Here is a 210,112-nt window from a genome sequence, read left to right as displayed (position 1 = left end):
TGTTTTCTGATCAGTTTCACATCAACAAAAAAGTGAAAATTCAGCTTCCGGAACTTTTTCTGAATCATTACCCCAAACTCTGTGAGACAGCTTTTACTTTCTGAGGCAGTATTTGGAAATTTAAACTTATTAAATTCTTACTAGTAAAAAATAAAAAATAAAGAAATTCAATACAGATGGTGTTAGTGTTCCATTCATGTCTTCTGTAATTACACTGACTGTAGATGTATGATCCATAGAGGATCCATAAGATCTATTATTCAGCTTTATCTGGGAGGAGTGACACTGCTTTTCATGAAAACTCTCAGAGAGACTCAATATTTCATAGAGCGTTGGAGTAAAGCTCAATATAACAGCATCTTTTATCTCTAAACAATTTGTCATCTTACATACATCAAATTTACTTTAAGGGGTTTGTTTATTCATTTCCTAAAAGTATATGCCTCAAATTGCTGTTTTTGGCGGGCTTTGTTTTCCAAAGAGACATTTTGTTCTTGCCATTTCCTCCACACGTTATCATTCAGTTTCCACACCTGTGTGAAGGGTGTTAGAGGGAAGATGTGTGCAGCCGTTTTGTTCACACATGCCCCATGTTGTATAACTTTACAAGCTCTGTTACTTTGAGGCGCAGATTGCAATCTGCAGCAGTTTAATAGAGCAGTCGTAAACGTCTCTCTGAAGCTTTAGCTTTAGAGTTATGCCAATTCACTCCCCTGTTTTGAGAGTAACTTAGAAGAATGAATAGATTTAATTCTGTTTTAAAATTATCCAGTACTTCAGCCTTAAACGAAGAACTACATTTATGTGTTAGTTGGCAAGACAAACAGAGCTCACTGCAGAGATTACTGATCCCTGAAACAGCCCACTCCAGAATCCCAACAATCGACTAAACAACTACCCACGCTACAGGAAAGAGTTGCTCTTTGAGTAATAGCCTAACAAACCCTCCAAAGGCAGATTTAAGGAGGTGGGCATGACGTTCACAAGCATTTCAGCACACGGTTACTTGCAGAGATGCCGAGCTCTGCAGGGCTTGCTGAATCTTGCCTGAATTCCACAGCAAACTTAGGGAAGGAGTTCATGGAAAATTCCACCTTTGTGGCATTTAGGGGGCAAGATGATTGAGATAAAGGGCAAGATCCTTCCTGTTACAGGGTAAATGTAACACAAAAAATGAGGTTTATTTTTGATTTATGGTTATGTTTGCTTTTACAATTTAAAAATCTGAGTTACAGAAGAACAAAGGGGAAATATATGCTATAATCTGGAAAAATGCATTAATCAAATTGTATTTTTCTGCTGTTCTCATCAAATTGTAAAAGAAAAGTTTCATTATGCATGTTTCAACTTTAAATTTGACCCCATCAACTGTAACAACATACTACAGGTTCCTCTCACATGAGAAATGGACAGGGTCTTGTAAAGCAGAAACCTAATCCTACCTGAAGTGTAAAAAGTGGTTTTACGATTCATTTAATGAGGCTCCAATATCGCACAGATTTAAAGCAAAAGTCCAGACAAAGCAGTCCAGCTGACAAAAAGTTTTATGATGTTTTTTTTACCATTTAGAGTGGAAAAGCAGGCCATAATATTAAACATGTTCAATGTGTCTGAAGTCTTTACATAAACTTGAGGACAACCATTAGCATCAGATTTTCTCAGATGCTAAAAGTTAGTTTGTAAAGGTGTCTTATTTTTTCCTAAAACACATTTACAGTTGTACTAATGTAAATTATCTTATTATCCAGTATTATATTTTTGGGAAGCTTTCTGTAAATTATGGAGATAGAATTGCCAAAAAAAATCACAACAAATATAGGAAGATGTTTTTACTAAGGCTATTAGAGCTGCATGCATGTCACCTTGAATAAATACTGTACTGTTGGTAGAAAGTGTTGCCATTAGTCTTAAAGATGTAGTGAAGATATAATGAAGGGGTGTTAAAAATACGTTATGTAAATCTTATCTACAAGGAAAGCTTTGCAAGTCTGAGCAGGATTTCTACCACATCATACCAACACCAGATTCAGAAGTATCTATAAGCCTTTAAACAGATTTCACATTTGCAGCAGATTCTTATTTTTATTAAAGTCTATATTATTTCATTTTTTGTAAGTAGTTGTTTTATCGTGTTAGTATGAATTCAAACTTTAAAAGTCCTTAATCACAGTGTGACTCAAAACTCAAATCCAATATGGCTGCCACATTCTTAGATGTAGCAAAAGCGACATATATAAACTGTTTGTTGACGTTTCTGAGTTTGTTTGTCAATCTGTTTATGAAATAAGTTTACATTTTCCTCTCATGTTTGAAGTAGGAGTGGGCATTCATCTTATTGTATATTATTGGATTAATCAATTTCATCATAAACTCCAGTTAATAATGTTTATAAAAATAAGTGCTTGCATTATAATTTTGAGTTTGGAATATTTTAATATATCAGATATCCACTGCTTTAGTTCCACACTAACATTTTACTGGAAAACTAATCTCTGTTTCATCAAACTGAAGACGTTTCAAGAGGTGTTGTTGCAGATTAAATGTGAACTGGTGAGTATGTTCTCAAAGAATCCCACTTTCAAACTCTGAGCTATCCTTTTCTGCACCCCAAATCTTCCTGATAAATGGCCCAAATTTCTTTAGGAAGCATTTGTACTAAAGCTTTAATTTTTCCACTCTGGTGGATTAAAATGAAGCCACTCCTGTTTATTTTCCTGTTGCCATAGTGCATCATTGTTTTAGACCCCCAGGCTTTATCATCTCACTCTCTCATACCCTGTGTCAGGTTAAACTTAGTGTCTGTTGAGCCACTGTTCTAGAACACAGCTCAACACAATTATGTTTCAGAATTATGACAACAAACATGAAAAAGAAAAATGCAATATACATATGAGTTTTATGTGAGCAAAATGTGTTTTGTTTGTTTTCTTAATTTGTATCTTTCTCATTTACTTGTGGGAATTAGATTGTCTGTGTCAATATTACTTATTTGAAGTTTGAGAGTTTTGTGCTCTACGACTGAACATCACAACAGCATCACTTACTTTGCATTACATAAAAACAAAACACATTGCTGAAAAAACTGTTCTGTCCTCTAACAGATTTCTTCAGCTTTTGCTGTCTTTGTTGTATTATTCCAGTAAAATGAGTAATTATAAAATACAGTTTTCATCTATTAAGGAATCAAACTACACAAACACACCTAGCTCTACATAGGTAAGAAGTGATGACCTCTTAAACCTTTCAAATGTTTGTGCCTCTTTCGCAGCAACAATTGCAGACAAAGATTAAAGATAACTTATAACCACAGTCTTCTGCAATGAAGAATTTTCGATCCAATCTTTCTTGCACAATTAAATAATTTAATCCACAACAGAGTTTTTAAGCATGAATTGACTGTTCTAGGTCGTACTGTGCTTAAACGATCTTAAGTATAGGGCATTCAAAAATCTTAATTTTGTTTATTTTTGAACCATTAAGAGGCAGACATATCGGTATGTTTTGGATCATTGCTCTCTTGCGTAGAACAAGTGTGTTTGATCTTAATTGACAGTTAGACTTTTTCTTTTGAGAGAGAGAGGGCGGAAATTAAAATTTCCATCAATTATGGCAAGTTGTCTAGATCTTGAAGCTGGAAAGTATACAACCTCAAAACACCACCATTTTTGGTTATATTTTTTTCTTCATTTTTTTTCTGAAATGTTGTGTCAATTTTATGTTCGATGTAATTTCCATAATGCTCCAGTTTTGTTTTATCAGTCCACAGAATATTTCCCAAAAGGACCATTAAGAATGTTTTTTAGCAAATGTGAGATAAGCCTTTGTATTTTCTTTTTTCTTTCTTTCTTTTTTTTGTTTTGGTCAGGAGTGTTGAAGCTATTTTTCTCTGGTCTCATCCTAACTGTTGAATATCCACCCAAGTGATGCCTCCAGTGGTTTAAATGGTTTTCTGGATGCCTTAATGACCTCTTGGATGAATCTTTGATGCATAGTTGAGATAATTTTTGTTGACAGGCTACACCTGGGAAGGTTAATTTCCATATTTTCCCCATTTGTGGATAATGACTCTCACCGTTATTCTCTGGGGACCCAAAACCAAAGAAATGGGTTTGTAATTCTTTCCAGACTGACAGATGCAATTGCTTTGTTTCTAATCTGCTCTTGAATTTCATTAGATTGGGACATTTTGAATTGTTTTTTGAGATCTTGCAGCCTATTCTTCATGTTATCAGGGAGATTCTTTGTAAGCTATTTATTGATTCTAGCAGAAATCAGGTCTTGATGTGGGTAGTGAAAGTAGACTCAGATTTTCAAAAAGATGTGGTCAATCATGGCTAATTCAAACTATTTCTTTACAATGGTTGGTTTAACTTTCCCTTAATTAAAAAAAAATCCTAATTTTAAAACTGCTTTGTTTGTTTCTCATATTATAATATGGTTGACTATACAAAATGTAAAATGCATCAAAAAGAAAAAGTAAGACATCCGTAGGATGGCAAATATTTTTCAGAGCACTGCAGTTGATGTATATAGAGGCACAAATGCTACATTGTTGACAAGGATTAGAGTTCTGTATGTCTCATGTACTGTGTTTGTGTAAAGTCATACTGCCGTATTTCTTGAATGACTTAGCAAAATGTTCAAAATTTCAAACAACTGTGATTGTTTCACAATCCTCCCTTGAGTTTGGTTCAGCTTTAAAAAAAGAAAAAAGTGCTCTGAGCAATCATTGTGTCTCCCGCCTTTGAAAAACGATAATTTAAATAGATTCAAATCTGGATTTATGCCTTCTCACAGCTTTCAGCATGACTCAGAGTCCCCCAGGGACCCAGGATTGGCTTATCAACATATTAATCCCTTCAAACTGATGTTTGGTTGAAGCCTGTTTTTGATCTGACACACACTTTTTTCTCTCTTTTGCTTTAAAAGATTGCCTTGATCTCAGAGAGATTACCTATGTGAAGATGAAACAAAAATACTTGGAAAAAAATCACGTGCACATTTTGAGAGAATATTGACGTAGCAACCACTCATGCTTTAGTTCAAGTAGGGGCTTGTCTTTGCTTTCATTTCCGCCACTTCAAGCTGTCTCCCTCCACATTGCTGGTGAAAGAGTTTAAATATTCAGTTATTCTTCAGAAGTTCCAAACATCTCTGTGCTTGTTTTCCTTATTTTTTACTCAACATTTTCTTGCTATTATCTTTTCTTTATAAGAAGCAGTTTTAAGGAAGCAGAGCATGTGTTCTCTAAGTGGGGGGCCAGTGACCATCATTCCACTTTTACCAAGTCTTGCGTATACTGTATGACTACACTGATAGTCTTATTGCTTCACTCGTCCTGCTTCCATGGAAAATTTAAGAGTTTTACATAATCATTTTTACATGTATGGAATAAGTGGTTTACTTTTTACATTTTTTGCTAAATAAAATTAGATTTTGTCATGTCACAACCACAAACTTCAAAGTATTTTATATTTCAAGAATGTATGTATTTGAACAACACAAAATGGTTCATAATTGTGATGTGGAGATAAAATAATACATGGTTTACACTTTTTTACAAAGAAAAATCAATAAGGTGCAACAGGTTTTTGTATTAGGACCTCTTTATTTGGATACCCCAAAATAAAATCCAACTCCATGCTTCCAAAAGTCACTCTTTTTTATATCACACATCTGCTACCTATGTGTGATTTTATCTTCTCTTCTGTGAAGCTCTGAAAGGTTTGTTAAAGAACATTATTGAAGAAACAGCATTTTAAAGACATTATTAATACAAAGCAGATGGATTAAAAATAAAACTACGAAAACGTTTAATGCAGGTTTAGATTATACAGTATCCCAAGCTTTGAATATCCCACTGAACTCAATTTGACCCATTACCTAAAATTTTAAATAGTATTACACATCAGCAAACCTACCAAGACATAGTCATTATACTAAAAAAATGATAGTGGAATGATGATATGCACTGGCACAGTGACCGTGGCTAATTGCTCCCTTGGACTAATTTTACTTCTCGCCTTTACAGTTTTACTTTGACAGTGAATTAAAAATTAAGATGCCTCACTTTTAGCTTTAGCTGATCACAGTTTTTATCTGTTAGATTAGAGTTCTACAAGTGGCTCTTTGGCTCATTTAATGTATTAAACAACAAAAATACCACCCTGTTTTTGTTTGTTTCAGTCTGTTGTTTTGTACCCAAATAATAAAAAATAAAAAAACATCCCTACTTTGGTAAATTTGTACCAGAAGTGCCAGGTAGAAAAATCTGCAGACAGAACAAAAGTTTTTTTTTTTTTTGGACTCCACAAATTTGGTTTTCATGAGTGGTTTAAAGTAAATGTTGTATGGGGGACAAAGCAAATGCATGGAAGACAGTACTCTGGTAAGACCAAAATGTAACTTTTTGGTCAACATACAAAATTCTGTTGTTGGTGAAAAGTAAAACTTCACATAATTTTGAACACTGTGAAACATGGTGGTGGCAGCATCAAGCTGTGTGGATGCCTGGCTTAAGAAGAGATAGGAAAGCTAGTCAGAATTGATGGTGAAATGGATGAAGCTAAATACAGTGTGATCCTTGGAAATTAAGCACCAAAAGAAGCTTAAAGGATATGAATACCGTACGGTAATCTAACATGGTCAATTTTGAGCTCTAAAAAGTCAGCATTTAGAAAGTGTGTTTAATTTTGATACAAATCTACAGTTCAAAATTTTAATTAGTGACGTTAGGGTTGGATGTGACAGACAGATTTTTTTTTCTGAAAATAGTGAGGCAAGCTGGTTTTCACTGTCCTTTATGCTTAATTAATAGTCTGCTGACTCTTGCTAATTTACGGTAGGTAATGCTTAAACATGAGAGCACCATCAATCATCTGCTTAATGCTACAGGCTGGCCATATTTCATCGATTTAATTCAAATTTGACTTACTTTTTACCATACTGTAATGCTGAAGTTAGAACTAGTTAATGCCTTAATGTGCAGATTCAAGTATCATATTATTGTTGTTTTAAAATAGTTCTTTGGCTTTGTATTTTGCTCCAGAACAGGCCTCCTTGCTTGCATGCAGAGCAACATTCCAGGCAAGTTGTAACATGACTGAGTCTGAGGAAATCAGTTAAACCAGGTGGATGCAAGAGAAAGACTCACAGACAGTCAACTGTGGATCGTATATATTTTTCAAAAATGGAATCGAAATTGTAAATATTTGCTGGCAGCTATTGGGTCAGACTTTAGAGCACATTACTCTGAGGTATTTTAGCCGTTGTTTGCATATTTAAAGAACAGATGCGAGTTCTACTATGTAATTCTTCATTTCTCTATCAGTTCTGCAGTCTAATATCATTTCATTGTGTTGATTTATATACAAGTACAAAGTACTTTCTGTCTATGGCTTCTCTTTGACAAATAAATCCTGTAAACAACAAGCCTAAAGAAAAATCCCATAAATGGAAACAACAGAGATTTTATCAGTGAACTCAAAAAGAGCTTATTACAGCAAGTCTCTCATTTGCACAAAACCAAATGTACCTTAGGATGTGTTAATTAGTGAAACAGGAATAAAATTCTACTGTTTTAGTTATTTAAACATCATCAGAGGCATATATTAGAGTTTTACTTTTTTGAGATCCAATTAAATAAAACTTGATATAGGAATAATGGAATAAAAATTTCTATGCTTATTCTAAAAACATTGATTTCTGAATGTTTTTGTTTTGTCTTGTTTGTTTGGTGCTATTGAAGTGTTTTGCTACTGGTTGCACCTTGTAAATTCATTTATCATCAACTTTGTCGAATTGGTAAGAAAGTTTTTTCTGCGGGGGAGGAGATGTTTCTGAGTTAACATTCAATTGCAGCAGGGTGTGGATTTGCTCCAAGGCAAAAGAAGGGGGTTGGTTCAACCCTTCTTCTGCTTTGCTATTGGTGGACAGAGGGACAAAAAGATTTGTACCTGGTGCAGGTAAACAGATTCACGTCAGGTGCGGCACATCAGCAGTCCTGGGGTATCAGCTGGCAGGATTTTGAGATTTTTTGTAACAAGACACTCCGGACAGTTCTGACACCTTTTTTGCACAGGTTTGTATCTGTATATTTTGCATAACTACATGCAAATAGGATGCACTTGTAGGTTTTCAGTTTTGCTAAAATCCACTCATTTTTTAATTTCTCTGTATGCAAGACGTTTTGCTTAGAAGGTAGCAAATTCTGTTTTCTATCCAACATTAAGATAGAATGGAAAAATATAGACAATCTGCAGTGAGAAATGGAAGCCTAGTAGGAGGTTGCATTTGTGCTTGTGTGATCATGTTAAACTGCCTTCAGAATTCTCCAGGCTCAAAAGACTTCAGAAAAACAGAAAGCCGTGACAACAGGTCTTGTCTTGTGCGGGGAGAGGCCTTCCTGACGCACCCTTCACACACAGACTCAGACACTTGAACCTGTTCTTGTGTCCTTGTTCTTTGTTTTAATGATTTGACTATTTTTTTCCTTACAGGAAAGCCCTGAAAGGACAGATCGGCATCCAGTATTCCAATTGCAGCGCCCCGAATCTATCCATGTATTCTATCCTTCATTCCACCGGAGTCTGTCTTAAAGTGCAAATCAGATTTCAGTGGTTTGAAGAGTAAAACACATGGGATTTCTCATCTGGAGAATGTGCTTTGAGAGCAAATATGATGGGTTTTAACATTTGAAACTTAAATTAAAAGTAAATGTTACTCTTTGATGTGACCTTTAAATGTTCTTCATTGCTGATGTCATCTTGTTGGTAAATGCAACAGTTCTGCACAAGCACTGCAAGGGCTTCTTCTCCCTCTCCTCACCTGCAGATTAAAAGTGTGACACTGATTTCACTTTAGAGTTACTTCAGGATAACAGGGAGCTGGCAGCCCCACTGTGTGTCTCTGGGCTGTCAGTGACGGAGGTTGTTATGTCCTTGATTCTCTTATGCCACAGCATTATGACTCCTAATTTCTTTCACTGCCATGTCAACTGTGAACTCACCAGACCTTATAATAAAATGCAATTTTGTGACTCTTCTTCATCTTTTGCAACATTTTACAGCTTACGTATGATTCAGACAGACATTTTCAGGAATAAATGGGATAATTCATTATTGTGAAATGAACATTTTAGAACGTATTGTTCCAGCGCTCCTTTCTGCCAGATGACTGAGCTATGAAGAATGTACTTTTGGAGTCAGGTTTTCAACCAAATCCGAGTGTGGCAATTAACCTGCCTGATTATCACTGAACATTTCCCACGTCCTATTCAAATGCTTAATCATGGCTAAATGGGGACTTGGAAGTCATTTGACAGCAACATAAAATATAGTTTGTACTGCTGGTACATGAGAAATAAACCAGTAAAGTTAACACACTGGTAGACCAGGAGAGAGGTAGTTGTCACTATTTTCTTTCATATGAAGGGACACTTAATGTCAAATACAGTTCTAGATAGGTTAAAAAAATTATAAGAAAAAGTTCCAATTCTCCGCTCTTATTTTTATAGGTATGTGCTTGAATAAAATTAACATTTTTGTTTAATTATATAAACAATCAATAAATTTTCCCCAAATTTTAAATAAAAATTATGTCACTGACAATATATTGGCTCCAATAAAACAAAGAGAAGATGTTTATATTTTTTTAAACAACACCATTCCAATGGTTGTTTTAAGGTTGAGAGATCAGTGTCTGGATTTTGCATTATAGTTTTCATGTGTGCTGCCATTAGTCTTTCACATTACTGTTGGGGTAGAGTGATGATCTAATCAGCATTGAATGATGGTTGTCAAACATCTAGAAATCATAAATTTGGAGGAAAAAAAAAGGCTGTTGTGATCTCTTCTTTTTTTGTCATTTTACAGAGCTGCAACTTGCTTAACAACTCCTTAAAAAAAACTCAAAAAATTCAACTCTAGAATGTTCTAACAGAGGTAAAGTAATTCTTGTCAGAAAGTGTGATTTCAACAGAATAACCTACACATGACCCAGATATTAGAAAAGCTCAGTTTCATCTCAGCCTTGGTTTCACCTCCAGCCATGTGTGCAATCGACCGTCCCAGATTGCCCTCATATAGAACGAAGGTGAGCTGTTCTTCCCAGCAAAGGCTTTTCCTGTGCTACACACCTCAGCCTGCTGTTCACCTTCCTGTTAGACGCGATGATAACCAGAGGGCTCAGCGCTGCGTACAGCGAGGCGAAGAACACACGCAGGTCAGAGATCAGTGAGGAGTTCATCGTGTGCCTCACAGTGAGTGTGTACACCCAAAGACAGTTATCGACCCCATAAAGAACAACATAAATGGTCACGAGCACAACTACAACTTTAGCAGCCCGCTGCTCGGAACCACAAGTTCCTGAACCAGGATGGCCAGCACCACGGAGCCCCTTGAGGTGTTGGCTGTGTTTGTAGAGGAGAACAAGAATGATAAGGCTGGTTAGAGTCATGAGGGCCATAGGCACTACATCTCTACTCACTTGTATCGCCCCATAAACCTTTTTGAGGATATTTGATGGGAAATTCACATAACAGAATTCCACGTTGATAGCGCTTGTTGTCACAGCAGTCTCATTCTTGGAGCTCACAGAGAACAATATGGCCCCTGCACTAAGGCTAGTATGGAGGACCCAGAGGAAGACAAACACAATGGGTAAATTTTGGGCCACTAAGGTGCGGACAGAGGCCCATTTTGATCCAGGAGGGGCAAAACTCAAACATTGATAGGCACTAAGGAGAAAGGTGAGCCAGATAGAGAGAGCCCTGGAAGTTCTGTAGATGAAGATCACACCTTTGCAGCCAATGTCTCCGAAGACATTGACCAGGTGGAAGGAGGCCAGTGTCTCCATCAGACAGCGTACGAGGACCACCAGCAGATTGGTGCAGGACAGATGCAGGATGATGGCGTCTGCTGCAAGGAGCCAGCTCTCTTGGAGGATCAGAAGGAGGAAGGCAACAATGACCGCCATGTTCCCAGGAACTCCAACAACAGTGAGCGACAGAAAGAGCATCCCACGGATATCCTCATTAGATGGCATTCCTGCAGAGAGGAAAAACAATAGATAAAGATAGAAAATCATTCAATCATATTGTCAAAATGTTGAATGTTTAAAGTTATTCAAGCCGGTCTCAGGAAAAAAAAACCTTTAGTGGAAGTTAAAACCAGATAGGGAAGGCTGAGAGCTCTGAAGCTGAACTTGTGCCTGACAGACAGTGATCCCCTCATGAAGTCAGTAGACTTTTTCTTTCTTTATACCTGGAGACAGGTAGCAGCTGTTGGTTCTGCTTTGCATGGTCCATTGACTTCTCTTCCCTCAGCCTCCAATTACTTGAGATCAATCCAGATGACTGATTCTGTCCTCTCACTGGGTTTAGACAGACCAGATTAACATGAAGAAGCCACTGATTGTTCTCATTTATATGGTACAAAACACTTAGAGCTGACAGCAAGATGGTAGCGAGAGGAAGAACATATTAGAGCAACGTTTTAGTGTAAAAAATGATCAGACAATTTATCAATGTCTATGTTTTTCCAAGTGGAAATGATTTTGTTACATACTATTATGACTTATTTTTCATTTTTCCAATTAGTCTCTAAATACTTTTTTATAAACACCATCTGCTTTAATAATGCATTAGTTTAGATTCCTTCAATCATTTTAAAATGAATTACAGGTTATATTAAAGGCTCAGTTTCCTTTCAATACCACAGTGCCCCCCAGTGGAGAGATATAAAGCAAGTCACGTCGTCTTACGTTAATGTAATCAATCCCCCACATTTGTTTTTTTCTTTTACCATAAGAACACATCTTAAAATCCAACTTATGTCCAAAGCCAATAAATCTTTATAATTGTGGATGGACACGTCAATGCAAGTAGGTGACATAATTTACCTGCAGGTCCCTCTGCAGGGTTTTGGAAATTAGTCTTTAGTTGATTTCTCTTGGTTGTGGCCAAACCAGAAATAAAAAGGGACTTCCCTGAAAGGGCCTCAAAATACCCCTCTTGAATATTAAATGTTTTCTATTGGACTTCCCCCTTTAAATTTATATTCTGACATAAATAAAGTGGCACAAGTAAAAAAAAAGAAAGAACTGCTGGTGATGTGGGTTTAATTATTGTTTAATGTATCGGTTAACTTAAGGGAAATCTAACTTTTCACTTTGGGTAACATTTTTTTAAAGAATTTTAGATTTCAAATTATAGGTATATAACTTTCTTTTTGTTAGTTGCATTTTACTTCTTCAGCCATTATACTAAGAAAAAACACTGCTAAGCGTCTGTTTTTCAGTAGTTTTCAGCTTGTCTGTGATATTTGGACAAATGGCATGGGGCTGATTGCAAAAGTGTTTATTTTTCACCTAAAATGTTTTTATTTCATGCAAGAAGTATTTGTTGGCATAAGTGGGCAGTAAGTTACAGTTACATGAACTCATTACATCTATATTTTAACAGTAGTTTTACTGCCATTTAGAGGACACAATAATATGGTAAACACCATATTCCAACACTGGAAGCACTTCACCCTATTCTAGCAGAGTGCAAATAATTGGTTTCAAGTTTAATATTCAAAAATTGATGGAGTAGTGTTTCTTTTACTTACGTTGTGTTATTTTGCACTTGTGTTATTTGTAAACATTTTTTAACATTGGTCATCAAAATATTGGAATTGACATATAACTATATTTTCTGTCTGTCTGATGGTAAAGTATCAAATCAGATGATTGATCACTTACTCAGGACTAGAGTAGCCTTTTTATAGCACCCTTGTTACAACTTTACTTGAGTAAGAATGATGTTGAAGTTGTGATACTACTACATAAATGCTATTTTTAGATTAACTGCTCACCTCTTTGGTGTTCAGAATAGCTTTTAGTGAGTTGAAATGCTACATTGGTTTTGTTAATAATCATCTATTTTGGCAAAATAAAGAAATCTATTTAGACTTTTTATGTTTGGGAAATTTTAGACATTCGAATATGACGAAATCCCACTAATTTATTTTGCTAGTGTTTTAAAAAATAGAAAACACTAGAAAACACTAATTTAAATTAGTGTCTAAGAGGTTCTAGGGAACATATTCCTACATAAACAAGATGTAATAATGTGCCATTGTCCCCTTCAAACCAAACTAAGTATAAGAGCAATAGATTCCTTTCACAAGATGTTCCATTGATATAGAACATCGATCACAAGTGTAGCAAATTTATATCGCATTGCACATTTATAATCACCAGCTGTTTTACTCTAGATATGACTTTTATAATTAATAGAATAATGTTACATTGTTATAGATTTAATTATTATTAAATGTATTTCTGATATGATAATTATGATGGCAATTAGAGAAAAATGACTTGCCAGGAGGAAAGGGCCTCAATAACATCCCTCAGGGAAATTCAACAGGACATGTTGAATTCCCCTGAGGAGAACAAGCTTCAACATGCCTTTCTAATTAACTCACTGAACATGTAAACATGCGAAAAAGAACACTAAGGAAGAAACTTTCTCTAATGATGATTTATTCCATAGAAGACTCCCGTGAGAAAAACAACCATCCTAAAAACAGTTCGCATTCAAAGCGACAGTTCCAGCTGATGGACCCTGAACTCTCTGTGTGCATTTAGAAGAAAATATGCGGCTCACATGCTATTCTCCACTTTCACTGAAAGAAACCCTTAGGTACATTTCAAACTGTGGAGGCTTGCATTTTAAATTAATACTGACCAGATTTTCTTCTGCCCCTAATTACCGCAAACAGGGATTGTTACATACCTGCAGTTAATTGACCTGCTCCTCTGTGTCTCTTTAATATGCTCTCTAGACATAAAGTCAGAAAAGAGCACACAACAAAGCACCATATGTCCTTTCGTAAAAACTAATGGTTGTACACAAAAATTACACACTGCTTCATTCCCTTGTTGGTTAACTGTGTTTTCCTTCTCTCTCTGGTTTTATAGAAAGTGAAAAGCAATTTTTGTACAAACAAAACAAAATTGGAGGCATGAAAAACAGTTGAACTTGTCATATGGTTACATAAAGCAGCACAGATAAGTTGTTATAATGAAAAACAACTATTTCTTTTAGCAAGGATGAATTCTATAGTGATTAAAATGTTTTACGCATAATTTTAATGTTGAAAATGTATTTATTTATAAAGGAACTCTTTATTAAAACACACACATATCTCTATGTGTACTATTTGTAACTATTTACTTATTGCTTTGATTAACTGTGTCCACTATAAAATGATTTTATTCAAGGAATGTCAGACAAAGTTCATGACATTCACAGAATTCCCTAAATGTTCCATTCATGATGACTAGCACTCAATATATTCAATATATTTTTACTGAAGTAAAAGTAAAAAAGTAGCTATTTAGTAAAAATGCTACTTAAATACTGAGTAACAAATCCTAACAACTGATTTAATATTTTTCAATAATGCCATGGGACAGAAAAAAATAAAATAACTACATGAAGTTATGTGCAAATTCTGGTCATTTAAAACTGAAACTAAAATAAAAAAAATTTAAATGAATGACATAATTACAAAATAACAAATATTAATGTAGAAAAAACATGTTTCCAAATCAATTTCTCCATATGAAACTGAGGAAGCTATTGTTTACAGTAATGTAAGTACATCCATTAACAATGCGTAGTATTTACTGTATCTAATTAATCTCCAAATGTCTTAACAGGCTCAGCAAATGGAAAATAACATGAAAACAGCAACACTTATATTAAAACAAGATGTCTCCCTTTAACATAAACTATAGGTTTGTATCTGTCTCGTGTATTTTTGGTTAAAATATTCTTGTTCATTATTCAGCAAAGTTACTCACACTGGGTGGAGTATTATCATAACACTATTCACTAGTAAAAATACTCAAGTAAAAGTATAAAATATGAGTAGGTAAAACTACTCTGAAAAGTACAACTGTTCCAGATAAGTTGCTCAAATAAATGTAACTGAGTAAATGTAAAAACCACCCACCTTTTTTTCATACCGAGGGTGAGATAAAATACCAACGCTTTAACTTATTTGATGGCTACCTCTAAAAATAAATCTTAATTATTTTATACCTGACACATAAGATAGTTTTAACAATATCGTCCTCAGAAATTAGGAGGATATTAAGAAATCATAGTAACAGGGAGATCAGGAGAAATCACTCTGTAAGCATCCCAGTTTATACTAATCGCTACTGTATTAGAATACGTCAAGTGTTTTGTTTGTGACTCTATTCCTCTGAGACAATGTGAGTCAAAGTTAGCTTATTGCATTGAATTGCCAAACTGTGAACTGAATCTTGGCCAGCAGTCTTGAGGGACCTTGAGGATTATAAATTGTCTCTCACAGGCTATTTGGCAGCCTGTTTACTAAAATACGTTTGCTTTTTATCCGTAGCTTCAAGCGAGAGTAAGGTCTATCAGATTTGGATTACTAAGGTTTGTTTCACATGATTTAACTAAGATTTATGTGGTTTGCATCAGATGTTTTTGTCATGCATACCGTTTAAACATTGTCTCATGCAGGTCTTGGTATGGATCTCTGTGTGACTATCAAAGGGGTCTCCTTCCTCTTGCAAACAGGCCTGGGCATATTGGGGAACGCTGTTGTGCTTCTGGCATACGCCAGCATAATCTGTACTCAACCAAAGCTCCTTCCTGTGGACATGATCCTTTGCCACCTTGCCTTCGCCAACCTGATGCTACTGCTGACTCGTTGTGTGCCACAGACCATGACTGTGTTTGGGTTGAAGGATCTTCTGAATGACCCTGGTTGTAAGGCAGTGATCTATGCCTATCGCATTGGACGGGCCTTGTCTGTGTGCATCACCTGCATGCTCAGCGTATTTCAGGCTGTGACAATAGCCCCTTCAGGGCCCAGATTGTCCAAGTTGAAACCTATGCTTCCCTCTCTGGTCCTTCCGACCTTTGCAGGATTATGGCTTCTTAATATGGCCATTTGCATTGCAGCTCCGTTTTTCTCCATGGCTCCACGTAACGGCACCATCCCTGCATTCACCCTCAACCTCGGCTTCTGTCATGTGGACTTCAGAGACAATATGTCCTATGTTATTAACGGAGTGGCTGTCTCTGGGAGGGATTTTGCATTTGTAGCCCTGATGTTGGGTTCCAGCGGGTACATCCTCCTGCTACTGCACCGTCACAGTGAACAAGTGAAAGGGATCCGTCGCGCTCATGGCAGCAGGTCAGAAACTAGAGCGGCTAAAATTGTGGTGACCCTGGTGGTCCTCTACGTTGTGTTCTTTGGCATTGATAATGTGATCTGGATCTACATGTTGACGGTATCAAAGGTTTCACCAGTAGTGGCTGACATGAGGGTGTTCTTCTCCTCCTGCTATGCCTCCCTCAGCCCCTACTTTATCATTTCATCCAACAAGAAGGTCAAGAGGAAGATTGTGTGTGTAACTGAGGACGACCAACCGTTAGTGGACACTCAAGAGTCAAATGAGAAATGACCCTGTCTTTGTCTTGATAGCCTGCCATCTAGGATGCATTGCAGCAAACCTATAAAACCGGTTTATCTGTGAGCATTTTTACCAAGATAATTATTTAGTACTTAACTGGTCCTTAAGATTTCTAAAATACTGTAATGGATTAGGTTAGTTTGAGTAGAAGAATACAGCACTTTTACTACACAAAATCAAGATGAGATTGTAATTTTAAATGTAAAAGTTGTTTGTACATGCATGTAACGTAGTGTGGACCAACTTGTTAATTATGAAGTTCTAATAATTAAAAGAGTCTCTTCCCAAAGGGGAGAGACAACTGCACATTGTCTTTGGCTTTTAAATTTTTGGTTATCAAAAGCAATTATGTATTAATTTAGAATAGTAGCCGTAAAAGTAGTAGTAATTAATAGAAGTTGTAGTAGTAATCCACATGCTACTTAAATTTGCTTCGCACGTTTTTGTGAGCCACAGTCATCATCGTTAGTTTCTTAATTGAAACATCAGCAGATTTATTATTCCTACAAAAACCTAAAATATCGAGTATTGTCCAGCTAATATGTTACATTAAATGTGTTAATGACAGCATACATTCAATATACCTATAATAATACGTTTTTTTCGCTTACTTAACGGTTCACAGAATAACACTAAACTTTTTTTTTTTTTGTCACGCTCTAATTGGCTGAAATTTTGAGCGCCGCTTCGTTATTTTTATCCCGTGTTTGTCTTCTCAGGCAGCAGTTTACAACGATTCGTTTGGAAAATTCAAAAGCAATACTTTCATTCTTGCTTGAAAATGTCGCATTTTTGTAAAATAATGAAATACTAGTGTTTGGGGGGCTTGTTTGGATTTACATATCTGCTTTTGGATTTTAAATTACCGAACAGGATTTCAGGTTCCTCCTGACAGACAATACTGAGGAGGAAAATAACTATTCAAGTATCAACACAATAAACCCCGGAAAAGGGAAGAGGAAGAATTAGCTGGAAGTGTAGAATAGTTGAAATAATGTCGAGGAAAATGCTTTTAAACAATGTGAGGATTTAAAGCGAACATTAATGAGTGGTTATTAGTATTGAAATGTTTCAGCTGAAGTAAATCACACAGTATGGGCGGCAAAGTCTGACAAAAAAAATGCTGGAACGATCCTAAAATCCGTTTGTTATGGTTTCTGAAGAATTCTTTCCAGTTTGTTCATCAACCAACTTTAATTTTAGGTAAGTTTCATTTCAATTTTTTTTCTGCTGCTTATTGAATGAATAAAACATAAATACATTTTAACAAAGCAATTCTTTTTCACTTGCTTTTATAGTTCTGCAGTTTGTCAGCCTGTTTGATTTTGTTTAAATCTAATCTGAACCTCTGCCCAGTCTCTTCTCCTCGGTCCAGTAAAATGACATGATCTGAGTGTACTGTTTCCAGTCTCTGATGACAATGGCCAGAATAGCCTGGTATCAAGAGAAGGTAAGAACATTATCTATCTTTAAATAATTTTAAGATTTTATACTGAGATGGATAGTATTTTTTGTACCTGAAAATAACGTTTTGTCAGTGGTTGTTGTAGTATTAGGCTATTGGTGGATAGAAACCTTTGTGCTGTATTGTGTTCGGGGGCGGAGCAGAATAAAAAAGTACCTGCTAAGTCGGAGATGTCTCACGCGTGCTTCTGTGTAGCCTCAAGACTTTATTAAATATACATATCGGAGAACAGAACAGTTGTGTTTGTATATTAATCCAGAAGTTGTTTGATTTCCTGCTTTTTACAAAGTAATAAATGTTAAATGTTTCATATAATTAAATACATTTAATCATCAGACAAAGATAACTTGTTTAAATGCATCACACAGTTTTCAAATTCCAGTCTGGTCTTATGAGAAAAATTAATCACTTCCTAATCTTATAACTACTTCCACCACATTTCCAAGTCTGAACTTTGTCTAGGCCACTCTCAACCTTTATTTAATTTTATTTTATTTTATTTTATTTTATTTATCTTCTTTTTGGGGACAAACTGGTTTACTCTGAATCAAGTGCTTGATCCTAAGATTACAGACTGTTGAGTGGACTTTTTTCTTCTTTCTTCAGGATTTGCTAATTAAAACAGAAACAGCTTTAATTCTATTAACAAAATGTTTGTAAACTGCTACATGTTTTTGAAAAGTTGTATTTGTTTTACTACTTTTGTCTTGTATATCCACAGAATATTTTCCCAAACGTCTTGGCAATAATAATGTTTTTAGCTAATGTCATCAGACAGGCTTTTATGCTCCTTTTCATCACCATTTTTTATTTTCACTGTGTATTTGTCTCACAGATTCTATATTACCCAGTCTATTTTTTATCCCTTAATTATAAACACTGAACTTACCTGAGATAAGTGAGTTCTGCAGTGATTTAAATGATGTTCTGTGTTTTGCTGTGACCTCTTAGGTAACTTATAAATGGGCTCTTGGACAAATTTTGATTGACTGGCCATTCCTGGGAAGATTCAGTCACTTCCATATTTTATCAATATATTAATAATGATTCTCACTACTGGAATTTGTTTTTTGTATTAAATTTAATACTCATTTGAGAAATATGTTTTGTATTTAATTAGGTTTTCTGGGTCTGATATTGTACAGCTATTGTTTCATTTTTGCTTCGGTTTATGTATTGATATAACAAAATCTATTACTTTTACCAACACCATAGTTGATTATTTTTGCAAATTTATAACTAGCTGATTGTTTTCTGTTGTTACATTTTGCAGAAAGATTAGTGTTTGTGATGTAGCTAGTTGTGATGGTATTCTGTTTTACATTGCCACCTGTCATTCATGTACAAAAACAACTGTAAACATGCATAAAATGTTGCAATGCCTGTATGGAGAAAGCAGAGGCAGGCAGCTCATTTTGAATTTATGAATGTCTGGACAGAGAATGAATTAGCTTCTGCTTAAGTATGGCTTGTTTTAACATGTTGTGGAAACAAACAAGAACACAGAAGCGTGTTTCCTGCTGCCAGACTTGAACTTTTAATCTGTCAGAGTTTAACTCATACCTTCAAATGTCCATGTATATTATTTAAAACCAGACTAAGAGATTTATATATTTTAAAGATGTTCCAATCCCAACAATGCTCTTAGTAAGCAAGAGATTTTTTGCTTTAACTGATCAAACTTTTTGCTTTTCTTCAACATGTGTCAATAAACATGTCTTATGTGTTGTGTTGAAAACAAAATAATAAAAACAGTGCTGTTTCTGGTTACAGATTGGGGCCTATGACCAGCAAGTCTGGGAAAAATCCCTGGAGAAAGCAGATTTAGGCGTAAGATATTTTTTTTGTTTGTTTGTTTCAAAGTTGTAGGTGTTTTTATGTCTCGTTTCCTCTAAAATAATTACCCTGCTTCTATTTACTGAAGGGTTTGGAGAGAAAACCAAAGAAGACAGGTCACATCAAACCTGACCTCATTGATGTTGACTTAGTAAGAGGTGAGAGGAATCATTACTTAACATATTTTATGTAAAGTAGCATGTGATTCTAAATGACGCATTAACTACCTGCTATGAATAGCATGTACTTTCAATAGTGTTGCTGGTTATTTTGTCGCCACAGGATCAACTTTCAGTAAAGCCAAACCGGAGAATCAATGGACGGCACTGACTCGAAAAGGTCTGGTCAGAGTTCTGCTGTTCCCTTTCTTCTTTCAGTGGTGGATCCAGGTGACCTCCAGGTCCATCTCCTCATGCATCCTCATATTATATTTTCTGCAAGGTAAGCCCAAGGTGAACTCATTCAACTTCCTCTTAATGTATAGGTCTGGCTGCAACTAACAATTATTTTAACAATTGGTTATTCTGATGATTAACTGATTAATCAGATTTAAAAATTAGCAAATCTTTGACCATTTAAGCCTTTTTATATAAAAAAATGCAAATATTCCAGTTCTTTTTTTTAAATAAGAAAATAAATATAAAATAATAAATATAAAATTTCTTAAAATGCAATAACAAACCATTCCTTCATTTCTCTGAATGTTTTTGACATTTCATGCGTCACATGATTTCAATTGATTGTTTGACAGGCTTTTGCTGAACTGCAATTATCTGAATCAGGTGTGTTAAAGCAGAGAAACATATTAAAACATGCAGGGCAGTCTGCCTGGAGGAGCAGTGTTGGGCAGCATTGTTTTAGTGTACACTTGATCATTTATAGCAAAGAATGCACCTGCAGTTTGAAAAAAATTATATTTCAAACATCAGCATGTGAAAGGCACAGCTCTTTCTGCTTGACTTAACATCATTTTTGGGGTATTTACTGATTAATGATTGGCTAGTTGATAATCTGTTGATAATAACAGATTTTCTTTTTCAGATATTTATTTATTATTTTCAACAAATTATTATCAATGAAACAGCAGGACAGTTATCAGGATCCATTGGCATACAGAATGAATGAGGTTACATACTCCAGTTAATTAATCAGTTATTAAATTAGTTGATGATCATTCCAGTAATCAGTTAATCCGATTAATTGTTTCAGCCCTATACATGGCACTGTAATTCTACTAAGCATGTGCCCCTGGATCCAGGTAACATCATCTCCACTGTAAAAGACTTTAGCCTTTGTAGTCCTGATATGTGTAATTTTAATGGGCTATTTAGACTTTTTTGGAACTAATTATGTTGGGATTGATGTGAAAACAATGTGTTTAGGTGGCTCCATTCTGTTGAAATTTCTATTTTGTTTTGCAGTGACACTACATTTTAATCAAGCCTTCACTTACTGGATTCATGTTTGTTTAAATTCATTTATGCACTACTGTGCCCTGTTTCCCTTCACAGCTGAGCAGCACAGATGAGAGCTCATTAGCACACATGAATTCTGTTATAATGCCTCCCCTAAGAGAGCGCTTTGTTTGTTGTTGCCAAACGTTTTGCTCCCCTCAGTGGCAGCGGTGCTGCTGTACCTGGAGGTCCCCAGGGCCAGTGCCAGCGAGGTGTTCGGGCCCATGTGTCTCATGCTGCTGCTGGGCACCGTTCACTGCCAGATTGTTTCAACAGAGTCCAGCCGGTGGCCCTCAGGCAGTCCAGCTGCTAGCAGCAGCACCAGCCCTACACGCAGGAGGAGGTGGTTTATCTTTGCTTTTTATATCCTAACAGACTCACAGCACTTGGCTCATGTGTAAGCTCTCACATAAAGTACACAAAGCCAGAGGCTTTTTGTTTTTTCTTAAGTATGCTACACAATATTTAAATTTTATTGTTTATTTTGCTAACTGTTCAGATACTTGTTTTGTCTTAATTAGATACAAAAGAAAAAACTATATATTGTTGTGTTTAGCGGTTTAAGAAATATTTAATATCCCTCCTTCTTTTTCTTCCAAAAGAGCTATTATTAAATTCTGTCTCCTTCAGGCCAAGGAAGGGCAGAGGATTGAAAAAATCAGAAGAAAAGACTGACAGCGAGAACACAGAGCAGCAGGGGCCCTGGCAGTTTGAAGATAGCCAGCGATTATACAAGACCGTGGAGAGCCAGGTACAGTCGCTCATCTCTGACAGTATTTTTAGAGTCAGGGTGAACAGTGGAAGAGTAAATGAAAGAGTAAAAGCCCTATTCTGACCATCATAGGCAATTTGAAAACCTCTTCAAAATGCTTTCTGTGGAAATGTTCTTATACTTTCCTTAAATTTGGCCTGTATAGTAGAGCTATCAAAATGCTACTAAAAATCTACATCATATCGCAGATAAAATATCACCCTTTAATTTTATTACAAAATTATACAGAGAACAATTATGTCAGTGGCAATGAAGTAAATAAAGCTGCAATACCCTTCTCGTGTACCTGTGTACATCTGTTAAAGTTGGATTTGTAACTATTATAACACAATGTTTATTATTATATATTTATTATTTACAACTATTATAAAACATTAACATTACGTCAAACACAAGCTCATATAAATCTCTTATGCCTGTCTTTATGTTATTTTTCAGTGCAAAAGTCAATCAGGATTTGGAGCATCTGATGAGCTCTCTAGTGACGAAGGGGAAAGCGAGCAACCAGTGGAGGTAATTCGATCGTTGCATCATCGCAAGACACACCCAAAGTCGTCATCTCCATCAGTGTCTCCTGTTAAGAAGAGGAACATAAAGTTCAGCCCCAAGCCTACAGCCAAACCTCAGGTAAAACTGAATGAATTTAAATGGAAATATAAAGGGGACCTATTATGCAAAATTCACATTTTGCTTCTTTATATATTAGTCTCAACTAATTCTAAAAATAGGCCAAATGCATAAAAAATCTTAAAGTGTTGGTTTTTTTTTCAATGTTAATGTGTTTTTTTGGTGTCTGGAAAGTGAGCTGTTTCAAAAAAATCTCCTTCTTGCTAAGTCCATTCCACAAGCATTGTATCGTCTAGCAACTCCAGCCAAGCACAACCCTCGTTACCTAGCAACCCAAGCAGAGCTTCAGCATTTTTAGTCAAGGAGTTTTACTGCTGTATGTGCTGAACAATGGCTGCTTAACATGCAGGTATTTTGTTGTTGACTTACCATAATGAAATGACCTACTGCGTTTTCGTTGATTGTGCAGCAGACTCTTTATCTGCTTTTTAAAGTTGTGGATTGTACAATTGCACATCTGTTTGCAGTGTAAACATTGAGTTAGGGGGCATGGCCATCAACAGCTTATTTGGATTTAAAGGGACGAGACCCTAAAAAAGCTCATTCTTAAAGGAGCTCAAAATGGGCAGAACTGACCAAACTAAAATCTATTTATCTAAGAGTGATTTTGTTTAAAAATGTAACAAGCATGTTTTGTGTAGCCCATTGACCCATCCTAACCTGTTCAAGGAGGAATAATGAATCATATTTAAATTTCTGACTCACTGTTTTAACAGTGCAAGTTGCTTTGATTAACAAACAAAACTGCAATATTTAATAAAATATGTTAAAACGGTGAGTGAGAGCAGAATCCGAACAATAAAGATAAATGTTCTTCCAAGACTGTTGTATATATTTGCAGCACTTCCAGTAGAGGTTCCAGCAAAACAATTTAGGGAGTGGGAAAAGCATTTTTCAAGGTTTATATGGAGCAATAAAAGGCCAAGAGTAAGATACTCAACCCTGCAGCTGTTTGGGGATCGGGGCGGGATGGGTCTACCTTGCCTGGTGGATTATTACTTGGCTGCCCAGATTAGACCTCTGGTGTGCTGGTGTAATCCAGCCTATGAGGCTAAATGGAAGGACATTGAGCTTTCTTTGTTAGACTTCCCCATACAGTCTGTAATGGAACGCCTGGATGGGCTGCCCCAGGTACACCAACTACAAAATATATGTTTGAGTTTCTCTTTAAAAAAGTGGATGCAGGTGGTTAAAAAGTTTAATCTCCTCAAACAAATAGGAGTATTGAGTTGGCCTGCGTACCACCCGCGTTTCCTTCCAGCATCGATAGACCACAAATATAGAAGATGGGCCAAACAATTAAAAATGGGGAGTTAGTAAAATTTGAGGACTTGTGCCGAACTTATGAGATAGGCAGAGAAGATTTCTACTGTTATTTGCAGGTCCGAAGTTTCTTTAGGAAGGAAACCAAAATCCCTGACCAACTAAATGTTGGCTCCAACCTAGAGCCCCAACTCTGAAGCTTCTTGTGCATATTATAAACCTGATCTACAATATGGAAATGTTGACTTTTACAATACGGCTCAAGAAGGGGAAAGGAGAGAAACTTTGGGAAAAATGGGATTATTTTATTATCAAAGGTGTGTAGCAGATAATGTTCGTGAGCCCACATCACTCGGACAGACACCTGGGAGTTTTTCTTACTTCCTTTTTGTGACTTCATGCAGTGAAATGTCTGTAACATTGTAATGTCCATTAAGGTGAATACATGTTACCTGCTCTAGCCCTCTTGTTCGATTGTATGTAATTGTATGTTTAAAAATTTAATAAAAATAAAGTAAAATAAATTTAAAAAAAACAGTGAGTGAGAAATTTAAAGATGACTCTTTATGCTTATAGCATGTAAGAAGCATTAGCATGTAACGAGCTAATGTAACAAGCATGTTTTGCTTAACCCATTGACCCATACTAACCTCTTCAAGGTAGCATAATGAGTCATCTTTAAATTTCTCACTCTTTGTTGTAACATATTTTATTAAATATTGCAGTTTTGTTTGTTAATCAAATCAACTTGCACTGTTTTGTCTGGGATCAGGAGGAGAGTGGGGAACCCACCGAAATAAAGCCTCGTAAGATCGATCGACTCAGGCTGGGCTCTCGTCCCGCTTCTGACACTGACGACACAATGTGGGAGGAGTTTCTGCAAGGCCCTGACTCCGCCTCCACGGCGAGCAGCGACACTGAGGGGAACGGGAGGTTCCAGTCTGGGATGAACCTTCCACAAAGCACAACACCAAGCAGTGAGGATGAAGGTTTACAGCAAGGATTGACCAGTGTAAATATAAATCTGTCTTATAATATTTATCTTTTTGTCTTTTTTAAATCTCATTATGTTGTAGCTACTCTTAGCTGTCTTGCTGTTTTACTATTTTGTTACAATAAACTGTATACTTATTTTTTAATATCTTATTGCAACTTTAATCACTGTGTTTTCACACGTTTAATCTCTTGGTATTGTTCTTCAGAGCCATCTAAACTGGCTTCAAGCATGCCACCCATCCAAAGACCGTGTTAGCGCCATAATATGGGAGCAGGGTGAGTGCAAGAAAGCAGACATGTCGGTGCTGGAGATCAGCGGGATCATTCTCACACGGGTAAATGTTCCTGTCTCAGACATTTATTACTTTCCTTTTTGATTAAGAAAAGTAATAATTTAAATTAAAGTCAATTGATGATTTGTTAGTTTTACAAAAGTAAGTAGAATACAGCAATATTTAAGTCAAAAATTTGAATTCATGCTAAATTGAAATATGACTCTAAATAAAAGTGAATGATTCCATAAAAAAAATAAGCAGACGAAAAAGAAATGGTTATAAATCTAAAATAAATACACAAAGCCATCTTGCCATTTATTTATATAGCTGCAAAACCACTCCAAAATAGACTGCCTACAGCATCATTTTTATCAAATATTATTCAAACATTATAATGTCTATTTTTTATTTGTCAAAGGGTTTCCTAAATTGAATTACATTTTTATCTTAATTATTCTACTAAATCTGCTTTAATGTAGGCCACCCATCGCCCATCCTCATTAGATGTTTAAAAATTCTGCAAATTGACTTAAAATTTTCTCTTTCAAGCTTTGTACACAGCTAGTAGTACGGTTGAACAAAACAATATATGAAGCTCTGGGGAATTCACAACAATCTAATTCTATTCAAAATTCCATTGCTTTTAGACATTTTATGTTCACAATATGAGATTTCCATTGAAATGTAGAACATTTTTATTCCCCTACACACTATTTTTTCACAAAGCATCAGTCAAATTCTTTTTCGGGCCACCAAGAGTCTTAAAATTATTTTAAATCTAATTTTAAAATAGCTTCTCACATTCAACATATATTTTTACAGTTTTTTTGTCATTTACAAACTAAATGAGTGTACGAGACATTTTACAACTAAATTAAGTATTTCAGGTCCCAGTACTAAACCTTATGAACTCCACATTCAAAGTCCTTGCGCTCATAATTAAACTTTACAAACTATCTGTTGTTTATCAAATAACTGCTCTGCTCAAACATTTATCAAGGACGGTTATTCTGTATTTGTTGTGTAACTTTGTGTTTGTCATCAGGTAAAGATGGTGGAACAGGGCATGGGCTACCTTGTGCTCAGTGGTCTCATGACGGCCACTCTGACGCTGCTGCCCTTCGCCTTCCGCCTGGCTCAGCGTTTGGACATGTCCGGCCTCAGCTCACTGTCCCTAAAGCAACTAGTCGAAATCGCATTGGGCATGTGGGATGACCGAGCTTACGCCTTTTTCTTCATCACAACAGTTCTCAGAGTCTGCCTCATAGGGCTCTTCTTCTTCATGATGTGTGTGGCTGAGAGAACCTACAAACAGGTGAGTGATCAATTCAACTTGTTTGCAGAAATGTACATGACCTTACAAACTGTTTCTCAACAGGACATTATGATATTGTGTCACAAAGAGAAATTATTCCTCCTTACAAAAGCTTTTTCTTACCACTATAAAAAAAAGCATCAGTTAATAATACTTTATTCATTTCTTTGTTATTATATGATTTATAACTCTTTTTCTGTATATTTGTCCTTACTATGTAGAACATATAGATCCATTCAGTAAATCAGAATGTTAGAAAAAATGTCTATTTCAGTAACGGTTAACTAAGTGAAGCACATTATACAGATACATTATCCACACACTACTGTGTTAAAAGTTTTATTTCTGTTAATTATGATGAAATTATGCTTACCGCTTTCTCTCATTTATTTGTATTTGCTGATTGTGAGTGAAGTGGCTGAAAAAGTCCAAACAAAGGCCTGTAGAAGTCCTACACAGTCAGTCAATAACATCTATTTTACCTGTAGATGAATTCCTTTTTGTTGCATAAATGATAAACTTGAGACTTTGGCAAAATACTGTGGATACAAGTACTTATAACTTTCACAAATGAGAAATAATTGTAAGTTTTGAATTAAATATGTAGTCATTTTTTAAAATCTATATCATTATTTGTTATTATTAATGACTTATTACGGTGTATCTCCACATTTCCCCAACAGAGACTCTTATTTGCCAAGTACTTCAGCCATCTCACCTCAGCTCGAAAGGCCAAGAAGTCTGAGATCCCTCACTTCAGGCTGAAGAAAGTGCAAAACATCAAGATGTGGCTGGCGCTGCGCTCTTTCCTCAGGGTAAGTGTCCTCCTTTATCGTCCAGCTAAAACAAGCTGTCTCTGATCCGCTTTTTCGTTGCAGAGACGAGGACCACAGCGCTCTGTAGATGTCATTGTCTCCACAATCTTCCTCTTAGCACTGTCCATTTCATTCATCATTTGTGCTCAGGTCAGTGTGAGAGACTGGAGCAGACCCGGCGTGTTTTGATAACATTGATTTTATTCTGATGTCGTTGCATATTGTCTGATTTATGTTAAACTAATGAGCTCAAATATTTTATTTGAAATTCCAACATTATCTCTTCTCCTCTTCAGCTTCTAAACAGCCACAAAACGTTCCTGGAGTCTTTAATTAATTGGGAGCTGGTGATTTGGTGCTTCTCCCTCATCCCCTTCCTGCTGCGGCTCGCCACGCTGGGCTCAGAGACCAACTCCAAATATAGCAACTCCTCAGTGCTGCTCACTGAGCAGGTGGCGCCCTCTGACTGCAGAATCCTTTATACCACCAGCTAAATCATATGTAGGCTCAAATGATAAATAATGCTTTTTTTCTTGGTTGCAGATTAATTTGTATTTGAAGATGGAGAAAAAGCCTAATAAGAAAGAACAGCTCAATATAGTGAACAATGTCTTAAAACTGGCCACAAAGCTGATGAAGGTAAGAACTGAATTTTCATTTACAGTAGCTAAACTTTGCTTTGTGCCCTTGTTTGAGCAAAAGCTCCTGCCTAGATTAAAGTTTATACCTGTTACCCTTTGCACATTTTATTGTTTTTCAACCAAAAATTTGAATGTCTTTAGCCAGGATTTCTCTGTGATAGAAAAATGTGCAGATGAAATGGTGAACTGGATGGACAAGGATTTATTGTGTTCAGTTTTCCATATAAAAAAAATCTGTTCTGCATTTGTTTTCAGTCCTCTTTAATTTAATATATCTGAAGGAAATCATCTAATTGCCATAAATTGCTAAATAAGTTCTTGTAATTCTTCTTTCCTTCTTTAGGAGTTGGACACCCCCTTCAGGCTGCTGGGTCTGACCATGAACCCTCTGATCTACAACATCACAAAGGTTATCATATTGTCTGCTGTTTCTGCAGTTGTCAGTGACCTGCTGGGCTTCAATATCAGAGTAAGTCAAGGTATAATGAGGAATTAAAAAATCAATATCTTCTTGGAACGATAAACTACAAAAAAGAAATTAAACTTTTAGCAAAGTGTTTTTTATCAGAGGAGTTCTTTACATACAAATATGTCAGCTTTCATTCTGTCCCAAGAGCTACTTTTGTTACAATAATTTTTCTTGAATGAATCTTTGTTTTTTCTTTTCTTCCAGCTGTGGAAAATCAAGCCCTAATGTGAAGAGGACAAGCCACTAACAGTCGGACACTGGAGTCCAGAAACACTCTCCATCTCCTGCAGACGCCTTCTCTAATGCAAAAAGTGCTCAAACCTACTGACAGCGTTCAGTGCTGACTGTGCCTTCCACATAAACCGTCGTCCATTCAGAAGCCAGAGATGCTCCGACAATCACTCATGCAACATTTACTAGCTGCTCAGCTGAGGTGGCATTAAAACTTTCCAACAGCTCTGCCATTATGGAAGCGCCTAACCTTTGACCTTCAAATGTCCCTCTGGAAGTGGTTTAATGTAGCAGCAAGCCAACGTTTGAGATCACCCAAATTTATATTGTAGTCTTTTACAGATGTGTAGTCTAACATGGTGTGTAAATGCAGATATAATTATGTAAATAGTTTTTCTATTCATCTTTTTTTTAGGACAAGGAAAATTAAATACTTCTGCTGTCTTAAGCCAAGATACCACATATAAACTGACTTTTCATAGTGTATTTAACAACTCTTTACCATAGCTGTGCTTTATTTATTTGGGTTTCTGTTTTAAGCTCTTGGACGTCTTATCTGTAAATCTTTGAACCCTGTTTTCCACTTTTTATCAAGAACCACTGTAAAAAAATAAAAAAGCAAGATAGAAAATCACATAGTTTTTGATATTGGAGAATAAATTATTTTCCACCCAGTCATGTTTCTATCAGTTTTAAAAGTGCAAATCATTAAACAATCACAAGGGAAATTAATGTAGCATGAAATATTAAATTAAGTGATTTATTTCAAGTGTTTTTGTTTATTGTAATTATTATGGATTGCAGCCTAACTCAAAATTTAATTTAGGAAAAAAAATTACAATTTTACATATGAACGAATAAAATATACTTTAATAGATATTTTACAGTTCTTCCTTCCACAAAACTTCCCATTAATATGCTTGGATACAGTGCTCTGTATCCAGTGCTCTGTATCCAAGCATAGAAGCTGGCTCTATACAGCCAGCTTCTTTATCTATGGTTTTCTTTCAGCTTATACTCCTGGTGAAAGGTTAAAGGCAAAATTGGGACTTTTAATCTGTAAATAGCAGTGTTACATTGTAACAATAATGTAATAATGTAACACTGTCATGTTTTTTCAACAGGGAGAAAAAGCTCATTTCACAAAGAAATTAAGCAAATTTTAAAAGTTGCTATTCACTTTTAAATGTTTGAAGTTAGCCTTCTCATTTGTCTTTTCTCTTTAGATCCCTTTTAGTTTGTGTTTGTTTTATGATTTTCAAATGGTGAAATGTTGCTGTGCAGTGTAGAGTGTGTAATGCGCTGCCATAGACCTGCTTCTATTCTCAGCTTTACGGTAGAGTGAGGAAAAAAAACTGAATCTGACGTGGAGGCGCACCTCCTGCTCGGACAGACAGCAGCGCGCTGTGGACGCGCCTCAACACGAAGGACAGGCCAACCGACCAGACTGGCTCCTCCGACCGCACGGTCCGGTTCAGACTGTCGGTCCTGCTGATCCGGGGATTTATCCGCATTTAAATCCTGCAGAGGCGGTGCTATAGTTTAAAAGGATCCTCGGATTTGCAAAGCGATCAGGTAAATTTATTCATGCTTTGTATGTTATGCTGAAGGAAATGCGACTTGTGCAGATTATGTCAAACAAATGTCCACATTTTTGGTCATTAGGGGTCGCGTCGCATGATTTTGATTAAATATTTTTGTAATCGAATAGATGATGTAGCGGCAGCCTCTCTGGTCCTCTACATCCAAATGAGCAATCGATGTTGCCAGGGATACATAAAGTCATGACCTTAAGATACTAATAAATATGTTTAATTTTGGCGCAGGTTTTTTTCTGGAATTTGCATGGAAACAATTCTTTAAATGTTGCCTTTTCTATCTTTTTTCATTCCCTTATATAGAGATCAGTTTGGACAACGTCCCCCTGAGAATGTGCAGAGTTGGGTTTTTTTTTTTTTTTTTCATTTAGATAAAAACTGATTAAGTTTCGACATGTCCTGCACCCAAAGAGAGACTGGATCTTCCACAAACTCCACAGAAGACAAAAGAACAGACCTGAGATGCAACGAGAAGAAATGTTGTAAGTGAACTCACCGTTGGTTTTCTACAATTAGATTTGAGTAAGTTCTGCGTGACTGCGTCAAGAATCCAGGTGCATTTGTAACGTGAGCTCATGCTTTGTCCACTCCACTCCGGTTCCAATTTACAAATGTTTTTTTAATCACATCTTTTGTACTGAAGGTTATTTGTTTAGGGTTCCAAATTACACATAAGTTAGTAAGATGGCGAAGATGACCAAAAGGTCAATTCTGACTGGCAATTTAAAAATACTTTGTGTGACACTTTCTTTCCATTATTCTTAAGAAAATTGCTTTTCATTCCCAGGATGTTTCCACTGCTCATTTCGTCTTTGAACTGAGGCCACAAAGGATATTTGTGTCCAAAGAGACAATTATTTTTGTCCAGTCTATAGATGATGACCTAGTTATTACGTTTGCAACAAATTACCCAATTTGATATATTCTATAACATTTTGGGTATCAGGAGGTAGTCATATGACTTGATCTCGTCTATGCTGGTCATTAATTTTTTTGGATCGGTCTTACAGCATGGGCTTCTTATATGACAAACTCTCCAACAATGATCGTGATGATCGGCCTGCCTGCAAGAGGAAAGACCTATATGTCAAAGAAACTCACACGTTATCTCAACTGGATTGGAGTTCCAACTAAAGGTGAAGCTTGAGGAGCGACATTTTATTCTTAGGAAGTCCAGCATATTGACTTGCATAGACATCAAATAAACATTTCTATGCACCATTCTCTATTTAAAAATAAATAAAATGCATATCTTACATGCTGAGTTTGCCTACACAGTCATAATAAAGCCTTAGAAAAAAAGTACAGGATGAAAAGGATAATTAAAAAATATTACTATAAATAAAATTTTGCATAACTGTTTTACTTCTAAGAACACAGACTTTCTTAAAGCTTTTAAAATTATCTTAAGCTGGTGCATTTTAGGCTTTTTTGAAGGTTGGCATTGCCATACACATTATTGAAACACACTAAACAACATGACGTCCTGCTCACATTTTAGAAGTCAAAGTCCAAAGAAAATATTTTTTAGAGCTTCAGAACTTTGTTAGACTTAACACTCAACACAGCTTAAAAAAACTCAAAGAACTACTGGATTTTTTTCAAAACAAAACATTAAGAAATCATAGAAGTTTCAGGACATTTCACTGAAATGCATTAAAATGTTATACTTGAAAATAACAAACGTGGATCAATAAACAGTTAGCAATATCTTCATCTGGATTCAATTTTGAAAATTTATTTCAGATTCTTAATAGTATTTAAATTCAAAACAAGATAGTAATAAGATGATGCATAAATCTAAAACAAAGCATTAAATATATTATACGTTTTAACTATTTCATCCACATAGTGTATGTGTATTGACAATTCAAGATGCTACTAAATATGCTAGAACATTGAGTAGGGACTAACATTTTGGATAATAACAGTGTGTATTTTTTTATTTTTTTCTACAATGACAGTGTGAGTATTATATTGATGAAGTGTTTTTATTTCACAGTGTTTAACTTGGGTGTGTATCGCAGAGAGGCAGTCAGAGCCTATAAATCTTATGATTTCTTCCGCCACGACAACGAGGAAGCCATGAGAATAAGAAAGTAAGTTTCATTTTCTGGCCAAATATGAGTTATCATCCTGTGTCTTTACGAAGAGTGTTCATTTTCTGTGTGATGGCAAGAGAAGCTGTAGTATCAATGCTACCTGGGTGTTTCATTTCCTCCATTCTGCACCCTTCAGCTGCATCAGTGACTAAGCTGTTTTGTTGGCCAGCAGTCAAAGTTCAGCCACAGTCAGCCACATTTTTTGTGCTAATCTAAACCGATACTCACACACATCTACATAGAAGCATAAAACGCACTATGACCACCAGATTTTTGTCTGAGTCAATACTGTCAACTCTAAATCTGCACTGAGTTCCCCAAAAGGCTTATCCAGAAGCAAGAAGGCTCTTCTTCTCATATGATTTTGTCCTGTTAAAGTAATTGTGAATTTGTAATGCATGGCTACCATGAAAAAGTGACAGGCGTGTCCCATTGCTGAATTGTGACCTAGAAGTCAAACAAGCTGCTGCTGTCACTCTGCGACACATACATCCACTGTGCTGCACAGCCGTCTGGGTATCAATATTACTCAGGTTGAATCATTTTGTTGTCGGATGAGACGACTGAAAGGGATTCTAGTTGAAGTTTATTCATTTTGTAATAATAGTCTTTTATTTGGACTTAGAGAAATGGAGAGAGGATGCATGGGCATTTTAAGAATCCTATGTAGAAACTACTGAGTGAAGTCTGGAGCTGAAGGCGGGTGAAGAATGAATTCAGTTCTTTGTACATTTTTGCCAGATGAATCTTTCTGCCTTCAGTTTTGTTTGACTGAACAAAAATGTGAAACTCAGTCTGTTTCACAGGCTGAGTACTAGAAATCAGCATACCCCTTTACATTCCAGAAAAAAATACAGAGGTACAATTTGAAATCATAAGTATTAAAAGCAGTATGAGACTTTTTTTCATTAATTTGGCTATAGGGGTTTTTCTGGTCATTGTTGGTATTTTTGATTGTGTGACTCCTTTTCTTTGCATCATTCTGCTGCAGATTTATTTTCTTTTTTTCAGAACACATCTTGTCTCAGAAAAGTCTCCTTATTTTTTTTTCTTTTAATCTACTCTAGCCATTCTGTTTTTGAGGTTTGTCATAAAGTTGGAAATTGACATGTTTATCTTCTAGAAAACACTTCTCATTTGGCAGACAGAGACATCTCTTTACCATGAGAAATATCTTCCCACCATTCAGCTCCACTGTCTTCTGTGGATGTCCGAGCCTCTCCAGTGCATTCTTTCGTCTTTACCACAAAATGTAACAAACTGCTGATTTGACTGCTCTGAAAGTTCCCACCATTTCTCTTAAGGAGTTGTTTTGTTTTACAGCCTAAGAATGGCCAGTTTCCCTTGTAGAGATAAGAGCTTTAGCCACATTCGGATTCAAGTCACGAGTTTCCAAATGCAAATTCCATGTGTGGGATCAACAGTCTACCTTTTGCTTGCTTTACTCATACAGCTGAGTCTATTTTTGTCCTCAAAACATAGTTTGAAGCAGCTCTGCATATCACAAAACAATAATTCTCAAACCCTTCCACCAACAAGAATGTGACTGTGCCTGAGATAAAGTTGAGAGTTTGCACCCTGTGCATACATTCCCTAAATACCTTTAACTTCAGTTATCAAAACGAAATAATTCTCCATTGAAAATATAGTTGTTTTTTTATGCCTGAATTTTTTTTGGGGTAGTGTATTCTTTATTAGACAACTTTTAACAATCCATCTAAATTCTGTCCCATAAATACATATTGATTGAATTTAATTGAATGTAGCTGGATTTAACTGGAGTTAATTTTGATTTTAAAAAATATATACTCCACACAGAATTATAACATTTAATCTTTTTTTACCGTCATACTTTTATAATATAATTTTTATTATCATTTTTGGAATTGTGATTGCATTCTCCTCTCCTCCAAAGGCAGTGTGCTCTGGTGGCCCTGCAGGACGTGAGGGTCTACCTAACAGAGGAGGGGGGTCAGATTGCAGTAAGTTTCCATCTGTTTTCAATGTCTTTTAATCGGAAAACATTAACCTATCTGGCAAATTTCTGATCCTACAGTGTCCTCCAAATGTTTCTCTCTGTTTTCCGCCTGTTGCCAGGTATTTGATGCAACAAACACAACGAGGGAGCGGCGAGATCTTATTCAAGCTTTCGTGAAAGAAAATGGCTTCAAGGTAAAACTGTATTTTATTTTATTTATTCATACCGGTTGAATGTGCAGCCTGAAGCTTTTACAGATGAAAGCTAGCCTTGAATCTCTGTGGTTGAACAGATATAACAAGATGCATACTGTGAACTGGCCTATTCCTATTTATTCCTGATTAGTTGAGAATGAGTGCATGTTATTGCATAATACATAGGTTCTAACAAGCAGAGAAGAGGGATCAGAGAAAAAAATGCATAGAACTAGATGTTGTGATTCTAATTTTTGTAATTTTACAAAGACTATTGCTGGTTTCACTAAGGATTTTTTTCAATCTGCTTTTAAAACTGATCTGAGTTGGGTTTTGTGGGTGCTGAAGCTCAGTAAAATAAAGCATGCTGCATATCAGAAATGTATTAATATGGGAAAATTCTCCTAAGACTCATTCAATCATTTACAAGAGAAAATCACAAAAAATAACATAGAAACAATAATACAATCTACATCTTTAAAATGATTAAACCATTGGGATAGCTTATATTTGTGTGTCTGAGTATTTAATGTTTTATTTAACAGAAATTTTCAAACAGTTTCTAATTTTTGTTTTAAAATATTACAATAATGCATCTTAGCATGTTTCACCATAACATTTTACCTGACCTAAAATGATAAGCAACAGGACAACAATAGATATTGGAAATTATTTGGTTAGAAATTCCCACGTCATTCATCACCAGTTTTAATCAGGCAGTGTTTTTGTTTTGTTTTGTTTTGTTTCGTTTTGTTTTCCTTTTGAGTGGAAATGTGTTTTGTTGCACAAAATTATTTTTTTGACACAGGTTCATTCAGTGCAGCACATATAGTACATTTTCAATTTGTGTTTTTATTAAAAGCATTAAAATCCATCAATGATTGGAACCTTAGGTGTTTCTAGTTTTCGATGAGTGAACATTTTGGTATTTTTCTCATGTCTTAGGTGCCACTATGTTATGTGTTGTTGTGGCATTGAGAGAGCTGGGGATTATTCTTGTCCCAAATGTCTTAAATCATAACATAAAACTGATGGAGTGACCATCCAACATGACCTCCCTTTCTGCAAACCTTTTTGCTTCATTGCTGTTTAATTTCTCTCTCATCCCTTAAAGTTTCTCCATTCTGTGCTGATTTGATTAAGTCCTTTCCCAAGTTAGCTTAATGAACCAAAAGTACTCAGGTGTCTAAGGGAAGTGTCCATTGAAGCTCCGTCTCCTCCGATTCTGCTGACATTCTGTTTGACTGCGCCTGTTTTCCACAAACTGCGGTACGGAATTAGGTCAGCTCTGCTAGAGGCAGCAGTTAGACAGTTCTCACTGGCAGCAAGTGAAAGAAATCAGAGTGAAGATGTACTGAAAAAAGAACAAATCTTAATCAGGATATCCCCATTAATTTCAAAACTGTCTGATATATATGTGCAAGAGAAACTGTTCAGCACTTAGGATTCAAGAAAGAGAACATTTCTTTAAGCATCTTTAGAATCACTTACATATAAAATACATCTGAACAGAAATAAAAACCGAGTTCTAACATTTATTTCTCTTGTCTCTCTGAGCATAACAGGGCAACCACATGTAAGGCGTACACTAATCTAATTAAACTTTAACTTTTTATGCACCTGGCCAACAATAATCAATGCTTAGAAGTAACTTCTTACGTTAATCGTTTTCAATGCAGCTCATGCATATTGTGTCATCCCAAAGTTGAATTGGGATACTGAATAAAGTTGAATACAAAACACAATTCTTCAAGCAGCATTGCTCTGACTTGTTTAGTAAAAACTGTATTGTATGTATCTCTATTCTCAAAGTGAAGTATCAAATTATCTCAATTCGTGCTTTTTCCCCCAGAAATAGCACAAATTGAGATAATTTGTGTTATTTCTCTCAGAAATAGCACAAATTGACAATTGAATAAAACATTTCAACATATCTATAACATTTTCCTTAAGGGAAACTGTATGACGTAGTCAAATGTGAATTTCACAAATGATCAGTGTAAACTGACCAAGCAGTCTGCTCTTTTTCCAACAGGTGTTCTTTGTGGAATCAGTGTGTGATGACCCAGATGTCATTGCTGCCAATATTCTGGTATGAACTTATGTCACCCGTCTGTAAAGGTTTGACTATGACTTCTGATCTTTATCACAGCCTTGATCTGGTAATGTTCACAGTAATAGATGCACTGCTTGTTAAAGATACAGGTCCCGTGTCTTTTTCAGGAAGTTAAAGTCTCCAGTCCAGATTACCCTGAGAAGCACAGAGAGAGGGTAATGGAGGATTTCCTGAAACGGATTGAGTGCTACAAGGTCACCTATCAACCATTAGATCCTGATGACTATGACAAGTAAGAAATCGTCAAATACTTTGTACAGTAAACAATCTCTTCACTGTATCTGAAACAAAAAAGTAATGTTGACGTTATAGGAAGCTGTGATTCAGAACTTAAACACCAGATGGCGACGTATACCAGACATTTCCTAAAATGCCCCTGCAGGGATCTCTCTTTCATCAAGGTTATAAATGTGGGTCAGCGTTTTCTGGTGAACCGAGTGCAGGATTACATCCAAAGCAAGATAGTCTATTACCTTATGAACATCCATGTCCACTCACACTCCATTTACCTGTGTCGACACGGAGAGAGCAACCACAATGTGGAAGGACGCATCGGAGGAGACTCTGAGCTTTCTCCAAGAGGAAAAAAGGTATAGCAGCCTGTTGTTTCCTTCACCACTTCTTATAAGCTGCAAAGCCAGTCTTAAGATGAGAAAAGACTATACCCTACTATTGAATGACATGCACACACACATATTACATCATTCTATCTTCACATGAACTATGCATTCTTTCCATTCATTTTTCATTTATTTCCATGGCCTAACCTAACCCTTACCCTGCACCTAATCATTGCTAGTACATGTCTAACTCAAAACCTAACCTAAAATCAATTCACACCTTAGTCCTTAGCCTAACAAATAACACAAAAACAGCACTTATTTTTATGGGAGATGAGAACTGCTAAAATACACACAACTCTTTTTTTATTATTATTTAATTCTTCTAATTTTTTGTTTTCCCATGTTAAAAGAGCATTACCAAGTAAAATAATCAAACTCAACTACATCTGTTCCGCATTTCCCAGTTTGCCCATGCCCTGCGAGATTTTATTGAAGAGTATGAGCTGTCAGATTTGAAGGTGTGGACGAGCCAGCTGAGGAGGACCATCCAGACAGCAGAGGAACTCAGTGTGCCATATGAGCAGTGGAAAATCCTCAACGAGATTGATGCTGTCAGTACCAAAGAACCCAATTCACCTCATTATGCATTTAGTAAACTTGTTAGCTTTATGAAGCCTTGTGGTTTAGAAGGACATTATATCTCAAACAAGCCAAAATCAAAGAACCATCTTATTGAGTGTATGTGAACAATATGTGGTTGATATAAACATCACCCATATATTTGATTCTCAGCCACATTAGGGATAAAAATGGCTTGCTGTGATAGTCTTTATGGAGATGGAATTCCATTTCTTTATTTCTGTTTTTCTCAGAATTGTTTGATACATTTCACTGCCAAATATATCAACTGTTACTTCTGCTATCATAGAATAACATTTATTTTATTATTGTTGTCAAGGGTGTGTGTGAGGAGATGACTTATCAAATGATCCAGGAGACCTTTCCAGAGGAGTTTACTCTGAGAGACCAGGATAAATACCATTACCGCTACCCAGGAGGAGAGGTGACCATCAGGACAAGACCCCTGCAGCCTCCATTTTTTATTCATGGAAATAATTAACTTTCTTATAGTTAGCTGTATTGTTGGTGTAGCAACTGTTATATCCTCTTGTCTCTTCCTCTCCATCAGTCCTACCAAGATCTTGTACAGCGCCTTGAGCCTGTCATCATGGAGTTGGAGAGACAGGGCAACGTCCTAGTTATCTGCCACCAGGCGGTGATGCGCTGTCTCTTGGCTTACTTCCTGGACAAGGGTGCAGGTGAAACAAACACATAGATACACTAAAATGTGTAGCCAATCTCACAAGAAGATGCTAATATATAATATTCTTTGTTCATTATTCCACAGATGATCTCCCTTACATGAAATGTCCACTCCACACAGTGCTTAAGCTAACTCCAGTTGCATATGGTAAGTTATACCAGTAACTACGACTGTCTAATTAAAAAGCAGCATTCACAAGTATCCGGTGCATTCAAAGTTTTCTTTCTTGTAGGTTGTAAAGTCGAGATGTTTTATCTGAATGTGGAGGCGGTAAACACACACCGAGACCGGCCACTTGTAAGTCTGCGTTTCAAAAACTACAATTGATCTCCATTTGCTAATTTTAGTGCTACTGTGTTGAGTTAATCCATTAAATGTGACATATTTTTATCAATTTGATTGGTTGAAATTTTCAGCATCTGATTTAAATGCTACCAAAGTGTTGTTTGTTGTGTCTGTTAGTTCAACACATTGGCGCCGCAGCTGCACTGGATCCCTTCATGTGAGGCTTTGCTGATGCCTTTCTGTACAGCCCAGTTTTATTCTGCCTCTTCTATCTTTAACTTTAATTAATCAGCTTGGCTTGAGCTCTGAACCTAACACTTTTAAATAAGGTTTATTTTTACTCATATTTTAGCTCCCTGGAAGCTGTGTCTGATAATGCAAACTGCTTGGCTGACTTCATTATTACCATTAAATATGACTGCATCTTGATTCAATTATTGTGTGTATCTGAAAAAAGAGTGTGAGGCACAATTAGGCCAGAATTTCCAACTTTAAATGCAGTGCCATACAAAAGTATTTATAGCATTGACCTCCTTGAGATTTTATCAATATTCTTTAATTTGGTAGACCAACAAAAATCAGTGTATTATGTAAAATTTAAAGAAAATAATGTCTTGTTTTATTAAATGTATGATATGCACTTATTTTCACGCCCTCTACAGTCTATGAACCACCTTTCAACAAGAGTTTGCTTTATGCAGTAACAGCCACTGCATACAGATATTGGCACTATCCATTCACTACAATGGGATTTCTGAGGGGAAATGGTTAGACTGGATTTTATTTAGGGGTTCCAGAACAAAGGTGGTGAATACAAATCCACACTACATTTTTCAACTTTTAGATTTATTTTATTGTCGTTGCACAAAGACACAACAGTGAAATTGGCAACAAAATGTCATTGTATCTTCCTTATCCTTCCACTTCAGACATGTATATTTCAGATGTGACAAAACGTGAAAAGATTTAAAACACTTCTGCGACTCTAGTTTTTCTATTATGATACATACTTTCCGATGCAGGTTTTTATCTCGTCAGTCAGAGCTCCACTTTTTCTGTCCATTAATGTGGGCCGGTATTTAGAATGGCTGTGTCCATTCAGGTGGTCCCCCCGTCTCATCTGTCCCCCGATCTTTTTCCTTTAACACTTGCGGTATTTCATCTTCTGACCAGGGTAAGGTTCCAAGGGACTCTGCTCTCATGCATCGCCGGAATAGTTACACTCCCTTGTCCAGTTACGACCAGGTGAAGCGGCCCAGGCTCTACAGTGCGGGAAATCAGCCGTGGCTACCGCTCGCCCCTACCCCTTCGGCTCTGATGCCAGAGAGACTGCAAAGCCAAGTTAGTGGCAGAGTTACAGGCTGACTCTCTAGGTCTGTCACTGTCACCTGTAATCAGTCACCTTCCACCACAGTTGTAACCCTGTGTTTAGCATCCTCTTGACTCAGTTCTGGACTTTCTTGATAATTCAGTGTGTGTAAGCTGCAAATTACTTACATAAATTTCACCGCTGTGTTTGTATTTCTTTCTCCTGGCATGTTTTGCATCTTGAAAAATCTGCTTTCTCCTTTTACTGATCATCCCGCATGATCCGTACCTCCACAAAACATTGTCCCCAACTTGAATATGCAGAATAGCATGTCACTTCTTTGCTTTGTTGTTAAGGTTTTCTGTTAACAAATGACACACAAACATTAGGAGTATTTTGTACAATCTCTACCTTCAAATAATCAAACAAATATGACATAAATGTTTTGCAAAAGTTAGGAGAAAAAACTTATTGAATGATTTTTTTTATTGTCATACCACCTTGCTTGTTTGTGGTACAAAATTTGGACTCAGGTCCCAGATTAAGAAATATACTACACAAAAATAAATAAATAATGAAGTAATTTGTGTGATATTCCTAACATTTCGAGCATATTCATACATGGAAGTGTTGTTCATTCATTGGCCTTGCATTACGGTACAGAGCTTCTGCCCTTCTCCACATTTCTATCTGTGTTCTCTCTCTCCGCTTTTTCCAAATTTGTGTTACAGACTCGGACAGGAGGCAGTTGTTTGTGAGTATTTGAGACTTAATATCAGTAGCCAACCGTTTACTTTCTTTACCACCCTTCAATTCATTGTCTAATTATCCATATGTGAATATATGTGTAATAATTAAGATTTCTTATGGTCTCGTTTTATTTTTATGGTTTTCCGTTGATCTGGTTTCTATTGTTTCCCACTACCATTGCACAGTGAAAGGTTTTTATTGCCCCAGCAACATTATCTAAAGTACACTATCATACATTGATTAATTGATACTTTTACATAAGGCTAATTCATAAACTATTATCTGTGAGACTTAATGATGTTGTTTCTTGAGATTTCTTAATGTAGTAAAATATTGACAAAAAATATTTACTGATTAGATGCATACTGTGTATAATAGAAATCAATAGCTGCTTCGGTAATGTTCAAGAGTTCACATGGACACCAGTGTTTTTATGTTTTGATTTTAAAAGTGCTCCAGTGGCATAGAGGGTAGCGCGCCCCACGTTTGGAGGCCTTCGGTCCTCAACGCGGCCGTCGCGGGTTCGATTCCCGGACCCGACGACATTTGCCTCATGTCTTCCCCCCTCTCCTTCCCCCTTTCCTGTCAGCCTACTGTGAAAAAAGGGACACTAGAGCCCACAAAAAGGACCCCCTGGTGGGGGAAGAAAAAAAAAAAGTCGGCTAGAACAATGGGGTTTTTTTTTTGCCAAACGTAGAATGATTATATGGCTATGACATCAGTCATTTTAAGAGACTGGAATTGGAAGCATAAGAAAACTTCCTGTTTTGCCATCAGTAAGCTTGTGGGATTATTCTGACTGTGTTATGATCTTTCTTCTTCACACCAGTGGTGACCAAAATTGGTTTGTTCCTGGTATAGACTCTGGCATGATTCACAATTTTTTAACAGATAGGGTTGGGGATTGTCTTATTCATTGTAAAATCAGTTTTGATGATTGTTTGTGATCATTACCATGTTTGAGCACACTCTTTGTTCAAGTTTTAACCACCTTCTTCAACCTGCCTGTCTTAGATGAAAGAAACCAGTTGATGATGCTGAAGAAAAACTTAGGAACTGTCAATGTCAAACCTGTCATTAACTAAATGTTCAACATCAGTGATGCTGCCAGCACCAGATTTTTTTCAGGGGTTTTAAGAAGGTGCCAAGCGTAAAAAAAAAAAAAATGAGCTGGCCACATGACAAGCCAAATGCCTTCTGGAGAAAAGTTTTATAGTTAGATGAGACAGCAATCAATAAAGGTGATGCTTTCAAACCTAGAACTCTGTTCCAAATGTCAAGTATGATGGCAGTAGCATCATAAAAGTTTGTTTTGACCTTATATTGCTAATTATTGTAATAATTGAAAAAAGGGATTATCAACTAATTAACTTCACCTCAAATCAACAGATAGATGGTTCAAAGTTGGACTCAACTGGGTGTTTCAATTGGACACATCAAAAATGGGTTTATGAACCCTACAGAGAGTTTGTGAACTATGTTTAGAAGTCTGTGCCAAGGATCCAATCATTTCAAATTAGTTCTATCAATATTGACTAGAACAATGTTCAAATAGTTAGACAGAATGATTCCACCAGCTGCTTTATGGTTATGAAAAAACACGTTTTCCCTTCAGTCATTAGTAGGGGCATAAATTTGTATGCCTTTTTGACCATGTATGGATTTGAAATAGTCCGTAGTGGATATGAGCTTGTTTATTAATTTCTTCAAAATCTTTAAAGTTATTAATTTAGCAATATTTCCATTTTGGAAAAAAAAAGATTCAGGATATTCATTAAAATCTCAGCATAACATGAGTTTGTGTAAACAGCTGCATAGAGTTGTACGAGACTATAGGATTACAGAGATTATTATTATTATTACATTACTAATGTAATAATAATTACATTAATTATTAATAAATTCATTTATGTTGTATTTGTTAAAGAAACATTGTTACTTTCTAAATAATTATCTAAATTTCCAATTCTACTGGGCCTCTGGAGAGATTATCAGTTATTTCAAACTATATTTTATATTCTAAAAAAATTATTTATAAATATTGGTTACATCTCTTTTTTTTTTTACCAAGGACTCCCTGTGTGAAGGAATCGACTTTGACAGCAGCGAAGAAACTAGTGGCTGTGTCCGCTTCTGAGTGAAGGTTGGATCCTCATCCGCTTTTCTTCACACCTTCTCTGGTCTTTTATGAGTCAAAACAATGGAGGGCGTTGTTCCTTTTAATTTTTTACCACATTATAGATAATATCAAGATTACACGGAACAGAAGGGTTCCCGCTCGAGATATGAACATGTGAGCGCAAAATAACACGTTGCTGTTCATCTCAAGCACTCTGTCTTTATGCATGTTGAGACTGAAAACCCTTATCACTGATGTACAGTAGTGCATGTGCATCAAATGAAAATAGTCAACCAAAACATGCTGCACTTGACAGCTTTGGTGCCATTTTCTGTGTAAATACAGCAATGTCTTAGTAAATGTCATATATATATCGCTAGAAATAAGCTTCTCCATATAACACAGAATGTTATAAATAAGCTGTTTTCACAATAGGAAAATATAGATGACATAGAAATATTTTTGCAACGAAAACCTATGTGTATGCTGCACAAGCATTCTGTACTAGGGATTCTTACTGGAAGGACATCATAAATTACATCTGACCTGGAGAGAATGTAGTCAAATAAATAAAGGAATTTTAATGTGTTTCTGTCTTTTTTAGCTTTTTCATTTTTCTGAAATGTTCGAAATTAAAAAAAACTTAATACCGATTCAGTGATCAGTATGATCTGCATGCAGCCCAAAACACAACACATTGTGATTCATCGTTTTCTGACACATTTCTAACAGAGCTAGTGTTCATTTCGTAAACAGTTTGATGTAGAGTAGCTTGTTGCATCACCGAGTCATGTTTGCCAATGATCTTGTTGCCAACTGTGAGGACAAAATGTTTCCTTCCTGCTTAATATTTTCCACTCACAAACAGCTGCCCTGATTAAGAAGTAATCAATACCCATTTCACCACTTATTAGTATACAGTATTCAGACTTAATGCCTGAATACTGTATTTATCTGTCAGAAATCAAATTTGTTACCCATATCTGTGATGCCATTGAGAATTGTAGCAGATAAAAAGATAAAGCTTAAAAACTGACATGTTTGCTATTTGTGTTCATGATATATTGCTGATTCATGTTTAAAAAAACAGAAAAACATTTCCAATTTTACAAAAGATTGTTTTTATTATTACTTTTATAATCAAAGGTAGAATACCTAAAAATTGTGCTCAAGTAAGCAATAAAGTAAACTTAACTTGACTTAAGTACTGAGTAACTCATGACATCTGATTTAAAATGTATGTGTCATCAGACATTGTAAAATGTATCTGATGACATATAAAGTAATGTGCAACATCTGGTATTATAAAGATTAAAATAAAAAACAAACCATAAAATAAAATTATACAAATAACACAATTAACAAAATAATTAATTAAGGCAAAAGAAACATTTCAAAATCAATATTTTTCAATAAAAAAGTTAAGAGACGAATACTTACAGTAGGCAATGCATATATAGGTAAGAACTTCTGGTGACATTATGTAGTGCTTAGAATATCTTTTTGGCCTAAAAATGTCTCAACAAGCTATGTAGATAGAAAATAACATTAGAACAGCAAAGCTTTTGTACAAGCAAGTAGTCTCACTTTAAACTCCATGTCTGTCTGTGTCATTCTGTAAAGTTATTTGCACTGGGTATTCAGAAATCTTATTCAAGTAAGATTGGTGATACCTTATATTTATAATTAGAATTTTTTCAGAACATTATTCAAACTAATTGTCCACCAAATTGCAATAACCAGAAATGTGTTCTATGCTAAGCACTGTGCTTAGGCAACTCTTTTTATAGGGGATAAACATAGTGGTTTTCTGAAATGAAATCCCCACTCAGGGAGTGTATTTTTAAATATGTGCACATATTTTTTTCTTAACTAGTCATAAATTGTTATTTTTTTAAATAAAAACAATTCCAAATATTTTGAATTTAGTTACCAAACTCAAAAAACACGACATTTTCCCTATCTAGTGTTAATATCTAGTCAAAAATATGTAAATAACTTTATATATTTTGGATACCCTTAATGCGTTAAAGAATCCTATAAAAAATTGTCTACATTTTTTCCTCACAGTATGACATGAATTTAGACTAAACATGTCCTATTTTAAGAACCAGGAAATGTAATGTAAAAAATACTTAATTTTGCTCATTATTTTTAATAATGTAGGACATGTAAAATTTGTTTTAAAACAAATTTTGAGACAAGACTGTTAATCTTTAAACAATATAGCATATAAACATAAATATAAACTTTGAAAGCAATAACACCCAAAAATATAAAGCAAAAACGGTACAATTGTGAACAAAAAAGAAAAGTACGTGTTCAATTGTTTTCACTTTGAACTCAGCTGACGTCACTTCCTTTCGCTTTACGTGTTTTGTTTAAGGCAGGCAGTCTAGAAGTCAACGTCAGGTAAGAAAACAATAACAGACTTTGCTGTTTCTGAAAGTTTAACGTATCCTGTAACATTTCAGAGTTGCCAAATGATTGGTGTATTAATCAGGTAAACGATATGGAAAGCTTAGACTCGAAGTGTTTTGTGAGAATAGATAGGTTGACGGCTAACTTAGCCTGCTAATGTTAGCTACACAATTAACGTCATGGTTAGCCAGCGTAAACATTTCTCAGATGGGTGTTTCTTTCATTTATTTCCTCAAACTGTTCGAATACATTGTCGTTCAAATCTGTATTTTACAAGTTTATGGTATAAAAATCTAAATTTGGCAGTTTGGTGCTGAATTATTATATTAGCCTGCTGTATTTAGGACCGTGATAATGAATGAAGTCGTTAACTGGAACAAAGAAGCCAAAACAAAGCAGTAGAGCAGTCGCGTGTTTATTCTCCTACTGGTCAGCAGTTTTGTTGTCATTCTAGACCTGTGCTGCTTTGTTTAAAAAGTTAAATCACGGGTTACAGTGGATTAGCCGTGTCGTGGTTGCGATAGCTTCCTGCTGGAGTACACGGTAGATCATGACTGAATCATGACAGGATCCATTGGAGGTAATTCAGAGGATACAGGCTCAGAATTTCTCTCATGAGTTTAATCCAAAACGTCCCTGTTAATGATCATAAAATTGACTTTAGTTCAACACAGTCACCATGACTTCACTGGTAACTCCGAAATAAAAATGTTAACTGTGTTAAATGTCAAGACAGCTGTATTTCTTTTGACAAACATTTTTTGGGGGAGGTTAAAATTAATGATCTATCTCATACTGTTTCAGTATTATGCAATAATAAAGACAGAAGAAGTATAAAAAAAACTTACAGATAAACAAACTCTAACAAATCCACCAGATTAAATGCAGGACCTGAATAAATATAAAACATCTCTCAACGCAACTATAATAGCCCAACATGTCAATCACACTAGCCTTATGGAGATTCAGTTTAATTGGTAACTAATATTTATTAAATTCATGCTTTTCTTCTTATTTGTGGCTGTGGATGAGTATGTTCATAGGTTTTGAGAGATATTTAACATAAAGATTTGACATTGCATACTTTTTGCAGGCAAGATGTTGCGGCTTCGCTGTAAGACCAAAAACGGGAGCCACATAATGCAGGGTTTGACTCACCAGTCCTGCGTCCAGGAGCTGAAGAGCAAAGTGGAGGAGTTAACAGGGATCCCATGCAATGTGCAGAAAATAATGGTTGGCTACCCGCCATCCAGCCTTGATCTCCGAAATTTAGATGCCCATTTAAAAGATTATCCCATCAAATCAGGTATGTTTTACGTAGGGGAAATATACGGATGACTTGCTGTCATTAAATCAAATATTTTAATGCTTTTACAATACGAACACTGATTCAAAGAAGGGGAGTTTTAAGAATCAGGAATATGCAGCAATGTAATAACATCTATATTTGCTTCAAAACTAACTTATTGGAGTTTTAGTGTTTAAATTTACTCCTGTAATAATCCACAAGGTATGAAAGTCTGTGTCTTTTATACGTATTAGATAGAACTAGTTTGACAAGCGTGTTTTACAGCTTCTTCTCCTTCTTTTAATTACAAAAATAAAGTAATACTACCACCAAAATATAGTTGTAGTAGTATGAGAATATAGTCATAATATTGCCAGAATTAAGTAATAATATTATAGGAACGAAGTACAAATTTTACGAGAATTCCATCATGAAAAATAACAAAAAATTAAAATAAAGAGTACTTAATTATTTTCTATAAAAAATACTTTCTAGATCTACTTCTAGAAATAGAAGAAAGGTCTACACGAACGGAACTGGTCACGCTGATAACTCTATCGAAGTTATTTTCTCACTAAAACAACTTTTTGTCGTAATTTTAAGAAAGATGTTTTCTGGTAAAATTGCATCTTTATTCTGCTAATGTTATGACTGTGCTTTGGTAATTAAACAATCTTTCAATTCAGAAAACGGACAATTGAAATACAAGCCACTTTTAGAAAATATTGTCTGAGATTTATAATTTATTTATTTATTTTTAGAAAAGAAAGCGAGAACAAAAATCTGTTAAAATCAGAAATAGAATCTTGAATGAAAAATATGAGATTTTAATTTTTAGAACTAGATATAATAAAATAACATTATTTTATTATGAGCTAATGTTGGATACCTTTATTCAATATAATCTTTTTTTGTTCCTTCTCAGTCAGTTTGGTAAAAAAAAAAAATCAAGTGTTGGGTTATTGTATCATTCTATGCAGGAGACACACTCATTGTTGAGGAGGAGAAGAACAAGTCGAAACCTCAGGATCATCCCATAGTGAAAGCGCCCCACTTGGAACTCTCTCCTGTGCTGGCACGTCGAGTCGTTCCAGCAGACAACTCCTGCCTCTTTACTAGTGTGAATTATGTAGTCGAAGGAGGTGTGTATGACCCCGCTTGTGCCCCCGAAATGCGCAGCCTTATAGCTCAGATAGTGTCAAGTGACCCTACAGCTTACTGTGAGGCAGTCCTGGGAAAAACCAACGAGGAGTATTGTGCATGGATAAAACGTGATGACACTTGGGGGGGAGCCATTGAGGTGTCCATCCTGTCCAAGTTTTACCAGTGTGAGATTTGCGTGGTGGACACCCAGACAGTTCGGGTAGATAGATTCGGAGAGGATGCTGGATACCAAAAACGCGTGCTGCTTATCTACGACGGCATCCACTACGACCCTCTGCAAAAAGAGGTTCCCCATTCCGAGACCCCACCTCAGACTATCTTCTCTACCACTGATGACATCATCTTGGCCCAAGCCCTTGAACTGGCGGACGAGGCCCGCCGCAAGCGTCAGTTCACGGATGTTAACCGCTTTGCATTGCGCTGTATGGTGTGCCAGATGGGCCTGGTGGGACAAAAGGAGGCCCGTGAGCATGCCAAGGAGACAGGCCACACCAATTTTGGTGAAGTGTGAAAGCTGTATTATCTTCTCTCCCTTTCACAGATACGACCACCTCCAACTCCTGTGCCCTCATGTCTGGCAAAGTCTGTTGGCCTGCTTGTGTTATCCTCTACCTCACATTATCCTTTGACATATTTGGAGAATCCTCAGACACTGTGTTAAGCCTCTAATTGGTTCAGTATTACCTTCTAACTGCTGAAAGCTCTTAAGGTCAAAAATGCTACTGTAGTACTCTGTTACTAATCCATCTTGTGGGTCGGTAATGGGTCGTTTCAGATATTTTCATTGGAGTGAAGTTATATATGCAAACAATTCTTAGGATTTGTTTTGGTCTGCTGAGATCACTCATCTCATTGATGGAACCAATGTGGCTTATGCTTCGAGTTGAAAATGCACCAAATTGCCGCTACTTAAACCGCAACTGACCAAACTTACTTTGTACATGTCTCTGCAAAGGGTTGAGAACAACGACTAAGAATTATTTGTACAGAGATGTGATCTGATTCACTGTTGTCTTAAACACAGCACAGCAAGTATGACTGTTATCCATGTTGGTTCTGTAGTATTGTTTTTCTGTTTGCAGACAGATGTCAGAATTTAATTAGTCAGATTACTTGTCTAGCTTCAGATATCTAAATGTTGAGCACAAGTAATGTGTTTTATTGCTAAGATAGAGTCATACATCTGCAAATGTGCTGTTTATGACAAATGTCTGAATTTATGGAGCAGTTGACATTAAGATTTAATAAACACATTTTAAATGAAAATATTATATAGCAAAGTGTGTCCAAATTAGCTCAAGTATGTCCTTTTTGTTATTGGTGTGAAGATTGCCATTGACCAGTGATCTTGTTTTGTTTAAAATAACAAAGGTGCTGTAAACTCATTTTACAAAATGTGTAGCTCATGATTTATTTGATTGGTTTAACAGGTTCACAGGAGTTTGTAATTCTGGCTTACAGGTTTTAATTATCATGCTGTGAAAGTTTTTTTGTATTTTTGAACTGCTGCACATTTAAGAGAAAAAAAACAAATGTACTTAAAGTGTGTAGTTTAACAGTGTGAGAGGTGTGGTCTAGAAATCTTAACTATAAGGTGTGTATGAGATCAGCTTTACTCAGTAATTTTTTCTTCTTCTTTGCTAATTAACCTTAACTGTTTACTTTCTGATCTAATATTTAAGGGATTCTTGTTCCAATTATGATTTTATTCACTATCAGGTTTATTCCTTTAACTTCTAACGCAACATAAAACTCCACCTGTTTCTGTGTTGATGAGACACTTAAGGTCTTAGCATTTGGTGCATGTTGACTTACGTTTGCCACTCTTCTACTGAACATTTTGCACAACTGGAGCATGTTCTCACATCTTATGATTAAGTCAGGCATCATTGCTTTGCATGAAATTACACTAATTTAATAACCACGTCAGAGGAAGTTTATTTGGAGGTAATTTTGTGTTTTGTTTCTTCAGACAGTTCTCTTGTTGCCCAACATTGCGTTCAACCAGTATTTCTTTTTTACACATTTGTTATGACAATATTGGTACTGAGTTGTTGCCAAAATTTTAAGTTTGACTGCGGAAGGATTGATTTAATTTAATGTAACTATTTAAACATCAGTGTGGTGGTAAGGAGTTGGGTATGATGAAATATAACACAAACTGGAGTTGTATTTTTTATGTGTGTTGTGCATTATTTACATTTTGTAGTTTGTTTAGCAATGATTCTGGGTTAATGAGCTTGCATAAGGTCATTAACTTTATGCAAGCTCATTAATGTCTTGTTTGTATTTACCAGGTTTCATGACTAACAACAACAATGAATGTTGCACACAAAGCACTATGGAATAACTGGGTTTACTTGATTTTTTTTTTTTTCCAGTGTTGTCACAAATAAAAGTTATAGCCAAGAGTGTTGTCTTGAGTTTTATTGCCTAATCAAATAATTCACAGTCACAGTTGTGATTTTGGATGCTTTAGTCTTGCAGTAGGGCTCCACAAATATGCCATTGGTAGCATTGTAGCATTAAGAAGGTCCAGGATTCAACTCCCAGTCTCGGATCTTTCTCCATTAAGGTTGCATGTACTTCCTGTGCATGTGTGTGTTCTCGCTGGGGTTCCGGTTCCTCCCACAAAAATAACTGTTAGGTTAATTCTCCAAATTGCTGTAAAGAGTGTGTGTCTAGTCAAGAAGATATTGTGAAGCCTAATAAAGATTTTCGGGGAGATTTACAAGGCATAGACTGCAGCTGGCGTCAATTTCTTTAAGAGCCATAAAACAGATGTATCCAGGACATGACTTGCAGTTATTTTATTGAGCCACTCCTCAATCAGCCAGTATCTGTTTTAATAACCATTGCATCATTGTATATGATTGGCCATAAAATTTGGCTGTCTGAATCCCCATAGAGATATATGGGGAGACTCAGCAGTGTCAGATTGATCTGTATTAAAACTTTTTGGTTGGTCAAAGGAGAAACAGTATTAATTGCTTTAGCTGCATGGTCACCCATATTGCCAGAAATAAAAATAAGGAATATTTCACTTACTGTAATGAACCTACACATATGTTGTTTTTGTTTTCATTTTTGAATTAAACTATTTTGAAAAAGAAAACTAAAAACCTTTTAATATTGTGTTCTCTGATAGCTGTATGTTTTTTTAAAAATATAACCCATATTTTCTTACAATAAGCAAGACGTTTGTCACTGCCTGTTTTAAGTCATAGTGAGATTACACCACGTTATTTTAAGCCACCCTCACTTAATAGGATTCAGGCTTTATTCAGTCACTGTTTGACCAACTGCAGTAGTCACCACTGCTAGAGACTAAAGATCAAGAGTTGCAATCACTTTTTCAACCCAAACTAATTGGTCTGTTTTCTGTCCCACACATAATTAAGCAATAATAGTTGTTTTTTTTCTCTTAAACTCAAAATGATTTTTGCAAATTATTGATTTGCAAATATCTTTTTTTAGTACCTATACAAACCGATGATAGGGGGAAAAAAATCTACTCGTGGGAGGGAAGAGCTGCTGACATTAAATCACACTATTTAAAGCGCTTTAATATAATTAACTTATTGTCAAATAAATTCTATAAAAACCTTGACTCGAACCTGCTGACCCTGAAACAATAAAACAAACAATTGTTTATAAGATGACGCCAACAGCCGTGCGTCCCTCGAAGATAGTGCTGCCATCTGATTGGCTGAGAGCTTAGAGCTCAAAGTCCATGCAGGTGTTTTCAGATCCTCGCGCTTACCTCGCGCACAATTGAATGCGGGCCTGAGGATGACTGTCCTACCTGTGGGCTGCGCGAGAACTCAGACAGGTAGGCATCATTATCACTTAATGGTAAACATCACTGTATTAGCTGTCATACATCCATGTATATAGGTAAAGAATTCAGTTCATTAATAGATTTAATTATCTGCATGAAATAAACTAAATGTTTCAAACCACGTTCAGCGACTTCTACTTAGAATATTTTACTCTGTTGACAGTTCAAGTGACAATCAGGTCACTACCTAAGTTTTAATTATATCAAAGTTTTACATTTTAGGTTCTCAATGATCAGTGGATGTTCAATTGAATATTGTAGCACACATTATGAAAGAGTGCAAAAATGAACTTAGGCCCTCATTAAAATTTAGATGCAGATTTATTGCTGCCATGGGAAAACAAAAAAGGTTGATGCTGCTTATTACATAACTCCCTTGAGGCAATCAAATTTATTGCTGTATTTTCTGCCTCATAGAACATTATGGTGGTAGCCATATCCTTGTTGTGTGGGTAATAAAAGTATCTGTGTTGAGATAAGGGCTTGGTGATTTACATTTTTACAATGCAGATGAATTAAACAGAAAAGTCATAACTCTATGGTAATTATTTAGAAAAAATGTGGCTGCCAAAATTGAAATTTAGTGAGGTATTTTTGGGTATTTGCCACAGGTTACATCAAACTAAACCTTATCAACATATCAACAACTCTGTATTGTTTAGAATTGTACATTGAACTATATCTACAGTACTACAGATAAGCCCCATTACCTACTTATGTGGCAATAGGGCCTTGGAAGTTTTACAGAGTTGGATTGACATACCAAAACTTGCACAGTGAACACAAGTGCTTTTGTGCCTTCAATATTTTCGTGGGACTGTCCTGCTGCCCTTGCCTCAGGTGCTGAAATGCATCCCAAGGTTTGTTGGTGAGTGTTGCCAGGTTCATACTGAAGGGTCTTTTACACTAAATCTGCAGCACTATCTGGGAAACAGCAACATTTACGCACATCTTTAGCGTAAAATGGCAATGTTCTGGTAAAGATGTAACACATCTTAGCAGTAGTCTTTAGTGCCTACCATTTACACTAAAAAGGATTAAGATAACATGTGTAAACTGCATATGGAATAGCTCTCTGTAGTCCATTACTGCCACCCTCCACTTCCTCTGAAACTGATCCAGTAAAGTAAGATTAGGAGTGCCATGTGTGCTGTAATCCAAGTCACATGGGCTGGGCAGGACAGGGGCTATCTGTCAAACACTAAGGTATAATAGCCTGGTATTCTTTGAAATTGGGGTTTTATAGCTGGAAAATTTTGGTACAAGTGAGTCACTCCAGAGTTGCAGAAAATATTTACTCTTGAGGAAATAGAAATAATTCTCAGTGAAACTGGAATAGGAAATACATTTAAAGAGTCCAAGACTAAACAAGTTGTGGGCAGACTGACAGTATGTAATGTTAAAGCATAAACCCAAGATTATATTTTGGATACAACTTTAGTTAATCTTGCAGATAAGATTTTGTTAATGTTTGTTATCATAAAGAGTCAGAGTCTTTTACAAGTTAAAATAAGTTATCAAACAATAATAAAATAATAACACCAACTACAAGAGTAATTTAAAATGGGTCACATGCCTCATTTTACCTTATGATCTCCCTGATATGTCATTTTACATTTTAAAACTTTTATGTAATCTTAAAATAAGACTATGGCTAACTTTTAGAGTTATTGAACTCTAAAAGTCAGTCCAGCATAATCAAGCTGATTTTTAAGATCCAAGATTGCTGCTCGCACATACTGTTTAAAAAATAATTCACATGATTGTCATATTTACTACCAGGTTTAGTTCAGTCACTCATAAACACTTTCTATTTATGAGTCAATTATCCACAGTTTCAGGATTTGATATGGATTTGTTTTATGCTATTATCTTTTTTAGAGCAAAGCAGATGATGAATCAATGTATGAATTAGGGCAAACCAATATTTACAATGAGTACATATTTCCCTTTGTTTTCTTGAAAAGATCTTTAAATTAATCATTAATATAGCAGCGGTTGTGCAACTAAATGCTTGCACAATTTTTCAGGCCAGAAGATAAGAAAGGGTAAATCAGTCTTAGAGGAAGACAAGAATAAGAAGTCTGCAGTAATGAACATGATTAACATCTTATAAATGGCCCCACAGTTTTATGTTTACGGATTTATGTCGGCCACACTGTCAGGTTCAATTTCAGATACACACAGCAGCAAACCTGAACTATTTTCCACGCAACATATATATCTTATGAAGATGGAAGCTGTAAACACTATCCAGTTTTAATGTGCAGAAAAAATTTGTTGACTATTACAGAAGAAAGAAATCAATGTCACAAATATTTACATTAGATATGACTAGAACTGTTATCGCATGTCTTTAACAAATAATGACAGATTACAAACAATTTGATGTAGCTGTCTCTCTGATAGTAAATCTTATTTGCATGAATTCATTTTATAGTTGCCTTGTTCACTTTCTTGATTTAAACTCTTTCTACAGATGAAAGCAACATTGTGTGCCACTGACTAAAATGCCCAAAAGCGATACCTGGCCAGGCGGCACTGAATCAGCAACAATGAATGGCATGGACAGTGCTGGTAGCTGCGACAGCGTTGTCAGCGCAAACTCTGGCTTTGTACGTTTTGCCTCCAAAACCTAAAAATCTTTATGCTCATTTTTCAAAGCAGCTAGAAATATTAAGACCATAATAATACATGATGTCTTTGTTTTTTTTTGTTTTTTTTAGTGTTTGTTGTTTTGTATTTGAGGTTTCTTATCTTTATGTCGTATCATTCATGTTTATATTATGTTTGCTTCATGAGTTCATTTGTGTTTCAGAGTGAAGATAGTCTAGAGCACCTTTCTGCAGAAGAGAAGGCCTGTTTAATGTTTTTGGAGGAGACTATTGAGTCTCTGGATAATGAAGACGATAGTGGACTCTCACATGATGAACCTGAACAACTTCCCGCCTCTGGAAACATTTCAGCCAAATTGGATGACCTGTCTCTCTCTCTGGGCAAAAGCAATATCAACAGTGAGTTCATTTTTTAGAGCATGTTAGAGTATGATTCAGTTTTAACTGAGTCCTCTAACAAAGAAAAGCTTGTATTTTGGGTGTAAAACTTGTACTTGTTTGTGTTTCAGGCTCACAGAAACCAAGTAACCAACCCATCAAGAAAAATGTTGACACCAAACACATGCAGAGTTACCTTGTTCCAACACCTCTTATTGTAGCGAGCGGTTCTCAGTGTTCTGTTCCCAGTACCAAATCTCTCACTCCTGTAGACAAATCAACATCTCCTAAGTCTCAGTTCAGATCCAAGCACAACAAACCAGCTCCCAGTCACAAGGAGAAACGTACTGCTCCTCCAGTACCTTCAGAGGTTAATGTGATACCGTCTTCCATGAAATCCAGAGAAAACTCAGCCAAGCTAACTGAAGGCCCTTTAACAAGAGGACCTCTATCTTATGATGCACTAGTTCATTTGCGGAGAAATGCCTCCCAGAAGAAGACGCCTTTATGTCCAACAGTTGATCACACTATAGACTTGGACAGACAATGTCCACCACCACTGGAAGGTTCAAATTTGGGAAATGTCACAAAACTTGATAAATCCCTCTCAGACATAAACAAGCCCAAGGCAATACCTCCTGTCGTGCCCCCAAAACCTAAAAAAATACCTGCCAACATATATTCAAAAATTCAAAATGAATCCATAACAGCAGACCTTTCAGAAAGTGTCAAACAAGCAACAAATCCTGAGGTAGTGAGACTGGAAGCTTTGCAGAAGCTCGGCCTCCTGAAAGGACACGAGCATGAGGATGGAGCAAAACCTCTCTCTAAAAAACCTGCAAGAGATCCATCAGACCCAACAAGAAACCCATCGTTCTGTCCCTCTCAAGAGAAAAGAGAACCCAAGAACAGGCCTCTGAAGAACAGTGCTAGTGTCCATCAGCCATCCAAGGAAGAACAACAGCCTGTTTTATTGTTACATGTTCAATCTCAATCCAGTGGATTGAAGACAGAAGGCTTGGAGCACTCCGCTAAACAAGACGACCTCAAAAACAAGGGAAAGCACCCACAGCACAAATTTTATGGCAAGTCAATGAAACCCACCACCACATCTCAGTCTTCATCCGACACCCCTGTAGACTCAGTGGGTTACACTGCGATGATGGTTCCTGGAGTGGGATCAGATCGAAAAGAGGCTCTCCGAAAACTTGGTCTGCTAAAGAGTTAAACCTTGCATATAGGTTGAGTGTGTCTAACTGAAAGGGCTTATGAGTGTTAGAGTATTACATGGGAACTTTCATTACAACTCTTTACAGTGTAAGACTCATTCATAAAGAGAACATTTTCTTAAGTTCCAAAGATCATTCAAAATATGCCTTGCACATTTCAAACCCATTCATTTCGGTATATTTTTCTCAAGCTAATGTTATCTAAATCAAAAATAAGTATGTATTATATTCAGCTTGATACAGCAAAAAATGAGGCAACCAAAACCTAAATCAGCCTAATTGTTAATAAGGAGCATTACCCTAACTGACAATTGTTGATTGTTCACTTTTCACAGATGTGCCTGAAGAAGAGTTGTTGCAGCTTTTATTTGTTTTTGGGATTTTGGGAAGTATGATTTTGCAGTTGTTCATTAATTAACTGCAAAATGAATCCCAAATACTTGATTACCAAACTGTGTTTTTCTTCATGCATGAGTTACTGAAATGTTCATGTTTGAATCTGAGATTCCAATTACTGTTAAAATCCAATAAATATATGTAAATGTTTTAATCCTGTGTTTTCCACAAATGCTTATGAAAATAAAGTTTGCACAGAATGTACTGCATCTTGAAAGCCTTGTTTATTGTGCTCATTTCAGAATTACATGTTACGTCCAACCAGACCACATACTTCAGAAAAAGTGAGAAACAACCAAGCACATTTTGAGTTTTGCAGTGCAGCTACAGAGCTGTTAACAAGGAGACTGTTTGGCCTTGTAACTTGATCAACTTACAATAACATGCAGGCTTTTTGACCTGTATTTTTTCTGAAACTGAAGAAGTTTGTTTTGTACTTTCATCACAGTACATCAGCTAAACTACTCATCTTCCAGGCCACTCAGCCACTCACACAGCCTGCTCAGCTGTTCTGTTATCCGATTATCTTGTGGACAACTCCCATGTGCTGCTGAAGATAATCTGTTTTCTCTGTTTTCCTGATACCCCTCACATGGAACTCTTCGGACTCAACAGCTTGTGTATTAGCATTGAATAAAGTTTTAATAGTGGCTTGATGTCTTCGTCTTTTATGTGTGAACAAAAATTAGACATCAAATTTTGAAACTGACAGCTTTAGTGATACAGAACAATAGATAAATCTAGGACTTAAAAAAAAAGCCAAAGCTGAGCTCAAAACAGAGTGCAGGAAGGACTAAGTTTATCAATATGGAAAAAGAAGTAGGAATAAAGTGCGTCTGCTGCAATGTTAACGCAAGTGATAACAAAATACCTTCACTGGACACATTATTAGGTATGTATATGAAAATCCATCAATTCCACATTGACAACTAAATGTATTTAGACAAACAGAGCATCAGAATGAGAAAAAAAGAGGATTACAGTGACTAAGAGTTGTGTGGATTAAAATGTCTAGTAGCCTTCCTATCAGCTCGGACCAGTCTGCCCATTTCTCCTCTGACCTCTGATATCAATGGGAATTCAATTATAACAATTATTATAATCAAAGTATGCTGAATAATATCTCTGAACATTTAACCCTGAAGCAGATGAGCAGCAGACAGTGGTGGTGTGTGTCAAAATGGACTAAGCATGATATAAAAAATACAGTAAATCACAATGTAGCATAAATCCATTTCAATCACAGTAATTCTGAGTGTGCATTTGCTGAGAGACACCAAAGGAGAGATATCTATATCAATGTATCTGTATAAGGGCTCAGAGCTATTTCTTAATAGTTTTTGTCTGAACTCAATGGCACAAGTTACACTGTTAAACAAAAATACAGCAAATTAAATACTAAAGCAACTTAACTGAGCAAATCAAACTTTTAAGTAATTAGGGGGGGGGAATCTGGGATTGTAATCTTACAATTCCAGATAAAAGATGCAAAAAAAGTAGTTTGCTAGAAATAAATATTTTATTTTATCCCAGTATATAAACTCTTTTCAATCAAAATCAAATATTTATGAGGTCAGCTTCCTGTTTGAAACACCAAAGTCCCTTTATGTCTCTTCACTATGAATGTGAGACTTGCTTTTTCTGCGCTTCACCTTTCCATTGGGCATCGAAACTTCCAGAGACTCTAGACGAAAGGGCCGCGGCAGGACAGGGTCTGATCTGGCTGAGGGGTTCATGTTGGAACCGGTCACAGAATGGTAGCCTGCTGCACCAGTGGAAGAGAATGAGTGAGAGAAAAGGAGAAAAATGGAAGGAAAAAACAAAAGGAAGTAAAATGGGTAATAGTTATCTCTGGCCCCTTTTTCACATTGCGATGTATGTGTTCACTGTAAGGGTAACAATAACGGTCTTACTCTTGTCACTTTAAATCCAAATAAGTAGCTGCTGCCCCCCCCCCTCCTCTCCTCCCAACTCAATGTTTACACTCTCACGTAAAAATGGCAGCACACAGAAGCACAATTATAATAATAATAATTACAAATGCTTATTCTATTTGATGCCTATTGCTCTTTCTATTGAAGTGGTTTTATTATTTTATTGTTGTATCTTTTATTTGAGTTTTGAGAAAAGCTCCTATAAATAAAATGTGTGGATATTATTAAGATCAGCTGACCAAAAATGCAGATGCTCAGCTTGGGTTGCCAGGTAACAGGGCTGAGATTGTCTGGGGTTGCTAGGTAACTGCACTGTGTCCATGGAATGTGACTTAACAAGCAGGAGCTTTTTTTGATTGTCCAGATACCACAATTTTTTTAAGCATGTGGGCTGTTTTTGGTAACAGTTGAGACATTAATCAGTTCCTTTTGCATTATTAATGTCTGCACTGATGATTGACTCACCATGTCCTTTAACAGCATCACCGCTGAGCAGCTGACTGGCTCTTTTTGACTTAAAGTAGTTGTTGGCAATATTCTCGCTGTCTTTGCGGTCCAGCATTTCCTTGTACCTGTCCTCTTCAACCTGTAAATGTAAACATATACTTGTGCTTTAAAGTTTAATTAACAGTGTGTATTTGATGTCAAAGACGATCTAAAAATTCACACACCATAAGCGACTCAGTATGATCAGAAACTGAATCTCTGATGGATGAAGGATTTGGAGTCACTGCTACAAAAAGCAGAACAAGCAGAAAAAGCAATCTTCAATAAATTATGGAGTTCACACTTGAATTTAGTTTAAAAGTGTTTAAAAGTTTCACCATGCCACTGCATCATTTTCCTTACCTGAAGGCAGAGTTGTTTTCTGCACCATCACATCTGGCAGCTTCCAGGTGGAACTCTCATCATCCCAAACAGCTTCTTTCCTCACGCGGTCCAGGTTGCTGTAGTTGCAGTCTCGGCGTACCAGTGGCACCATGCGCTCCAGCAGGGTGTTCAGCAGCTGGCCTTCCCTCTCAAGCCGGCGAATGTTTGCCAGATAATCGTTCCTCTCCAGTTCAAACTCCACCTGCAGGTCGCGGATCTCCAGTTTGGCTGCTTTCAACTGTTACAGCAAAAATAATTTAATCTTGGCTTAATCAAAAACAAACAAAAAGAAAAAAAGTATTTAGCCAGTTTAAATAACATGTAAACTGTGGTATGTAGAATTTAATTTTGGACAATAATAAATCAGTAAAAGCTCAATCAGCTCCAGGCTTGACTCCTTTTAAATTTCACAGATGTTCTTCGTTCTGCCCCTAAAGCTATTGCCACCCACCTTACGCTGGACTCTGGACAGTATCTGGCTTTTGGCATGAACTTCTTCCTGGATTGAATTGTACACATTCAATAGCACACTGTCACTCTCCTCACTGTCTTCTGACAGTGCGTTGATGAGCTGGGCTTTTCTCTGATCTGCAAACTTCTTCCTCTGCCAATGTCTCTGCTGTAACTCTTTGTTCCTGGCCTGCTCCCCTCCTATTACTTCCTGTTCTAGTTTCTGTAGTCTTGAGAGATAAAGTAGGAAATAAATCATCAGAACAACAGTATATTTAGTGCCTAGCAAAAGTATTAATACACTTAACCCCATTATTAATAGAAGAACTGCAACAATCAAATCATTAATTTGGAATGCTATGTATTCCCCCACATATCTGCTCTGTCTTTTCGTGTTGCCAACTGCAAATGGGATGTCTTCTTATTTCAAGAATGACTTTTTTTCTTAACTTTCTTCCATAAAGCCCAGATTTTTCTAGTGATTTTTTCTAACAAACTTTCAACACCTTCACACAACAGTTCTATTCATATTACACACAGCTGAAATTTGATTAATATTATTAATTAATTATCACTATGGAACACAGAAATTTTGCAAATAAAGTACACAATATAAAATTCGAGATAAGCACACATACCTTTCCAGTACATGTTTCTGGTCCAGAGGCTCATTTGATTTGGCATCAGCTGAGTACATGAGCTCATTTTCATCTGGATCTTTTTGCGTGCTGACTGCTCCACAAGATGCATCAGGCTGCCTCAGCAACATGATGACACACAGAAAAGAAACTTGAAAAACCCACATAACAATAAGTTATACAATAAGTTTTGTTTTTAATCCCTTTCAGAATTACATCTGGGCTGTTTATCATTCATAGTCACATTAGAATGAACATACCTTTCCCAGTGAAGTAGCTGTAGAGAGATTGATTTGATCAGTGTTGGGTGTGCTCTCTTTCTCTTCATCATGAGCTTTACAGCTGGAGCTCACTTATGTTGAAAAAGAGAAAAAGTTATTAAATTTAAATGTAGCAGAGGTGTAGTAAGTCACAAAAGAGGAACATCATCATCCTGTACAGATGTATTATAAAAGGAACATGTAAGAAATGTTCCTTTTGCCTTTCATAGGGTCAGAGCTCCCCCTGCTGGCTTTGGCCTTCTCCAGATTAGATAGCTTTGATTCATATGAGCGCTGCAGAGCAATAATGTTTGCCTGCAGCTTTGCTTTGGACTCCTGCTCTGCATTGTACTCGGCCTGCAATTTTGCCAGCTTTTCTTCGTACTCCTGTGGAGACAGTAGAAGAAGAACCATCAATCAACTGGTTGTTGTGTAACGGCTGCTTCAGTGTGCATTGATATATCAGTGTGGGAATCGTCACTGTTTGCCTCTTTAATCTTTCCCTTTGTTTCATCAGCATTGGGTGGCAACCTTGGAAGAGCATCTGCAGGCTGACCAGACAGAAGAGCTGTAGAAAAATTTAAAGGAAAAAGATAATTAAAAACAGACTTTCCCCTACAATTTTCCTTTGGATTACTTTTTATTACAATTCAATTTTAAAAACAAGAATACAAAGTATTAAAAAACTCTATATGTACAGATATGTATATTTTTTTGTTCTCTTCTATACATAAATGTTTCAGGTCCTCAAACACATTTTAATAGCAAACAAAATAAATAGTTTTTTCTGTCACCCCATGGCGGTGGTAGTGTGATATATGGAGTGGTATAGACAAAGTATAGACTAAATCCATTTAAGATGACTTTAAGCAACAGTTATATTCACAAACCCTCCAAATGGAGGGTTTGTGAATAATGGAGGGTTTGTGAATATATATATATATTTATATATTTAGGTTCATTTTGCTTGATATAAAAATTTAACAATCTGAAACATTTAATTGTAAAAAAATAAAATAAAATTTACAAGGCACGGCAGCTCTGTAATTAGGCTAGCTTTACATTAAAGGTCAGAGATACCTAGCTGGCCTGAGATAAGGGCCCGCAACTTCTTGATCTCCTCCTGATACTCTCGCAGCAGAGCATCCTTGGGGTCTTCGTTGATTCGAGGTCTGTTCTGGATGCTCTTGGCCCGGTTTGCATAGCGCAGAGTGCTCAGGCTCTCCTCATAGTTGTTATCAGCAGGTGAGAGGCAGGCGATCATCAGTGTCCGTGTGTTTCCTCCCAGAGAGTCCTGCAGCAGTCTGGTCAGCTTGGAGTCCCGGTAGGGGATGTACTTGGAGCGGCCGACCACCAGGGCAGAGATGACATTCCCCAGAGCTGAGAGGGAGAGATTGATCTTTGTGGCCTCACGGAGTCGCTCTCCGGTGGCACCGGTTTTAGACTGACGCTCACTTCCTGCCAGGTCTACAAGGTTAAGTTTGCCTGCTCGAATATGTTCTTGACTGGCTGCATCTGAATATTTGGTTGATAGAAAAAAGAAAAAAAAAACAGATAATGTTATCTGTCTTCAAACAATAAACCAAAATAAAATGAACTAGCAAAGCAACTTTAAAATCATGCCACAGCATAGAAAAATAAATGTTTAAGAACAGCAAAGTAAGATCAGAAAATAACACAAATGAGACAGGGCTTAGTCAAAGTCTTTGTATAAATGATTGCATGTTTACCAATGTTACAGATCTCCAACCGGATGGTGAAGATGGAGTGGGAGCGGGAGGAGTCTTTATTCATCAGCGTGCAAGCCACTGCCCGGTTCTTCCAGCCTTGCTCCATGATTCTTTCACATTCCCCTACGCTGTGCACCGTGAGCATGGTGAGGTCCCGCACATACACCCCACGCTCCGGGTGCTCTTTCAGCTAGCCATTCAAACGGTGTAATAAAAACACACACTTAATACAACTCCATTATCCTCTTAAAACATCTTGACCTCTTCAAAATACTTCAGTTCATGTTACTATGGCAACATGAGAGGTAAGTGTTGTGCATAGATATCAAGATACAAATAAGCAAATTGGTTATAATTATAAGTACATATACATGAATTACAATATCACCAGAATTTTATTTCAGGGATTGTTTTAAAAATATATGACTTGATGATTATGGCTTAATAATTTGGCAGATTATGGCTTACAAATCCAGTAAAAAATAAAAACATATTTTAATAAAGAAATTTGGGCCTACTGAAAAAAAAATCCTTATATATTTGGTTCAAGGGATTTTTGAATGAATTGTTGCGTAAGTGTTTTCCATAGCATGGAGGTCATCAACAAATGAAATGGAATGAGAAATAAATCTAATTTTAAAAAATGCTAAATTGACTTTACTTTATAAAGAGTACTTTACACCATAACACAACAGTTCAATCCTTAATTAGCTGCAGGTAAGATGTTTTTAACATTGCAATTGGTTCAGGAAATGCTAACATGAGGAAAAGATGATGTGGGTAAGATTTAACTTTAACTAGCTTTGCTTCACGATCACAATGTTGATATTTCAGATGCTTTTGCACTGCATTTTTAAGTGCATTTTTCCTTCTACTCAACTTTCCAATAACATATGTGAATACCGATATTTTAAAACAACCAGCTTCTACAGCAATAGCATTTTCACCATGCTAGTGGATGGTGTAATTGACTGTCTGCTGGGCAATGTCAAGTCAGCAATCTTCTCCATGACAGCACAGCCATAATAACATGATCACACTTTAGATCACACTTTAGTTGTAGAAATGTCTCTTTTCTTCTTATTGATGTGTTACAATATATTTTTGAGAAACTCGATTTTTATTGTGTGTAAACAATAACCATCAAAACAGGAATAAATGTTTGAAATATATGCACTAATTTGTTAAAACAACAAAGACTAACCTCGTGTTTCTGTTTGGTGTTACTTCCCAAAAGGTCTCTTACTTCCTCATTGTAAATCTCCAGGTACGAGGCCCTCACAAGGAATTTTGTGTTTTCAGCACACTATCTTGCACACAAATATTAAGCACAGTTACTCTTCCTAAGCAAACACAGCTTGGGCAAGTCTGGACAATAACTATAACTAAGTGTGCTTCATACTTGCCCAATGCCCCTGTTTGTTGTTTTAGGAAAGACTAAAACAACAAACTAAATCTGAGACATAGCTAAAATAAATAAATAAATAAATAAATAAAGAGTTCTTTGCCATACCTGAATGCTCTCAAAAATGTGCTCAAAAGCTCGTGGTATTACACCTTTCTGACTTGCAGGTTCAGACACCCCCTGCATGGTGAAAGATTTTCCACTTCCAGTTTGCCCATAGGCAAAAATCGTGCCATTGTATCCCTCAGTAACACCCTGCATAAATACATCTGTGTTAAAGGATCCAACCACAGTTGCGATTTTCATGCAATCATGAGGTAAGGTGACTGAGAGTATCAAGTAACAAGCATGTGACTTACCTAAGGCTGTTATTCATTATTCATTTATTTATAGCTGCACTTACCTCAATCAAAGGATAGGCAATCTCGTTGTACAGCTGCTCAGTAGTTTGATTAATGTAGTAGGTTCCATCGAAAGTGAACTGTTTGGGTGGCTCATCCACTGTCCCTGGCTTTTCAATGAAGCACTGGCACCGGTGGACATCCATGGACAGAACCATCTTACAGCCGAGAGTCTTCTCCCTGTCATCCAGCGGCCTGCATCTTGCCACCACCTTAACTGACTCTGAACCCATAGCTTAACATCCACCTCACAGCAGGTGACAATGGGGTTAGAAACAGTTATTGCTACCCGAGGAGAGGAAAAGCTTAGGTCTTATAAAAACCTAAATACTTAATAAAAGTCAGAAGCAATAAGACTCAATGACTAACTGCTACAATAATTATATTAACAATTTTCTTCCCGGCATAAAGGTTAGCAAATACAGAAGACAGAAATATTTGGTCACCTGCTGACCTCGTCAGAAACAGTGTTGGATCCTCTGCTTCTACGTCTCGGGTCTTCCTCTTTCTGTAGCGTTCTAACGTTACCTAGCAACCTTAAAGGCCCAATCTGAGTCAAAGCGGCCGAAACTGGCGGCCATCTTGGAAAGGAAGAAAAAGATAGGCTTCTGTTTCATCCTAAAAGTATTTTATTTAAATTATTACTTTTTTAAAAAATTATGTTTAAAACACTATTCATTTATTTAATATATTTTATTTGCCCAGTTGTTTTTGTTCAGCCGCAGAAGCATTACAGAATCTCAGCTGCGTGCCACGTCACTGATTGGTTGGGTAGCGGAAGTACTGTTAGTTGGTCAGTTGTAACGTTGTAGCTCTGAAAAAGAAGAAACTCTGTAACGGTTTTCTGTCCGTCTGTGCCCGGCTGTTTCTCCAAAAGCAGCCGGAATTTATGAACAATTCCAAAAGAAAATACACGCAGCGTGGGGGCAAATAAAGGACTCCTGTCTGTTTCGTGAGTCCAACAATACAAACTTGTAAGTTCCGAGGATTGTTCTTTTTCTTTTTACTTCAAGAAGCCCAACAATACTTTTACTTTTGCCTAGATTTCTTTTTAAGACAAAAGTGAAGGTCAGCTCTTTGTTGGTTGTTTTTGGTGTCATAATGTGTGGTACAAATTTCAGAAACCCTACATGTAAAAAAAATTAATAAATTTTACCTATGTAGGCTTTTACATGAGAAATATCACAACATTAAGAAAAAACATTTGGGGTAATTCAAGAACATTTGAAAAGCTGTTTAATACCAAGCATATTAATCACAAAAATAATTTCTACCAGTTTCTTGGGATATTGCTATAACTGATATTGGCTGATGTTCCAATCTTTGCAGCAATTGGAGAAAGTGAATCGCTTAGCTGAAACATTTTTTGGGGGGCTGGTTTTGGTTGATCAAGTTCATCCCTGCATAACAGATTTGTACAACTAAAGACAAAAACCATGAACAAAGTTGCATGAATAAAAATGGACCATGAGTTTGTATATTTTTAAAGTAAACCTTATAGATAATTTATAAAAAACTTAAAAGGAATTAAAATTTTCAATTTCAATTCAACAGTTTGGAGGAAGTGAATCACTTACTCCAAATGGTTAGAGAAACTAAACTATTAGAATTATAAATAAATTAAAATCTGACTATTCTGACTTTATGGAATTTGTGGGAAATTTCAAATGTCTATCTAAGTTGCAAATAAATAAATAGGAACTGCTTTATGAGGGGATGGTGCAGCAAACACCACAGTAGAAATCAAGAGACTAACTGTTGGAAACATATCTACTTACTAATTTGGCAGTAATGCTCACAAATGCGCATTAGTGAAAAACTATTTGATCTTTTGAAGCTTTAGCTTAATCTGAAGTATTTATACACTCTGAAACAACAAATCAAAATGACTATTCTTTTATAATTTGCTTCTCAGAGAAAAAAAAAATCTTTATGACATCAAAAAATTAAGCTGTCTTAGGTTACTGTTGTAAATGTCACCCAGTGCTTTTTTTGTCAAACATTAAAAAAGAAAATGCAAGGTTGAATTGTAATCCAAAGTTGCATCCAATTCAAGGCATAAAGGATAGGACACACATTGTACTGAGACGTGGACTAAAAAGAGAGTCCGTTATTTATTGTAAAATGGAGATAATAAAAATGTATGGTGACTGGTCATAGAAATAACTAATCAGAGATTATGGACTAGAAATCTTCCACAAACATAGACAATCTCAATGTGCTCTAAACTTTGTTACATTAAACTGCACATACATAATATGATGGGACTGAAAATAAAGTGCAACATCATTTATAATCTCTTAAACAGAGTAATATGTAGACAAGATAAGGAAAATCAGAGTAAAACATGATTATGTATTGAGGTAACATCTTTAAAAGATTTGGGAGTAAGTAAGACCCAGCCATAAAATCCACACTTAAAAGGGTTATGTCTAAAAACATTTAAACATCAAATGCCTTACAGGCATGTAAAAACACTGATGATAGGAGCTCTGTGTTTTAGAGAGTGAAACATTCCCAATATACCATGTGAAAATGCTAAAAAAAACAACAAAAAACAATGTGCAAAAGAAAAAAATATTGTCTCATTTTGAATCATCTCATCTCCGCAGCTAATTTCTCAGGGTGATTGCCTTCCCCTTTTAGTGAGAACTTTTAATTCTGCCTTTGGTTGAGTTTTTGTATGGTTTTGCAGCTTGTTGTGTGTTGGTATTTTCTTCCCACTCATAACAGTGGTTCACACGTGCACAGCACAGTTGACAAGGGAGCTCATCCGGTGTGACCGAGTAGTATTCAATGAGTTCACCAAGGGAATGAAATTCTCTTTTGCATTTCTGCCACAAAGAAGAACAAAAATCACAATTAAAATTAGACAGTGTAGCTTTTTATATTTATTTTAAACATTTGACAACTTTTTGCATGAAAATGGAAATTCTTATTTTTCTTTTTTAGCTAAAAGCTTACAACATTGTACACAGGAAACCAAAATTCTAGTTTGTGTGTGTGTATATATATATATATATATATATATATATATATATATATATATGGGGTTGGTGTTGCTTTGTTAACATTACTGGGCTCCTTGCAGTGATTTATTGACCATAGTCTCCTCTGTATCCTAGAGTAATCTAAAGTCAAATTTGTGGCCAGCTGTTTGGCAGCTAAAACTGGGTCATGCAACAAGACAGTGACATGAAGCACAGCAGCAAATCTGCAACTAAAGTTTTTAAAAAAGGAACGAAATCAAGAAGTTGCTATGGGAATTCAGTGCTATTGTTGAGACTCGACAGAACTGAAATCCCGTTCCAGAACTGCAAGGAAATTGTGCCAGAACACACCAGTAAACCCCTAATAACAATTAAAATTTAACTACAACAGAAAATCCAATGGGATAATGTCTTCTTTAAGGAGTTATTATAAGTGTGAGCAGGCAGACAGGATCCTTTAGCAGTCTACAAAGCAGCAGATCTGAAGACGCCTCTCAGCATTGTTGAATTACAGTCTCCAAATACAAAGTTGCTCATACTTATAGATTGTCTTCTTCGTTTTATGAGCCATTTTTCATTGCTCCAGAGCAGTCCCATAACAGAACTACCCTTCTTTATCAGCTTGTGCAGCTTTTTTCAATCAATAGCAAAACTCTATAAGGGATAAAATCCTTTTTCATGGCCTATTATGCAGTTGTATAAATTTATCAATAGTTTAGCACTGCATAACTGTGTACTTTTTATTGGCAAACAAGTATAGTGACCATGTGTTACGAAGATTACCTCCAACATGAACTTCCCTTTACGAGTGTTTTCTATAAGGTGGGTGGTCAGGCCGGAGGGGAAGCGAACGATAAGGGAACCACTTTTAGGTTTTTTAGGATGAGGGCACAGAAGGTATGAACCCATGACATCATCCGCAAGGAGGGAGTAACTGCTGTCACTGCAATCGTAGAGAAAAAAAACCCCACTGAAACACTGATGCATTACCAACATAAAGGAATCTGTGAAAGCAAGATACTTAAAAGAACTTTGATATACTTACGTTGCGAGACCAGCCCAACTCCACACAGCCTGAGCCAGTGCTTCCTCCGTTTCGGCTAAACTTGGAGTCCGGGATCTCCTCACTGGCACTTTGTCTTGACACTTTTCTGTTTCAAATATAAGAAGAAAATGTGTAATCAATTTGAATTTCACTTTTATACCAAGGGAGGGAAAAGAAAGACACTGCATGGGAATTGTTAGTGTTGGAAGGTAGCTAGTGTGTGTCTATTCTTAAGAGTAACATTTGTGAACGTAAACCAAACTGTTACAAACTCTGAAGAAATGTTTCAGCCATGTGTGAGCTCATCATCAACACCACAACAGTGAGTAACAGCCCTGCACATAACACCAAACAGTCTGCTTTACCTAATCATTTCTTTGACTCTTGATAACGCTCTGTGAACTCTTGGCCCACCTTGTGACAAACTTAGTTGCTCGTGAACGCTGCGCTGTTTGAGTGGTGTGAAAGTAAAGGAGCGGTAAGCTCCAGAATGTAGTCCTTTAGCCCGGATGACTTTCTTCCGCGTCAGTGAGGGAGAGGAGGAGGAAAAAACATCATCTTGGCTGTCAGGAAGGTCTTTGGACGACTTCTTAGATTTCTAAATTAAAAACACACCAAAAAAATTATCTAGTGCACGTGGTTAAAATTGGAGACACCTAAACCAGGATTTAGTTTGTTGTTTTAACCTTGTGGGTTGTATATAACCAAGCTTTATTTAATTAAAAGTAAATAGAATTTCATGCAAATTCTATTTGTCAATGTGTCAAACAATGCACAAATCTATTAAAAGATAAATTCTGAAACAATCGTTTCAGAAATTAATTAAGTGTTTAGGAGATGGAAAGATGAAAGAATTGAGGTTTCAAACCTTTGTGCTTAACCACAGTCCTCGAAAAGGAGCTCTTCTAAAGGAAACTAGGGCACTGACGCTAAGAGGGAAGCCGTGGTTGAGCAGCGAGGGATTACGCTGAGGCAATGACCCAGTAGAGCTTTCTTGTGCCTCTTCTGGATGTTTCTCCAAATAAAACAATTGGAAACATCGGCAGAGCAGCAAATTCAAGAACTGGGCCTGTAAGAAATCAGGGAGAGAGAAAATTCAAAAATTGGTTCTCTAGCTTATAACTTGTAAATAGATTTCAACACTATTTTGCAGAATTTCTAACCATTTTAAAATTAACGTGGAGGAAGGATGGGGAGAAAGTAGTTTTATGTAAAGTTATGAACAGGACTTTTGACGCATCTGAAGAAAGAACAATAAGTTAATTCTAGTTAGCAGACAGTGCATGAGTTTAATTTGCACTCCAACTTTGTTCTGTCAGCAATATCATTGAAGTCAATTATAAACTCATGAGTTAGTCTATTACAGTTTCAGGAGCCAAATGTAGCAATGTGATTTCATATAATGAAATGTGATTTCACAAAGAAACTGCACACCATAAAATTATATTAATTACCTCGTTCTTTGATAAATCACATTATGTTACCACAATAAAGCTACTAACATATCTTGATATACTGCCATGCTAATATCTAAACGATTTCTGGTCATTTTGCCAAGAAGGTTAACAGGATACTTTTTTGGTGTTTTGATGCCAAACCGATCTTAAAACATATTTATTTTAGTCAAACCAATTTATGTACACATTTTTGCAAGAGGAGTACACGATCTTTCATATAAAATGGAAGAAACTAACAAACTACAAAATAATACAGCAACTTTTTCTATAATGCTCAGTGCTGCTGTTTGAATAAAAGTTTCCAAAGACAGGCAGGAGTGGTCTTGGAACTTTACTTTTAAGATTCTTGTCTTGGTATGGTAGAAGATCGTTTTCACTCTGGAATAAAAGTACTGATTGTAATTCCAAAATATTTACTCCCTAAACCAATTTGTTTCTAATATGGCAGATCATTCAGGGTCATTAACCATTTATTTGATGTCCTGAGGTGTTATTTTTTTCATGATTTGATTCATATTTGGCATGGTTCACTCAGTCTTTCAAACTTCCCTCTTTTTCAATTATTTAAATTTTAGATTCATTATACCACAAAAAATGTCTCCAAATTTGCAAACTCTTACCTGGCTCTTTATAATTTTTTATTTATTTCTGGCTTATTCCTCTCTGAGTGATGTTTTAGTCAGTGTTGCTACCCAATTTATGTGACTGTGGCACTTTCACTAAAACATAGATATCTCTATAATACAGAACCTTTCTCCTCCCTAAATGATATGATGGCTAGACATTATGCCATTGGATAAAACCATTGTTTATACTTGGATAAAACTGTTTGAATGGATCAACGTAAATCATCAGGAACTTGCACCCAAGGATGAAGCAGGCTTTGTGGAGATCCACAGTTATCTTCCTGATATCTTGTCTAATTTCTCTATGATCTCACACCAGGAAAAATGGTGTTTGAGACACTGTCTTAAAATACATCCAAAGGTGTTGCTCCAATTTACTCAAATGTTGTGAACTGAATTCCAGAAGCTTACGAAGCCATAATCAAGCACAAGGCTTTCCCAGAATGTTTTGCAGCATAGTAAGCTAACTGTATATAAACTCTCAAATAGTTCTGGTAATCCTAGTTGACCTAAAATGGTATAATTAAGGCTAGTTATGTTAAAAAAGGAAGGGAAAAAGGCTGTGCATGTTTTCATGCAGTGTGTATAAATACCTCGTTTCAACTGTATGTCCATTCTTTCTAAAAGTAAAATTTTGCAAGTTTTTTTAAAGATCCCTCTCATTTTGAAATAAAATCTTTTCTTTTTCTTTTTCATAAACAAACTTCTTTCCAATGTAACCATTTTTGTTAAAATAACTGATCCTCAGTGTTTCGCCTTCAGGGTAACATAATGTTCTTTCCAAAATTACAGGTTATGCCCCTGCGTAATCATTCTGTATGTAAAAGAACATTATCATAGGTTATCATATGACATGCACATTGTTAGTCTACATGCTCTGTCTCATGTTAGTCACAGAACCTGATTTTTTTTCCCCCAAATTACTTGAGTGTCCTGTTGGGATCAAAAACATTTGTTTGTGATTTCTAGTTTTCTTTCTTTGTTATCCAAAATGCTGGAAAGTGTATGCAGTAAAGTAGGTTAAATTTCTATATTGGGTATAATGTTCTAGAAAAATGGGAGTTAAAATGTGATCATTTCTGTTATAAATGTACCCAAAGCACATTTACACAATTTTTCAGTCAGAAAATTAACAGAGCAACATTTTATTATCTCACTTTGAAGTGATTCCTTACCCCTCGGGCATGTCTTGCCTTAAAGACATGGCAGTAAAGTTGGGCGTAGGTGCTGCCTGGGTTATGGGAGACGAAGGCAAACTGGGCATCAATTGGGCGGGCGGTGGACAGAGAAACTCTTCGCAAAGCATGAGCCATTAGGAGGGTCTTTGGACCAGGAAGACATCAGAGTCAGACAAACAGAAACATAAATGTCATTTGTTTGAAATCACATTTTAAACAATGCATGTTGTGATAGTTATGCAATAGAATCAAGTCGAGACTTATTTAAAAAATCAGCTGTGATTGAAAGAAGTTGAAGAAGGTTGTTATACTGGATGTTTAACAAAAAACACTTACCATTTCATCCTCATCATAGATTTTCACCCCTTTGAGTGAGAACTTTAAGATTACCGGCCTGTTTTTCTTGCAAGCCTGGTTGTCGACAAACTTTGCGTTAGATTTCTTTTTACAACTATGATTGAAATATCAGCAAAGGACTCACCTTTAAGTACTTCAGCTGTGTGTGCAGCTGCTTTATTTGATCATCCAAGCAGCAGTCATCCACAAGAAACGACCCAACATACTTTCCCAGAGAAGACAAGTTTAAGAAAACCTACAATTATACTTCAGTATACAGGTGATGAGTGTTCATACCTCTGCTGATCGTGTCACTGTGCCATCTTCTGTAGTTTGTGTCTCTTCCATGCTGCCTGTTTTTATCGAGCAACAAAAACCTCACCTAGAAAAACGGTTCAAAAGGATGTTATATGTTTAGCACGTTAAAATCCGGATATTGTCCCTTTTGGAGATCTAAAAACTGTTAGTTTGAATTAGGGCGAAGGATCACTGCGCTCACTCCGCCTTCTTTTGCATAATTTTAATCACTGCAGATTTCTATTTTGTTTGTTATTACTGTCCAAGTTCATCTCAAAATATCCAGGAAAAACACAAGAATGCGGCGTGAAAACTTGAGCAATTTCCGTTCAGTTTACTGAGAGGTCTCGGCTTGAATTTCAGCCCGCTAGGTCTCATAAAAAAAAAAAAAATTAAAAAACGAAAAGAAAAGAAAAAACTTTAAATCCCAGATACTTACGTTTCTGAGTCGGAACCTCAATGTCTATCTTCGTCTTCTATGTACCTGGTTGTGACAGCAGACACACCGAGGTCCGCTTCATTTTGACCTTCTGCTCGGCGGCTCAGGTGCGCAGTTAGTCCGAGGCGTGGCTGTGTGGAGGGAGGTGAAAATGGTCCTTCTTTCTCTCTCAAGATATGGAAGACGGCGGAAGAAAACAGCTTGAGTCAAACCCCCCGCCCTCCAGCTGTTTCTTCCCAGAAATTCTTTCCCAGGCAGCTCCTCACACATTCCTGCTTCTTGCTCAACACGAAACTGAGGAGTTCAATGAAAACATTCAAGCATGTCCTCCTCAAAAGTTCTGCCCTGATGGGTTTTGGCTAAATTACCTAAAGTTCAAAGCAAACCAAACACCGAAACTACTAGTAAAGCAAATGAGCAATGAACAAAGCAATTCGTGTTGTTGTAGTATGGGACTTATATTGTTTTTTGTTTTGTTTTGTTATTGGTTTGTTTTTTACGTTGACATTAGACTAAATTCTAAAGAACAGGAGCGCACCCAAGTGGCAAAAGAGTCATAATGTTCTGGCTTCTATATATTTGTGGCATTTCAGGTGCATCTCTAAAATTTTATTATCATCGAAACGGTAACTATTTCTGCAGTTATTTTAAAAAGCATAATCATAGACAGACACACTTCAAGCATTTATTTTAGTTAAATACATTATTATGACTCACAGTCAGGATCGCAGTTTCTGCAGGTACATGCGGACACATTATAGGCATGCCTCTGTCTTCCTCTCATTTACACATGCTGTAAATTACAGACAATGCCGACTGGAAATACGTTTTACGCCATTAATTTGGTGTAGTGACACTCATCTTCCTCTTTGCTTTTAAAAATTTTGCGACAGACAGATGCTCTGGTTTTGGAGTTAATGAAACGAAGTGAACCACAGCCAGCAGAAGACTTGCTGCCCAATAATCATTAACTGTGGAAACCTGGACCCTGCCTCTCCAGTTTTTCTTGTTTTAATAATGAAATGCAAATTTTACCCTTATCTGAAAATGGGACTTTGAACCACTGTTTAACAGTTGAGTCATTGTCTCCTTAGTCTGGGTAAGATGCTTTTGACAATGATTCAGGAGTGGCTTGACAAGAAACTGCGACAGACGATATGAGCTATGAGCTTTTGTGGTTTACCCCATAGAGGGTGTCATTCACTATAGGCTTTATAGGTCTTATATAAACAAATAATTAAAATTAACAGGGATAAATATCACCATTCCTAATGAATGAACATGTCTATATAAATGAGTTTTCATTTTGAAATTAAAGATAATCTAGAGATGGTACCCCAAAATCCAATTTCTGATACAAACCAACTTATTTTGTAATTTTTACAGAACGAGAATGATGCCAGTATGGGTTCCTCAATTTTTTTCTCGACTTTTCCCTACAGGGTTCACCACTCCATATTTGTGGTTTGCATATTTGGTTTAGGTTTTTATGTCAGATTCCCTTCCTGACAGTCCTCTACATTTATCCAAACCTGAAGTGATTCCAGGAACAAGGAATTTCTTGAACTGGTAGTTTGCCTGTGAAAAATGTTTTAATTATGTGCAAGTCAATCAATACACAAGACTTAAGTCGCACAGTGTTGTACTGTCTTACTCATTTAAAATGATTATTATTAATAATTTAAAAAAAAACTAGTTTGCCTTGCTAAATTTAGACACTGGAGATTTTGAAATAGTTTATGATCGAATGAATAACAAAATTTCTTTCTACTGCTAAAAGAGAGAAATGTCTTTAGAATAATGTACTAAAGTTACATTATTAAAATGTGGCTTATTGAATTTAAGGGCAATCTTACACTGAATGCAAAGTTCAAGTTAAAAAAATAAAGTGAAATAAGTAAGATTCAGCAAAAATTATGGAAAATAACAGTTAAAATCTGAAAATGTGGGTCACAAATCTGGAGACAGATTATCTTTTCTGCTCAAAGATACCCAGAGAGTAAATCAGATCCAAGCAGCTTTCAAAAAGAACCAAACAGATTACAAATATAGCCATTTTATTAATGACTTGGAAAAAAAAAGCATAACACAGGGAATACATGCATGCAGGGTATGTGTGAGCTGGTATCCTCCATTTCTTACAACACAAATTTATTATAATTTAGAACTAAATAACAGCTGTGAAGCTATTAAAACCAATGTATACATTTGATTACAAACAGACATATTTCACTTGTGATTTCAATATTAAGTTTTTTCCTCATTTAAATTATCAACAGGGCAGCTGGTTGAACATGAAACGTTCCCAAAAGTATAAAGATTACAAATATGGATAAGATTTCAGACTCCAATCCTGTACTGGCCACACTGTACAGGATTGGAGTTTTAAGACACTGGACAACAGTCTAAATTTCTCTCTTTTATAGAGCAGCAACACTGACAGTCTAAGGTCTTTAACCTCTTAACAATAATAATTAAAAAAATAAATTCGACACTTCCGCCTTCGAAAGAACACTGAACTCTCTTTTGTTGGGATTAGGAATGTGAGCCACCAGCACTGAGTGGATGAACACATACAAACAGAAGTCAAGACATGGTTCTAGTTACAGTATGGTGAATTTTGCTATGCTTTCCCAAGCTGGCAGCTTTAACGGCAAGACTAACCAAGCTGTTCTACACATCATGGGAAAAAAAGTACTTCAACACACCCTCAATGCACGGCTAACGTAACTGTTAAGATAATGTTCTTACTCTACAGCAAAAAACAAAACAAAATTAACGTTAAAACTACAGCCCTCTAAAACAGAGAAAACAATGGTAAAAATAGAGAGAGCATTGAAACAAAGCTGCAGACTGTTCAGCACAGCCCAGTTTCTGGAAGGCGATCATGGGTTCAGTATCTTCCTCTCTTGGACTTTCGAGTTGACTGTTTGCTGCTTTTCGGGTTTTTTCGGAGGTCAGCCTTCTCGGGAGGCGATGGTTGTGCCTTTTTTTTGGACCCACCTCTGGCCGCCTGCTTTTTGGGCGTGGGCTCCTTTCGGGGGAGGGACTCTTCAACTTTGGGTCGCTTTGATCCGCTTTTCGTTGTCTCCTTTAGAACTTTTGACTCCTCAGGGTAGGACTCCTCGTTTTTTATCCGTCTGGAACCACTCTTTGTTGTCGCCTTTTCGACTTTGGGCTCATCCGGGGATGACTCTCTGGATGGGGGCTTCCTGGAGCCTTTTTTGATTAGCTTTTTAACAGCTGGTGTTTTAGACTTTCTTGAAGGAGCCCCTTTCTTCACAGGTGTTGCTTTAGGCGTTGATACAGTTTCCTTTTTAGATGGGTTCCTTCCTGATCTCACAGTTTTCTTGGCAGGCGACTTCTTTGCAAGTGCTCGACCTTTACCTGCAGCCTTCGGCTTACTGACGCTGCGGGGTTTCTTAGTTGGCGGAGGGCGCCTTGCCTTAGGTGGAGGCCTCTTGATAGGTTTCCTAAGAGTGATTTCAAGAGTTAGATGCTGCAACAAAAAGGTGTAAGCTTACAATGAAAAAAAAAAAAAAATTAAAAAATTAAAAAGTTCTGGCTTATAGTTACCTCTTACGAACTGGAGCCTCATCTTCTGACTCTTCTTCCTCAGATTCCTCTTCCTCCTCCTCATCTTCTTCGTCTGAAGAATCTGTAAGCCGCTTCCGCTTGACTGTTTTTTTTGGAACATCTTTAAACTTTTCTGGATACAGCGTGGTAGGGCTATGACAATAAAAAAAAAATAAAAAAATTAAAAAAAATCTATGCCTCAGTACATGTTAATATAATTGATTATTTTATGTTTTTTAAATTGTGGTTTACCTTGGATAAAATGGAAACGAGAGCTGATAAGTCCCTGTGAAACCGTGACCAGTTATCTGCTCCATCCAGCCCAGAACTTTACACTTGGTCAGAGTCCTCCTCAAATTGGCCACTGAAGAAGACAGTTCACATTTTAGTGATAACATATGTCTGTTTAGGTTGTTTAAAAATTTATTTTAAAGGTGACCTATAATTATATTTCCAAGAACAAGTTTTATACAGCCCATAGAACTATCCAGACATGTTTATTAATATTTTTTTTGTACAAACTCATTCTTTGATAATTAGATTTTAGTCTCGTCAGTTTTGCCTATTTTGAGCTCCTTTCAGAATGAGCCATTTCAGGGCCTCTTGTCACTTCATGTCTAAATAAGCTGCTGGCCACACCACCATACTCACTGTTTACACTTGCATGCAAAAATGGCTGCAAACAGTTGTGCAATTATACAATCGAACGTCTTTGAAAAGCAGAAGTAGAGTCTTCTGCACAATCAACAAAAATGCAGCAAGTTGTTTCAGAATGGCTAGTCAACAAACAAAGCGCTCGTCTGTTTCAGCGCATACAGAAATAAAACCAGTTGACCAAACATCCTGGAGCTCAGCTTGGGTTGCCAAGTAATGGGCAGGGCTTTGCTCAAGTTGCTTGGCAACAGGCTGTACTTCGCCTGTTAATTAGTAATGTTGCATACCAAAGGTTTTTGGAACTGCTCGTTTTTCAAACATAAAACAAAAACAGCTGAGTGTTTTTTGTTTTTTAAACACTTTGTTTTCAGAAGCAGTAGAAACTCAAATGAAAGTATGAAATTGTGCAAAATGTGAATTTTACATATTAGAAAAATTTAAGTTCCAACCAAAACTGGAATTAAGTTTACTGTCCACTAAAGCAAGAGTTTGTGTGACGCAGTTTGTGTAATTATATTAAAAAAAAGAAAATGGAAAGGAGGGAAGACTTAGAAGAAAGTCTCACAATGCTCACTTTAAAATGGATTTCTTCAGGTTAAAAACTGGCTCCACATGTTTTGAGGCTGATCAGTCAACCAGCACCTGTACACATGCCTGAACATGCTGAGACTTTATGAAAGCTTTAAGTAATAAGGTTTCAGAAGCAGTGGTCTTCCTTCAATGCATAAAGGAATCCAACAGCAACCAGCACAAAGATGCTGGTTCCTGTTGGACTCTTTGGTTGGTGTAATGTGTTTGACTGATGTTGAACCTTTATTGGAGATGCATATTTGTTTCAAGTTCAGCCTCATCTATGCAGGGATTTACTAAGAATCCTTTAGGTTTAGTATCCACACCAAGAGTGAAATATCCTTTTTAAGTTGGGCCAGCTGAGGACTGTGAACATGGAGAGACAGGAACTTACCCAAAAGGTTCTCCTTGACGTCCTTGTTGGAGTCTACGAGATATTTGCGCAGGGATGTAGTGCTGCAGGTTTTGGGCTCATTCATAGCTGTGATTGCAACTGTGATAGCGTCTTCCAACGTGCTGCCTTTCAGCTGAGACTCTTTGGCAGCTCGCTTCAGCTGGGAAGGAAACAATACAGGCGACATAAACAAATGTAACTTTGACAACATTTGCGTAATAGAACGGCAACAGTAAAAAAAAAGTATATGAAAAATAATCAGTCATGTTTTTTTTTCAATAAATCGCTTCCTTTGGAAAATGCTAACATGGTGAGATTAGAGGAGTATTTGGAGATTTACCTGGAAGGTTCCTCTCGCTCCTGTCCCCGTGATTTGCTCCAGGTGTCCTTTCTCTACCGCCCTTACCAGGGCTGTCTTCAGTTGATCAGGCCTTAGATAAAAAAAAAAATAAAAACACAAGGCTATCAACTCAACTCATCAAAGGACAATTCTTATAGTAAATTTCCATCTCCCCAATTATCCCATTAGCTGTAATGCTGTGATTCATGAGGATTTGGTTCATCAAGAGTTCAATATATTGAATCAATTATAGGAACAGCCTGATTTACACAACGTGTGACAATATTTAGGTCTTTCGTGGGCAAAGATGGAAAAATAGTTGAGTAATAATGTTACCCTACAACAAGTAAGATATGTTTATGTTTCAAAGATATTCAGGAGTTTTGGAGCAAGGATGCACTGATGTTGACAGTCAAAATGAATATTGATGTTATGGCCATTAACCGATATTTCCAAATATTGCATACATTCCAAAACATTGGAAAAAACAAAACAAAAAAACTCCAGACCAACATAAGTAAAAGGAGCTTTGTATTAATTGTAACATGATGCTTATATTGGACAATGTGGAAAACAAAGGTTAAAGAGAGCTGAGCACCCTGAGGGATCCCCGTCACACCTGTTTTCAATGTTGAGGCTGGGGAAGTGCTGCTCCAGATATTTCTTGATCAGATTGTAAGAGGCCTCTTTGGGCTCACAGAGCCGAGTGATGATGAGAGGAAGAGCGTCTCCCAGAGACTCCAGCTTCGGAACGCCTTTCTAGAAACATTGTGAGAGCAGAATTAGATCTGAGCGCAGGTCAGTGCACGATGAGACCATACACTATGTGCTGACAAGAAGCTATCGAGTCAATTTTGAGTAACTAAGCCATACTAATATTTTCTTCCCTCTTCACAAATTAAAAATGTTTCACAAATTGTGTTTTAAAGACTTTGCAATCAGTACCCAGCTTTGACCAGCCACCATTTTGTTGACAAATTAATATTACATGTGATCAGCATATCTACAGGATGAAAGGCTTAAAGAAATTGGTAAAGCACAACTGCTTAACAGTAACTGGGTAATACTTTACAAAAGACATATCACATTGTGGTACAATATATCAACAATTTTAAATTTATGAGATCTCATGTCATAAAATTGAGATGTGATTGTTGATGCAAAAAACAAAAACAACAGCCATTTTCAGTACCTGGCGCTTTAAACATGAAATGTATTTTAAATCACACCAACATTCTGCTGCAATACTTAAAGCTTCCTGTTATCTGCTGCCACATTGAAATTCTAAGGTCACCCAGAGGCTTTACTTGGACCAGAGTGAGAACTTTTCATTCTCTAACAGCTAAATATAAACATTAACAAATCTGACTTTAATGTGGACCCAATAGGCAAGAAATAATTTTGAGAACTTGAGACACTACACAGTTTATTCCAGGAAACAGTCCAGCTTAAAAAGGTTGCAAGGAGGTTTCTACGGTAACGCACCTTAGATTGGGGAGGCGCTTTTCCAATGGCGAAGGTTCCTGAAAGGCCTTTACCCTTCAGCTGTGAGACAGGAAAAACACAAATGAGGATTTATTTATAAGCGTGTGACAGTTGGCCAAAGGTCGACCACAATAGAATAAAAAAATATATATATACATTTGCAACAAATTAGAGGCTTAATCTTCTAGATAAGTGAAGACTGTAAAGATGAACAGAAAATGTACACATAGTTGTATTGAACATCTAAACTCATTTGAACATCAATAAAGTGTTGTAGTATTGGCACCTGTACCACATAAAACAAGGCTGCAACCAAAAATAAATAAGTCTAGCGCTAGCTGGAGAAATGAGTCGTGTTCTTTTTCCAAAGACAAAAGAGAAAGTTTTAAAACAAACAACTCAAGCCACTTAATTTTTGCTTATATTTCATGAAGAAGTTGTGATCTTCAAATGTTTTTATTTTGTTTCCTTTAATAGTTATTGGTGCAGTGTAAAAAAACACCGTTAGCATAAGCTTTTCTGGATTTTATTTTTATGCTACTTTTTTGAGATCTTTTAATTCATTTCCTCATAAAAGTAGGTTCTATTGCAGTGCTTTGATTTTACAGATCTGGCAGATATTGAGACTAAAATGTGACAAGTGAAACTAAACTAAAGGTTTACTTATGATTTGATTTAGAGGGTACTTGGGGGAATTGGAAAGCTCTGTCCCTGAGCAAATTAAATATATAAAAAAATTTTTTTTTACTGAAGTTCTTTGTGTCTGACATCAAATCAGTTTGATTTAAAAAAAAAAATGACACCAATCTACGAAAGGGCACAACCCTTTGCAAAAGTTTTATAGGACAAGTTTAAAAACATTTGACCTGTTTGATGGTGCCCTTTTCCAAGTGTTTCTTCATCGATTTCTTGATTAGAGTCTTCTTCTTGTGAAACTCCATCCCTGGGTATTTTTTCAACATATATTTCATGACGGACTGGAAGGACATCCCAGACCTCTCATTGGAGGACTGCAAAGGAAACAAAAAGTATTGAAGGAAACAAATGTTGCCAAGACACAACCAAGACCAAGATGAGCTCAGAGTTGGTACACACCCCTATAGCTTCAACAAGGACGTTTTCCACTTTGTTCTGCGTGCCTGCAAAGTTGGACACGGGGATTTTTTTGTGTGTGGTGACGCTAGCCCATGCAGGAATTGTCCTTTTCACCTTCTTGGATTTGGATTTCTTATGCTTGACGCCATCTTTCATCCTGCCACCAGAAGGAGCAACACAAGTTCAGTGAAGGGGGATGGGTCAGTGCGGTTCAAGCGATATTTCACTGTGATCGTTACCACCCTTATCCTTATCTTTATCACATCCTCACCTTAGAAGGAGAACATAGCAGTGTGTTGAGCACTGTCCAGCCGCGCAGTCCTGGCATTTCACATTATGTCTGTTTGTCACCGGCAAGAGAGACAAAATTAAGTTTCAGAACATCGGTCTCAATGACCACAACGGTACTTTGAGCTGAAATGCCACCAATCCAAGAGCTGACAGATGCAGAATTACTTATTGAAGTCTGGGAGAAGAGGAGGAGGAAGAGGGTAAAGTTTACAAAAAGAGTTCATCAAAAATTACCCAAGTGCCTTCATCTAACAGTTTATGAACTAAACTGAATTGCAACTAATATTTCCAAGTGTTAATTGTTGTCAAGTTTCCATAAAATTTGCACTTTACTGTTTTAAATGGCTAGCGTGGCTGTAAAGAGCTAAAGATTAATATGTTTGAAATATTACCACTGAATAGTACAGGTGTACTATTCAGTAACTATTACCAATTACAGGTGCAAGTAATTACTGCAAAATCTTATTGTAAAGCTAACGCTATCCTCTGTGCACTTTAAAGTTAAGTTCATTTTAACCGTTTTATCATTTTATAACCCTTTGTTTTTAGTGAGACAATTTGCCCAAGGATAATGATGAAAAACAGCCAGTTGGCTCATTCTGATGCATTTACAGCAAAGTTAATGTACATTGTTCCTGCCAAATAAATAAATAAATATCTTTAAAAACAAGAGTACCTTAATGGATAACAAGGCTTAGTTTCAGCACATTGTACATCAGCTTTTTTTTCAAAGTTCCACTTAGTGGTTTTTGTTGTTCCAATTAAAAATAATTTCAACTTTACAGTAAGGCAGACAGTCAAGCACATGGGCTGAGACTGCAGACCTGCCAACTTATAAAACGCAGAATAATCTGTTCTGCATGGGAAAAAAAACCCCCAAAAGATAAAAATCACAAGGACGCCGAATGATGCTGCTCCAAAAATAAACTTTTGTTGCATTGAGCTGTGCAGTGACAAACTCTAGTGGGCAGATACTTCCTGTCCAAAGAAAACAAACCAAAGAAAGAGGACATCGTCTTCTCCTCCAGGACTCCTCCAAGACTGTGAGCACATCCGTCAATATGACTAATCTAGTGCAGGGAAATTGTTGTGGCTGTGACAGGACCTCACATCTTTTAGGAATGGGACAGTTCAACCACGTGAGCAGTCAGCTGTCATCCAGCAGAGGTAAGGATAATTTAAAAAGATAAAAGTGCTATCAAAGTGAAATATCGCAGGGTTTTCACTTGCAACCCGGGTCTAGGCTGTAACTCACTCTTTCCCGTCTCCAGGTTCCTCCTTTGTCTCCAGGGGTCCATCTTCTGCCTTCTCCGATTTCCCCTCAGTCTCTCCATCGCCCGATGCCTCCCCCTCTGCTGGGGCAGCTGAAGATGCAGCCTGCTCTTTATCAGCAGGGGGCGACTCTTCAGATGACGCCTCTTGTTCTTTGAAGTCAAAAAAACAAACAGAACAATAAAGTAACAGCAAATATATATTTTTGCAGTAATATAAATTAACTGAAATGTATATATCCAGATGTTGAACTAAAACTTAAAAAAAGGAGTTAGTCTATCTGATGAAATACTGTTAATGTGAATGATATAGACTGTAAGTCTATATAGACAGAAAGTGTAAATAGTGAATAATAGCACCATGTTGAAGTTAAGATAAATCCTGAAACAGAGTAGTGTGGGCCGTGATTTTAGTGAGATATGCGTGGGTGGTGCTGCTCAGGGGTCCACGGATTGGGGAGGGAGGGAACGAGGGATGTCCGACCCCGGCCTCACCTTTCTCTGCAGCAGCAGAGGGAGCCTTCTCCTGGGTTGGAGTTGCGGCTGCTCGGCGAATCGGCATCACAGACGATTATTCTGAACGAAAAGGAGAAGCCATATGCATGAGCATGAACATTTGTTTATGTGCGTACTTCCAACGAGCCAAACCCACTTCATTCATTTCCTCCACCTGAAACTAGAGGTGCAATTCGCCCCCTGCGAAAAGCACGACCCCCTTCAAAACCCGCGTCAACAACCCCTCATCTCCACCAGCTTTACACAAACCCATCCCGTCCGCTCCAAACAATACGCTGCAACATTTTTTTTCGCCACATTCGCCATTTTGTCCGTGGGGTTGGGAGCACAGTAATGGCGTCGCACAAGGCACGTAAAATTCATTTCAGTTGCACGGAGCAAAAACTCCACAAGCAGCGGCTTTTCCGAGCATGAAATCGATGCAAATTAATGTTCAGAAAAAATTGATTGCAATACAAAGTAAGCTTACCTTTCACCGTTTTGCTGACAAGTGAAATAGCTTCAGGTGAGATTTCTGCAGGATCCTTTATTTCGATTTCTCAGTTAACGAGCCCCGCCCCACTCGGACCGCTGATGACGTGCGGCGTCACGCTGCACGTCAGAAGATTCAAATAATAATAACAACGGAAAAAAAGTGTTTTTATAGCTGAAATTTTAAAAAATAAATAAAACTGCCGTTTTTTTCCTAATAATCATGTACAGCCAGAAATACGGTTTTAATATGACAGTTTAGCTGCAGAAAGAAAATCTGAGCATTTTCCACACATTTTATCTGTTTTGAGGTGGTTTTTGTCGTGGCTTTTTCAAGGTCTTTGAACGTGTCTTATCTGGTGACTAGACCGCTTGTTCAGAAGATTGGTGCCCAACACAAGCAATATACTAGAGATGCTTAAGATTTTTACAGCAACAATTTTTGGCAATAATTTTTAATTTCCCTTTGGGGGTGAATATAGTGGTGTTTTTTTTTAATTTTTTTTTATTTGAATTGAAGATGACAAATATGGATTAGTCCATCCCTTATTCAGTTGGAGTCATTAATAGGTCAGTGTCAAATGTCTAAAAGCAAATAAAGTCCACTGAAACATTTTACAAGTTCCAGACTGAAAGCAGTCGTTACCAAAAACAAAACAAAACAAAACAAAAAACAACACATTTTTAAAATCCAAACATCCAGTCATCTCGGTGTGAATAGAGCCCCCTAGCGGTCTGTTACAACATCAAATTTTTTTTGGACAATTAAATTAAGAAATTATTGTTTTCTATCTTATTTCCGAGGGAGTCTCTCTTGGTAACCATCTTTATCATTATCATATCAGACTAATTTCATATCATATCAAACTAATTTCTGTTGCTTGAATCTGGAATCTCGCATGATCCTTATTTCACCATACTCACAGGTAATAATTGCAACATAGGACCATGGACCTTACCAGAGGGGGCGCATTTCATTGGCTGATGCCCATTCTAAACCGAGAGCTTACATGTCAATACATAATTTTCTGTTAGAGACTAAGTGAAACCCAGTGTTCTCCAAACGTCAAAATGTTAGATTTTTTTTGTCAACCTAAAAACACTTAACGGTGCAATAGGCAATTTTTTTTACAAAATGTTTTTTCACATATTTGTTAGAACTGACACTATGTCCTCACAGTAGAAAACAACAAAGATAATCTGTGAAAAAACATTGAGTTGCCATTTGTAGCAATGCACTGCTCCCGGTATGAAACCATCAATCAGAGCCAAAATGAGGGTCATATTCTACTGTCAGGACATAGTAACAGTTTTAAAAATGTGTATCTGTATCTTCAATTCTGAAGGTTTCAACGGACTCTTTCCGTAACAAAAACTTGAAAGTAAATATGTACATAAAGGCATGTTTATGAAGAAAAACCCGATGGTCAAGTGAGACAAGCATAAACCTATTAAATCTTTAAAATATTATAATTTTATAGACACAGCTCCTGATAATTATCCATATTATCTTATTAAATTAAAATACGTTAGGACTTCCCTAAGCTCAAAGTTGCTACTTTAACTGATCGTATTGAAGTAGGAGGTTAAAAAACAAGAACCTGCTCATTTTTAATATTCTGGATTCGGTGCGAACTTGTACTTAAAAACTGTAGCTTAAAATTTGCTAATAAGCTGTCAAGCACCTCTTTAGCTGTTCTGTTGTTTAATGGTGTACAGCAAATATGTATATAACAGCATATTTATGAAATGAAAACCCATTTTATGACGTAAAAGTGCCACCATCTCAAAAGATGTAGGAATTCCAAAACATCTGACTGAGTGGAGATTAAATTAGGATTTTCACTGCTGCTCTTTTCTCCATCCAAACCAAAATCGCTGCAACCTGAAAGCACCACACACCCCGCGGTCATCAGAAGCGACCTCTGTAAGCCACACCTCCCATAACAATGAGTCACAAGAATCAAAACCTTTTAAATACATTTTTTGTCTTTAATGTATTTACAAGCTTTACTCTGCTCTGTAGGTCGGAAGAAGTATTACAAGCATCTTGTTTTCAGCGACCCTGGCCTTTAGCTTTTGAATGCTGAACTTTAGTTCTTTACCACTTTGTTCATCTGCGTAACTTGATAAGTTCTGATTTGCATCACTTCCTAGATGCATATTTTCCTTCTCTTGAGGTGTTCACAACGCAGAGTGAGCCAAGGCTGAAGAAAATAACTTCCTGGTAATGACAAGATGACCTTTGACCAACAGAGTTATGAGTTCTTGTCTATTCACTCCTTTCTTTCATTTCTGCTTCCCCTTCATCCTAAAATAAAGATGCTTTTTACCCTGTTCTCAACCAGAATGAAATCCAGGGGGGATACTTATCTCACAATTATTTTGTTATTATAAGTAATTATATTGTTATTTCTGTTGTCGCGTTCTTGTTGTGAGCATCTGCAAATGTTAAATAATTTTCGTATTTGCAGTCCTTAAAAAAATAATAAATTAAGGAGTCCAGAACCTATTTATCTTTAAGTCTCTTCTTAAAAAGTAACAAAAAAGTAAGTTAAAATTTAAAACAAAAATATTTTCTATGTATGATACAGTATTTAGTGCTTCCACCGTTGGAATCCAAACTGAAGATGGCGGTAGGCTTCAGGACTGTACCGCAGGGGGAGGGAAAACAAAACAAAAACAAAGTTCCAGCCGTAAACACGTCGCCCTGTCCGTGCAGCCACTTGAAAAATTTGTTCTGCTGTTAAGGATGCCGTTCCACTACGCCGTGTCCCGGGAGTCGCCCTCGTCAATTATCCTCCGACTCCTCCTCGGCTTCCCGCAGCCAAGTGAAGAACGCGGTGACGGACTTGAGGGCCACACCTTTCCCGTCCTGCTCGGCAGGGTCTTTGCTCGACTCCCACTTATAAAAAGCGTCCTCTGAGATGACATCCTCATCATACAGACAGTCGAAGAACATCCGGAGAAGATCTGCAAGAGAGCAGAAACGCTGCTGTCAACCTTGATTCCCTCCCACATCTTCCCTCCATATCTATGATCAACACATGCTTTACAAAAATATTTTATGCAAAATACTTTTAGTCTTTATGTGAAAGCTGCGGTATAGAACTTTTATAAACAATATGCTTTTTACATATTTGCTAAAACTGTTACTATGTTGCGACAGTATAATTTGATTTAATAAAAAAAAAATAAAAAAATAATTGAGCTCCTCAGCATCCGTCATGTTGTCCTACTGCCATCTGCAAAAATACATCTGCAGTCAGAAACAATCAATCAGAGAAGGAGTAGGTCAATAATCCTCGTGTCCATGCTTCCTTCTTGCTCTCTGCTAATCTACAGCTAGTTCCCCACATCCGAGTTCGTCATGAATACTCAGGGTAGTTACCATGGCTACAGATTATGGTGTATAAACACTTTCCCTTTAACAGTAAATTGTTTCTCTGTTACTGACACAGCTACGGTGCAGACAGAAGTGAATGACAGCGCTAAGACTCTCCTCTTGGATCTGATTGATGGTTTCTGACAGCATGGTGTATTTCTGCAGGTGGCTGTAGGACCTTAAGGAAAAGGTAGAGCTCAAATTCTTCAATTTGTGACAGTTCTAACAAATATGGAAAAATAAATGCGCATACAAGTTACATAATGCAGCTTGCTACAGAAACATATCAACCAGGTTGCACCTGCTTTCCTTTCATTAAAGACTATAACACTTTTGGTTGTGTGCCTGCTATTCTAATTATTGAGAGATATTACAAATTTTTCATGTCCAAATGCATTTCACACCAAATGTCAAAGAATTTTGTGGTTTTCATAAAATTCTGGATAACAAAACATTTGCCTATTTTGGGTTTATGAGTTGCATGTGTGAAACCTCAACCAACTACATACACTTAATCTGAATTAACTACTAACTGATTAAATTCTCCGTAAGTAGCTCAAAAAAATTAAATGATCAATAAAATTAGCAAAAATCAAAGCTGTGAAAATATGTCAGTTAGAAATAAATCTGTCAATGCATTAAACCCTATTTATCTGTCTGAAAAAGATGTTGATATTTTAGGAAGGGATATTTTAAACATAAACTATTTGTTATACTTTCGAGTCTCTACAAGTCCTATTTTGTGCTTTTTGATTTTATAAGGAAAAAGGTAAATAACTGTAAGGCCTAATACTAAAAGCTTTATAGTTAACAGCAATTTTTATATCTATAACATCCGTGTTCAGTACTAATCATCCTCTTATGTTTTAAGGATTAAAACCATGGCAGTGTTTACTTTGTTTGAGCACTTACTTGGAGGCTGATCGAGGGAAACAATCAGTGACTGAAGTGCATAAAGTGCTTGCAGCTGTCGCTCAGTGTCTGAGTTAAGGTACTTGAGTAAAACAGGCAACCTCTTCTGGATGATGGCCGTGTCCACACGACAGTTAGGGTTCTCATCTGTGGGCGAAGTGCAAGAGGCAGAGTTGGTGCATGGAAAGCTGCTCTGCTTGGATTTTGGCACTGTGTACATGCAGACATTAACGAAGTGTCTCTTCGTTAAAGTGCTTACCTTTCACTGCTGCTTTACACACAGCCGTCATCAAAGCCCTCAGGAAGGGAGACGAGCTCGCCTGGGACTCATCCAGGTTTGCCTGGAGAGAAAAGCAAAATCAGCTCAAGTAGCTCATGCCACTAACAAAAAGAAAACTGGTTCAACAGCAACAACAAGAAAGCATGTTGGAAAGAAAGTTTTTTGAAAAACAGGTGTGAATATTCAGCTGGCTGACTGCACTGCCAACTCCATGTTAAACTTTAATGGAAGCATTAGCGTTAGCAGTGCTCTTCAGACTACAACAAAAGCACTTAAAGGGGATTAAATAACTGACGTACATGTGACAGAGTATGGCTAATAGAATACCACAGCTCTTCTTTAAGTACTTCATAGAAATACAAAGGCAATATTGGCATGGCTCCTCCTTCTGTTTCTGTTTTCCTTTCTGGTTTCTTCCTCTAAACCTGAGCCTGAGCTAGATCAGAAATAGTGTTCGATCTCTTAGTTAAACTGAAGTAATTCTGCTGAAACAACAAATCTTACAGTCGGGTATCTTCAGCGTGCATCATAACCGGTGTTAATATTAATATTTTTGCACTGTGTAACAAGCCCTTTTTTGAAACAAAGTGTGTTTTTATGATGAATGATTTTTAACCAACTGACATCATAAACTGAATTTTTGTCAATATGATTTTGATATATTGGAAATAGTTCAATATAAACGGTAACCAGTCAAGTATGAGATTGTATATGTTGTGAATTGGTGTGATATAAATAAACCGAACTGGACTTCTGGGTGATTTTAAAGTGGCGTACCTCTACCCAGTCGAAGATCTGCTCGTCGCTTGCCATGTCCTCCAGGAGGAGCTTCTCCAGCTGCTGACTCAGCTCCTCAGGAGACAAGATCCTTTTGGTCTGCACCTCCTCAGGACTCGAACCTTCAAACTGAAGGAACTGAAGTTTCTGTTTGGAAAAAAATAAAAATAAAAAGGAGAGTAGAGTGACAAGGATGAGACGGAGAGAAGAACATTTGAGCGAATGGAAACAGTAAAAGACTTAAACTGGTAAAATAATAATAATTTTAAAAAATCAATTAAAAAATCTAAAAAATGTTTTCTCCGATGAGGGATCTACAGCTCCTCTTTTTTTCCTTCCAAACCTGTTGTGAGATGAAAGCCTGGACATCCTCGCCTTCTGGTAGCAGGTCGGTCCAGTTCAGGCCCGATTCCCTCCACAATGATCCCACATTCCTATGGCTCTGTCAAAACAAAACACAACAACATCCATTTTTTCTGTCTGGCCTGTGTCTTGTTTACCTCACTTAACCAAAAATGGACAGCAATTCAATATAGTAGAATTGTAGTAAAACAAACTAAATGCTATGAATGAAAGTTCATACAAGGTAAAAACTTGATGGTTTATTGTAGAAAATTGTTCACTATTTTGTTATGACTAAACATGCAACAAAAATGAGTGTCAGGTGACATAAAAAAAACCTTGTGCTGCTTACCATTTGTTTGCATAGTATGTGCAGTATTTCAGATATTAAGATCCCAGCTCTTCCAACAGGAAGCAAAGGTTTGCTTAATTCACTGTAAACAAAGACAAAGGAGTCATGAAGGTTACGTAAAAAGGTGGAACACAGAATACGCACTTTCTTTCTGGATAAACATGTGAAACATTCCAGCAGGATCAGCAGGATCACCTGAAGAGCTCTCTCATAGAGAAGCATCCGTCCTTCAGCAAAGGGCTGAGCAGCTCAGCCAGGTACAGCCATATGTGGGGAATGTCGATGGCCATGTCGTCGGCCAGCTCCAACGTGTCTGCAAACCTGAGGAACCACAAACAGCAGCAGAGCTTAGAAACAGAAGGTGCAAAGAGAAATTAAGATGGAGAAATACACACTTTTCAGAGAACATCTGAAGGTCTGAAGTTTTTTTTTTTATTATTTGTGTAACTACTTGCAGAGAAGACAAGTAGTTACACTTGTCTTCACCAACAAGCCATTTCGATTAGTTTGGTAATTCCCATTACCAAAGAAATCTCCATTAGTTTCTACCAAAAATGGTTACTAATCGCCTTGGGGTTTAATTTATAGAATATTGAAATAGTCATACAAAATATGGGATAATTTTAATATGAACTCATTATGTACAACATTAGTGAGACCTTAAAAGTGCTCTTAAAAGAAAGTGTGGAATTTGAATCACTGATCTTTTTATGCATCTTATTCCATTCGTGAACTTTTACGTAGACAGCAGATTTTAGTGCATGCCACAATTTAAAAAAAATTAAACCATTTTTTTTCTTAATCGTTTCACAATCATGTATAACTTTATACATAATTTGCTGAAGAAAAATATATTCAGTGGAGCAATTAAGTTAAACTGTACAAAACATAGATACATTTTGCACTTAATATAAAAACACCTTTGTCTATAAATACATTCTACTCAAAACATAAATGGCTTCATCCGGTTCAAATTCACTGATGGGATGCCATTGTTATTGCATTTAAGGCAATAAAATGTTTATTTTTTATTTAAAAAGGAATTTACTTATTTTTGTTTAAGTGCATCTTTTAATGTATTTCTAATACCCTCTAAAAAGGCTTAAGTTGTTAAATAAAAATCTTTTGAATGTGATATTTAATTATTTTTTTTATACCATTAATTATGAAAATAATCAATTGCTAAAATAATCATTAGTTGCAGTCCTAATATGTACAAAAATATATTTTTCCTAATTTACAGAAACAGTTCTGGTGCAAACTTCTGCTGGTTTCCCTCTAAAGCCTGAGGCCTGCAGCAGGTGGACTGACCCTCGGTATAGCTGTGCTTTGGGCAGCATTCCCTGCTGCACCAGCTGGAAGAGGAGCTGGCCCATGTGGTCCCGCGTGATCTGACTGCGCTCCAGGGTCGACTCCACCCCGACGCGCACAAAGATGTGCAACTGAGACCCCAAGTCCAGCTCGTCCACACACTGGACAGCCTCCTGCAGGAAAACAAGATATTATCATCAAAACAAAATCAGCAGGACAAACAAGACAACTGGAACTGGAGCAGATTAAACTGGAATGAACCCTGAGAGTCACAAAACTGTTCTAATGATTGGTGGTCAGGACAGACCCTGAAGGCATGCTGGGCTTTGAAGGAAATGTTTACATGAATCTGCAGGAAAACACTCCATTTAACTAGCAGTGTGTTGAATTCAGAGCTACCTTGTAATCGTTTATGTGCAGAAACTCGTCAATAATGGACTTTGACTTCCGTTCGATCTCCTCCTCTGACCGGGCAGGTCTGTCTGGCTTCTGAACCACTGGCTCAGGTTTCACTGGAATAAGAGTGACATTTAGATCAATGCTGGGTCTGCTCTGATAAAAGCCACATAGAAACGCACCAGCCACATCTTATTCTAGCAAAACAGAGTCTGTTAGTGAGTCATCTTGTTCAATCTGCAACTATACAATGACAAAACAACAATCTGACGATTTTAATCATGTTAGAAAAACACCAGTGTTCTTACCAGGTTCCCTGACTTTACTGCGCTCCGGCTCGGTTTTGTCCTCAGCGACGCTCGGCCTCCGAGGTTCTGCTCCCTCCCGCTCTCTTCGCAGCTCCTCCGGGTTTTGAGTTTCCAGCAGCTCTTTGGCGCTACCGCCCCTGACGAACGGGCCGGGCCGCGACGACGACGGGGCAGAGATCAGCGTCTTTTCGCTGCGTTCTCTGGCCGCGTTGTTCCGACTGCTGCGAGGTGGAGAAGAAAAGGTCAACAACGCGGCGGAGGAAAACCAGTAGCTACTAGTTCCAGGTGGGTTCATGTTCTACCTTCCCAGAGTTCTTCGGGAGTCATAGTCGGGGTTCTGTGGAGGCGTGGTGGAGGGCTGAGGTAAAGGTGTGGACTGCAGTGCAGAGAAACGGTTCAGGCCGGCGGTCCGAGATAGTTCTGATGGTTTGGGGATGAAAGAGAACAATGACAAAGATCTCAATAAAATAGCTTTTTTCATCCACTTGTCAAGAAAGACAAGGTTTGTAATAAATTTTTCATAGCAAAATTCAACCAATTTTCAAGCATGTTCAAGAAAACTTTTCCAGCACCACATCTGTGATATTAAAACAACATAAATGAACAGTTTTAATTCACTATTAGATAATTAAATTTATTACTGTTAATAATGTTTTGTGAAAGTGCTCTACATTATAAAACCAAGACAAAGTAAACTGACACATAACAAAATGTTATGCTTTGTAATCTCTCTCACACACACCTTATACACCCGACTGGTCAAATAAAACATATTTAACAAAAAAAGTCCCCTAATTTCAATCATTTTGTTTACCATACAAAGCATAAAACAATCATTCACCCATTAGGAATAATAAATAGTTACATTGAAAAAATCCAAACAAATTGTGTTTCTGCTCAAACACAAAATACAAAGAAAGTTACAAAAGACCTGATTGTATCTAACCTAAAACAAGAAATGTTTGGTCTGGTTTAACTTCACACTCTGGGAAAAATATGTCTTTTGATTGAGTGAATGAAAATATCTGCTTTCAATTATAATAAGATTTTCAAAATTTAGTCCATTAATCAAACTTCTAATACAAAACTGTGCAGTTTAGAAATCAAGCACTTTCAAGAACTTTATACAGAAATCAAGCATTTTCTAAACCCTGAAACAAACACCTAATTCTAGCATTTTTAAGAATTTCTAGCATTTGTACAATCCCTGTAAATTGAAAATGCATTTAATTTTTAAAAAAACATAAAAACTGACTTTTAAAACATTGAGGAAAAAGTTAGATATTAAGAATTTTTCTAGTTCCAGCTGATGTGAAAATAATCATGTTAACCTTGACCACTGGATCTTATTTGAACTTCATTTCACAATTGAATCAACTTATGATTCATGTTTAGTTCAATGTTTTAAATCTTGTTCGTTCTTAAGTTGGTTCCCCTCTTACCAGAGTCGCTGGCTTTGGCCCCTCCACTGCTGCCCTTCACCCACGTGACTTGAGCCCGAGGCCCCAGCTGGATCTTCTCATCCATCTGAGGCTGCAAATGCAGTTTTTGTTACATTAAACTGGGAAAACCACAACAGATTAAAAAAAACAAAAAAAAACAGCGCAATGCCAGAGATATAATGATTTATAAATGAAAATAGTTGAAAACTAACCAAAAGTCCCCAGAGACAGCATTTAAAAAGCAAAAGTAAAAATAATAATTAAATGTCCCCATTAACCTATGGAAAAGAGGGGTGCTAATTAGCCCAGAAATCCTGGAAATGAAATCAAGAAGTAGTTACAATCTATGGTAAAAAATTTTATTTTATTTTTTTTTATTTTTTTTGGTCAGACAGTACCCAATCCATCCAGCAGGAGAGGCAACTAAATCCACTGCAGAAGCTAAACCACAATAATGCAGACCAGATGAGGGCAGGGAGCCTTTAAAGAACAGTTCTGTTCCACAAGACTAATCCTGTCGGTATGGAAATGGTAAATTACATTCTACCAAAAGAAAAAACACAGCCGTCATGGGTTTAATGAAGGTGAGAGACGTGTCGCGACATGACAAACTAGAGTACAGTGCTGAAACAGTTCAACACACTGCAACAAAACGTTGGCTTGTTACCGAGCAGTTGTATACCTTCTTTGTGAATTAGTTACCCCTTTCATAACTTTAAATTTCAAAATCACATTTGCAGAGTTAAGGCATTACAAGAAAATCTATTGAATCTCCATCCATCCATCCATCCATCCATTTTCTGAACACCCTTCATCTCTATTGAATCTCTAGTGTCTAATTTCATGTCAACAACTTTGCAAAGTTTTCTTTTTACTTCAATTTAAGAGTTAAAAAAAAACAAAAAACAAAAACCAAAAAGAATCACTCAAAGCTGCTGCAGCTTTTTGTTGAAGCACACACCTCAGCTTCCAAAAACAATAAATAAAGTAGAAATAAAAATAGAAACATTCCATTCTGAATACAGAATATCAGAATGGAAATTATTAAGCTTATTTAAATTTATCATTCGATTAATTGATTATCTGTTTGTTAGAATAGGATTAGATGCATGTTTCATGTCAATGACATAAAAGCCAAATAAAAAGCGACATAACTGTTCAGACTGCAGATTGTTTTGAAAACAATCAGATGAGTATCCAAATTAGTACCAGATATGGAAATGGCACAGATTCAATTTTTTCAGAATCTGGCCATTCAGATTGCTGTGTAAAAGTCGAATATGGGTCGCATTTGGGCAAAAAAGCGGATTTGGGTTGAATTTGCCGGCTGTGTGAACGCAGCCTACGAGCCTCAGGCAAATGGCTCACCTTGGAGATCTTTGGGATCTTATTGGGGTCGATGGTCCTGCTGTTCTTTGTCATGGGCACAGTGCTCCAGGTTTCCTCTTTGCGGGATTCCCTCTGCTCTCGTGGATCTACGTCACCAAATAAACGCGGCACAAACAAGAAGAGAAAATTCAATTTTATCATGAATTTATTGATTATGTGAAATTGTACCTTTTATACAAAGGACATTCGAGGCGTTTTCCACAATTTCTGTCGCATATGATGAAATATTATAAGTCAGGTGACAGATGGGAGGCAGTGAGGGGGGGCTTCCTGTCTGCTGCTGAGCACAATGGGATTTCTGCAGGCTGTAAGGACAGGAAGCGTGCCTGCATGCCCACAAGGTTCCCGAGTCGATGTGTGACTAAGTTTTAAAGAGGATCCGACTACAGGACTGACCCGGCCGTCTCTTGCTGTCTTTGGAGAGCAGCTGCTGGTGAACCTTCCGCTGCTCTTCCTGCTCTTCAATCTTGGCCTCCTTGTGGATCTGCTCGATGGTCTTTGGGCCCGAGTCGGCTCTCCTCGACACCCAGTTGTGCTGTAGAGGAGACAGCACGACATTTAGCTCCAACGCATGATAAACAGCAGCTCAACATGATTAATACTCTAGAGCTGGAACGATTAATCGGATTAAACGTGACAAATCGACTACTGAAATAATCTTCAACTAATTTAGCATTCAATTAAATGTTAACAGCTGGCATATGCTCAAAAAAGGCCATTTTGCTGGAAGAACACAGTTATTAAGCCATACCTTCACAAAAAAAACCCATACATTTTGCACTTAAGATAAACGTCTAAGCATATTCTAGTCAGAAGTCAAGTATCATGGTTTTAGCTTCCCCTGGTTCAAATTCTATGAAAGAAAAATCATATTATAAACTTTTTGTATCAAATGAATCACCAGTTAACTGAAAAAAATAAAAATAAATCAACATTTGAATCCTATACTGCATTGATGTAAAGTCAAGGAGAGAGAACTGAGCTTTTTACATAACAATATTGGTATTTCTTAAGGTGCAGATGCCTCCTTTGCTATAAATGATCTAGTGAACACTAATGGATTGCTTTGTTATTGCATGTTAGGCAAAAAAAAAAAAAATTTTCGTATTAAATTAATTGTTTATTTGTGACTTCCAATGCATTTCTGATATTGTATAAAAAACGTTAAGTTAAGTGAATAAGACATTTTTTATCTGATTCATCAATTACTTGTCAGAATAATCAATAGATTAATCAATTTGTAAAATAATCATTAGTTGCATCCCTGATTAAAACCTGTTCAATGGCTGCCCAAAGTAGTAATCTTAATTTCTTAAATCATTAAACTGTTGATTATCCACAAATCAATCTAAAAAGTTGAAGAGTTTTTAGTAAAAGGCTTAAGAGACATAAATAATAATTTAAAAAATCTATGTGTTAAAACAAGCAGCAGTCACTGACTAACCAACCTGAGATTGTTGTTGAGTTTATAGGTATGGAAAAGTAAGTGTTAAAGCCCCTTTAATATAAGAGGATACAAACATACATCTTCTTTAATTTTTTATAAATTAATTCTGGCTGATAAAGCCATGTTCTAGTTACTCTTAATTAATGAAAATATTTCTTATTTTAATCATCAGTCAAAAATTTTGAATAGAAAACTCCCTAAATTTGCAGTCTGAGGACATAAACTGAAGGGTTGATAGGTTTTCCTCCTCAGGTTTTCCTCCTTAAGGTTTTCCTCCTTGTTCCTTCACATAAATTAGTTTATTACAGTCCATTTGCTTGCTTGTTTAATTTAACTGGGCCATGATTCAGGGTTTCTTCTCACGATTTCTTTTATGCAGTTACTGCACCACATAACTGGTTTAATCTTCCCAATGTTGTTCATCTTAAACATGACAGTAGACTCTGGATAAAAACCTATCATTCTTTTTAGAATACGATTGGGAGACTAATCAGTTTTTCTCGTAAAAGGAGTTGAAATTTGACTCCAAGGCTGATGGCATAAAACAGGTTCAGCACAACATGACCTGAACAGCCAAGATTGACATTCCAATAAGTGAGAAAAAAACTAGAAACAATGAAACAAACCTCTGTGGGAAAGAACACACCATGAAATCTAAACGAACGTATGAAACTTATCTATGAAACAAAAAATAAAGTACCAGAATGACACACTTACCAATCTTAGGTCTATAACATCCTGGAGCATAAACCGTATCCTAGACGATGTCTTCCGCTCCTTGACAATTTTTTCCATTTGGTTGAAATACTGATCCATGCGAGGCTGCAGAAGGAAAAAACAGTGTTAGGATGGTTTGAAATGAGCTTCTGTTTGATTAGGAAGATGATGCCAGAAAATAAAATCTTCTATGGATCTAATCCCAGGTACTGGATCTGAGTACCGACTGGGGAATTTCTGAAAAATCAGGATTGTGAATTCCTGATACTCGCTCTTTCTCCAGTGAGAATATTTTTCTCACTGGACACATTTTGCACTGCCCTTATTATAAACCCTCAATTATTTTTGCCATGGATCCCAAAACTGATTTACAATTTTTAAAGATTAGGATTTTTAATCAAACCTTGTTTTCTGCTGAGAATACAAGATTTTATTTTTTTTTTTTTTTATCTTTTACTTTTTACAATAATGATTTTATTATAATAATTATAATATTGCAATAAAGCTCCAGCCTCTTGTCATATAATCTGCTCTAGTCAGATATTCGGACTTAAACAATTGTCACTAAGTTTTATAATGTGCATTTTGGGCTGAATTATTAACAACCTATATCAAAACAGAGATAAAAAAAACTAACTCCTTTGCAGGAAAACTCCAGGAACAAAACATGAAATTACTGAATTCTGTTGCTGTTTGTGTCTGCTCAAGTTTATCTTTAGAGACAAGCGAAGAAGCTATGAGTCTTTCAGGTGACAGAGTAAACCTGGATTGGACAGCAGAAACTCCAGCTGAGATTAAATATTTTATCACTTTCAAGAAAAGGAAGAACAGGAGAGACTCCAGAAACTGGAACGACATAGGTGACTGTGTTGTTTGACTGCACTTTAAAACATACCGTATGTATGACATTTTTTTAAATAAAATTTTACAAAGGACCTGAACAGGACTCACTATCTCCTTTTGGCTGTTTTGAAATGACTGATCAGTATCTGAACAGAAAGTTCTGATCAGATCGTCATCAGCTCCTCCAAGAGCCATTAGCAAACACCTGGTGGAGCTTATCATACAAACTACTTCTCAGTTCAACACTCCAAAGAACAGATGCAAATAGGATAATGTGGGAGCATTGTTGTGGTGACGTGTTGAAGACGCCATGTTGGAAAGGGTAGGAGCTTCTTAAAGAGACAGAGGCCCAATTTTAAAGCATCTAATGCTGAAGTCACATTTCGTCTAAGATATCTGTGATATGTATATAAATATATAACCTTTTGATAACAGCTGAAGTTAACAGTTACTTGATTGTGCTATAAAATGGCACCAAGTGCCTAGAAAATACATAATACTACCCTTTAAAGTACCGACTAGTGTTTAGAAAAACCCTCATCACTCCAACATACAGAAGAATAGTTGTATAAATTAAACAGGCATGACAGAAAAATATTGGCACCATTTATTGACATTTGTCTAATTCATTTTTCTGTAACCTAGAAACACTTTTCAGAAGGAACACTGATGCATTAAAGCAGGCCTAATTCACATTTAGTTTCCATGCTGTTGAGAAGATAAAACCACATCCCAATGTAAATGGTACCCAACCACTGCTGGATCAAATCCTACCACAAACCTCACTTTTAGGTCTTTAAAACCTTAGGAGTCTAACATTCAAGCTGCAATAAAAACACCAATGGCACATCACGTCCAAAAGATTATAGGTGGCACAATGCAGTCTAGCTGTTTAGGAGTAAACTAATCCCAAATAAAAAGCTAACCTGACAGACAGAGAACAGTGTGTATTTTTGCTCTGTGTCCAACAGAGACGCTAGACATGTTTATAGGAACACGAGGTGCGTTTTTCCAATTGCCTTAGAATATTAAGTCTGTTAAACCGAGTTACTAACCTCCACACTGTAACTTTATAGTATTGCACTGACAAGTGGTTTCAGTCGAATGGTTTAACCCTGAAAGCTAGAGCAATCTAGTATATTTCTTTAAATCTCCTGCTGCTCACCTTGGCTTTTTCAAAGTCCAGGTCCTTCCCAATGGTGGTAAGCAGCCTGCACAGGCACTCTAAAGACTCCTCGTCGTGGTTCTTTAGCAGCTTGACCACGCAGTCATGCATGATGGCTTCGGTCAGCATCTTGAGCTTGAAGAGCTCGCCGATGAACTTGATGTTGCCGATGGAGCGATGCCTGGCCTTATCCTTGGCTTCCTCCAGCTCCTCCTGAAGCCGCTCGCGCTCTGTCGCCTGACGCAGAGAAGGACAAACATCAGCTCCAGTAGATGGAAGCAGAATAGAAAATGCCAATGAGAAGACAAACCAATGCAGCAGAGTCCAGCTCTTTCTGCTTCCTCTCAAACACCACGTCGTCTGCCTTGTCTTTCTCAAACTCCTTCTGGCAGCGATTTAGCAGCAGTTTACGAAAGTTTACAGTGGAGTTGGGTTTGTCTGTCATCTGCACTTTGAGCTGCATAGAAACAACAGATAAAAGTCAGATATGGGAAACCATTCGACTAAGACGCAATACTCTCTATTCTATTTGTTTTTTGCTATACACCTATGCTCGTTGATTAAACGCATTGCTTACTGTAGCTAGGCACCGACACATTTGTCCATAAGCCACAGAGAAGCTGGGCTCATCAATGGCCTTCTCAAAAACCAGGTCGATGACCCCTTTGAGCCTCTCCTCGGTATCGATAGTCAGATCGGTGACCTGCTTCATCAGCTGGTTGAACTTTTGTGGCGTCAGCTTGTTCAGGATGCTTCGTACCTTCCTGAAGAGCTCCTGCAGCAAAAAGAAAACAAAAATACCCATAAGGGAAGATTGAGTTCAGACATTAATGTAGCTTAGTGTTGAGCATGTCCTTTGTGTTTGAGTTGTTTGTGTTGTTTTGTTTTCCTGCCTGTGTTTTCTGCGCCTCTGGATCCTCTGGAAGGCCCTCCCTCTTCATGCCGGGCTTCCAGGCGTTCTCCGACTTCTTGAGCTGAACATCATCGTTGACGGGCACGTTGACGATGATCTTCCTGGGTGGAGGCCGGCGTGTGCCCATGTTCATCAGCTGTGGAGGCAGAAAACACAGGGGCAGGGCATTGATTGTACTGTTTATTGTGAAAAATTTGTCATAAGAATTGTGATTTATTGTGATCTAATGTTACGATAGATTACAGTTACTGTTCAAAAAAATTTACTAAAATTTTGTTTCACATTTTCTCCCGTTTTTTTCCACAAGAGCAACAATAAATATCAATAATAATATAATTAAATGAAGTGCAGTTTAGTGATTTAGATCACACTTCTTTAAGTATGTGACATCCTAAAGAAGTGTGAAAGTTTTTCAAGTACAACATTTATCCAGTCATCTGAAAAATTAGCAATAAATAGTTTTTATATGGTCACTTTTATTGTCATTACAATAGTACTACAAAATATTGTAATAAAATTCTAATTCTATAAAGGCGGTCAGTTTTCCTTTTGGTTTGTAGGTGAAAATTCTTTGAAAAAAGGTAGAAATCCACATTTTTCTTAAGATTTTATAACCTTTATTTTTCCTTCATAGCAAATTCATATATTTACCTGCTATTGTTGCTAAAAGAACATGCTTTTCTCACCCGGATTGTGTGGGATTTTATGAATGGCTATGGTCTGGGTTTCTGTGTGAGCATGTGTGTGGATGTGTGTGTGACTCACAGCTGCTCCTCGTCCTCCGGTCATCTGCCTCCCAAAATCGGCGAAAGCAGGTGTGAAATCCGGACCCCTGGAAATCACCCTGGAGTCCACTGCCCGAGATGGCAACTTGTTTTGGTTCATCTGCGTGACACAAAGCATACACACCGTTACACATTTGTGCACACGCCAGGCTGAGATAAACAGCAGGGGGCGCAGTGATCTTCTAACAAATCTGGCAACAGAGCAGAAGGGGCTCAGCATGCCCTGTGAGAGAGCGTGTGTGAATTTCCTCCTCAGTGATCCTCTATAGTTGACCTGCCATTAATGATGGGAAGATCAAAGCATTAGGGTTTGATTTATGATCAGCATTCTCTAAACTGATATTAAAATATACTTGGTGTGTTCAGAGAGACAATCACTACTTTGGAACCAGATGTGGTGGAATTGAAGAGGAGAAAAAGAAAAAAAGAAAAAAAGAAAAGTGGAGTGTGTGGGGGAGAACAAGTCAGACATTTCATCGTTCAGCTGTCCATGACTTCCTCTCTGAGCTTTTCCAGAAAAACTCGTCTCTCTCCCTGTGAGAAAAACGAAACTTTGGGACGGCACCAATCAACTGTTCACCGTTCTGTTTGAACAAAGTGGGGGAGGGGCATGTAATCCTAACGCTGCCAAGGGTGACATAATAGCAATGTGATTTTAATCAAAACAGCATTTCAGCGGGCCATATGCTCCACCCATACATAGACGTGGAACTGAGCAGCAAACCAAGCTGCTTCAACTTTGATCAAGACATTCTGACAAACTAAAACCACGTCCATGATGTTGTACTGAATAGATTAGATTAATTTAATAGATCACCCAAAGTGGAATCAGCACTACAGATTATGCTCATAATTAATTAGTTTATTCTTTATTGCTTCATCTTTAGACAAATTTATGACAAAGTCCCAGCACAAGCTTTCATAAGTGATCTTTTCTCCAACTAATAACCTGTAATTCAGATTAAATAACCATTTTAGATACATTTAAATAGATGAAGCTTCATAATAAAAAACTTAATTACTTCATTATTAATGTAGCTGATGGATAATAATTATCTACAGGAGATCCAGTTACATCATGAATTTCTCACGAACATGAGGAATTTTACTTGGCAAAGAGCTTCAGACAAAACGGAAAACTGCAGCAGACATATCTAAAGTATAAACCAACATTTTAATTTCTCAGAGAATTTGAAAACCCACCACCAAAAAACATATTTTTAAAACATTTCCTTTGGCCTTTGAGGCCTTTATTCAATAACAATTTGAACAAATTTGGAAAGATGGAGGAGCGAGAAACAGTTAGTAACTAAGCCACATGGCATCAAAGGAAAAAGGGATTTTCAATACAAATCCTACAAGTTACCAGTTACCTTCTGTGAACAATTAGCCAAAGTGGATGATTGCCAAAGAAGCTTACTGTATCCAGCAATAGTAATGGAAAGTTGAGTGGAGGAAAAGCTCAAAAGGGAATATGCATGACCTCTTAAGAGGACTGTTAAGTAAAATGTGTCGAACTAAATATGTTCTTTTTAAAAGAATAATCATATCTGCGTGAACTTACCTTGTCTAGCACCACATCACTGATTGGTGGGAGCCCCTCGGGTTTCTGTATGCACTGAGGCATGAACTGGAAGCCCAACAGGAAGTCTCTACCATACTGTCGCTTCCCACTCGGATCAGTGAGGTCTGGAAAACCAAGCGGGATCGAAACAGAAAAAACTCAACAGGCAAGTCAAAGAGTGTCTTTGCCGAAGACTGTCGCAAAAAAAATACAAATTTGTAGAAAATCTTGTCCGCTGAGACTTCTTACCGTCCACATCTTGAGGAGTCCCTGTGGAGTTCTCCTTGTCTCCAGGGGTGGCGCCACCGTCGCTGCTCTCTGTCTCAGAGGTGTGGCCTGCTCCGTTTCTTAGGGGTTCAGACTCCGCCTCGCCGTTCTCCTCAGAAACGCTGGACTTTTCGTCAGTATCGGGGCTGCTAGTGGGAGTGGCGGCTGAGGGGAAGACTGACGGCAAGGGCCCAGGGCTGCAGCTGAGGGGGGCCAACTGAAGGGCCTGGTCACCAGCAGGCGAGCAGACAAATTTGGGCTCCTCCTAAGTGGATACCAGATTCAGTCTTCAGATGCAGGTTTTCTCAAACTGCAGAAAAGATGCTGCTTTTCTGCAGTTTCCTCAACATCTTATTGGAGCATAAAATGGGAAAAACTAAACACTAAATTAGGGCTGGGTGATAAATTGATTATTGATTAATCAAATTTTTGGTTTTGGAGATATAATTTTTGGAAAATCTGGATAATGCTCTACTTCATAGTGGTGTCTGCTTTCTTAAGGCCACCATCTTGTTTGATAAGCATGTTTTACTGCTTCTATTTATTTGGACTTTGGATTCAGAACAAATCTAAGGCCAGATATAAGGGTCAGGTTGAGGTTTTTTGTTACAAGAATACAGTCAAAATAGTTGAACCATAAAGATGTAATATTAAAAGAACAAAAGTACCGAAGTAATTCTATGAGAAGAAATTGAGGACTGTTGAGTATTTTGTGAAGTGGTACTTTGCTTAGTTTTACAAGTAATACTTAGAAATACTTAATCTTTTAACATTGATGGCATGAAATTATCACCAGTAGCAGGACATTGAAACGATCCTGTTTGCAGGATGATCCATTTTTAAAAAAGGAACCACATGAACTGAGTCAGCCACGTCAGATTTGTCAAAGCTTTTTTTCCTCTTTTCTAATTTTATGATGTTTTTTCTGGTAGAATTGCATTTTTTCCTGCTAATACTGTGTCTATGTTCTTTACAGTTAAGTAAAAGAGTCAGCCTGACCCTGAAACTCTGTTGTACAACTCACAGAGAGAAACACTGAAATAAAAACCACTTTTAGAGGGATTTTTTTATTTATTTACTCATTTGTGAATCTATTTTAGGAAAAAAAATTAGAAATCTGCACTTTCATGAAAATTATTTTCCAATTTATATCACCCAGCCATATGATAAATCTGTTTCACATGAATGAAAAAATAATGACTTTTCAACAAAACAGCTGGATGATTACCACCCACATAAAAATCCAAGCAAAATAGACAGAAACCTGTATAGCCAATTTGGGTTTTTTAATTATGTCAAAACTAGTTTGACATATTTACTTTTGAATTTTAAGTTGTCAAAAAGTGTATGATAACCGTATGCTGTATGCCTTCTGTTAAGGTTTGCAGTGACACTGAGGAGGAAAGACCCTACTGGTTAACAAAACACTCCTCAGGTCTTAAGGATGTTGTAACTTCTAAAAAAACTTCAATCACCAAATGAACCAGAATCGCCTGCACATGCTTCTTTTTGCGTAGCCATTTGTATCATTTAGACAAAACTCTGAAACAGGCGGGAAACTGAACCAACAATAATCTAAGCCAGTGAGATGTGGTTCAGTTTGGAGCTTTTTGACTTGAAATAAACTCGTTACAGAACTTCTCCTAACGCCTGAAATAAGCAGCTTGAGGCAATTTGTTTCTGTTTGATGATGTGACAACAAGCCTTTGGGGAAACAGCCTTAAAAAAAGCACAAACAAATAGCTTAGAGAGGCTAACACAAGATGGTTAAAGATGGCTGATGTTGTCTTGCCGTATTTTTTTTGGACTATAACGACCGAATGTCGTTTCCGTCTGCCTTCCTTCTCCACATGTGGAAATATTTTTCTCTTGAGCTTTTGCCTACATTGTTTCTTTTCTTTCCCCTTTACTCACTCTGTCCCACTACATTGACACTTTCCACTACAAGAAAACCAAATACCAACATTTTGTTTAGTCACCAACTGTTTTGTTTCCAACAAACAGACCTCATCGTCCTTGTGAGGTGAATCTCCAGCACAGAATATTTCATTTGGTTTTCTCCAGGTCTTTGGTATAGCAGAAGAAGTCTGATTAACTGCAAGAAAACAGACAAGTGTTAATGTGCAATCAGAAAATGCATGTAAAGTAAATGTAAACATTTCATAGTGTGTAGCAATGGTTTGTCACATTTATTTCTGGTAAAAAGTTTCAATATCAGACAAAGATAACACAAGTTAATTTAAAAAGACATTTAAATAATTACCTCATTTATTAAGAAAAAAAGGTAATCAGAAACAACTTCCACGTATATGAAAAATTTACTCCAACCACCTCGAGTCACAGAATGCAATTAAGATGTCAGCGTGTGACTCAAACTTTGCCTGACAGAAAAGTCTTGTGAGAAAATAAAATAAAAATCTAAATAGAATACACAACATTAAATAGTTCTTGCAGGACAAAATTAAATTTCAGAACTATGATTAATGTATTTAAGGACAACTAATTTTGTAAAGAAAATATTTTAAGACATTTTTAGGCCTTCATTTTAGACGCATTCATTTAAACCTTTCTAAGGTTGCGGAGAAACCTTGTACTTTTGTTTGTTGTTCATTCAAACAAAGTGTCTAAAAAACAAACAAAAATCTATCTGATTATTTAAAACGTCAAAAATAGGACAAAAAAAGTAACAACACAAGAAATCTGTGTACTTGAAGTGTGCCCAACTTCTCCAAACAAAAAACCTCCAAAGTTGAACAGAAGAACATCCGTCTTGCTAGTTGAAAGTGAATCCTGTCACCTGTTGTAGGGCTCCTCCTGATCAGCGCCTGTTGCTGGGAATCCATTTTGCTCTCGCTTTGCGCCTCCATTCCTGCTCTGGAGATGAGGTCCTTTACGTCGAGGGTCTTGCTCGGCTCGTCTGCCTCTGCTGTGGCCTGCACAAGAGGCGGGAGGCCGGGGGGGAGCATGACTGGCAGGGATGGGAGGGGGCTGGAAGTAAGGGTGACAGGCACCACGGCGACAGGTGACAGAGGGGAGAGCACAGCAGCAATTGGCACCTCTGGCCTCATGTCAGTGGGCGCGCTTTCAGAGGAGGAGGCATCTCTGTAAGTGGGAGCAGAAGCCGGTGGGACAAGGGGGACTTCGAGAGCCACAGCGTCGAGCTCACTCCCTGAGTCGGCGAGGCCGTTCAAAGCCTTGGGGGCAGCTGACGGAGAAGCATCAAAAGTCTGCGGTGGTTCTGGAAGAGGTTTGTCCATGCTGGGCATATGAGGTGCTACCATGGGTGATTTGCTCTCTCCACCAGAGGAGGCGGCTGAGGCAGCGGGCTCCCTGGCTGAGGGACCGGCGCTGGGTGCTGTAGGTGGCGGAGCGGCTGTGGCGGCGGCGTGGAAGGGAAGCTCTGGCTCAACGGAGGAGGAGGGCTCAGACACGGAAACATCAGCCTCCAGTCTCTCTAGAGGGGCTTCAGGCTGCAGGAGCGCAGGAGAGGAAGACGTCTGGACGACTGGCTCCAGTTTTGGCAAATCCACTGAAGAAGAAAAAGAAATAAATGAAGCAGAAGGATACTAAACAGTGATAATATTATTCAGCGTAAACGCTGAACAGGGTTGGTACACATTTCCCACAGTAAACTTCAAGCATTTTTCAAAGTAAGTTTTCAAACGTTATCCAGCACCACACTCTGGAGATAAAACAACACAAATAACAACACTTTCAAATCACTATTGTAATCATTTAACCGATTAATGTTGTCTTGTCTCTTAATAAGGTCTAGTCTTGTAAAATATAACGGAATTTTATGTTTTGAAAATTTTCTCTCACACACCCTGTAGAACAAAGTACTAATTTAACAAAATAAATTTAAAAAAAATCCCTCAATTACAATAACTAATGTGTAACATATAAGACAACCTTCATTTAAATTAATAAGTCATTGAGTCATTGGAAATAACAAACATGCATTACATCAAACAAATTGGTTTGTGTAAAGGTTCATGGAATTCCTGTACAAATTAAATGCTTAAGTCACTTGATTCCTACATGGAGTTCTCTTTCAACATTCGTTTCGGTATCTCACTATGGGACACGACCCCAGCGCCTGTCCCCCAGAAGCTCTATTACATTACGCCAGTCTTGACTGGCCGGTAGAAGTGACGTCAGCTCCAGGAGGAGGCGCTTCCTCCCAGGATAAATACCTGACGACACGCAAGCAATCTTCAGTCTAACACCTCTTCTCGCTCCCAGAAGCAACTCTCAGACGACTAACGCGGTAACTATTGGGCTAGCTTAACTGTTCGCAGAGCGAGCTAACAACTCGGTCGCCGAACGCTTCTCAGTAGCTGTGCTTGGTTGTTCTGAGTTCTTCTACCGCTGGTCTGTCACCAAACAGCAGCAGCTGCAGCTAGTCTCCAAACTAGCTGCGCCCTTTGGCTTTGATTTTAACGGTTGATAGTCGCGAAGCTTGGACCCGTACTCACAATGGACAGGACCAAACTACCGACTAAAACATGCACGTGTGGCAACCTCATTGCTGGGGCAGATACCCATTCTGTCTGCGCTTCGTGTCTGGGGCCGCAACATGCCCAGGACGGGTTAGCGTCACCAGCGAGCTGTGAACATTGTGCACGGCTCTCTATTAAAACTCGTCGACGCAGGCTAGCACGCCAAGCTAGTTTGTCAGAGGCAGACCCTGTGCTGGGGGTATCCAATCCCCCTCCACCGGTTCTTGCCTCGACCGATGAGGGAGAGCTCCCTTTAGCTCAAGCTAGTTGGGGTGACCAGCTTGATGCTGTCGCACCGCTTCTTGACCTGGAGGAAGATGGAACCGACCTCCCGGTTTTCAGTGATTTTGCGGGCGCAGAATCTGACTCCGAGGTGGAATCCGTCAGTCTCGGGTCTGATGACTACGAGCAGGACGGCGAGACGTTCTCTATCCCGTTGGCTGCAAAGCCCACAGGAACTGGTGAAACCCGCTGCAGCGGCCCTCCAAACCCGACTGCATCGGACCTCCACGATGTCTGCAGAAGAGCAGCTGCAAAGCTGGGCATTGAATGGCCGGAAACCCCGGCCGAGACCACCACATCTCGGTATGAGGGGAAACGGCTTCCAAAAGCCAAATCTTCCACCAGACAGCTGCTGCCGGTTTTCCCGGAGTGCCTCGAGGAAGCAACCCGGTCCTGGAGTAATCCACTCACCGCCAAAAACCCCGTTCTGGGAGGGTCGGCGCTGGACTGGACCGGCGTGGAAGACAGCGGTTTTTTCCGCCTGCCTCCTGTTGAACCTCAGCTGGCATTTCACCTGCACCCCTCACAGAAATCGACCATGACTGCGGCAGGACCATCCCTCCCGTTCAAGGCCGAGTCGTTTCAGTCAGCTTTGAACGAAAAAAGCTACAAAGCAGTGGCAGCATCGGTTAAAGCCCTGAACGCCTCCTCTCTCCTCCTCGCTTATCAAGCAGAACTGCAGGAGCAGATGGCGGGTGCAGCAACCGCAGATCTGTGGGACGAGTTATGCGTGGTGACAGACCTCTGCCTCCGTCTCCACAGAAACGCTGTCCAGGCCTCAGGGCGAGCAATGGCTCTGATGGTCACTCAGGAAAGAGCCAGATGGTTGAATCTGTCCAGTCTCTCTCAAAGAGAGAAAAATCAGCTCCTCGACACTCCGGTGGACCCGAAGGGCTTATTCGGCCCCACCGTTGCAGCAATGCAAAAACGCTGCGAGGAGAAAAAGAAAGAAGGTGAAGCGCTGCAACTCTGTCTGCCCAGAAGAGCGCAGCCTCCTCCCTCTGCGGCACCTCGTCAAACGTTCGCTCAGGCGACAACTCGACCAGACCACCGCCGCCACCCTCAGCAGCAGTTGGCGGACCAAAGCCAGGGAAAGCCGATCGAGCTCAAGGGTGCCTGGGGAAGAAAGCCTTTCACGCCACCGGTGACTTCGGGAACCAAACCTCCGGCCACCGCTAGCGCGAAGAAAAAGAGGCGGGCTACCTAGGCAGCTCGCCCCGGGGTGGGAGAGCAGGCACTGCCAGACACCTGTTCCCCCCCCACCGGAAAACGTTCTGTCCCAGTTCGAGTTTGTGAAGCCACGTTCAGGGCAATTCAAACGGCCTGCAGAGCCAGCGTTGGAGCTCGCGGTTCAGAGCCGAACGAAGAGGAGAAAACTTACACATGGCCAGAGCTCAGTGGAGCCAGAGCTGTGGCCAGAAAGCACACACCAGTGCACAAACACACACCAGTGTTTGAAAACACAAATATCTCCCTTCACCACAAACTCAATAAAATTGTTCCCAGGCGCGCATCCAGGTCAGGAACCGAGGGCGCAGCCAAAACAAAGAAACATAATAAAAATGACATTAGGACAGAACGTGGCCGTGCAGCTGCACATGAGGCCAACAGGGGGAGCTCTTGCCCCACCTTTGGCGTACTCGGCAGCTTTGTCTCTGAAAGAGGAAGCTGGCCGACAGCAGCTACAGCTTACTCAGCAAGCACGGAACAATGCTTTCACAGAAGCACTTCCCAGCCCACTAGCGGGAAAAGTCCAGCTGTGGCGAGCGTGCGGGGCATCAAATTGGGTGATAAAGACTGTATCCAGAGGATACAGGCTCCAGTTTGGAACAGCTCCTCCCCGTTTCAAAGGTATAGTACAGTCATATGCCCGGGGGGAACACGCACGCATTTTGCAGGGGGAAATAATATCTCTGCTGAACAAAAACGCCATTCGGCTGGTCCCGCAGGAGCACAGCAGGGACGGCTTTTACTCCAGATATTTTCTCGTACCGAAAAAAGGCGGGGGTCTGCGGCCGATATTAGATCTGCGAGCTCTGAACGCATATCTGAGACGGTATACGTTCAGGATGCTGACACACGCAGCTCTGATACGGTTTGTCGTCGAGGAGAGTGGTTCATCTCAGTTGACTTGAAAGACGCATATTTTCACATCCCTATATACCCCCCTCACAGAAAATACCTCAGATTTGCCTTTCAGGGGAAGACGTACGAATATCTCGTACTTCCCTTTGGCCTCTCACTGAGCCCACGCGTGTTTGTGAAATGCACCGAGGCTGCAGTCGCACCTCTGAGGGAAAAGGGAATACGTCTGGCTACGTATATAGACGACTGGCTGATAGCAGCTCAGTCTCCGGGGGAACTTATGGCACACGCCACGATGCTGATATCACATCTGGCGGCTCTGGGTTTCACAATAAACTGGGAGAAGAGTATCCTAACCCCAGTACAAACAATAACTTTCATCGGGATGTCCCTGAATTCAGAGGAGTTCAGAGCACGCCTCTCAGCAGAACGATTGAAAGCCTTCCAGGCTTGTCTGGCAGTTTTTCGCAGAGGCGCTTTTCGTGAAATTCAGACTGTGTCACAGGCTGCTTGGTCTGATGGCGTCAGCACTGTCGGTCATCACGTTCGGCCGTTTGCACATGCGACCGTTTCAGCGGTGGGTAGCATCGCTCGATTTGAACGTAATACGCCATGCCCACCGGAAGGTGATCGTTTCCGGGACATGCGCACGCGCTCTGAGTCCGTGGAAACACACCGCTTTCCTGAACACCGGCGTTGCCATGGGAACCATCCTAACACGGAAGGTTGTTACCACGGATGCCTCGTTAATTGGTTGGGGAGCCACACACGAGGGCATGATGGTAAACGGTGTCTGGAGCTCACAAACAAGGACAGCTCACATAAACTGTCTGGAGCTCCTAGCTGTTATACTGGCTCTGAGACATTTTCTGCCCTCTATCAGAGGGCACCATGTTTTGGTCAGAACAGACAATACAACGGTGGTTGCATACATCAACAGGCAGGGAGGCCTGCGCTCACATCGTTTACACATGCTAGCACACAGACTGATAGTCTGGACCAGCTCACGCCTTCTGTCACTGAGAGCCACTCATGTGCCAGGGGTGATGAACAGGGGTGCAGATCTGCTGTCGAGAGGCAATCCCCGCTACAAGGAGTGGAGACTCCACAGCGAGGTTGTAACCCAAATATGGCAGCAGTACGGTCAGGCGGAGGTAGACCTCTTTGCATCAGAGGAAAACACTCAATGTCCGAGGTTTTTCTCCCTGACCGAGGAGGGTGCTCCGTTGGGCCTGGATGCTCTAGCACACGAGTGGCCTCCGGTTCTCCTGTACGCTTTTCCACCACTGGAACTGATTATTCCTACCCTCGCCAGGGTGCGAGAGAGGAAACATTCACTCATCCTGGTAGCTCCCCGTTGGCCGGGGAAGCACTGGTTAGCAGAGATTTTCCAGTCACTGCAGGGCGAGCCGTGGCGGCTCTTCGCAGGGATCTCCTAACACAGGCACGTGGAGAACTATTTCATCCTCATCCGGGCCTAGCTCTATGGGCCTGGCTTGTGAAAGGGTGAATCTGGCAGCCAGTGGGCTTCCCAGAACGTCATTGACACGATTCAGAGCGCTAGAGCGGTCTCGACTAAATAAGCGCATATGAGGGAAAATGGCGTGCATTTGAGGGTTGGTGCGCAAAAACCATGTTTAGCGCTATACAGAGCCCTGTGTCAGTTATTCTGACATTTCTACAAGAGCTGCTGGATAAAGGTTTGGCTTTTTCAACTGTCAAAGTATACTTGGCAGCTATTTCAGCTTGTCATGTAGGCTTTGGAGACAAGACAGTGGGGCAACATCCTCTGGTGTGCCAGTTCATGAAGGGTGCACGACGGCTCCGGCCGGTGTCCAAAAGCCTCACTCCTTCATGGGATTTACCGATGGTACTTGATGCCTTGTCACATGTACCTTTTGAACCTTTGGAGCAGGCTGAGCTTAAAGTGCTCTCGTTTAAGACAGCCTTGTTAGTCGCATTGGTTTCTGCCAAACGTGTGAGCGACATTCAAGCTTTTTCAGTAAACCCCTCCTGCATGCGGTTTACTGAGCAGAATCATAAGGTTTTACTGAAACCCAATCCGGCTTATATACCAAAGGTTTTTAACCCGGCCTTGCCATGCCGCCCTTTGGAGTTGATGGCTTTTTGCCCTCCACCGTTCTCCTCTCAGGAGCATGAAAGACTGCATACGCTCTGCCCCGTGCGAGCGCTTCAGATCTATGTGAAGAAAACAGCTGGTTTTCGCAAATCTGAGCAGCTGTTTGTGTCATGGGCTTCACCACATAAAGGGAAACCTCTAACAAAGCAACGCCTTTCCCATTGGGTAGTCGGAGCTATTGCTATGGCCTATCAGAGTAAAGGCCTTACACCCCCTGCAGGTCTACGAGCTCATTCCACTCGTGGCATGGCCTCATCCTGGGCACTGTTTCAGGGTATACCTTTGGAGGACATATGTGATGCTGCCAGCTGGGCAACTCCTCACACCTTCACTAGGTTCTATAGATTGGATGTCACGGCACCAACTCTGGCTCACACAGTTTTGGCCGTGGGATCCACACTTAGATAACTGCAGGATGCATCTTTTGGTCTTCGAGTAAGCTTATCTGGCAATACGGGAGTCGCCACATCCCATAGTGAGATACCGAAACGAATGTTGAAAGAGAACTTTAGGTTAAGTAATTAACCCCGCATCTCTGAAACATGAGTGAGGTATCTCCTGAATCACCCTCCTTGCCTGGAGCGAGGAAGAGGTGTGCTTAAAAGACTGAAGATTGCTTGCGTGTCGTCAGGTATTTATCCTGGGAGGAAGCGCCTCCTCCTGGAGCTGACGTCACTTCTACCGGCCAGTCAAGACTGGCGTAATGTAATAGAGCTTCTGGGGGACAGGCGCTGGGGTCGTGTCCCATAGTGAGATACCTCACTCATGTTTCAGAGAACCGGGGTTAATTACTTAACCTAAAGTTTTTTCTCCTGAAGATTTATTACAAAACTATATAGATTAAAGAGCAAGCAATTTCAAAGACTATGTACAGAAATCAAGCACTTTCCAAACCCTGTAAACATATCTTTGAAATTTAAGTATTTTCAAGAATTTCAAGTACTGATTGAACCCTGCTTAAGAAAACAAGAGGAAATGCTTTAAAATGTCTCCAGTTAAAGTGTTAAATTCCAGCTGAAACAGGAAGAAATATTTTGAATATGTCTGAATGTTCATTGTTCGGACCAAAGGTATAATTTTTGCGTCATTTTGTGTTTGAAGTAAAAATCATTTGAAGGATCATTTGAACTTATTAAAGCGTGGGATGTAGGAAGGAGGTTTTTTGGGCAGACCTGGCCCTGGTTTGGTGTCTGAAGCCCCGGTCGTTAGTGGCGGCTGCTGCATCTGCAGCGGCTCAAGCGCCAGGCCTCCGGGATGAGCCTGTTGCTGCTGAGGAGGCGGGGGCTGTGACTGCTGCTGCTCCGGAGTCTGGCTGCTGCTCGGGTGCTGTGAATTGAGGGAGAAATGAAAAGATAATGAGGGTGCAGCCATAAAGTCCATCAACACAGAAAACCAGAAAATAGAGGCATTGAAATGTAGGAAAGGAAACATACAAATACACAAGACCACAAGTGGTCTTGTAAAATAAGACAGCGGTGGAAGAGAAACATGATGGGGAGGATGATTGTGGGAGGACTGTAAAGAGAAGGATAAAAGCTTAGGACAATGAAAACATGGAGTGCAGGAAAGACGCTGTTAAGATCCCCAGGAAAACACGAAGAGAAAAAAGTCACTAACATTCCTCTTCAGAATCTAGACGGGAAATCCAATTTGAAATCAGTTTGTCTCATTTGTCTGAGGATTGTTCGCACAATCCAAGTTGCTCTAAGCAGCAAGTCAAACTAATTACATTTTCTTTCTGCAAGGATAGAGACATGCTGACTCAGGAAAGTCAGGGCTATCTGAGAGGATTCTGCAGGAGTTTACAGACTGATGCAATCTACTGTAGAAGGCAGGAAAAACAACCAGCAATGGGAAGAAAGCAGGTGAAAAACAGAGAGAGATGTTTTCAACATAACAAGGCCTTGATCCTCTTACTACATATCTTAATGTTCTACAGAGCCTTGTGAACACATACACCTCCTTTTTCAGATTATTTGTTGGGAAAATTGTTCAAACTGAATCATTTTCCTTCCTGTTTACAATCATGCATCTCTTTGTGTTACTCCATCACATAAGACCACATTGAAAACATTCAGATTTGTATTTACTACCCAACATATCTGCAAAATTTAAGGTGTAATAAATTTTTACTAATAAAATTACAACTCTTGGAATTATTGTAATAAATTACTAAGAAAGAACATCCTGTTTGTTCCTAAAATTAACTCATGGCCCTTCTCATTATGTGGATGTATTGTAGGTCTCCCAGAGTCTTAAATGAACCATACCTGTGGTGGTGTTGGGGTGGAGGAAGGGGGACCGACAGGAGGCGTTGAGTTCCTGCTCCCTGAGCCCCCTGCCAAAATCTCTGCTGTGATATCCTTACCGCCCTGATTTGGGTCGCGGATACAGATCTGTGAGGACAATGGCAGAAAAAAAGAAACAGGGACCTCACTAAAGTCTTAAAGTCTGAGGCCAAGCAGAAGGCAGACACAGTGAATGAGCCTCACCTAACCACCTTAACCGATTATTAGGTGATTAACTGATGAATCGTGATTAATGGATTTTACCAATCCATTAATCAATTAATTATGATTAATCAACTATTTAAATAATCAACAACTAAATTAGTAATCAATTAACCAATAACTGAATTATACAGACTGAAAAGAATGACAACTTTCAAAAAGAGCAACACACTCAATGTAGTAATTAAACCAAAAAAATATACATTTGCATTTAAGATTAAAATCTTCCTTATCTGCGAGTTTGTTCTACCAAAAACTCCTTTCACGGCTTTAGCTTCACCTGGTTCGACTTCTCTCCTAATAAGCACCTTTTGCTATCCAGTGATTAAATCGGACGATCAAAAAAAAATAATCACCAGATCAGCCCTACACTGTACTGATGTTAAGTCAAGCAGAAAAGGCTGAGCTTTTCACATATTAAAGTTGTAAATATTTTTTTAACTGAATACGCTTCCTTTACTACAAATGACCGAGTGTTCACTAAAGGAATGCTGGATATTGGTAAGTTTAAAAATGTTATTATTTGAAAAAGGAACTGTATTAGTTGTTTGCATTTTTTGTGTATTTCTAGCATTGCATAAAAAAAGAATAAAACATTTCCAGAATGCACCAATGTTGTTTTATCCAATTAATCATAAGAATAATTGATTATTAGAATAAATTTTAGCTGCAGCTCTATGGCTGTGTTCACACTGCAGCTTGAAGTGACCTAATTTCGATTTTTTGTCAGATCGGATTTTTTGTCATGGCCGTTCACACTTCCAAAAAATATGCAACTTGAATGTGTTCTCCAGTGTCACCGGGCAAACGTCCTGAAATACTGGTATTTCTGTTAGCAAGTGAATTGGTGACTTAATATGTACAAATGTCAAATACAAGATCTAGTAAAAGAACAGAAATCTGAAAAAAAAACTACTAAGATACTTACTGTTTTCTTCTCACGCCTGGCTGGTTGAGGTTGCTGTTGTGTAGGCACTATGATCGAGGGCGAGTGGGGAAACAGAGTCTGGCCAGGGTAGAAGGTTGGGCCCGCTGTAGGAACGGGAGCAGGGACAGAGGGTGAAACCGGAGGGTGATACCTGAGGGGATCTGAACCAGATTACAAGAAAAGAAAAGAACATTTTTAGTAAAAGCAAGGTTCTGGTTCCAGACTAAAGAGCTGATGTGGATTTATGCTAACGAGCGATTCTGATTTGAGATTGCATGTGCTTAATGACAGGTGAAAGACTCACGATATGGGTTGGAGTACTCCCCTGGTCCTGGACCGGGGTAGAAGGTGCCAGAACCAGGCGGCTGCACTGAATACTGCTGTGGCGGTCCCACATATTGTGTACTGGGCCGATACTGCAGGGAGTCAAGAGAAAGTGAGTGAAAATAACACACACACACAAAATGTGTTTTTATTTTTAAATTAGGTAAAAAAAAAAAAAAAACATGACTGATACTGAGTCTGCGACTATGTTCATGTTCAGCTTACACATCAAAATATATGTAGTTTATATCTTAATGACTTTTATTGATCATTAAAGTTGATCAATAATTTTAATGCACTGATATAATGTATAATTTTGCATGGTTTAATTTTCATTTATGTAGATATTTACATTGGGCTTTCACATTCAGTAAATATGATTAAAACTGAAAGATGTCAAATTAATTTCAACTGCACAAGGTATTAGTGAATCAATCTGAATCAAAATTGTAATTACTTTCGTTACATTTAAGAAAATGAAAGCAACATAAATAATGCTGAGTAGACCAGCAAGAACTGTTGAAAACATTCTGCCTGATTCACTTTTAAGCCAAACTAAACAGGAAAACTAGTTTTTGAAGGTTTGCATTTCACCTGTGGGATGTAGTACTGTGGAGCCTGTGGGGAAGGAAAAGGCATTGGGGCCATGGTCATCATGATGGGCTGATTGGTGGGGTAGACAGCCGCCGCAGGAGCCTGCGAACCCGGACGAATGGAGGGTGAGTTTGTCGGCATCGAGGCCCTCGCAGTCTGCATCTGAGTCCTTTGAAAAAACTGAGGGTAATATAAGAAAGACAGAAAAAAACAAGACATGTCAGTTGCTGACTTTTTCTATTCCAGGTGTCCAGATATTTTCTCCAATGGGGGCCTTTGTTTTAGTCAGCTCAAAAATGTCTCTTGGATTTTCAACATTAAAATCAGTTATTCTGATGAATGAAATGCAGAATAATACTTAGAAACATGCTTGCTGGCATTAATCTTTGATCTTCTAAATAAAAATATTGAATATGTTTTATTGATAAATAATTGTTTTCAGAAACTTGAGATCAAAAAATATTTTATAAAACAAGAGACCTAAAAAACACCAAAAAATTTTAAACCGAAGATAAGAAAAGAAAATCCGCAAGTTGTTACTGAAAACCTGAAGTGCCCATGGTAACAGTTTTATCAGTCAAAGCACAATCAAATAAATAAAAAGCACACAGTTTCAAAGTGGCTACCAGTCAAAAAGGATGGGACAAATACAGGTATTTGATTCCATTGGCACCTTTTTTTTTTACTCAAACCAAATCAAACATACAATGTGCACTTTTGACAACATGCACCTGGTGACCCACCTGGTGGCCACAAAGCTTTACTTGCGCCCCCACCAGCCTAAGCATTGTTTATTTATTTAGGTATTTTAAGATTGCCTTTTTTTAACACTTCATAGTTGGTGTTTAGGTATTGTTAATATCTTCTAGTAACACATAATTACCTAGTGATATTTTCAAATTTCCTGTCAACTTTAAACATTTTTATCTCAAAAACATGGTGGGCCATTGGATGACTGTCCTAGCATCCCTACCACTGGGGTTAGCAAGTTTTCCAAAGGAAACTCTGTGCACTAATTATGTAATTGGTTAAATGTATTCTGAATTTCAGTTTTAAATAAATAAATAAATAAATAAATCAACATCTTTGCCAAAAATAATATTCTCTCTGCAAACCACAAGTACCCATTTCTGTGCACAGGTATTGCCACCAAAATTATATTTTTAGAAATCTTCGAAACATTTTTTGCCTTTTATCAGTTTGCCTCAGATGTGCTAAAACAGAAATGACTGCAAATACAGCAACAGTGACTTCTGTAAAGGACGTCACAATGAAGTCCTTAAAATCAGGTAATTCTGTGAGAAAACAACAATCAAAGAAAAAAATAAAATAAAAAGAAGGCCGCTAGGCCAAACTTGGAATATTTGACCGCAGTCAAATTATCCCACAAGTGTAGGACACAGGAATAAGCAAGGTTGTGAAACTGTCTAAAAATACCCAAGAGTGAAATCACCTTTCACATAATATAATGGTCTGAGTGGTTTAATTGTAAATAGTTGTGGGGAAAATGTGGGAAATGAACAGTAAACTGTTCATTAACAGCCACCTAAAGACATTCTCAGTTAAATTCTCTGGAAAACTGTTGGCTAAGCAACAAATGGTGAAAAGACAAAAACAACTTTATAAGACTGGCTGAAAACAAAGAGGGAAACTAAAATAGACCTTTATGCAACACAGAAACCACTTAAACTTGCTCAATACAACACAATTCAGAAATGTCACTGAAAATATTTTGACAGGAAGAAAACACAAAGAAAGAAAACGCTTACGAAGGGAATATGCCGCATCTCTCATATTAGGCATGCAATTTATTTCATTGTGCAAGCTCATTAAAGATGAGTAATGAATGGAGCCAATTTGACACACTTAAAAGTGTCAAAAGAGTCCTCTAGTGGCACTCTAAAGGACATTAGAGAATAAAACGATAATAACAAGCCTCCACACTCTGTGTTTACTACAGCAAAGATGGAGGAGGGGTAGGGGAGGTGCACAGGATTAAAAGTTAAGAGGGACAGGATCATTTCAGGATGATCTTCATGCCATGCATCTCTGCAGAGACTCGACACAGAGGGATGTTAGTGTTACCTGGATGGGCCTGAATCCTCCCTTGGGGTTTGAAAGCAGTAAAGAAAGAGAAGCCAGTAGGAGGATAAACTGGTGAGATTTAAACATCCACACACAAACAGAAAGCTGATCATCTTCTTCCACTTGACACACATATTCATTATGATTCATTAGCCACTTTAACCAGCATTCAATGACAGAGGAAATCTAAGGTTTAGCTACCGTAGGACACAACAATGCAGGTTTGACAACCCTAACTTTTTCACAGAATCATATTAAACCATGGAGATTGTCACAGGTGAGAAATTCTCCTTACTCAACATATAAAGATTTAACAGTGGTGACTCACCTGGTAGCTTAGTATAGACTAAAAAACTTCTGCACCGCCAGACTATCTCATCTATGGATATTGCCTCACTTTCATCTTATTCATGCAGCATCAATTCACAAGTCACCTTAAAAACGCAACATCCGGTTTGATTCAACAGTCTTTACCTGTAAGTTGTTTTATAGATGGAAAGTGTCTGTCAATCAAACTGTTGAGTCTGTTTTTTTTTTACTGCCCAGACTGCCATAAAAATTAATTTGTCCTGATTTGATCATTGAGGGAGTGTGTTACTCATTAATCCTTGAGCAAAAGTCTTAACTCTGAGCTTGTAACTTGACAGTCATTGATGTTGAGCTTGCAGTGTTTCAATATTTTCTATAAAAGCAGGAAATTTTGTCCTTTTAGCATCTCATTTTAATTTATTTCCAATTGAAACGGAAGCATTAGTGGATTTCAATTTCCCAATTTTTCATTAAAAACTAATTAAGTACAACAGATTTAAGCAATCACTCTTTAGGTCAGCCTCTTAAAAAAGACAATGAAAAAGAGAAAAAAAGATTAGATTCTAACTTTCTACCCTGGCAGCTGGCTAAATTCTCAGAATGCTTGCTAAATTCTCAGAATGCTTGCTGTGAACTCTTTCATGATGTAACCTGTTCACAACATGTTTACTGCTGAACCACAGACCCATTTAGAACTCAACACCACTAAGGCCTTGCTGCCAAAAAACGCTTTTCCCAGTTTGTGCATGACTTACTTATTTGGAGCATGCACAAGTGTAAACCTGTTCAAGTTAATTTCTGGTTCACAATTGCAAATAGAATAACAAACATATAATTTAACAACCTGTTGGTGTAGTTTGTGCTTAAGCTTGGTGTTAGAGGTCAAAGTTAGAGGTGAGGGTAATCTTCAGGGCATGAAAGTCAATTTATGAACAATTATGGGAAAGTGCTGGGGCTTGAATATAGCGGAGCCTAAGAATGCCAACCGCAGATGAATACATCTCCACAAATGAATAAATCTTCATGTATTTACACAAGAGATGCACCATTTTGGGTAAATATCAATATCCAATATATTGTCATTAAGGGCAATAACCATTACACACATCTCTAATAATTCATCAGCATCGGCCGATGTCATTTTTTAACATATCGGTCCAATAAGTAAACTGGGTCAATTAACAGTATATATTTATTTCCATCCTGTTGCCATTTGTGTTATGGGACTGATACCAATATGTCAAATAAAAAACTTTTTTTTGTTGTTGTTTTTGCACCCTCTCTTTGAAAAGCCACTTAGTGTTTCACAAGTACTTTTCTTTTCTGAAATCACACTCTCCTTGTACTTCATCTTCTCTTAAACTGACATTTTTTTCACCCTAGCCAGCTGCAAACTTTACTCCAACAATTTGGAGTTTAGTTTGGAGTCATAATCAAACTTATAGCCTGATTATGACTTACAATCATCAGCACATTTGCTGACTCAACTAAACTTCTTTTGCTGATATCAACTCTCAAAAGGCTTAAATGCGCCTCCACAAGCCTCCACTTTAATAGTTGAGACAAAGTGCAAAACTCAATATTATTATTTATTCCTCACCTATTGCTAAAAACATCTACCTGATAATGTCTACTCGCCTCTGCAAAGCTTCATTTAGACTAGTGGTCCCCAACCACCGGGCCGCGGACCAATTGGTACCAGGCCGCGCAAGAAATAATTAAATATGTCCGTTCTATGTATTGAGTCTGGAGGAGCTATTATTTTGAAAATCCTAAACCGGATGCTGACGGTTACGTTTTGCGCGCCAACATGCAGCAGAATGAGTAAGAAACAACGTCGGTCTTGGTCCTCACAACATGCACCCCCCATGTCAATAAAGTGCAAATCTGTTAGTGCATGTGAGCAACGAAATGTTTTAGCCAGCCTTAGTGGTATAAAAGCCATCTCTTGAGTCAAATGTTTCCTAAGTGATTGGAAATCATAGCAAACACTGGTCATTATGGCCTGTGGTGTTGCCAGTTCAAATAAAAATACTGAAAGCATAACCAACAAAGAAGAACCTTTTATAGAAGAAATACTACTAATAAAACCACTTACTGAAAAACAGAGGTAGTTTGTTTTTGTGGTGAAATAACCTCTGACTTAGATCTTCTTCCTCAAAGAAACCGACACAGATGTCATGCTTCAAATCCATAAAAGTTCAAACAGAGTATTTTGGCCAAATCAATTTTCTCATATTAAAGCTTCCTTTTCTGTGCATCGAGAGTGTTTCAGGAGAACAATAGCTGTTTTCTCTGTGAGTATAAAGAGCGACTGTTCGGCTTCATCTGCTTTCCAATTCCACTTCCGTGGTGGCACAAGAAATCTCAGAGCCAGTTTGTGACAGCCAGAGCATGCACTCCAGTGTGTGTACATACACACTATCGCCAACGAACACACCCGTTACGCTTTGACACCATACTATTAATAGTCTACTTAAAATGTGTCCAAAGAGAAGCATCCAGGAGGTGAGGATGTTACAAAGTGAGTTATACGGCAGCCGTTAATTCAGAGCACAATGAATAAACGCATCAGTCTCATGGCAAGCTGCTGTGTGAATCAACACACACAAAGCAAACTCAAAGCCACATGAAATAAATGTCAACACCAAGACAGGTTTAAGACTCTTTCCATCCTCTAGGTAACACACAAACATCGTAAACATTGACCTGTCAGACACAAACGTCAATTTGCCCTTCAAAGTCCACAGATGTTTGTTCTGCATGTGTCAGCTGTCCAGTTTCTGACTTCCTAAAGTGTTGGTCAGGAAAACTGACCTGCACTGAGGCAGGTAAACACAATCATTCATAGATATACTCCAAATTACTTCCTACCTGACCAGCAGTGACTTTATAATAACACAAATAAAAAATAATTGTCAACAGGGGTTAATTCTTCTAAAAGTAGTGAGAGGTGATTATGTAATTTGCTATTGTTTGGTGTCTAATTTTTTTCTAATTTGTAGTTTTAAAGAAATCAATGGCCAAAAGACCAATAAACAGCAGTCTTAGTATTTACATACGGATAAAATCAAAGTCTCATGAAGATTGCACCAGATTTTCTCAATGCAAGCACTCAACTAACACAGTTCTCATGTCTATCTTCATGTGTGGGATCAGATTATTGTTAAAACAGGTTTAACGGCATTATGTCTGAATTTTATGAAAGTAAAGGACATTTTACAGGTTCACACTTTAAATTAATCTCCTTATGTATTTAGTGAACTGACAAAATTATGCTTGAGAGAGCAGAGTGAGTCAGCTGTTCAATGTAAAGTCTCCAAACATGGAGAAACAGCATCCAGCTTCTAGATTTCTATGCACCACAAATCTGGAACAAACTTCCAGAAAACTGCAAAACAGCTGAAACACTGAGTTTCCTTAAATCTGGAATAAAAACGCAGCTCTTTAGAGTTGCTTTTGAAAACTAATCATGAAACATTAATCAATAATCTGATGGGCAAAATGTAATGTTGTTGACTGTGTGTTCTAAGACTTTGTATTTTTGTTTTTTTATGATGTAAAGCACTCTGAAAGGCCTTACTGCTGAAAGGCGCTATACAAATAAAAATTAATTGATTGATAAATTCATAATTGCCAGAAATGTTATTTTAGGTCTTTTGAAGATTTATTTGAACAATACATTTTTAAGAGTAGAATAATTATGCAATATATTTTTTAAAAAGGTGCATATAGAATGAAAATTAACTATACACAAACTCCCACACTAGTATTTGCTTCCTGTACCCATCAATAACTGGTGCGATTCTATCTAGCTGTTTGACTAGAAAGGCTAATATGGCTTCCTTTGCTGGAACAGACAGTTAACTAGATGCCATACATTCTTAGTGGTTTGGGTTGAGGTTGACGCGCTACAACAACCCCACATCATGATTCTACTACCAGTGTGCTTAACAGTTGGTAACATTTTCTTTGGCTTGAAAATCTGTACTTGAATTTTCCAAACATCCATCTCACCATCACAAATTTGAGGTCAAAATACTCTCAATTCATGACAACATTAATCTGTGACACTGGTGTTCTGAAAGATCTAGCTAAAGTCAGGCTTCAGCTTTTTTAGGTTATTGGGTTATTCCCAAACATCCTCAGAAATTTTCTCTCACCTTAAGGTGATCGTTTGGTTCTTCTATATCTTTGCAATGTAGAGAGTTTTCACATAAGTACTACTTAATTTATACTAGTGTAAGACTCGTGGGTGTCATAACTCCAATTTTTACTTCTAAATACCAGGGCTTTAATGAATCAATTTCAAATATTATATAAAAAAGGGTTAACTAAAAAAATCTGCAGAATGTGCCAATGTTTTTATCTGATTAATCATCAGAATAATCGACAAAGTAATCAATAACTAGAAACCACTAGCAGCTGCCCTAGTTTATTCTGCTACTTCTGGAATTCACAGCTGTTAAAGTTTTCACACCGTCAAACATTCCAACAAGGGAGTACACATTTCAGTCATCTGTTTAAAATAATATCATTTTAAATCAGGTGGAATCTTTGCCAAGATATTCCTCTAATGAGGTTGACCGCAGACATAACTAGAACAGCTGATGCCCAGAAATCAGGCATCAGAATTTGCACATAACTTTGGATATTAAAGTTGAAATCAGTAGTTTTTACATAATCCATAAACGTCTTCTTAATAAAAAACACCTGAGCATGTATAGAAACAAAATTTTGAGTACAATTCAGTCCAGTAATTTAGCAACAGGCTTCTGGAAAACAATTATATCTAAAACCGATCTCCATCTTGAATAATTCCTTAAGGGATCCAAGCAGAATACGACACTGAAATCCTAAAATAATAACTCATTGCAGTACTACTGAGTTCTAAGAGCACAAAACGCAAATCAATATAAAGTTAATGTAATGAGGAGCATAAATATAAAAATTAAAAGCAATATTTTTCAACAAGTGTACAGCAACGTATTTAAGGGAGTTCAAGCCAGGTAAAGATTGGCATGATTATATGCAGAGATGGAGAGAACTAAAGTCAGTCTAGATGTAAAAATAAAAACAAAAAACACCCAAACACAGTCATAGCTCACTGGCACACCCTTTCATAGGGTTCCAATGTACTTAAAACGTTTTAAACCTGTATTTTTTAAGCACAAGCAGACCCTCCACAAAAAGCTCTTTTGCCATCAGGGACCAACACACTGCTTTGATGATGATGATGCAAAAGAGGGATGCAGGAGGGGAGTCCAGCAGGGGTAAATTACCTGATGGTGGGTTGGTCGAGGGCCCGTAGCAAACTGGTGGGGGAGGGAGGAGAGGTCCAGCAAGGAGAGTGAAGCAGTGATGGCAAAGCGAGGAGAATAGAGAGCAGAAGAGACACAGATACAGTTTAGGATGAGCGATGGAGGCAGAGGCTTCAAAATACAATAAAAATACCACAGAGCAAAGCTTTAAACACACATGGCACAAGACATATGACACGACTTCAGTAATACAAAATCTACTGAATGCATTGGTATAGGCTCAGGAGGGATAATAATATGTAAACAAAACATCAAGGTTTTATACTGTAATGATGCTTCCAGAAAATTTCAATCAGAAACTTAAAAACATATGCCTTGATCATTTTAATTTAATGTCTCTAATAATACATGTAAAGTTATTTTAAATTTTGGTGAGAAGATCTGTAGAAGAGTGAAAAAAAAACTAAAATCAGTGAGCGTGTTTCATGTATGCAGGAGGAAGATTTTAAAATCAGTTTGTTATAAATATTTAACCAAGTTCTGACAGTTCTGATCGTTTTGGACACAGATTTATTTCAAGACTCAAATCAAAATTACATCTTAAATATTGAGAGAAAATACTAATTTAATATTAATATTTGAAATGAAAAGGGAAAAAAACTATTTTCTTAAACACTACGAAGGGGTGTAAAGAAAAAGATTTTTTTAAGTAGACTATTTATTTAGCCATACAACCTGTTTTGTTTGCAACTTTGTATTACCAACAGACATGCTAATACTCATGCGTCATGTGTCAGAAAATGTGTCATTAAAGGAGTGGTGGGTAGCGCCAGGGATACAGAATAATATAGAAAAATCACATTCCAAATAGTCCTTCTGCACTGCTGACATTGTGCACATAGATAAAAGAACATATTGTGCAGCGCTAGGTGAGGCTCCTCTGGTGGCCAAGTCTGGACTCTTAGCATTTCTTTTTTTTTTCTCTGCCAGGGGGTCTTTTGTGGGCTCTAGTGTCCCTTATTCGAGAGTACGCTGACAGGAAAGGGGGAAGGAGAGGGAGGAAGACATACGGCAAACGTCGGCCGGGTCCAGGAATCGAACCCACGACCGCCGCGTTGAGGACTGAAGGTTCCAAATGTGCGTCGCGCTATCCCCTACGCCACCACAGCATGCCTGACTCTTAGCATTTCTAAACATACTTTTTTTTGCTTAAACAAGGACAAGCATTTGGAGGAATTCTCCTCCTTTGGTGCTGCCAGTCAGCTGGCAGCAGCAGGTCAGGTATGATGTTCACTCTGCAATTAGTGACACCAGATAAAAGCCAGCACTGCCTCTGGGATGTCATTTAAAGGAACTTAAACACAGGACGGTGCATGAAGCACATATTTAGCACTTTTGAGAAAGTGCCTGTCTAAAGTTGGTATACAGTGAAATTGGTCCATTCCTAGCTTACATTATATTACACACTAGAAACGCTCACGAAAAAAAAAGAAAAAACAAAGTGGCCTTGGAAAATGACAGTTGCGAAAAAATAAATCTGGGGGAAATGTGTCTCGTAGTAGAAATGTATCTTAAGTACACTGGCCCTAATTTAAATCAAGCTGTCAAAAATGAATGTAAAAAACAAAATCTGCCATAATCCAAACACTGACAGTACATAAATAGTTTAATCCTTTTAATTTAGAATTGATGTTTTAATATGCACAGCAGAGACTGCTGTGTGTGGAGTTATATAGCGGTTAACATGAAAGATAAAAAATGACACCAGCATAAACTCATTTCCTGTGTGTCATCAGTGATAAGAACACCCACAAGGAGCTCATTAGGAAAAATACAGCCTCATTGAATTATTACAACTGTGTTAAGTACCTTGGCAGTCCAATCAGACAACAAAGAATCTCCGAGTGGCTTCTAGACTCAAGTTGTTTTTTTTCTTCCCCCCCCCATTCCCTCCATTCACAGATGCCCGACTTCAAATAGAATCAGAATAGAGCTTAAATTGTCAGAGGTGAGTCAGCTGGAAGTGTGGAAGCAGAGAGAAACTCACCGGGCGACTCTGTGGCTGTGCATTCATTGGCTGTGTTTGGGGAGAATACACTAAAGGAGTGGAGCCGGCGTTTTGCCCAGTGTTGTATGGTGACTGTCAAAAGAAGAAAGCAGGCGCAAACAGGTGAGAATTCAATACAGGCTATAAAATGTAGAGCAAATCAATCATGGCATTTCACACCATACAGGAAGTAAATACTAGAATAACACAACCACTGGCAGTGCAGGTTTGTGGGGAAAAGTGGTTTTCAGTTGAAGCTTAAGTACTCGGCAAAGATAATTGGTACCCTGAAGGACTCCCAATCCTGTGTTGTTTTATACTCAATCTAATGCGGCACAGGATGGCTTAGGCTGATCTGCCATCCTTTAAGCTGCTGTCGCGGTGCTTATGATAATTGTAGTTTGTTCTAGCTGACTCGACTATTTATAGAATGCTGGTGAGAGACATCAGCTGCTTTTTGGTGAGGCAGTGGGCCAGTAGGCTATGACAGTAAAGAGGAACAACTGGATTCCTCACAAGTCGAGTCACTCGCTTCCAGAGACGCTGAGTCACGGTGCCGGGATTTATGCAAAGTAAGAGCTGCAGGGTTAACGCAGGTGCCAGCAGTTCAACGTCACTGTCTGACAGTGTTTATGTCTTTGGGATTCATAAACTGACCTTTTATGTTGGTAATTTTACCCCAGTGGAGGTAATGCATGACTCACTAGAGGGGGCGAGCGGTGAGTATTTTATCTAAGAACCCACACATTCATGCTCTGTCACTCCAAATTTAGTTACGGTCCAATCTTATCTCAGTTATGCATTCATTGATCTCGCCACAGCTACACAGAAAGAAACTCCCGGCAAATTCATACAAAAAACAACATTCAAAAGGAAAATTAGTCAGAAAAATCACTGGGGTTTTGACAATAACTATACAGAACCTATGAAACCAATATTGTACACACACACACACACACAAGCATTTATTTTATTTCTTATTTTTAAATTATATAAATTACCATTTGTCAGGAAATAAAGATTTCTAATAGAGCACAAACATTTGTTAATTCAAATGATTATGCCTTACAGCTAATGACAAATCTAAACATGGAGAATTTTAAAACTGAAATGCTGACCTACTCAAAAGCAATATATCCTCTTGTCCTACTTTATATAATGTTAAGCATATCACAGAAGCAATCAACCTTTAACTCTGTGGAGTGTTAAGGAAGCCCAGATCTGGTTTAATGGCTGATTCAGCTCATCTGCATTGCTGGCTCTGGTTCGCCATCTTCCTCTTGATAATACCCTAAAGAGTCTTTATGGTGTTTGGGTTGCCCAGATCCAGCACAGGGATCATTAAGCCAAGTAATGCAACTTTTGGCTTTGTCAGCAGGTGCCAAGTACCACTCGAAACGAAACCAGCATCTTTATAATGCTCTTCAGCAGAAGTAAAGGAAATGCTTTGAAATTTTCTGGTAGATGACTGTGCAGACTTTGGATTTGATAAAAACACAGAAGAATAACAGCAGCAGATGGCACAGCTCCCTAAATCATCACAGCCAGTGGAAATGGCGCATTGGACCTCAAGCAACTTAGATCTTTTTCCAAGTTGGACTGAGAGATATGGTTTGGAAAAATATCACAATATAAGTTGATATTGATAATTAGTGATTAGGTTTTGTTTTAAATAAATGAAATACTGTCAAACTGGTGATGCGACATTTCCCGTTTTATCCAAGGTTTCCTCTCGAGACATTATAGTCATTTTCTCCCTTCATTCTATGCTGCTGTTATTGACTTTTAAGCAGCTATGAGGCACTGTGGCAAAACTTGAAACAGCTGCCTTGCAAGTTACTCAGGTTGCTGGTCGATGCCACCAACTTTGTTTAGCTTGCTGAGAGAAGTTGAGCATCTAAAGCTTTTCCTCATCCTACAATCCCCAGAATGCTGTGCGGTTCTGGATCAGAGTTCAGTTAAATTATTACACAATCTAGCAAAAGTATATATTGTTATTGACTAGTTGTCCTGTCCTATTGGGTCCAGACCACTGAACAATCGGGTTCTTTAGAAATAATCTTTTGTGCCTTACCTTCTTTGTGAAGGGTATCAATGACTGTCAACTGTCAATCCAGCACTTTTTCCCCATGGTAACATAAACCATAACATGGTATGAAATCTCTATATCAAACTAATCTTTATTGGTCTTATGTAATAATCTAATTTTCTTACACTGAATTTTGGTCTATCATTTGGTATAAGCCATAGTTAGCAAAATAAACACTTGTAATATATCAGAGTTCGTGTAGTTAATCTTGATTTTATGATGTTGTTGAGATCTTCAGAGTTGCAGTTCTCTCTAACATTGTTAGTTATTGTGTGCGAACATAAAAGTGTTTCTAACTATACTTAGAACAAATGTGTCAGAATTGAGGTGCAAGAAATCAGCTGAAAATATTGGTGTTTAAAATATATGATAACTTTCTTTTGAAATGCTATTTTCTGAATCATTTAGAATTCTGAAAGTCCTTTTGGGTGATGTCAAATTTGGGTGACGATATCACACAAATTTAAGCCAATAGTAACAGATGTGCTTCTGTCAATCAGATTTCTCAGTTCAGGCATGTGCCAAAATATTTGCAATATGTGAAAGTCATTAGAGTTGAGAAGGCTGAACATGCAGTCATGCTCAGCACAGCAGAGCATGACTGAGTGGGGCTTTATGATTTTATACTACGACATTAAATCAGTGCACTCATGCACATGATTCTAAACTAGAAAAGAAAAACAATGAGAAAGAAAAAAGAACAAAAAAACAAATGTGAAAAAAAATTTTAAGGCAAAAAATATTATTCGCATATTCCATCTAATATCTAAGTAGAATTTAAAATATTTACTTTTTTTTTTCATCTTGCAATTTGAAATTTTCTGAGCCAGAATACTAAGCTCCGCCCTCAACCGACCTAGAAAATTCCATGTGGCTGTAAGTCTCACAAACAAAGCCTCGCGGCGCGTTGTTTCTAAGTAAACATGGCGTCTTCCACTTCGACTGATTCTCTGCAGTGTATTTCTGACTCAATTACTGCATCATTTCTACCGGATTTTCACAATATATCAGCTACTACAATGGACAGAGGAACTAAGAAGTTCATGTCATCTTTTTTGAGATCAAGGTGTTTGAGCCACGCGATGCCTCCAACATTGTGCACGTCACAGCAAAATGCTTTCACTCGATGAGGAAAACGGCAGATCTTCACACCCTCTACATCAATATAGCTGTGGCCAAGATCACTGATGCCTATTGTTCTTGCAAGGCTGGGTAAGTTGGGCATTCATCGTTTTGTAGGCTACTTTTGAAATCAGTGGGTGATTCCTGTGGTTTGTCGGCAAATGTTTGAGTGTGCCTAGGCCCGATACTTGGTGGGAAGCGTGTTTGTGAGACGGCCACACATGTGACTACGTAGAATGGGCATCAGCCAAAGAAAAGCGGCCCCTGTGGTAAGGTCCATGCAACCTAAGAGTTTTCAGGATTCCAGCACATTTGTTCTCCAGACTCAAATCTTGAAAATCGAAACAATCAAGCTTGTTTTATTGTATAATTAATTGATTTATTGCAACAAGCTTATCCTTGGTTTGTTATTAAGCATTTTAAAAGATTTTTTTTTCTACAAGTTTATGAAATAATACCAGTGACCAAAACTCAAATATGGAATAGTCAAAGTCCACACATTAGGATTTGATTTTCGCTGTATTGCAAAATGACTTGGGCAATAGGAATTAGGAATATATTTTTCCATACTACCAGTAATCTTTTTAGCTATACCTATCCTTAAATAACAGATTCCATCCTTTCCAGACAACTGGGAGCCCTATGTTAAATAACAATGCTAACAACTGATCCTCCGACCCCTAACATCCAAAGTCACAGACAGAAAAAAAGGATGAATGAAGAGACTGACAGAAAGATGGAAAGAGGATGACGGCGGTCGCAGTAACAAACTCACCCCTCCGCCTGCCTCCCAGCCCTTAGGGTAGCGATATGGGGAAGCTGTGGGTACTGATACCTGAGAGAGCGCTGGGGAGTGGGCATGTCCAGGCGGGGTTCCCGCCAAGTTAGGGTGTCCCTTTGTGATGTCGTGAGCTGCGTAAGCGGGACCAGCGTGTCTGGGTACCTGTGAGGCATAAAGCAGAGTTGTTAGCCGGCTTCGCAAAATGAGATGTGACATAGGTATGCAGAGTGGGATCAGCAGTGGCGGGACTCGACAGGTGACTAGTCCTCCCCTCCTACTGAAGAGTGTAAATTAAGCACTCAAGGTGAAGAATTGCTCCCAGTGTGTGTGCGGAGGTGAAGACCTGCAGTCAATGAAGATGCTGTGGTTTGATGAGAGACTGGCACAGTGGGCTGCACAAGTCCACAGCCCAGACTGTGTAGTGAGAGGACACAGACCTCAGATGGTTGAATAATTATATTACAACCCTACTCATCTGTAACAGATTGATAACTCCTGGTGCAATAAATGCACTGCAGTCATGTAAAGTCAGCCCAGTAATAGTAACAGAGCGGCACAGTGTGTATACATAGCATGAGAAACTGACTGAACAGAGTAGGTAGTGATCTGAATACTGTTTAAAGAATAATAAATATGATTTTTTTTTCCTTTAGGTTTTAAAGGAAATCTTTAGGGCTTGATAGTAGTGAAGAATGCTCTAAGTAAAATAACTCAAATTAACTACCTTTTCCCATGTAATTATTATATCAAAAAAGCACCAGACAATACATCTTTAACAATCAAGTTTGTCTTCTCAGTGATCAAGTCTTTAAATACTTCTGAAAGTTAATTTGAAACATGGCTCCTTGTGTTTGATCGCTTATCCCACTCAGAAAAAAGCAGAAAGTGAGTAATGAGGTTAAAAAGGAAGTTATTTTAAACAGATGATGTCAGCAGCTGACTTTTCTGTCTATAAAATGATTCAATTTTACATTTCATTTTTAAGTTCAAAATGAAAGAGCACTGCTTCAAACAATGCCGGAGATGAAAATTTGTTATGAATAGAAGTGTTACTATTATGAAAACAAAATTAGACAATATAGAACAAATTAATCAAAAAATGTGACTTAATATTTGAATCTTTGAAAATATAGCATAAACTATGGCATTATTTCATATACATGCTCTCCATTTGTTTGATTTGTAGCTGATTTCTAGGTACAGCAGTTGAAGTGACATAATGCATCTACAGTAGAGACCCCTGCAGCATCTCTACAGCATGGCCCACTTCCCTCAAATAACCTGGGATAAAAACACTCGCTGCTGTTGCCAGGGGAGGAGCCTGCTCTACTTCAGGCCAGAAGCTGATTCTAAGGACATACAGTTGAGAGTGATCGGATGGGGGAGGGGCACTAAGCAGCTATATGGTGGTTGTACATGAAAAGAGAGAGAGAGAAAGGGGGAGCAATAACAGTGACCAAGTAATCCCCACCTCCACCCTGCACAACTACAATCCCATGTCATCAGCACTGGTTATTTCAACCGGTGTCATCATTCTAACACTTTGCAAAAACAGGGTAAGAAAAAGCTATTCTTCAGAAGTGGAACATCTTGTAAAACCTTATCTTTTATACTACTGTTGTGTTGTAAGAGATAAATCTGAATGATGAATAGGCTTTCTTTCTGGCAAACAGAGGCGTTCCTGTACAGTTTGCTTAATGTTCCTCCCACATCTCAGAAATGTCCTGAGGACAGCTTTTCATGTCAAAAAGTGCCTCTATGTTACGTCATTTAGCTCATAACTACTTTAGATACATGAGAAGCATCAAGTGGTAACAATTTAGTAGTCTTACAACTTTCATTTTTATGCTTAGCGAAAAAACACTAGTCAGTTTCGTTTCAGGAGCAAAAGCAAATATAGGGAAAGTGAAACTAACATTCCTATCTCCTTAGATTGCAGTCGAGGCCCATCTAAATAAGATACATAATATATAAACACTTTCTTTCAAAGAGATGAAGGCAAATATTTTGATTTCAGGATATACCACCACGTTCTTAAAAAAGAACATCTTATCAGAGTGTGAGTAATGTGAGACGTTATTCTAGCGCATCAGAAGGATCTCTATACAGTGTGCTGACAGCATGTAAGACAGCTTGAACATCCAGTGTGTGCTTGACATACCAGGTTACTGAACATTACTATTCAGCAGTATGAATGCTCACATTGTTACCATCGTGCCTCTTGATGTGAATGACCTTTTAGTTTACAACTGACAGACATGTATCAAAGTCTATGTAGCTTTCAACCAAATTTAATTGCTGCCCTCCAGATGAAAAAAGTGAGGACTAATAAAATCATTAGCTACAGGGCAGATGGTCTTTCCTTCTTGGAATTTTTTTGGTCCCTACTATGACCAAAAAAAAATAGTCAATCAATTATCAGCATTACAAAAACAATAACATTTTTATCATGCTGATAAAAATCTGCTTGGTTTTTCACCTACATTTATTTGCTTCGATCTAATTTCTAAGCAAACTGCTTTGTCTATTTAGTGGTAATTAAGATAATTAGTTCATCCTAAAAGTATTTAAAGGCTTGCAAAGGTTTGCTACAAACATTTAAATCTAACTTTGCTATATTTAAACTTTATAACAAACTAGATCAAGTGATGTCGGCAGAAAATGTTCATAGAGATGGTCAGATCAGGGTAACAATTTATTTGACGGGTTGTGAATAAGAGTGTCATGACACCGTCATAAACATGACATAACACCTGTCATGAACATGAGTAAGTCTTTTAGAATATTTATGACTGTTGTCATAAAGTGTCATTCAGTAAATTATGACACTTTTGATACAAATTTGACATTATTCAAAATGTCTTTGTTATGACAACTTGACATTAATCAAGAAATCATGATCTGACATAAATTTGTTATAAAAGTATTACTGATTAAACTTTAGCTTTAATAACATAAAGCTACATAATTTTTAAAAAATCTTTGTGCGCCGTACTTTTCTAAATTTTTCCATTTGCCAAGCTTTAGTGTGAAAACTGCACACTCTTTTATGCATGAGGTCCCTGATCACCAAAAAAAATTATTCTGTGGAAATACATACACATTGACAGTATTATTGCTAAATAGCTTTGACAGTGATCAGAAATGGGTTTGCATTTTCAGTGTGAAGTTTTTATTATACGATGTAAATTATGTGTCCCAAGACATTCTGTTAGAAAAGTTTCCAAAAATAATTTTGCCCAATTACTTTTGGCAAAAACGCACTGGTGAATATTACAAATTTAAAGGGCATCTCATTTGATTACAATGTCAAATGGTTTGCTTGTTTCAATTTCAATGTCAATTCAAAAAGAAAGGATATATTTATTACTCATTATTTATATGAATATTTTTTAGGTGTTTCAGTTAATCCTTGGAATTGTGGTTTACAGCTGATAAAAAATGTTTCTGTAAAGATAAGAATATTGAAAAAGACTAATAAAAACAATGTATTTCACAAAAGGGTTATAATATGGCCAACACAGTCATGGGGAAGAATGCTGGCATATGTCCAGATGACAGTGCCAATTCTTCTGTCCTCCAGGTTGAAGGCAAGCCACGTCACCAGATAAATTGGCAGATCACAGAATTTTATATCAATGGCATGTTGAGGAAGAGAAAAAAGCGAGGTGGTAGAAAAAAAAAAAAAAGATACAAAACCAACTGGATTACCTCCAGCCTTGAGAAGTTTGTGAAGCAAGGGGCACAAGAGCTTGAGGGAGAATCACAAGACAAAGACAGTGGCTCAAGAGACACAGAGCAATTAAAGCTAGTTTTTAAAAGCTTTCATAACATGTAATGTTCTTGTAATAATTTTTTCACTTTCCCCATTTGACTCGCTGGACAGTTTGGTGTCCCGCTGTCAGTGAACGTCACCAGATTTTAGCTTTCAGTTGAACCAAGACCTATCTATTTCCAGAATTGGAATGAACTTTCACACATATCTGTAGAAAAACCTTCACAGGAAACAAACTCTGGATTTGGATAATTCCCATTTTAAAAACAATTTTATTGAAGGCCCAATTTTCAAAATGAAAAGAAATGAATGTTTGCACATTATTAAAAACTGTGTGCAATAATACCTAAGTGTTTTTTTATTGAACTACTGAAATGGACCTTACCAGAGGGGCCGCTTTTCATTGGCTGATACCCATTCTACGTGGTCACGTGATTGGCCGTCTCACAAACACGAGCTTCCCGTTAGCTAAATACAGCATAATGGCAGCACCGATACAACTTCTACACCTTGAAACCTGTCTGCGACTGCTACACAATCTTACGTTAGCTAAACAGATCAATATGCAACGTGTACTGTGACAAGAAACCGCGACACGTTGGACCGGGTCCTGCAAAAAACAGGACATTTCCTCACTTTCTAAAAATATCCCGGGACGCCCGGGACAGGACGTGAAATAGGGACATGTCCCGGGAAATACGGACGTTTGGTCACCCTAGCAGAAAAGGCTTTGGACTAAACTGTTACTCGTGTTAGCCACTCTAGCACCAAGTACAGCTGGTCAATCAACCATCGCTGTGTTCAGGGAAGCGCTGATTAATAATCCAGAAATAAATATCAAGCCTGGAAACTTGATGTCGTAACGGACTTAATGTTTTGTTTTTAACATAATCTTTGCTCGTCTTGCGGGGCGCAGGCGGTTGATACGGTAACAGGTGTGCTTAAACTACAAAGAGAGAGCGAGATAGTAAAAAGGTACGAGTGGTTTTGAGTTGATCACCTGTTCGGGTTATTTTACCTTTGTTTACATTTGCTGTGGCTCATTACAGCCGCTGTAGTTTCTAAACGTTGGACTAATTACCTCGTTCATTTGTGACCATACCTCATTCATAAAAAACATCAAATAGAACAAATATATTTCATAAAATTTTAACAAACAAATGGCTTCTTTACCTTAACAGAGCTCTTTGGTTCCTCTTATCAGTCTGTAGCTTCTCATATTGAGGTCATCAAACCAGATTTCAGATCTATCGTAACTGACTGACTGACACCTGCTGGCCTCAGGTTTGCAACCAGCTTGTGACTGAAAAACCAGTAACCTCCTCCCAGTTGATGACATGAACTTGTTAGTTCCTCTGTCTATTGTAGTAGCTGATATATTGTGAAAATCCGGTAGAAATGATGCACTAATGGAGTCATGTTTACATAGAAATAATGCGCTACGAGGCTTTGCTTGTGAGACTTGCGGTCACGTGGGTCGGTTGTGGGCGGAGCTTGGTAAGGTCCATTAATCACATTTGCACTGAAATTCTCATCAACTGTGAAGCACCTGTAAACTTAGTTAAATGGACGGCATTACTTAGAAAAAAAAATCCTCATGTCTGCTTTTATTTTATTTTTTTAAGAATATATGTTGTACAAACATACTTAATCATTAAAAAAAATATCCATCAATTTCAATAAATATACAGCGTAAGTATAATTGATGTCTTATCTGTTCTATGCCGTCAGAGAATGAATTTATACCTGTCACTTTAACTGCTCACTGAACCAGGAGAGGCCTGGCAAGAGTTACTGTATCACAATAGGGCATTCCTGGTTAGATAAAGAAAAATCAAAACAAAACAAAACAAAACCCAGAGTAAAGAGACTCACGCTGTAGACAGCGACTCCAGGCTGTGTGGAGAAGAGTCGTTCGTCCAGTGAAGACTGAACACGAGGAATTCTGGGGAGTGTGCGTTAAAGAAAATTCAAGAAATCTGAGAACTGAAACAAGTGTTGGACAGCTTTTCAGATAAAAAAACCAACAAAACAAAAACCAAAAAAAACACTGATAACTCTACTTGCAGCAAACTGAGCCACATGGGTGGAATTTAACTGGTTTATAAAGTGATGCACAGGAGATCTAAGGACTTCCGATAAGTTCAGCTTTTATCAAAGTGACAGAACTCTGCAAAAAAAGAAAAACAAAAGAGAGAGATTGATTTGACTGCATTTGCTTCAACCTTCAAAGGAATTCACAGTGAAGGGCTTTCCCTAAACCCCAGTGGCTTGTGCAGTTAATATGATGGATCCCCAGATCACCCCACCCAAAATGCCCAATCTCCCAGAGTACACTATGTACCTTCATCATTTTGCAAGAGTTAAAAGGAAAATCTGACATGGATTTCTGGGCTACTTCACACATAGTGACTGCCAAAGCAGAGGATTAGACAACACAGGAAGAACACAATCTGTATGCATTCTCCTTTCCCATTGCTTGTAGAATAATAATAATAGCTTATTGATTCCCTAACCACTCATCAAAAAACACACATTTAACACATGTAATAACGAGACTCTAAGGGGAGACATCAGTCAGACGTTAGGACGGACAAAAGAGGGGAATTTGTAATATTCAAACAGCAGAGGAAAGCCCTCCGATTAGTAACCTGCTCAGGCAGTCGTCTGTGACAGGCCGCCTCACACACCACTGATCACATGGTTTAAGGGAAACAGAACGTCTGGCTCTCTTCCTTTCACCCAAATCACGCCTCCTCCTGCCCCAAGCGCCCTTTCTTCACTCCCCTTCTTCACTCCCCTCCTGCTTGGAGGGACCCGTCATCTTTGCTGGAACTCTGCCAGTACCCCTACCCGCAGGCCAGCGATACAAGATAAAGGAAGATAAAGAAAGTGAAGAATAAGTCTTAGAAAGAAAAAAAAAAAGTTGCCGGTTCAAAACGCGGAGGCACAGCAGGAAACAAGATCTTTTTCACTGCCGGGGAAAATTTAGAAAAACAATACGTGCCCCTGCCGCCTCCACTTTACACATGATTAAAAACACACGGATATTTGTAGCAATTAGAGGCTGACATTCTCCATTATACGACAGTTTAGGTGGGAGGAAGCACAACATGTTGTGTAAAGACACAATATTATTCCTGAACTGAACTCTAGAGGGGGAATTATAATCCTGAAAGCCTGATTCCTTAAAGATTCATGCAGCCTGCATCATCCAAGAAATGCAGCACTGCAAGTAATGAAAAATGACTATGAGTCACTGAGAAAAATAAGTCATGATAGAGGAAACACTGTCAAACATTGCAGTTTCAGCAACCTCAACATGTGGGTTTTATTTAAATTTGACAGTGTAAACATATGACAGGGTTTTAAACTGTTGTCTGAAAAACCCATCATTAAAAATTTTCTTGACTGTTGCATTGAATAAAAAATAGAAATCAGCCAAAAAATAACGAACAATCGGCTCTATTAGGGAAGGGCATTTATTGTATGGTTTATCATTTATCATGATACATTTCTTATAATAATTGTGATTTATCATCATGATAGGTTTCAATTAAGGATTTTAAGCTCCCCCCAAAATAACTATCAGCAGCAATGTTAGTTTTGCCGTTTTCTCAAGTTTATTTTTTTTATTTTTTTATTGAGAGCATCAATAAATTGTTACAGTAATTGCAATTACCCTAACTTCTTTATGTGACTGGTGCCCTAAAGCAGCACAGTATTAATATTTGTGGAGCTGGGATTACGGTCACAGCCATTATCACAATAGTACCACAAGATATCACGATAGAACCAAGTCTAGATGTCCCACTCTCAGCTGTGACAACTGGCCATAAACCGTAGAGCTAAAGGTGAACCCAGGTTAAAACTGTCCTGAACAGGTGCACCTCCACCTGCGAACCAGGCGCTGACACAGGCAGGAAAAGCAGATGCAAAACCTATCAGAAGAGGTAAGATGAGGTGAAGAAATCCAGGAGAAAACCCCCCCCCCCAAAAAATAAAAACAGGACTTTTTGTTCCAGTAGCAGCCAAATGGCTTGAAGCCAGCATGCAGATTTCTATTTTCTCCAAAGGAAAACCACCTGCAGTCATGTAGAATCCATCACGTTTTCATATGACATTCTGGGGAAATTGTATTCCACAGAAGAGTATCTAAGAAGAGGCAGATTTTACCAAAAAAAGTTGTTTTTTGGACCCATTCAGAGAACTTTGCAGCTTTCTCATTTGTAGCAGAGTTCTTTCAATATTAAAAACGACTCTGGATTCCTATTTCCTACAGTTTCAGAACAAACCAATCAAAACTGAGATAAATTCCCCCTTCACCAGCACAGAACGAAGACTTTTTGCCATCGGTATAAATATTTATTGCGCAATATGTGCAATTATGGGCTCTTGAAGGATAAAGCAGTATCATAACATAAGATCAAATGTCTTGCAGTGAAACATCATCTCAATCAGGCCCTTCTTGAGGCAGACCAAGTAACCAGAAAGAATCAGATGCTTGATAGATAAATGCAGCACATGTAAGTCTAAACCAATCTGAATGATAGAGAAATAACTGGGTTTGATTCTGTTTAGGTTCTGCAGGGAGTAAAAAGGCAAGCATAATGTTAAAAGGCTCTAGTGCTGCTAAATCTGCAACTGATCAATATTACAAAAAAAGATTACTGACTGAAGTTTTGAGACATGGATGTCAAAAATAAATTAACTTTCATGGTATAAGGTATTGAAGTGATGGTACCTCATCACCCTGCAGAGCATTAAAACTCACATTAAGAATTGCCTTACTGGTACACTGACTGGCCAAAAAGAAAACAAAAATAGTTACGATAATATTTAATTAGACTGTCTTGAGCTATAATCATGGCATGCATTCAGTCTTGAGAGTTGTTTTGTTTAACTGCAGTGTATTTTAGACCAGTGGTCCCCAACCACCAGGCCGCGGATCGCTACCGGTCCGTAGACCAATTGGTACTGGGCTGCACAAGAAATAATTAAATATGTCCGATCTATGTATTGAGTCTGGAGGAACTTTTATTTTGAAAATCCTAAGTTAGATTAATAGTATAAGACGCAGAAGTGAAACATAATTCTAAAATGTTGATTGTGGTAGATATAAGCTGGAAAAAGCTCTTTGCTCCAAATCAGGGTGCCTGTGCATCTTCAAAATGTTTTAAAATTATGTAAAATTAAGGCCTCAAAATGTCTTAAATTCATCTTAAAAATCAGTTGGCCTTCAATCACAGGTCTTAAATTTAGTCTTGACAAAGCTATTTCATCTAGTATAATCTATGTCTTTTTCTCACACAATTTCTTTCAGGCAAAATTTGAGTCATGGGCAGACATATTCATTGTATCCTGTCACTCAAGACAGTTGAGGCTATCGGTAACTCACTGCTAACATACCCTTGCTAGTTAGCTTTTTTCATCTATCATAGGTAACTGTAAATTTATCACCAGTAGACTGGGCGAAGTTTGTACATTTCTGTAAGAATATAGGCCTTATATTCCAGTCATAATGGACTTGGAAAATATTTTAAAAGTCTTACATTTGAATTTGTGAAACCTGCAGAAAGCCTGAAAGTGCTACAATAGGTTTTTCTTTTCTTTAAAAGCAATGTTTTTGTGTAGGAAAATTGTAAAAGTCAACTGACCATCAAAGAATGACATTTTAATGCATCATGAGGGCCCAGAGTGGTCAAATAATTATTAATATCATTAGTTTCACTTTTAGTTTCAAGCATGCATCATTATGAGGTGAGTGAATATTCAAGACCATATTGTTGCGATACTTGAGGAACAACTACACACGTGTATACATCGTGTATGTGCAAAAAAAAAAAAAAAAAAGATCCAGTGACTAACTGGTGTGTTTTGGAAAAAAAATATTTAATCTGCATAATAAGATGATGCTTAAGAATTCCAATGTCATTATGTCTTTCTATGCCACTGAACAAAACATGAATATGAAGTATTGTGACGAATGTAGGGCTCAAACAATTCCTCGAATGATTCGAGTACCTCGATTATTAAAATTCCTCGAGGAAAATTTGTGAAATGCTAGCAGCATGGTGTTAAATTGTGCAGCGCTTTGTGAGGGTTTGGGGGAGAATTTTGCAGTGCAATGGTTGGACGCCAGCTTTTGTGACGTCGGAATTGCGTCATCACAATTTTGGAGCGAACGGTAAGAAGGAAACAAAAAGAGAGAGAGAGAAAGATCTGATTCCTCGGATAATCGTAAAAATATTCTATAGAGTACTCAATTACTAAGATATTCTTTTACAACAGACCTAGATGAATGCATAAAACATTCTGCAACCGAGGGCTTCGAGTGATGAAAACTCAAGAGTTTTACTGTGACTCCAAACATCCCATAATCATACTAACAAATAGGCTGAGGATAACCTTTACATAGTTTACACACCAAATTTGAGGGTTAACAAACTAATATGCATTCCTTTTTCCTTTTAAAAAATAATAAAGTAGCTTCAACCACTCCTCCACGTCCCCTTGCCTCACAGTGACACATAAGCCTTGGTTAGAAGAGTAAAGCTGCTGTAGCTCATGCTTCATCATTAGCTTACTGTAAAGCCACTTAAGTGCTGAGTATGTGGGAGAGGGAGAAAGGCAAAGACATGAAGAAATATAGCCTTACAGACAGCAGGGGTGTGATCAGGAGGATGATACTGCGTGATAAACTGTAATCTGCCATTGCTGAATAAATAAATAATTTAGGGGTGTAAAGTTAACAGCCTAGTAACTAAATAAATCATACATGGAGACCAGGAAAATAAAGCAAAAAAGGGTCAGAGTAAGAGGTGAGATATTTCTGCTGACTTGGCTTATCCATCCAAACATCACATAAATTAAGGGGTGCTAACTACAATATCATAACTTCTTATTTAGAGAGGGGGCTGAAGGAATTGTTACGTCTCATAACTATGGTCCAAGGTTTGCACACACATTACGGAAAATAGAGCATTATGTTTGAATGAGCAGATGTACCTGGAACTGCAAGTGCTGCAAGGAGCTTTAAGTGGAGGTACAGGAAGTGAGTGGAGACAGCCCAGATGGTGCAGATACAAACGTTTCTTTTCCCTGCAGGCTCACTGGCCACTTACAGGAACACACACACACACGCAGTGTGTATTTGTGTGAAGCAAAATTCACAAAGCTCTCACTGCCTGTCTGCTGTTGCTGAGACTGCTCTTTCACTACAGTGTGAACAATAGAAGAATGAATGGTGGCTCAACACAAGCAAACCAAATCTTAATGGTTCTAGATGGCTGCAACACAAACTATAAGCGATCTTTTAGAAAAGTTAGGGGAAAAGTTAAGCAGAGATTCAGTACAAAACAAATACATGCTTCCTCAAAGACCTATGATAACTATATGAATTCAAACCATGATGAACTCAAGAAAGTCAAAAGACATTAAAAGGAGATGCACCAACTGGTTATTACATCAGAATAGGGCTGAATTAGGGTTAATGATTAATTCATTATCAAAATAATTGTCAACTAATCGATTAATTTGATTAATTGTTAACTGATGTATTCAGGCTCAGAAAAGACCATTTAATGAAAACAAGATTATTCATAACAGCAATTAAGATAAAACTGTGCAAAAATATATACATTTTGCTCTAAATATGCTTTAGCCAAAAATTCTCAAGTGACATAGATTTAGTTCCACGTGGTTCAGGTTTACTAAAGGAATCCTGCAGTATTGAAAAAGAATAAAAGAATATTTAAAATAATAATAGTAATAAATAGTGTGTTATTTCCCTGAGTATAAAACTGCTGATGATGTGGTGTTGAAGAATTATTAGCTCATTGCTTTCTGAGGAAAAGTGAACTATACAATTGCTGATGAGACAAGCAGGGCAAACACAAAAGCAAAAGAAGGAGCAACTTCCTTCTTTTGGGCAACAGTGACAGCAGCATGATGGGGAGGTTAGATTTCTTCTAGTCTTTGGATAAAGTGACATCCTTTCATCCATAAAACCTGAATATCTCACTCAGTGACATACCTAACCAAAATGGGAGAGCAAGAAGCTGAAGCCTCTAAGCTTTAAGCCAGGAAGTGTTTGAAAAGAGATTTTTCAAAGATTTTATGGATGAAATGTGTGTGACTCTTGATGGTTGGGCTTGCGGCTGGACCAGTCACAGGCACAGAACTCTACTCCAGTCATATGTGAGCAAAGTGGAGGTGTGGTACAGTGCTGCTTTGAGCTGGTATTATTAAAGATGAGCTAACTGGACCTTTTTGGGTTGAAGATGGGCTCAGAATCAAATCCCAAACCTACTGCGAGTTTGTAGAAGACACTTTCTTCAAGCAGTTGGTTAGGATGAAGTCTGCATCTTTCAAAAAGAAAATGATTTTTATACAGGAACAATGCTCCTTTACATGTATTCAATTACTACTCTATAGGACTAGCCAGTAAAGCCATTACATATTAAAAAGGTATGACATGTTCACCTTCCTCATCTGACCTAAACCCAATTGAGAACTTGTGAAGAAAAACAACCCACCTCTCTGAACCATGTCTGGGAAGCTGTAGCTGCTGCTGCATAAAGCGTTAACAGTCAACAAATCAAGAAACTGGTCAATGGAATGCTTATTACCATTACTGGAAAGTTGGGTGGCTATACTGGTTACTGATTATTTTTAATCAATAATTGTGCACATAAAAACATTCTCCTAAGAAAGCCAAAACCTCACTTTTACCTTCTTAAACATTCATGTTTGAGATTTATTAACATTTTGGATTAACTGGGTGAATTGTAGTTGGTGATTACTAACAATAATCCTCCAACATAAGATTTACATAATAGTTGTGCACATAGTGTTATTATGGTGTATAAAGGAAAATGACAAAGTTTATTACATCCAAGTCAACGCTTTGTAAGCCACTTTCCTTCAAGCTTGTTTGAGTATGTTTCTACCAATTTTGCACATCTAAAACAGACATTTTTGGCCATTCTTCTTCACTCGGATTGGATGGAGACAATCAGTGAACAACAACCACTGATTCACATGAATTTATTTCAACTTCGGTCCAAGCTCATAATTTTCACTACTTTGTTTTTTTCTCTTCCCATCTGTCACAATAAACCAGGCTTAGTTCTATTCTTGATTTTCTTGAGGACCAGAGCCTAGAGGCAGATATGTAGCATCTAGGCTACATATTTGCTTTAATATTATTTTTTTCAAATTTTTATTCCAAGATTATTATTCTTCTACACAGATTGAAAATTGTGGTGGTAATACAGCAATAAATAAATAAATTGATGGAGTGTGACTACATTAGCAAGGCACTGCACATCCCGTTCTGCCCAGCAGGGGTGTACAACAAATCCGAACTGACTGTTCTTGACAGGAAGGGTTCAGAATGAAGACATCAAGAGTTATTGAGTTATCACATTCACAAACCCTAATTTACTCAAGTTGTATATCTTTGTACTGCAGAAAGAAATCTCCCTGATAAAAAGATGCACATTCAACAGAGACTGAAGCTCTCTTGCAGTGTTTTAAGAATATGAAAAAAAAAAATTTGAAGTAGCACTGGGGAGATTCTAACCTAGCTGCCTTAATTTAAAAATCACAAACGAACCTCCTCTCACTTCTTTAAGGATATTTACTATAAAGCTTTCTGCAACAATTAAAAAAAAAGTAATTATTCTAAATGTTGTGTAAAAGAAAGAACTGTCGGTATGCAGGTTGTCTTCATCAGCCCACTCCCTCCCTGGAAAGAACAGCCCTGCATGCTGGCTCATCTCAACTCAGCAGTTTATTTATAACAGCCCACAGTGAGTATGCTCATGAGAATATTTTGTTGTGCAGACTGCATACACCTGTCCCGAAATGCAGGAATACACCGTTGTACGAGCAACCAGCTGGTTATAAACACAGCAAAGCTGCACAACTGCAATGGTAGGATTACAGTTCACTGATTGTTACTGGAAAAGGTCCATTTGTGCAAACACCTGGTGTATGCTCCAACCATAAATATAAGGAACTTTGTAAACTTGCAAAGCAGAAAGTGACAAAAAGGCAGAAACCCTTTTGAAGACAGATGAACCCACTCGACCATGAATGTGAAAACTGAGGAGATGCCAGAGGAAAAGACCAGGGGCAATTGGGGGGAAAAGCCTGCAGTTTTCTCAGCTGGGACAGCAGAGGGGTGAGGTAAACTACAGGGGGGATGGAAGGAAATGAGGGGGGGGCCTCAGCAAGCTGGGTGACCTGGGCTTTTGTTGGCAGATGGTGGGAAGCACCACCTTGGCCTCTCACTTCGAATGCTAAGCAGCAGTGCTTTTGTCTGGCAGGCGCAGCAGCAGACTCATGCGCCGGGTGTTTCTCGGACAACCAGGAACAGACACGAACTGTGTGTCCACACACACATGCCACGCAGCACCGCCGTGCCTCTGTAAATCTCCACGCATCTCAGGACTCCACAAACACACACATTCTCCAAGCAGGAATTCCCATATGCCAAGAGCCCCCCTGACCAGACGCAGAGCAGCACGCTCCCACACTCCTGACCTCAGAGGCCGAGGCGGAGCAAGAGGTCAGATGAGCAGCAACTCTCCGAGGGACATGTTCCTCGAAATGCGAAAATTTTATTCGGTGCATTACTGAGACAAAGCTAATAACACAGAGAACACACTCCTATAAACTTTCTCAGCAGAAATGTGTTTATTTTAATAGCAATTATATTAATTTGCTGTTCATTCAATCCCTTTTTATGATTTATGGTGTCATGTAGTATTACAACTCAAAACTAAGAACCAATCAATAGTATCAAATGCATAGCCTAAAACTACCACCTATACCAATTTCTAAATCTGCAATGCTGACAATGTTATACATTTTTGAAATAATGTATTTTACCGATTGTCTGGCATTTGTCCATGACCCTTAAAAGTTGCATGTAGTCAAGTACAATTAAGGGGTGTCCCGATCTGATACCGATTTCAGAAATCAAATAGTTTAAATGACGTAAGATCATTATTTTAGGTAGGTACGGTTAAATGGATCAGGTATTCTGATAGCTAATGTTATTGACTATTGTTCTCTGTTTGAATAATATCATCTGACCAAGCCTTCTCTAACATTCAACATTACAAAATAAGTAACAAAACTACGTGTGGTTCGTGCTGATATCGTATCATTATCGGTAAGTGAAAAAGTTGTATGGGGACAGTACCCCATACAACTTCCTTTCCATGCGAAACTAACACATGGCTGGTCAGGATTTCGGGGGTGTGTTTGCTTATGAGGAAAACAGCACCAACAATTCAACTTCAAGAAGCCTTATTTTCAGCCACAGACCTGGATGGATAGTTTTAAGGAACAACTATATTAGGCTGTGAGGAAGGACGTACTGATGGACCGAAACACTAAATTTTAAGAACCGCCCTGGTCCTCGTCCGATGCTGCGGGCGTGAATGTCCCAACAATGTCTTCTTTTCTTTTTTTAGGCTTACAGTAAAATGGAAAATAAAATGAGATGTTGCAATTCATCAATTATTTCCTCCTGTGAAGGAATTTGTGAACTCGTAATGGTTGTTCCTGTCTGTCATGATTCATGTGTTGACTATACTCTTGTAAGCCTCAAATATGGAAAAACACCATAGGAACTCGACTCGGTGTGTCTTGTGGTCTTTGAAAGTGTGTTTGAAAATAAACGTCCCGAAAGCACGTGACATCAGATTTACGGTTCAACCTCGGACTGATTATGCAAGGCCCCTAAATGAGGGGTGTCCAGCTGTTGTACTGCTCCAATACAGCTGATTCAAATGGTCCAACTTCCTCAGCATGTCAAAGTACTCCAGAGGCCTGCTAATCAACCACCATTTGATTCAGGACTGATGAACAAAAACATGTAGGACACCAGCCCTTGAGAACTGACTTTTGATAGCACAACCCTAAATAATTTTACTTACAAATAGTGCAAAATGAGAATCTGCTTATTAAATTGATTAAAAATTGATTAAATATACATTACACTTCTAGAAATTTGGAGTCCTATTTACATTTATTAAATGGTCCTAAACATCATAATTCCAACTCTGCTCTTTACAGCTATGGTTAATTAGTGGTTATAAAATCAATCTCGACCTAAAGCTAGAGGTGAAGTAATCAGGCTTTTCCTAACTTAAATCAATGTTTTTCTGATATATTGACTGCTAATTTTAATAAACACAAGATTCTTTAAGAGTTGAAAGAACCAACTGAAAAGATTACATGATTATCCACAGTTATTCATCAAAGCATATGTCTCTAACATTTTTCTGATTCTTATTAAACTCAAATCATTGACTAAGATATATGTTGATCAATGCATTTATTTAGTAGGGAAAACATTTTTGTTTTCAATATTTGACAAACTGACCACCAACCAGAGTCTATCAAAATAAGATTATCAGATTCCAAACTCTGATCGACTAGTTCATCTCTGGATATGTAAATGGCTCAAAGCACATGTGGGTGTGGGATACTGTCTACAAATTGAGAATATATCATCAACTATTGTTATACGTGATGTGGTACTGCAAATAAAGTTCCTAACAGATTATCAAGTATCTATTTGTGTTTTCCTTTGACTACTAAATTCCACATTCATAAATTGTTAAATTTGGTGGAGAGTCCACAAATTTGTAGATATAAAAAAGGTAACTGATTTAGCATTTAAGATAGAAAAATAGCACATTTCCCACCTCAGCATGGTAAACAGTTATATTCATAACATACTCAGCAGCTCTGCTTTGATACCCCTAACGTACAACTGAAAGTAGGTTAGAAAAATTTAACAGTCATTTCAAACATCTTGATTGAAAACAAAGACAAGATACAGCAGATAAAGCAGTTTTGTTCACTATGATAACCTTCAGGCAACTCCAAAACATTACATAATTGTGTATTAAACTATCAGCAGCTGTGGGCTTTGCCCTGGGACCTGCTATACCCTGGTACTCACTGCCCTTGGAGAAATAAGAAACTGGGTGGTTGTGATTGTGGGTGGCAGGGAATCAGGTCGAGATATCAAGATCACAAATACACATGGTTTTGCCAGTAGCAAGAAGAAGAACAGATATACCTAATCCTCACTCACACAAACACTACTGATACCACGCTATGAATAAAACAGGAGGTGACAACAACGGTGACTTCACTCAACCAAAAACAGGCTTAGGTAATGTTAGGCCACCACTGAGCTAACTGGAAGGTAACTGCAGTAGGAAGACAATTTTATAGCAATAAAAGCTAAGCACCCAGAAACATACCGCAAGTGTTTTTAAAGTTCTCAATTGATAACGCTTAAACAAACAGTTCAGAGTGACGAGAGGTAGATCTGTGGTTTTGTATGACCGCTTTCAAGAGCCACTTCATGACCCATTCAAGAGCTCCTCTGGATTTAACATATCTAAACAAATTCTAAATTGCAGGCCTAGTGCTAGCCGGTATTAGCTCAATAACACTTAAGAAAAAAAAAATCTCAAGTCAAGGCGCTCAAATGGATGGAGCTCGTCGACTATGCGATGTAGCATCCTTTGACCTGAACACTTGCCAAACACAGGGTCTGCCCTTGCTTTATCTATGGCAGCATAGGCGCTTTAATACGGCTGAAACATATTGCTAGTTTATGATGAGCATTAAACAAAGCCGGTAACCGGTGCGAGCAACCTGTGCTGGAGCTTTACTATATCCCACTATGCGCATTATTAAAAAATAAAATAAAAGCTGAGGTTACAGCACGGAGACTGACATATATAGTCACACAAATAAGAAAATATACAAAACAGCGTCAACTACTTAAAATCAACCAGATATTTGTTAGCTAGAACAACCGGCTTGATTAGCTAACATTAGCACACTTAGCAGGCTAATTGTACCCTCCCCTCCCAGCTGCCTCCAACTGAAACCATCATCCCTCATCCAACCACTACAATCTTCCAATAATCAAATCCCCTTGTTAGGTGTTGTCAGAGAACAGAATAAGATGCATATAAATGATCCAGTTTGTGTTACCCATGTGAAAGGATACGAAGATGGTGGTACAGCGCCCGGCTGAGGAGCTGTTTGGGCTCCCGATAGAGCGGAGGTCAGGGTAGTCCGCAGTTGGCTCGACGGAGAGGGGCCACTTCCAGGTCCGCTAACTGCGACAGCGGTCTTATTGACCACTTTCGGTGGCAAACTCATCGCAAAAAAAGGAAAAAAAAAAAATCAAAAACAATACACTAATAAATACTGATGCAAACAAAGCTTAGCTTGCATTCATAAAGCAAGCGTAGCTGATCCTGAAGCAGGCCCCAAATCCCTTTAACAAACTGGGATAACGAAGCTCGAATAGCAACACAAACGTCTTTTTTCATGGAAAGTCGCTGTTCGGATCAGCGTTGCTATTCATGGGGACGGTTGGGAGGTTTAGCCTCCCTCGTCCGTCCGGAACCGCTGCGGATCCGGCTCGGTTCTTTTCTTAAAAATGAAACAATCGCCGCGGTCTTCTTCCTCCCTCGGCGATTTACCTTTTCTTCTCGGCAATTATGTTTTCTATCATTTTTTTCTCACAGAGATGGGAGACTTCGCCAACATGGCGTTGCGGCCGCTTTCAGCAGTCCGGGCAGGACAGATGATTCGGCAATTCTCGGCCAGTTACGGAGTCGCTCGGCTAATCAACTAACCTTCAATCAAACACATCGCCTCATGTTCACAAGACCTGCTTGTTTTATATTAATGCTGTTATTGTCCATTGTTTGTAATTAGCATATTAAATACTTCATATAATTAGATTTTAATGTAGGATTTAAAAGCTTCAGTAAAACCAAAATTACAATATCGTGTGACCGCAATCATATGCACCATGTTATATACGTACTTCTTGTAATTTCTAAGTTTATACGAATCATAAATACATAAACAATATATAAATAAATAGATGAATAAATAAATAGCCACAAGCTACTGAAATACTAATTTAGTGCCGTTTGTCAGTTACAATATAACACGAACGTGTTGACACCGCCATCTACCGTTCAAATTCAAGACTTGCGTCTACAAAATAAGAATAGTTCCTACTAAAAATAAACTACACGTTTATCGCGATAAATTAAAATCTCTTCTAAATGATTTGGGAAATTCGAATTTAAACATAAAACCTGTTTATATTTGAAAAATAATTACCGTGTTTATTTCATTCAGTGTAGTTATTATGTTTTCAAGTCAATGAAACCCAAGTTCAGTTACTCAGATAATTAGATTGCATAGTTAAAAGGACCATTTTTAATACAAAAATGTTGACCAAGGTCAAGGAATTCTTTGTGTAAATTACTCCATCAATTACTGCGGGATGGCAGTTTGCTAAGTCTGCAAAATTGCCCTGGTTGCATTAACTGCATTAACTTTGTCTCATCTTCGTCTTGACAAAAACTCATAGAACTCATAGATATAGGTAATGTAAGTGGTGTGGTCAAAATTTGCTGGTCAACCAAAGCCAGAGGGATTTTGGTCATTGCCTCTTCTTCACTCTCTAACCAGATTCAACCTGGATTTTCTGTCCCATCTTTGGGCTCTGGTTCTCTTTTATATTTATACACCTTTTTTCTACCAAAACTTTTCCTTCCACACAATTTCTATTAATATGCTTGCTTGGGTACAGCACAGTGAACAGCCAGCTTCCTTAGGAATTATATCTTACCCAACTTGTGGAGGATGTCATTGGCCTATTTGAGAAAAACTACCACATCAGAAGTCTCTCCCATAGTTATGTTGGCTATACCACAATATTCCTATTGAAAAGCTTGTTAAACTCAAATTATCAGTCTTATAAACAACTTTATTTTCTGGTCTTTGATTAGAACACTACAAGTGTTCAAGTCACTTCAAACACTTGAAATCTATTATTTCTTAATGAATCAATGTTATGAATTAATGTTGCTGTTTGAATTGAAATACTGAAGTGCATTAACTTTTCAATAATATTCTCATTTGCTGAGGAGAAGCTGTAGGTAAATGACATGTGAAATTAGGGACAGGTTATTTTGGCGCAAGAAGAATTAAGCACAAGAAGGGTTCAGAGAATGCGGCGGCAGATGCCTTATCCTTTGTGTATGGTTGAGCCTAGTTTATAGAGGTTGGTGTGCTATTTGGTATATGGTCATTTTTATTTGTTTATTTTCTTTCTTCACAGGTCTGTCCAACAAATCAATCAAACAGCTGCAGCTGATTCAGAATGCTGCTGTTTGCATTCTCACTAAAACCAGGAAGATAGAGCACATAACACCAGTTTTAAAGTCTCTACACTATAGCTCAAAGAATATAAAATACTGTTGTTAGTTTATAAATCACTGAACGGTTTAGCACCACAATACATTAAAGACCAGCTGCTGTTGTATCAACCTGGTCTGCTCTGCATCCCCAGAATCAGAATCAAATGAGGAGAAGCAGCATTCAGCATCTATGCACCACAACTCTGGAACAAACTTCCAGAAAACTGTAAAACAGCTGAAACACTGACTTCCTTTAAATGTTGACTAAAATCCCTCCTGTTTAGGATTGTATTTCAAACGTAATCAATTACAGATTTATTGATGGAACTTGACTTAATGTCGTGTTTTGATTGTTGAATCTATGTTGCATTGTGTTTCTGTGTTTGATATGATGTAAAGCACTTTGAAATGCCTTGCTGCTGAAATGTGCTATACAAATAAAATTTGATTGATTTGGTACAAATGGTTTTCAAGATTGATTTTACTATACAAAATAATTTGTGACAAACTTTTACAAAAAAGACAATGTATGTTACATCATAGCTTAAAAATTGCTCATGTTCTAAAAAACAGTTTTATAACGTTTTTTTTAAATATTGCAACGGCTCAATGACATAGCAGTAGAATAAAAACAATCACACAAGTTTTAAGTAAATTACACTGTTATAAATCTTGCATGTTGTTGCTTTAAAACATATATATATAAATCAGAGCAGATCCTAGCATAGTATAAGATAGTATACACACGAAAAGAAAGAAACATCACTTTGTTTCTTTGTCACTTGTGGAACAAGCAGTTTGCATAATCTGAACAATCCCTACTGTTTTTTTAACTATGTAATGGGATTATAGTGTAGAAAACAGATTTATAGCTACATTTAAGCTGAGGAAAGCTATTTCCTACACTAATAGTTCTTGTGGTGAAGCAGCAAACATTGCTGTCTTCCACATGAAACAGGCACATGTTGTCCAGATAAGGATCCTGACAAGCATTAAGTGGGATGGCGTTGAGGGTTTTAGTGGTTCTTGTATTTTCATCCAAAGAGACTTCAGTATCGTCGGTATTGTGGTATTTTCTCTGTACCCACTTCACCATTTGTTGAAAGACAGTGCTAGGCAGCGAGTTGTCACCAAAGCTCACACTTATGTTTTGGGTTCATTGGAGCATCTGCTTTGCAGCCAAAGTGCTTTGAGAATTCCCGTGAGTTGGAGATGGTACCGATGACTCGAAATCTTGATGGGCTGTGGGGATCAGTGATCACACCCTCATGTGAGCTCTCGGGTGTCCTAACAGCACACCATACCTAAAAGCCAAAAAAGAAAGAAATATTTTTCTGTTGTTTTTCTCACCCATCTATATATATGGCCAGCCTCTAAGATCGCAGCTGTTTTCTATATCTTTATTGGGTTTCTTTAATATCTCTAAGATAAACACCTTATTTGAGCCATTTCTGGGGTAAGTGATTTAAATGTTATTACCAAGATACTTGTATGTTTATTTTGTAGTCTTAACTACAAATCTCTTCCATGTGTTTCTTTAGTTCTTTGCCAACAATGTGAATCTATGAGCTCCAACCAGTGAAAGGAGAACCTTTTTATACAAAATGTTTATATCCGAGTGCTTGTGTTTATACATCTATGAGCTAAAAACATACTAGTTGGTAGCATAACAAGTTAAAATGAGCCAATGAAGCTCATTTTAACTTGTTAAAGTTAACTTAAAAGTGTTTATCTCCACCACACATATCCTTAAATCAGAATCAACCTCTTAGAAAGGTGTGTGGTGGAGTTTGCTTGACCACTTTTAAATTTATTTCTAAACCAACTCTATGTGAAAAAGTAATTTCCCTCTAAACGCAACAACTTCCATTGTCGCCTTTGGCAACAATAATTGCCAATAAGTGTTTGCAATAACTGACATCACAGAAGAGATTCTGTCCCACTGATTTCAGCTTAATTGTTTTGGGGTCTTGATCTTTTTGGAGTGGCCAAGTCTAGATTTTAACTTAATTTTTTTGTTGTTGTTGGAGAACTTGATGGCCAGACATTCTCATTCAAGTTTTTCAGCAAGAGAGGAGAATTCATAGTTTGATCAATTACACCAAGTTCTCTGGGTCCTCAAAAAGCAACCACAGACTATCACACGACCATCAAAACGTACGACTGCTAGTATGTTTTCTGAAATGTGTAAATTTTATGTTCAACACTGGCATTAAGTGTTTAAAATAATGCAGAGCTTTAAGTGTTGGTTTTGTGCTTTTGTAACCTTCTGAATGAGTTGCTGATGTGTACTTGAAGTAATTTTAGCAAGCAGCGACTCCAGGGAAGGTTCACCACTATGGATAATGTTTCTCACTGTAGTTTCTGGAGTGCCAAACTTTCCCGACTAAAAAGTCTGGCACTCCTGACTGGCACTCTAGCTTTATCAGTTGTGGGCTAACTTTGTTTTGAATTTACTCTTTAATTTCTTTAAATTGGGACAGGGTGTGCTGGTGAGATCTTTCAGTCAGGTGAATTCTTGCAAGTGAATCCTTGATTCAACAATTCAGTCAAAAATCAGACCTGGGTGTGACAACAGAAACTGAACTTAGTTTTCCAAAAATGTGGCTGAACACAGTTAAGCCATGATTTAAGAGGAGTAAATGTTACAAAAGGCTTAATCCTCTTCAAAACGAAATCCTAATTTGAAAACTGATTTCTGTATTTACTTAGGTTATCTCTGTCTAATATTTTTTGATGATCTAAAACATTAAGGTGTGATGAAAACAAAACAAAAAAACAAAAAGAAGAAATCTGTCGGGCAGTAAATACTTTTGCACAACACTATAGTTACATATTTTCAACTTGAAATAAACACTAAAGCCTTTTGTGGATACTTTACATATATATTAGGATTAACAGCATACAACTTGTCACTCTATGCTCATTATTTTTGCTTTTAAAAGTAGAATGAAGCTGAACCTTAAAACATAATGCCAGTACAATCAGCAGAGGGAAGACTATCTAGTGAAATATACAAACCTGTGCAAATCCAACAAAAAACAGCTGATGATTAGTCATTCCCAGAGCCGGCAGCATTGCTTCCTCACCATTCTTTTTGATCCAGTTCACATAGGCCTTCAAAGCAACACATTTTCATGTTACACATATGGAATCAGTTTTTTCTCCTCATAGAAAAGTACAATGTTTACACTAGCTTTAAGTTAGACTGATATTGCAGAGGAAATGTTTTTGCTTCCTGCTCAGTCATTGCTTCAGTTCCCTGTTACCTTCTCATCTGCTTCATAGCATATGACCTTTGATTACATGGAAAGAATGTGTTCATGTGAGGAAGTAACCAGAAGCTGACAAGGCCATTCATAACCACCTGTTAACTTTCCAGACCTCACTGTAGATGGAACTGCGTACATTTTCCAATGCAGAAAAATCAAGATGACTATCAACAACCTTGACAACACAGTAGCACGGCAGGAATGATCGCTGTCTGACTTTATACATGGTAAAATCTTACAAAATTTCTACAGTTCCCATGTGAATAAGGGTTTATAACAATTATGATAATGAAAAACATTTATCAGCACATATGGTAACAGTTTCTTTTAATTTCTTTGAAAAATATCAACAAAATATCTAATTAAAAATAAAATCAAATCCCACCTTATAAGCAGCTTTTAATCCCCCGTTGTCAGCAATGTTCTCTCCCAGTGTGTGTTTTCCATTCAGAGGTTCTTTGTTGATGCTATAATTGCCGTATTGCTCCACCATACACTGGGTCTGTCTCTTAAAGGCCTCCACAGACGAATTCTTCCACCAGGGCCGCAAATTTCCATCTTTGTCATATTCCCTCCCTTTTAAATAAATCATGAAGCATGTCAGAATCTTAAAAAAATGCCTGTTTTACAATTATTATTTTAATAAACAAATAAAATATCTTTATGGCTATCTTTCTTTTATTTACAAACCTTGGTCATCAAAAGCATGAGTCAGTTCATGACCCATGACAACTCCAATTCCACCAAAGTTGAGAGCTCTGTAAAAAAAAAAAAGACCACCTAAACCCAGAGTTTAAAAAACACAATGCTGTTTTATGAGTATAAAGAGTTATTTTATTTTGGGAAAGACATGATGTTTGCAAAATAAGAAGCAAAGGTGAGTCTACATTATCTTTAAAAAGTTGGACTGTTTAGAAATGAATAAATACTCAAATTAAAGGTTACGATCTTCCAATTAAACAGCCGTTATAATTATCAGTTGCTCTAATAATTGTAGAATAAGATGGAAATTAACTGCTTAAAAATCACACAGTGTAGTTTTCTAGATTTTTGATTTAGATTCCATCACTGACAGTTGAAGAGTACCAAAATTAAAGACTTTTTATTATTCACAAGTGGGAGAAGAACGGACAAACGTGATGGACTTGACATAAAGAGAGTGACATACTTGGGCCACGATCGACTATAGAACGGAGCCTGAAGGATCCCAGCTGGCAGAACCATCTCATTCTTTGTTGGGTTGTAATAAGCATTTACAGTCGGAGGGGTCATGCTCCACCTGCAAAACAAGAGCCGTAAAGCTGAAAGAAGTTTCTCACTTCAAGGTCACAACAAATTGAGAATAATGATTCACTCAACCTCCATGCCAGGTGGACTACAGGTCAGTTCAGAGGGCATGGGAACAGTAAACTAACCTCTTGCCCAACACAGCCTAATTAAATACAAGGATCGATTCAGTGAAGAAAAGCTGGTTGCCTGGGAACATTTATGGATGGCAGCAGTATTTTGCTGAGTCAGTACAATGGGAATGTGTCCCCATCAAAGCATGCTCGTTCTCTAAATGAAGAGGGGCGACACTGAACAACTCACTGGTTTCTGTTGGGTGCTTTTCTCAGCTGGTCTGCAGTCACTCTGGCTGAGAAGTTGTAGTACTGCATGACATTCTGGAAGTAAAGATCTGACACCACCATAAACTAAAAAAGAGCAATGACAGGGAACGCAAAAAGGATTTATAGGTTTTAAATCAATCAAATGGGATTAGGTGGTACATAGAAATAGCATGTGCTGTTAGAGAAGAGTACCTACATCATTGAACACTTTGTCCAGCTTTGTAGCGTTCATAATAAATTCCGGATATCCAACCATGTTGTAAATAGCATCTGCCTACAAAGGAAAAGAGAAAAAACTGTAAAAGTCACATATTTACACCAGGTGGCAGCATTGTATTTCACTGCCACTTAACTGTTTTGCAACAACACTCCCCTAGTGATGGGGTTTATTGACAAAAAAAAAAAAAATCAGTCTCTTCCTTTCACCTTTTCCTTTGCAGCTCTTTTTGTATCTGAATCCATCCAGCTCACATCTTTCAAGCCATCCTCAAATGCCCCTTTAATTTCGGCAACCATTTCTTCAGCCTGAAGTGCAGACAAAACAGAGATAAGTAAAATAAATATAGAACCCCATCATGTCGCACAGCAGCAAGACATTTTGCACGAGATGCTTACAATGGTTTTGCTGTCCTCTGCAAAAGTGTCCTTGACGAAGAGGGCACCGAGAGCAAAGCCTAAGGCACTGTCTGTGTCGCTGACACACAGCTTCCAACGTGGAGTACAGCTCTACAAAAACAACAACAAAACATGTCAAGGACTGAAACTGTTCTACATCACTTCACGTTTTATATGTTCTCACAAAATGAAAATGTTCAATTATGGTCACTTCCTGAAGTGTATTCTGGGCTTGTAAATCCGGTTTGAAAGCTTATAAGTAATATATTTCAAAACCTTTTAGAATGAGTGAGAAGGACTATATGATTAATGATACTTGGTGGATTTGGATTCAGGTGTAGGTTACATGTTTGTACAAGAAGAATAATGGCGAAACTGCAGCAAAGTGCAGTGTTTCACGAAGGTGGGCTATCTCCAGTGAAATTGCAACACTTAGATGTAATATAAATGTAAACAACAACAGAAGCTCACACATGTCCGTTTGGTGGCCACTTATATCTGACCCAAAAAAATCTAAATGAAAAAAAAATGTTGAAACTTCAGCAATCTATAACATTTTTGTTTAAACATGTAAGAGCATTTAAAGTAAGGATTCTACAACTGATTTTTGTTTCACCAGATTGCTTGTAACCAGGTGATATACAGTCGCTGTTTGATAAAGACATGATTGGGTTAAAGGAAGGACAAGGATACCGCATGTTCAAGTAGGAAAAAATGAACAAGGTCACAGTGAGGAAGTGTGGAGAACTCTGAGCAAGCAAAGCAGTAAAAATCTACTTAAGGACACAGATCAGGATGGAAAAAGAGACACAGCTGCCCTCTCACGCAAAGCAAAAACACAAAGACACACACAGAGAGATAGAGTTGGTTTGTTTTTACAGCTTGAACTCTGCAAGAAGCACAGCAGGAGGAAAAGGATCTGGCTAAGATAAGGGCTGGGGTCAGTGGAGCTTTTGACAGTCAAACCGTTACACACAGATAAGATTTCACTGAAGGGTTACTCAATGCATAGACGCAAGTTTAAATAGTATAGTTAGATTAATAGTGAATATTCTGCTTTAAATTTATGCATGGTACTTGCCAGATATAATCATACACTTTGTAAATGTTCACCTTTTGTCACATTGCAACCACAAACTTCATCGGACTTAAGTGACAAAATGAATTGTAAAATTGGGCAGTTGAAGGAAACAATACATGTTTAAGACATAAAAAACATCTTTAAAAACAGTTTTACACATAATCTTGCACTTGGTCTTTAATTATGGTACAGATCTTGGGATACTTAGAGCATCACTAATCAATTTGTGAAGCACTTCTGTTCACAGAACAAAAACAAAAAAAACAGGAGATTTTAAGGAAAATCATAGAAAAGCGGTTGCAGAAATTACAGTCAATGGTTTGACACACCATCTATCAGTGTTTGGTTTTAATATTGGGTAAATTCTGCTTCTTTGTTGGCACCTGCACCCAATGATCTGTGCTACTTAAAAACAAAATATGGGAAAAAAAATAATGAGGACGTACATAAGGTCAAGAGGACAGTTCCAAGAAATTATGTCCTTGTGAACCAACTTCACCACCACTGTATGCTGAACTATAAGGGGAAAATAACCAACAGCCAATCAGGTATCTTAACAACTCTTCCCAGCTTCTTTTTTTCTGATAAACATGTGACAATATGGCTACAAATTTACAAAGATAAAAATCAGCTGCCAAATCAAATGTGCATAATATCCCTATTTTTATTTTATATGAACAAGTTTGCCCCTCAGTTTGTGTTAAAAAATTATCTTGAAGGCCTAAATGTTTGTTGTTGATTTTTTTTTTTTTTTACCTTTTTAGTCCCATACATGACTTCAAGGAAGCGCTGTTCTGCATCTTGGAATCTTTGGTCTAAAACGGAAACCATTTTTCTCACCACCTTCATTATCATGTAGTTATTGAGTAGGCTGCAAAAAAGAAAACATCACATCATTGCTTTAGCTCATCCTAAAACACTATGGCCCTTGTGGGAGTGTTTTGCCTTTGCACATATGATTTAAAAAGCAAAGCATGCAGTCAGAGTTACTAATAAAGTGACCTATAATTTTACCTTCTATTTGTGTTTGATATGAGCTCAGAAACTTTCTGGAGGTATTCTTTGGCATAGACAACAACAGGCTCTGACTCATTAAGTGTCACAGGTGTGAACACTTCTGTCAGATAAGGCATCCAGTCAATCATAGGAGCCAGAGCCTGAAACAGGACATGGATGAGTTTAGAGAGTTCTGATCACAATGGCTGCCATTTCCCTGCAGACCCACATGAAAAAGACCTGTGTTTCATGCTTCTTTTAGCCAATGCCATCACTCACTTTCAGGTCCTTCGCCTGTACTTTATGGTAAATAAGCTCCTCGTCTCGCCTCTCCTCCAGAGGCACTGTGATGTTAGCCAGGGAGGTTTCAAAGTCCACAATTTCTTTCATGAGAGTCTTTGACGTCTCTTCCGAGCCACCCAGGAGAACTCCTAACTCCACCAGGAAGTTGAGGTATGCTGTGAGATACTACAAAATCAACATGATAAGGACAATAAAATAGCAGTAGTAGAGGGGAATAATATGTATGTGTAATTCAAATCAACTATAAGAGCCATTTTAGGTATTCATGTGAATGCTAATATTAGGACACTTCATGACGCACTTTAAGAAAATTAAAATATTTATTATTTATAAAATTTGCATATTTGAGATTAAAACTGTAAACACCTGCATTCTACTGTGTATAATTACCTATATTACCTTTTCATTGGCTGTTTTATTGAGGTAGTAATCCCTTGAAGGCAGTCCCAGGCTAGACTGATCCACCTACAGTTAAGAGACACATCCCATGAATCTCTGCCCTTCTACTTCAACACTCAGAGAGAACATATTGTTTTCATTCCTCAGTTATAAGCATGACTGTTTAAGAGCAAAGGCTTGCAACAGACAATTTTTTTAGAACTGGTTAATCTCATCTTTCAGGATAAACAGATATACACACGACCAAGCAACAACGTGAGGATTATCACGAGAATGTCATACATAAAATCGTACACTTTAGGGAAGCCAACAACAACTGCTTTTATTTGGACGTAGAACAGATGGGATTTCATTGAAAATGTTGATTAAAAGGCGTTCCTTACATATCAATATATAGCTTCAATGAATATATGCATTAAGTAAAAAATGCATACCTGGATAACATTGCTGTTAGAGTTTTTGGAGTCTGTGCTAACAAAAACAGTGAAGAAAGGGGAGGTCCTCAAGCTGGCAGAGACAGTTCGGAGAACTTCTTGGAAGTTGTTCTTGTTCCAGGGTTCAGTCAGAGCCCACCCTCCTATCTGAAACCGACAGGCATTAATCAGACACACAGTGACGCAAAGACCTGGAAGCAATAACCAACAACAGGAACTGTACATTTGTTTGATGTGCAAGAACTCGTAAAAGAAGCATACCTGGCTGATTAGCTGCTGCAGAGGTTTTGCTCCTAATTCTTCGATCTTTGACTCATTCATGCAGGCCTGAAAGTATTGCTGGGCTTTTTCCTCAGCCTTACTCAATCCTCTCATAGTTTTGTTTTCTGCCCAAGTATATAACAAGATAAATGAGGCCAGTAAAAACAGAAAATGGCTTTATCTTACTTTGGGTAAAGACAGTTTAATTATCATTTGGAAGGATTTCTGTTGAAAAACCAAACTTTAAAATATCTTTGGTTATTCTTTAGCATGGAGTTCCACACGGCTCTACTCTCATTTTTATTTTATCAATGCTTTTTTGTGTTACTTAATCTTTTGCAATTGCTTACTTGTATGACCTATCTCTTCTATGCTGATGACATTAAACCTTTTATAACCTTTAAACTTCAGTGTGTTGAGGAAGTGTTGATGCTACAGAATGTTTGAAAAATGATTCAAACATTGCTTGGTTGTTGGATAATTTATTCCAACTGAATTTGTGCTCCTGATAGTTTGCTCTCACAGATTCTGACCACCATGTCAGGACTTGTTTTTGATTCCTAAATCAAGACTAAAAGCCAAAGGCAGCAGAATATTTGCAGAATGTCTTCAGCTGATTTTAAATCATTATTATGCAAACCTCATTTCAACAGTCTGAAAAGAGCAGTCCCCTTATGTTTTATACCAGGTACTTGAGAATACAAGTAGATTTTGGTATTAATGGGTTAATGTTGTGTGGCTTTAACAATTAAGTAATATAGAAAGGAGTTTGACCATGAAGGACCCTTAAAATCAGTACTTTACAATGAATTCTAAAATGGACAAGAAATCAATGAAAAGACATTAAAACAGGAATCATGCAAGTCATGTTTGTTTAAAAAAATCTTGCTTCAAAGTTTTGGTCCAACAGAAAGTGAACGTGGGCTTTTTAAATGAAGACCCTTACCTAACAAACGTTTCATCACAAGCATGTTGTGCTCCCACAAGTTGCTAAAAGGACCCCAGCGGGACTTCCCCTCTGGAAGAGGGTTGTTCTTCACCCACCCCCCACAAGCAAAGTTGTAAAAGTCATGGCAGGGGTCCACAGATCTGTCCAGTGCTCCCAGGACAGAGCTGCTGACAGTAATGCATGGCTCTGAAAGACACAGGCCTGGATGAGCTGCAACAGAAAGATATTTACAAAAAAAAAAGATTAACATTTTAGATTTTTCACTTTCTGCTTGTGGGAAACAGTAGAGAATTTGAAAATATTTCATGTTAAGACAAATATGCATGAGGGTTTTTAGAGCATCTGGAAGCTATCATTTTTTAAGCCAAAGAATACAACCTGGAGGGAATACTTGTCCCAAAAAAGTCTTTTAAAAACAGTCAGCTGAGAACTGACTAGGGAAATTATCATCTAAACTATCACTAACTCTTTATTGTCTAATTGAAGAGAAAGAAAATGATGATCAGATTTATTTAAAAGAGGAAGGAACTTGAAGATAAGTGTTAAAGTGTGTTAATTTCTTTCGTGTACCCACAAAAACTGTAAAGTAAGAAAATGCTCAGTGTGTAGAGAAGTGAAAGTATGCATTATTAGTACATAAACAGCTCCGTTTATAACAGTTGGCCTAGACTGAAACCCCCAACAATCAACCAGCCATATAAGGAACGAGACAGAGACTGATGCAAAATTATGAGCAGTGATGAAGTTAGGCTTTCCCAGAAGACATTTCATCCTTGTTCCTTTTATTATTTCAAAGTGTGATCCAACATACAATCCTGAATAGGAGGAAATGGCATTCTGTTTCCCATGGCAAAATTGAGGAAACAAACACTGATGAGAAGCAGCCAGTCGAAAATATCTTTTCCATTATAAACAGGCTCAAGGGAGAGATTTCAAACAGCTCAGTGCTAAGGTGTGGCACCAGCAAAAGGAAATATGAATGAGAAAATACTGTGCAAATTATACACATGATGTGCATAAGCCAAAAATAAAAAATACTTTTGCAGGAACAAGTGAACCTGCAAGGAAAATTCTAAGTTATTTTGGTTCAAAAATGATTTTTTTATTATGATTCTTATCCTTTCTGGTATTCATTCTAAACTAATCAGCTTCTTGGGCTGCTAAATAGACATTAGAAAAACTATTTACCCATGACTGTATGTGCACTATTTTAAGAAGATTAATTTGCATTAATTGAGCAAAAACAAAAAAATTCCAATGAAACTTGATGTGTGTTTGCAGCTAAAGCCTTTCAGGTTACAAAAAGCCTTAAGCTCACCTTGTTTATAAAAGACTCCAGCAGAGATGAACGATATGAACAGGGCGACTGACAGGAGACACACTAAAAACAGCAACCTCTTCTCTTTTTGTGTCTTGTCCACCCAACACATGCTGCTCCGGCCTGGCAAAAAGTTCACCTGTGCACAGAAATACACACATAAAGTACGTAACTGAACCATTTGAGTCATAGATACCAGGTAGAAAGGTATTTGCAGGGTTGAATCACAAATACTTAAAGCTTTAATACATACTGGTTATTTTTACCTTGATGAATTAACCTATCATAGAACAAAACCACTAAAGACTTCTGAGAGATTGGATGACTGGTTTGATTTCAGAACACAATGTTTTCTCTACGAAGCATTCTCAAAAGTTGGTAAAAGAAAAGGTTACACATCCTTTTAATTGTTTCTATTGACATTTAACATTGGCACATATATCAAACGTGCAGACATACACAGACACATGTTTTTGAAAAATATTATTGTATTTATTTTATTGTCTATATCATTCACAGGCATTCAGATAATTTATCTTTGGTGATGAGCTACAAGTCTATGAAGTTGGAACACATCCTTGTCATCACCCTAATCTTTCTCTCCCTCCACAAATTCTCTGTCAGAATGAAGTCGGGACTCTGGCTGGGCGAATCCAATTTATACTTTTCAATCCAATATTATTTATTCATAACCTCTCTTTACACGTCTGTAAACACATCAACAAGTATGTTTCTTGACACACTTTGTTGAAAAATTCAGATGGAAGTTAAAGATGTGTTTTGATGCATATGTAATAATAATAGTGTTTAATTTGATTCATGCAAAGCAGTGTAGTCAATTATGTTCATTTTGTAAGCCTTTTGTTAAAGTATTTACTTGGAAATATACCGTTTTCTGGAGTACAAGGGGTTAAAATGAACTGACAATACAGCGGTGAAAATAATTACTGATTTTGATCTAAAGCAGTTTTGGGCTTTTACCTGCATGGGTGATGATCCGTAGATATCATCACTGGTAGAGTCCACCAATTCCTCTTCATCTAACGTTGCTCTCTTGTAGGTTGACATCTGAAAAGTCAAATGAAGAAATGATTCTCTCAGTGCTTCCATGTTCCATTCAAGTCCCTATCTTTCCCAGGTGAGAGATGTGAGAGAGAGGGTTTTTCATTTCTAATGTCTATTGTTCCTCAGCTTTTGAGGTTTCAGACCAGGCTTGTCCTTTAAAATCCATCAGGAAAAACTCTGTTTTTCAGATTGAAACTATTTAATCCAAAAGCCAAACCCTCTTTTAAGAAAATGGAAAATTGTCAGTCCACTTCTTTGAAAGCACTTTCCCTATCGACACCTCTCGCAGCCCTCATTGCTTTAGGGACAAAGACAGACGTAACAACTAAAATCTTTCTGAAAGTCCTACTAAAAGCTCTTTCTCTTTCTCCCTCTCTTTCTCTCTTCTTGGACTTCCTCCTTAGCCCATTCTATGCAAACACGGAACTAGTGAAAAACAGGAAAGAGGTCTGACTTGAGCGATTTACATGACTGAGACAGAGTGTGCGCAAGTGATTGTGTGACGATGTGAGTCTTTGTGTGAGCACATTCCTCAATGTGGTTTCACTTAGGTTTTGGGAGGGAATCTCACCACTACAGCACACCCAGTGCTGTTTCTATAGGACGAAATACACTCAGGGGTGGTGCATCGAAACAAAAGATCCTCCTCCAACTGCATGCTGCTGCTCTCTGTTGTGTTACCTGATACACAACAGCATGCTCCTTAAAATACCAAATACTAACCAAAAGGTTCTAATAGTTTGTTGATAGTTTATTAAACAATTAGTGGAGAGAATAGTTTTTGAAACATGTTTTAATGTAAATCAATCAGGCCTATTAACTGTATGACTATTATCCTCTTTCACCCCATAAAATCTCAGTCTCTTTCAGATTTAAGAGGCACAATTAACTCAATTATCAGACTGCAGAGAAAGTCCTTGGAGCTTGTTCAAGTTTAGTTTGGTGTAAAAAATTTCTTTTTGTTTCTGTTTAGTTTGCCTCCAGACTCAGAAGCACTCTTCGTGAACTAGAATTTCCGACATATGAAATACTACTTGCGCAATTGGAATTATAGTTTTATCTGATTAGGCTAATAAGTTTGTGCTTGTAAGTAAATTATTAGTGTTCCTTAAGAGGGACTTTGAAAATGGTGGCGCAAAAACAAACAAAAGTTTTGACAGCAATATTTAGTCAAAGAGTCTGAAAGTGTTTGACTATATGTTGAGATTGATTCTTCGGATTAACTTGCATTTCATGTTTAAACAGGCATCATGCCACTAATCTCTTTCTACTGTATTGTCGGATTCAGTAGTTCCTTACACCAACTGATTTGACTAGAATTTACAGGCAAAATTCAGTTTCTGGGAAAATTTGTATATGACATAAGATTACTAAAAACAATTTTCAACACTGTGATATAATTTCACAGCAAACACAATCACAGAGATTGACAACTAGACAGTTGTCCAACACATAGTCATTAAAACTTCTTCAAAATGACAGAAGGCTACAAAATGTTATTACTTAAAAAAGCAGCTTGCTCTCAGAATGCTGGAGTTAAGGGAAGAGAAAAAGCTTGGTAGAAAATAGGTACACAGGCAGAAAGAATAACCACTTAGGAGTTTTTGATTAACTTCACAAAGAATGCAGCTGATTAAGACGTCCCCACACACAAACATATCTATGACATGAGATATGACTGTTGCAGTTTCTGTGTTAACCCACTCATGAACCAGAGTTAAAGTCGGAAGTCACCTGACAGTGACAGAACTGCTTCTCAGTGGTCCAAAGTTCTCTTTTCAGATGAGCGTTAACAATGAATTTAATTTGAAAATCGACATTTCAGAGTCTGAAGAAACAGTGGAGAGGCGCAGAAACCAAGTTAATTGAAGTCTGTTGTGACTTTCACACAGTTAGTTAAAACTTATGAAGCCATTTCATCTGCTGCTGTTGGTTCAAAGTCCATGCAGCCATCCAAGTCATTTCAGTGGACTTCATGGTCTAATCTGCTGACAAGAATTTGGACATGTTGATTTCATTTTCCAGCTAGTGCCATTTTTCTTGGCACTAGCACATGCAGCAAAAATATCAATACTTGCTTAATGTTCATGGCTTCACTGTGAATGATTGTGCAGGAAAGGTACCTTGAATAAATCCCTCAAAGAAAGCAAGGAGTATTGTCAAGAGCAAGTTAACGGATATCAGGTCCACTGATCCCCAAAGAGCAGAAGGTCGCTGTTAAAGCAACAGGGGCCTCGTAACACCTCAGCAGAGCCAAACGCTTACTGGCTTCATGCCATGCTGAGTTGATACAGTAAATAATGCAAAAAAGGTCCCAGGCATTAGACAGAAATACAGCACAGAATACAGACTATGTTTTAGTAAGTCCACATTTTCTGTGAAAAAATATTTCTGTTATTGAATTTAGGTAATATTAAAATGTTCTGAGAAACATTGGAAATCAAGTTTTCATTAAATGTAAGCTAGCCTGATCATTGCCTTCCTATGCAATTCTGCTTAATTCTCATGTACTCTCAGTGTTCAGTCTGGGATTTCTCCCACTGAGCTGGATTTCTCTAGTAGAATTTCAACCTGGCCAATCAGGGAAGTTTAGAACAGAAAGAGACGTAATGAACAAAAGCTTTGCTTTTCTGTGCTGTTTCAGAATTGTAGTCTGAATATAGTTTTTCAATGGCAGCAGAGGATGTGAGTGAAGCCATTCATGTTTTCCACAAATCCAAAAATTGAGCAATTAAAGTTGGAGCAAGATGAATGTTTAAGATATTTTATTGCTGGCAAAGATGTCATCCAGGTCAGCACTTCTCTTTCACAGTAAGGGACTTCAACAAAGTTCACGCATCCAGCAAGAAGTCATTTCTCCATAGCCGAGGGTCCAGACCCTCTGTACGAAACAAAGGACTAATGTTTACCAGGCTAGCTGTAAATGAAAAACAGAGAAAAAAAACCAACTCATCATTAAAAGTATTAAATATACACCATTATGCAACATGGGTCTAGCTTTGAGTGTTCCTTAATGAAATTACTGATATCAATTACATTTTCAGCAATTAATTTCACTGAAATGTGTCTGTATATACAACTTATGTGAGACAATGAAGAGACTTCAGTATGTTTAATAGTGTTGTATAAATGGTGACTAATCTCCAGGCAGCATCACAGAAAAACAACTCATTCCATGACAGACGGGAAAACAAAACAAAACATAGATGGGCCTGAGAAATTTGTCTAAATGTGAACCTGCTTGACATCAGATGTGGAGCACTACATGAACCCTCAGGCTCTGGTTTTTATCTGCCCATGTTAGTCCATTAAATACAAAACAAACCAACTACAGACCATTAATTCTTAAATAAAATGGATTAGATCTTTTTTTATATAAACACAACTGAACTGTAATCTATTCTTGAATGCTTGTTTTAGCTTACTTACAACTTGCTGCATATAAACATGCCATTGAAGAAGAATGGTATTCCCACATCTTAAACAATTGCAGTCAAACAAGGAACACAGATTCCAGTTAAAGCTTATTTCTGTTACACAAGATGTTCCTAAATAACCCCAGTTGTACAGACAGTAAGAGATTACTGTTTGCCTCCTATAAATACTTAAGGAATAATAAGAAAATTCCTTTCATATTCAAACTCTCCCTGAACTGGTGAGTTTATTATGTCTTTTAAAAGCCCCAGAGCTGATCAGCAAAGTAAAGCAATGAAGTTGTGGAAGGGCAGAGGACTGAAATGTGTTGAGAGATGGAGGGAGATAAGGATGGAGGAAGGCTGGTGAAAAGAAAGGGAGCTACTATGACATTTTTCATTTATACAAGGGTTCTATGTTACCACTCACTTGCATGGAAAGGTGTAATGGCAACACAATTATCTGATTTATTTCTTTTGTCTCACATTCCTCCTTTGCTCCATCAACCCTATAATTTAATGAGGGTTTACAGAGGTTCCACTCAAATTAAACAAAGAGAGCTTGGTGAACAGTCAGAACTATTGTTTTTTTTGGTTTTCTTTGGCTGAAAAAGTATGACATTCCCTAAAACATCTGTGACTTAATCATCCGTTCTGTGCTGATCAACGTAGAAAACTGGCATCGACCCTGCTGTTGTCACAAACACACATTCCTGAGCCCACATTCACTGTTTTTGAACACTTTCCTGGAACTGAAGTCTGCTGAAGTGCAGGAACATGTTACCACACAGACTGAAAGCCCTAGGCTGAATCAGTTCTTAGTGAAAACACAACTTCCCTTTCTCTGTTCATGTTATTTGGTGACCAATACCAGCCACTTCTGAGGAAACGTGTCATTACCAGTTGATACAAGAAGCATTACCTCAGTTTCTACAAATGTACAACACTGGGGACATTCACTGGCACTCCACAGAAAGATGCTTATGATAAATGCATTGTTTATTTTAGTAGCACAATCTCAAACTGAAAAACCTAACCTTTAATTGAGAACACTTATTCAGTGGAGGAAAATCTGTTGGTGCAATCTCCTTTTGCTAATAGGACAGCCCTCACTCTTCTAATGACAGTTACAAAGTTGGAGCATACAGTTATGTACCTTTGCATCTTTGATAATCTATACTTCCTCCAGAATCTTGTGTCTTCTCTTATACACTCATCTTTCCAGATCAGTCTCCAGCTTTTCTGTATGACTTTAAATATTTCAGAACATTTTACTGAAAAGCGACAAACTATTTTCTAATGTGGAATTATTTATGTTAAATGTGCTTATATGAAAGATTGATTTTGTTCTAATGCCAATGAGATCAAATGTATTTTTCACACACCCTCACCAATAACTACAACCAATACTGTATGCATTTCTAAATAACCTAAAATCAGGTGATACACATGAAAACCTAAAACCTATGCTCTTCCTAATGTGGTTGGGGTGTTGAATCGTAAAATGTCTCTCAACACCTACCTTGTAATTACCATGGAAAAGAACTAAGAAGTAGGTCCAAGACATTTAGGTCCCAAAACACAAATTTTGTGGTTATAGTCACTTCTAGAAGGTTTGTAGCAAATCCCCCAAAGTGTCCCACGATGTCTTCCCTTAGAAAAAGCTGCTAATACACAAGGCCACAACCCTTTAGTGAGGCAGTAAACCTCAAACATGCGTCAGTAATTCGTCACTGATCCTGCGAACCAGACTATTATATGCAGCGTTAGAGCATACCTCCAAGAATAACTTTTGTGTGTTTGAGAAGGAGTGCTGCGGTGGATACCCTTTCACAGCTAATTTATGAGGAGAACAAGAACAAAAAAGCACAAAACAAGTAAGAATGTGATGATTTCTGACTGTACATGCCATGAACTACAAACTCTGCAGCTCATTTTACCATCTTGAGTAGCTGGATTCAAGATCTAGATATAGTTTCAGACCACATATGATAAGTAATCACTAAATACTACAACAAGTGCAAACCTGGGCCTTACATTATGTGGCAGCCTACTTGACAAAAAGAACACACCTCTGTTGAAACCTCTGCACTCACCTCTGACCAATACAGTCATAACCTCAGTGAGACACAAAGAAACCGCAGCTACATTATAAAAGCTCCCACTTCCTGTTCTATATAAAACTTAAGAATAAACCGGCTTCAGGAAGAACAAACATCTTCGAAAAAGTATCAGTAATATATCCAATATAATATGCCCTGTAAAATAAAAAATACTCAGGCTTTTAAGAAAAATAAAATATTGAAATATGTGAAGTGAAAGGAAAGAGATTTTTTTTTCTCCTTTTTCCAAAAATAAAACTGAAAAGTGTGGGGTGCACTTGTATTCTGCCTGCTTTTCACATACCGCTAATTAAAATTCAGAGCAACTAAATTTAGTATGTAGTAAATGGAGTCCACATGTATGTCATTTAATCTCAGTACAAAGCAGTATTATGTAAGGAAATATTCAGAGTTTTGCACATTTCACTGAGCGCTGTTCCATCCATTATCCAAAGATTAATTAATGAAGAGCAACAAGCTTACAAAGACATGATCTTCCTCAAAAAGAGGCAGGCCAAGGAAGAAGAAGAAAGGACAAAGAGAAAATACATTTACAAAACACTACATGAGGAGCAAATGGTTAAATGTTTCAACAAAATACTGACTTAGGGAATGTCCTTTATGTTTCTAATTCACAGTTATGTCTTATTTTGTGTTTGTATTGGTCTACCAAATAAAATCCCAATATATTTTACTTTGAGGTTAAAACAACATGTGCAGTAGTTCAAAGAGCATCAATAGTTTTGCAGGAAATTATGACCTTGTCGACCCTTATGTTTGCTCCAATTCTGCATCCTGCCATCTGGGAGTAAAAGTATTATGGAAGTTTGCATAAAAGACAGTCTGGTTCCCTGGGCTCCCATATATGCAAAATCTGACCCTGTTCCATTTACAGGGTGTGCTAGTTGACCTTCATAAATGCAAACCCTCTTAGCTTTAACATTATCACCGGTGTTCCCTGCATTTCAGCCTGAAGGACACAGATAAGACAAAACTGTCACAGAGCTGAGATGTTTCCTTTGGAAAACAAAAAAAAGTCCCCATCCTGATAGTACAGCCTTAAATGAAAAATAAAATCCACTTTCCCAGGAAATCGGCTTTGTACTGCTTTACAGTGGGATTGTTAGACTAAGCTGAAAGACTTTAACAGAATCATAACACTTTGGATTTTATTTTTAGTGATTCATTAGCATGGCCGCATTGAGAAAATAAAGAGCTTGCATTTTCTCTCAGCTGGTTTATAATATCTAGGTGGCAGCGTTAAAATTCTTCAGATTCCTGGCCATCAGAAGACTCTGAGTCACAATTCTGTATACATTTCAGGTGCTCTGACGTATGTACAGGGATCAAATATCAGCCAGCCATGTCTCATTTCACAATCATGCCGTGTATCGACTTTAAGCAGTCAGAGCTTTATGCCAAACAAATGTGGAAACCTTGAATTTGCATACTACACACATTAATACTATTAAAAGCTGTTGCCTAAATATAATTAAATACCCTGCTGGCAAGATTTTTATCAACACAAGGTGAGGATTAAAGGAAAAGCACAGGGAAGCTTCCACAGGCACAGCCAGATAACAGGAGATTACTTGTCCTAGCAGTTGTTGTGGCAGGCTGCAGCACACTCCCAATCACACCTAGGTAATGAATAACCAAAGAGTAAATCAAAATCCCTTGCGAAAAGCAGAGCCAACATTGTGTTAACGTTAATAAACTTGTAAATCACCCAACCCGGAGTCTCTGCAAATACTGATCAAATACCTTCTGCGCATACATCCTTTCAGGTCGTACATCTGGACAATGGTTTATAGCTTTAACCTTCAGGTTTGACATATTGGAGCAATAAATTAGGCAAGAAGATTGCAAAGCAGAACTAGCAGTGACACAATGTGGAAGGACATGTCTCCTCCCACATTGGGTGCAACTTAACTAAACAGATGCAATCTATATTTTCTCAAGAAACTGTCTCAGAGGATCTTTGAAGACTGAGTTTTAAGTAGCTGTTTGCATATTTGTTCCTTTTTGTGTTTGGTTTTTCAGGAAAACATTGTATATTCTGTGGTGGTTTGTTTATAGAATATAAATATACTGTTACTTAAAATACTAAACCTTCTACTGACAGTTTATATAGAAAATTAGAGTATCTTTAGGACATTTATGATTTGTGATATCTTTTCTGTTGCCACATTAGATCATGCTGGCTGTCAGTGTAAACATTATCTATCGCGCTGGCCACAATAAGATAGAATAAAACAAACATGTGCAGCTGTGTTGTGGCTACACACATATTTTGGCTGAAATTATGTTTTGGTTGCAGCTGGTGGACTGGAGATAAAGTGTCACTAAATGGGTCACTGGCAATGACTGAGGCCACTAAGTGGTCGATGTGTAAATATGATGCTGGCTGTATGAGTCACTTAACATACCTCTGGGAATATGTGACCACATGGCCCTTAAGGCTTAAAGCTGACAAATGGGAGCCATTATCGTAGGAGAATTGAAAATCCATATAAAATCATTGCAAATGTTAGAAGCAAGATCAATATAGAAACAACATAATATTTATAAAGTCAATAGATTATTTAGGAGAAATTAAAAAAATATATTTTGAACATAATAGCAACAATCTGCATGCAATTTTCCTACATATTATATGTCACAAACTCCCAAAACTTTCTTTAAAAACAATGTCAACATCTTCTTCACAGCACGTCGTATAAGTTCTGTGGCCAAATCACATCATGCTCATGTCATAAAACCCCCATCAATTTAAAATCAAGCGTTGATTACGCCCATAAAGATTAACTACAACCAGAGGACACAATCTTACCTTGCTGTGACTCTGTCCGCCGCCACAGCCGTGACTCCGTAGTACTCTGACCAGGGGGACAGTGAGGGAGTTTCAGCTGCAACGACCAAAGACACTGTGCTTCTCTGTCAAGATGGTTCCCATCCCGCTGAGAACTCGCTTCGCTCAGACCGCTATTTCCAGGAAATCATGACGCAGTGGACGTCACTACCTAACCAGGCGGCGAAATGGCGACGTCATGCTCAACTCTAAGTTAGTGTGCAGGCAAGCAGTGCAGCTAGTCCTTAAACGCTTTAAAACGAATAATTTGCAGGAAGCTCAAGTTTTTGATTAACAGCTTTTTTTCGACTCAGTTAAGCAAGCAGGCTTGAGGAATCTTTTATTATTTATTTATGCATTATACAAATGTATAATAATTATATACCGTACACACCAAAAGTTTGGACACACTTTCTAATTGAATCCAATTAGAAGGTGTGTCCAAACATTTGGTCTGTACTGTACACTTATCTAATTTATATATGAATTATGGAAACTCATATAGAAATTCATACATGAGTTTATATAATTTATATATATATAAATTAATTTATATGTATATGTTTACAGAATAGTCAAAGCTGTTTTGTTTGACTGTTCTGTAAACTCTGGATGCTGCTCCCAGTCTTGGTCAGGATTTTCTTGTAAAATAATTTTTAACCTCAATGGTATTTTCCTGGCAAAATAATTGTTAATATTAATGCAAATAATAAAAATGATAAATGTTTCGAACTGACACCTGAAGATGCAACCTGTTCTTCAGCATTGAAAGTAAACAGTCAAGCAAACAAAAACAGACAAAACACCAATAAAAATTCTAAAACCCAAAACTTTAATAATGATAAAAAAGCAGAAATCTTACAATATAAAATTTTATTGTAAAATTAATGCACCAAAATTATTGTTATTATTATAGAGTGTAGAAATTTGTGAAATACGAGAGAAGAGAGTCACTTTCTTCCACATGAGGCCAATGAGGACATTTCTATATTTATAGAAAATAAAATCTAATAAGTTCATGATAAAATAATACACCCCTGCAGAAGTTTAAGAAAAGGGAGGAAAGGTTAGATCAGTGTTTCCCAATTCCAGTCCTCGGGGCCCCTCTGCCTGCAAGTTTTAGGTGTTTCCCTTCTGCCACACACCTGGATTGAATCTTTGGGTGATTAACAGGCTCCTGCAGTACTTGGTGGCTGCAGAAGATGTCATGCAATCATTTGAATCAGCTGTTCTGGTATAGAGGCACATCTAAAACATGCAGGCAGGGGGGCCCCGAGGACTGGAATTGGGAAACACTGGGTTGCCAGCACATTGGCTGGCAACTCTCCAAAAGACACTATCTTTTAGTGACTTTTAAAAGATAAAAGACACTAAAAATCAGTCCAATTGGTATACTGCAACATGTTTGTGACAGTAACAACAATTACTGCAGCATGCAGTTGTATGCTGTACATAGCAATAAACTATATCTCTGTAGTAGTGAGAAGCAAAAACAGGGTTAAATTACATTGGGCTTAATTCTCAGAAGAGGAAACTAATGAGGTTGGTAGAAAAACACAAGCTGTGATGAAAGCTCTTGATTGGCCTCTCAGGGCATGCTTTTACTCTGAAAATATTGATATGCAGGTTAAACAGTCCATTAAATGACCAGAGTGAACATCAGATAAGTGGGGTTTAACACTAATTGAAATGCACTCACAGGCTACAGTAGAAAAAATTACTTTATCCTTCTGGATTCACAAAGACACAAGTGGGCTAATTACACAACAGCCTGACAGAAGGTTTTTCAAACAGATATTGCGTTGAATTATTTTAAAAGGGGAATTGATAGGTTTCTAAAAAAAGCATATGTAAATAGCTATACATTCTGCATCCTATGTGAAGCCAAGATTTAGGTAAACCTTAGGTAATCTGAGAGTAATGACAGAAAAACGTTCTACAGCGACATCTAAAGGACGGAATGTGAAACTAACCAATGAGTTTTTAGTGAATATCAACAGTGGCGGAAGTCCTATTGTGCAGCAAAATATGAGATAGTCATAAATAAAAGGCCCAGATACACATATTATTTGAATACAGAAATGTTTAGAAGTCTGGGAGACCATTTGTAAATTTCGACAGGAGGTGAAAAATAGGCCTCAAACAGAAGAGGTTATAATCAATTTTAATAGCAATTTGAAAATATCTCAAATAAACAAGGAAGTAGACATGAAAAAAATGACAGGAAGAAATGAAAGTTTAAACAGGAACATGTATAGTCATACATAAAGCATAGCAGTTCCATCTTAGTGAGCTCTGAACAATCTGCCAACCGAAAATGAAAAGAGTAGCCAAACTGTAAATCTATAGACATGATGGGCAACTAGTACATTAAAGGGTAGCCTAGAGATGCAGAGTAATTGTAGGAACCTTTAATCCATCTATGTTAAACATGAAAACCCAACACCAATCAAAGAAGTAACCTCAGATTTAATCTTTCTAACAACAACAAGGAAGTCTTGACTTGTCTCCTTAGGCTATTTCACATCAGTTCACCGCTTGAGACACTAGATTAACTACTCACATTTCATCATTAGGGACATTCTTGTCAAGCAACAACGATTCAAACATTGAGTTGAACAGAGGGTATGGTAGTGACTTGTGTCCTAATTGCCCTATTTGTGACCCTAAGGGCCCTGTTAATGCAATTTTTCAGACTACAACTTAATACTTTAAGAAGAGAAGAAGCCACTTCTCTTCTTAGAAGTGGCACAGAATTGAACAGAAGTTCAATTGCTTTCTACTTATGCAGATAAGATTATCATGTCTGTCGAATCTATACTACTGTGTTATGTTTCAATGTGACTTTCCTTTTATAAAAGCTTGAAATTCCTTCATCTTTATTTACAGAATAAGTGCTGAATGAAAAGCAGTTTCAACTATTATAAATGATGGCCAGAATTAAAATTACAAGTGCAGTTCATAACAAACCCAGCTTTTTCAGCTCAAGTAAAAATGAAAATCAGACATTTTCCACTTCTAGTGAAAAACAGTAGCCACCTGTTAGTTAATAATAGCCTACTGTAATTTTAAGGACTGTTGCGCCGATTTTTTTTCTGACTACATTGTAAGTCGTCAGTACATGATGTAAACTTAGTAGACAGTACAGCTCTAAGAATATGGTAGTTTTAGAGTAACAAAACATAACTCTTTAGTTGTTCTAGTTTAAAAAAAACTGTTTACGGTAGAATGAATACTGCAAGTTTACAACAAAAAGCAGTAGGTGGATCCACAGGCAGGTGGCGCTCTTGGTCCGTATTCCCACAGCAGCAGTAAATCGTTATTTCTAAAGGGCTTTTTTTCTCTCTCTCTCCTTCCTCGTGGGTTACAGACCGCTATTCTGGGATCCGGACAAGTGCGGCCTTATAAAAAGCAGCGTGAATGCAGCACAAAGAACATAGATTTCAAGGTGAAGGGAGCTGAATGGACCGCGGACACATTTGGATGTAGATTTGTGCCACACAAAGTCCACCGTAGTAAGTAAAACTCGGATAAACTTTTTGTTTTGCAACACACCACCGGCTTCTTTGGGAGACACCGCGCTGTCGGTGAGATGAAATGAATAAATGCGTTGCGATCGTCTTTTTCTGCGCGCTTTTCTTGCTACAGTTTATTAAAGGATTGTTAAAACAAGCAGTTCTGGGTTTGTTTTAGAGGGTTTTAGTAACCTGCTGCACAGACGCTTTTGCAAAATGCGCATCCTTTTGTACCTTTCTTGTGCAGGATTTCTTCTTCTTTTTGTCTTTTTTAATTTTGTAACTTTTCTCCTAAACCCTTTAAAAAGTATGCAGAAAATTGGGTTGAGCCCCAGCTTGTGTGGTAAATCCAGATATATTTTTAGTCATTCTGAGCATGCAAGAGGCTGGATGTGAGAAGCAAAACAAGTTGCCCATTTAAAAGTGGTGTCAGGATTCTGTGTCCTGCCAGCCGTGGTGGTTAGAACTGGAAATCCTGGCAGGATGGGGTAAAGGACACACTCATTCCTTCATTTTGATTAAGCTGTATGAAGGTAAGCCCTCATCTGTTCCACTTACATCATAATAAAAAGCCTAATCCATGCCTTGCTACAACAACCTGCTGGCAGTTTGAGCCTGAGGTGATCTGCATCTACAGGGAAGACCTGAAACCCTATTTGGCACCAGTTTGGCAGCATCGAAGTCATGTCTGAAGCAGGGTTTCATGTGTTGCTCACCACACTGCTCACTGGAGCTCTGATGGTGGCAGTTTTAGCTCTTCTTTGCTACTTCACCTGCAGACTGGCAGGATCGCTGCCTCTGGGTGGACCTGGACGCTTCTGAGGACTTGTGCTGCTGCAGACACAACTGGCAAAGTGCAACTGAGGAATGGTAAAGAAAACAACATGGCATCAGTGTTCGGTGCTGTTTATTTCCAACGGGCCTGTTTCTCATTAAACCTACCGTACTAGAGTCTGGTCCTGTTCCCAATTTAGGTTAGATTTTGGAAGATGCTGACAAGATTTTCTCTCCTGGTGTTTTGAAGATTTATTAGAGGCAGCCATAAAGTGGGGAGGTTTGGTCTGGTATCTAACGGACCAGAGACTGGTGAGAAACTCATTAATTTCTGAGTAATCTAACCATTTAATGAAGAACTTGACTGTTCGTTAAAAAGAGTCTGGGATTAAAGAGGATTGCGTGCAGCTCAACAGGAACAGGAAGCTATAAACAGAATCAAGAGGTTTCTCATCAGACCTGGGTAAAATATTTTTGTCTTGAAATAATTCATATCTAGAATCTTTTATTTTATTTTTCTGGCATAGACGTGACCAGTCAATCTGCTGTTAATCGGCTTTGTTATGGCCCTTAAACCTCTCAGTGCCTTGGAGCTCAATCCCATTAAAATGACCTTGACCATAAGCACAAGGAAGAAAGGAGGAGGGTGTGGATAATTATAGTTGAAAGGCTGGCAGGCCAGGACCCCATAAGGGCCCCTGTTGTGGTCATAACTGCATGCAGTGAGGCCTCAAGCTCAACTTTAGCTGTTCTGTTATTTCTCCCTAAGACCTTTTGGGGCTTTTAGGATCTACTTTTTGATTGATTTTTTTTGTTCTGCTTTTATGACTAAAAAATAAATGGTTATATTCAGCTTGAGCATGTTGCTTCTCTGTATTCCCTTAGAGTTAAAATGAAAATTTCACATACTCTGTTTTTTATTTAACCCGTACTTAACCAGGTTAGTAATTAAGAACATATTCTTGTGTAACATATTATTTTAAAATTCTACTGATAAAAAGGTCCCCAGCTTTACGCTTTTTATAGTTTTTTGCTGCAGCATAATGGAAAGAAAGTTCTTCATATTTTGATTTAATGGAGCATGATGTGTTGGCTTGAGCGTGTGCTATAGGGAGTCATAGAAGCTTGTCACAAACTAAAAGCAAAGATGACCAGTTAAGAACAGATTACTGACACAAGTTATAAAACACATTGATTGATTTAAACTGTTTTATCTTTTTAACTGATGGTAAATGTACACCTTTATTAAAGCAAACTGGCATAGTGCAACTGAGGAATGGTGAAGAAAACAACCTGGCATCAGTGTTGCCAGGTTCATTCAAATTAAACTTAAACTCAAGTTTAATTTTAGTTTGGATTTTATTTTATTTTTGTCTGTGTGCACCTAGAGTCAAAATATTATTCATATAAAATCAAATATATGCACAAACAGCCAATAAAACAACAACAACACAAAAACACTTTTTGTTGCCACCATTAAATCAGTCACTATCAAGCAAAGTCCTCAAACAGCAGTGTTAATGTCGGGGCAATTTCAGAATCTTACTGTAAACCTGCTTTATTCAGTCCAAAACCAGGTTTGATTTGTATTTGGGACTACTGTCAATCTTTGTCCCGCCTTAACACATTTACCTGTTGATTTGAGGTGAGGTCAAGGAACTTGAAGATAGTTTTCCATTTATTGTTTTGGTTGTTTCTAGGGCTGGGTATTGTTAGGAACCTCACGATTCGATTCGATTTCGATTATTGCTGTTGCGATTCTATTCGATATTGATTTAAAGTTGTGAAGACACAAATGATTTAAGATAATGTTGACATTTTTAAAATATTTATTTCCATACAAACTTCTGTAACATCATATTTCTGAGCAAAGAAACTAACTTCTTTCTGCAATGTGCTTAAAGTAAAAAACTGTTCTTAATAAACAATAAAAAATAAAGTGCATGTAAAATAAAATTAGGCATAGCTTATCTCAGTCTAATATAAATAAAAATTCATTTCAATAACATCTGTGCATATTAGTGCAGATTTAAAAACAAATCATAGGGTTGTATTCAATTGAATTGCACTGAAAACGTTTAGTGCTTGTAAACATTCTTAGCTTTTGAACATGTAGTGATTAACCTCTAATTTTTGAACATATCTTGAACTGAACTATAGTACTGTAGCCAGAAATGAAGCACTGTACTGTGAGGGGGGGAGGGTAGAATCGGCGGACACACACGTGCTACCGATTTCTTTGCCATACAAAGAAACCTGGAATGGAGTAGTGGAACGGAGTGGCAATGTAATCACAATGCACTGTAATCTATGTAATGTGTTTTGAGGCAGTTGACCAAAATCCCGGACGGTTTTTAAATTCCTCCCGGACATTTTTTTTAGGTCTGAAAAGTAGGACATGTCCGGGAAAAAGAGGACGACTCAACCTAAGTACAGTTCTTCATTTCTGATTACAGACTAAGTGGGCACGTGGATATTCTTGTTAAAAAAAAAAAAGCAGCTGATCCACACTGATCATCATCTTGGTTCGAGTATCTTTAGCATATTCTTAAAACCCTTGTTTTCAACAACACTGTACGGTCGTAGGTCCTTGCAAATAAACACGGCTACAGACTGTGATTTTTTGTGCGCGGGCAGAGCTTGGCGGAAGTTTAGAGATGAATGATTTGTCGATTTGTGTCTGTTTGGAGTCAACAGATTGTGCTTCGGGTTTTTGTAGCGCATCTGCGCAGTATCTGGTTAAGTGGTTGCGCAGGTTTGTCGTGTTACTGCAGTACTTTAATTCTCTCTGGCACAGCTTACATACCACCTTGCTTTTGTCGACTTCTTGAGTTCCAGATTTAGACGGGAAAGCAAAATGAGCCCAAACATCTGACTTAAAAGTTGACGGAGTTAGCTTTCTATAGCTGCTCGCCATGACTGTTGTTATGCACTCAGGTGCTCAGCACAGTAACCAAACTCGCAGCGCCCCCAACGTGTCAGGAGGTGAATCGATTCTGAGGAGCCCCCTAATCGATTATGAATTTTGCGTGAAATTATTGCGATGCATCGATTCTTCAATTATTTTACCCACCCCTAGTTGTTTCAGTAGCCTGCAGTGGTTCCTGAGCTATTTCTGAACATCCTAGACAATTTCCCTTTAATTTGAGGTAGACAATTTCCAACAGATGGTTGGAAACCTGGAGACAATTTGCTGCTCCAGTGGGACAGTGATTCCAAATCCATTACCAAGCTAGTTTTAAAATGGATGAAGCATTGTGATGTTAACGTCAGAATCCTCTTCCTATATGCCTAAATTAGACTTGTTGAAAAGTTTAGAGTAAAGTTTAAAGACAGATATTTGACAAGAAAGTAACCAACTTAATTGAAAATTCTTCCAAAAAGAATGAACTGAATTGCTTAGATTAAATCAAACATTAATTGTTTGAAGCTCAGTAAATCAGACTATCATAAAAATGTCAGCAATTTAAAAACATAAATTTATAATATAGGTTTTTTCTTACAGTTTTGTTTTTTTTCCTAAAAAATCAATTTTAAAATCTATTATGCAATATTCTAAATCTGTGAACCAAATATTAATTAGCTGTGAGCAAAAAGTATCAATATGAAGGTCAAATTTAGCTTTATTGGCTAAGTTTGTACACACAAACAAGAAATATGACTTTGGTTCAACTTCACTCTGATTATACAGATATTAAACATAAATAAATGCATGTTAATTGATCTCTAAATTGTCCATAGAGTGTGTGTGTGTGTGCATGGTTGTTTGCTCTGTGTTGTTGCCGTGTGAAGAACTGGTGACATGTAAAGGGTGTGTCACCCAATGATAGCCTTCCTGAAATCATGCAAGAATAAGAAAATATAGGCAACAGATGGATGGAAGGATAAATAGTTTGAAATACATCTCTCTGTGTATAAGGCATCACAGAGAGATGCCTTTAGGTTGAGTTACAGAAATAAATGAACTTTTCAATAATAATCAAATTTATTCCTATGAGCATGTTGTACATATTTGAGCCTGTATTTGTCATTTTGAAAAAATGCAGAGAAAATAATCCAAGATAAATTAAAACATCTGCAATAAATTATTGTTTTTTTCAAAATCATTGAAATTGTATACTATATGTCCTATGATTTGTGAGTTTTTACTTAAACTGCCATGGAAAAGATCAACTCAGTATATTAGTACAAAATAAGTGTATACAAACCTCTGACCTAAACTGTGTTGATTTTATACATGTGACTGCATTCAGAGAATTGTCTCTAAGGAAATAAGGAGAGTGTTGTTTCGCAAAATACGTCTCGATGTCTCAAAGCTGTGAAGCTTGTTGTCAAAACTAATTGTTACAACATGAACATACCAATTTCACTCCACTTCTACTAAATCTGAAATCACACACAGAGAGTGAATCATATCCTACTTGCCAATTTGAGCAGTGCTATTTGCTTGATACAGGTGTCTAATCATCTTGGAGTAAATAAATATTATCCCAGTGTGTCAGAGTCGGTTATACAAAAATGACACATATTTAATTACTGGCCTCTGATCTTATTCTTTTGCAGCTGTGACATCGCTGCAGACAGCCTTCCACAGCTTCCCAAAGCGGCATCTTATCTAGAGTTACGCATCAGCCACACTCAGACCACAATATGAAGACGTCAGGCCTGCTCATCGCTTGCTCTTTTCTGATCTCTGGATACATGGGGATGCCACAATTCCCTGGTGAGTTACTCTGCAACTGAACAATAAAAAGAAAAGCTGTTTGAAGTTGGATATCGTTCCTGAAGGACATATTCTCAAGACTGGAGGCATATGTTTTGACTTTCAAGGAAGTTGATTTTTGTTTACATGGACATCCTGTTTCAAAACACTGGATATTTCACCCGCTGAAGCCAGTTTTCTGGCGCCACAGTACATAACAAGAATTCATTGTGTTAATGCTATTACAAATACTTGGCATCCTGTTGTTGGGGTATTTTAGGATAACAACTGTCACTGTTCTATGACAGGAAAATCCAAACAGTCCAATTTTAGATTTTGTTATTCCGTTTTGAATTTCAGTGTTTTATCCATTGTTGTGTGGCTATGACTTGGTTATATTCAAGCTCCCTAAACTCTGGTTGGAATTTTTTTAAAAAGCAAGTTTATCAACATCAGAATCAGGTGAATATTTCACAATTTTTAGCTGGGATTCTCTAAGACTATTTCATCTGTTGATGCAAAGGCAGGTCACTCTCTAGAAGTTGGTGAAGTTGGTGATGTTGGTGAATTGTTGCTGACTGAATTCAAAACTTCTGCTGCATTACGTTAATTCTTGAAATGTCTTGTTTCTTCTGAACAAATGTTTCATATTTGGGTTTCTATTATATTAGATTAAGAATCTATTAATTATTTGCTATACAGTTTTTTTTTAACGATTAAAGTAAATATGAGGCCATATAATGTGGTCATTCCAGACTAAATTGACCAGGGGGCCAAGGTGAGGCCAATGTCTTTTTTTGTGGGAACAGAACAAAATAATGAAAGAAAAATGGTAGTGCAAAATGTTATCATTTAATATATTAAGTGAGCCATAGAGACTGTAATGACAAAATAGAAACTTTGGCTTATTTACTGGGAAGAATGAACTGTTGTGATCTGTGTTTTTCTGTCTTCTGAGTCTCCATGTTATCCTGTTTTCCCCTTAATTGTTACCAGGTGTGTCTCGTTTCCTGATTACCTCCTGTGTATTTAATGTCACGTGTGTCTCTGTGTCTGTCGGGTCCTTGCCATATGTGTTTACCAGTCTGTCTGTGCAGACTGAACAGTCGTTGCCTCTTGAAGGGACGCTGCCCAAGCTACCTGTATGGGAGGGGAGAGCGGCTGGCAGGAGGGGCGGGGCGCTGTTCCTCTGTTATTGATCATTTCATGCACTAACAGCTGTTAAGTACATAAAATTCTGACTAGAAAAAAAATTCCCCACAGTGTTTTTGTGCCCCCCCTCTAGTGCAGCGCCCCTATGCGTTGCATACAGTGCATACCCACTTTTTGCGCCACTGACTGAGAGGAATGGATCCAGCAGCAGTTGGAGTTGGCACACAGGATCTCCACATCTCTACCAAGATGTGGAGATCCTGCCTTCTCCGCTGCTGAGGGTTGAAATGCAACCGGAGTTGGATTATGATCATTTGAAGAACCAGATCCACACTCTGACAGCCACCACCAACGGTTCCCCGTCATTCCTGCCTAAAATTTTTCAAATTGATTCAGAGGAAGATTTTTGTTACCTGTTTGAGCAATTCAAAAGAGACTCATTTCTATTAGAAATTAACAGCATGAATTTTCGAGCTTTACGACTCATTCATTCAGAGAAGAACCATCACATCAGCTGCATCATCTTCAGGACCAGTACCACCTCCAGCTCCAGCTCTTTTGTCTCCGGGGCCGCCTCCTGCCCCAGCTCCTCCGGCTCCGGCTCCTGTGCCCACCACACCTCCAGTCATCGCCGCAGCGGTCTCTCCGCCTCCAGCCGCTGCTGTCTCCGCGCCTCCTGCCCCCGTTAGTGGGTGCTTCCCCTGTGTCCCTCCAGAGCCCTCTCCTTGTATTCCCTCGTTGCCCCCTAGATACTCCTTGTTGACCCCTAGTGCTCCTTCGTCGCCCAATAGGGCCTCCTCCACGTCGCCCCCTAGTGGTCTCAGTGGTCCCTTGTTGCCCCCAGTGGTCTCTTGTCACCCCCCAATGGTCCCTCCTAGTCTCCGCCCCCTAGTGCTCCCTTCGAGTCTCCACCCCCTAGTGCGTCCACCAAGTCTCCGCCCCCTATCATTCAATCAGTCAATCAAATTTTATTTGTATAGTATATTTCAGCAGTAAGGCATTTCAAAGTGCTTTACATCATATCTTTCGTTTTCTGTTTTCTGCCCCAGAGTTTTTTTCTGCCGCCCCATCTTTAGCTCCCTGTTGTTGAGTGCATTGCTACAATTAAAATTTAAAAACAAACAAACGAAAAAAAAACCAAAACTTCACTATGCGCATTCTTGAAGGGACGCTGCCCAAGCTATCTGTATGAGAGGGATCAGAGCTCCACCGCCGCCTCCCTGTGTACCAGTCTGTCTGCGCTTTCCGTTCGTTGACCAGAGCTACCAGTGTTGAGCCCTTGTCTTCCGCTCAGCTATGCTGCCTGGGTTTTGGACTTTTGATATTTTTTGTGCCATATTTCTCATCATTAAACTACCATCATTCATCTCATCTGGGTCTACAGCGTTCTGCCACACCACCTCACACCGCAGCTTATGACATGACCTGATAACAGATATTAGAAGTTTTTCTTCACCTTTCCACCGAAACTCTTTTGAGCTTTGGTGGAAACTCAAAGGAGGGTTTGATTTAGGGACAGAAGTACCAATTAACCAGAGATGGGGAAAAACTGAGAGAAACTCCCTACAGGAGGGAGCAGGATGGAAGGTACTGTGTAGGTGACTGAAGAAGATATTAAAGGGAAATGAAGCCTAGGCATAAATTCAATCTGGAAGACTTTTAGCCCCACCTGCATCATCCAACCGGAGCTTCCGGCTCATCACCATTGATTGATCAACGCCGGTCCAAGACTCATCACGTCCAATCACCGTCCAAGCCCCAGCTGATAAAGACCGCCATCCATGGTGTCTTGCGCTTCCCAGCAGAGCTCAACCCACCTCCACACCTTCACCTCCACTCGCTCGGCTATTCGGCCACATCCTTCATTGCCTCCACCACCAGTGCCGGGTCCCGGGGATGACGTTCCTCTCAGCATACAGAATGCTCATCCGAGCCCATCGCAAAGTTTGCGATGATCGATGTCCTCAGCCGGGGCCCGAGTGCCAAAGATTTAATTCATGCTGTTAATAAACTTTTGTAATGGTTTCCCTTTTCTCTGTCTGAGTCTCTCCAGATTGAATTGTATGTGTTAAGTTTAACTTCTTCTTTCTTCTCTACTTCTCTCTCTAGCCTTATCTCTGAGAATAAATGATTTTGCTATTACTCTGATCTTCTAAATAAATATCAAAAAGACAAATGTGCATTTCTGACTCAGTGTTTCACTAATTATCAAAATAATATTTTATTACAGGACAGAGTCAGTGGCATCTCTGAATCTTCAAGTTGCAGACCCCTAATGAAATCTGGGGAAGCTAAAAGTGCAACCTTATAATTTTTAACTCACTGTTAAAGTAAAATTGTAAAAGCAAAAAATGAAATTGTTCTGTGCCAGAGCAATACAGGATCCATAGCAGCCAGTGCCACTTCTAAAGGGACATTGGCCCCTGGTGTCCCTTATCTAGAACTTCCCATGCATGTCACTTTTCAGGGACCTGCACATTTACAGTTTTACAAAATCTTATCTATTATTTTTGTGACTTAGTTTGGTATGAATCTAACCAGAGTTCTTCACTTAATTATCCAGAACAAGAGAAAAATCCCAAGTTCTGGAATGACTGGGCTCAGCAGACCTTGAAGGATTCATTGGAACAGGATTTCAGTAATAAGAAAGCAAAGAATCTTATCCTCTTCCTCGGAGATGGTAAGTCTCTGATTGTACATTTTGTGTGTTGCAAAAAGTTACAATATTTTCCTTGACAAAGTTGAATGAAATTTGAAATTGATGGATCTGAATTTTAGAAAGATAACTACCAAGCTTCCAGGGTTTTGGATGTTTTCTTTTTTTCGCCTCTCTAAAGACTCAAAAATGCTCAGATGTTTTTTTAACAAGTGGTGGAAAGATTGAAGGATTCAGCTTTGAAGGATGAGGGAGATGTTTTTCTACCGGGGTGAAATGAATCAATAGCAGTGAGCAAAGCTGCTGAGCTTCCATCAAACCGCTGGGCTTCTGTTTATGTAGGGATGCTCTCTGGTTCTACAACAACATTCATCCTTCATTGGGCCTCTGATGTCTCTCACCCCTGCATTCACAGCATGGCATTCTTGCTTATTGCTGCATTCATAATCACATTAGCCCAGTCTTAGAATGCCATAGAAAATGTGCATACTTGTTTAACTGGAATATGTTTGTTTGCTTTACACAGGTCAGCTGATAACAATCTGTTCTTCGTGCTGACATTTAACTGAAAGTGTCTTTGTAGACCACGGGATTTGTAAAACACACACAACTTCAAAAGCACAAAAATAACTCTCAGGTCAAACTAGAGTTTACAGCTACACTTTAGGGAATAGGCATTTGCTTTCTATCATCATTATTTTACCATGCTGTAAACAGTTATTTTAAGTATCCAGGTTAAAAAAATGAACAAGTCTTGAAAATGCCCACTTCTTCTAAGCTCATATTGTTGCGATATACTGTTAGACCTCTGAACAGACTCCTGCAGATTCCACAGTCTCTAACTTTTTTGCAATACCTTGAGGCAATCCGAATCAAAGAAAATATTTTGCCTGACAGCAGTCGAGATGCTCTAAAATGTCAGTAAAAACAAGATGATGTGTTGCTAACTAAGAATGATGAAACAGGGAGTGAAAAGTATGAATGTTTTGGAATCTGTGTTCAGACTCTTCTTGTTCCTGAGGCAAAAATCAATCCTAAAAGTCAATCTACTTTTGGTGTTCAGGAATGGGCGTCCCCACGGTGACGGCAGCTCGGATACTGAAGGGTCAGTTGAGTGGACAAAGCGGCGAAGAGACGCAGCTGGAGATGGACAAGTTCCCTTTTGTGTCTTTGGCCAAGGTCAGATTATTATATAATATTGAACAGTGAAGTGAATAGTTTATTAATAAGGACAAAATGTCCTGCAACCTTTCATAAAAAGAGACAAATTCCAGAACTACTTAAGAAAACCCTTATCTTAAAGCTATTTAGTATGCTTTAAAAACTCAAATCAAAATGCTACATGCACTGTTAGTTAGGCCTCATGTAATTCTTGTTTTTTAAGTCAGTTTTTTCCAAACTTCCACTTACATGACAAAACATAAAATGCATGAACATATTGATGGGTGGTTTACACATATCAAATGTAAATAATTCAAATTCCTATACAAGTAATATAGGGGATTCCATTTCAAAGCATCAAAGTTGAAAATATGTTGTAAAGAAGTGCAATGGTAGCAAACACTATAAGCACAATATCCCCTCAGGGACAACAACAATAAGGGAATTGACAATAAGCAAAATGTGTCTTTGGATAAGCATTTTAGCTGACCAAGTTCTGTGCCATGTTGTTGGAATAACATCACAACCTGATGAGGCTAACAAAAAAAATAATACAACTAAATTACTGACTTGTGTTTTTTTGCAGACATACAACACCAATGCTCAGGTTCCAGACAGTGCGGGCACAGCCACAGCTTACCTCTGCGGGGTTAAGGCTAATGAAGGCACTGTTGGTGTGAGTGCAGCAGCTGTTCGCTCCCAGTGTAACACCACAAAGGGCAACGAGGTCACATCCATCCTCAGATGGGCGAAGGATGCAGGTTAGGAGGCTTGAAATTTATTATAACACTGGCTTATTTTTGTTTTACCATTTTTTTGTTTTACTATTTTCATGTTGTTGGAATAACAGAATTCAAATTGCAAGAATTAATCATTGCTGTATATATTATGCTATGGATGAGCTGAATACTCACTTCAGTGACCTAATTGCTTCAGGCGCTGACTTCAAAGACTTTGAAGAAAAGCTCTGTGGTCATGCTTTTTCAGTTGATGCATTTTCATATTCAGCATTTGAACTTTTGATCTAGATGAGTGAAACCCATTTGACTCAAATAACTGTTGTACGGCCTGCTAATTAAGAGAAAGTTGTCAAACTTTTGTTTGTCATTCCTTACCTTTATGTACCTATATTAAAAGTATAAATGACATAGTGGTTTATTAGGACACTCAAAGATATTTTACAGAGTCACCTAGCACCTAGTCCAGCCTGTTAACTAGGAACCCAAGCTGAGTTCTAGCATGTTTGGCAAGCGGATTTTGCCATTGTATTTGCTGTACAATGGCTGCTGGAAATACATCTAATGTGGCTTTAGGTGTCCTCAACTGTATTAAAACCTTTTCTCTTCATTCATCCTAGTCGAATCGCAACCTATTGCAAATTATTAAGTTTGAAGAGATAAAGTTGAGTTATAAAATAATGTAAGTCACCAGTGTCACTGTTTTTCATTCAAAATTGAAACCCTGGTTCAGACAGCTCTCTCTGTGTCGACACTGCAGGAAAGTCAGTGGGAATCGTGACAACAACACGCGTGAACCACGCGACGCCGAGTGCTGCCTACGCCCACTGCGTGGACAGAGACTGGTACTCTGACAACGACATGCCAGAGGAAGCACTGCGGTCTGGCTGCAAAGATATTGCCAGGCAGCTGTTTGAAAATATTCCCTTGATTAATGTGAGTCAGAGTTCCAGCAACAACTTTTAATACTTGTAAAATACCATTTTTAAATGCAATGCAAGCAGTTCTTTGTAATAAAGTCAAAATGCTTTGGTTTGTATTCTTATAAAAAGCATTATTATTTGAAATATTAGCCTAGTTGTGTTTCAAATACAAAAAGCTATTTAAAGACTATTAAATCTAATTTTCAATTTTTTAGGTGATTATGGGTGGAGGAAGGAAATTTATGTACCCCATGAACATGTCGGATGTAGAATATCCAGATATAACAAAGCATAGCGGCACACGGAAGGACAAAAGAAACCTGGTGGAGGAATGGAAAAACATAATGAAGGATGAAGTAATTTTTTTATTTGTTCTGCTCTTGTTTTCTCACTTCCCCGATTACATTTACATATTTTCATGTTTAAAATGACTGCAATGTTAAAAGTATTTTTAATTTCAATCTTTGAACAGAAGGCTCATTATGTATGGAACAAGGAGCAGCTCAAATCCCTTAATCCAAAAAATGTGGATTACCTGCTGGGTAGGTTTCAATTTCATTATAAGACTCTCATTGAAGTGTAAATGACAAGTTATTACTCTTTGCGTTTGCTGTATGCCTATTATGTGTATAACTTGCTTCTCTTTGTCTGCTGCGGCTATTTTTTCAGGTCTTTTTGAACCTTCAGACATGCCTTATGACTTGGACAGGAACAACAATACTGATCCTTCACTGACAGAAATGGTGGAGGTAGCCATCAAGATCCTACAGAATAACCCCAATGGATTTTACCTCCTTGTAGAGGGTATGCACTTGACTCTGCTTGGTCTGTCAGTTAGTAGATGATGGATTTTTTTTGGAGGATCACCTAATCTTTCTCTCTATGAAATCTCAGCACCTTTTCCCTTGTAAGAAGTATTTGTTTTTTAGGTGATATGACACTGGTATCAGAAAAATAAGTAAACCTGAAAAAGAGATAGCCAAACTTGAAAAATGCAGGTTGCTGAAGATGTTTTGCAATCCAGAGACAAACAAAACTGCCAAATTGCTTCCTGCAATTAGGGAAGGAAGGAAGAGTACAACAATTAGCAATACTTTAGAATGAGAGAGTGGTAAGGGAGGGGGTGCTTTACAGTAAGTCTTTTCCAAAGCTTTATTTGTGTGTGTGTGTTTTTTATATTATTCAATTAAAAATGTCTGTTACATACGAGCATTTACTCTAGAGGTCTGGTTTTGTTTTCAGTTTTCTCTAAGCGCATACAAACTAGTGGTGGGACTCGGTTAACATCTTAACAGAATTAATTGCAATTTGTTGCCTTCTTAAAAATCATACATTGCTAAAATAAGCAACCTTCTTAATTCAAAGGCCATTTTTGCTGCTAATTTATTAGCAGCAAAAATCCCTTTGAATGATTAACCTATTCATTGAAAGGGATTGGGGAATTAAGAATGAACTCTGAGAGTACTACAGTACAATGTAACATTTGATTTAATGGCCTGCAACTTGCTTTCCTTGTAAAATGTAAATCTGTTTGACAGGAGGACGCATTGACCACGGACACCATGAGGGCAAGGCCAAGCAGGCCTTGTATGAAGCTGTAGAAATGGACAGAGCTATCGGGCTTGCAGGTCGCTTGACCAGCATTCATGATACCCTGAGTGTCGTTACTGCAGACCATTCTCACGTTTTCAGCTTTGGAGGCTACACACAGAGAGGAAACACAATATTTGGTATGTAATGGAAAACGTAATACATAAAGTGTAGCTGTGAGGTTGTATTTTCTTTGTAATGGTGGTCAAGCTGTGTCTTACCCGTAATGCTGTCTCCATAGGTCTGGCCCCCAAGACAAGTGATGTCGATCACAAGTCTTATACCTCCATTTTGTATGGAAATGGACCTGGTTACAAACTTGTCAAAGGTGAAAGAGAGAATGCTTCTGTTGCTAAATATGGTAAGTAGAATTTTTGGTTTTGCTCAAGTTTGGGATGTATTTACATCAGCTACATTACATCAAACCAATTACATTACATTACATCAAACCAAACAATGATAAAGCTGTACAGTATATCCCAGCTTTTCACTGAAGAGATACCGTGGTTACATTTGTTGAGCTTGCAGTTGGATTACAATAATTGTGCAGAACTCTGATTCATTTTCTTCAAAGAAAGTAATTTGAACATGTCTGAATAAATTAAAGCTGTTCTCTTTTAAGTAAAAGTATATTACTGCTGACAAAATTCAAAACTATTCTGATTTTGGACTGTAAGGGTTTAAGCAGGAAAAGGCATTCATTCATATCAGTAATGGATCTTCACACAGTAGGAGCAAAACATTTGTTTACAGCAGCTGTGGTGAAGAAATCAGACTAATGAATTGCTTAAAACATTTGTTTCTTTTTTAACCTTTAACATCTGTGCTTTAATATATTTTTTATTTTATGCAACACTTGTGTGTCTATGGATTATTTTTTTCTTTCTCTCTTTCATTTGATTGCATTGTGTTTCTGAATTGTGCTATTTAAATAAACTCCCCCAGGCTTGCCTGCTGCAAAATCCAGACCGCAAATGTCCAAATTCTACCCATCAGGGATGGTATCATAAATATTGTCTGCTAGAAACAGTTAACATTTATTGTAGCAATGCACTGATGTATAGAGAAGGTGTTCAGCAAGGGTCACTGTGATCAGAGAATTAGTTAAAAAACATTAGTGGCTAAAATTATATAGAAAATTGCATCTTGCACTAGCTTAGATCTCAAAAGTATTCACATTCTTTTAAAAGAAAATGAGACAATGGTGAAATATTTAACACTTCTAGGGCATAGAATGTGTCATAAATCGTATAGAACTGAAGATTTAAACAAATTTATCACAAGACAAAAAATTAAAAATAGTTTATTATATCAAAAATGATTAACCAAAATGTGCAAGAAGCTGATTGCAAAAAAAACGCCTGTGTGGTTCTTTAGTTCATATCTATCTGTAAGCAATTATTGCGAATCAGATTGACCTGAAGTAGAGTTGAGTTGTTCATTTGCATCCTTTGACGGTTCTTTAAATACATCCATAGTTTGAAAAGAGGTTACAAAAGATCTAAAGAGGACAAAAAAAATCCAATGCATTTGCTGCACACAACAGCATAGTTAAGTAGTCACTGATAATGGAAGAAAATGTAGCATAATAGGGATGTTTCAAAGACTGGACATTTCTTCAAAACTGAAAAAAAGTAGAAACTGAAGGAGATGCAGGACTACTACTTTTTTCTCCACTAAGGAGTAACATTGAAAGACAAAAGCATCCAAAGAACATGGGGCCAAAAGCTATGACAGTGAAATCAAACCTGAACCTTTGGGCCGTCAATGGCATGTTTGGCACAGAAACAAAAGACCACAGGACACCGAATGAACACCATGTAATGAGTTAAATGTGGTGGTGGCAGCCTCAGGCTCTGGAGTTAGTATTATTCACATGGATGTCTTTGTAACAGATTAACTAAAATCTGTTGCAAAGGAGCGAGGAGAAATCTGTTACATCTGTTGCGAGGAGAAATTATAATCATAGATGATGACTAACATCACAAAAAGTTAACATTTTATCAGTACTTTCTGCACTTTTGAATGCCACTGTATTATTACACATAATACAGTACTTCAACTTCTCATTGTGTATCTGTCTTGCAGATGAAAAGAACTACCAGGCCCAGGCAGCTGTGCCTCTGAGCATGGAGACTCATGGAGGAGAAGATGTGGCTGTCTTTGCCAAGGGTCCCATGGCTCACCTGCTGCATGGGGTCCAAGAGCAGAACTACATCCCCCATGTGATGGCGTATGCGGCTTGTATCGGCCAGAACAAGAATCATTGTATGTTGAAGGACGGAGCAGTGGGCTTAACGCCAATGTTCTCCAGCATTGCAACCATTCTGACAATCACTCGGCTCCTGTGCTGACCCTCCTCAGACACTTTGTCCTGTTAATATCGTTCTTAATCAGTTTCACATTTAAGATTTTAGCATTTGTGTTTTTCATTTTGCAATGTCTCTATGTAATGTTCTTGTAATGTGACGTTTTACATAATTAACCAGCAAAATCACAAACTTTTGTCCAGTGATTTAAAAAAAACCGCCTGCCCCCCATTATTTTGTAATTTTTCAAATAATTTTTTTTTTTTTACTAACACAGTGTACAGCTACACTGGTACAGTGTCTTCAGTTCAGTGAAGAAAGCATGTGGATGAGAAAGATTGCTGAACCACATAGTCTTAGGAAGCAGTGAGAAGAATTTGAGGGATTTGTCAGCTCACTTTCAGGAAAAGAAAACATGAAGTCAGAGGGAAAAATACTATTTTATTTCTCACCTTCCTGCCACACAAGAAAAAATACATACATTCTATTGAAAATCTTCAAGGGGATGTATTTTGCACATTTTTGTACTTCCATTTGAGTCTTTACTGTTTCCAAAAACAGCACAAGAAAACCATTTTGTGGCAATAAGTTAATGTTTTTTGGTGTTTGTAAAATGAGCAGTTTGAAAAATCTCCAAAATGTAACATAACAAATAATCTGGCGCCGCTCCTTGCCTAACATAAAAAAAGGCACGACTAAGCGAATTGAAATTTCATAATCTAAGAATGATTTTGTGGAATAAAATTACCAAACATGTTTTGTACAGCCATACTTGTCCTATCCTGTTCAAGGAAGTATAATATATCACCTTCAAAAAGGCTTTTATTTCTATTAATTCTAAATATTTTACACTTAGCAACTACTTAAAACTCAACAAGTTTAATTCAAAAATATTCAGAACAATAAAAAACATTTTTTATTACAGAAATGTGGGTATGCTAAAAAATATGTTTATTATCTGCTTAAATGTGTTTTTTAAAGTTACTTTTAATTTTAAATAAGACTCATGGGCTTCATTTTCAAATTTACTGAAGTTGACTGTATGAACTGTTCTGTTCAACCAATTATGCAAAATATCCTGAAGCACTCTCTTTAAGGGGTATAGAGCTAGTTCAGCCATGTATAAACATGTCGGGTTTGCTTTCGAAACCTTCAAGGCTGAATATCGGAACTTGTTTTGTATTGTATGACAGAATGAATAGAAACTACCTCGCATTCTTCCAAATAATTCCCATAGGTTGTCATCTTACTCACTGGAACATTTTGTTTTCAGCAAACAACCTTTTCCTGTCTGAACATGAAAGAATTACTTCGTTAAACTGACTACACGGATTAATTTTTTTAAGTTGAACACTTCCCGTTCTCATGAACACAAGATCGCTCGCCTTCTTCAATCAGAATCTGCACCATGTAACCAATAAATTTTGATTTCTGATAAAGTATTTGGCTTTGATCTCTTTATAAGGCAAGACAACTTTATTTATATAGCACCTTTCAGCCAAGGACAAGTATGTAAATGTTTCTTTTTCGACATATTTTTAGAACTTCAGCAATAAAATCAATATACCTGACACACCTCAGCTTAAAACATTTTTTAACTTCAGATAAAACGTGAAGTTTCTTCACATGGTTGGTGACTCATCACACTTGATTAGCACATGAAATTTGTCATTTCCCGCTAGCTTTCCTTGTCTTCCTCATTCCTGTGTATGAGGAGGAATATAAAAAGGCCTAATTTGGCAGGAGCACAGAAAATGAGGTTTCTATACAAGAGGATATGAAATTATCATGTTGTCACAGTACATTTGTAATGTCAAAAATAGTAGTTTATAAAAAAGACTGCCTGTGCTATTGATGTTCTGAAAGTTTATCGTCTCTAGCAAATGTTATTATTTTAGTTTCATACAAAAAATACATATACAGTGTTGATATGATAGCAGTACATGTTTTATATTTAAATATTTGTTGTAATTGTAACTGATTGGTAAGTACTTATATTCAGTTTTGTTAAACTGAATGTTTGAAGTATTCCAAAGGTACAGATCCTGATTTACTTCTGTTAGAAACATTTGTTTGTTAAAAAGAACAACAAAGACAGAAGTCTTTCCTTGCATGTCAACAAGGAGCAAATTCAATGAGTTAGTCAGGTCAGAGCATTCTCTAACAAAGAAATGATCTTGCTTATATATACTTCCTACGTACTTTGCACAGATGTAAGGTGGTGTTTTTGCAACCCCACAAAAACACCTTGAAACGATGATTCATTATCTCGTAAACAGGAATTTAATTTTGAAACTTATTCTTTCTACATACTATAAAAGCTGCTTTGTGTAATCTTCACTTCAGCCGTCGATATGTCATGTTATTCTGAACCCAGACTGTCTAGAAAAATAAAGGCCAACAAATAAGTAAATAATAAATCAAATCAATGCAATCAACATGGCAACAGACTATTGGATACCATAAAAATAATATTGAACAAACATTTTTCCAAGAACTTCGATTTAATTCAAATAATTTCCAAAGAACATGAGATATGGCCTACGAATAAAGAACACTCTCCTGCATTCAGGTAGCTGAAACAAGCTTCTTCTGTAGGGTAACCAGACTTTGTTCACCTTCCCTCTGGAGGTCATTTTGAAACTGCTGCTTCTCTGTAGCCAATAAGGTCATTAAGATGCTCCAGGGTCAGATAAATTATGTCATTTCTGATCTGTGAAAGCCTAAGGATCTCCTTTAAAGAGCTGATGAGTATCACTGAGGAAAAGAATGTTAGGATCTTCTTGCTGGACCTTTGCTTTAAATGACTGGAGGACCATGCAAATGAATGGATGGATGTTTAGGCTCTTATGTTTGTTAAAGAAAGTAAAACCAAGCAGATTTATGAAGGTTTTTATTATCAAAAATAAACATAAAACACAAAACTTTCAACAGGGTGGAGAAAAGCATTCTGAATAACAACACAAGCTGATAGTCAATGTATTATCCAAATATAACAGGCAACATGCACCAAAATAAAAGTTGGACATTATAATAACTAATTGTGTTGTTAGTATATGGAGATGCAATCTCAAACAAGTGAACAAAAACATCCATTTCTAAACAGACTTTCCATTGGAGGCAGCCACGAGTAAAATTGATACCTCTTGGTCACATCTAATTCGTTAAATATAACAAGTTTGCTCCTAAGAATTGATTTCGATTTAAAAATGTGGAACTTTTTAAATTAATGCAAAGACACTGAATCTAAGCAGTGATGGATGTGTGGGTTTAGAAATGCAGCTGCAGGATTATGTTTTCATTCTCAATATTCTCTACCTTAACTTCCTCATGGTTGCAGAGGGTACTGAATCCTTGTTTGTTTTAATGTCTTAATTGTATGCCCTTTAAACACTTTTTTGAGGTGCCTCAGAGACTGTTTCAAACACAGTAATAATCAGGAACTTTCTTTTGTTCCTTTGTGTTACCACAAATGGGTCCACTACAATCCTGTCTTATTTAATCTCTTTTGTTTTCAGAGAACAGTGGTGGATGTTAGGCTTTATCTGAGTATGTCACAATGTGTGAACTTTGTCTTATTCACACATTTTGCATTTGAGTCTCAGTGCCTCATCTAGTTCCAGAATAATTAATCAGGTTAGTTCCTAAAATGATGAAATGTAGGATGAAACCTGGGAAATTGGTGTTTTGTGGTTATTGTTCTTTGAACTTTTCATCCTTGTGAAAAGTTCATGGTAAAGGAGAAGAATAGTTACTTTTCCTTGCAGACAAGGAGTATATATTCTGTGAAAAGGAAATAAAATGTGGTGTTATTAGATACGTTAAGAGAGAATTACAGAACGTCAAAATAATATAACATAAGAGTGAATCTGAACTCAGAAACAGAACAGATGCACAAAACATAAATATATTTTTCTATATTTAGAAACATAAATACACAAAAAATAAAAAACCTATTTGTTATTCAATTTAAATATGCAATAGTATTGTATCTGTTAGAAAAGCTGGGGGAATTCACAATGAAGCCAGTTTTTACAAACGTGCTGCAGAACCATAAATAGGTCAAAACTAAAAACCTTTATGTTCACATCTGCCTAAAGTTCAGAAATGTAACAAATAGGTCAGCCATAAATTTTGCAGAAGTAAATATAAAACTTCAAAGACCCAAAGCTGACTGAACATGAGCACAGAGCTCATAATTTAAAGATCAACTTCACACGATTCAAATATCACAAACTGTACTTTTACCTCATTATTTATGCAGAAGAAAGTAATATTTAGGATTTCTGCCTTTCTTAACACTGAACTCAATCTAGATATAAAAATTTCTTGCCTACACAGGGATTTTAAAATGACACTGGATGTCATGGTAAAATTGAATGGATATATATCTTGGATTATCTTAAAAAGTTTCCAGAGTGCCATCCAAGAGTAAAATGCCTTAAAGCAACATAAATGAAATTGCTCTTTGAGACGTCTCAATTGCTGCTCAGGGTTCAGCTGCTCAGGGTTGAGATTCAGTCATTTGATTCTTCATCCGTCTCAGACCATTTGATTCAGTCACTCTTGCTTCTAGCTAGTGTGTTTTGTATCAGTACAATTTTTTGTATCTTTATCAAAGAACCTCATAATTTTTTTCCAAAGAAATCCCAGAAATCAACTTTAGAAAGCACAAGGCTGCATAAAATAAGCAAAGAAGCAACAAAGACTTGCCAGTGTGTGGAACTGGAAAGAATCCAACCTTGTTTGTAGCTCTATTGTTTTTGAGATCTCAATTTTTCAAGTGCTCAGATTTTTTTATGAACAATTTCTAATTTCTTCATAGATTTTTATGATGCCGTATTCTAATAAAAAAAGCAGTCCTTGTAGACGAATGACGCATCTTTCACAAAACACTTGTAACATCTGACTTCTTATGAAATGTGTCACTAGCTGCATTTCCATTACAAATGTGTGGGAACTTTGTCAATATTCCACAAATATTGGAAAACCACAATTTTCTAACTGGTGTTTCCATTAAATAAGAAACACAATTAAAATTACACATGAATAAGGTTGTTTACATGAAAAGTCATTCAAAAACATGCCTATCATATCCTCCTACCATTTCCTGTTGTCTTCTTTGTCTCTTCCATCAAGTGTGCTGCTGTGTTGATCAAGACTTATGTGATGCAAAAAAAAAAATTCTGTTGCAGTTTTGCGAAATACACTAATTTCGGTACAGTAAAAGAAAAGAAAAAAAACTCATTCCAGCGCAAAAACTTTTTATTGAAAAAAGTTAGTTTTTTTCAAAATTTGCTTGTGTCTATTAAGTGAAATAATTTTCAGAATTACAATTTGCTGAGTTTTGTGGTCAATTGAAATGCAGCTACTGTCTTTTGAAAAGGCCACAGAGGAAGAGCATCAGTGGAGCTACTGTTGACATGTTTTGGAACCAGACTTTTCTTTTTCTTTTTCACCGACAGTGTGCTGTGCTACTATGAATAAAATGGCAAACAAGTTTCTCAAAAAAGTAACCTTTAAACATATTCATATTGGAAGAAAAATGTGCAAGCTTAAACAGAGTCTTTGCAAAAAGGTCAAAGACTCCCTGTTCTGATTTTTGAGTGCCCCATATGAAAATATGACAAGAAAGAAAAGCAGTGAAAAAAGCAAGCAGTCATGTGGAACTGGAAGTCTTATGAAGTTCAACTTGAAGACAGAACCTCAACAAGCCCACAGAGGCCCATGAAGTCTAAAATGTAACTCTTGGATGTTTTCATTTGTTTTCCAGGTTCTTTGAGAGTTAAGAAATTGTAAAAACATCCAAGTGTTAGATGTTCTTTAGACATATTGATTTTCATAACACTAAACTACTAAAGAAGTACAGTTTCTTGGGAAGGGCACCCAGGAGAAAGCATCTTATTTTTGAAAAGAACATGGCAGCATTGTTGACAGCAGGTTAACAAAGCGTCTTTTTAACAAACTAAAGTCAGCTACACTCCAGAAAATAAAACCTGAGATTTTGTAGATTATCAAGTTTGTAACTCAAATGAGACTAACGCTGCTGTAATGTCCTCTGAAAAGCACACATCTCAGCCTGACTGAAATGTTGCAATGAAACACTAGGAGAGACGGGCAACAAACTCCCCACAACATCTATATTTTACAACATTTGAAAAAGTAGTTCAGCATTTTCCCACAACAGTGTGAGAGAAGCCCATAATCAAAAATTACTGCTGGCGATTTCAACAATGGAGGAAAGGAGCTTTCATTTTTATTACCCATGTTGGCTCATTCTTGTTAAATAAATTAATGACGTGGTGTAAAATAGGTCTGTGTGAGTTTATGTCTATATATTGTCAAATTTATAGTATAATGGCCTGACTCATTTTTTAATTTATTTTTTTTTTTTTTGCAAAAAGAGTTTTTTTTTTTTTTTTTTTTTGCCCAAATCACATTTGGCAAAAAATGACTTAAACAGCTTAGGCCATTATTTTAGGAAAAGGATATGTAAAAACATTAAATCAGTGTGGGTCTATTTAATTTAACAGGTAATGTAAAAGCAACATTTTTTGTATCTCAGAAACACAATAAAACTGCTATTATCAACAATTAATGCAAATAGACTAAAATACTTGCAGGTCAGTCCGAGTTTGAGCTCTTTTCTGGTCCACATTTCGTTTTTTGCAAGCTTAATGAAAGCCATAAATCTTGATGACTATCTCATTAATTGCTGCTTTGCTGATACTGACGTCTCAGAACAAGATTCCTGATTTATTTGTGTTTTGTGTGTGTAAGGCAAAAATCATTCCATTCGTTGCATTCACCAACTGTTGACCACTGATAAGGTAACTGCTTCTTCCCTGGTGTGTCTTATCATACTGCCACAGGGAATGTTGTTAAAAATTCAGTCAGTGGCTATCTTCTGCCTAAACAACTCCTCAACCATTTAAAAATCATCCAGAGCCCTAAATCCAGAGTGATACAGAACATGGAAACACTAGACATACAGTTGATTTTTCATTCTTTGCTGTGTTTATTTCTTATTCATACTTATGGATGGTCACTTAATCTATGTAGCTTCTTTGTCAAACAGTCTACAACCACTAAAATTCTGTGTCAATCATAATACAATTTGCACACTATTTAGTTAGTTTTGTCTGAGGTAAAATATTTAGATTGAACATTGTTATTGTAGATTTTGTATCACTGTTTGTGTTTAACTTTCGTCTTAAGTTCAGCATTTTGCCTTGAGTCTAAGCTTTGATCTGAGCACAACCATAGTTGCACTTTATAGTCAGGAAGGGGTTTTTTTTAGCTTGCACACATGCTCACAGCTGCAGCTTACATACACACATAACTGCTGAACATCACAGAGGCTTAAGGTTTTAGAGTGACACCCCTTAGAGGGGATGTAGCGCAGAGAATAAGAACTGTGGATTGGATCCGGATTTCAGCTTCTCTTGGTTTATCCTTTAGGTAGACCAAGCTGAAAGCTGGATGGTGAACTGTTGCAATGATGTTTTGTGACGAGTGTAACATTTTGCTTTGTATTTGATTGAGATTTGCTTCCATTATATATTTGAACTTTTGCAAAAATTTCTTTACTATTTATCCAGAGTCCTGAGATAAAGTACCCAGTGTTTAACTGCCAGGCATAAGGCTGCAATAATACTGTAATTTGTCATATCAAATGCAATGTCAATACATATCAAATACAACTAAAATATTTATTTTATTTTAAAAAACAATAATAAAACAAACAAAAAAACACTTCAGGGTCTGCAGAGACAATTATAGTGCAAACTATGGCAATATATGGAGGTATACATTGCGGAGGAGTTTCTGTTAAGGTTTAATGTCAGATCAATTTAGTGACAATCTCTCATGGTTTTACAGTTGACCTATTCATAAAGGTCACTGCCCCAGTCGATGGCAAATAGCTAAAAATTGCAAAAAGCCTGAGAGCCCCACTAAAAACTCTTATAAATGCTTATTTTAATATAAACACCAAATATATACATATGGAAACTGTTTTAGATAAGAGTGTTCCTTACCTTAGCTCTATGGGGTACATGCAATCAGTGCCAAGGAAAACTAATACCCTCCATGAATTGATTGCTTTATAAATAAATAAAAACATTTTGGGCTCCAAAGTGGCATTTTCTTTCAAATATTTTAGAAAAAGAAATTGTGAACAGGCAACTTTGAATATTTTGCAAATAGTTTGAAGTTACATTCCATAGAAAAATATGTTGAGAAACTGAGAATGGGCTGCCAGTGTGTTATCCTTATATAAGCCACAGGGTCTTGCATCATAGTTAAAATATTTTGTAATATTGTAATTTCAAGCTTAATTGTATTTTAATGAGATTTTACATTGTGCAGAAAGACTGAGCCTAACGCAAAGGAACACACCAGAAAGGTCAAAGTCAAACTGTGATGGTTGATTAACCTTATGCTAAATGCATATATATATTTATATATCTATATATGTTTATATATATATATATGAATTCAGAGCACTATGCAATTTGTTATTTACCTTCTATTTGAAGAAGTTGGTGGGTCTGTCAATAGCAGTCTTTGTCTAGTTAGTCATGTATTTGCTTTTATATGCATATTTTTAATTAAGAAGGCGCTTTGATGTTTCATTACTGAAGGCTATTTTAGCAGAAGAATTCCACATAGTATTTATGTGTTAACTGCTGTTGCTGTAACAGCAGTTCGATTTTCCAACACCTTTCTTACGGTGAAAGCAGAGGAAGCTTGAGGCAAAGAGAGGCTGCCCCACTGTGCTGGTGGTGAGAGGAAAGAGAGGGTAGCACATACATGCAGATTAGGTGTTGACAGATGGTCGTCCGCATTGCTGTGTAAAAACTTAGCAACAGTTTGATTCAAAAGTCATTCTCTTTTCAGAAGGATAAGTTCCTTGCTATAGTTCTCAAACTTGTTCAGCTGTTATACATTCAATCAGAATTAGAACAATAGACTTTGATGTATTTTAATGAGATTATATGTGATTTATGTGACCATCATAATGAAGAACATGTTTTTCAAACGTATAAATTTGACCTGCATGAGCAGGAATTCACACAACCACATTTTGCTGCAGTTAAAGCTGCATGTCTATTGCAGTATGTTTCCTTGACCTTTGCTCATGTAGAAACCAAAATCTTTGATCCTCCTTATTTGCAAAATACTGACACTCAAGCTGAGGCACAATCGTTGAAGAGCAACTTTTGACAGCAAGTCTTGCCACAGATTCTCAACTGAATTGAAGTCATTATGATTTTAATCTAAACCATTAATTTTTACATTTGCATATTTAGGGTTTGCTAGCAGACAAATCTCTGTACCAGTCAACAGTTCTGTGCAGCTTCTAACAAATTATCTTTCAAAATTGTGCTGTATTCATCTCCATCTCTTTTCTTATTAACAGTTTCTGTTAATAGTTAATCTCTGCCATTATGTTTCAAAATTGAGATTATGCATTAAGAGCGACATGATTTCTCAGTTTTCAGCAAAGATTTGCTGACATACATTTCATTTTTTATGTCTGCAAAATAAAATGCTGGCATCTTATTTTGCTGACATACAATGGGGCAAAAGAGTCAGTTTTGTGTCCCATCTGACCCAAATATGCTCTATTTTGGAATGAACACAGAGACATTGAAATGTTAGGATATTAGTTTATTACCAAACCTGTCTCTAAGGGTCTTTATGATGCTAATAACTTTTTTCTTTCAAGAAATTTGGCAGAACAGTTGAGTTTATACTGAGAATATAATATACAGTAGAGCATCTATTTAGTTACTATTTAACTTTTCATCTTTGGTTTTACTCAGAAGTACAGATGACTTTTGAACGTTTTGAAAACTATTCATAAAATATCCATAAAGTAATGTGGAAGCAAGAATATAAAAGTTTGTGACTATAATGTGACAGAAGGTGGGAAAGTGACATTTTGATTGTTTGCTTTTTTTTTTAACCAAAGAAATCAGAATCAGCTTTATTGACCAATTAAGATAAGATTTATTTGTCATTGTCATCAACAGATTACAAGATTGAGATTGTGCTTGACTCAAGTTAAAGTGTAGGTTATATATATACACATAATAAACAATATACATATACATACATGAAAAGATAAAGAAATAAATAGTACAAAAAAAGAAATCTACAGGATGTACAACATGTACAGGCATTGCTGCTTTGATTTACTAATAAAAACGGAAATGTTGTGACAGAATTCAAAAGAAACCTTTTCCGAAACATGATGAAACCTGTTGCAAATTAACTGTGAAGGGGCTGTTTTTTTAACTTGTAAGATGACAGCTGTTTTCTTCCCACATGTATAATTTAAAGAGCAAGAATGGCATGTACAGAAAAAGCATAAAGCTCCAGATGATTTCAGTGTACCTCTGCAGTTTGCAATACTGGTCTTCTCCCCGGGTTACACTCACCTCAATAGAGTCTGCAGTCGATATGCTCTTATATTATTCATTTGTTGGATTGTCTCAGGGCTGAAAGTTTTTATTTTTATTTTTTATTCTGTGGTTTTGCTGATTGTTTCTTGCCGTTTTGTTTGCAACTCTTGTACGATCATCAGATCTCAGCCACAGCTTGGGCTTCGTGCCCTATTTGTCTAATTTTAAAACTTTGACCTTAATGTTTACAGAACCTCCATCAAATCCTGTGACCATAAAAGTGTCTTATGAAATGTTTGTGCAACCCTCAGCTCCAAAAAACTGCAAACATTTTACAGTTAGTATGAAGAAAACTGGGAAAGTACTTATCTGTGTCCCATTTAAAAGTAATGTGTAATTTACTTTCAGTCACTTCTTGTGTAGTCTTGTAGTACTATAGTAAGTAGTAATATGGGTTCAGATCCCAGCCTGGGATCTTTCTGCATGCAGTTTGCATCTTCTCCTTGTGAGTGAGTGTAACTGTTCTCCATTGTCCTTTGGTGAGTGTGTGTGCATGGCAATTTGTCTTGCATGTGTGACTATGTTGCCCTGTGACAAACTGGTGACCAAGGTGTATCCCTCTTCCCACCCAATGACCACTAGCGATAGACCCCACCCCTGCTAGAGATCCTCCAAGAATGAGCAAATATAGATATAGCATGGATTAATAGCAGCTCTTTTCAATAAGTATAGATGTTGACAGGGCATAAGATGTTGGGGTTTGTCTCCAAAAAGTTATTTTTTCCTCCGTGTTAGTTTTGCTTTGGAAACATAGTGGTCGAAATGTTTAGCTCCAAATCATAATCCTGTTTCCTTCATTGACCACCATCTCACATCGAGTACATTCAATTTCTGTTTCTGAAACCCAATTTGTTTGTGCAACTGCAAACAAAGCAAAGATGTAAAATAAAAAAATGCAATGCAACTCCCCCCTTCAAAAAAAAAAATGCAGTGTAAACAGAATATGGGTTGGCAGTCATGATTTGACTAAAATGTCAACACTATGGTTTTGTGTTAGCTAAACATTTCACAAAAATGTTGAATATTCATGGGTTTTCCACCAATCTTCAGTTAAAGTTTGGAAAGGCTTTGAGCAAAGCATTCGCAGGTTTTGTGCTCGACTAACTGCATTGTGTTTTGTGTTCAGAGCATGGGTCCTTTAACTTCTCTTGGGACACCATATTTTCAATTTGCCCTCTCTTTTCAATCATTAATCACTTTCCTAACAGCCACACACACACAGACTGATAATTAAAGAATTTAAGACGGGTGATAGTCAGACTCCTGAGAGTCAGATATCCAGGAATCTGAGGGGAGAAAAAAAAAAAAAAAGTAGGCTTAACCTTAACAGGTAAAGTAATGTTATAATGATAATAAACCAAAATTAAACAGAGCACAATTATTTACCCTAATTTCTAAACCAACATTTAAAACGGTCAGGTTTGCTGACCTAGAACATTGAAAATGCAAGACACAGCAAATACAAACGAGGGCTAGGTTCTTCTAACTCGCAAAGACAAGCGGACAAAGGCATGCTTCCAGTTACAAATTTCATACTGCTCTGAAAACACATTCCACCGCACCCCTCTTTTTATTGTAAATCATCCCTAGTTACAATACATGTTTCAGCTCTTATCAAAACAAATGCAGCCGCAACGTGATTCACAGTTTCATAAGACAAACTAAAACACTTTGTCATGAAATGTGGAGTGTGGTGGTGAGGCAGACGCCATAGACCCAAGTTGAAGTGGATGAAATGAAGATTTAATGAAGAATTACCAGAATAAACAGTCCAATACAATCCAAAATGCCGGACAGCACGACCGAGCGGACACCAGGGCTCGACACCGGTATCAACCAGTTGAACGGAGGAGGAGACGGACTGGACACGGAGACGGACTGGACACGGAGACGACAGTGACAAGACACCAACTCAGACATGGACCCAATGAGGAGCAAAGAACACAGCTGGGGTTAAATACACAGGGAGTAATCAAGGAAACGAGACACACCAGGGAGCAATTTAAGGGGAAAACAGAACAACAGGGAGACTCAGAGACAGAAACTCGAAATAAATACACAGGAAACACAGAACATAACACATTTACTACAAACAGTATGACTGTGTAAGGCTAATCAGCACCGTTATGCTATAAACTGTCTTATAAACATGAAGAATAGGATGTCCTTCTGCAGAGCAGCAGTCTGATTAGAACAAGCTGGCGTCGGCTGTCTCTGCATCCTTCTGCAGGGCCTCCTTCAACATACTCAGAAACATACTTATTAGTATTTATATAGGTTATTATTTTAATTCTATCAAAAACTATTTGAAAAGAAATGTAAATTTACCTCTTAAAACATTGATTAAAATCTTCATGATTTGTTCCTAAGGACAAAAACTGTCTGCGTCACAAAAATTGCTATAAAATTATATTCTTAATTTAAACATGTATGCTTTTTAATCTACTATTTTTTTCTCTCCTCTCCAGGGGTTCTTTTGTGGATTCTAGTGTCCCTTATATGAAAGTAGGCTGACAGGAAAGGGGAACACATGCGGCAAATATTGCCAGATCCAGAAATCGAACCCACAACGGCCTCATTGAGGACTCAAGACCTCCAAAAGTGGGTTAAGCAAACCCCTGCGCCACCACAGCACACCCTTCTATTCTTACTCTGAACTAAAATATCCATATTGAATATTAATTATATTTTGTATCACCTGGATGTTCACATACTTTTGCAGTTTTACTGAAAAAAATTAACTGGCAAAACAACAAGAAAAAAACCCCAATCAAAACTATTTCAGTAAAATTGTTTTTCATAATTATTTCTTTGTTTTTAATTATTCATTACCGTATTCATTATTAGGCTTTAGATGACCCATGATATTCTGTAATTTATATTCCAGTCTTCATCCAGTTTAAGGGACTTAATGTAAGGGATCAGTAAAAAAAAGGTCAGAGCCTCTTTAATCTTGACTGTGAGATTTTCTGGACATTTTTCAAATGGAGACCACTGGATATGGGTTTATGAGACCAAAGGCTCCAGCTGAGTGGTCAGACCTGTGGTGCAGTCACAGAGCGAAGGGCTGTTCAGCAAGAATCAACACAAATCTGCTCTAGGAGCTGAGAAACTCCTAACAGATTAACCAAAGAAAATCAATCATCCACTGCCCCCCGGACACTTGTTTTCTTTTTGTGCTGGACAAAACCATGGATTGCGAAGGTTTGCCATCATCTTCCAAAAAACTGGATCAAGGCACTCGTCATATTGGCTAATCTTCAAAACTGCTGAATCCATTTTTTGGATAAAGTAGAAAATTAAAAGCAAAGTACTTTGGATTTTTAATTATTCTAATTATTAAAGCCACGGTTTCTTGTTATTGTTTATAATGGCTCAAATACAACAAAATATTTGAAGAATTTGCCTTGTTGCACGAAATGAACTGAATGTCCAGTTATTGTTTACGGATCGCTTCTGCCGGCTAATTCAGTATGACGGCACATGAAAGGCTGTATAAAAATTGGCAGAAACAAAGGAGTCTTTGATGGATGTTAATGAGCCTCAGCTGGGATTTACTTATTCCCTAGCAAACTTTCTGGGTTAATCATCATTTGCTTTCTTCTATTCAATCAACTGAGGCCATTAGTTGTAGTAAACAAATATTTATATGAGGTGAAAACCCCTTAAGCTCATGCAAAAAATTAGCTACAACCTCAGTAGCCATCAACAGTTGCCTTATTTGGAAAACCCAGAGTTTGTCCATGTTTGTGATCAAACACAAGAGCATTAAAAAGTAACAAGTTGTTAATCACAGCGTTATCTCACTGCTGAAATCATGAACGCCTATCTGTCCATCTGCTCATGTAGCGAGATAAGTCGGATTATTTGCAAACTACAGCAGAATGAAAGCTAGAGATAAAAAGATTAAGTAAACTTGCAGACTAGAGTCAAAGGCTTGCACAATCAGATTTACTTTTTTGTGTTATTTGTTTCTTTCAATGATACAACACAAATGATTTGGCAATGAAGTATTATAATGGAAATTTGAGTTTAGTAGAGTTAACCCCTAAAATAGAAACAAAATACTTTTATTGAAACTCGATACACAAAATTGTTTATACCTCCTTTCAATTTTTTCAAATTCTGCGATGTCATAACCTCAAACCTCAATGTACCGTACTTTATTGCAATTTTAGCTAAGAGAGCAAGAGAAAGTGGTAAACAATACAATATGCTGTGAGAATGCTTATTTTCATCAGAAATAATGGCAATTTAAATTAAACGAAATGAAATGGTTGAATGAAAACCATTTTTCATTCAAGTTTTTGTTCCCTTGCGGTTCAGCTTCCCGCAAGGGAACAAAACTCAACGTACAGGCTGAGTTACTAGTGGCGTAGTAAGGTGTTCTTATTTTAGAAGGTCCAAGTCAAAATTCAGATTTAATCTAACTGAGAATCTGCAACTTGAAAATCTACAGAATAATTCTGATGGAGTTATTTTACACAGAAAACAGGGGACAAATTCCAGTCTCTGCATGTGCAAAACAGGTAGAGAAAAATCACAAAAGCCTTTCAACTGTGTCTGTAGAGAAAATACGGTTATGCAAATTTTCTTCCTACAGGCTAAATACAAATACATGTTCCAGATTTTTATTTGCTGAATACTTTGGAAAGCAAGAACCCTGTTCTTCTGAGCACACAGTTATTGGTGTAGCACTTGTATTCTCAGCAAAAATGCACTGAAGTTTGTGGTTGTAAAGTGACCAAATTTGAAACTTACATAATTTCCCCACTGTTCTGGAGAGTTTCTACCGTTGAAACGGCAGATAATACAGGGAGTAACTTTAAAATATTCTGCATGTGTTAAATATGAGGCAAAACATGAAATGATCTCTTTGAAGCATAACCCCGAATATAACCAAACATCAAGTAGAACAGAGTAACTGGTGTCACTTGTTCAGAGTTGTATTTGAAATGTAATCAATTACATATTTAATGACGGAACCTGACTGAATGTTGTGCTTTGACTGTTGATTCTATGTTGCATTGTGTTTTTGTGTCTGATGTAAAGCACTTTGAAACGCCTTGCTGCTGAAATGTGCTTGATTGATTGTTTGATTGATTATTTTTACTCAAATTACACCTTAAAGTCCTCAAAGTATGTTCTGACAAACTGCCAGCTAGCCACTCCCCTCTGCTGCATCTTTCTTCTCTGCTGGGGTGAACCAGGTGGAGTCAGTCTCCTACCAATCAGAGTGTAGGTACTTAAGGTGGGACATACCTGTCCTTCCAGTTTGAAGTGTCACAGCATGAAAGCAAACAATCCTGGTAGCACGTAAATTGAAACTGTGCAAAGGTTTCTAAAAACTGGGAAGGACAGCCGGTAATCTCATAATACTGTTGCTCATTCACATGGACTTGGATTGATTGTTTGAGAGTTTTAATATTCATGAAAAGAAAAGAAGAAAAGACAATACACTTGGTGTTTATTGGTTGAAGTAGAAAGTGGAAAAAGATTTAAAAACAAAATGTTGGTCAGGATGTTTGACTATGAAAATAAATGTTGGTAAATATGCCAATTTTACCAACATTCAATACCAATAATTGAATAATTATTGGTATTGAATTTTATTATAAAACATTTGCTATTTATTAAACTTTAGGATTAAATGGTTTAAAGGGGTGGAAATTTATCTTGTTAATTTCAGATTGTAATAGATGTGTTTCTGTTTGTTTTGAGGTTTTTCACCTAAGTGGTTGGACTACAAAAAATTATCAAAATAAAGATGGACTAACTAAAATTAGTGATGGTGAGATGAAGCCTCATGAGGCATTGTACCACTTGAGCCAATTGGTTCGAGAAAGGGTTCATTTCTTGAGGCTTCATGTGCACACGAAACCACCTACTGGCCAGGTGTACAATCACAGCCCGCTGTATCTTAACACATGTGATGCATTGAATTTTTGTCTATTATGGGTCTTGGGAATGACTTCACAAAAGGTGTACATATGTGTACAATAAAATATTGTTTGAACAATAAAATATTGTTCGAATGTATTCTCTGTGTGTAATTATTCCCAAAATAGTAGTGTCATGTGATATGGCATGTTGTGTAATAATGTTTTTCTGTGACTCTAGAAAAATGGCATGAGCTTAATCAGGCAGAGGACAGTGAAAGTGCTTGTGGAACTAGGGAGGGGGTAGTGAATAGGCTAATGCTTGTGTAACTTGGATGATTTCATTCATTTTTACTAAGAAACTTCACAGTTTTAGGTTTCAAACAATTTCTCTTTTTTGACACTACTTCTCCAGCCTTTGAAAAGACACGCTCACATGGCACAGATAATGCCGGGGTGCATAAATAAATAAGTGCAAGTTTGTACAGATTGGGGTACAGTGACCGATGATTATAGTATAGTATATAGTATAGTAATGAAATACCTTGGCTGGGTGAAGCTCCAGTTTCCTCCCTATTCTCATGCAAGGCACGGTAGTGTCTTAGCATGGATGAGGTGTTATTGTTGTACCCCAACTCCTTGGTGCACAATAAACACCTCACCTTTACAGAAAATAAGAAACAGTGAAAAATACAGTTCCTCATAAGCAAACCTAATGCATCTGCAAATGTTCAGTTCACCTTACTGGCTCCATCCTACTCCTATCCTGTCTTCGCGCTCCTAAATCTCCTATCTATCTATCTCTCTCCTAAACTCTCCAAACACCAAACTAACTGTCTCAAACTAAATAAACATTATCCAAACTCTGCTATCCAAACTATCAAAACTCTATCCACTCTCTCAACTGACCGCAACTCGCCTACAACAACCCACATTTTGAATGGAGCCTGTGGGGTTTATAAAGCTGTCAAACCGCGCGACAAAATCTGAGCCACTTCCCGAAGCAGTCACGTGGTACAGCCGGGCAGCGAGGCCTCGGACGTCATCGTTTTCGGCTCCTCCCCTAAATGAAGCAAGCCTCGATACGCGCTTCACGGAAACGCCCCCTCCATTACTCGACACACGCCTCGAAGCCTCGGCTCATCACGTAACATCACTAACTAAAATGAAGACTCCTTGAGTGAAATCCAGTCATGTTCCATAGTAGAGACCTATACTTTTCAAGTGGGGATCGCTCAGTAAATTAAACCTAACAGAACTTGACACAGTATGCCTGTTTAAATGACCATTGCTTAAAAATATGAATACAATACTTCAGTTTTGAAATCTTCAGAAATAAGCTGATAAAAATTGTCACAACACTGCAAACTGACTTTAAAACTGCTCACTTATCAAGCTTCTAAAACGTTTAGGTCCTTCGATAGTTTTAATTTGTTATATAATTATGTTTAATTATTTAAATATGCCATGTTATTAATTCAGCTGCAGCCGTTAATTCCCAGTAAAAAGGTGAAAGTCAAATTGGCAAAATTGTTCTTCAGAAGTATAAGGTCTGTAGAGAAGAATGACAAAATATTTCAGCAGAGGGGATGTGTGTGTTGTAACTTTCAGTAAAGTTTGCTTTTGGAGCCTTTTCTTGTGTCAATGTTGGACAATCTCTGGGACACAAAATAAAATAAACAGAAACTCTGCAATTTATATGCCAAAAACAAAAAACAAAAACATTTTAGAAAGTGTACAGTTTATTTTTAGTTTGAATATTCAGTGTATTGCATTAAAAACATTTGAAATATTAATTAGATAAAATTACCTAGCACTTAAGTGCATAGTAATTACATGGCCACATTAGGGTTATCGTAGATTTCAGTTTTGCACAAGGAAGCTTTGACTTGCACAGGAAGTAAGACTCAAGCTTTGCACTTGCTGGCTGACATGATTTATAGTTAATTTAGTCCACATTTATTATTGAATTAACATTTTTACATAGATATGTTAGAGCCGGGAATCGAACCCAGGACCTTCTTGCTGCAAGGCAACGGCTCTACCAACTGCGCCACTATGCAGCCCTATAATCGTCTCTTAAACATAACTTGTTCTACCACTTTAGCTGGCAGAAACTCCTTTAGGCATTTTTAGTCCACGCTTCTTTCCAGAATTATCTTAACTCAGACGCATTGTTTTTTATGATCGCACTGCAACATCTCAAAAGGATTTAAGATTAAACTTTGACTTGGCTACTTCAAACCTTTATTATTATTTTTTTCCTGGTGTGCTTTGGATTCTTTTCCTGCTGCATAACCTAAGTACTCTTGAACTTTACAAAGTGATGTAAAGCTCAAAAATGAAGACGTACAATGATTTGATTTGACTGACAGCATGTTGAACAACAACTCTCATCTTTACATCTCTGGGACTTGATTTTAGTTTGAAATTCAAATTAGAGGAAAAATAGCAGAGACTAAAAACAGAATCCTTACATTTATACTTTGTAGAAAGGGTTGAAAGTCTGGTTGAATCTCATTTTCTCTGAACTGCGCAGTGTTACAATTCACAAACCACAGTATTTGGATTAGAATCTGCCCCATCAGGGGGGACATTGCTGTTTTTTTCTTTTGCAAGAACTAGTTCAAAGACATAGAGAACAAATGTCATTTGGACTCTAAATGTGTCCAAACAAATTGACAGTATTTTCCCTCTCTATGTTTGTTTGCCATGCTGCAAACAGATAGCATGGGCCTCTCTGTCCATGTAAACTGGGACAAGCTCCATAAGCGTGACCCTAGACCGGATAAGAGACGTCTCTTTCCATATAAATCATGCTGTGAAAATGAAAGAACTCTTTTCTCAAAGATATCAAATGTCCTACAAACATCACCCAGTAATCTCACTCCTTGAGACAGAAAACCAGACGGAGGTTATTGTGAACTTTGCAAGGACACCATGACTAGGAGTACTGCTCCCAACAGTGTCTGCATCTGAAGTGACAAGAGCTGAATAACAGAAGCTTGTATGAAAGTAAAGTGCAAATTTCAGTGATCACTGCACTAAAACACACACAAAATCCTTTTTCTGGACTGTGGGTTAACTAACATATCTTGGTCATTTCCAATAAAGACTGGTAATTGTCTGAAACTTAATTATTTTGTCTAAGACAAAGTAAGATCCCAGAAGGTGGAAATAGTATAAAAAAGCAGTAAAATTAAATGTCAAGGCTTTCACAAATAATTTTCATGCTTTTTTACTCCTTACAATGTTTTTGGTGGATGTAACTATTGGTTCACTGTTCAGAAAGATGTTACAACTTTAATGCTTTCCATGACTTTTATTAGACAGCTGCATTACTGTACAATTACAGTAAAAGATTTATCTCTCACATTTAACATTTTGCTTTATTTAGACATTTGCATTTTGTTCACCTATGTTGAGCAATACTGACAAAATGGATTACATTAACTTTGTAATCAAGTCCCTTTGTAATTTCTACCCCCAAATTTAATCTGCTTCTAAGCTGAAGTATGTAACCTGTATAAAAAAATATGCTTCTTAAGTATTTGTTAAAACTATACCGGCACTATATCCTGACAGTATAATACAAGACAGATAAGATGCAAAAAAAATCAAGCTACTTTACCTCTTCCCTGAGCTACTATTGCGATTTGCAGAAATGCACCTCTGGTTAAAAACAACCAATCAGAGCAAGTCTTAATGTTGACAATCATTCTTGTGGACATGCTGCTCAATATACTAATGGTGGAGAAACAACTTACCTTTAGAGGAAAACTGCTTGTCCGCTATCATCAATGGCTGTGCTAACTAGCCTGTGCATTTACATTCATGTGGTGAATGGTAGCAGAGAGCAATAGGGAGAGTGTGAGCAGCTTGAACACAAGCAGGATTTACAGTACTGATACAATTTTTCTGGTATCAGTACTGTATATTTACAGTTATTTCTAACTGAGCGGTGTATTTCTGCAGTTAGTACTGGAAGCACAGGGAGAAGGCGGTGGAGATAGATGTTTTCTACAGATATTCTGTGTTATGCAATATAATTTTAAAAAATCCAATTTTATTAATAACACTCTATTGCCAAGTTATCACTCATTATGAGGGATTGTTGCAAAATTAACCAACTCATTTAGAAGAATTGCTGCAAAATCAGTGACTTGATGTAATCAGCTGGGCTTTCTTGCTTATAAACTTATTCACCAGCTGGATAAGCTAAACTTGGCTGCATAGTATTATAGCTAAGACTGTATTGTATGTGTGCAAGTGAATTTGAATCAGTTACAGCATAATATGAATGGATTACGGTGATTATTTGCAATCTATGATGGTCTGCTGACCTGTCCAGGGTCACAGGCCTCTCATCCAGTGACCGTTGGAGTTAACCATCAGCCCCGTTCGTGGATGAATGTGTATAGACAATGGATAAATGGATTTACATTTTGTATTTAAATCGGTTCTGTTGGTTCTCTAAAGTTCCTCATTTGTTTTGTGTATCGGCTTTATGTAAATAATCTAAATTGAATTCAAACTAAGCTAAATGAACAAAATCTAGATGATCAAAGGCAAGGATTTAAAAAAATCAACAAAGAAGAGGGATATAGAAAAGAAATCTCATGCTGCTTTTGCTGTGGATTTTACAGTTTTATGCAACAAAGTAAATGGTATGCACAAAAAATATTTTAGTGTAGGGCGCCCTCTGGCGGGAATAACCTACAAAAAACCCACCAGAGCCGAAGAAAGAAATTACATGTATAATATATTTTTCAAATTTGCTGACAGTTAAAAAGCAACTTCACAATTTATTAAG

The 210,112-nt window shown here is 37.5% G+C and overlaps 12 protein-coding genes and 1 long non-coding RNA gene across 38 annotated transcripts; 7 read left to right on the top strand and 6 right to left on the bottom strand.

The window, feature by feature from the left end:
- Window positions 1-10,077: 10,077 nt before the first annotated feature.
- LOC122833992 (olfactory receptor class A-like protein 1) lies at window positions 10,078-11,070 on the bottom strand. Its single transcript, XM_044122027.1, has one exon. It carries the CDS (start codon window positions 11,041-11,043, stop codon window positions 10,078-10,080), a length of 966 nt encoding a protein of 321 aa, XP_043977962.1. The 5' UTR covers window positions 11,044-11,070.
- A 4,485-nt stretch (window positions 11,071-15,555) lies between these two features.
- On the top strand, window positions 15,556-16,497 carry LOC122834059 (olfactory receptor class A-like protein 1). Its single transcript, XM_044122159.1, has one exon. The coding sequence runs from the start codon at window positions 15,556-15,558 to the stop codon at window positions 16,495-16,497; it is 942 nt and encodes a 313-aa protein (XP_043978094.1).
- An 893-nt stretch (window positions 16,498-17,390) lies between these two features.
- Window positions 17,391-29,542, top strand: phtf1 (putative homeodomain transcription factor 1). 2 transcript variants are annotated; one of them, XM_044122492.1, is made up of 17 exons: window positions 17,391-17,709; window positions 17,863-17,956; window positions 19,745-19,801; window positions 19,896-19,965; window positions 20,090-20,248; window positions 21,538-21,604; window positions 21,892-22,012; window positions 22,472-22,660; window positions 24,696-24,935; window positions 25,126-25,254; window positions 26,240-26,509; window positions 27,193-27,324; window positions 27,388-27,474; window positions 27,621-27,776; window positions 27,868-27,963; window positions 28,309-28,434; window positions 28,639-29,429. In XM_044122492.1, the coding sequence occupies exons 2-17, from the start codon at window positions 17,921-17,923 to the stop codon at window positions 28,657-28,659; spliced, it is 1,956 nt and encodes a 651-aa protein (XP_043978427.1). In that variant the 5' UTR covers window positions 17,391-17,709; window positions 17,863-17,920; the 3' UTR covers window positions 28,660-29,429. The 2 variants fall into 2 exon arrangements, with proteins under 2 accessions (XP_043978427.1, XP_043978426.1); XM_044122491.1 differs by having other exon boundaries at window positions 17,392-17,709; window positions 21,424-21,604; window positions 28,639-29,542.
- Window positions 29,543-30,005: 463 nt separating this feature from the next.
- On the top strand, window positions 30,006-43,587 carry pfkfb2b (6-phosphofructo-2-kinase/fructose-2,6-biphosphatase 2b). Of its 4 annotated transcripts, XM_044122448.1 has the most exons (17): window positions 30,006-30,240; window positions 30,567-30,745; window positions 31,274-31,399; window positions 32,266-32,362; window positions 34,281-34,347; window positions 34,463-34,537; window positions 36,573-36,629; window positions 36,761-36,885; window positions 37,036-37,243; window positions 37,681-37,827; window positions 38,175-38,279; window positions 38,406-38,535; window positions 38,625-38,687; window positions 38,773-38,837; window positions 39,999-40,166; window positions 40,866-40,888; window positions 42,956-43,587. In XM_044122448.1, exons 2-17 carry the CDS (start codon window positions 30,658-30,660, stop codon window positions 43,023-43,025), a joined length of 1,614 nt encoding a protein of 537 aa, XP_043978383.1. In that variant the 5' UTR covers window positions 30,006-30,240; window positions 30,567-30,657; the 3' UTR covers window positions 43,026-43,587. The 4 variants fall into 4 exon arrangements, with proteins under 4 accessions (XP_043978383.1, XP_043978384.1, XP_043978387.1 ...); XM_044122449.1 differs by lacking the exon at window positions 40,866-40,888 and having other exon boundaries at window positions 30,007-30,240; XM_044122452.1 differs by lacking the exon at window positions 40,866-40,888 and having other exon boundaries at window positions 30,007-30,240; window positions 39,999-40,198.
- Window positions 43,588-45,311: 1,724 nt separating this feature from the next.
- Window positions 45,312-50,285, top strand: yod1 (YOD1 deubiquitinase). 2 transcript variants are annotated; one of them, XM_044121718.1, is made up of 3 exons: window positions 45,312-45,415; window positions 46,518-46,730; window positions 47,693-50,285. In XM_044121718.1, exons 2-3 carry the CDS (start codon window positions 46,523-46,525, stop codon window positions 48,385-48,387), a joined length of 903 nt encoding a protein of 300 aa, XP_043977653.1. In that variant the 5' UTR covers window positions 45,312-45,415; window positions 46,518-46,522; the 3' UTR covers window positions 48,388-50,285. The 2 variants fall into 2 exon arrangements, with proteins under 2 accessions (XP_043977653.1, XP_043977652.1); XM_044121717.1 differs by lacking the exon at window positions 45,312-45,415 and adding an exon at window positions 45,535-46,004.
- A 1,372-nt stretch (window positions 50,286-51,657) lies between these two features.
- On the top strand, window positions 51,658-57,685 carry zgc:158258 (uncharacterized protein LOC791186 homolog). The gene is made up of 4 exons (XM_044122429.1): window positions 51,658-51,708; window positions 54,197-54,332; window positions 54,536-54,731; window positions 54,842-57,685. The coding sequence occupies exons 2-4, from the start codon at window positions 54,228-54,230 to the stop codon at window positions 55,936-55,938; spliced, it is 1,398 nt and encodes a 465-aa protein (XP_043978364.1). The 5' UTR covers window positions 51,658-51,708; window positions 54,197-54,227; the 3' UTR covers window positions 55,939-57,685.
- A 153-nt stretch (window positions 57,686-57,838) lies between these two features.
- On the bottom strand, window positions 57,839-64,596 carry kif17 (kinesin family member 17). Of its 7 annotated transcripts, none has more exons than XM_044122424.1 (15): window positions 64,470-64,596; window positions 64,026-64,258; window positions 63,731-63,877; window positions 63,422-63,523; window positions 62,218-62,407; window positions 61,568-62,002; window positions 60,976-61,055; window positions 60,709-60,874; window positions 60,488-60,579; window positions 60,228-60,352; window positions 59,591-59,819; window positions 59,119-59,377; window positions 58,941-59,002; window positions 58,735-58,855; window positions 57,839-58,100 (listed from the first exon to the last, which is right to left on the bottom strand). In XM_044122424.1, the coding sequence occupies exons 2-15, from the start codon at window positions 64,254-64,256 to the stop codon at window positions 57,940-57,942; spliced, it is 2,400 nt and encodes a 799-aa protein (XP_043978359.1). In that variant the 5' UTR covers window positions 64,257-64,258; window positions 64,470-64,596; the 3' UTR covers window positions 57,839-57,939. The 7 variants fall into 7 exon arrangements, with proteins under 7 accessions (XP_043978359.1, XP_043978360.1, XP_043978358.1 ...); XM_044122425.1 differs by having other exon boundaries at window positions 64,478-64,563; XM_044122423.1 differs by having other exon boundaries at window positions 64,026-64,270; window positions 64,478-64,553.
- LOC122834220 lies at window positions 62,911-64,235 on the top strand. The gene is made up of 3 exons (XR_006371156.1): window positions 62,911-62,997; window positions 63,790-63,939; window positions 64,147-64,235. It is a non-coding gene; the product is annotated as an uncharacterized LOC122834220 (long non-coding RNA).
- Window positions 64,597-66,100: 1,504 nt separating the features above from the next.
- Window positions 66,101-72,576, bottom strand: sh2d5 (SH2 domain containing 5). Its single transcript, XM_044122431.1, has 10 exons — window positions 72,392-72,576; window positions 71,953-72,037; window positions 71,801-71,881; window positions 71,656-71,730; window positions 71,317-71,463; window positions 68,927-69,127; window positions 68,473-68,656; window positions 68,059-68,164; window positions 67,797-67,956; window positions 66,101-66,857 (listed from the first exon to the last, which is right to left on the bottom strand). The coding sequence occupies exons 2-10, from the start codon at window positions 72,001-72,003 to the stop codon at window positions 66,666-66,668; spliced, it is 1,197 nt and encodes a 398-aa protein (XP_043978366.1). The 5' UTR covers window positions 72,004-72,037; window positions 72,392-72,576; the 3' UTR covers window positions 66,101-66,665.
- A 1,855-nt stretch (window positions 72,577-74,431) lies between these two features.
- On the bottom strand, window positions 74,432-83,187 carry hp1bp3 (heterochromatin protein 1, binding protein 3). Of its 4 annotated transcripts, none has more exons than XM_044120947.1 (13): window positions 83,053-83,187; window positions 82,563-82,643; window positions 82,052-82,220; window positions 80,777-80,845; window positions 80,506-80,662; window positions 80,277-80,420; window positions 79,411-79,470; window positions 78,545-78,684; window positions 77,926-78,016; window positions 77,586-77,745; window positions 76,220-76,331; window positions 75,968-76,120; window positions 74,432-75,864 (listed from the first exon to the last, which is right to left on the bottom strand). In XM_044120947.1, the coding sequence occupies exons 2-13, from the start codon at window positions 82,627-82,629 to the stop codon at window positions 75,285-75,287; spliced, it is 1,902 nt and encodes a 633-aa protein (XP_043976882.1). In that variant the 5' UTR covers window positions 82,630-82,643; window positions 83,053-83,187; the 3' UTR covers window positions 74,432-75,284. The 4 variants fall into 4 exon arrangements, with proteins under 4 accessions (XP_043976882.1, XP_043976884.1, XP_043976885.1 ...); XM_044120949.1 differs by lacking the exon at window positions 83,053-83,187 and adding an exon at window positions 82,720-82,864; XM_044120950.1 differs by lacking the exon at window positions 80,777-80,845.
- A 1,838-nt stretch (window positions 83,188-85,025) lies between these two features.
- On the bottom strand, window positions 85,026-147,128 carry eif4g3a (eukaryotic translation initiation factor 4 gamma, 3a). 9 transcript variants are annotated; one of them, XM_044120938.1, is made up of 36 exons: window positions 147,021-147,127; window positions 146,540-146,689; window positions 134,359-134,428; window positions 128,703-128,870; window positions 124,717-124,809; window positions 122,691-122,723; window positions 117,100-117,120; window positions 115,015-115,194; window positions 114,401-114,512; window positions 114,097-114,257; window positions 112,929-113,069; window positions 111,831-111,984; window positions 104,447-105,178; window positions 103,656-103,744; window positions 101,632-101,914; window positions 101,383-101,507; window positions 99,799-99,918; window positions 99,014-99,169; window positions 98,698-98,895; window positions 98,431-98,577; window positions 98,121-98,357; window positions 96,113-96,217; window positions 94,345-94,483; window positions 93,928-94,034; window positions 92,560-92,650; window positions 91,420-91,537; window positions 91,118-91,338; window positions 90,813-90,925; window positions 90,414-90,586; window positions 89,298-89,423; window positions 89,103-89,184; window positions 88,752-88,850; window positions 88,409-88,555; window positions 87,611-87,692; window positions 87,352-87,498; window positions 85,026-86,027 (listed from the first exon to the last, which is right to left on the bottom strand). In XM_044120938.1, the coding sequence occupies exons 1-36, from the start codon at window positions 147,050-147,052 to the stop codon at window positions 85,846-85,848; spliced, it is 5,334 nt and encodes a 1,777-aa protein (XP_043976873.1). In that variant the 5' UTR covers window positions 147,053-147,127; the 3' UTR covers window positions 85,026-85,845. The 9 variants fall into 9 exon arrangements, with proteins under 9 accessions (XP_043976873.1, XP_043976874.1, XP_043976879.1 ...); XM_044120939.1 differs by having other exon boundaries at window positions 112,929-113,063; XM_044120944.1 differs by having other exon boundaries at window positions 128,763-128,870.
- A 2,095-nt stretch (window positions 147,129-149,223) lies between these two features.
- On the bottom strand, window positions 149,224-169,577 carry ece1 (endothelin converting enzyme 1). 2 transcript variants are annotated; one of them, XM_044122161.1, is made up of 19 exons: window positions 169,412-169,577; window positions 160,980-161,066; window positions 159,999-160,137; window positions 158,678-158,890; window positions 157,732-157,856; window positions 157,471-157,617; window positions 157,037-157,102; window positions 156,614-156,802; window positions 156,353-156,495; window positions 156,095-156,209; window positions 154,258-154,368; window positions 154,069-154,167; window positions 153,839-153,916; window positions 153,623-153,726; window positions 153,201-153,311; window positions 152,723-152,790; window positions 152,418-152,608; window positions 151,782-151,877; window positions 149,224-150,064 (listed from the first exon to the last, which is right to left on the bottom strand). In XM_044122161.1, exons 2-19 carry the CDS (start codon window positions 161,064-161,066, stop codon window positions 149,888-149,890), a joined length of 2,259 nt encoding a protein of 752 aa, XP_043978096.1. In that variant the 5' UTR covers window positions 169,412-169,577; the 3' UTR covers window positions 149,224-149,887. The 2 variants fall into 2 exon arrangements, with proteins under 2 accessions (XP_043978096.1, XP_043978095.1); XM_044122160.1 differs by lacking the exon at window positions 169,412-169,577 and having other exon boundaries at window positions 160,980-161,521.
- Window positions 169,578-172,787: 3,210 nt separating this feature from the next.
- Window positions 172,788-191,277, top strand: alpl (alkaline phosphatase, biomineralization associated). 3 transcript variants are annotated; one of them, XM_044122190.1, is made up of 13 exons: window positions 172,788-172,944; window positions 173,724-173,814; window positions 178,293-178,441; window positions 182,136-182,252; window positions 183,292-183,407; window positions 183,976-184,150; window positions 184,887-185,062; window positions 185,265-185,405; window positions 185,522-185,591; window positions 185,719-185,853; window positions 186,588-186,779; window positions 186,881-187,000; window positions 188,728-191,277. In XM_044122190.1, the coding sequence occupies exons 3-13, from the start codon at window positions 178,369-178,371 to the stop codon at window positions 188,991-188,993; spliced, it is 1,581 nt and encodes a 526-aa protein (XP_043978125.1). In that variant the 5' UTR covers window positions 172,788-172,944; window positions 173,724-173,814; window positions 178,293-178,368; the 3' UTR covers window positions 188,994-191,277. The 3 variants fall into 3 exon arrangements, with proteins under 3 accessions (XP_043978125.1, XP_043978123.1, XP_043978122.1); XM_044122188.1 differs by lacking the exon at window positions 173,724-173,814 and having other exon boundaries at window positions 172,809-172,944; window positions 178,282-178,441; XM_044122187.1 differs by lacking the exon at window positions 172,788-172,944 and having other exon boundaries at window positions 178,282-178,441.
- Window positions 191,278-210,112: the final 18,835 nt, after the last annotated feature.

This window comes from Gambusia affinis, linkage group LG07 (genome assembly GCF_019740435.1).
Source record: "Gambusia affinis linkage group LG07, SWU_Gaff_1.0, whole genome shotgun sequence".
In the NCBI taxonomy this organism is placed as follows: domain Eukaryota; kingdom Metazoa; phylum Chordata; class Actinopteri; order Cyprinodontiformes; family Poeciliidae; genus Gambusia; species Gambusia affinis.
The sequence above is the reverse complement of the archived record's forward strand: the minus strand, read 5'-3'. Positions and strand labels throughout refer to the sequence as shown.

What these genes read in the sequence shown, in the direction of transcription:
- LOC122833992 (XM_044122027.1), bottom strand. Translation starts at nt 11,043, where the DNA reads ATGCCATCTAATGAGGATATCCGTGGGATGCTCTTTCTGTCGCTCACT.
- yod1 (XM_044121717.1), top strand. An exon ending in AGATTATCCCATCAAATCAG is followed by an intron (nt 46,731 to 47,692) that starts GTATGTTTTACG and finishes CATTCTATGCAG; the next exon opens with GAGACACACTCATTGTTGAG.
- hp1bp3 (XM_044120947.1), bottom strand. Translation starts at nt 82,629, where the DNA reads ATGCCGATTCGCCGAGCAGCCGCAACTCCAACCCAGGAGAAGGCTCCC. An exon ending in CTCTGCTGCTGCAGAGAAAG is followed by an intron (nt 82,221 to 82,562) that starts GTGAGGCCGGGG and finishes TTGACTTCAAAG; the next exon opens with AACAAGAGGCGTCATCTGAA. An exon ending in TGCTATGTTCTCCTTCTAAG is followed by an intron (nt 80,663 to 80,776) that starts GTGAGGATGTGA and finishes TTCTGGTGGCAG; the next exon opens with GATGAAAGATGGCGTCAAGC.
- LOC122834059 (XM_044122159.1), top strand. Translation starts at nt 15,556, where the DNA reads ATGGATCTCTGTGTGACTATCAAAGGGGTCTCCTTCCTCTTGCAAACA.
- phtf1 (XM_044122491.1), top strand. Translation starts at nt 17,921, where the DNA reads ATGACAATGGCCAGAATAGCCTGGTATCAAGAGAAG. An exon ending in CATATTATATTTTCTGCAAG is followed by an intron (nt 20,249 to 21,423) that starts GTAAGCCCAAGG and finishes TGCTCCCCTCAG; the next exon opens with TGGCAGCGGTGCTGCTGTAC. An exon ending in CTGAGAGAACCTACAAACAG is followed by an intron (nt 26,510 to 27,192) that starts GTGAGTGATCAA and finishes TTTCCCCAACAG; the next exon opens with AGACTCTTATTTGCCAAGTA.
- alpl (XM_044122190.1), top strand. Translation starts at nt 178,369, where the DNA reads ATGAAGACGTCAGGCCTGCTCATCGCTTGCTCTTTTCTGATCTCTGGA. An exon ending in AAAATATTCCCTTGATTAAT is followed by an intron (nt 185,063 to 185,264) that starts GTGAGTCAGAGT and finishes TCAATTTTTTAG; the next exon opens with GTGATTATGGGTGGAGGAAG. An exon ending in GAGAGGAAACACAATATTTG is followed by an intron (nt 186,780 to 186,880) that starts GTATGTAATGGA and finishes CTGTCTCCATAG; the next exon opens with GTCTGGCCCCCAAGACAAGT.
- sh2d5 (XM_044122431.1), bottom strand. Translation starts at nt 72,003, where the DNA reads ATGGAAGAGACACAAACTACAGAAGATGGCACAGTGACACGATCAGCA. An exon ending in TCTATGATGAGGATGAAATG is followed by an intron (nt 71,464 to 71,655) that starts GTAAGTGTTTTT and finishes CCTGGTCCAAAG; the next exon opens with ACCCTCCTAATGGCTCATGC. An exon ending in GACTGTGGTTAAGCACAAAG is followed by an intron (nt 68,657 to 68,926) that starts GTTTGAAACCTC and finishes TTTTTAATTTAG; the next exon opens with AAATCTAAGAAGTCGTCCAA.
- pfkfb2b (XM_044122448.1), top strand. Translation starts at nt 30,658, where the DNA reads ATGTCCTGCACCCAAAGAGAGACTGGATCTTCCACAAACTCCACAGAA. An exon ending in GAAGCCATGAGAATAAGAAA is followed by an intron (nt 32,363 to 34,280) that starts GTAAGTTTCATT and finishes TCTCCTCCAAAG; the next exon opens with GCAGTGTGCTCTGGTGGCCC. An exon ending in ACCGCTACCCAGGAGGAGAG is followed by an intron (nt 38,280 to 38,405) that starts GTGACCATCAGG and finishes CCTCTCCATCAG; the next exon opens with TCCTACCAAGATCTTGTACA.
- ece1 (XM_044122160.1), bottom strand. Translation starts at nt 161,108, where the DNA reads ATGGAAGCACTGAGAGAATCATTTCTTCATTTGACTTTTCAGATGTCA. An exon ending in TACAGGCGAAGGACCTGAAA is followed by an intron (nt 156,496 to 156,613) that starts GTGAGTGATGGC and finishes GTCCTGTTTCAG; the next exon opens with GCTCTGGCTCCTATGATTGA. An exon ending in CAGAGGACAGCAAAACCATT is followed by an intron (nt 154,168 to 154,257) that starts GTAAGCATCTCG and finishes TCTGCACTTCAG; the next exon opens with GCTGAAGAAATGGTTGCCGA.
- kif17 (XM_044122424.1), bottom strand. Translation starts at nt 64,256, where the DNA reads ATGGGTTCAGAGTCAGTTAAGGTGGTGGCAAGATGCAGGCCGCTGGAT. An exon ending in ACATTTTTGAGAGCATTCAG is followed by an intron (nt 63,524 to 63,730) that starts GTATGGCAAAGA and finishes TGTGCAAGATAG; the next exon opens with TGTGCTGAAAACACAAAATT. An exon ending in TGTCCAGAGTCCAGCGTAAG is followed by an intron (nt 59,378 to 59,590) that starts GTGGGTGGCAAT and finishes TTGCTGTAACAG; the next exon opens with TTGAAAGCAGCCAAACTGGA.
- zgc:158258 (XM_044122429.1), top strand. Translation starts at nt 54,228, where the DNA reads ATGCCCAAAAGCGATACCTGGCCAGGCGGCACTGAATCAGCAACAATG. An exon ending in TCAGCGCAAACTCTGGCTTT is followed by an intron (nt 54,333 to 54,535) that starts GTACGTTTTGCC and finishes TTTGTGTTTCAG; the next exon opens with AGTGAAGATAGTCTAGAGCA. An exon ending in GGGCAAAAGCAATATCAACA is followed by an intron (nt 54,732 to 54,841) that starts GTGAGTTCATTT and finishes TTTGTGTTTCAG; the next exon opens with GCTCACAGAAACCAAGTAAC.
- eif4g3a (XM_044120938.1), bottom strand. Translation starts at nt 147,052, where the DNA reads ATGATAGAAAACATAATTGCCGAGAAGAAAAG. An exon ending in TCCCGAAGAACTCTGGGAAG is followed by an intron (nt 91,339 to 91,419) that starts GTAGAACATGAA and finishes TCCACCTCGCAG; the next exon opens with CAGTCGGAACAACGCGGCCA. An exon ending in TCTATGAGAGAGCTCTTCAG is followed by an intron (nt 89,185 to 89,297) that starts GTGATCCTGCTG and finishes CTTTGTTTACAG; the next exon opens with TGAATTAAGCAAACCTTTGC.